The sequence below is a fragment of the Myxine glutinosa genome, chromosome 1 (assembly GCF_964187855.1).
Source record: "Myxine glutinosa chromosome 1, kmMyxGlut1.1, whole genome shotgun sequence".
NCBI classification, from domain to species: domain Eukaryota; kingdom Metazoa; phylum Chordata; class Myxini; order Myxiniformes; family Myxinidae; genus Myxine; species Myxine glutinosa.
In genome coordinates, this window is record NC_136261.1 from 41756526 (window position 1) to 42044883 (window position 288358).

At 44.3% G+C, this 288358-nt stretch overlaps 3 protein-coding genes and 1 long non-coding RNA gene across 8 annotated transcripts; all 4 read left to right on the top strand.

Annotated features, from left to right (window-relative positions):
- The first annotated feature begins 16135 nt into the window (after nucleotides 1-16135).
- LOC137419154 (uncharacterized) lies at nucleotides 16136-27138 on the top strand. Its single transcript, XR_010982773.2, has 3 exons — nucleotides 16136-16182; nucleotides 25704-25839; nucleotides 26701-27138. It is a non-coding gene; the product is annotated as an uncharacterized LOC137419154 (long non-coding RNA).
- A 9968-nt stretch (nucleotides 27139-37106) lies between these two features.
- Nucleotides 37107-109703, top strand: LOC144889513 (poly(U)-specific endoribonuclease-A-like). Its single transcript, XM_078770013.1, has 8 exons — nucleotides 37107-37520; nucleotides 89565-89692; nucleotides 96965-97064; nucleotides 102729-102834; nucleotides 106059-106183; nucleotides 107216-107325; nucleotides 109129-109276; nucleotides 109416-109703. Exons 1-8 carry the CDS (start codon nucleotides 37107-37109, stop codon nucleotides 109701-109703), a joined length of 1419 nt encoding a protein of 472 aa, XP_078626139.1.
- Nucleotides 109704-121236: 11533 nt separating this feature from the next.
- On the top strand, nucleotides 121237-224512 carry SIRT3 (sirtuin 3). Of its 5 annotated transcripts, XM_078771140.1 has the most exons (11): nucleotides 121269-121462; nucleotides 135631-135775; nucleotides 140103-140270; nucleotides 142468-142700; nucleotides 148560-148660; nucleotides 152295-152456; nucleotides 156632-156844; nucleotides 215934-216025; nucleotides 216374-216461; nucleotides 219960-220018; nucleotides 220932-221080. In XM_078771140.1, the coding sequence occupies exons 1-8, from the start codon at nucleotides 121384-121386 to the stop codon at nucleotides 215961-215963; spliced, it is 1131 nt and encodes a 376-aa protein (XP_078627266.1). In that variant the 5' UTR covers nucleotides 121269-121383; the 3' UTR covers nucleotides 215964-216025; nucleotides 216374-216461; nucleotides 219960-220018; nucleotides 220932-221080. The 5 variants fall into 5 exon arrangements, with proteins under 5 accessions (XP_067966063.2, XP_078627266.1, XP_078627265.1 ...); XM_078771139.1 differs by lacking the exons at nucleotides 216374-216461; nucleotides 219960-220018; nucleotides 220932-221080 and adding exons at nucleotides 223196-223252; nucleotides 223756-224512; XM_078771141.1 differs by lacking the exon at nucleotides 216374-216461.
- On the top strand, nucleotides 214775-224512 carry BET1L (Bet1 golgi vesicular membrane trafficking protein like). The gene is made up of 4 exons (XM_068109982.2): nucleotides 214775-214882; nucleotides 215934-216025; nucleotides 223196-223252; nucleotides 223756-224512. The coding sequence occupies exons 1-4, from the start codon at nucleotides 214864-214866 to the stop codon at nucleotides 223921-223923; spliced, it is 336 nt and encodes a 111-aa protein (XP_067966083.1). The 5' UTR covers nucleotides 214775-214863; the 3' UTR covers nucleotides 223924-224512.
- Nucleotides 224513-288358: the final 63846 nt, after the last annotated feature.

Below are 288358 nucleotides of genomic sequence, written 5' to 3' on the forward strand. Positions count from 1 at the left end.
GCAATGAAAACCGCTTCCATTACTTTACGTCTGACTTCACGATACATTGGCCTTCACTCTCAGCTTCTAGGAAGTCAGAGCGACGACCGCCATGTTAACATAAAGTTAAATGAAATGTGTTCATGTAAAAAAACATCATGGTGACAGACTCCTTGCGGATGAAGATTAAGCTGCTATGGATGATGGTGTTAGACACAGACATCTCTAGAGGATGTTTGTATGACATAGCTCTGGACTAAACTTACTTCCTGTCCATTGACCAATAATTGACTTGCAGCTTTGTACACTTTCAGGACATCCCATTGTTGTAGACTGCAGCCATATGGAGTATTCCATATTATAGAGGTCCAGTAAGGTGACATCTCAGTAAGGTGACATCTCAGTAAGGTGACATCTCAGTAAGGTGACATCTCAGCAAGGTGACATCTCAGCAAGGTGACATCTCAGTTGGATGACATCTCAGCAAGAAGACATCTCAGTAAGGTGACATCTCAGCGAGGTGACATATCAGCAAGGTGACATCTCAGTAAGGTGACATCTCAGCAAGGTGACATCTCAGTAATGTGACATCTCAGCAAGGTGACATCTCAGCAAGGTGACATCTCAGTAAGGTGACATCTTAGCAAGGTGACATCTCAGCAAGGTGACATCTCAGTAAGGTGACATCTCAGCAAGGTGACATCTCAGCAAGGTGACATCTCAGCAAGGTGACATATTAGCAAGGTGACATCTCAGTAAGGTGACATCTCAGCAAGGTGACATCTCAGCAAGGTGACATCTCAGTAAGGTGACATCTCAGTAAGGTGTACATCTCAAAAAGGTGACATCTCAGTAAGGTGACATCTCAGCAAGGTGACATCTCTGTAAGGTGACAGACATCTCATAATTGCTCGATTTCTCAACGAAAATCCAATTCGAGTGCCATACCTGGTGTGGTTGCATATTCAGTTTTCCAAGATGGCGAAAGGATTACTGAGCTCTGTAAAAATGAAGTTTCACCTTCAGGTGCGATGTGTGAAGCCTCACCTCTACCATCCAGCGGTCAGTCGCGACCTCATCTCTGATTTTCTCATACCTGGTGTGGATTTTAAAGATCCATAATCAGAGGGTCTTCTGTTTGGACTTTGCAAATGTTTTACAAGTTAATCGCATGTAAAGTTAGGGTGAGATTAATACTTACTTTACTGACTTGTCCTCATCTTGTCTTTCGACATGTAAGGCCGCAACAAAATCTCTCCATTTCTTCGAATCCTTCGCCAACTCTTCCATGTCTTTCACTTCCATCCCATTGTAAGTTCTTCTTTCTGCCTGGACATTACTTCTGGAAGTTTATCTCGGTCTCCCTTACTTTTTTCCCCCTTTCTTTCTATTTCAAGGTCAGGGATAGAAAATGGATAAATATGGCAAAGGTAATTTCATCAAGCAAGGGAACAGCAGGTACCATTTTAAAAGTCTTAGGTATATGACTCAGCTAGGGTTCGAAACCATCGACCTCCTAGAATCGGAGCGGACTGTCTACCATGATGCCACCAAGGCAGGTAACCATCGAGCCAGGTAACCACCGAGGCAGGGCGAGGTATTGTTTTATTTATTTATTTATTTGATTCTATAGCATTGGTTGCATTTAATTTTAAACATTTCTTTCCTGTTAGGGTGCAACTGTATGCAAATATGTTGGAAGTTTTGTATTCCCTTTTCCTCCACTTTTCTTCCCTCCCCTTACTTAAATTTGATGCAGGTGGGATAGATAGCCTAAAGGTATGCGTACCTGCCTCTCAGCTGTCTAACCTGGATTCTAATGTCGGCCCAGCTATAAACTGTCATCCCAGATTCCCAGTGTTAAGCTGGCCACCCAGTCTGCTTGCATTAGTTAGTGGACATTAAATATTCCATGGTGTCCTTCGTGAATCGTACGCAAGATAGCGCGGGCATCCTGAACAAATTCCAAATTCCTGTTTTATACTCTAGGGGGCGATGCATCAGGGGCACATGCCCCCCATAAAATGATGCAACCCTTAACAGAGACTTTCCTCCTTCAAGATGTCCCTGATTCCTTAATATCTCTTCCTGGTTACTCCCTCCTCCGGTATGATAGACCTGAGCCTCGTCCTGGTGGTGGGGTGGCTATCTTTATCAAAAACTCTCTTCCTCACTCTCCTTGCACTGCCCTCTCTCCTCCTCACCCCCAGGAGTACCTCTGGCTACGGCTTCCTCTCCGCTCCCACCTTTTGTTCATATGTGTTCTGTACCGTCCTCCAAACAGTGATGACTCCATTTACATTTCACTGTCTGACAACATGGACCAACTTCTGTCCACTCATCCCAACTCTTTCTTCCTCATATGTGGTGACTTCAACTGTCATCACGCCAGCTGGATGGGTGTGGGTTCCTCTCTTACCAGCCATGGCACCTCAGCAAAGGACTTCTGTGACTCACTGGGATTGACACAATCTGTCAATTTCCTGACCCGGATCTCAGCCAATGGAGTATCTTCTCTTCTGGACTTGGTTATGACTAACTTCCCTGAAAATGTCTGCTGCTCTTCTTCTGCTCCAATCGGTTCTTCTGATCATGTGCTTGTCAAAGTGGACATCTCTCTGGCCATTCTCAGAGAGCCTCCTCAGCGTCGACGAGTCTGGCATTTCACTCAGGCCGACTGGGACGGTTTTCAAGCAGCTGCTTCAAGCAGCCATCAATCGTCTGGATTGGTCTCCCATCTCCACTGCCTCTGACATCAATTCTTCCTGGGAATTCTTCCAAAGCAAACTGATCTCTCTCATGCACAGATTTATCCCATCTCGCCTTCAGTTGTCTTACCCTTCCTCCCGTCCATGGTACACTGAATCTTGTGGTGAGGCAGTTGCCCTGAAACAACTTGCCTTTGCCTCTTGGAAGGCTAATCCAACTGAAGGCAATCTCAGTTCCTTCGGCAGTCTGCAGCCTCCTCACTCTCTGAAGACTTGGACAAAATCACAGACTGGTCAAACAAGTGGAACATGTCTTTCAATCCTGACAAATCTCACACTCTTACTATGTCTCTCCGAAAAGATCGACTGGACAATCCTCCCATCTACTTTCTCAACAATCCTCTCAAAGAAGTTCTGTCGCTCAAGCTTTTGGGTCTCACTATCTGCCATGATCTTTCTTGGGAAAACCACATTTCCAAGCTGGCCTCCAAAGCCAGTCGCCGACTGGGCATCCTCCATCGTGCGAAGTCCTTCCTCGGCACACCTGAGCTCCTCACCACATACAAGGGTTTCATCCGCAGCTCAATGGAATACTGTTCTCCCCTATGGTCCCGTGCTCCTGCCTCACACCTAGGTCGGCTTCACGCTGTCGAAACCAAAGCTTTCAGAATTATTGGAATCTCCTGCGATGAAGCTATCTCTGAGGGCCTTTCACTCACTCACCGCAGGCAGGTAGGTGGTCTTTCTGTCTTCTACCGACTCCTCTCCGGCCTTGCTCCCCCAGCTCTCTCTGTGCTCTGTCCCCCAAATATTCCTACATGTCGCACAAGATCTGCCAGCAAGCCTCTGATGGTTAAACTGCCGAAATCTCGGCTCTCTGCTCACCTTCACTCTTTCATTCCTCTTTTCTCCCGCCTGTGGAACAAACTCCCTCACTCCCTTCAATCCCACTCCTCCCTCCAGGTCTTTAAAACAGCTGTTCACCACCATCTCTTTTCTTCCCCCATCCAAAACCTTGATCTTTTCTACCCCCGCTAATTCACCCCAGATCCACCTTGTTTGAAATTCCAACTTCTTTCCTGGAAGTCCTGGCAGTGTCCATATGTTTTATACCTCTCCCACCCCCCCCCCCCTTCCCATGCCCCCACCCCCAATGCCCTCTCCCTCTCACAGATCTCTCGATGTCTCCATGTCTCTCGGTCCCTGCTCTCAAATGTTGTGTTTGTGTCCTTCCTCCTTTCTCCCCATCTTGTCTACCGCTCCCGATGTTCTATGTTTTATGTGTCGGTTTGTCTTTCTGTGTGATTAATGTTCGCTCTTTCACGAGCCTCGATCTTGTATACAAAAAAAAAAAAAAAACCCTTAGCAATATGTGGCATATGAAAGAAGAAGACTTTAATCTCCTCCAACACTCCCCCTCCTTAACTTTCTCTCTCCTATCTCCCTCCCAATCCTTTCACTTCCAAGTATAACAAGAGAGCTCATAGAACACGATACCACCCAGTGATCTAATATATACTTCAATTTTAACAAAGTAATAATTTTATATATCGTTAAAAAAACATTCTGAAAGTTGCGCTACTGAAGCAGTCTTATACACCACCCTCCTTATTTCCAATCTTGTTTGACTGTCTGGCTGGCAGACAGAGTAAAATGTTACCTCACTGCTGTCTGCGTATGCGCGATTGGGAAGAATTCGGAGCCAAAGTAATGTAAAATGTCAGACTTATCTTCCCATCCATGTTTAAAATAAAACTATCAATTGAAGTGTTGTTCCTCCATCATAAACTGACGTTTGTAGACAGACAGACAGACAGACAGGCGGACATACAGGCGGGCAGACAGGCCGACAGACAACTGGACAGACAGACAGACAGGCGGATGGACAGAAGTGACCCAATTGCTTAACCCCACTTTTAGCTTCGTGTGCACGGGGTAATAAATATATTGCCCCTTACTCTTCATTATGCAGTTGCCTTGTAATCATTGAAAAACTCTTATTGATCACAGCAATCAATCGACATGTTAAGGCACTTTTTCCGATTGATTTTTTAATACATTCGGTGTAGCCTACAGTCACGTGATCTATACTTGGTGCTCTACTTTTGACCTTTTGTTCATCGATATTGTGCCGCTCATGGAATTTCTTTTGCATTTGACAGATTGACACTTTTCCTTTAACACCCCCATTGCATTATACCTTTCAACACCCCCCAACCCCATCATGGTAATTTCAGCACCCCCACCCCGTCCCCCCATGATGGTAATTTCAGCACCCCCACCCCATCCCCCAATGATGGTAATTTCAGCACCCCCACCCCGTCCCCCCATGATGGTAATTTCAGCACCCCCACCCCGTCCCCTCATGATGGTAATTTCAGCACCCCCACCCCGTCCCCCCATGATGGTAATTTCAGCACCCCCACCCCATCCCCCCATGATGGTAATTTCAGCACCCCCACCCCGTCCCCCCATGATGGTAATTTCAGCACCCCCACCCCATCCCCCCATGATGGTAATTTCAGCACCCCCACCCCGTCCCCCCATGATGGTAATTTCAGCACCCCCACCCCATCCCCCCATGATGGCAATTTCAGCACACCCACCCCGTCCCCCCATGATGGTAATTTCAGCACCCCCACCCCATCCCCCCATGATGGTAATTTCAGCACCCCCACCCCATCCCCCCATGATGGCAATTTCAGCACCCCCACCCCATCCCCTCATGATGGTAATTTCAGCACCCCCACCCCATCCCCCCATGATGGCAATTTCAGCACACCCACCCCGTCCCCCCATGATGGTAATTTCAGTACCCCCACCCCATCCCCCCATGATGGTAATTTCAGCACCCCACCCCGTTCCCCCATGATGGTAATTTCAGCACCCCCACCCGGTCCCCCCATGATGGTAATTTCAGCAACCCCACCCCATCCCCCCATGATGGTAATTTCAGCACCCACACCCTGTCCCCCCATGATGGTAATTTCAGCACCCACACCCCGTCCCCCCATGATGGTAATTTCAGCACCCACACCCCTTCCCCCCATGATGGTAATTTCAGCACCCACACCCCGTCCCCCCATGATGGTAATTTCAGCACCCCCACCCCGTCCCCCCATGATGGTAATTTCAGCACCCCCACCCCGTCCCCCCATGATGGTAATTTCAGCGCCCCACCCCGTCCCCCCATGATGGTAATTTCAGCACCCCCACCCCGTCCCCCCATGATGGTAATTTCAGTACCCCCACCCCGTCCCCCCATGATGGTAATTTCAGCATCCACACCCCGTCCCCCCATGATGGTAATTTCAGCACCCACACCCCGTCCCCCCATGATGGTAATTTCAGCACCCCCACCCCGTCCCCCCATGATGGTAATTTCAGCACCCCACCCCATCCCCCCATGATGGTAATTTCAGCACCCCCACCCCATACCCCCATGATGGTAATTTCAGCACCCCCACCCCGTCCCCCCATGATGGTAATTTCAGCACCCACACCCCGTCCCCCCATGATGGTAATTTCAGCACCCCTACCCCGTCCCCCCATGATGGTATAATACAGATGTGTGAAATCTGTTCAACAAAATGAGGTCGATCTCGGTCAATAGAATGAAGTGTTGAGCGAGTTGCTTTTCACCATTTATTTTCACATTCCGTCTCGACAGTGATCTTCAATTTACGACCTCTACATGTTACGAAATGAGTACAGGTATATAAAGTGTTTCCCACAATGTTTGTGGTGTCACACTTTATAAAATATACCCAGGTTGGCACATCATCATCGTCATAATCATCATGATCATCATCATAATTGCCCTTTAAAGGCCAAGACAGCAATTCATAAGGGGAGATGCTGCCCTGCAGATAACAGACCAACTACACTCTCAAATAACCATGTGACCTGATGTCGAGGGATGATATCCAAGGAGACCAGAGCACTTGCTACCCCAAGTCCAGGCAGGAGTTTGCCGAAGTCCAGGCAGGGGTTTGCCCAAGTCCAGGCAGGGGTTTGCCCAAGTCCAGGCAGGGGTATGTCCAAGTCCAGGCAGGGGTTTGCCCAAGTCCAGGCAGGGGGTTGTCCAAGTCCAGGAAGGAGTTTGCCCAAGTCCATGCAGGAGTTTGCCCAAGTCCAGGCAGGAGTTTGCCCAAGTCCGTGCAGGAGTTTGCCCAAATCCAGGCAGGAGTTTGCCCAAGTCCAGGCAGGAGTTTGCCCAAGTCTGTGCAGGAGTTTCCCCAAATCCAGGCAGGGGTTTGCCCAAGTCCAGGCAGGAGTTTGCCGAAGTCCAGGCAGGGGTTTGCCCAAGTCCAGGCAGGGGTTTGTCCAAGTCCAGGCAGGGGTTTGCCCAAGTCCAGGCAGGGGTTTGTCCAAGTCCAGGAAGGAGTTTGCCCAAGGCCATGCAGGAGTTTGCCCAAGTCCAGGCAGGAGTTTGCCCAAGTCCGTGCAGGAGTTTGCCCAAATCCAGGCAGGAGTTTGCCCAAGTCCAGGCAGGAGTTTGCCCAAGTCTGTGCAGGAGTTTGCCCAAATCCAGGCAGGAGTTTGCCCAAGTCCATGCTGGAGTTTTCCCAAGTCCAGGCAGGAGTTTGCCCAAGTCCAGGCAGGAGTTTCCCCAAATCCAGGCAGGGGTTTGCCCAAGTCCAGGCAGGAGTTTGCCGAAGTCCAGGCAGGGGTTTGCCCAAGTCCAGGCAGGGGGTTGTCCAAGTCCAGGCAGGGGTTTGCCCAAGTCCAGGCAGGGGTTTGTCCAAGTCCAGGAAGGGGTTTGTCCAAGTCCAGGCAGGAGTTTGCCCAAGTCTGTGCAGGAGTTTGCCCAAATCCAGGCAGGAGTTTGCCCAAGTCCAGGCAGGAGTTTGCCCAAGTCCATGCAGGAGTTTGCCCAAGTCCAGGCAGGAGTTTGCCCAAGTCCAGGCAGGGGTTTGCCCAAGTCCAGGCAGGGGTTTGCCTAAGTCCATGCAGAAGTTTGCCCAAGTCCAGGCTGGAGTTTGCCCAAGTCCAGGCAGGGGTTTGCCCAAGTCCAGGCAGGGGTTTGCCTAAGTCCATGCAGGGGTTTGCCCAAGCCCAGGCTGGAGTTTGCCCAAGTCCAGGCAGGAGTTTGCCCAAGTCCAGGCAGGAGTTTGCCCAAGTCCAGGCAGGAGTTTGCCCAAGTCCAGGCAGGGGTTTGCCCAAGTCCATGCAGGAGTTTGCCCAAGTCCAGGCAGGGGTTTGTCCAAGTCCAGGCAGGGGTTTTGTCCAATTCCAGGCAGGGGTTTGCCCAAGTCCAGGAAGGGGTTTGCCAAAGTCCAGGCAGGGGTTTGCCCAAGTCCAGTCAAGAGTTTGCCAAAGTCCAGGCAGGAGTTTGCCCAAGTCCAGGCAGGAGTTTGCCCAAGTCCATGCAGGAGTTTGCCAAAGTCCAGGAAGGGGTTTGCCCACGTCCATGCAGGAGTTTGCCCAAGTCCATGCAGGAGTTTGCCCAAGTCCAGGCAGGAGTTTGCCCAAGTACAGGCAGGAGTTTGCCCAAGTCCAGGCAGGAGTTTGCCCAAGTCCTGGCAGGAGTTTGCCCAAGTCCAGGCTGGAGTTTGCCCAAGTCCAGGAAGGAGTTTGCCCAAGTCCAGGCAGGAGTTTGCCCAAGTCCAGGCAGGAGTTTGCCCAAGTCCAGGCAGGAGTTTGCCCAAGTCCAGGCTGGAGTTTGCCCAAGTCCATGCAGGAGTTTGCCCAAGTCCAGGCAGGAGTTTGCCCAAGTCCAGGCTGGAGTTTGCCCAAGTACAGGCAGGAGTTTGCCAAAGTCCAGGCAGGAGTTTGCCCAAGTCCAGGCAGGAGTTTGCCCAAGTCCATGCAGGAGTTTGCCCAAGTCCAGGAAGGGGTTTGCCCACGTCCAGGCTGGAGTTTGCCCAAGTCCATGCAGGAGTTTGCCCAAGTCCATGCAGGACTTTGCACAAGTCCAGGCAGGAGTTTGCCCAAGTACAGGCAGGAGTTTGCCCAAGTCCAGGCAGGAGTTTGCCCAAGTCCAGGCAGGAGATTTCCCAAGTCCAGGCAGGAGTTTGCCCAAGTCCATGCAGGAGTTTGCCCAAGTCCAGGCAGGAGTTTGCCCAAGTCCAGGCAGGAGTTTGCCCAAGTCCAGGCAGGAGTTTGCCCAAGTCCAGGCAGGAGTTCGCCCAAGTCCAGGCAGGAGTTTGCCCAAGTCCAGGCTGGAGTTTGCCCAAGTCCATGCAGGAGTTTGCCCAAGTCCAGGCAGGAGTTTGCCCAAGTCCAGGCTGGAGTTTGCCAAAGTCCAGGCAGGAGTTTGCCCAAGTCCAGGCAGGAGTTTGCCCAAGTCCATGCAGGAGTTTGCCCAAGTCCAGGAAGGGGTTTGCCCACGTCCAGGCTGGAGTTTGCCCAAGTCCATGCAGGAATTTTCCCAAGTCCATGCAGGAGTTTGCACAAGTCCAGGCAGGAGTTTGCCCAAGTACAGGCAGGAGTTTGCCCAAGTCCAGGCAGGAGTTTGCCCAAGTCCAGGCAGGAGTTTTCCCAAGTCCAGGCAGGAGTTTGCCCAAGTCCATGCAGGAGTTTGCCCAAGTCCAGGCAGGAGTTTGCCCAAGTCCACGCAGGAGTTTGCCCAAGTCCAGGCAGGAGTTTGCCCAAGTCCAGGCAGGAGTTTGCCCAAGTCCAAGCAGGAGTTTGCCCAAGTCCAGGCTGGAGTTTGCCCAAGTCCAGGCAGGAGTTTGCCCAAGTCCAGGCAGGGGTTTTGTCCAATTCCAGGCAGGGGTTTGCCCAAGTCCAGGAAGGGGTTTGCCCAAGTCCAGGCAGGGGTTTGCCCAAGTCCAGTCAGGGGTTTGCCCAAGTCCAGGCAGGGGTTTGTCCAAGTCCAGGCAGGGGTTTGCCCAAGTCCAGGCAGGGGTTTGCCCAAGCCCAGGCAGGGGTTTGCCCAAGCCCAGGCAGGGGTTTGCCCAAGCCCAGGCATGGGTTTGCCCAAGCCCAGGCAGGGGTTTGCCCAAGTCCAGGCAAGGGTTTGCCCAAGCCCAGGCAGGGGTTTGCCCAAGCCCAGGCAGGGGTTTGCCCAAGTCCAGGCAGGAGTTTGCCTAAGTCCATGCAGGAGTTTGCCCAAGTCCAGGCAGGTTTTTGCCCAAGTCCATGGAGGAGTTTGCCCAAGTCCAGGCAGGAGTTTGCCCAAGTCCAGTCAGGAGTTTGCCAAAGTCCAGGCAGGAGTTTGCCCAAGTCCAGGCAGGAATTTGCCCAAGTCCATGCAGGAGTTTGCCCAAGTCCAGGAAGGGGTTTGCCCATGTCCAGGCTAGAGTTTGCCAAAGTCCAGGCAGGAGTTTGCCCAAGTCCAGGCAGGAGTTTGCCCAAGTCCATGCATGAGTTTGCCCAAGTCCAGGAAGGGGTTTGCCCACGTCCAGGCTGGAATTTCCCCAAGTCCAGGCAGGAGTTTGCCAAAGTCCAGGCAGGAGTTTGCCCAAGTCCAGGCAGGAGTTTGCCCAAGTCCATGCAGGAGTTTGCCCAAGTCCAGGAAAGGGTTTGCCCACGTCCAGGCTGGAGTTTGCCCAAGTCCATGCAGGAGTTTGCCCAAGTCCATGCAGGAGTTTGCCCAAGTCCAGGCAGGAGTTTGTCCAAGTACAGGCAGGAGTTTGCCCAAGTCCAGGCAGGAGTTTGCCCAAGTCCTGGCAGGAGTTTGCCCAAGTCCAGGCTGGAGTTTGCCCAAGTCCAGGCAGGAGTTTGCCCAAGTCCAGGCAGGAGTTTGCCCAAGTCCAGGCAGGAGTTTGCCCAAGTCCAGGCAGGAGTTTGCCCAAGTCCAGGCAGGAGTTTGCCCAAGTCCAGGCTGGAGTTTGCCCAAGTCCATGCAGGAGTTTGCCCAAGTCCAGGCAGGAGTTTGCCCAAGTCCAGGCTGGAGTTTGCCCAAGTACAGGCAGGAGTTTGCCAAAGTCCAGGCAGGAGTTTGCCCAAGTCCAGGCAGGAGTTTGCCCAAGTCCATGCAGGAGTTTGCCCAAGTCCAGGAAGGGGTTTGCCCACGTCCAGGCTGGAGTTTGCCCAAGTCCATGCAGGAGTTTGCCCAAGTCCATGCAGGAGTTTTCCCAATTCCAGGCAGGAGTTTGCCCAAGTACAGGCAGGAGTTTGCCCAAGTACAGGCAGGAGTTTGCCCAAGTCCAGGCAGGTGTTTGCCCAAGTCCAGGCAGGAGTTTGCCCAAGTCCAGGCAGGAGTTTGCCCAAGTCCATGCAGGAGTTTGCCCAAGTCCATGCAGGAGTTTGCCCAAGTCCAGGCAGGGGTTTGCCCAAGTCCAGGCTGGAGTTTGCCCAAGTCCAGGCAGGAGTTTGCCCAAGTCCATGCTGGAGTTTTCCCAAGTCCAGGCAGGAGTTTGCCCAAGTCCATGCAGGAGTTTGCCCAAGTCCAGGCAGGAGTTTGCCCAAGTCCAGGCAGGAGTTTGCCCAGGTCTAGGCAGGAGTTTGCCCAAGTCCAGGCAGGAGTTTGCGCAAGTCCAGGCTGGAGTTTGCCCAAGTCCAGGCAGGAGTTTGCCCAAGTCCAGGCTAGAGTTTGCCCAAGTCCAGGCAGGAGTTTGCCCAAGTCCAGGCTGGAGTTTGCCCAAGTCCATGCAGGAGTTTGCCCAAGTCCAGGCAGGAGTTTGCCCAAGTCCAGGCAGGAGTTTGCCCAAGTCCAGGCTGGAGTTTGCCCAAGTACAGGCAGGAGTTTGCCAAAGTCCAGGCAGGAGTTTGCCCAAGTCCAGGCAGGAGTTTGCCCAAGTCCATGCAGGAGTTTGCCCAAGTCCAGGAAGGGGTTTGCCCACGTCCAGGCTGGAGTTTGCCCAAGTCCATGCAGGAATTTGCCCAAGTCCATGCAGGAGTTTGCACAAGTCCAGGCAGGAGTTTGCCCAAGTACAGGCAGGAGTTTGCCCAAGTCCAGGCAGGAGTTTGCCCAAGTCCAGGCAGGAGTTTTCCCAAGTCCAGGCAGGAGTTTGCCCAAGTCCATGCAGGAGTTTGCCCAAGTCCAGGCAGGAGTTTGCCCAAGTCCACGCAGGAGTTTGCCCAAGTCCAGGCAGGAGTTTGCCCAAGTCCAGGCAGGAGTTTGCCCAAGTCCAGGCAGGAGTTTGCCCAAGTCCAGGCTGGAGTTTGCCCAAGTCCAGGCAGGAGTTTGCCCAAGTCCAGGCAGGGGTTTTGTCGAATTCCAGGCAGGGGTTTGCCCAAGTCCAGGAAGGGGTTTGCCCAAGTCCAGGCAGGGGTTTGCCCAAGTCCAGTCAGGGGTTTGTCCAAGTCCAGGCAGGGGTTTGTCCAAGTCCAGGCAGGGGTTTGCCCAAGTCCAGGCAGGGGTTTGCCCAAGCCCAGGCAGGGGTTTGCCCAAGCCCAGGCAGGGGTTTGCCCAAGCCCAGGCATGGGTTTGCCCAAGCCCAGGCAGGGGTTTGCCCAAGTCCAGGCAAGGGTTTGCCCAAGCCCAGGCAGGGGTTTGCCCAAGCCCAGGCAGGGGTTTGCCCAAGTCCAGGCAGGAGTTTGCCTAAGTCCATGCAGGAGTTTGCCCAAGTCCAGGCAGGTTTTTGCCCAAGTCCATGGAGGAGTTTGCCCAAGTCCAGGCAGGAGTTTGCCCAAGTCCAGTCAGGAGTTTGCCAAAGTCCAGGCAGGAGTTTGCCCAAGTCCAGGCAGGAATTTGCCCAAGTCCATGCAGGAGTTTGCCCAAGTCCAGGAAGGGGTTTGCCCATGTCCAGGCTAGAGTTTGCCAAAGTCCAGGCAGGAGTTTGCCCAAGTCCAGGCAGGAGTTTGCCCAAGTCCATGCATGAGTTTGCCCAAGTCCAGGAAGGGGTTTGCCCACGTCCAGGCTGGAATTTCCCCAAGTCCAGGCAGGAGTTTGCCAAAGTCCAGGCAGGAGTTTGCCCAAGTCCAGGCAGGAGTTTGCCCAAGTCCATGCAGGAGTTTGCCCAAGTCCAGGAAAGGGTTTGCCCACGTCCAGGCTGGAGTTTGCCCAAGTCCATGCAGGAGTTTGCCCAAGTCCATGCAGGAGTTTGCCCAAGTCCAGGCAGGAGTTTGTCCAAGTACAGGCAGGAGTTTGCCCAAGTCCAGGCAGGAGTTTGCCCAAGTCCTGGCAGGAGTTTGCCCAAGTCCAGGCTGGAGTTTGCCCAAGTCCAGGCAGGAGTTTGCCCAAGTCCAGGCAGGAGTTTGCCCAAGTCCAGGCAGGAGTTTGCCCAAGTCCAGGCAGGAGTTTGCCCAAGTCCAGGCAGGAGTTTGCCCAAGTCCAGGCTGGAGTTTGCCCAAGTCCATGCAGGAGTTTGCCCAAGTCCAGGCAGGAGTTTGCCCAAGTCCAGGCTGGAGTTTGCCCAAGTACAGGCAGGAGTTTGCCAAAGTCCAGGCAGGAGTTTGCCCAAGTCCAGGCAGGAGTTTGCCCAAGTCCATGCAGGAGTTTGCCCAAGTCCAGGAAGGGGTTTGCCCACGTCCAGGCTGGAGTTTGCCCAAGTCCATGCAGGAGTTTGCCCAAGTCCATGCAGGAGATTTCCCAATTCCAGGCAGGAGTTTGCCCAAGTACAGGCAGGAGTTTGCCCAAGTACAGGCAGGAGTTTGCCCAAGTCCAGGCAGGTGTTTGCCCAAGTCCAGGCAGGAGTTTGCCCAAGTCCAGGCAGGAGTTTGCCCAAGTCCATGCAGGAGTTTGCCCAAGTCCATGCAGGAGTTTGCCCAAGTCCAGGCAGGGGTTTGCCCAAGTCCAGGCTGGAGTTTGCCCAAGTCCAGGCAGGAGTTTGCCCAAGTCCATGCTGGAGTTTTCCCAAGTCCAGGCAGGAGTTTGCCCAAGTCCATGCAGGAGTTTGCCCAAGTCCAGGCAGGAGTTTGCCCAAGTCCAGGCAGGAGTTTGCCCAGGTCTAGGCAGGAGTTTGCCCAAGTCCAGGCAGGAGTTTGCGCAAGTCCAGGCTGGAGTTTGCCCAAGTCCAGGCAGGAGTTTGCCCAAGTCCAGGCTAGAGTTTGCCCAAGTCCAGGCAGGAGTTTGCCCAAGTCCAGGCTGGAGTTTGCCCAAGTCCATGCAGGAGTTTGCCCAAGTCCAGGCAGGAGTTTGCCCAAGTCCAGGCAGGAGTTTGCCCAAGTCCAGGCTGGAGTTTGCCCAAGTCCATGCAGGAGTTTGCCCAAGTCCAGGCTGGAGTTTGCCCAAGTCCAGGCAGGAGTTTGCCCAAGTCCAGGCAGGAGTTTGCCCAAGTCCAGGCAGGAGTTTGCCCAAGTCCAGGCAGGAGTTTGCCCAAGTCCAGGCTGGAGTTTGCCATTATATTAGTTCAGGGTGTCAGCCATAGCTCCGCCTATTCTTCACGAATAACAATGTGGGAACTTTAACGTCCACAAACTAATATCGGCAGACGGGACACCCGTTTAACGTCCATTCGAGGGATCGCACACACATTGATGAATCACCCGGCCTGTGAAACATGAGATGACAGTTTATAGCTGCAACAGGATTCAAACCGAGGCTAGATCTTCAGGTTCGCGTTAGGTGTGCATACACCTAGGCCATCCTGGCGGGAGTACCCTTCTCCGACATCCTTTGGTGGGCAACATATCATACTCCATATCATAATTTGGAGAAGGTTCCATTATATTACGCCGATAAAGGAAAGTGATTTGTTATACCGGCTAGAACCAGAGGTGGCGCTATTTCCACCACACACACACACACACACACACACACACACACACATATATATATATATATAACCACAAATGACACAACGATAACCTTTGTTTTATATGATACAGAAGCTCATAAAGTTTTGTGCGCACTATCATTACACTTCAATGTGAGCTTCCTTTATCATGCGCAGGACATCAAGGTAGTACACGAGTTCTTCCTATGTTTGGCTCAGCATGTTTGCGTCCACCAATGCGATGCAGCTGTGATCCGTGAACGAAGATCCTGCAGGTTTGCCACCTTGGTGTTGTGGACAACATCTTTGAAAACCCCCCACAGAAAAAAATCAAGTGGGGTTATGTCTGGTGATTGTGGGGGTCAGGGAGTTGGTCTGTCTTGGCCAATCCAGCGACCTGGAAATTTTTCATTCAGGACGGCTCGAATGACTACGGCTGATTCGGGGGAGCGCCATCTTGTTGAAAAATGATATTGGGTTACAGGTTTTCAATCTGTGTGAAGACGAATCCTTCCAACATGTTTATGTAAATTGTTGAGGTCACTGCATCGTCCGCAAAGAAAAACGGATCCACCAAGTGATCATGGAGAAGGCCACACCACACTTTTGAATGTCGCGTATGTGTTCAATGACCACGTGGGGGGGGGGGTTTCAGAGCCCCAGATCCTCACAATGTGCCGGTTCACCTTCCCCGATACATGAAAGCAAGCTTCCTCTGTGCGCATGACCTTTATCAGGTAATCTTCGCCATCCTCTATGCTACTGAGCATTTTCAAGGCAAACGCCTTGCATTTGGGTCCATCATTTGGTTTTAGTTTTGGTTTGAGACTCTGCACCTTATAGGCACAAAACTTCCGTATTTTATGCAAAATCCTGTGTACAGTGGTGGTTGGTAGTCCCAGTTCTCTGGATGTGCGTTGGATTGATTTTCTTGGACTTTGTCGAAATGATTCACGCACTTGTTCAACATCTGCTGCACTTGTGCTTGGTCAACCGGTACTTTTCTGTTTCTGACAACTTCCAGTCTCCTTAATCCTCTAGTACCACTCTCTGATACTAGTCCGCGATGGCGGATTCCTTCCGTACCTTGTACAGGACTTGCATGTCAGATCACGTCTTGATAAACCATGGGTATCGTTGTCTCATTTGTGGTACTAAATATATTAACTATCAAAGTTGTCGAAGTGTTTATGGGACACGCTTATAGACAAATGATGATATCCAGCATGTAATCTGTTCAAATTAGAGTCCACTGTATTGTGTAATTTCCTTAATACAGGGTGAAGTCAAAAAGTTTTCCCTGCAATGAATGAATGCTTTTGCACAAGGAAGACTCAGCACAAAGATGTTCATGACTTGTCATATCACATGTAATTATTATAACGCCTTCTTACCCAAAAGGTAACCCTTAGGTGATGTGATGGAGTACATATTATGATGCTACGTTCCCATGTACATAACAGTAAAAACTTTTTGCAGATTTCCTGACCTTGCTGGACAACTACGAAAGGCCTACATCGTGTCCGGAAAGCAGATCGGTGAAGGAGAAGTGTGATATTGAATCATTCCTCGATGGTCTCCTCGAAACAAACGTTATGAAGGTTAGCTTCTCCTTCAGTGAGTTAATGCATAGACAAATACCAAGATTAGATCATTCATTAATTCATTCGCTAAACAATTCCTTTTCGTGGTTTGCCTCCTCAACGGCCATTGCTTAATATCTGCACAAAATGGAATTCAAGACCTTGATTTTCTTTTGGCCTTTTGGTCATGACGATCATTCGATATTTCTGTAATGGATTTTTCTTTCCGCATGTTCTGTTCTTTTTGCAGATTGCCTACCATTTTCTAGTCCAGCATCACTTGGCGTCCTCCAACATCAGGGTATTTCGTCGGCGACTCTTCAATATCTGGTTCTGGCTGTACCGCACTGGGGCTCCCCCAAGGTAGGAAAGCTTTCTGCTGCTTTGCTGAACAAGGTACATATAATACATGCAGGACAATACCCTGAGGAGATGTCAATCAATTTTACATGAATAACAAGTACATTCGTAGATGTGACGATGTAGCCAGATTTGAGGAGGGTTCCAAAAAGAATCAATAAAATGGTTCCTGGTCTGTCAGATTTTAATTACGAGTACACTCTTCCCAGGTGGCAGGAAAGGTCATTCCTCTCGGGGATATATAGATTACAGTAGATCTACGGTCGGGCCTCAAGAACATTGGGGGTGGGGTGTGTTCAGATAGCAAGTTTCTTGTAGAGTGCTCGTCAAGTGGCTTAAGTATTCGAGCAAGCACTCCATTCAAAACCGTTGATAAGGAACAGCTGGCTTGGAAAGCACTAGCTAGCTGCTTGGTAAATGAGCACACCCCGAGTTTTCTTCCTTTCCGTTGAGTGTTAAACAGCAGTAGCAACTGTTTCAAAAGGCTGCCACGAAAAACACCACATTAGCAGCAGGAAGGGTCACATTATTAACGCTTGATATATATTTATATATATATATATATATATATATATATTGTCTGTGTGCCGCCATTTTTCTCAGAGATGGCTGAACGGATCTTCGTCAAACTTTCAGACGTTCATCAGTAAGTACCTGGGAGTGTTTTAGGCAAAAAAAAACATTTAAATATGATTTTAAAAAATTGCTCTATAGTGCCTAAGCCTTTTTGATTAATTACAGTTATATACAAGTTCACATTCACATAAATAAATACAAAACAACCACCAGACATTTAAACACAAATAAAACAATTGCGGAAGCGGTCGAAGTTGGTGATAAGGCTTCTTCTTCTTCCTGACCGCCATCATACTTAACTCAGAAACGTAATGAATGGTACATTCAGCAGCATATATTGAACGAAAAGGTAAAATGATTATTTGACATTTGTGATGGATTCAGATTTGGACGTGATTGCTTTTCCATTATATTTGCCCTCATTCATTTCCATCAATATGTTAATGTTTTTTTTTCACTTGAGCAACGCCGGGTACTCCAGCTATAAACACTTTTATACTTTACTCGTGGTACAAATACAACTTTGTCTGGGGGGTAACATAGGCTATGTGGTCGCGGCCTCATGTGGGGATGTGGGGACCGGGAGAGATGCCTCAATTCTCTATGTAAATGCGTACCGTGTAGCGTCACCTGGTGAAGGTGGCAGAGGGTATTACAATTCCCTTTTTTACCTGGGCAGCACTGAGGTTATGAAGCACTCTTTGCATGGGAAAATGCATCCTCCTTCCCTTCCACCCCTCCCCCCAAAACGGAGTGGCCTGTCAAAGCCACCCCCACCCCCACCCCCCAAAATGATGTATATGTTGCATATATTTCCCCTCCCTCTCTCCTCACCTCGGCCTCCTCACCCCCTTCCACTCCCTTCCTCACCCCTCCCTCTCCTGCTGAAAGTAAAATGTGCCCCATGGGAGTCGGGATTGCTCCAAATCCCTTGTTGGGATTCTTTGGGTTTAGTGTTCAACAACATTAGTGACCGTTAAAACGGTAATAATAAGTGATTGTTGTTTATAATATTTTTACTTCAGGTGGTGGCTGGTGTTCCCATGAAACACCATGATAAGCTATTTATATAGACCGATCCGACGGAGGGTTCAATGGACGGGCGCCCTCTATAGACTCCGCCATAGTTGGGAGGCGTCCGCTTCATTCGGCTTGCTCTCCAGCATTCAGATTACATGCAGTTACCGGGCTCAGTTCACTTTGCCGAAAGAATATCGATACAAAATATATTTGTTTGTTAGATTCATCGGAGAAGATGGAATCGTGGACGATACCACCGGTCCACCGAGCTATACGACCGGTGGCGGCCCGCGCGGAGGTGGACTCTGAGGGAAGAATCCATGTGGGACGGCAGTGATACACCCGCCATGACCTGGCCATGTGGAAGAGTCGATGAAGCGATAAGGAGCCGGTGAGGCGGCCCACGTGAAGGGACGGAGGCCCAGTCGGGTCTGCCAGACGAGTCGCGACCCGAGTAATCAAGGAACTTGGGGCTCGGCAACGGCCACTCGTAGCCTAGCCGTAGTTGCCAGATGTGGCGGGCCCGGGCGGAGGTGGACTCTGAGGGAAGAATCCATGTGGGGCGGCTGTGGTACGGCCACCAAGACCTGGCCGTATGGAGGAGTCGATGAAGGGACGGGCACCTAGTCGGGTCGGTCAGAGGAGTCGTTATCGTAGTGGTCGAGAAACTCGGGGCTAAGGCGGAAGGGGGCTCGGCATGGCATAGCATAGGGTATGCGGTTGCTAACAAAATAGGTTTGGTGCAGGTGGAAGTGGAAACCGGGTACCCCCAGGTGCCAGGTGCCTTCAGGGCGGCATGGCCGTGCGCCTACGGCACCCGGCGATATCGCCGAAAACGGGGTTTGTATCATGTGCCTTCAGGTGCCAGGTGTCCACGACCGCTCCACACGTATAGAGAAACACTTGAGAACGATTATCACGGACACTTTTCATGTACGATCGCGATGATAGTTGTGCTGGCGCAGCCAGCTGGAGTTAAGTTTGGATCGGGACGCCCCCCAGTAATGGCGGACGCAAGAGCGCCGTCTATCGGCGAGGGGGCCCGATCGTCCTTATCGGATCGGTCTATACGTTGACATGGCGTTTGTTCAAGGAGAAAACACCCCTTGGGGAGAGGGAGATATTATTCGTTTTAATTATGTTTTGCAATAACATTAATATTATGTTTTTGCTATTAGAAGCGTCCTTAGAAAAATGCCACGATAAAGCTGTCTTAATACGGATATACACCTCAACATGTAACCCCATTGGCGGGGAAAATCCCCTTGGGGAGGGTGCCAAATGAATTTGCTGCAACCTTCATTGCGTGACCATTACTCCCTCTTAAGATTGGTTGAGATTGGATAAGTAATGACTGAATGTATCACGGTCAAAAATCGTCAGACAGACACCAACTTGCGTATTTAAGTATGATGATGATGAAAGACTGGATAAATCATTGCTTTTGCTGTTTTCATTACCCCACATACACAAAGCAAAAAGCGGGGTTGAGCAATTTGTTCTGTGGCGGACACGAAAGCTCACTGGCGTGATGACATCATTCCACGCACCAAGTGGGCGGCGGCCATGCCCGAGCGGTGCACGAGTCGGACTACGCGGTGGGCGCGGTGCACGAGCAATGGGTGCGTGGTGCCTGGCAACCGCTGGCGTTCTTCAGCTGGCAGCTTCGCCCACCCGAACGCCGCTAAAGTACCTTCGACCGCGAGTTGCTCGGGCTTCACCTGGCGGTCAGGCACTTCCGCCATCTGCTCGAGGGCCGTGCGTTCACGGCCTTCGTCGACCACAAGCCACTGGTCTTCACGATGGGCAAGGTCGCCGAGCCATGGTCGGCCCGGCAGCAGCGTCACCTCTCGGCCGTGTCCGAATATACAACGGACATCCGGCATGTCGTGGGGAAGGACAACCCGGTGGCGGATTGCCTTTCCCGGTCCATCGCCCACGCAGTCCACCTTGGCATCGACTATGCCCGGATGGCAGCGGACCAGGCCACCGACCCCAGCGTCCAGGCCTTGCGGACCGCCGTCACGGGCCTCTGCGTCACCAAGGTGCCGTTCGACGGCGCGGGCACGGCCCTCTTGTGCGACGTCTCCCTCGGGCGGCCTCGCCCCATCGTGCCCGCGGGCGCGGGTTTTTGACACCATCCACGGCCTGTCCCACCCGGGCATGAAGGCCTCCCGGAGGTTGGTCGCCGACAAGTTTGTCTGGCATGGCCTCCGGAAGGCCGTCCGCGGCTGGACCAGGACGTGCCTCGCGTGCCAGCGCGCGAAGGTGCACCGGCACACCCAGGCCCCATTGGCCCCGTTTATGGTGCCGGAACGTAGGTTCGACCACGTGCACGTGGACCTGGTGGGACCTCTGCCCCCCCCTCGTGGGGTTTCACCCATGTCCTGACAATGGTGGACTGCACCACCCGGTGGCCGGAGGCCGTGCCTTTGGCGGCGACGACGGCGGCGGACATCGCGCAGGCGTTCATCGCCACCTGGGTCGCCCGGTTCGGCGCCCCCTCGGACATCTCGTCCGACCGCGGCCCCCAGTTCACCTCGGAGCTCTGGGGGGCGGTCGCGCGGGGGCTCGGGGTCCAGCTGCACCGAACCACGGCCTACCACCCCCAGGCCAACGGCCTGTGCGAGCGGTTCCACCGCTCATTGAAGGCTGCGCTCCGGGCCACCCTCCGCGACGGCGGCTGGGTCGACAGGCTCCCCTGGGTCCTGCTGGGCCTCCGGACGGCGCCCAAGTACGACCTGCGCGCATCCTCGGTGGAGTTGGTCTTCGGACAACCACTGCGGGTGCCGGGCGAGTTCCTCCCCACGCCACGGCACCATGGTCCGCGGCGCAGGAGTGCTTTGCGCTGCAGGAGACCGCCCGGAGGTTCGCCCCAGTGCCGACGGCGCACCACGGGCACCTGCCTACGCACGTCGCCCCGGAGCTTCACACCGCGGAGTACGTCTTCGTCCGGCACGATGCCCACCGGACACCACTGCGGCCCCCGTACGACGGGCCTTTCCGCGTGCTGGAGACCAGGGTGAAACATTTCACCTTGGACATCGGCGGTACTCCCGACCGCGTCTCAGTGGATCGCCTCAAGCCGGCCCACCTCGACGTGGACCACCCACCGCCGGTGGCTCGGCCCCCGCGTCGGGGCCGCCCCCCTGCGGGTGGGCCCCCGGCACCGCCCAGGCCCGCCGGCACACCGCCCCCCGGTCCTGCACCCATCCCGGGTGCAGCCGGAGGCATCCCAGCTGGCATCCCTGCACCCCGGACGCCGCCAGTCGCCAGAGGGCGCCTCGGCCGGGTCATCCGTTTGCCCCGCAAACTGGCCCTCCAGATGCGCGGGAATTTTGGGGAGGCGCGTGTGGCGGACACGAAAGCTCACTGGCGTGATGACATCATTCCGCGCACCAAGTGGGCGGCGGCCACACCCGAGGGGTAGGCGTGTCCGCGGGATATACACCGGGTGCGCAGCCCGGAGTGCTCCAGTGCTACAGTGAAGCTCTTGAAATAAACTATTTTAACCGACCGCGTTGTCCGCTTCCTCCTTGCTAAGCAAGTAGCGCGCGTAGCACCGCGCTTCAGTTCACTTCATTCTGACAGTGAGTCCATTTGCAAACATCAGCTTATGATCGAGGAACAGCTTAATTTGAATTGAATGTTATATTTTTAACACGAATCGGAAAAATAATCAGAAAACAAACCAGGAGTTTAGCAGTGCTTTGCTTTGACTCTGAATTCGTCCCGATGGAGAGACAGGAGTGAGATAATTTTTTACTTTGTCCATCTCTGCATGGCAGACAAAGAAATTGAAAATCATTTTAAACAGGAATCTTCCTTTTTTAAGCACTTCATAAAGGACACAAACAACAGGAACGAATAAATATTATGACGTGCTTAATAAGGTGGTGTAAAAGACGCTGCAGCAAAGCAATGGCGGTAAACTTCCAAAATATATTTTTTTTGTAATCTTTAAAATCTTTATTTATTTCAATTGAATTATATACTTGAAGAATAGAGAACACAAATCGCCTTTTGCCCTTTAAAAAACCTTCAGTTCAGCAGTACAGTACTTGGGAAAATATTCATGCCCGGAGGGCAGAATAACGGTGAAAAAAGCTATAAGAATCAGTATTCATGTCGTGAGGTCAGGGTATTTACGAGAAAAGCTGAGAATCCGCATTTATGCCCTAAGGGCAAGGTAACTATGAGAAAAGCTATGAGAATCAGCATTCATGCATTGAGGGCAGGGTAACTATGAGAAAAGCTGAGTGTCAGCATTCATGCCGTGAGGGCAGGTTAACTATGAGAAAAGCTATGAGAATCAGCATTCATGCCTTGAGGGCAGGGTAACTATGAGAAAAGCTATGAGAATCAGCATTCATGCCTTGAGGGCAGGGTAACGATGAGAAAAGCTATGAGAATTAGCATTCATGCCGTGAGGGCAGGGTAACAATGAGAAAAGCTATGAGAATCCGCATTTATGCCCTAAGGGCAAGGTAACTATGAGAAAAGCTATGAGACTCAGCATTCATGCCTTGAGGGCAGGGTAACAATGAGAAAAGCTATGAGAATCCGCATTTATGCCCTAAGGGCAAGGTAACTATGAGAAAAGCTATGAGACTCAGCATTCATGCCGTGAGGGCAGGGTAATTATGAGAAAAGCTATGAGAATCCGCATTTATGCCCTAAGGGCAAGGTAACTATGAGAAAAGCTATGAGACTCAGCATTCATGCCGTAAGGGCAGGGTAATTATGAGAAAAGGTGAGAATCAGCATTCATGCCCTAAGGGCAAGGTAACTATGAGAAAAGCTATGAGACTCAGCATTCATGCCGTAAGGGCAGGGTAATTATGAGAAAAGGTGAGAATCAGCATTCATGCCATCTCATGCCCAGATGGAAGGATACCTATGAGAAAAGCTATGAGAATCAGCTTTTAAGCCGTGAGGGCAGGGTAACTACGAGAAAAGCTGAGAATACGTAATTATGCGCTAAGGGCAAGGTAACTATGAGAAAAGCTATGAGAATCAGCATTCATGCCGTGAGGGCAGGGTAACTATGAGAAAAGCTATGAGAATCAGCTTTCATGCCTTGAGGGCAGGGTAACTATGAGAAAAGCTGAGAATCAGCATTTATGCCATCTCATGCCCAGATGGAAGGATAACTATGAGAAAAGCTATGAGAATCAGCATTCATGCCGTGAGGGCAGGGTAACTATGAGAAAAGCTATGAGAATCAGCTTTCATGCCTTGAGGGCAGGGTAACTATGAGAAAAGCTGAGAATCAGCATTTATGCCCTAAGGTGAAGGTAACTATGAGAAAAGCTATGAGAATCAGCATTCATGGCTTGAGGGCAGGGTAACTATGAGAAAAGCTGAGAATCAGCATTTATGCCCGAAGGTCAAGGTAACTATGAGAAAAGCTATGAGAATCAGCATTCATTCCGTGAGGGCAGGGTAACTATGAGAAAAGCTGAGAATCAACATTCATGCCCTAAGGGCAAGGTAACTATGACAAAAGCTATGACAATCAGCTTTCACGCCATTTTATGCCCTGAGGATAGCATAACTGTGAGAGATTCTGACCAATATGGCGGCGTCTCTGTTTGTTTGGTGCATTTTTTTTTTCCAAGATTGTTCCAAAATCGTCAGTTTCTCCGAGAAGAGTTGGCAGAAGGCCTGTAATTGGGATAATGCAGGGATAAACCATGATGGTGATGAAAAATGTATCTTAGTGGAGCATCGTCAACTGTAGACTGTTCCGTTAATAGCAGGGTAATGGGGGTATGGAGGATTAGCAAGCATGTTCACTTTGGGGTGGACATGCTGAGTTGGTTGGGTATGCCGAGTTGGTTGAGTATGCCGAGCTGATTGGGTATGCCGAGTTGGTTGGGTATGTTGAGTTGGTTGGGTATGCTGAGTTGAATGGGTATGCCGAGTTGATTGGGTATGTTGAGTTGATTGGGTATGCTGAGTTGATTGGGTATGCTGAGTTGGTTGGGTATGCTGAGTTGGTTGGGTATCCTGAGTAGGTTGGGTATGCTGAGTTGGTTGGATATGCTGAGTTGGTTGGGTATGCTGTGTTGATTGGGTATGCTGAGTTGGTTGGGTATGTTGAGTTGGTTGGGTATGCTGAGTTGATTGGGTATGCTGAGTTGGTTGGGTATGCTGAGTTGATTGGGTGTGCTGAGTTGGTTGGGTATGCTGAGTTGGTTGGGTATGCCGAGTTGGTTGGGTATGCTGAGTTGGTTGGGTATGCCGAGTTGATTGGGTATGCCGAGTTGGTTGGGTATGCCGAGTTGATTGGGTATGCCGAGTTGATTGGGTATGCCGAGTTGGTTGGGTATGCTGAGTTGAATGGGTATGCCGAGTTGATTTGGTATGTTGAGTTGATTGGGTATGCTGAGTTGGTTGGTTATGCTGAGTTGGTTGGGTATGCCGAGTTGGTTGGGTATGCCGAGTTGGTTGGGTATGCTGAGTTGGTTGGGTATGCCGAGTTGATTGGGTATGCCGAGTTGGTTGGGTATGCCGAGTTGATTGGGTATGCCGAGTTGATTGGGTATGCTGAGTTGGTTGGGTATGCTGAGTTGGTTGGGTATGCCGAGTTGATTGGGTATGCCGAGTTGGTTGGGTATGCCGAGTTGGTTGGGTATGCTGAGTTGATTGGGTATGCCGAGTTGATTGGGTATGCCGAGTTGGTTGGGTATGCCGAGTTGATTGGGTATGTTGAGTTGATTGGGTATGCTGAGTTGGTTGGTTATGCTGAGTTGGTTGGGTATACTGAGTTGGTTGGGTATGCTGAGTTGATTGGGTATGCCGAGTTGGTTGGGTATGCTGAGTTGGTTGAGTATGCTGAGTTGGTTGGGTATGATGAGTTGGTTGGGTATGATGAGTTGATTGGGTATGCCGAGTTGATTGGGTATGCTGAGTTGGTTGAGTATGCTGAGTTGGTTGGGTATGATGAGTTGATTGGGTATACTGAGTTGGTTGGGTATGCTGAGTTGATTGGGTATGCCGAGTTGGTTGGGTATGCTGAGTTGGTTGAGTATGCTGAGTTGGTTGGGTATGATGAGTTGGTTGGGTATGATGAGTTGATTGGGTATGCCGAGTTGGTTGGGTATGCTGATTCGGTTGAGTATGCTGAGTTGGTTGGGTATGATGAGTTGATTGGGTATGCCGAGTTGATTGGGTATGCTGAGTTGGTTGGGTATGCTGAGTTGGTTGAGTATGCTGAGTTGGTTGGGTATGCTGAGTTGGTTGGGTATGCCGAGTTGATTGGGTATGCCGAGTTGGTTGGGTATGCCGAGTTGGTTGGGTATGCTGAGTTGATTGGGTATGCCGAGTTGATTGGGTATGCCGAGTTGGTTGGGTATGCTGAGTTGATTGGGTACGTTGAGTTGATTGGGTATGCTGAGTTGGTTGGTTATGCTGAGTTGGTTGGGTATGCTGAGTTGATTGGGTATGCTGAGTTGGTTGGGTATGCTGAGTTGGTTGGGTATGCTGAGTTGATTGGGTATACTGAGTTGGTTGGGTATGCTGAGTTGATTGGGTATACTGAGTTGGTTGGGTATGCTGAGTTGATTGGGTATACTGAGTTGGTTGGGTATGCTGAGTTGGTTGGGTATGCTGAGTTGATTGGGTATGCTGAGTTGGTTGGGTATGTTGAGTTGGTTGGGTATGTTGAGTTGATTGGGTATGTTGAGTTGGTTGGGTATGCTGAGTTGGTTGGGTATGCTGAGTTGATTGGGTATACTGAGTTGGTTGGGTGACACCTTTTGAGGTGTTGTTGATTGTGGCCTCTGCCAATGTTGCTGTGAGCGTATTGTGTCGAGTTCGATGAAAGTTTGAAGGTGAAGACAAGTTAGTAGAGTGGAACACCTGGGCGACCAAGCACCAAAGTATATTTTCTGGTTTCGATGTTTTCCTCTCAACCATCCCAGCTTCACGTGCTCGGGTTTTGAGTCGGTGTTTGTCGGAAAGACTCGCGCTGGACACGTAATTCCACTGCATAACTGGCTCCAGATATGCAGACAGGAGAGGAAGGGAGCCATTTCCTACTGCAACCTGCACCACCAGGTAAGCCTCTTCATTTCCAAAATCTTTCTAAACAAAGAGATGTATCAGAGGAAGTTTTAACCAGTGACTAAATAATCATCCTTTTTTCGGGAGAGTTTGAGCTCTTGGACTTTGATGTGGGTAGTGCAAGTATCGTGATAGGTCCCAAATGATGCTTGGAGACTTTATGGATAGCTAGGCCGTGCCCTGCACAGCAGTAGACGGGTATTGTAGTCACGTATTTGTGTCTGTCTGTCTGTCCAGGCCGGAACATTTTTACCATTTGAGTTTTGTCATCAAATCTTTACCAAAGCTTTATTATGAGAATATGGAGAAGGCAAATTAATAATTTGGTCGAAAGGTCAAAGGTCAGCGTCACATTAAATCGTCAATTTTCATCCAATTGACCTGAAATTTCAATATACCATTTGAGTTTTGTCGTCAAATTTTCAACAAAGCTTTATTATGATAATACGGAGAAGTCAAATCAATAATTTGGTCGGAAGGTCAAAGGTCAGCGTCACATACAATCATCAATTTTCATCCGATTGACCTGAAATTTAAAGAATTTGCATATTGTTTCACTGAATTGTTTCACAAATCAAAAGGTAGAAACTGATTATTTTTTTAGATCTCAAGCTCAAAGGTCAAGGCTGCATAAAATCATCAATTTTCATTTTATATTTTCTTTTAACTTGTTTTCGGTATGTTGAGCATACAGAAGAAGAAGAAGACGTCCGGATACAAACGGAAGCGGATGTGCTTTGTATTTTCAGATGCTTTATAGTTCCCCTTGCAATATGAAAGTCAACATTGTCAAAGAAACACTTTAATGCATGAAGTTTGTAAATAATGAAAGAATATATTTGGCTTTGTCTCCAGCCAGTTCCTTGTGGACCCGATGACTTTTTGATTGCTCTCGATTTCTGCTGGGCTGGTTCACAGAGGCCTGTGGGGGCCATGTTTTTGGGCACAAGCCCAGAGTTTGAGGTGGCCCTATACACCCTGTTCTTCCTGCTCGAACCAACTCTCCCTCATTCGTCCTACACGATCAGGCTGCGTGGTCGCCATCAGCGCTTGATTGTACGACGACTGGGTGGTCACCTTTGTGCTGCCTACCCTATCTTGCTGAACTGCCATTGCAAAGCCAGCAGCCTCCAGTTCCTTTCTCCCTATTTTACTTTGCCAAAAATATGGCCAACATCAACATCTGCAGGGAGATTTTTGACTCAAGTTCAGCACCAAAGCTCAAAACCACTGCTGTGTCATTCCTTACAAAACTCATTTTATTACACGATCTGCCAAACCTCTGAAGAAATGCACAACCAAAATCCAAGTGAAGCTGTGCAGCAACCATTGAGTCATGTTTGGACCACTCCCCCAATGGATGCCAAAGCACAGCAATGTGGCCATTGTGACGTTCACCTGTTCCCTCCGAGGCCTTGCGCTCCTCCACCTGATTCACTGTTATCACCTGAAAATCCAGTGCTGAAAGAAGTCGCATGAGACATCGAAGATCATGATTCCTTATGGCTTTTAACGTTTATCAAAGACAGTCATTCCGCCATTTATGCTTTATCATTATAGGTAGTAAGTTGTTATTGTTATTGTTGTATAGCCCTGAAGAGTTCTCTCGAACAAGTCCGCGGCACGTAGACAGCCGATCGATCTCCCAGGAGTGACCCAGACATCCCCCACATCCAGGATATGGTGTACCCCCACCTTCATGAAGTCAGGGCCACGACAGAGTTAGAGAAATAGAGAGAGAGAAACAGAGACAGAGAGACAGACACAGTGACAGATATATAGAAAGACAGAGAGGCAGACAGACAGAGACAGACAGAGATAGACAGACAGAGACAGACAGATATAGACAGACAGAGACAAACAGCCAGGCAGAGGCAGAGAGGCAGACAGACAGAGACAAAAAGAAACAGAGACAGACAGAGAGACAGACAGAGACAGACAGACAGAGAGACAGACAGGCAGAGAGACAGACCGGCAGAGAGACAGACAGAGATAGACACACCGACAAACACACAGAGACAGACAGACAGAGAGAGGGGGCCGGTCCATGGGGACCGATCAGCACCCTGACTGTGACCGCGCTGCCCAGACAAATCCAGGCAGCAGGGAAGAATGGGGAATATTTGGCCCCCGACTTGCGTTGTGGGGTGCAACCACCACGAAGAGGCGTCCCCGATAGTTGTGGGTAGTAGGTTGTTAATATTGGAGAACATGTGAGTGAAAATAATCCTCCATTGCTATTGTTGTTCCTGTTTCCTGATAAAAGTGTATATATTATGAACTATAATATAATATTGCTGTGAAATATGTAAATAAACATTGCCATCCAATTGTTGTTTTTGACTACCATTTGTAACGAGCAAGTTGGTTTCTGGTGGCCATGATTATTTGCTGTTGATTATGGTGCAAGATGCCGCCATTTTTAATCGAGTAAGTTACTTTGAAGCAGTCTCACGGTAAGGAACACAATGGATAGTTTGTCATTGCCTTCCCAGTAAGGTCACGATTTGAATCCGTCGCAACCTTCAATCTATCAGTCTTTCAAGACCCTTTTGGGACTTTAAACTCGTAGTCGTATTGGAGCAGTATGCTCTGCTCTATACAGAGCGTCGGTTGTGCTGATTCGGTTTCTTGCCTGAGGTTGCAATCCTGGATGGGTCGCCATTCCGACACAGGATATTCCACTGAGTGTACAGGGATTTGGCCAGGTGCCGACCATAACTTGGATACTGTACATTCTGCATATGTATGGGCAGAGGATCACGTTTGTGAACTTTTGTGTTGATCGGATAATGTTCGTTTTTCTATCCAAGATGGCTGCCAAACCATGTGACTTCATCGTTTTCAAACTATATGCAACAATGGTGTTAGATGACATTTGTAAAATTTCGCATCGATCAGATAAGCAGTTTCAGAGATATAATTATTTAATATTTTCCTTCAATCCAATATGGCTGCACCATGTGACGGATGACGTTTTCGTGATCAACTTTTAATTGCAACTAGCCAAAACCCGTGGAACATCCACGGAAGGGAGGATGTGTTGTATGGATAGAGTGTACCATTATGGATGGCATAGGGGATTTGCTTGTCCGAGTAAGAGTTAGGAAGAAAGATGAGAATGAAGAGTGCGTATATGAACAACGATCGCCGACACCGGCACAAATGCATGCTCTGGATTGTCCACTCAGTGGACGGCTTGCTTTCGCCTTCGCCTGTCCAATCAGCGGACGGCTTGCTTCGCCTTCGCCCAGCAGACGCCAATACGATGGCGTTGTAAGATGGCGTCGTATCGGCAGTTAATCGGATGCTTTTGGGCCCCAACGTCGGCTAATTCAGATTTTTCCAGTATGGCTGTACGTGATAAACAAAGAGTGCGGTTCGTAGATCGTAAATCCATTAGTGCCGTGGGCATCAAGTCACTGGATGCGGCGTAAAAGGGATAACAAAGTCGAGTCCTTACGCTATTATTATATAGATGCCTAGACGATGAGAGACATAAAGTTTCAAGTCCATCAATTCGTTGGTTTAGGAGATGTTTTTTAAGCTTTTAGGTTTAATCCAACATGGCTGCCAAACAATGTGACCTATGATGTCATAAATTTAGAATTTAAAAACAAATGGGTCATAGAATATGTGCATGCTATTTCTGATTTTTAGGATAAGGCACTCGATTGAAACATTTTGACTGGTATACCACTTCACTGATGATGCCATCATTATCATGCTTTTGTTCCCCATTGGGAGTACTTGACAATGTGCCAAGTTTTAAAATGTTCAATTCAGCGGTTTCCGAGAAATAATATTTTAATTATTTGCGTTTAATCCAAGATAGCTGCCATGCCACATGACCTATGACATCACAATTATTACAAGAGCATTCTGCATGGATATCGCTACTACCCTTAAGGTTTTGTCTCAATCGGACATGTGGTTGCCGAGAAAATTGAGGTTTAGCCCGTACGAACGGATGGACAGACAGACGGATGGACAACCCGAAAACATAATGCCTCCGGAAATCTTCGGAGGTGGAGGCACAAAAGACATAAAATGTCATAGCCCCTGTGATTTTAGTAATTTTGCTGCATGGACTTAAATGCTGCCAGTCGGCCATCTTTGGTCAATAATAATAATTAAAAAACCACCTTTAGAGGCCACTTTTCCCCGCAAGCGGGGGTTGGCCTTTTTTGGGGACCGTGGTTGTTGTTGTTTTTTGGTCCCCTTTTGAAGCAATGTTTTACGGCCGGATGCCCTTCCTGCCGCCAACCCTTTTTGTCGCCTTTTTACGACAAACAGGGAATTACCAGTGAACTAGTACTCAATTAGCCGATCTCGGAAGGATGTACAGGCTGAGTCAACCCTCCTGGCGTTAATTCAGCGATCGACCGGGATTCGAACCCAGGATCCTAGGATCCTAAGCTGGCACCCTAGCCGCTAGCCCAACACCAGGCTAAAGATGATACAAAATCTTCTGCATATCTATACTCTCATATATCGTCTTTTTGCCAAGTTTGAACAAAATCGGATCCTGCATGTCGAGAAATGGTTGGGGACAAGTAACAAAATGGCCGCAAGTCGGCCATCTTGGATCTGATCGCGAAAAAAAAATGACGTGCAGAGGCACCACCTCCACTTCAAATCTCCCTCCTCACCACACCCCTCATAAACACTCCCTCACCTCTCCCCTCATAAACACTTCCTCATCCCTCCCCCTCAGATCTCCCTCCTCACCTCTCTTCCTCAGATCTCCACCCTCACCCCTCTTCCTCAAATCTCCCCTCTCCCCTCCAAAGCTCCCCACTCACCCCTTCACTTCAACTCTCCCCTCCCCTTCAAATCTCCCCCCTCACCATTTTTTTCAATTCCCCCATCTTACCCCTCCTCCAAAAAGTTGCCTCCGCCCCGCGTCCTCTCCCTTCAAACTCATATCTCCACCTCCTCCAACCTTCTACTTTGCTCTGCCTCCCCTCCCCCCAAAAATAACTCCTCTCTCTGCCTCATCCCATCACCTTCAAACCTTTTGTCCTCTTCATCCTTCCCCTTCTCCTAGCTGTCCTGAAATATATGACACACTGTCAACAGCTCTCCCTACCAACCCCCTCTCCTCCATCATCTTTCCCTACCCCTCCCCTCCCCTGTGTCCGATATTCTCACACCCTCTCCCTTAACGGTATGGACCTCAAACATCTGGGGTCTTCGATAAAACCTGACTGATCTCTCCATACTGTTTGCTTCTGACAAACCAGACTTAATCTGCTCAACAGAAACTTTCCTTTGTTTAATGTTGAATTTAATAATATTTAATTTAAAGATGTCTGATTCCTTAATTTCTCTCCCTGGTTACTCCCTCCTCCGGTGTGATAGACCTGAGCCTCGTCCTCGTGGTGTGGTTGCTATCTTTATTAAAAACTCTCGTCCTCACTCTCCCTGCACTGCCCTCTCTCCACCTCACCCCCAGCATTACCTCTGGCTATGGCTTCCCCTCCGCTCCCACATTTTGTTCATATGTGTGCTGTACCGTCCACCAAACAGTGATGACTCCATTTACATCTCGATGTCTGACAACATGGACCAACTTCTATCCACTCATACCAACTCTCTCTTCCTAATATGTGGTGACTTCAACTGTCATAATGTCCGCTGGCTGGGCATGGGTACCTCTCACACCAGCCATGGCACCTCAGCAAAGGATTTCTGCGACTCATTGGAACTGACACAATCTGTCAATTTCCCGACCCGGATCTCAGTCAACGGTACATCATCTCTTCTAGACTTGGTTATGACAAACTTCCCTGCAAATGTCTGCTGCTCTTCTTCTGCTCCAATCGATTCATCTGATCATTTGCTTGTAAAAGTGGATATCTCTCTGGCCATTCTCAGAGAGCCTCCTCAGTGTTGACGTGTCTGGCAAGCAGCCATCAATCATCTGGGCTGGTCTCCCATCTCCACTGTCTCTGACATCAACCAATCCTGGGAATTCTTCCAAAGAAGATTGCTATCTCTCATGCACAGATTTATCCCATCTCATCTTTAGTTGTCATACCCTTCCTCCCGTTCATGGTACACTGAATCTTGTGGTGAGGCAGTTTCCCTGAAACAACTTGCCTTTGCCTCATGAAAGGGAAATCCAATGGAAGGCAATCTCCGTTCCTTTCACAGAGCTCGGAACAAGTGTGTGTCTACCCTCAGGAGAGATAGGAAACAATATCTCTCTACTCTCAAGACTAAACTCTCAAACCTCTCTCCCTCCTCCAAATCCTGGTGGCATCTGGTCAAATCTGTTTCTGGTGATTGTTCCCCCTCAATCCCTTCCACACCCCCTTACCTCAAACGGCAACACAGCTGAAACGGCAGGTGACAAAGTTGCATGCCTCAACTCTGTGTTTGCCTCCAAATCTAATGTCCCAACCATCTCTCTATGTACCCACCTTACCCAGTCGTACACAGCTGCTCCTGGACTCCGTGTGCTTCTCTCCCTACAAGGTGGAGAAGTCTCTGTCAAACCTTGATTCTGCAACTGGACCAAACTGCATCAGCACACGGATCCTAAAATTATGCTATGCCCATCCATTACACCCGCTCTCTATTCCTTCACCCTCTCATATGGTCAAGGTCATCTGCCATCTGCTTGAAAATCGGCCAACATTACCGCTTCACACAAAAAGGTGCAAAAACAGATCCTTACAACTACAAACCAATTAGCCTGCTCACAATCATCAGCAAAGTCATGGAATCCATCATTGCTGCGGATATCAAATCCTTCCTCTTCTCCAATGGCTTGATATTGGATCATCAATTTGGAATCAGACCAGGCTACACTGCACATGCTGCTTCTGCTGTCTCAACAATGGATGGAGGCTCTCAATGCCAAACAGGAAATTAGACCTGTCTCCCTTGACATATCTCGTGCCGTCGATATGGTCTGGCACTCCACTCTGCTCACCAAACTCTCCTTTTGTGGTATCCATGGAAATCTCCACGCATGGCTTGCGGACTTCCTCTCCGGTCACAGTCAACATGTGGTCCTGAATGGATTTCTCTCATCTCCTCTTCCTGTCCTGGCTGGAGGTCCTCAAGGCAGTGTTCTGTGCCCTGTGCTTTTTCGGGTCTTCATCAATGATCTCTCCGACTCTCTGGAAAATCCTGTCTATCTCTTTGCTGATGACTCCACTCTCTGCCGCACCATATCTCAACCCTCAGATCAGCAGGCAGCAGCCTCTTCACTCTCTACAGACCCGGACAAAATTACAAACTGGTCAAATAAGTGGAAAATGTCTTTCAATCCTGACAAATCTCACACTCTCATTATGTCTCTCCGAAAAGGCCATCTGGAAAACCTCCAATCTACTTTCTCAACAATCCTTTCAAAGAAGGTCTGTCACACAAGCTTCTGGGTCTCACTATCTGCCATGATCTTTCTTGGGAAAACCACATTTCCAAGCTGGCCTCCAAAGCTAGTCGCTGACTGGGCATGCTCCATCATGCCAAGTCCTTCCTTGGCACCTCTGAGCTTCTCACCACTTACAAAGCTTTCATCAGCAGCTTGATGGAATACTGTTCTCCACTCTGGGCTGGTGCACCAACCACACACCTAGCTCGTCTTCACGCTGTAGAAACCAAAGCTTTCACAGTCATTGGTATCTCCTGCTATGAAGCCGATTCTGTGGGCCTTTCACTCGCTCACCGCAGGGAGGTTGGCAGACTTTCTCTCTTTTACCGCCTCCACTCCGGCCTAGCTCACCCAACTCTGTCTGTGCTCTGGCCGCCAAATATTCCTTCGGGACACACAAGATCTGCCAGCAACCCTTTTCTGGAGAAACTGACAAAATCAAGACTCACTGCTCACCTTCACTCTTTCATTCCTCTTTTCCCCCGCCTCTGGAACAAACTCCCACACTCTCTTCAATCCCACTCCTCCCTCCAGGTCTTTAAATCAGCTGTTCACCACCATGTCTTCTCTTCCTCCATCCAAAACCTTGATCTTTTCTACCCCACTAATACACCCCAAATCCACCTTTTTCAATCTCCGACTTCATTACTGAAATTCCGAGTAGCGTTCACTTTTTTTATACCATGTACCCCTTCCTCCCCCCCTACCCTCCGCCTTCTCTCTTCCACAGATCTCTTGATGTCCTTGTTCTCTACTGTTGTTGTGCTTGTGTGCTTCCTTCTCTCTCCCCCTCTTGTCTCCCACTCCCACTATTATGTTTTACAGTCGTGGCCAAAAATATTGGCACCCCTGCACTTTTTCAAAAACTCACAATTTTCTCTAAAAAATAAGTTTGCATTTGTATGACATTGTAAGACAAAAGTATTTGGTCTCCACAATTCTTTATTTCACTGTTAATATTTCCGGACCTTTGTTTTTGAATCAGAACTTAATATATCCGTTTCAATCAGGAAAAAAATTTGCATTGATTAAATTAATGACAACCTAGACTTAATATTTTTTAGCACCGCCTTTGGACAAAATAACTGCAGTCAAGTGACAAAAATGGAGACCCAGCTTTCTGACACTGGGTTGAACATTGCGTTCCAAAATGCCTTGGTAATCTCCCGATTTCATGATGCCATGCACACATTCAAGGCACCCAGTACTAGAGGCAGCACAGCAACCCCAAAACATCACTGAACCTCCTCCATGTTTGATTGTAGGGAAGGTGTTCTTTTCTTTGAAGGCTTCATTTTGTTTTCTGTAAACATAGAGATGATGTGCTTTACCAGAAAGCTCTACTTTGGTCTCATCTGTCCACAGGACATTCTCCCAGAAGGATTTTGGCTTCCTCAGGTGTGTTTTGGAAAACTCCAGTCGGGCTTTCTTTTGTCTCTTTCCTAGCAGTAGGGTCCTCCTGGGTCTCCTACCATGGAACCCCCTTTCATTGAGTTGGCAACAGATAGTGTGAGTTGAAACTGTCATACCTTGTGTCTGAAGGTCAGCTTGAATCTGTTTCGCAGTCGATCGAGGTGCTTTCTCCATCATTCAAACAATCCTTTTCTGCAATCTTCGATCAATTTTCTCTTGCGGCCACGTCCATGGAGGTTGGCTACAGTGCCATGGGCCTTAAACATACTGATAACATTGCGTACTCTGGACACAGGAATATCAAGGTCTCTGGAGATGCACTTGTAGCCTTGAGATTGTCCATGATTGGTTACAATCTTGTGTCTGACCTCATCAGACAATTCTCTGGTTTTCTTTCTTTTCTCCATGTTCATTGCAGTACACACAGTGACACAAAACAGCAGAATGACTCCTTTTCTCCATTCAAACTGGTTGAATGAGTGATTTTTCTATTGCAGGCACCTTTTTTATGCATCCGCCGACAAAGTCGCCGGAGGCATTATGTTTTCAGGTTGTCCGTACGTCCTAAACCTCGTTTTTCTCAGCAACCATATGTCCGATTAAAGACGAAACTTTCAGGGTAGGAGTGACACCCATGCAGAATGTTTTGTGATAATTGTGACGTCATAGGTCACGTGGTATGGCAGCCATCTTGGATTAAAAGCAAAAAATATATTAAAAATCTCAGAAACCACTGAATGGAAAAAATTTAATCTTGGCACATTGTCAAGTCTCCCAATGTGGAACAAAAGCATGATAATGATGACATCATAGGCGAAGTGGTATACCAGCCAAAAATGTTTTAATCGAATTCCTTATCCTAAAAATCTGAAATTGCATGCACATTGTCTATGATCTATTTGTATTGAAATATTAAATTTATGACATAATAGGTCACATGGTTTGGCAGCCATATTGGATTGAAGGAAAATATTAAATAATATCTCTGAAGCTGCTCACCCTATCGATGTGAAATTTTACAAATATCATCTAACAGCACTATTGCATATAGTTTGAAAATGATGATGTCATTGGTCACGTGGTTTGGCAGCCATCTTGGATAGAAAAACTAACCTTATCCAATCAACACGAAAGTTCACAAACGTGATCCCCTACCCATACATAAGCAGAGTGATGGCATCTACACGTTGTGGGACTGTGCTAAGGCATATTGGCGACACAGTCGCATTGTTCTAGGTTTTTTTTTTTTAAAATGTTTGAGGCTCCAGGCATGGACCATATAGCCCTCATCGAGGCTGGGCCTTAAATAAAAGAGAAGAAAAGTGTATGATGAAAAGTGTTTGGTGTTTGTTTGCGAGAAAGAGATTGAAGCTCGCCTTTTGAAAATTGAAAAAGATGTAGATGTAGTTTGAGTGAGACAGAAAGTAAGACCAGCAATCCTGACATGGAGAGTGTAAGATGGTTCCGGGCACCACTTTAACGCTCCTCAGTCAGGACAGTAGTACTACCCTGGGCGGTTGCTGTCTACAACTGACTACCTGCATCTCACCACAGGTGAGTTAAATTCCAAAGTGAAGGAGAATCACCTGCTTGAAATCTAATTATTTCTAACAACTTCTAAAGGGTGCCAATGATATTGTCTGAGCCATTTTAGGATTTCTGTGTGGAATAAGCTAAGATTTAGTAATTTTTTCAGCTTTTTTTTGTTTTGTTCCACTGCAAACAAAAGAAATACATATGTGGATACCAAAATATTTTTTAACTTCAACAATTTTCTGGAAGAAATGGTGTATTATTTTTAACTCAACTGGACAATCGTCCAGTTGAGTTCATCACATACTGAACCCTCCGGCGTCCGTCGTCGTCATCTGTCGTCCGTTAACGTTTCGACGTTAACACTCCAGCGTCCACAAATATCAACCGATTCTGATCAAACTTGACATGCAGCATCCTTACCCCAAGGACCAGGTTGGTATTACATTTCAGCCCGATCCGTTAAAAAATGGCGGACTTAGGCGACCATTTTGTTTTTGGTCATGAAAACGACGTTAACACTCTGGCGTTCACAAATATTAACAGATTTTGATCAAACTTAGAATGTTTAACCCTTACAACACAAGGTAGGTTGCTATTGCATTCCAACCCGATCCGTCACAAAATGGCCGCCATAGGCCGCCATATTGTTTTCAGCCCCGAAACGGCGTTAAGACTTTAACGTCCACAAATATTTATGGATTTTGATCAAACTTGGTGTGTGAGACTCTTACCACACAAGGTAGGTTGCTATCGCATGTCAACCCGATCTGTCACAAAATGGCCGCCATAGGCCGGCATATTTTTTCAGCTCTTAAGAAAAGCACAAAAATTTAGGATGCTGAAACTGAGAAAGAAGTGAGCACAACATTTACGGAAGTGAAATGTATATATAGAAATTGACAAAAATCTTTTTAATTTCAGGATGCCGAAGCTGAAGAAGAAGAGTGCTAGTCAGAGACGTGCTGCTGCTGCGCGCGGAATGAGTGGGTTGAGAGTGCATGATATTGGCTCTGGATTGACAAATCAGCAAGAGCATAGTGAAAGCGCTGGCTCTCATGCTGCACCATTTGGAGATCAGAGCAATATTGTGGGATCTTGTGGTATCGCTACTGCATCGTGGAATCAGCTGAACAGTGGGATCACTGCTTCAACTGCATTCGTAGATCAGAGGGATATCAATGTCACCGGAATGGTGGAAAACGATTCAAATGTCACAGCAATGGTGAAGAACGATTCAAATTTCGCCGGAATGGTGATCAGGGAAAATGATTTCACTGGAATGGTGATCAGGGATCAGAACGAACTTAATACGAAAACAAATTTCACCGGAATGGTGGTGAGGTCTCAAAATGAAACTGAAACGAATACAAACGTCACCGGAATGGTGACAACTGACCTACTTTAAAGTTGTCCAGTCAGTTCAGTTGAGTTCTGCTTCCCTGGAAGCTCTAGTTTTAAAAGTGCAAGGGTGCCAATATTTTTGTCCACGACTGTATGTGTCCGTTTATGTTTTTAGTGTTTAATGTGTTAGCTCTTACACGAGCCTCGATTTTGTATACAAATTTTTTTTTTAATTCTGTCCATAACTTTTTGAGATATCATGCTATATATCGTTTTGGCTCTATCTCTCAATGGTGAACCATCACTTTAAAATTCTAGTATCTGGATTCGGATCTTCATCTACACTGTGTTCAAAAAGTATCCGACCTTTATTTTTCGTGCGTAAAAAAAAAAGAAGCTAGGGAGGCGTTGATTGGTGCACGTATGTAGGCGATCCTAATGCGCACGCGTGAATTTTTTCCCACCTGCAGAAGCTGTCATTCGACGGCAGACCGCCGATGAGTGAGGACATGTAAGTGAGCGCCTTCGGATTTTCGTTTTTGACAAAATGACGGAAAAACTTGAACAACGCTACTGCATCAAATTTTGTGTAAAGCTTGGCGATTCCCAAGTGGAAACGATCCGCAAGATTCAACACCGTTCATTCCATTATGAAGGAGGATTTGGGCTTCAGGAGAATCTCAGCGAAGTTCGTACCAAAGCTGCTAACGATTGAGCAGAAGCAACTCCGTTTGAAGATCGCACAGGACATGCTGGAGACTGTGAACAGCGATCCCAGCTTCCTCAACACAGTGATCACTGGCGATGAGTCCTGGGTTTATGGGTACGACCCAGAAACCAAGTTGCAGTCATCACAATGGAAGCATCCAACATCCCCGAGGCCAAAAAACACAAAATTTGATGCAGTAGCGTTGTTCAAGTTTTTCCGTCATTTTGTCAAAAACGAAAATCCGACGGCGCTCGCTTACATGTCCTCACTCATCGGCGGTCTGCCGTCGAATGACAGCTTCTGCAGGTGGGAAAAAATTCACGCGTGCGCATTAGGATCGCCTACATACGTGCACCAATCAACACCTCCCTAGCTTCTTTTTTTTACGCACGAAAAATAAAGGTCGGATACTTTTTGAACACACTACGTATATACAATCATTTGGTCTTTGTCACACCCCAAGCTGTCCACCAAGTTTCGGCTGAATCAGTACATAACTTTTTTAGATATCCTGCTCACAGACAAACAAATAGGCAGACAAAGCGACAAACAGGGATGAAAACATGACCTTCGTGCTGGAGATAATTCCTGCTTTCAATGCAGCAAAGATTGAAATTCCCAGTAAATATGAAAATGTAACAAACACCAGTTTTCCAAGAAGTCTCGCTTCGAGCAGGATGCAAGATTGGCATGTTGAGTGCCAATTATGAACAATTAAAAGTGATTCAACAGAATGCATTTCCCAGTATTTATGTCTTTTTCTTGCAAATGTGAGAAGGTTTAAACCTTTTCTAATCCCAAAAATCTTCCACCTCAACATTTTATGAATCGGAGGAATATACGCAACTCTTTCAAACTTGTTTTATTAATACACCCGCCCATGATGGGAGTGGCAGGAAGGGTCATTCCTCTTTGGGGTATATAGATTACAGTTGATCTATGGCCGGGTCTCAAAACATTGGGTGTGTGTTCATTCACCAAGTTTCTTGTGGAGAGATCGCCAAGTGGTTTCAGCATTCGAGCAAGCACTCCATTCAAAACCGTTAAGGAACGGCTGGCTTGGCAAGCACTAGCTAGCTGCTTGGTAAATGAGCACACCCCAGGCTTTCTCCCTTTCAGTTTTGTGTTAAACAGCAGGAAAAGTGGGTTTCATTGGTGGTTTTCAAAACAAAACCTTAATTGTTGGGTTCAAAAAGGCCGCTACGAAAAACACCACTTTAGCGGCAGGAAGGGTCACGTCAGTAGGGGAAAAAGGTTGATACTGGGACACCCGCACCCAAACCCACTGGGACACCTAAAATGGGGCTTTTTGACTGGAAAAGGGGGTGAAAAGGCACAAAATCGCTGAAAAATGGCCCAAAAGTCCTAAAATAGTTGTTATTTTGCCCCAAATCGTGTGTTTTTTAAAGTGGGTTTTTGGGAAACCCTCACCTTTTTTTCGCCATACACCATGCTAGTTTGAAGGGGTGATATAACTTTTTTATAAGACAAAGCGAAGGCGAAGCCGAGCGGCGTCTTTAAAAAAAGTTATCAAGTTAGTAATTCTCTAGCCTCGCCAACGGTGAGGCAATACAGGGTTCACTGATTGTTTGCGGTCCTTTGGTCCTTCTGTTTATTACCCCCTCTGCCAGGGATCCCTCGCCTATTATCCTCCTATATCGAGGTTCACTGTTTGTCTATGATCCCACTGCTAATGTATCGAGGCTCTAAAATCCACCTACCTGTGATCCCCCGTTTATTATCCTTCTGTTTATTACCCATTGACTCATGTATCGAGGTGATTTAGTAGATTATCTATACTTCCATTGTACATCCCCCCTTTAGCAAGAGGCATGATATCCAAAAGGAACCGATGTGTTCCCATCATTATTTAAATATCGTTTATCATCATATGCACCAAGTGCCTTCTTAAGAACTTTCTCGGAATATATTTTATGTTTATAACTTCTTATTCCTTTAATATTTCTGTACACAACCTCCTTTGTATCCATCGTGTTTTTATAATCATCAAATCCGAGAGTTTGTTTTATAACCCCCTTCTTTATTCCCTTTAGCTTTTTACCAGTTTCAAGTTTATCCCCATCAAAATATCTATACGCATATGACTTTGCTCTAAGGCCAATAAATTCACTCATAATTTTTCCTCCAAGTTCATCTTTAAATTTTCCAATAACTTTTTCATTGGCTTTCATTTCATTTCATTTCATTTCATTTCATTGACCGTTTGAGAAGGCCTCTTTCCTCCCATCTTTAAACCCAAGGTAATTACTCGTGTCATATACTTCAGAATTATTTATCATGTCTTTAAAAACATCATCAGTTTTGATATCCAATATAAAGCTGTCTGTGTCCATATACATCAGCTCAACTTTTTCATTATATTTTGGTTTCAGATTCTTATAATAAAAATCATACATCAAGGACTTTGATAAATCAAGAACTGTAGTCCCAATGTAGATCGGCTTATCCATTTTAATTTCTTCCCTTAGCATATTGATCCCACAAAAGTTTTCATCAAAAATTGTTATACTAGCAAAGTTTGGCTTGTTGATTAACCTAGAGGCCTGTTTCCATGTTGTTGTTAATCTGATATCCCTCCTATTTCTAACATTTTCCATCGTCTTACCAAACACTGAATTATTCATTAACTTATAAAAATCTTTCTCAAATGGAGTTGTTCCCTTTGTTCTCATCTGAGTGTTGTAGTCAATATATTTTGCCAACCAATGACTCTGCTTAAATTTTATTATTCTATGAATTTTTTCCACAACTAATCCGTTATTGATACACTGAAGAAGATTTCTCTGGTGGAGAACATAATTCTTTTTATCAAATAATGTTATTAAAAGTTTCTCTGTTGTTGTCTTAACATTAAATGACTTTTGATAATCACTCAACCATTCTTTTTGAGGCGTACCCTTTGAACAAGCAAATGGAAGATCCTGATGTTTTGAATGGAGTTCTTTTGGGTATTTTAAGTCGACTTCAAAATAATACCCAACCTTCCAATCATCAAGATCCTCTTGCGTGTTATTTAATAGCTCATTAAAAACTTCTTGTTCATCTTTCTTTGGAACCCATTCTAACCCACCATATGGAACAGCTTGGGACATTGCCCAACCATACAAGTTATTCGCATCATAATACATCAAGAAAGAGCTCTTTTTCTTGGAATCATAATCTTGAAGATACTTGTTGTTTGCTTTCGCATATCTCTTTTTACAAACCTGGGAAATTCCTCCACGTTTTGCCTTCTCAATCATTAGGAGCATATCAACATCTGTAATTAAATCAATTTCTTGTTTCGTCATCTTTAACATTGCGCTCCATGCTAATCCTGGAGATGTAAAATAATGTGCTGGGTCTAGTTCATATCCCTTTAAACAAATATCACGGAATGATTCAAAAACGTCAGCCAAAAGAAGGACATCCGTTTTCAAATACAAATCATGATAACCCCCCATGTTTTTAATCCCATGTTCTTTCCAAACATTTTGAGCGTGTTCATATTCTTTATCCGTTATCCCAATATTGTTGAGTTCATTCCAAAAATCATCTTTGCTTGGCAACTGTGTATCGTTGAACCTTTCAAACGAATCCATGTAGTCATATGGATAAATTCCCTTTTGAGTTAATAAATTTGTGTTTTCAAAAGCTCCTTCAAGATTAGGAAATGACTTTAGATTGTTTACAAGATTTCCCAAACCACTTGCCATAAATTTAAAGGAGTCAAGAAATCTTATTTTGGTTAATGGACTTGATGGGATTATCTTTGTGTAAGAAATATAATTTTGATCTGTACTTGGAATTGCTGTTATTTTTCCAGTCGTTTTTGCCAACTCTCTTATAAAAAGATGTGTGTCATAATGAGAATTATTATGTAGAAACACAGGTATAAACTTTGGTTTTTCTTTAATTTTTTTATTCTCCATGATAATTTTTGTTAATCGAATACAATCATTTTCAAGATTTTCTACAAATTTTTCAGGAGCCTTTGGCCCCCGGTATCCAACTACTTTATTTAATTCATCACCAATTCCAGATTTAATATAATAACAGAAACCACAAGGAATGTGCTCTTGATATTTTCCACCATCATTACATTTTTGTAGGATGCTCTCAAAATCAGCATATATAACAAATGGGTGTTTAATTGTTTTCTCTGTGTCTTTAAAATAAATTGAAGAACCCTTGTCTGGCATCTTAACAACCGTTGATTTATGTTCACTACAATATTTAGAATGTCTTCCTAACCGCTCCTTTGTCTTAAACCAATTTAGACATCTTGGGCACACATGAATTTTGTTTGTTCTCTTTGTTAACTGTGTTCTTACTAACTTTGCAAAATCTTTAATAAGTACATAATGTGAATTATCTCCATCCTTTATCAAAAGAAGATTAATATTTATTGTCTTCAGATCTCTTGAGAAATAAATTGGTTGAACATTCAAATTATCAGTTAACCCATAAACATTAACAGACATGTTATTTAACTTTTCAAATCTCTTTACATCTTTAACTTTCATCGGCATCTGAATATTTCCCAATTTTAACTCATTCTCATACTTATAATATTTTGAAGCTCTATGTGGATTTTTCCCATGGTCAACTGGGTGAAGATGTGCAAGAATAGACCAGATAAAACATTTATTATCATTATTTTTTATATTGATTATAGCCTGTTTCCCCCTAATTTTTTGTGGAAGATCAATGTAAGATGATCCACTAAGAGGCCCAGAGCTAACAACATGAACATCAACAGAGTTTGTTCCACCAATAACCCCTCCACTTTGTACACCAAGCATTGCATCCCAACCACTATAATCATGGCTTTCTAACCCGGGGTGTAAATCTTCTCCAAAATCTTCAAAATTTTCATTAGCATTTACAATATATTTATTATCACACCTCTTATAAATATCATGAGTCTCCCCATCTTTTGTTGATTTATAGTTTATCCCAAAATAATATTTAAATGGACCCATTTCCTTAAAAGTTTTTTCAAAGAATTTCCTAAGTTCAGGTCTAATATTCCCAAAGTTTTCATTAAAATTATCTGTATCTGATTCATCAAAAGAAAATCTTATAATTTGAACGTGGTTCTTAAATGCGTTGTCTTGTCTAGAAACACTAAACAATTTTTTCCGATGAGAAGCAGTTTTTAGGTGTATCTTATATCCAGCTTTTAGAATATCTTTTTGGCACTTGTTGCATCTCATGGTTAATGAGGGGGGAGCTAATTTTTTTGCATGACCAGCAGTGGTTAAATGTCTTTTAAAACTAGATTTATTTATAAATTTTTTACAAGGCTCACACTTTATTTTTTCCTGTCCAACTAAATCATTCTTATTTACCCCAAGATGTTTTTTAGTTTTATTATGTTGATAAATAAACTTAACTGACACGTTGCATTTTTCACAAAAAGTCATATTTATAGGTGAACAATCTTGTGAGATTTTGGCACTCATTTAACTATGAATCTTTCCTTAAAGCCACGCACATTTGGCACCAAGCCAACTTTTAATCTGACTCAGAACTTTGAGATTCAAGGAAGCTCGAGAAATCACTCGTTGTGTTATCATCAATAAAGCTTGACTCATATTCATCATTTGAGCATAAGCTATCAGAATCGTAGGAATCTTCATCCCCAATTGTTTCTCCATCACTATCATGACTTGTGAGATCTTCAGAGTCAGAATCTGAATAATCCCATGAATCTAAAAAATCTTCTAAATCATAATTACTCATATTTATAGGGCTATAATTCATAGTCTGATTCTTCAGAGTCAGATGGTAGAGGTGAATTTGGATGAAGACGTGTATATGTTTCTAGCGAACCACTTTTAATTATATATTTTTTTTAAATTCTTTTAGAGTTTTCTTCTTCCAAATAATCTTGATAATCATCATAAGCCGTTTGTCTTTTTTCTTCTTTGGGATATGGTTGAACTGGTTGATCTGAATACAAGCGTATAAATTTGTCTAAATTAAACATTAAAGTAAAATTTCTTTCCTTATGATCTATTTCAATTTTTGATAGATGCATGATGCCTTCAAAATTACAATAAACCATCTCACCAATAAGATGGTCAACATAATCTTTTAAATAATAACCGCCGCAAGTATCTTTAACTTTATTCATAAATGTGAATCCAAAAGACCCTCCCATAGTTTTATCATAAAATGTTTTTTGTTTAAGGGTTAGCAAATTGAAAGCTTTTTAAATTTGATCAATAATTATTGTATCAACACTAATAAATTTTTTATTACACATCTGAAAATGAATCTCTCCAACAGACCATTTTAAATCAGATATATTTTTAATTGAGCTTCTTTCCAAATATCTTGGAGGAGAGTGGCTCAATAACGTATCAGTTTTTTCAAGAGGATCTCTGAGAATTCCGCTGAAGAAATCAATTGTGTTTTGAATTGTGTGCCCCATTTATATATGAAAACTTTACTTAAACTAAATTACATTTCCATCGAGCCCAATAATTTTTCTTTCAATATCCTTTTGAATAATAATATTTTTAACATTAAAAGTTATCTTCAAATAATCTTTAATTATCATTGACCTAAATGTCATCTCCCCGGTTATGATTTTATTATTAACATCAATATCTGTTTTATTAAAAAATATACATACATCTCCTTTACTTGAGTTGATGGTCTTATCATTAAGTTCCAAAGAAGTGGCGTCCAATTTTTCACCAATCTTTTCATAAATAGCCATTAGAAGGGGGGAGACATGATCCAAATGGACTTTTATCGATTTTTTAGCTGGAATAGAAAATCCGCGGCCTTTAAACATAATTGATGGACTAATATTATCATTTAATTCGGGATAAACCCAAAAATTACCATATTTATCTTTGTTCAACTTTACATCTTTGACACAATCAATAGAACCTTCGGTAATAGATTGAAATTGGTCTTTTGTGTTGTGAAACATTGTATTTATTAGTGAATAAACTTGCGTTTAGTTTAAGTAAAAATTTACCATATAAATATGATAAGTTCTGAAGGATATTTAGAATTTCCAGACTCTCCATATGGTAAATTAGAGAATTGTCCGGCTTGTGATAGAGTGGGGCTTAATGATGAGGATTCATATAAACAATGTATTTTCTGTGATTATATTCTAATTAATGATAATAAAAAATATAGAAAAATATATAACTCTTTTAAATTAGAACCAAAAATGAATTACTTTACAAGATTAATAAGAGAGATGAATGTTAAGCATTATGGTGATAATACGCCATTTCTTACAAGGGAAGAGACTATTTGTATTGAGGAAATGTATAAGGGTTTAATGATATTTATTATTTAAAATAATTTTAATGGAAATGTTAATACAAGATACTACATAAATAAAATAATGAATTATTTTGAAATTAAACCTGAACTCAGGATAAAATATAGAGTTTCTCAAATAGCTCAAAAAAAGTTGGATAACTTGTTTTTCAAATATATAAATGAATGATTTTGTACCCGTTTGGGAAAATAAGATAAAATTTAATAACCATAAAAACATTCCAAATTCATTGAGATGTCTAATAGTTGGTTCAAGCGGATGTGGAAAAACCTGTTTACTTTTAAAGATGCTCCTTGGTCCTAATTTTTTAGATTATGATAATTTAATAATTTTTACAAAGTCAAGTTTTCAACCCGAGTATCAACTACTCTCACAGGGTTTTAATGCGGGTCTTAAAAAGGAAGACATTATCGGTTTATTTAAACTTCAAAACAAACTAAATGATTATAATATTGATGATATAATACAATTATTTTGTGATACACAGAAATCAAAATCGAAACCCATAACTTGTATTCTCAGTGATAATACGGATGATATACCTTCACCTCAAGATTTAGATAAATCAAAAAAGAACCTCGTCATCTTTGATGATTGTGTTAATGAGAGAAACCAAACAGTAATGGATAGCTACTATACAAGAGGGAGACATTCTTCTTGTAATTGTATATATCTTAGTCAATCATATTTTCAACTCCCTCGACGCTCAATAAGAAACAATGCCAATACTTTTATTTTATTTAAGTTAAATTCAATAGATGTAAATAATTTTTGGAGAGATAATTGCTCTACGTTATGTAGTAAAAAAGAATTTGAAAATTATATGAAACACACGATTGGAAAATATAAATATATTGTTGTGAAACAAGATGAGATACTAAATGATATTTTTCAATACTAAATGAATACCGAAGAAAGAGAAAGAAAGTTTAAGGAACATCAACAATTAGTTTCAAAAGTTGTTAAACAACAGGAAGAGATAAAGAAGAAACGGAGACAGAAACTAACTGGTGAAGAAGCCTTTGAAAGAAAACAAGAGAAATTCTTTAAACCACTTTTGAAAACTCAACACTCACCTACAGTTCCCACGGTAGAATTTACTCCGAAAAAACTTCAAATGCTCAAAGATTTTAGTCAGATAACAAAACAAGAACTTGGTGAATTAGAATATAATGATGAAGAATTATTTCGGAAACTTGAGCAGGTAAATCAACCCCCTAATTATGTTGTGGAAGCTCTTCAAAACAATGAATATTCGGCGGGTTCAAAAACCAGAGCAGGTCTCATTCCAACAGAAGAACCAGCAGTGTTTCATCTTGTGGAAGAAAAGGTATTGATATTTAATGATGAATTGATGTTCTTGAGTTCTACTCAACCAAATGTTAAATTAACTCCAAGATTAATGTTTCTTCTAACAAACCCCGGATTCAGCGGTTCAAAATATTTTGAGGAACCACTTGATATGGAAAGAGAGGAAGATAGGGTATATATTGAGTTGTTAAATGCACTTGATTATGGAGTTTCTGTTGCTGGTAAAAGTAAGAAGAATGAGAAGGAGAAACATATTATTGATGCTTTAAGTAAGCTTGGTTCGGGTGTTAGTTTTCTTCCAAATGACCCATCACAATTAGTTAATAGGCTATTATTGTTATTAGGTAGTAAGAAGGCTGGAAACAACAATTGTTTTAATGAATCCTCAGCCATTTTAGATCAGTTGATGAACATGAAAATAATTAATAAATGTCAATACAAAGATATTTTATTAGATATTAAATAAGATGAGAAGCACAATTCTTAGTTTTAATTTCACAACGAGCGATTACACAGCTTCATTCCCTTACCCACTACAACTTGACCCCCTTACCTCATATGAGGCATCTTTGTTGTCAATGGAAACTTACAATACCCTTTTTAATATCACAGAGAAAAACAACAAGTTTAGTTATAATCCAGGCACTGCCTACAAAACTATAACCGTTTCACCTGGAGCTTACGAGATTTCTCAAATATCTTCAGAAGTCTCTCGCCTTATGAAAGAAAAAGGTGATGAACCAAAAAATATTGTAATAGATATTCAAACACACACTTCAAAATCAACTATTAAACTTAAAAATAATTATAAAGTTGATTTCACGATTGAAAATTCGTTTAGAGAGCTATTGGGTTTCTCTTCAAAAAAGATTGAAAATAACGGGACGCTTTACAGTGATAATGTTATCCAAATATCCTCCGGTATAAATTCAGTATTAATTCATTGTGATTTGATTGATGGTGCTTATAACGATGGAATAAGAACAAATACAATATTTTCATTCAGTGCATACTCAACCCCGATTGGTTATAAATTTAATATGGAACCAAAAAATCTTGTCTATTTACCTGTGTCAGGAAAAACCATATACAGAGTAAATTTTAGGATAACCGACCAAGATAATCGTATGATATCCTTTAATGATGAAATTATATCCATCAGAATTCACCTATGTGAAGTTTTTCAATAAATAAATAATGGTTATTGTAAGAAAACACGAGTTGGGAAAATATAAAATAATTACAGGGGAGGGCATGTTCCTTTCACCAGACTATACAAGGTATGTGGGTAAAGGATACTATAAACCTAAGAGACAACGGGGTGTGGGTCATCAATTTCGAAATAAAGGAGATGGGATAATTGATACTCTAATGGGTATTGGTTCAACCATTCTTAAACATAAAGACCTAATTGGTTCAACTGCTTCTCTCATGGGAAATGTAGCGGGTGTTGTAAAGAGTATAAAAGATGCTCAAAAGGAGTCCCATAAATTACAAGCAATCAAAGAAATTAAAAAAGGTAAAACTCAACTATCTTCACAAGAACGACAAAAAATCATTAAAATACTTGGGTCAGGGTTTCAACAATTTTAATACTATATAAATACAAGTATGGAAGCGATTGATAGTATCTATGATTTGGATGATACGATTATCATTTCAAACTCTACTAAAAAGGAAGACTATTTTAAGGTAAATGCTATTACAGGAACCGACTGGAATTCAAACGGAACAAAAAGTTTTGAAATAAATAATCAACAAACTTACTTGAATATAGCTGATAGTTTCTTGCTGTGTAAATTTAAATTCACTAAGGCTGCGAATAATACTAATGCTACACTCGTAAATGATTTCTTCTGGAAAATGTTTGACAGTGTCCGCCTGTATATTGGAACACAAGAGGTTGAAGCGGTTGATTATGTCTCTGCTACATCTGAAATGATGAAATTTACACTATATTCGTTTGGTGATAGAATGGGTAAGGGAGCTGTTGAAGGCTTTATTCCTGATATGTCAACGGGAACAAACACAGACCCTGGTTATAGTCAAAGGAAGTCAATGTATAATGATGAAACAAAAGCTGAGAATAGTTTTACCGTAGCAGTACCTCTGAAAGGTATATTTGGATATTGTGATTATGATAAAGTTTTGTATGGTCTTAAAATTAGATTTCAACTACAAAGGAATGATAATGTAAATAGGTTGCTTTTTGGGGATGAAAATGCTTTTGGAGACAACAATAAATTTGTTATTAATGATTTGTGTTGGTATATCAGTGAATATACTCCTAATCTTAAAACGGAAGAGATGTTAAATAGAAGACTTAACTCAAAGAAACCGCTAAATGTATCATACCTTAAAAGAAGATGTCAACACGTTAAACTGGAACACACTACCTACACTTGGAATTTGGGTGTTCTTCAAGGAAAGCCACGATACCTCTGGCTCATTTTTTAAAAACCAGATGGAGAGGAGGGTACTAATAAGAATAATGCGCTGAGTGATAATGCTAAGGTGAAACAACTTCGGGTTTTTCTTGATGGCACATTTTATCCGCGAGATAGATTGGAAATTGATTGGGAAAAAAATGATTATGCGGAAGCCTACAAGTCCTACCAAAAGGTGTGTGAAAGTAATGGTAATAATGATCCTATTTTGGATATGGTTGCATTTAAAGGTTTATATACAATCTACGCAATTGACCTGAGTTCTCAAAAGGAAACTATAAAGTCTAATCGAGTGGATACTTCTCTATACATTGAAAGAGGGGAGAATGAAGAAGTTGATGCTTATTGTTTGCTTTTGGAGGAAACAGAATTACAGATTAATACAGATAATGGTGTTATGATTAATATCACATAGGTTTTTTCTCATAAATAAATGGTAGGGGTATATGTTAATCAAATCAATCTTAATAAATTAACATCTTGTATTCAAAATCAAAAGCCTTGTATTATTAATGTTAATACAATTCAAAGAAAAGGAGCTGTAAGAATTGATGTTTTACTCACTCACACACAAGCAAAAACACTAAATGATGTTGGATCACTTAAAATTAAAATGACGAAACCTATGTTAAAGAAATATTCAATAGACGAGTCAAGAGGAGGATTTCTCCCGTTTCTAATTCCTTTATTTGCTGGTTTAAGTGCGGCGGGAGCATTGACTGGTGGTATTTCAGCAGCGGTAAAAACTGCTAACGAAAGGAAGGCACAACTAAAAGCTCAAAAAGAATTGGAAAGACATAACAAGGAGTTGGAGAAACAAATTAGTGGAAGTGGTGTAATTGTAGATTTTGCTCACCCACTGCCTGATAAAGCTAGATTGTTGGTTGGTGATATGCTTTCCTCTATCGCTCAAGCGGGTGTTAAACTAACTAAACGGGGTAATGGATTGTATCTTTCTCATAAATAAATGGATAAATGGTTTAAACAATTTGGAAAGAATACAACGTCAAATATAGAACTAGCCAAGTATTGTAAAACACTAAAAATTGATAATGTGGTAATCTGTATGAGAGATGAATTAATACATATAAATAAGAATACAAAGAATATTATTATGAATTTAGACACACAGAATGGTTCTCATTGGGTTTGTATTCATAATAGTCAGGATAAATATTATTTTGATAGTTATGGTATGCCACCACCTGTTGAAGTAATACAATTCTTACAGAATGGTGTTTATCAAACATTTCAAGTTCAAGAAATTAATTCTAAATGTTGTGGTCAATTATGTTTATATGTATTACTTCAACTCAACAATAATGAAAATTTTTATGATATCATTTTTAATCTAATATAAATGACTTATGTTGGAAAAGATGGTTCTATCTTTGGAAAATCCTCCCAGGATATTGATTTATCAAATTATTATACAAAGGCACAGGCTGAACGACAAAAATATAGTATAAGTAAAAATATTAATATGAAGAATACTTATAAATTAATCAATTATCCAAACCCTACAGATGCGAATGACTTAATTAGAATCAGTGATTTATCACACTTGTTAAATAAAACAGCACGTTTTGTGAAACAAGTAAAATTTACAACCACAACACCTGGTTATACTGACCATACACCTTTCCTCATTGAATTTAACTACCTGCTTACAATTGAATTTTATAAAGAAGGACATTTAGTTAATATGCGAATTAATAAATGGGGGTATGATATGCCTGATTTAGGGTATAATTGGTCTTTTTCAATAAACTTAGAAGACCTACATGATTTAAATCTGTCTCATAAAGAAGAATATTATCCACTTGGTGAAGATAAGGATTTATGTGGAAGTACAATTAGTAAACAACAAATACGTGATTTTAAGAAAATAAAAATATATGATAGTATAGCGATGGTTCGCATGACAAAGAAGGAAGGTAATGAGATAAGGATAGAAAGCCGAGGAATACAAACCGATTTGGTAGTGGGAAGATGGGGTGGTATTACCTGTCATAATATTAATCTCACATATATTTCTGATACATAAATGGCAGGAAGAAGACTACAAGAGAATTATAATTTTTGTATTCAAGGATACCTACAAGAAAAGGGTGCTCGGTATTACATACCGTACGAATTGGAACATACACATGGAAATTTTGTCATAAAAAACTGGCCTTATACTGATATTGTTAAACCCACAAATAGAGACTTGTTTAAAGTATTAAATAAAAATGAACTTCTCAAAGTTATGAAATATAAAACTCTTTTAGAAATCGTCAACAAATCTTATTGGTACCCTATTATGAGAAAAATAATTATAGATACAAGAATATCTCAAAATCCAGATGAGTATATGTATAATATTATTTGGGGCTCAAGCTCAAGGGTTGTAAGGGCTGAGGAAGGAATTGAAGAAGAGAAGGAGGAGGAGGAGAGGGAGGAGAGGGAGATGGAAATCAGTGAGATTCGTAAAAGATTAAATGTATTACAACAAATAAATCAATCTCAACGCACCGAAGAGGAAAATAAAGAAAGAATGACTCTTGTGAAGAAATTGGTTTTAAAAACGGATGAGATGAGTTCAATTTCAGGGAGGAGATCTAAACGAGAAAGTGGTATTGACTTTAGTTAGTTTTATTTGTAAATAAATGGAGGAGAAAGTGAAGACATTTCTAAGGATTCTTTATGTTTTAAAAATTAAGATAGAAATGTATATGTTGAAAACTAAAAAGGTTTTGATACTCTGTCGGAATTTTTCTGATAAATAAATATGAGTTATTGTCTCAAATGTAAAAAGAAAACTAAATCTAAAAGTGTATTGTATGTTAAAGCTAAAAATAATAGAGTTTATCAAAAAGGAATATGTCAAGTGTGTGGCTCTAAAAAGTGTCAATTCATCTCTCCTAAAAGTGGAGGAGACATACAAAAGTTTCTGTCAGGAAGTAAATTTACAACAACTGGAATTCCAGGGGAACTACACCTTCCAGGGTATTCTTTCTGTGGTCCAGGAACAAATTTGGATAAAAGATTAGATGAGACTGACAATCCTAAACCTTGGTCCAGACCAAAAAATAGGGTTGATGAAGTGTGTATGAAGCATGATATTGCTTATGGGGATACCACCACATTGGATGAAAAACATGAAGCAGACAGAGAAATGTTGTATAATGTGTCTTTGATACAAAATCCTACATTGAGAGAGAAAGTTGATAGGTTTATTGTGAGAAATTTGATAAGTGCTAAATTGAAACTTGGTCTTGGTTATTCACCCTCAAAAAACTATTAGGCTCTAATGATGACATCAAGACTGAGGAGCTTTTGGCCGAAGAATTACACAAACCTATAATCACAAAGTTTAAAAGAAGGAAAGTTTATTCTAAATACACTGACCACATATGGTCCGCTGATTTAATCGAACTAAATAATGATAAGGGATACAGGTATGCTTTAACCGTTATTGATTTGAGGAGTAGATTTGCCTGGGTTGTCCCTTTAAAAAACAAGAGAGGTTATACTCTGATGTTAGCCTTCCAACAGATATTTAATAAAAGTAAAAGAAAACCAAAGAAACTGTGGACCGATGAGGGAACAGAGTTCTATAACAAAATATTCATGAAATTTCTTAAGGGGAAGGGTATTAAATTATACAGCACCTTTAATGAAGGAAAAGCAGTTGTTATTGAGCGTTTTAATCGTACTTTAAAAGAGAAATTATATAAAAAATTCACACAACTCGGTTCTCAAAAATGGGTCTATTTAATTCAGGATATTGTAGATAATTACAATAATACAGTTCATTCATCAACAAAATCAAAACCATCAGAAACATTTACAAAATTAGAATATGAAAAGGAGATTAATTTGAGAAAGCCCAAGTTTAAAGTTGGTGATATGGTAAGAATATACAAATGGAAAAGCCATTTTGAAAAAGGTTATACACAAAAATGGACTCGTGAATTATTTAAAATCATTGATGTAATGGATACAGTCCCTTGGACTTACAAATTATATGATATGAATGGGGAAGAAATCTTGGGTTCATTTTACTCACAAGAATTACAAAAAACAAAACTGATAAGCCATTAAACAACAACCATCCATATATTAGTGATAAGATAATGGGGTTAGGGATTTTAAGGGCTACCGCCGCCTTTATAAATAAATGATAGAACCAAGTATTAACCAGACTAAAGGGTGGAGGTGTAATCAACCTTGATATATAAATGGAAAACATTATGAGTGAATTTATTGGCCTTAGAGCAAAGTCATATGCGTATAGATATTTTGATGGGGATAAACTTGAAACTGGTAAAAAGCTAAAGGGAATAAAGAAGGGGGTTATAAAACAAACTCTCGGATTTGATGATTATAAAAACACGATGGATACAAAGGAGGTTGTGTACAGAAATATTAAAGGAATAAGAAGTTATAAACATAAAATATATTCCGAGAAAGTTCTTAAGAAGGCACTTGGTGCATATGATGATAAACGATATTTAAATAATGATGGGAACACATCGGTTCCTTTTGGATACCATGCCTCTTGCTAAAGGGGGGATGTACAATGGAAGTATAGATAATCTACTAAATCACCTCGATACATGAGTCAATGGGTAATAAACAGAAGGATAATAAACGGGGGATCACAGGTAGGTGGATTTTAGAGCCTCGATACATTAGCAGTGGGATCATAGACAAACAGTGAACCTCGATATAGGAGGATAATAGGCGAGGGATCCCTGGCAGAGGGGGTAATAAACAGAAGGACCAAAGGACCGCAAACAATCAGTGAACCCTGTATTGCCTCACCGTTGGCGAGGCTAGAGAATTACTAACTTGATAACTTTTTTTAAAGACGCCGCTCGGCTTCGCCTTCACTTTGTCTTATAAAAAAGTTATATCACCCCTTCAAACTAGCATGGTGTATGGCGAAAAAAAGGTGAGGGTTTCCCAAAAACCCACTTTAAAAAACACACGATTTGGGGCAAAATAACAACTATTTTAGGACTTTTGGGCCATTTTTCAGCGATTTTGTGCCTTTTCACCCCCTTTTCCAGTCAAAAAGCCCCATTTTAGGTGTCCCAGTGGGTTTGGGTGCGGGTGTCCCAGTATCAACCTTTTTCCCCTACTCACGTCATTAACCCAATCGTTGTGGAGTATATAGATTTCAGTAGATCTTCGCTCAGTTCTGCAAGTAAAACTTATTCATTTATTATTTATTCATATTCATTTATTACTAGCGGTAATCCGTGAAAATCACGGGCATAAATAGTGTTTATGTTCATACAAACTAACTTGCCCTTCCTCTTCCTTTCCGCTTCCTTTCAAAATAATTGTCAGTTGGCACCAACATTCATTCTGGCGGATCTCCTGAATATCACTTTGTATTCAACTGCAGTATTGTCTCTTATAGTGTGGTTACTGGTAAGTATCCCCTTTACATTTCTGATCGCATTTATATTTGTATTAAAAGGCGTAGCATGCCTCTCGAGTCGCTGCGCGTCCGGCACACATCGGGACGTCTTCTTCTTCTCCTCGGTATCAAGTGCAGCGTCTCACTGTGCGTAAAACAAAATGGCGTGGGTTATTCAAAAATTTTCACTGATTTTCAGCTTTTATTCCACACTTATAGACATTTGGAGACATAGGTATGCTTATATGGAAGGGTTAGTCATAACTACATAGTATCTTAGGGTGACAGGAGCAATAGTGTAGCAGCATAGCAAACCTGTTGTGCATTTTGTGATACAAGCACCAAATTTGGCACAAATGTACATTAATATGTTGCGAACATTTTCAGATATTGGGCCACTTGAAATTCCGTAATTTTTTTTTTCAAATTTTTTCAAATTTCGTAATTTCAAATTTTTCGGGTGACACCGTCACAATTTCGGTCTTCGAGGCCGGCCGATATAGTGGGGCGGCTTAGCCCAAATATTCAAAAGAATTGTGCATTTTGTGATACAAGCACCAAATTTGGCACAAATGTACATTAATATGTTGCGAACATTGTGTGGTCAGCAATGAAGACGAGAGTCTGAATTACATGTATGCAAAAGACCTTGTGAACCAGTGAAGCAAATACACGGGTAAGCATGAATTAAATCTAGGGCATGATATAATTTCCATGATATTTACCTCTACACTCAATGGTGGAAGGAGGTAATGTTTTGATCCCAGCTTGTCTGTATGTCTGTTTGTCTGTTAGTCCACAAAATTCCAGACAAAGCTTGTAGTAGTGGTAGTTGTAGTGGTAGTGGTGATAACAGAAATTGTTATATAGAACTGAACTTATATTATTATTATATGCAGAAAATAACTTCATTTCTATATGCCCTGCAGTGGACAGGTTAATTGGTTTATGCACTGAAGGGGTCACCCTGGTGTGCACTGCTGTGTTCTGCCTCACTGAGTTGTTCAGGTATGATGTACTCAGCACGAGCTTCCGGTCGGCCCGGAGGTGGGGGTGCGGGGCCTGTCACGGAACGTCAAAACAAACGGCCTGCCGGGGCCGCCCAAAAGTCGGGCGTGAGGGGCGCGTCCACTAATGGAACGCCTCTCGCTTCCCAGATCGAGGGCCACGTGGTCAGGAGAACCTCGTCCCTTCCGGTCACACTTTGCCTATCGGCCGGCCTCGAAGACCGAAATTGTGACGGTGTCACCCGAAAAATTTGAAATTACGAAATTTGAAAAAATTTGAAAAAAAAAATTACGGAATTTCAAGTGGCCCAATATCTGAAAATGTTCGCAACATATTAATGTACATTTGTGCCAAATTTGGTGCTTGTATCACAAAATGCACAATTCTTTTGAATATTTGGGCTAAGCCGCCCCACTACAACAGCTGGAGAGAGGTTCCGATTACAAACTTCAGAAATAAGCGTTTTAATGATATAGATAATTCATTACAGTAGATCTTATCTGTAATGCCAGTGGGCAATAATTCCGCGCACCAGTGGGTGGCGCGAGCGTCCGGGCGTGGAAGCGGAAGCGCGGCTCGGGCCACGCCCAGAGCGAAGGCGTCACAGGCGCAGGGTGGAACTGAGATACATGCCCCGCCTTTCGGCCGACCGGCCACGCCCGGGGCAAGGCGTGGCCTCTGGACATATATGCGGGCTCGAAAGTCGAGCCCGCTGCCCGGTGCCCGCCCAGTGCTTACGTGCGAGCTGTTAATAAAGTGTTTCGGTTTGTACAACGCGTTGTGGCCTACCTTCTTGGCAAACGAGTTGTGTGTGCACAGCACCACACTATGACATTTTATGTCTCTTTCTTCTTGTTTTCCTTTATTTCCAACACACGTTTTGTTTGTCGTAGACTTTTCCCTTCCATCGGCGCTTCCCCAGCCCCTCCCAGGCGCGTCACTAACAATTTTTCACCTGCCCGGTTTCGTTGAAGACTTTTCCTCTTCCACTGCCCTTCCCCCACCCTCGGTTCATCAGGAAAAATTCCTTATCTCGGGAATTTATGATCGTTCGTGGCTGCTCGCAGTCCGTCCGATATGCGATCAACCTCAATGCCTCGATCGAGATTTCAGGTCCCCAAGCCTGTTGCATCCATCGGCGAGGCGTTCTCCCTCCCAGTTATGTCTTCCTCAAGTCGTCCAGTGACACGAGCAGCCTCGGAGCGTCGTCTCGGAGACACGTACACCTGCGATCCACTCGCGCCTCCTATCTGGTCTCGTGTCCACTCCTCAGTGAGTCTCTCCGTCCCATCCACACCACCAGCTCCTCTCATCTCCCCCGTTACCAGGGTCGTGGCTTCGGGTTCGCCTCCAGCGGGTCCAAGCGGTGAGTCCAACCAAGTGAGATGGGGTGACGAGATTACGTAGCCTACCGTTTTCTTCGACGCCATCTTGTGTGTGTGTATGTGACTGTGTGTGTGTGTACGTGTATGTGTACGTATCTGTGTGTATCAGTGTGTGTGTGTATGTGTGTATATCAGTGTGTTTGTGTGTGTATCTGTGTGTGTGTGTGTTTGTGTGTGTGTGTGTATATATATATATGTGTGTGTGTGTGTATGTGTGTGTATATGTGTGTGTGTGTATCTGAGTGTGTGTGTATGTGTGTGTGTGTGTGTGTGTGTGTGTGTGTGTGTGTGTGTATATATGCGTGTGTGTATATGTGTGTGTGTATATGTGTGTGTGTGTATATGTGTGTGTGTGTGTGTGTGTGTGTGTGTGTGTGTGTGTGTGTGTGTGTGTGTGTGTGTGTGTGTGTATATGTGTGTGTGTGTTTGTGTATATGTTGTTTTTCTTTTATGGATATCGCCCCAAACAAGGCATACAGCCACTCTAGGTAAGGGGCTAAGAGAAAGTTAGAAAAATATAAGGATAAAGCAAAAAAAAAAAAAGGACAAGAAAACATCTAACACACCGGAAGTAGCAGAGGTTGGGTAAAATGTGATTAAACCTCAAATATGTCGAAAGTATGAATTGATATTCCTCTCAAAGCAGAGTATATCGTAGGATAATGGGAAGCATGTTACAGGTAGTGAATTCCAGAGCAAGACAGCACGAGGGATAAAACTATCTGCCTAGCCTTTCGTTCTGCACTTTGGATCAGCTGTAGTGTATGGGTATTGGGTATGCAGAGATGGCAAACCGAGTCTTGCGTCCAAACACTCGTACGGGAGGAACCAAGTTAGAAAGTCCAACATAACATTTCCATGAACATCTGTAGAACAAACCAAGAGCGGCAATCGACCTGCGGTGAGAGAGCGATTGAAGAGTTGAAGCCATCTCCGCACCAACCAGGTTGACTATGCGTTTCTGGAGCCTATCAAGTAAAGGTAAGTGGCAAGCTGGTGCTCCAGCCCAACTGTGGCAACAGTACTCCATGAGGGGACGTTTAGTTGCCTTATACAAGTACAAAATGGCCTCAGGAGGCAAATACCTCTGCGCTCGATAAAGACGACCAACTTGCTTGGAAGCACTCTTCGCAATACCAGAAATGTACTTATCCCAACGGAGGTTAGAAGACATGTCCAGACCAAGAGGCCGAAGCTCCGATGATTCTGTTAAGGTTGAATATCCCATGTGCACAGAAGGGAAAGACCTGATTCTAGAACGAGATGTGGACAACAATTTAGTTTATTTATTTGCATTGAAGGTTACCAGGCAGTCGTGCCCCACTTCAACACATTCTCCAAATCATTGTCCAGAGAAACTCCGACCTCATTACGAGTGGCATTGAGTGAATCAGCAGATCTACAGTAAAGTGAGAAATCAGCAGATGTATAGTAGAGTGAGAAATCAGCAGATGTACAGTAGAATGAGGAATCAGCAGATGTACAGTATAGTGAGGAATCAGCAGATGTACAGTAGAGTGAGGAATCAGCAGATGTACAGTATAGTGAGTAATCAGCAGATGTACAGTAGAGTGAGAAATCAGCAGATGTACAGTAGAGTGAGACATCAGCAGATGTACAGTAGAGTGAGAAATCAGCAGATGTACAGTAGAGTGAGAAATCAGCAGATGTACAGTAGAGTGAGGAATCAGCAGATGTACAGTAGAGTAAGGAATAAGCAGATGTACAGTAGAGTGAGGAATCAGCAGATGTACAGTAGAGGGAGGAATCAGCCGATGTACAGTAGAGCGAGGAATCAGCAGATGTACATTAGAGTGAGGAATCAGCAGATGTACAGTAGAGAGGCATCAGCAGATGTACAGTAGAGTGAGGAATCAGCAGATGTACAGTAGAGTGAGGAATCAGCAGATGTACAGTAGAGTGAGGAATCATCAGCGTACATGGCTAGCTGAGACAGAACATCAGGAAGATCATTGATATTGTTGCGGATCTCACCGTCGGCCCTTTTTCCCCTTACCAAGGGGCAATTAATCCCCTTGTCTGCGACTGACCGACGTGAGTCCTGAAGCTGCCCAGCTCCCTCCAGAGAGGCAGGTGAGCAACCTCGTTCGAGACCGCGGACAAGATGTTATTTGCCGAGCGGATTAGCAGCCGCGGCTCGAACCATTAACAGAAACGAGACCCGATTCTTATGCGTTGGCCAAATCGTGCCACAGGTATTCAATGGGGAAATCACTAAAACGAAACGGATGTAAAGGAAAGAAGGCAAGGTAGGAAGAACAGGGATTTATTACTAACTATTATGTGCAAGGCCAAAGAAACCAAGGAAGAAGGAAGAATACGAAAATAAAGACAGAAGGAGCAGAAGACACAGTGCAATACTAGCTTATCTATACAGGCTTAACTTATACCCAGGACAATACAGACAGAACGAACTCACTCACACGAATAGGGAATTGCAGATTGGATTGGCTGGAGGGAGAGGAAGGTGGGACCACAAGGCTGGAAGGTTTGGCAGGGCGGCACAGCAAGCAGATCCTCTCCGGGCTGGAAGCGAGCAAGGCGGCGGTAGGCACACGTATTCTCGTTGCACGCGGCAGGGGCTGGTTGTCACTGCACGCCTCAGGCTCCCTCGGTCATCTGCTGGTGGGGGCTCTCCCCCCACGGGTTATATAGCCACGCCCTACCAGGCCATGACCACACCTTACCAAGCCGTGCCCACCGAGTCCTGGTTGGGCGCAAGGGCTTCCTGGCTCCACCTCCTGAAGACGATGGGCCGGCCACGCCCTTCTCCCCCGAGTTGACCGCGTGCGTAATGGAGTCTTGGGGTGAAGAAAATCGCCCAAAGCAGTAGTGGCGAACGCCGAAGAAAACCGCCCAAAGCAGTAGTGGCGAACGCCGCCGTACTGGCGCTTTGAAGAGGCCATGGGGGTGTCGGAGGGATCTATCTTATTTCAATTCGGTGCAATGCAGGGTCAACTAGTGGGAAACAGAGCCTTAAACTACATAGAATAAGAAATAACTATTTAGAAGGGCTTATGATTTTCTACGTGCATGCGATGGATTAACTAAGGGGACGACCTTTGACCTTTACACTTAACGGAGGTATTTACAAGGATCATTACACTATTTACAGAGGGTGATATTTACAACAAAGGATTCTCAAATCCGCAACACTGCACCCTCATCCTCCAGGCACGTCCCGGGCCTATAAAACTTTACTTAGTATGGCACGTAGGTGTAATTCCCTCTACAATTAACCTGACCCTGAGTGTGACAGTTTTAAAACACAAATAAGTATGTCCCTCTGATGCATTGCACCCTACCTAACAGAAATCACGCCCACAGGATAACCGAATTGCGGAATTGTTCTCAAAACTAAACATGAACGGTGGGGAGCATTATTTACAAGTGACGCTGATTGTATTTACACTGCAACCCAGGACCTGCGATTGTTCTTTTGGGGGGGGGGGGGGGGCGAGACAGCCTGCGCTGCATCAACGCACCAGCACCAACAAAGAGCACCATAAAGCACTAAAACGCACCGGAGTGCACAGTCACCATAGTTAAAAATAAAAAATTCAAAACAAACTGATGCTGGTCTTCCTCTTCGGCTCCCTCTGCTGGCCGTTGTCATTCTTGATGTTGTCTTTCTTGTTCTTCTTGCTGGCGGCCTATTTGGACATAAAAATCACAGAACGTGTCCATTTTTATTTATGGCCCACAGGGGCCGACTATGGGTGGTTCACCTGTGGGCTTGGTGCCACCTCACCGGGTCCGCAAGCAAGATCTTGGGCCATCGTGGCCGGTCCCAGCAGAGGGGCCATGCCCCAACCCGTGGGGTCCATGAGTGGTGCTCAGCCACAGACATGTGGTCCATAAGTGGTGCGTGGATGCAGGCAGCTGGTTGCAAGGATTCAGTCACACCGACGCGGCCCCCCCGCACGCTCCCCTCAGTGCCCGGAGAGCACGATCCAAGGGTCGGGGAAGGAAGACAGAGAAGACAGGTGAGTGAGGGGTAAGGTCACAAGGGTACACATCAACGAAGGCAATGCAGAGTGAGGTGCGTCTGGAGACTGAGCGGAGAAAAGCTCGTCCCTACCGTACGTCACCCCCCCTGTTACCTACCCTACCCTTGCCCTTACCCCATATGTACACAAATCTACACCCGTACCAATTTGTCACTAATGTCACGTCTTCCCCATATTTCCCCTAGACCAAATTCGTCACAATCCCACTAATCCAAAATTTGCCATCACCAATTCATCATCAATCCTCATAAGGAGGGAGAGATGGAACATCAGCACAATGTCACACCCACGTCATGATGCGTCTCACATTCCAAACATTTGCACAAAAATATTAAAAACAACAAACCATGGCACGGTGTGGAGTTTTGTCACCCCAGGTGAGTGGATGTAGATGGTGCGAGGAGATTCTTAATCCTAACTATCCTCTAAATGACTTTAATACACTTTACACTACCCGGGGTCTTTCCCTGCCAATCCATTGGCCATCTTACACTCTATGCGGTTTTAAGAACCAAATTCCCATTGACCAAACTGTGGTGCTTCCTCAATTTGGGGTCTCACTCCCCCGGTTCAACTCCCTGTGCCTTTGCACAATTTCAGGACTGGGTCGTGTGGCTCTCCCAGCAGGTCTACCCACCTGCACACCTCCACCACTGCAGTTGCCTCCGAGCTTACCTGCTCCTTCCCTAACCTATCTAACTGGGGAAGGCCCTTTGGTGCTCTCCCCACTCGGTGCCCTCTCTGGCACTGGGCTACGCGGGTCTGTCCTCCGGATCCTCGGGCCCCATCCACAACAACTCTACCGGCTCCCAGAGCCCACCTGCGGCCTCACCTGGCCGACATCCTAACAGTGGCGGAGTGCCCATTTAACTACACACACTAACAGGCCACACGCCCAGCCATTTTCATGTCACTAATGCACCCATCCAAACACCATTCTTCCACACGCACCACCGTTGCCAATATCCAACCACAATTTACCTATACCCGCTACCTAACTTTTAAACTAGCCTCCCCGGGTATTCGTGATGGGGTCCATCCTCCCCATACACACCTTCGCACCATCCACTCCACTCCACAGTTTTCACCATAGTCACTCCACACCATCCATTCCATACTCCATGTATTCCATACTCCATATATTCCATACTCCATATATTCCATACTCCATATATTCCATACTCCATATATTCCATACAACCATTCTCCATACACCTGTATTTGCACACCTGTGCCATCACACCTGGTGCTTCCTGCACCCTCCTTCCTCCCAGGCTTCTTCAATCATTCAATACAATGCACAACCACAATTGTTCCTCATGCACTGCTCCATACACTTCCACGCTCAATACAACTCACAATCACCTCACTCACTCATACACTGCTCCATACACTTCCGATTCTCAAACACACGGCATCATCTGATCTACCTGGTTTCCTTCTAACTTGGTGCTCCCCGTCTTCCCTTTAAACGAAGCACATCCCACATCATTAACAACCATTCTAACCTCTCTATGTCCCCGACTACCTGTCCAATGTCGCTACTTACCTCTACCGTTACCTATGGTCATCTCTAGGCCCCTATACATTATCCAAACCCTCCCTCGGCGAGCTTACACTGCCATAAACCCCATAAAACTATAGCTCATGTGCCCCCATGTTTTGTGAGGGATGGCAGAGTTGCCATCCCACCACATCAGGCATCTCCGACTATCAATTTGGCCCATCCAATTCCTGCCAATCAAAATTTGCCAATCGCTGCCAATCATTTTACCAATCATCAATTTGCAAATCATTTCTGCCAATCCTATTCACTATTCCAAAATTTCGAATCCAAAACACTATCATCATCACAGTCCACTATATCTGAGCCTCGGTGTGTCGTTACATCATTAAAACTCGGCTTCGCAAAGCCGAGCAATGAATTTGGGTGGTTTGGTCGCCTGCAGGTTGAATCCGTCCGGCATTCGGTTCAAGGGAGGCGGTTTGGTCGGGCCGAGATTCCACGCACCATCTCGGCTCGGATCCTTGCGGCCTCCGGCCCGATGGCTCAATCTCGCCTGGTCAGAACCCCGTCCCCGCCACAAGGGGGCACCGTTCCGATCCCTTCTACCTGTCCCTGAACCGGACCGGTCGCCTTGCCCGGCAAAGCCCGGACTCGACCGTGCGGGGCAGGGCCAGGCCCGAATCGGCAACGACGCTTCGAAGAGAAGCAATGCAGCACCGATCCGCACCGGGCCTAGCATCCAACAAAGCGCACCACGCCCCGAGTGCTCGCGTCGGATATCCGTTGCCCTAAACGCTGCTCCGTTTAATGTCGATGCCTTACTCGCATACGCGACCTGTTTTACACTCACCAAGCCCGGCGTTCCAACGCCGCCCGTACATTCCACACACTCCGTCCATTCCACCACCGCACTCTCTGTTACACACCACACCTCTTGCGCACTCTCGTCGTTCGCACACTTCTCCTCCGTTACGTCCTCCGTAACACTCACCATGGGCGTGCACTCTCGCAGCCACCCACTCACACGCTTCAATGGGCTCTCCCACACCCGCGCCACAACCAACTCAGGTGTGCTTTCTCGCACACTCTCGCCATCCATCCCAAACGTGCATCCTCGCACCCGCTCCTCCACCAACTCACTCTCCGGGTCACTCTCACCCTCGCACGTACACTCCGTATCGCTCCCACCCTCTGTGTCACACTCTGTACACTCCGACGTGCATTCCCGCTCGCACTCGGTTTTACCCCCACACTTTATAACACGCTCACTCTTTGACGCACACTTTTTCCTCACACGCGTGCCATTCACTTTAACACAGCACACAAAGGACCTTCCACGAACGCCCGGGTGCTTTCGCGATCCCAAGCGCACGAAAAATCCTTTTGTGCCGAACATCTTCCTGCAAAACCTCTTAGCACCATATACAGCGCGACTCACCTTTGGGATCCTCTTCTCCACGCGCACCTGCAAATCTTTATAAGGATTAGCAAGTACGGCATCAGGATGTGTATTCAGACTTTGTACATTATCCATCTCTCCCTGCCGCGAGTGCATTTCTAAGCCCCCGGTCTCTCCAATTTCAATTCCCACTATTTTTTCTTTACTCACCTCGACGACCGCTGGCTGTATTAAAATTCCCTCTACCTCAGCGGTCGCCGGCTGCCCCATACCCCGGGTCGCGATCTCTACACCCGTCATTTTACCCGCGCTTTCCTCTGCCTCGCTCAACCAGCGCTTCTCGACCTGCTTTACCTTGTCGTGCACCCTTGGGACCTGCTCGCCAAACCTGCGGTCAATGTCCCTCTCCTCTTCCCTTACCTCGTATGTGGCTCTATCCCTCGCCAGCCCCTCAGTTATTTCTTTAATTTGGTTTCCCAAGTCATTTTTGAATTGCTCTCTCCTCTTGGCCATAAGGGCCTCCATTTGCATCATAACGAGGTCCAAATTCACCGGTGCTGCGGGCGCGGCTGCTGCAACCACGTGCGAGCCGCCATTTTGTGCGCCTGAAACCTCGTGCGCGAGGGCGCCATCTTGTGCACCTGATACCCCCGCAACCACATCCTCCTTGCTCTCCTCCTCTCTCTCCCCCATATACATTTCCCTGGGGTCCTGGGTCGCTTCTACCCCTTCTATCTCTACCCCCACCGGCATCCGATCGCCTTGATTATCCATGGCACGATTTTAAAATTTAGGATATAAAATAAAAATTTTTACCACTCGTAATTTGAGTGCGCTAAGCGCACTTCAGGTCCGAATCTCGCTCCTGACACCAATTGTTGCGGATCTCACCGTCGGCCCTTTTTCCCCTTACCAAGGGGGAATTAATCCCCTTGTCTGTGACTGACCGACGTGAGTCCTGAAGCTGCCCAGCTCCCTCCAAAGAGGCAGGTGAGCAACCTTGTTCGAGACCGCGGACAAGATGTTATTTGCCGAGCGGATTAGCAGCCGCGGCTCGAACCATTAACAGAAACTAGACCCGATTCTTATGCGTTGGCCAAATCGTGCCACACGTATTCAATGGGGAAATCACTAAAACGAAACGGATGTAAAGGAAAGAAGGCAAGGTAGGAAGAACAGGGATTTATTACTAACTATTATGTACAAGACCAAAGAAACCAAGGAAGAAGGAAGAATCCGAAAATAAAGACAGAAGGAGCAGAAGATACAGTGCAATACTAGCTTATCTATACAGGCTTAACTTATACCCAGGACAATACAGACAGAACGAACTCGCTCACACGAATAGGGAATTGCAGATTGGATTGGCTGGAGGGAGAGGAAGGTGGGACCACAAGGCTGGAAGGTTTGGCAGGGTGGCACAGCAAGCAGATCCTCTCCGGGCTGGAAGCAAGCAAGGCGGCGGTAGGCACACGTATTCTCGTTGCACGCGGCAGGGGCTGGTTGTCGCTGCACGCCTCGGGCTCCCTCTGTCATCTGCTGGTGGGGGCTCTCCCCCCACGGGTTATATAGCCATGCCCTACCAAGCCATGACCACACCTTACCAAGCCGTGCCCACCAAGTCCTGGTTGGGCGCAAGGGCTTCCTGGCTCCACCACCTGAAGACGATGGGCCGGCCACGCCCTTCTCCCCCGAGTTGACCGCGTGCGTAATGGAGTCTTGGGGTGAAGAAAACCGCCCAAAGCAGTAGTGGCGAACGCCGCAGAAAACCGCCCAAAGCAGTAGTGGCGAATGCCGCCGTACTGGCGCTTTGAAGAGGCCATGGGGGTGTCGGAGGGATCTATCTTATTTCAATTCGGTGCAATGCAGGGTCAACTAGTGGGAAACAGAGCCTTAAACTACATAGAATAAGAAATAACTATTAAGAAGGGCTTATGATTTTCTACGTGCATGCGATGGATTAACTAAGGGGACGACCTTTGACCTTTACACTTAACGGAGGTATTTACAAGGATCATTACACTATTTACAGAGGGTGATATTTACAACAAAGGATTCTCAAATCCGCAACAATATAAACAAGGAACAATGTGGGATCAAGGACAGAACCCTGTGGAACATCAGAATTGATGGAACAAGTATGAGAAGATTGACCCTCAAGTACCACCTTCATCTTGTGATTTGTAAGGAAAGCCGAAATGATTGAATGTATCACTCCAGATACACCATATGACTGAAGATTGTGGAGCAGACCCTTGTGCCATACTTCATCAAAGGCTTTTGAGATATCCAAAGCAACTAATCGAGCTTCACCCTTGAGCTCCGATGCCCCGTTGAAATGATCCGTAATTGAAGATAGTAGATCACCAGTACAGCGAGAATAGCGAAAGCCATACTGGCAGTCAGTAAGAAGTTCATTGTCTTCCAGATGGCAGAGAAGTTGTTCATTGATGAAGCATTCAAATACCTTACTTATTACAGGAAGCAGGCTGATGGGGGTGATAGTTTATTCATTCCATCAGGACCTTCAGTCATTCATTCATTCATTCCATTCCATCAGATTCATTCATCACAGGGATTCATTCCATCAGGACCAGTCGCTTTTGAGGCATCTAGGGTACGAATAATTCTGTTAACCTTCTCAAGAATGATAAATGGAACAGGAATATCAGAGTCTGTACGAGATGGAAAATCAGGAAGAGGGTATCCCTGATCATTGAGTGTTGAATTTGAAACAAAGCGGCTTGAAAAAAGGTTAGCCTTATCCAGAGGTGAAGTAACAACCTCAGGTCCATGAAAGAGAGGAGGTGTAGCATCGGCTACAGAAGCAGCATATTGCTACTTGGCATCCTCAAGAACTCTTTTACAGTGATTACTTGCTTTGCGGAACAGACATTTGGACTCCAGAGACCCTTGCACATGGTACTGCTTGAAATAGTGGTTGAGATGAGCAATTGCTGATGCACAAGCCGGAGTGAACCATGAATGGGAATGGACCTTTACTTGATAGGTATGTGAGGGAATATAAATGCCCATACCAGTGCAAATCCATTGGGATATTTCCTCGGCAGCCATATCAGGGCCAAGGCTAGAAGCTGAGGTCCATGGCACATCAGCAAGACTTGAACCGAATCCATCCCAATCAGCTTTCCCAAACTGAAACACAGTGCGGTGAAAAGGATGCACTGGAGTTGAGAATGAGGAGTAGGAGACACAAACAGAAACAGTGGAATGATACGAATTACCGATTGGAGGCAGAACATCGGCAACACAATCACCGGGGTTAGAACACAGAAAGAGATCAGTGTGTGTGTGTATGTGTCATGTGTGTCATGTGTGTATGTGTATATGTGTGTATGTGTACATGTGTGTATCTGTATATGTGTATTTGTATGTGTGTGTGTGTGTATATATATACAGTCACGTGAAAAAGTAAGTACACCCCGTGTATAGTTTTGACTCTTTCAAAATATTTTAACATACAGCTATTTGATCTTCATTTCAACAATATTGATAGATAAAGGTTATATAATATAACAAATGTCATTAAACATTTACATTTTGTAGTCCATTGTATAATTTAAATAAACATAAATGCAAATTTCGCATGTGGAAAAAGTAAGTACACCCCTACATTTATCACTACTTCAAATACCTAAAATTAGAATCAGGTGCACCAGCTCGGGTGCAAATGATTAGAACATCGTTAGAGAGGATCTTGGAGGAACCTGTCTTATTTAAACCTCAGACATTTCGTTTGGTTTGCTTTTTGTTGTTGAAGAGTGCGGCGTCACCATGCCTAGTTCAAAAGAGCTCTCTGAGGCCTTCAGAAAGAAGGTTATCGATGCCCACGAGTCGGGGAAGGGATTTAAAAAGATCTCCAAACAATTTTAAATCGATCATTCGACTGTCCGGAAGATCATCTACAAGTGGAGAAGATTCCAAACAACTGCCAACTTGTTCAGGCCAGGCTGCCCCAGGAAGTTCAGCCGGAGAGCAGACCGCAAGATGCTGAAAGAAGACTCGAAGTACCCCAGAATGTCATCACGGGACATACAGGTAGCTCTTGCCACTGTTGATATCAAAGTGCACGAGTCTACCATTAGAAAGAGGCTGCACAAATTTGATCTACATGGGAGGTGTGCCAGGAGGAAACCTTTGCTGTCCAGAAAGAACATCAGAGCAAGACTAATGTTTGCCAATGAACACTGAGGCAAAGACCAGCACTTCTGGAACAATGTGCTCTGGACAGATGAGTCAAAGGTAGAGCTATTTGGCCACAGTACCAGAAGACAAGTTTGGCGAAAACCAAAGACAGCATTTGACCACAAGAACCTGATACCAACTGTAAAGCATGGTGGTGGAAATTTTATGGTTTGGGGCACCTTTGCTGCATCAGGGCCTGGGCAGCTCACTATCATAGAATCCACTGTGAATTCTTCATTGTACCAGAGGGTGCTTGAGGATAATGTGAGGCCATCTGTCGGAAAGTCGAAGCTCAACCGAAGGTGGACCTTGCAACATGACAATGACTCTAAACATACCAGTAAATCCACCAAGGAATGGCTGAAAAGAAAGAAATGGAGGGTTCTGGAATGGCCAAGTCAAAGCCCGGATACATCGAGATGTTGTGGGGGGATTTGAAACGAGCTGTGCATGCAAGAAACCCCTCAAACATCACACAGCTGAAAGAATTCTGCATGGAGGAGTGGGCAAAAATTTCTCCCAGTTGATGTTAGAGACTGGTAGACAGTTATAAGAAACGCCTACTTGAGGTTGTTTCTGCCAAAGGGGGCAATACCACCTATTAGAGCCAAGGGTGTACTTACTTTTTCCACATTCGAAATTTGCATTTATGTTTATTTAAATTATACAATGGACTACAAAATGTAAATGTTTCATGACATTTGTTATATTATATCACCTTTATCTATCAATATTGTTGAAATGAAGATCAAATAGCTGTATGTTGAAATATGTTCAAAAAGTCAAAACTTTACATGGGGTGTACTTACTTTTTCATGTGACTGTATATATATATACTAGCGGGGTCACCCGTGGGAATCCCACGGGCATGGATGTGTGTGACATTTCGACATATTGAGTTAGATGCTGCACCTGCACATTCAGTTATATAAAATGGTTACTGGCAATAATTGATCACATCCACAAATGATGTAATCCACACAATTTATGTACTTTACATAACGTTAATAGGAATACATACATGCCCGTGTAGATGGGAAATACAGTTTGTTTGAAAGAAATCACAAATATCAGAAGAAAGTTTTAAAAATTTAGAACTATTCTCACTCAGAGTTAAACAACACCGTAATATTATGCGGTTGCTTCAACGTTTTCGTTGAATTATATGTCATCATTGTGAGATTTTTTTGGAATTTTTTTTTTTGAAATGAGATTTTTAGGCAAAACGGCAAAAAAGCATCAGAACAGCTGTGAAACAACATCAAAACAGCAGTGAAAAAGCATCAAAACAACAGTGGAAAGCGTCAAAACAGCAGTGAAAAAGCATCAAAACAGCTGAAAAAGCATCAAAACAGCAGTGAAAAAGCATCAAAACAGCAGTGAAAAAGCATCAGAACAGCTGTGAAAAAACAGCACTGAAAAAGCATCAAAACAGCAGTGAAAAAGCATGAAAACAGCAGTAAAAAGCATCAAAACAGCAACAATAGTCCGGTGATTTTTCAATCACCGCAACTAAATGTGTCGGAGTAATTAACTATTTTCCTTCGTGACCTCCTTTTGTTGCCTGAATGGTGTCACTGCAGGACCTCCGGGTAAACAACATTACGGGTGAAGATTCCACTGCGGCCATCAATTTTTCCCTGTTGGCCATTACTGACTACCTTTACCTTGACATCCTCAAATCGTTTAGCACGCGACAATGCAACATATAATTGGCCATGGCTGAAGACGGGTTCTGGTAGGTAAATCCCAACTTTGTGTAATGTTTGACCTTGACTCTTGTTGATTGAGAAAGAGAATGCCACACGAACTGGAAATTGATGGCGTTTGAGTACGAATGGTAGTGTTGTATCGGAAGGTGCAATACTAATCCTGGGTAAAAATGTGCGTGTTCCTTTGTGACTGCCAGAAATTATTTCTCCATCTATTATGTTTGGCAACAATCTTTTAACAACCAATCTTGCACCATTGCACAGTCCCTGTTTCGGATCAAAGTTACGGAGTAACATGATGACAGCACCATCTTTGAGACGAAGTTTGTGCAATGGCATTCCAGAAGGAGTTAATTGATTTAGGAATTCCATAGGATAATTTAGTGCCTCTTCAGGGTCATCACAGACAATGGAATCAGCGCTGAAGTACGTCTTTTCTTCCCCAGGAAATGCATCCAGTATCTCATCGTTGATCACAAATGTGGATTCATTCTTTGGACACAACACGGCTCGTTGTGCCAGCGCATCATAGTTTGAATGGATTTCGTTCAAATTACCAAAAACAGCCTCTGCTAAAGACATGTTGTCTTCTACACAGATACGATCAGGCAGTCGTATTAAATCTGAGTCAGGAATTGTTTCCACAGTCCCATTTCCAACCGACAGTAACCATTTTGAGAATTCTTCGTCATCATTAGCTCTCATGTTTGATTTTAAGTTCAGCAGTTTGAACTTTGGCCACAACTTGCTACGCTTGATGCATGTGGCGATGATTGCTGCAGGTGCAGCGCGAGGTACAACGGGCAAAACCTGCCTGAAGTCCCCACCAAGAAGTAAGACCTTTCCACCAAAAGGAATGTTGTTGCTGGTTACATCCCGGAGACATCGATCAACAGCCGCTAAAGCATATGCTGGAGCCATAGGTGCTTCATCCCAAATGAATAGGTTGGCCTTCCTTAGAGTATCTGCATCTTTACTCGTAGGTGATATGTTGCATGTGGAGTTTTCCAAAATGGGCACTGGCAATTTAAATCGATGGTGCGATGTACGGCCCCCTGCTAGCAATGTTGCTGCAATGCCCGAGTACGCCATTGGAAGAACCAAACGACACTGGCCTTGCAAGATGTGCAGAAGCGTATTATAGAGAAAGGTCTTGCCACTTCCGCTCGGTCCATCAACGAAAAACAACCGGTTGCCTGTGTACTGGTCCCTACAATGAACGGCCTGTAGGACCTCATCTACAATTTTGATTTGGTCATCATTTAGTAGTTGTCTGTTGTTTTCACCTTTTTCATGTTCATCTCCCGGTACATACTGATAATCATCGCTCGAAAGATCTTCAACAGTGTCTGGAGGTACTGGTAACTGAAATGCTTCCAAGGTCTGTCCATGTCTCAGGAGGAAGGACTGTATTTCTCGCAATGCCATGAAAATACTTTGTTCCAAGATATGGCCGCTGTGCACAAAATCTTCGCAAAGGTCGTTTTTATATTTTTCCCACAGTGCCGACGTGTCTGTTGGTGTGCAGAATATGCATAGGGTTGCAAAAAGAGATCTCAATTGTTGTGGCATGGCAAAGATAACTCCATCAGCTAAGGACCTGTCCCATTCTGTATCATCTTCTGTTAAATGTAATTTCCTGGCTGCATCCTTGTATGTTTCACAAACTGCTCCATCTACGGTTCTGAGATCTTCAAATGATGTTTTAGCAGGGCAGTGCAGCAGGAGTACACGAAGATGAAAGCGCTCAATGTCCATAGGGCTTGCCGAAACCATGCGTCCGATAACCTTGTTGCCGCCCCGGCGTCGAAGTTTCCATGTCTTTCGTCCATCTTCAAATACGTAATATTTTGGAATGTCATGGTACAGATAACTTCGTGCCTCAGGGTCTCTCTGGTTTAACTGAAACCAAGCTGTAAGTGTTGTACCCCTATGTCGTACAATGGCTTCTTCCTCGTTACCATCCCTGAACACAACAGTCTGCAATTCAGGTAAGTGTACCGCAAGTCTGGTGATGGAATGGGACTGTTTGTGCATTTCAAATTCCATCAATCTCCATGCTGCCTCTGGGGCACTGACATATCTACAGTCCAAATAGGTCTTTATTTCGTCCACCTCCACTCTCCCGCGCTCTCGAATTTCGATGCTGGCACAGTCATGTCCCTTGTACACATATTTAAATAAGTACTTTATACTCTTTATGCTTGCGCAAACCTCAATGTTGATGTGTGCTCTGTACTTCTTCAGTAAATAAGCATTGAATGGGACGACATATTGGCAATCAACATCGGTTCCATGAACGGTTATGGTGGGTCCATTTGGGGGACGCTTGTAAAGGGCATAGCCATCTATGCTCGCAAGTGTCTCTGCAGCATACGCTTTTGGAAAGCCTTTACTGCACACTCCATCTTTCACACAAATCGAATGGCGATTTAAATTGCCACACGGACCATGTATCATGTGAGACTTCACCAAGGAATGGATCTCTGGTGACTCATTTGAATTAGGAATTTGTGCGGAAACAATTCTGTCAATGTCTTCAGCGGTACAAATTTTATCTTCTTGGCACAGCATGAGTAATATGTGGGCATGCGGTAGGCCACGCTTCTGATACTCGACGACGTAGAGAAATGCACGTACTTTGCCCAACACGTGCTTCTTCGTTATATCGTCGATTAACTCTTTTAATTTCAGATGAAACACGCGTGCCACTAAATCTGGTCTGCCTTCAGCTCGTTGGTGTTGGCCGATGTTTTCTTGTATCTCTGTCCATTTTGGATTACACGTGAACGTGATGAAAAGATCTGGTTTTCCGAATTTGCGAACAATGGCCATAGCATCTTGGTAGTTCTGCTGCATAGCTCTGGGACTCCCTGCAAAACTCGACGGCAAAATGACGATACGACCGACAGGACGTTGGTTATCAGCAGCAACGTTCTGGACGTGGTCCAGTAGTCCTCTGTATTCCATGGCTCTAAGGGTTTCCTGATTTTGTTTGAAGTATTGCAGTCGATTTGCTTCTGCCTTGCAATATCCGTCGACAACATACTGCTGGAACAATTTCCCCGAAGAATGGATAGTGCTGAATTCATTTCGAATAGCCAGTCGGTAGGCATAGAATTCACGATGAGTTACCTTGTTTCGAACCGCAGTCTGTCGCTGGTGAGGCATGTTTATCATCCATCCAGGCTCGCCATGTGGAAAGAGAATGGGATATGTCATGGGATCAATGTGAGAGGAAAGTGGAGAGAGATTGTGTAAGCCCTGGTCATGCAAATGAACCTGGAAATCCCTGTTTGCAGGTGGTTCACCATCTTGTCCACTAACGAAGACAGCAGCAATTTCATCAGCAGTTGGTATGTTGTAACGTCTTTGGTCGTCTGCACACAGTCGACGAAAATGCATTTCCAAGGTAGAAGGGAGGCGATCTTCAAGGACAGCTTTCCTGATTTCTTCCTGTTCACGCTCGAACATAGTCTTGTAACATGTGACATAAGGATTAACGTCAGATAGTATGTTGTGCAGTTCTGCCATCAATTCTTGCAAACATCTGTGATTCTCAGGTCGATTCATACGTTCCTTTGTAGCTTGAGCTGTATCCAAAATAAATAATTGTGCAAATTGTGCTTGTTCATGTACATGTGATGGATGTAATGGACCACAGCGATGGTAAATTTGACCGTGGATTTTGAAACAGTATGGTCCATTTCCTGGAGGAGATGAGATCTGAGCACCCATTGATGCAAAAGCTAATGCCGAATTGTAATTCCGGATATTGTCTCGGAAGTTGCGACATTTTCCATCGTCACCCTGATAAAGTTGTTGCAGTCGAGCAGGTACGGCAAATAGTGGAGGCAATTTAACTTTTCCCTTGGAACAACACAGTGTAAATCCATCCCCTTGTCCTGTTGATTCATTTGTGAAATGGTGTGCAGAACAGTACACACATGGTGACGTCATTGGACCGCATTTATGCTCTTGAACAATATTATCGGATACTTCGGCCGGATTCATTATGGCTGCGGTTGTATATGTTTGCTGAGCACTCCAACGTCTTTGTTGCTCAGCATGCCGTGCGAGTCTGTGTTGGCGTTCATCGACGGTCTCGTTCTCGCACCTCATCGTTGTTGCAGCAGCATCCTGTGCGAGTCTGTGTTCACGTTCGTCGAGGGTCTCGTTCTCCCTCCTCATCGTTGTTGCAGCAGCATCCTGTGCGAGTCTGTGTTCACGTTCGTCGAGGGTCTCGTTCTCCCTCCTCATCGTTGTTGCAGCAGCATCCTGTGCGAGTCTGTGTTCACGTTCGTCGAGGGTCTCGTTCTCCCTCCTCATCGTTGTTGCAGCAGCATCCTGTGCGAGTCTGTGTTCACGTTCGTCGAGGGTCTCGTTCTCCCTCCTCATCGTTGTTGCAGCAGCATCCTGTGCGAGTCTGTGTTCACGTTCGTCGAGGGTCTCGTTCTCCATCCTCATCGTTGTTGCAGCAGCATCCTGTGCGAGTCTGTGTTCACGTTCGTCGAGGGTCTCGTTCTCCCTCCTCATCGTTGTTGCAGCAGCATCCTGTGCGAGTCGGTGTTCACGTTCCTCAACTGTCTCGTTCTCCTGTCTCATTCGTTTTCTTGCTGCAACCTGTTCAAGTCTGCATTGACGTTCGTCGACGGACTCGTTCTCCCGTCTCATTCGTTTTCTGGCTGCATCCTGTTCAAGTCTGCATTGACGTTCGACGACGGACTCGTTCGCCCTTCTCATTCGTTTTCTAGCTGCATCCTGTTCAGGTCTGCGTTCTTCATCCATTTTGGAAATGGAAGTTTCCACGCACCGCATGAATTGTCACGATCCTCAATAGGAAGTGTCTCATAATTATCAAATGACAAATGGCAAGTAAATTACATTGTGAAAATTTAATATTTCAAATAGACCTATTTAAAGTGTATGCGCAAATAACTAATAAATAAAAAAACGAAGAAATATGTCTCGGTAATTTCCTGAACTCGGTAATTTCTCGGTAATTTTACTTCCGGCTAAAAATGTTGAATAAAATAAAAACGAAGAAATATATGTCGTTTTGTGACGACTGTCACCAAAGGTAAACGGTGAATTCACTCGGTTTATTTGGTTCGGCTCGGTTTAAAGAAAAAGCGATAATGTCGAAATGTTGACGTCTGTGTCATGTTGGGCGGTGTATGATACTTGTTGGCTGTTGGGCGGTGATATGGTGTATTTTTAAAAATATATCTCTGCGTTTTCCCGCGTTGCTGACACCGAGTCTAAAACCATGATGGTGAGTTATATTGGAGATAAAGGCGTGAGAGAGACTCAATGGCCTTGAAGTTACAGGCATTTGAGAATTCATTTCGTTCTATAAACGGCAACTTTCATTGGATTTTCTTCTCGTTTTTTTTCAACCGAGTCTAAAACTATGTTAGCGACTGTGAAAAATGAAATGATATATCGAATTTAAAATAGATATCGACACATTGCCGTCGGTGTCATGTTGGGCGGTGTATGATACACCATGACGCGATTTTAAAAAATATATCTCTGCATTTTCCCGCGTGTGTGGAATGTTTGTGGAAAATTAAAGATTTCAAATAAACCTATTTAAAGTGTATGCGCACATAACTAATAAAAAAAACGAAGAAATATCTCTCGGTAATTTCCTGAAACATATTTTACTTCCGGCTAATATGTTGAATGAAATAAAAACGAAGAAATATATGTCGGCATCATTGTTGACGTTTTTGTGACGACTATCATCAAACGAAATAGTAATATATCATAACGGAAAAGCAAAAGCGAATTTTTAATATATATCGACACATTGCCGGCGGTGTCATGTTGGGCGGTGTATGATACACCATGACGCGATTTAAAAAAATATATCTCTGCATTTTCCCGCGTGTGTGGATTGTTCTCAATTATTGCTGACACCGAGTCTAAAAGTAAAACCATCGATAAAAATGAAATCATATGGTGAGTTAGATTGGAGATAAAGGCGTGAGAGAGACTCAATGGCCTTGAAGTTACAGGCCTTTGAGAATTCATTTCGTTCTATAAACGGCAACTTTCATCGGATTTTCTTCCCGTTTTTTTTCAACCGAGTTTAAAACTATGTTAGCGACTGTGAAAAATGAAATGATTTATCGAATTTGATTTGAAATAAAACTGGGGGAGAGCAAGACACCACGGGCCTACAAAACAGGACTCAAAGCTATGCGAGTTAATAAAATGGTGGATATTTGTTTATAGCCACTCCCAGAATGGGTGGAGCTATGGGTGGAGCTACTCTGCAAACCGAGTAAGCCACACCCCGGACAGACACCCAACAGATAGACAGACAGACAGACAGAATCATCTACGGCTATTATAATAGATATATATATATATATATATATATATATATATATATATATATATATATTGTTGCGGATATGGGATTTGGCCTCCATCCATATCCGCTTGTAAATATTCCCCTATTTCCCCAATACTCCCCAACTATCCCCAATCCCCCATTCCCTAGTCCCATTGTCTGTAAACAACACTCTGTAGCCCCGACCTTCCCCTTTTTCCCCCATTAAATGTCGTGCCCAGGTTCACCGCATCTCACGTAGACAACTATAGGACATCTTGCTAGTTATTCTTAGTCTATGTCAGTTAAGGACTCGTTTCCATTAATTCTGACTCTTCGTTGCACCAGAATGTGATTGTATGGCACCATTAGTAAGTTTAGGACCTCCCAATACCTCCCCGCATCTCTTCCTCATGGAACAACAACACCAACAACAACAACAGCGGGGGCGGCGCGGCAGCGGCGCGGGGAGTGTGCGTCCTCACTCCGGCTTGGTTAGCCGCCATTGACCATGTGCTCCGACGGGGTTACCATGCAGGGGCTCACTGTCAGCTCCTCGTCAAGGGCGGAGCCCGGTAACCCCCCGCACCCAATAAGAAGCGGCGGACCGATTCCATCTGGGGCGGAGCTAACGAACCGAGGGCGTGTCACTCCCCGCTGGACATGCGCAGGAAGACGGAGGTGACGTCAGATGCGCCTCAGCTTGGAGAAGAAAGGACGCCACCTCCAAGCGCTGAATACCTCCCCGCCGCTCTGGACCGGACCGGGTCGATTCTGCCCCTGAGCCAAGGTGCACCTTGAGCTATCGACTGCCTGCCCTCCCCTGCCATCAATCCCCGTGTGAGTCAGGCTTGTCCCGTTTGTCTGTGGTCTGTCGGGAATAACATAAGACCGTGTATAAGTGCCCATCTTACTTTGCTTTACCTCTTGTCGTGTAATCTAACCGTTCTGCATAACCAATGTTATATCCTCCTCCGGAGGTCTTGAGAACTGTACCCCTTGTGTCGTTGCCTTAATCCCAGCCGTTGTGTCCTTTTCCTTCATTGATTTAGCATAGCGCGATTCGGCCAACGTTCGAGTGTAATCGGGTAACTTGTGCGAACACGGCGGCCATTCCGCTCGGCCCACCATAACATCTAAGTCGTGTCCGAAACAATATATATATGTATATATATATATATACATATATATATATATATATATATATATATATATATATATATATATAATTATATATATATATATATATATATATATATATATATATATATATGTATATATATATATATATATATATATATATATATATACATATATACATATATACATATATATATATATATATATATATATATATATATATATATATATATATATATATATATATATATATATATATATATATATATATATATATATTGTTGCGGATATGAGGATTATGTTTTTTTATTGTGTTGTATTGTATAGTAAATTGTTGGGCAATATTGCTTTATTCTGGACCCTCCTGCCTCCAGTGTTGTATAAAGGTCAAAGGGCGTTCCCGTAGTTAATTCCATAAAGCATACACGTTAGCCAATCATAGATTTCCCCCTGGTTGATAGTTATATCTTTATTATGTGTATTAGGGTAAGGCCTTGTCTTCCATTAAGATGACACTCCATTGCACCAAGTGAAATAGAGTAGATTCCTTTCACTTTCCCCTTTCATCATTGCCAAGCCTCGATTGCCAATTACATCCCCTCCAAAACCACCATTGAACATGTGCTCGGGTCAGGGAAGAAGGCCGTGCCCGCCCGTCGTCATCAAGGGCGGGGCCAGAGGGCCGCGCGACCAACCAGGGCCGAGGTGAGCACACCGATGGGCGTGTCCTAAAGGCCGGCGGCTTGATCGCCGGAGGCGCTATAAAAAGCGCGCGCGCAAGGTACTGCGGGAGATCATCCAGGGAAGCACAAAGCCTGCTATTCGTCGCCTTGCTCGCCAAAGTTGGACCAAGCAAGAGAGTTGGGCAAGAAGCAAGCACGTTGTTCAGTTGTGTGCTTGGACCAGACGAGTCCTGGCAAAGCACGTGACGTCCACAGAGCAGCAGCAGCAGCCACAGCAGCAACAACAGCGTGGGGCCTTGACGGCAGTTTTGAGCAGGGCCGCGAAGGAACGGCGGCTGCGAAACACGCCGATCGTGCTGCAGGACCCGTTGGACCTTCCTCTCCCTCCAGCCATCCACCTCCTGCCTTTCCATCCTTTTGTGTACGTGAGTTTGTTCTGTGTGTCTTGTCCATGGGTATTTAATTAAGCTTGTATAAGGTAACAATTGCACTGTGTCTCTAATTCTTCTGTATATTATTTTCTTATCTTTCCTTCTTCCTTGGTTACTTTGAGCGTGTATATAGTAGGAATAAATTTAGTAGTATTTCCAACCTTTTTTTCGTCTTCTTCTTCTTCTTCAAATCCGTGTCGCTTTTGTCTTTTCCATATTGAATATCTGTGGTGCGATCCGGCCAACGTTCGGGAATCGGGTTAGTCGGGGGTAACTGTTAGGGCCGCGGGGCCTCCGCTCGGCAAAACCAACATCTTATCCGCGGTCCGTAACAATTGGTGTCAGGAGTGTCGGATTCGGACCTGGGACTAAATTTATTTAGGCCAAATTGTGGAACACCAATTGTACAATTGGCCGTAACAATTGGTGTCGGGAGCGGGGTCGGACCCGAAGCGCACTTAACGCGCTCAAAATTACGAGCTGCTGGAAATTGTTTTGTTTTAAAAAAAAAAACCCGAATTTTGAAATCGCGCCATGGCTAGTCAAGGCGATCGGATGCCGGTGGGGGAACTAGGGGAGGGGTTAGGGGTAACCCAGGATCAGAGGGAAGAAATGGAGGAGGGCAATGAGGAGGTGGCTGAGGAGGTTTCAGGCGCGCAAAATGGCACCTCGCACATGGCTACGGCGGCCGCACCCGCTGCACAAGTGGGAGGGATGGCCCAAATGCAGGCCCTCATGGAGCAATTTACGGCGCAAATGCAGGCGTCCCTCAACCTGCAGAGGAACGAGACGAGGGCTCAGAGTGAGCAATTGGGGGCAATGAGGGACGAAGCGAGGGGTACCAGTGCCCAAATTGGGAAAATAGACAGCAAATTTGAGGGGCTAGACAACAATTGAAAGGGGTTAGACAAGAAATTTGAGGGGTTAGACAAGAAATTTGAGGGGTTAGACAAGAAATTTGAGGGGTTAGACAAGAAATTTGAGGGGTTAGACAATGGGATAGAAGGGGTGAAACATGGGTTAACAGGGGTGGAAAATAGAATGGCTGCCCAGGAGAATCAGATAGAGGGGGTGAAAAATGGGTTAAGGGGGTTAGTAAACACAATGGACGACAAATTGCGGGAAGTAGGGGAGCAATCCGCCCGGGAAATGAAACGGATGGGGAACCAGATAGAGGAGGTGAAAATCGGGTTAGAAGGTAAATTGGATGCTCAGAGGGATGAATTGGGACAGATGAGGGTGGCATCTACAAAAGAGAGGGAGGAGATGAAGTAGGAGATATGACGAGGTGTAAGCGAGGAGGTCTCGGGGGTACGCGAGGAGGTAAAGCGAGGTGAAAAGCGTATGGAGAAAGAGGTGAGGAATAATACGGCTAGGTTACAAGGGGGCATAGAGGACCTGACGCAGGAGGTGGAACAGCTGACGGTGGGACAGACGGAGTTAGTGGAGCAGGTACAAAGGAACACTGCGGTACTAGGAGGGTTAAAAGCGACACAAAAAGACATCAAGGACGACTTGATAGCGACGAAGAGGCAATGTCAGATGGTACGTGAGGGACTGACAACGAGGTTGGACGAGGTGACAGACGTAATGGAGACGAAGGACCGAGAGGTGAGGACGCACATAGAAACGGTTAAAGTGGCGTTAGAGGACGAAATTGAGGAGACGCACCGGGAAATAAAGGAGGTAAAGGAAAAATTAGAGGTGGAAGAAGGGGTGATTGAAATTAAGAAGAGACGGAGGGAAACAAAAAATGAGATAAGGGAGGAAGTGATGGAGTATGTGCAAGGTCTGTGTTCAAATCATGATGATGTGCTCGCTAACCAAATAAAGAGTTTGCAGGTGGCGAAGGAGGTGCGACGACGAGGTACCGAGGTGAGTGACGATATACGCGGAAATGTATATGGTGTGAGGGGAGCTTCAGTCGGCTTGGGGGTTGGTGTGGACCCGGGTGTTCATGAGAGGCCGTTGGTGAAGTGTGCAACAGGTACGGTGTGCGAAGGAGGAGGTGTGCGAGAATGTCCGACTCTGGGGTGTGTGAGGAAAAAGTGCGCGCCGAGGAGTGAGTGTGCTGTCGAGAGTGAGTCGGTCGTAGCGTGTGTGCGAGGGAGCACATGGAAGCGCGTAGTGGGGAGTGTTACAGAAGATGTAACGAAAGAGTGTACACCTGTGGTGAGTATTACGGAGGGTGTAGCGGGAGAGTGTGCGCAAGAGGATGCGCGAGAAAGGTGTGTAACGGACGGGTGCATGAGGAAAGAGTGCACTGTCAAGAGTAAGGGAGAATGCACACCTGTGGTGAGAGTTACGGAGGGTGTAACGGGAGAGTGTGCGCGAGAAAGGTGTGTAATGGACAGGTGCATGGGGAAAGAGTGCGCTGTCAAGAGTAAGGGAGAATGCACGCCTGTGGTGAGTGTTACAGAGGATGTAACGGGAGAGTGTGCGCAAGAGGGGCGCGAGAAAGGTGTGTAACGGACGGGTGCATGAGGAAAGAGTGCGCTGTCAAAAGTAAGGGTGAGTGCGCGACCGAGTTTGGTGGTAAAAGTAGTAAGAGTGACACGGAGCGTAAGTTGGTTGTGGCAGGTGAGAGAGGATGTACACCTGGAATGGAAGGATGCACACCTGGAATGGTAGAGCGTGTGTCGGAATGCACACTGGAACTGGTAGTGAGGCACGTGGTTGGGTGTGCAAGTGAGAGCACACCTGTGGTTGTCACAGAGGACGTGACCGAGGAGGGGGCGCGAAGAGGTGTGTTGGTGAGGTGTGCGAACGAGGAGTGTGTGCAAAGGGGTGCGGTGGTCAGGTGTGTGACCAAGTCTGTGAGCGAAAGAACGAGTACAATAACGAAATACGCGGGGTGTACGGGCGGCGTTGGAGCACCGAGCTCGGTGAGGGTGAAAGGGGTAGTGTATGCATGTGAGCATGCAGATGAAGCATCGACGGTAACCGGGTTAGCGGTTAGAGTGACTTATAGCCGAATCGGGCCCTGGGTGCGCGCCGGGCAGCTTCGCGTGCCGCGAGGACCAGCGGGCATCCGAACCACGGCGGTTTTGAAAGAATCGCCATACGCGATCCACGCCGGGCCGCGCTTTGAACGGCCGCGTCCGTGCTCCACTAGGCGGAGCGGGCAGCCCGATAGGAAGGGTCGTCATGGCGACCCCTTTTTGTTGAGGCGTTCCGGCAGGTCGAGATCGGGCCATTGGACGGCTCTGTGCCGAGATGGTGTGTGGGATCTTGGCCCGGGTAAGCCCCCGTCCCTGCACCGAATGCGGGACGTATCCAGCCGCCGGCACCAAGCAACCCGCATTCATTGCTCGGCCGTGCGAAGCCGGGCTGTAGAAGTGAATTGGCGCACCGAGAGGCACTAGTGAGTAGACTGTGATGATGAGGATAGTGTTTTGGCCCCGAAATTAGAAAAACAAAATTTGATGATTGGCAAAGGATTGGCAGCATGATGATTGGTAGAGTGATTGGCAGATGATTGGCAAAATTTTTGATTGGTTGGAATTTGGAGAGCAAAATTGGTAGTAGAAGATACCCGATGTGGTGGGATGACAACTCTGCCATCCCTCACAACGGGGGCAAAGGAGCATTAGATTTATGGGGTTTGGCAGTGAAAACTAGCCAGGGACGGTTAGGATATAATGATAGGGATCTAGAGAAGATGACAATAGGTAACGTTAAGATTAGTTAGTGACAATGATACCTGTAATGGGGACGCAGGTAGATTAGAGTGGATGATAATGACGTGGTATGTGCTTAGTTTAAAGGGAAGACGGGGAGCACTAAGTTAGCAGGGCAACAGGTAGATTAGATGATGCCGTGTGAGTGTTGGAGGTGTATTCAGAAGTGTATTGTGAAAACTGTGTGAGGAACAGGTGTGATTGCACAGGTGTGCAACTGAACAGGTGGATGGAGCAGTGTATGAGGGAGTGATGGTGATGTGTGTTGTGTTGACCAAATGGTCCAGGAAGGAAGGAGGGTGCAGGTGGCACCAGGTGAGATTGCACAGGTGTGCAACTACAGGTGAATGAAGAACAGGTGTATGGAATACATGGAGTGTGGAATATATGGAGTATTGGAATGGATGGTCGTGGAGTGAGTATGGTGGAAACTATGGAGTGGAGTGGATGGTGCGAAGGTGTGAATGGGGGAAGGATGGACCCCCATCACGAATACCCGGGGAGGGGAGTTTAAGTGTTAGGTAGAGGGTACAGGTAAATTGTGGTTGGATATTGGCATCTGTGGTGCGGGTAGTTGCACAGGAGTATAGTAATGGGTGCATTAGTGTCGTGGAAATGGCTGGGCGTGTAGCCTGTTAGTGTGTGTAGTTGGTTTGGGCACTCCACCACTGTGAGGATGTCGGCCAGGTGAGGCCGCAGGTGGGCTCTGGGAGCCGGTAGAGTTGTTGTGGATGGGGCCCGAGGATCTGGAGGATGGACCCGGGTAGCCCAGTGCCAGAGGGCACCGAGGGGTGACAGAGCCAGGAGGGGCCTTTCCCAGTTAGATAGGTTAGGGTGAGGAGCTAGGTAAGCTCGGGTGGCAACTGCAGTGGTGGAGGTGTGCAGGTGGGTCGACCTGCTGGGAGAGCTACACGCCCCAGTCCTGAAATTGTGCAAGGGCACAGGAAGTTGAGTCGGGGGAGTGAGACCCCAAATTGAGAAGCACCACAGTTTGGTCAATGGGAATTTGGTTTTTAAAACCACATAGAGTAAGATTGCCAATGGTTTGGCAGGGAAAGACCCCGTGTAGTGTAAAGTGTGTTAAAGTCATTTAGAGGATAGTTAGGATTGAAATCTCCTCGCACCATCTACATCCACTCACCTGGGATGACGTACCTCCACACCATGCCAGGTTGTTTTTATTATTTTTGATGCAAATGTTTGGAATGTGAGACGCATCATGACGTGGGTGTGACATTGTGCTTGATGTTCCATCTCTTCCTCCTTATGAGGATTGATGATGAATTGGGTGATGGCAAATTTTGGTTAGAGGGATTGTGGTGACGAATTTGGAATAGAAGAAATATGGGGAAGACGTGACAGTACTGACGAATTTGTAAATGTGTAGATTTTTGTAAATATGGGGTAAGGGCAAGGGTAGAGTAGGTGACAGGGGGGGTGACGTACGGAAGGGACGAGCTTTTCTCACTTCGCTCTCCGTACGCATTTCGCCTTGCATTGCCTTGTTTGATGTGTACCCTTGTGACCTTACCCCTCGCTCATCTGTCTCTCCCCCCCTTTGTCTCCCACATGAGGACCTGTGCACCACTGGGCGCCGAGGGGAGCGTGCGTGAGTCTGCCATTGTGCGCCCCGAACTCCCAGAACCAGCTGTCTGCATCGATGCACCACATTATGGACCACATGTCTGTGGCTGAGCACCACTTATGGACCCCATGGGTTGGGGCATGGCCCCTCTGCTGGAACCGGCCATGAGGGCCCGAAATCTTGCTGGCGGACCTTGGCCACAGGGCACCGATGCCCCACAGGTGAACCATACATAGTCGGCCCCTGTGGGCCATAAATAAATAAATAAATGGACACGTTGGGTGCATTTTTATTCCACCAATAGGCCGCCAGCAAAGAAGATGACAACACCTGGAAAATAATAATAGCCAGCAGAGGGAGCCGAAGAGTAAGAGACCACCTGCAGGGTTAGGGGTTGTTGTTTTTATTTTTATTAATGACCAATGGTGACTGTGCACCGATTGGTGCTTGAAGGTGTGTTGGTGCGTTTTGGGTGCTTTCATGGTGCATCGATGCAGAGCAGACCGTCTCTCCCCAGAAAGAACAATCACAGGTCCTGGGTTAGTTTTGTAAATAAAAGCAGAGTCATTGTAAATAATGCTCCCCACCGTCAGTGTATAGTTTGAAGACCATTCCGCAATTCGGTTAGCTGTGGGCGTGAGTCTGTTAGGTAGGGTGCAATGGAGCAGCGGGACATATTTATTTATGTTTTAAAACTGTCGCACTCAGGGTCAGGTTAAATGTAGAGGGAACTACACCTACGTGTCACACTAAGTTAAAGTTATAGGCCCGGGACGTGCCTAAGAGGAGGAGGGTGCAGTGTTGCGGATATGAGGATTATGTTTTTTTATTGTGTTGTATTGTATAGTAAATTGTTGGGCAATATTGCTTTATTCTGGACCGTCCTGCCTCCAGTGTTGTATAAAGGTCAAAGGGCGTTCCCGTAGTTAATTCCATAAAGCATACACGTTAGCCAATCATAGATTTCCCCCTGGTTGATAGTTATATCTTTATTACGTGTATTAGGGTAAGGCCTTGTCTTCCATTAAGATGACACTCCATTGCACCAAGTGAAATAGAGTAGATTCCTTTCACTTTCCCCTTTCATCATTGCCAAGCCTCGATTGCCAATTACATCCCCTCCAAAACCACCATTGAACATGTGCTCGGGTCAGGGAAGAAGGCCGTGCCCGCCCGTCGTCATCAAGGGCGGGGCCAGAGGGTCGCGCGACCAACCAGGGCCGAGGTGAGCACACCGATGGGCGTGTCCTAAATGCCGGCGGCTTGATCGCCGGAGGCGCTATAAAAAGCGCGCGCGCAAGGTACTGCGGGAGATCATCCAGGGAAGCACAAAGCCTGCTTTTCGTCGCCTTGCTCGCCAAAGTTGGACCAAGCAAGAGAGTTGGGCAAGAAGCAAGCACGTTGTTCAGTTGTGTGCTTGGACCAGACGAGTCCTGGCAAAGCACGCGACGTCCACAGAGCAGCAGCAGCAGCCACAGCAGCAACAACAGCGTGGGGCCTTGACGGCAGTTTTGAGCAGGGCCGCGAAGGAACGGCGGCTGCGAAACGCGCCGATCATGCTGCAGGACCCGTTGGACCTTCCTCTCCCTCCAGCCATCCACCTCCTGCCTTTCCATCCTTTTGTGTACGTGAGTTTGTTCTGTGTGTCTTGTCCATGGGTATTTAATTAAGCTTGTATAAGGTAACAATTGCACTGTGTTTCTAATTCTTCTGTATATTATTTTCTTATCTTTCCTTCTTCCTTGGTTACTTTGAGCGTGTATATAGTAGGAATAAATTTAGTAGTATTTCCAACCTTTTTTTCGTCTTCTTCTTCTTCTTCACATCCGTGTCGCTTTTGTCTTTTCCATATTGAATATCTGTGGTGCGATCCGGCCAACGTTCGGGAATCGGGTTAGTCGGGGTAACTGTTAGGGCCGCGGGGCCTCCGCTCGGCAAAACCAACATCTTATCCGCGGTCCGTAACAATATATATATATATATATATATATATATATATATATAAATATATATATATATTTATATATATATATAAATATATATATATATTTATATATATATATAAATATATATATATATATATATATATATATATATATATATATATATATATATATATATTGTTGCGGATATGAGGATTGCATTTTTTTGATTGTGTTGTATTATATTGGAGATGGTGATGAACATTGTTGGATATGGCCCTTCCTGCCTCCGGAGTTGTGTAAAGGCCAAAGGGCGTCCCATAATTAGTCCAAAAGCATACACGTCAGCCAATCATAGAATACCCCTGTTCGATAGTTATATCTTATTATGTGTTTTAGGGTAAGGCTGTGTCTCCCATTAATTGAAATACTCCATTGCACCAGTGAAAGAGATAGATTCCCTTCATTCCCATTCCCAAAACCTCCATTCCCCCTTTCGTCGATTGGCAATTACCTCCCCTCCAATTGCCGCCATTGACCACGAGGCAGGGTCGGAGAAGAAAGGCGTGTCTCCACCTCGTCATAGAGGGGAGGAGTGAGCCAGCCCCACTCGACCAACCATGAGCCAGGGGTTTGGCTAGAGAGGGCAGAGGAAGAGCGATCGGGGAGGTTCGCAAAGGTTGAGGGGCGGGGCCTATATAACCCACGGCGGGGCGTTTCCCGAGGCAGTTGAGTCCAGGCAGATGAGCTTTTACGGAATGAGCTATGACAAGAGCGGAGTGTGTGGTTTTTTTGGTCAGAGCTGGGTGGGTCGTTAGTGGTGGTCAGTGTTTGCGTAGAGTGGAGGGGTTGCGTTGAGTTGTCGGTGGTGAGGAAAAGTTGGATTAAGCAAGAGAGAAAGAGTGCTGGAGTTAGTGAGAGAGGGAGAGAGAACCCGTCACGCCAGACCCCCCACCAGCAGCGTTGGCTTGGCTCCACCAAGCAGCTCCGACCCGCTACCCCGCGCACACGACAGGATCGGTGGCATCGGCGGCCGTCGAGGTCCAGCCCGACGTCCCGTGCGGAATAAAACTCCAGCCAGCTCCGGGCCTTCCTCCAGCCACCCACCTCCTGTCATTCCTGCCTGCAATTTCCATCCATTTGCGTACGTGAGTTTGTTTTGTTCGTGCTGTCCTGGGTAGTAACAATAAGTCTGTATAAGCTAAAGATTTCACTGTGTCACCTGCGTCTCATGTCCCTATAAATAAACGTGACTGCTTTCTTCTTGCTTATATGTGTGTAAATAATAAATCCAGTTACTCTTCTGTACGTCTTCTTCCTCTTTGCATTCGGTCGCTTTAGAGTTTTCCCGATTGAATAGCGGTGGCGCGATCCGGCCAAAGTTTGGGGTAAATCGGGTTTTAGTCAGGGAAGCACTGTTCGGTCGCGGAGCCTCCGCTCGGCAAATATAACATCTTCAACCGCGTCCGTAAGAATATATATATATATATATATATATATATATATATATATATATATATATATATATATATATATGTGTGTGTGTGTGTGTGTGTGTGTGTATATATGTGTATATATGTGTGTATATATATGTGTATATATGTGTGTATATATGTGTGTATATACAGTATGTGTGTGTGTGTATGTGTGTGTATGTGTGTGCGTATGTGTATATATGTGCGTGTATGTGTATATATGTGCGTGTGTGTATATGTATACATATATGTGCATGTGTGTGTGTATATATTGTTATGAATTTGGGGTAGGGGAATATCTAGATCTAGGTAGATCTGTGTCGGTATCATGCTTCGTCTGTCGTGGGTAGCTAGAACCACCTCGATGTAAGTAAGTCAGGGACCTGTAGCCTGTATGTCGGAAAAAGTGCGTATCTTCGTCCCCGCCACGAGGGGGCGGGGCATGTTAAGTAGTTGTAGGGAATATGAGGTTAAAAACTTCATGCCACTAACCTGGGTATACATAATTTGTAAGCAAGACAAATCAGCACCACTTGTTAAGAAACCTTTAGGTCCGTTTCCAATGTATATCAATTCCAGTGTTTCTAGAAAGTTCTTTGGATTTTTGAACACAGTCGTGTCTGCTGACAGGGTATCAAATGATACCACTCTCTTTAAGAAGTTGAGTATAAACAAGTAAGTGAACTAGGGATAAGTTGAACAGTGTCAAACTAGAAGAGGGCACTCGGTAGAGAGCATTCATCCGCCAGGCTGAACAGTTTACGAACAACTATCGGGGACCCCTCTTTGTGGTGGTTGTACACCACAACGAAAGTCGGGGGCCAAACAAATCTTCCCCCATTCTTCCTTGCTGCCCGGATTCGTCAGGACAGCGAGGTCACAATCAAAGTGCCGATTGGTCCCCATGGACCCACCATTTCCTTCTTCTCTATCTTTCTTTCTTTCTCTCTTTCTAACTCTGTAGCGGCCCTGACTTCGTGAAGGATCTCTGGGTCACTCCTGGGAGATCAGCATTGGCTGTATCCGTGCCGTGGGCTTGTTGAAGAGAACTGTCTGGGGCTACACAACAACAACAACAGTTTACGTTTTGTATCTCACCAGTAGACCGGATATGGATTCGGACCTGAACCAAAATCGAATCGGCTTGTTCTTGTCATCTAATGAACTCATCCACCAAGTTTTGTCATTATTCGTCCATAACTTGTTGAGATATCGTGCGAGATATCGTGCTATATATCGTGAAGATATCGGCCTGATCTCTCAATGGTGAAGAATCACTTTAAAATGTTTTTATCATATCCAGATTATCATTTTATCATATTCATCAAAATCACTTCTTTCCCCGTTAATTCACCTCAGATTCATTTTTTTTTTGGAAATACCGACTTCTTTCCTGGAAGTCCTAGCTGTGTCCATGTGTTTTTTTTTTTTTTTACCTCTAACCCTTCCAACGCCTCCTCCCCCCAAGCCCTCTCCCTCCCACAGATCTCCCGATGTCCCTGCTCTCAAATGTTGTACTTGTGTGCTTCCCTCTCTCTCCCCATCTTGTCTCCCACTCCCTTTATTTCGTCTTATGTGTCTGTTTGTTTTTTGTTTTTCATGAATGTTATCTCTTCCACGAGCCTCGATCTTGTATACAAAAAATATATATATAAAAAATCAATTCTTCCAATTGTCTCTCATGGAACCTGTCCACCAAGTGTTGTACGAATCCATCCACAACTATTTCAGATATCTTGCTCACAGACAGACAGAAAGGGATGAAAACATAACCGGAACCTGTTACAACTGAACCTACCTATCAACTGAAGCTCAAACACCTGCAGTCACCAGCCATATACAAATGCTGCCAACCCCAAAACAAAACGCAAAGGGAAAACGATCTGAATTTTCCATCTCTTGCTGCGTGAATAGATACGGGATAAAATACTTTGTTGTCGTAGAAAGCTAATGTGTTCTCCATTGTGGATTCGATGTTTCGGATTGAGTGCACAACATCTTCATGACCACAGGTTGTTTGGTCGGTGAATGAAATGGGCTAATCTCCACAAGCTGGGCGGCGAAACGATCCCAGCAATTAGATCATTTTGTTTCTCCACCCTGCGTAATTGGACCCGTTAAACCGAACAACGCGATACGAAACACGCAATGTAACGTTGTCTGACACCAACGGTTCACTCTCCCAACTAAGGGAATTACGCATAAACTAAATGGATCAATTACCTGTGTACCGTCGAAGAATGTTGGGGAAAGTTATTTCGCACATTGAAACATCAGAAGTTTTTAAAAACTGGGTGGAGCTAATTGCTCTTTTGTTTACCTGGAATTCAGGTTGAACTTTTGCTTGTATCAAATCTCGAGGCATTCCGAGTGGCGAAGCTCAGGCTGGTGTCAGGTTGTCTATCTACACCTTCATTACCTTTTGGATTCCCTCGTCGTGACATCTTCATCATGTCAGGGTAACGACATCGTCTGTATCACATCTTACTTTAATTATTGTTGCTTTCAAAGTTTTTGATGCATTTTTACATCGACACTTTCTCTGCGATAGAACTTCAATATCGCTCCAATGGATGCTAGAGCAGGATGTATCGATCTGATTTTCGTAGTTTGATGTGTTGATTTACTGTAGCGTAGTCGGGTACAATTATTGTCTTTTAAGGGCTAGCTGGATCGCCTAGAGTCCCTAGACTGTATAAGTAAGCACATTCGCCTCAAATTGCCATTCTTGTGTCTCTAACACAGTATAATATACCACCTTTAGAGGCCAATATTCCCCGCAGAGCAGGGGTTGGCCTTTTTCGGGCACCATGGTCCCCTTTTTGGAGCAATGTTTTACGGCCGGATGCCGTTCCTGCCGCCAACCCTTGAACTCCTTGCCATCCACCGTTTGCCCTTCACGTGACTCGTGGTGGTCCCTCTCGGCTCTCCCCCCGTTGGTATTTTTGTGCACATAAGATTGTTCACGGTTCTGTTTAAATATTATTTAAATATGTATAACCTTTCCCCTTCAGTGTTTTACTCAGTGGTATTTTACAACACGCTGTTTTTCTTCCTATTTAAAAGGCTTTTCTCAATTTCCTCTCCAACTCATTCCACCTCAAAAAAAAGAAATTCAATATCTTATACGTCTCCCTCACTACATGGTCTAAATTCACATTCATTCCATCCCTCCTCCATCATTCTGAACCGGATTGCTAACTTGAAAATCACAACAAACCAAATTTGTTTTCAATGTTCGTCTTTCATTAATCATCCACTTTCTAAACTCCCCTCTTGCCCCTCCCATCCAAATCCCTCCCCTTGCACCTACACTCCTAAACTCCCCCCTTGCCCCGCCACTCTTAAACTCCCCCCCTACCCCTCCACTCCTGAACTCCCCCCTTGCCCTTCCACTCCTGAACTCCCCCCTTGCCCTTCCCCTCCTAAACTCCCCCCTCACTCCTCCCCTTCAAAACTCTCCCCCAACCCCTCCCATTCAAATCTCCCCCCATACCATTCCTCTCCAATTCTCCCTCCTCCCCCCTCCTCCTCAAAGCTGCCTCCTCCCCACTTCGTCTCCCTTCTATCTCATACCTCCACCCCCCCCCAACCTTCTTCTTTCCTCTGCCCCCCCCTCAAAAAACCCCTCACTGTGCCTCATCCCTTCACCTTCAAACCTTTCATCCTCCTCATCCTTCCCTTTCTTGGAACTCTTCTGCAATCGCTGACACACTAACAACTGCTCTCCCTACCTCCCCCTCTCATCCTTCATCTTACCCTACTCCTCCCCTCCCCTGTCCTGTACCCGATGCTCCCCCTCTCTCTTCATTAACGGTATGGACCTCAAACATCCGGGGCCTTCGCTCAAACCTGACTGATCTCTCCATACAGGTTGCTTCTGACAATCCAGACTTGATCTGCTTAACAGAGACTTTCCTCCTTCAAGATGTCTCTGATTCCTTAATATCTCTTCCTGGTTACTCCCTCCTCCGGTATGATAGACCTGAGCCTCGGCCTGGTGGTGGGGTGGCTATCTTTATCAAAAACTCTCTTCTTCACTCTCCTTGCACTGCCCTCTCTCCTCCTCACCCCCAGGAGTACCTCTGGCTACGGCTTCCTCTCCGCTCCCACCTTTTGTTCATATGTGTTCTGTACCGTCCCCCAAACAGTGATGACTCCATCTACATTTCACTGTCTGACAACATGGACCAACTTCTATCCACTCATCCCAACTCTCTCTTCCTCATATGTGGTGACTTCAATTGTCATCATGCCACCTGGTTGGGTGTGGGTTCCTCTCTCACCAGTCATGGCACCTCAGCAAAGGACTTCTGTGACTCACTGGGATTGACACAATCTGTCAATTTCCCGACCCGGATCTCAGCCAATGGAGTATCTTCTCTTCTAGACTTGGTTATGACTAACTTCCCTGCTAATGTCTGCTGCTCTTCTTCTGCTCCAATCGGTTCTTCTGATCATGTGCTTGTCAAAGTGGACATCTCTCTGGCCATTCTCAGAGAGCCTCCTCAGCGTCGACGAGTCTGGCATTTCACTCAGGCCGACTGGGACGGTCTTCAAGCAGCCATCAATCGTCTGGATTGGTCTCCAATCTCCACTGCCTCTGACATCAATTCTTCCTGGGAATTCTTCCAAAGCAAACTGATCTCTCTCATGCACAGATTTATCCCATCTCGGCTTCAGTTGTCTTACCCTTCCTCCCGTCCATGGTACACTGAATCTTGTGGTGAGGCAGTTGCCCTGAAACAACTTGCCTTTGCCTCTTGGAAGGCTAATCCAACTGAAGGAAATCTCAGTTCCTTCCACCAAGCTCGGAACAAGTGTGTGTCTACCCTCAGGAGTGCCAGGAAGCACTATCTCTCCTCACTCAAGAATGAACTCTCAAACCTGTCTCCTTCCTCCAAATCCTGGTGGCGTCTGGTCAAATCCGTTTCTGGTGTTTGTTCCCCCTCCATCCCCTCCCTTACCTCAAATGGCCACACAGTTGACATCGCACGTGACAAAGCCGAATGCCTCAACTCTGTGTTTGCCTCAAAATCCTTAGTCCCAAACCCATCTCTCTCTGTTCCCACCTTTCCCAGTCGAACCAAACTGCTCCTGGACTCTGTGACCTTCTCTCCTGACAAGGTGGAGGAGTTTTTGTCAAACCTCGACTCTGATTCTGCAACTGGACCAGATGGCATCGGCCCACAGGTCCTAAAATCCTGCTCTGCCGCTCTATCTCACCCTCTCTCTGTTCTTTTCACCCTATCTTTTGCTCAAGGTCATCTGCCAGCATCCTGGAAATCAGCAAACATTACCGCTTTACACAAAAAAGGTGCAAAAACAGATCCTTGCAACTACAGACCAATCAGCCTGCTCCCAATTATCAGCAAAGTCATGGAATCCATCATTGCTTCGGATATGAAATCTTTCCTCTTCTCCAATGGCTTGATCTCTGATCATCAATTTGGTTTCAGACCAGGTCACTCTACTCTGGACATGCTGCTTCTGCTGTCTCAACAATGGATGGAGGTCCTCAATGCCAAACAGGAAATCAGAGCTGTCTCCCTTGACATATCACGTGCCTTCGATACGGTCTGGCACCCAGCTCTGCTCACCAAACTCTCCTCCTATGGTATCCATGGAAATCTCCATGCATGGCTTGCGGACTTCCTCTCTGGTCGTAGTCAACGTGTGGCCCTGAATGGATTTCTCTCATCTCCCCTTCCCGTTCAGGCTGGAGTTCCCCAAGGCAGTGTGCTGGGCCCTGTGCTTTTTCTGGTCTTTATCAATGATCTCTCCGACTCTCTGGAAAATCCTCTGTATCTCTTTGCTGATGACTCCACTCTCTGCCGCTCCATTCCTCTTCCCTCAGATCGGCAGTCTGCAGCCTCCTCACTCTCTGAAGACCTGGACAAAATCACAGACTGGTCAAACATGTGGAACATGTCTTTCAATCCTGACAAATCTCACACTCTTACTATGTCTCTCCGAAAAGATCGACTGGACAACCCTCCCATCTACTTTCTCAACAATCCTCTCCAAGAAGTTCTGTCGCTCAAGCTTTTGGGTCTCACCATCTGCCATGATCTTTCTTGGGAAAACCACATTTCCAAGCTGGCCTCCAAAGCCAGTCGCCGACTGGGCATCCTCTGTCGTGCGAAGTCCTTCCTAGGCACATCTGAGCTCCTCACCACATACAAGGCTTTCATCCGCAGCTCAATGGAATACTGTTCTCCCCTATGGGCTGGTGCTCCTGCCTCACACCTGGCTCGGCTTCACGCTGTTGAATCCAAAGCTTTCAGAATCATTGGAATCTCCCGCGATGAAGCTATCTCTGAGGGCCTTTCACTCACTCACCGCAGGCAGGTAGGTGGTCTTTCTGTCTTCTACCGACTCCTCTCCGGCCTTGCTCCCCCAGCTCTCTCTGTGCTCTGTCCCCCAAATATTCCTACAGGTCGCACAAGATCTGCCAGCCACCCTCTGATGGTTAAACTGCCGAAATCTCGGCTCTCTGCTCACCTTCACTCTTTCATTCCTCTTTTCTCCCGCCTCTGGAACAAACTCCCACACTCACTTCAATCACACTCCTCCCTCCAGGTCTTCAAAACAGCTGTTCACCACCATCTCTTATCTTCCCCCATCCAAAACCTTGATCTTTTCTACCCCCACTAATTCACCCCAGATCCACCTTGTTTGAAATTCCAACTTCTTTCCTGGAAGTCTTGGCAGTGTCCATATGTTTTATACCTCTCCCACCCCCCCCCCCTTCCCATGCCTTCCCCCCAAAGCCCTCTCCCTCCCACAGTTCTCTCGATGTCTCCATGTCTCTCGGTCCCTGCTCTCAAATGTTGTGTTTGTGTCCTTCCCCCTCTCTCCCCATCTTGTCTACCGCTCCCGATGTTATTTGTTTTTTGTGTCTGTTTGTCTTTCTGTGTGATTAATGTTCGCTCTTTCACGAGCCTCGATCTTGTATACAAAAAAAAAAAAAAAACCCTGTTAGTCACATATTGCGACACACAGGGAATTACCAGTGAACTGGTACTCAATTTGCCGATCTCGGTCGGATGACAGGCTGAGTCAACCCCCCTGGTTGTTAATTCAGCGATCGACCGGGAGTTGAACCCAGGATCCTCGGATCCCAAGCCGGCACCCTAACCTCTAAGCCAACACCAGGCTCTAATACAGTATAATATAACAAATCTAAATTTGTATTTGCGACATATCGCAGGTCTACAAAGCTTCATGTTGCTGTTGTTGTTGGGGTTGTTGTTGGGGGTCGATTTTTGAAATGTGCACACATTGGTCGGACAGCTGCCAGACCACACCCACATCGGTTGCTTAACTCCACCCACTATAGCACCAAGACAAAATATGGCTGCCATCTTGGTTTTCTGGTGGGCCCAACACATTACACCTGTAGGCCTCTGCTGATTATACACTGCTCGGGTTTGTTGTGTCATTTCCATTGGCGTTGTTTGGGTTGAGTGGTATTCAAGATGAGGGACCCAGAAAATCTAATCATATGTCAAATAATAATAATGTTTAATCAAGCCCGTCAGAATGCATGGCAATCAAGCGTTATGTTATGTTGCATCATCAAGTGTTACATTATGCAAATTACTTTTAAAATGGCATTAATGTTTGAATAGCCCCATATTGGGGGTTCCCATATTGAACGGGGGGTTCTGATATTGAACGGCCACATATTGGGGATACGAATCAGCTCGTTCTGATATAACCGTGGGGAGGGTGACATGGATAAGAGGTGTCGAGATAATTTTTTAAAAGTGCATCAAACGTGTGTTTCCCAATCGTGCTGCTCATCTTTTAAGAATGCTTTAAATGCGAGTTTCCCAATCGGCCCATTACCTGATTTTGTCGCAGGTTTTTTTTTTTTTTTTTTTTTTTTTTTTTTGTATACAAGATCGAGGCTCGTGAAAGAGCGAACATTAATCACACAGAAAGACAAACCGACACATAAAACATATAACATCGGGAGCGGTAGACAAGATGGGGAGAGAGGGGGAAGGACACAAACACAACATTTGAGAGCAGGGACCGAGAGACATGGAGACATCGAGAGATCTGAGAGAGGGCGAGGGCTTTGGGGGGGGGGGGGGGGGTATGGGAAGGGGGCGGTGGGAGAGGTATAACATATGGACACTGCCAGGACTTCCAGGAAAGAAGTTGGAATTTCAAACAAGGTGGATCTGGGGTGAATTAGCGGGGGTAGAAAAGATCAAGGTTTTGGATGGGGGAAGATAAGAGATGGTGGTGAACAGCTGTTTTAAAGACCTGGAGGGAGGAGTGGGATTGAAGGGAGTGAGGGAGTTTGTTCCAGAGGCGGGAGAAAAGAGGAATGAAAGAGTGAAGGTGAGCAGAGAGCCGAGATTTCGGCAGTTTAACCATCAGAGGGTTGCTGGCAGATCTTGTGCGACCTGTAGGAATATTTGGGGGACAGAGCACAGAGAGAGCTGGGGGTGCAAGGCCGGAGAGGAGTCGGTAGAAGACAGAAAGACCACCTACCTGCCTGCGGTAAGTGAGTGAAAGGCCCTCAGAGATAGCTTCATCGCGGGAGATTCCAATAATTCTGAAAGCTTTGGTTTCAACAGCGTGAAGCCGAGCTAGGTGTGAGGCAGGAGCACCGGCCCATAGGGGAGAACAGTATTCCATTGAGCTGCGGATGAAAGCCTTGTATGTGGTGAGGAGCTCAGGTGTGCCGAGGAAGGACTTCGCACGACGGAGGATGCCCAGTCGGCGACTGGCTTTGGAGGCCAGCTTGGAAATGTGGTTTTCCCAAGAAAGATCATGGCAGATAGTGAGACCCAAAATCTTGAGCGACAGAACTTCTTGGAGAGGATTGTTGAGAAAGTAGATGGGAGGGTTGTCCAGTCGATCTTTTCGGAGAGACATAGTAAGAGTGTGAGATTTGTCAGGATTGAAAGACATGTTCCACTTGTTTGACCAGTCTGTGATTTTGTCCAGGTCTTCAGAGAGTGAGGAGGCAGCAGACTGCCGATCTGAGGGAAGAGGAATGGAGCGGCAGAGAGTGGAGTCATCAGCAAAGAGATAGAGAGGATTTTCGAGAGAGTCAGAGAGATCATTGATGAAGACCAGAAAAAGCACGGGGCCCAGAACACTGCCTTGGGGAACTCCAGCCTGAACAGGAAGAGGAGATGAGAGAAACCCATTCAGGGCCACACGTTGACGACGACTAGAGAGGAAGTCCGCCAGCCATGCGTGGAGATTTCCATGGATACCAAAGGAGGAGAGTTTGGTGAGCAGAGCGGGGTGCCAGACCGTGTCGAAGGCACGTGATATGTCGAGGGAGACAGCTCTAATTTCCTGTTTGGCATTGAGGACCTCCATCCATTGTTGAGACAGCAGAAGCAGCATGTCCAGAGTAGAGTGACCTGGTCTGAAACCAAATTGATGATCAGAGATCAAGCCATTGGAGAAGAGGAAAGATTTCATATCCGAAGCAATGATGGATTCCATGACTTTGCTGATAATTGGGAGAAGGCTGATTGGTCTGTAGTTGCTAGGATCTGTTTTTGCACCTTTTTTGTGTTTTTGCACCTTTTTGCACCTAAAAATATCCAATAAGGTTGTGACCACAGTGCGGTCATTCATGTTTAAATTTGCTTTTCCCTTCCTTGTTAGCACCTCACATGTAGCAACTGGCACATAGAATACCTCAAGGATATTTAAAATAGACTTTGGGAAATTTGTCACCCACTTTGCAGGTCCATTTCACAAAAAGAGCTGGACGATATCGTGGACAAGCTGTGGCAGGCCGATTCTAACCACCTCGTGCCTGGAAGAGACTATGAGATAAACGTGCAGGTTTGTTAAAAAAAACTTTATTGAGAGCTAAATGTAGTTGTACAATGTACTCTGCTCCCTACAGCTGGGCAGACGAGAACACTTTTTGGTAAGAATCGTTCAAATGTGGACACAATTAACAAAATTGGCAAGAATATTCTCCTTGCAATACTTGTTAAAAAAAACGTGTTAGCCACTTGAATATCCAATATGGCCGCCATTTTCTCAAGACAGCCTCCAATGATAGAATGAATGCATGTAATAAAAAAATAAAAAAATTGTATACAAGATCGAGGTTCGTGTAAGAGCTAACAGTAATCGCAAATAAATAGCACCGCAAAGCGGGCGTAACCCCTCAGTCCATGCATGGTGGAAACCAATTTCAAGACGGCTGACGTGGTGGCCATATTGAAAATCACAGCACGCCCATTTTCCAAAGGAACGTTCCTCTGCTCAACCCCAACACACACTGCAATAATAGATTTAATCGGACGAGCCGTTCTGCTTGAAATTGACAGAAACCAATTTCAAGACGGCTGACGTGGTGGCCATATTGAAAATCACAGCGCGCCCATTTTCCAAAGGAACGTTCCTCTAATCAACCCCAACAGACACTGCAAAAATGGATTTAATCGGACAAGCCGTTCTGCTTGAAATTGACAGAAACCAATTTCAAGATAGCTGCCGTGGCGGCCATATTGAAAATCACAGCGTGCCCATTTTCGAAAGGAACCTTCCTCTGCTCAACCCCAACACACACTGCAATAATAGATTTAATCGGACGAGCCGTTCTCCTTGAAATTGACGGAAACCAAAAGTTGATGGACGCCCGGACGACACCCGTGATGACAATACCCCTTAGCCCAATTTGGGCTGAGGGGTGAAAACATAAACGGACACATAAAACATATAATAGAGGGAGCGGGAAACAAGGTGGGGAGAGAGAGGGAAGCACACAAGTACAACAGTAGAGAACAGGGACATCGGGAGATCTGTGGAAGGGAGAGGGCTTGGGGGAGGGGGCAGGGGAAGGGGGTGTGGGCGTGGGAGAGGTAAAAACAAATGGACACTGCCTGGACTTCCAGGAAAGAGGTCGGTGTTTCAAAAAGGTGTATCTGGGGTGAAATAACGGGGGTAGAAAAGATCAAGGTTTTTTTTGTTTGTTTTTTTTGTATACAACATCAATGCTCGTGTAAGAGCTAACATTGATCAATAAAAAAGACAAACTGACACATAAAACGTATGATAAAGGGAGCGGGAGACAAGATGGAGAGCAGGGACATCAGGAGATCTGTGGGAGGGAGAGGGCTTGGGGGGAGGAGGCATGGGAAGGGGGGGGGGGGGGTGGGAGAGGTACAAAAACACATGGACACTGCTAGAACTTCCAGGAAAGAAGTTGGTATTTCAAAAAAAGTGGATCTGGGGTGAATAAACGGGGGTAAAAGAGATCAAGGTTTTGGTTGGGGGAACATACGAGATGGCGGTGAACAGCTGCTTTAAAGACCTGGAGGGTAGAGAGGGAGTTTGTTCCAGAGGCGGGAGAAAAGAGGAATGAAAGAGTGAAGGTGAATAGAGAGTCTTGATTTTGGCAACATTTAACTGGCAGATCTTGTGTGACCTGTAGGAATATTTGGGGGACATAGCACAAAGAGAGCTGGGGGAGCAAGGCTGGAGAGGAGTCGGTAGAAGACAGAAAGACCACCAACCTGCCAAATGGAAGGGGCAAGATAAGAGATGGCGGTGAACAGCTGTTTTAAAGACTTGGAGGGAAGAGTGGGATTGAAGAGAGTGGGGGAGTTTGTTCCAGAAGTGGGAGAAATTTTTTTTTTAAGGTTAGATGAAAGTGGATCTGAGAATAGGTTAAATATATTATAGGGTATATATAGGAATAGGATGAAAGTGAATCGGTCTGAGGTTAGGTGAAAGTGGATCTGAGAATAAGGAGAAAGGTTGAAGGAGTATGGTGAAAACTAGTAATAGTATTGGAAAGGTATCGGCTGGAGAGGATTGAGATATGAAGGAGGGAGAGAAAAACGGGTGGGGCGAACCACGTGGTCGCGATCGGGAGATTCGAAGAAATGTATTCGAAGAAAGCCATGAGGAGAGAAGGAAATTATTAAGATTTTTTTTTAAGAGTTTTTTTTTTTAATGAAGACTCCAAACAAAGGGTAAGGTGTTCGGGGGAAGTATGGGGTGAAAAGAAAGACAAAGAAAAAAGTAATACAGTGAGAAAACGAAAGTAAATAGACAACAAACAACCGCCGATGAGACAGGGAAGCCTCAAGGGACCAGGCCCGAAAACGCGGCACAAACAAAATGACGATTACACACAGGTATGCACTATTTACAACCGAGGTCTTGCTAGAAACACACAGTAGACACATACACAGTAAAATACACAGTACAGTTTTGACAAAAACACAAATGGGAAAATACTTTACTTTGATGATGTGGAGAGCTTGGAAGAACACTACCTCACCGGCAGAACCGGAAGCGGAAGTCTCACATACACTTTTCCTCACAGACACTGATACAGTTATCCAATTATAAAGATGTAAGTGCGGATTTACATGTTTTTCAGGATGTAGACACTGATCCTGTAAAATCCTGTAAAACACACTTTTTCATGATTTCTGGTTGTTTCTAGAAAATAAGTGTCATCACTGATCAGTCATTCACTGTTTATACTTAAAGACATGTAAAGTGTTTTCTTTATGCAAATCATGAGTATGAAATCATAGGGATGATGTGCTTTTCATTTGGCAATGTCTAACAGTTGAATAAAGTCCACAGACAAGGTGTTGTAGCAAGAGGTCAGTAATGAAAAAGAGTGTTAATGCACCACCACAGCACACGGGTAACATCACTGCTGTGTAACTCAGCATGGGCTTCAGTGTCAGCTAAGTAATTTGCACTCGACATTTAGCAATTACTTAGTATCCCAAATGCAATCGAATCCGCCCGTTCGGTTAGACGGCTGCACCGGAATCGACAGGATATACCAGCACGGGAGAGTCCAGCCAAGGATGTCGGGGCTTTAGTCGCCCGGAAGGTGTACAGATCGCATGGGACTTCAATGACACTGGGTGAATGATCGGGCTAGGTGTAGAGAAGATGCTTGAACCTAGTTGCATCACATACTTGAAAGTGTATTCGAAGAAAGGTGGCAAAAGCATAAACCCTTCAGAGAAAAGAGGAATGAAAGAGTGAAGGTGAGCAGAGAGTCTTGATTTTGGCAGTTTAACCATAAGAGGGTTTCTGGCAGATCTTGTGCATCCTGCAGGAATATTTGGGGGACAGAGCACAGAGAGAGCAGGGGAGCTAGGCCGGAGAGGAGTCGGTAGAAGACAGAAAGACGACCAACCTGGCTGTGGTGTGAGAGTGAGAGGCCCTTAGAAAAATGTGAGTGAGAGAGCATGCAACTCAATCATAGAAGAAATGAATGTGCAAGTAATCTCAGTGATGGAAGACTCCTTGTAAGACTCAGTGGTGGAGATGTTGTGGCACAGGAGCCGAAGTACCATCCTGTTTGTCTGGTAGGATTGTGTAATAGAGAGGCTTGGGCTGGGTGGTAACATGCTCTCCCGCAACTGACTTGCAATCCTTAATCCTCAACTGTCACTTCTTTACCACCATCAAATCCAATTCTGTTCTATACTGTCCACTCCTATAGGTAATCTTGTGGCTTTCCTGCTTTTGAAAGAATGAACCAGCTCTTGACCCTCTGTATTCCTCGTTCCCAAACAAAAATTTCCCAACACATCCTCCGCAATGCACAGCATCACCTCCATCTCAACCATTACCATCATCCTCTCCAGTGTGTCCCTGAATTCTTACTTATACACCCCAGTACTTCCCGTTTTTGTGGCCCATAAACCAACATAACACAGCATTTGCCTATGTATGCCCAAATGCCAAAAAACCAATGCCAAAACTATCCGTCCCTCACATATGACGGAACAGCAGAATGATAGGGGGAAACACCAACAGCTGGGCCAAGGGACAAAATAGACGGAGACAGACAAACAATGGATGTGGGATAGATTGAGGGGTAGGAGAAGATGCAGAGGGTTGACAGGATGGATTGAGAAGCAAACGTTCAGGAAAAAAAATACTGGAAATTTGGGTGGGGTGGTTAACGTGGATAGAAAAGATCATGGTTTTAGATTGGGAATGATCTGAGATGGTGATTAATAACTGTCTTGAATATCTTGAGGGAAGAATTAAATTCAAGAGAATGTGGAAGTTGGTTCCACCGGCAGGAAAAAAACGAAGAACGAATGAGTGGAGGTGAGCAGTGATCCTGGATTTAGGTAGTTTCACCAGAAGGGGGTTTATGGTGGACCACGTGTTCACTGCAGTGACCTGGGAGGTACAAAGCAGGGAGTGAAAGACCAAAAAGGAGGTGGTAGAAGATAGAGAGACAATTGACCTGTCTGTGATGACGAAGTGATCGGCCCATAAACTCATCTTCTTGACAGGAGATTCCAATAACCTTGAAAGCCTTAGTTTCCACGGAATCAAGCTTAGCAAGGTGTGAGGCAGGGGAGCCAGCCCAGAGTGGAAAGTAGTACTCCATCAAGCTGCGGGTGAAGGCCTTGGAGGTGGATAGGTGTTCAGGTGTGCCAAGGAAGCAGTTTGTATGACGGAGGATGCCCAGTTGGTGGCTGCCTTTGGAAGCCAACTTTAAAACGTGGTTTGCCCAAGAAAGATCATGGCTGATAGCGAGACCCGGGTGTTTGAATGATGAACGTTCTCTCGAGAAGATTGTTAAGAAAGTAGATAGGAGGGTTTGCTTTCCGGAGTTTGTGTGAGATTTGTCTGGATTGACTCGGATTTCATTCAACCACTCGGATTTAAGAACTACCTGGCCATCGTATTATGATGCAAGTGTACAGATAAGAACAGCAAACAAGCTGATCGTTTAAATCTGGTCCCGTTTAAAATAGCTGTGGAGTCTAAATATATAACTATCCTCTTGATTTAGCGTTTCTACATCTCAGCTTGCATTCCTGAACACAGGTAAATGTAAAGACCTGGAACATGAACACCGTAGTCCAAAATAAATAGGTCAAGGCAGTCCACCGGAAACACTTCCACTGTTAAATAAGATAATCCACTTGTTAGTATTCACTCACCCCAAATGTCCAGTGTTATCTCGTCTTTGTCATCTTACATTCGACTTCCCTAAGTCCATATGTTTCACTAATATCCATGATTTAATCGTCCTTTTGATTTATAAATTACACTGAATTACTCGAATTACTCATTGCTTACTAAATAAATCATCCTTTCGATTAACAATTACAAATTACACTGAGGCACCCTGAACAAATTACAAATTCCTGCTCTAACTGCTGCTGGGAAGGCAATGGCAAACCACCTAATATAAGTATAGCATATAACCATTGCCTATAAACTGCTTCGGTAGTACCGATCCTCTGTATGGTACATCCGCATCAGAAACCTTGTTTAGGCTGTGCCTACGTGCACACCCTATACTTGTCTGTTTTACTTCTTTAAAAACTTTTGGCTTTTTGTGAATCTCTCATATGACCATCATTAGCTAAAAAATAAAATATATTCCACAATGATGCAAGCAAATACTAACATAGTGGTATCTTCATGATTCAAAATGTGTTTGAGAAAGTTAAACACAAACATTTACCTTTTCTCACGTTTCAGGGCAGAGGTGCGAGCAGTAATAAAATGAGAGAAAGAGACAATGCTCCTCTCAAGTTCTTCAACTTCGTGGATGAAAGACGTTTGTCCTCCATAGAGACGTATGCAGGTATGCGTTGTAAATCACTTGATACTACAAGTAATAAAAACATTTTTTTTAATGCAAAAGGATGCAACAATGTTACTCCAAAAAGTATGCAAACAAGGTAGGGATGGTCACAAGGAATGATCATGTAAACCATCTCCACATCTTTCTTTGAATAATGGTTGTCTCTAGAAAAGACTGTGTGTGTGTGTGTGTGTGTGTGTGTGTGTGTGTGTGTGTGTGTGCGTGTGTGTGCGTGCATGTGTTCGATATACACCACATTACCAAAAGTATGCAGACACTGCTTCTAATTAGTGGATTTGGCTGTTTCAGTCACACCCATTGCTGACAGGTATATATAATCAAGCACACAGCCAGGAAATCTCCATATACAAACATTGGCAGTATAATGGGCTGTACTGAAGAGCTCAGTGACTTTCAACGTTGTAGCGTCATAGGATGCCACCTTTCCAACAAGTCAGTTCGTCAAATTTCTGCTCTGCTAGAGCGGCCCCGGTCAACTGTAAGTGGGGTTATTGTGAAGTGGAAACGTCTAGGAGTAACAACAGCTCAGCCGAAAAGTGGTAGGCTACACAAGCTCACAGAACGGGACAGCCGAGTGCCGAAACGCGTAAAAATCATCTGTCCTCGGTTGCAACACTCACTACCAAGTTCCAAACTGCCCCTGGAAGCAACGGCAGCACAACAACTGTTCGACGGGAGCTTCATGAAATGAGTTTCCATGGCCGAGGAGCCGCACACAAGCCTAAGATCACCATGCACAATGCCAAGCGTTGGCTCGAGTGGTGTAAAGCTCACCTCCATTGGACTCTGGAGCAGTGGAAAACACGTTCTCTGAAGTGATGAATCATGATTCACCATCTGGCAATTCGACGGATGAATCTGGGTTTGGTGGATGCCAGGAGAACGCTACCTGCCCGAATGCATAGTGCCAACTGTAAAGTTTGGTGGAAGAGGAATAATGGCCTGGGGCTGTTTTTCATGGTTCGGGCTGGGCCCCTTAGTTCCAGTGAAAGGAAATCTTAATGCAACAGCATACAATGACATTCTAGACGATTGTGTGCTTCCAACTTTGTGGAAACAGTTTGGGGAAGGCCCTTTCCTGTTTCAGCATGACAATGCCCCCGTGCACTAAGTGAGGTCTGTACAGTAATGGTTTGTCGAGATCGGTGTGGGAGAACTTGACTGGCCTGCACAGAGCCTTGACCTCAACTCCATCGAACACCTTTGGGATGAATTGGAACACCGACTGCGAGCCAGGCCTAATTGCCCAACATCAGTGCCCGACCGCACTAATGCTCTTGTGGTTGAATGGAAACAAATCCCCTCAGCAATGTTCCAACATCTAGTGGAAAGCCTTCCCAGAAGAGTGGAGGCTGTTATAGCAGCAAAGGGGGGACCAAGTCCAGATTTATGCCCATGATTTTGGAATGAGATGTGTGATGTTTGGGTGTCCACATACTTTTGGTCATGTAGTGTGGCTTTGTTTATTCTCGGTAAAACCATTATTCAAAGAATGATGTATGGATGGTTTCACATGATAATTTCTTATGATCATCCCTATCTTGTTTACATACTTTTTCGAGTAACATCCCTACATCCCTTTACATTTTTCTAAATGTTTTTATTGCTCGTTTCTTTACTTTTTTTTAGAAATATACATAGATGTTCTACTCCTGATTTACAAATGTTGTAGTACAAACTTTATCGACGTGCTCACATTGTAATGGTACTATAATACTTTATCGACGATCTAACTTTCAAAATAGTACATATGGGCAAATGTGTCCAGCAGCCCCACCCCCATCAGGCTGATTGACAGTTGTAGTCCCAGTTGATCACCAAAGGGCATCATAAAAGTCCATGTGAGCCATGAGTTACAGAGGGCAAAGCCAAACAAACTAGAGACTTCATAGAACACCTTACCCCATGCAGTCATTAAAAAAGGACATGGGAAGGGTCGTTTAAAAGGTCGTTTGCTTTGCCTTTCCGAGTATGATCTATGTTGTTTTCTTCATGAACTTTGCATAACAGTCATGATGGTAACCACACAAAGCCCATGGGTGAAACAGAACAGTCCAGAGCCGACAATGCTCTGCTGATCTAGATGCATCTTTCGTCACCATCGAGGTTTATCCATGCATTTGTGCATTTGCAAACCGTCTTCCAAATCCTCTCGGAGAAATTGACGATTTGGGAACAATCTTTGAGAAAAGGATGCACAAAACAAACAGTGCCATGCACCATCATATTTGGTGGATGCAGAATCTCAAACAGTTATACTGCTCTCAGGGCATGAGGCAGCATGAATGTTCTCATTGTTACTTTAGTAACAATTCTCAGTTACTCTGCCCTCAGGAATCCCGGTGTGTACCCTGATTTAGAATAGGTACACTGTATCCCTGCGCATCGTAGGAGGGGACTCAGGGTTGGTGTCAGGAAGGGCATCCGGCCATAAAAAAAACATTGCCTCAAACAGGGAACCATGATTGTCATGGGGCCCGCAAGGCTAACCTCCGCTCTAGCGGGGAAAATGGCCTTAAAAACGTTCATTCATTCACTCTGCCCTCAGGGCATGAATAATTTCCCAAGTACTACGAAATGAAAGGTTTTGGAATTGCCAAAAAGGAGACTTGTGTTCTACTGTGTTCAAGTATATGATTGAAATGAAATAAAATCATGATTTTAAAGGTTGTATAATTTTTTCCCGGGAGGTTACCGCCATTGATGCAGTGTCTTTTACACCGCATTATTTAACATGTTACATAGTTATTTGTGCCTGCTGTTTGTGTCCTTAAAACAACAGTAAGAGTTTCCAGTTTGGAATAATTTTCAAGCATATAAAGCCAGACAAGCAGAGCAAAAAAATTATCTCACTCATGAGCGATCGAGATAAATTCAGAGGTAAAGTACTACTAAACTACAGGTTCGTTTTCCGATTTGTGTTCAAAATGTAACATTCAATGGAAATGAAGTTATTCCTCGATCATAAATTGATGTTTTTAGACAAACAGAAGTGAACTATAATTGCTTATCCCCACTTTTCGCTTCGCATGTGCAGGGTAATCAACCCGAATAACGAACGTGTAACTCCTTTGTTCAAATATCTGATGCATCTGCCTCTAATCCTCAAAATGCATTTCAATTATGAATCATTCCTTATAACCATAATAATCTGTGTTGAATGGAAAGTCGACACTCACAGGCTTTGTTTTCCCTGCCGACAGCTTTTATTGCCCTACTCGATAATTACATAGACTGCACTGGAGTCCCAGAGGAAGTGACCGCAGAAGAGGAAGAGGAGAACAACCACTTCCTGGAAGCTGTGATGAGGACAAAAGTTATGCAGGTTGTGGTGCTTTGCTTGCTTTAACTAAATTCCAGCTCTGGTTCACCACAATGATTATGATAAGGCTACAATAGGAAGTAACTGCTGTACCTGTCATCTTGATATTGTAACAGTCACGGGTCTGTAAAGTCCAATCAGATGGATAAGAACCCAGGTCACACCACTTCCGATAGTAAGTAGAATACAGGTCCACGGTTAAGACTGCACAATCGTGATGAATCTGCCGACAGGAATAGCCAAGCGGAGCTTTGTCGGGGACCCGCTCTTATTGATGGTGACTTAAATGCGCTATTCCCAATTTCCCAAGACACAGAAGACCCCGGCAAGGAACTAGCAAGCAAACAAAGCTAAGGAGAGGCAGGACCATGCGATGCAAGCTCTCTGAGTCAAACCCTCAAGCACGGACCCTCAGACATCAGCCACCCCTCATAGTGAGCCGTTGGCTTTTCATAGTTCTCGGCCAGGGAGGCACCTTTGACCCCTGTCATGCGCTCATTGGCTGTCCCATGGGGGGAAACAGACAGCCTCCAAATTTTGTGGTCATGTGGTCTTCCGTGTCCTACTCATACGTTAGTAGCCATGTGCACGTACGTTTCCTCAGTGTCACTGGTGCCAAGTGGATGCATGTGGCCCTGCATGTCCTGCTCTAACTCAGGCCATGTGGACCTCTGGCACTGCAAAGCAGAACTTTACACCCAAAGACAGATTACACCGGGGAAAGCCAAATAAGACACAGGTAGGTAAATGAGAGCTTACACACAAACATTTGAGGAAAGGAGAACCAGAGCATTCCTAAATACTTCATTCAACACTGCCTCGCCAGTACATCAATTACATACTCTTATGCTAAATATGTACTCTGAAATAACTATTGTAATTTATTCCCATTTAAGCCTAAGCTACTGTATATCCGTAAAAACATGTTTTTGGTGTTGGCCTTGGTCAGCTTCTCATAAGAGCTCTTAGGGGGTCAAACCCCCATTGGGTTAACACGTTCGGCAAATATGAACATCAATGTGCTCATCCATGCAGGAGCTACACCATTTTCTTGCTGATAAAGATCTCTGCCCCCGTGAAGTTTCCCAGTTCAAAAAACAACTTTATGACATCTGGTTCGAACTGTACACCAGAGGATCTGGAGAGGGGTAAGTTTCATGTACAGTCATGTGAAAAAGTAAGTACACCCCATGTAAAGTTTTGACTTTTTCAACATATTTCAACATACAGCTATTTGATCTTCATTTCAACAATATTGACAGATAAAGGTGATATAATATAACAAATATCATGAAACATTTACATTTTGTAGTCCATTGTATAATTTAAATAAACATAAATGCAAATTTGGCATGTGGAAAAAGTAAGTACACCCTTGGCTCTAATGGGTGGTATTGCCCCCTTTGGCAGAAACAACAAGTAGGCATTTCTTATAACTGTCTACCAGTCTGTGACATCGACTGGGATAAATTTTTGCCCACTCCTCCATGCAGAATTCTTTCAGCTGTGCGATGTTTGAGGGGTTTCTTGCATGCACAGCTCGTTTCAAATCCCCCCTAAACATCTCGATGGGATTTAGATTCCGGCTTTGACTTGGCCATTCCAGAACCCTCCATTTCTTTCTTTTCAGCCTCTCCTTGGTGAATTTACTGGTATGTTTAGGGTCATTGTCATGTTGCAAGGTCCACCTCTCGGTTGAGCTTCAACTTTCCGACAGGTGGCCTCACATTATCCTCAAGCACCCTCTGGTACAATGAAGAATTCATAGTGGATTATATGATGGTGAGCTGCCCAGGCTCTGATGCAGCAAAGCTGCCCCAAACCATAATATTTCCACCACCATGCTTTACAGTTGGTATCAGGTTCTTGTGGTCGAATGCTGTCTTTTGTTTTCGCCAAACATGTCTTCTGGTACTGTGGCCAAATAGCTCTACCTTTGACTCATCTATCCAGAGCACATTGTTCCAGAAGTGCTGGTCTTTTCCTAGGTGTTCATTGGCCAACTTTTGTCTTGCCATGATGTTCTTTCTGGACAGCAAAGGTTTCCTCCTGGCACACCTCCCATGTAGATCAAATTTGTGCAGCCTCTTTCTCATGGTAGACTCGTGCACTTTGACATCAACAGTGGCAAGAGCTACCTGTAGGTCCCGTGATGACATTCTGGGGTTCTTAGAGACTTCTTTCAGCATCTTGCGGTCTGCTCTCGGGCTGAACTTGCTGGAGCGGCCTGGCCTGAACAAGTTGGCAGTTGTTTGGAATCTTCTCCACTTGTTGATGATCTTCCATACAGTCGAATGATTGATTTCAAAAATTGTTTGGAGATCTTTTTGAATCCCTTCCCAGACTCGTAGGCATCTATAACCTTCTTTCTGAAGGCCTCAGAGAGCTCTTTTGATCTGGGCATGGTGACGCCGCACACTTCAACAACAAAGAGCAAACCAAACTAAATTTCTGAGGTTTAAATAAGACAGTTTCCTCCAAGATCCTCTCTGACGATGTTCTAATCATTTGCACCTGAGCTGGTGCACCTGATTCTAATTTTAGGTATTTGTCGTGATAAATGTGGGGGTGTACTTATTTTTTCCACATGCGAAATTTGCATTTATGTTTATTTAAATTATACAATGGACTACAAAATGTAAATGTTTCATGATATTTGTTATATTATATCACCTTTATCTATCAATATTGTTGAAATGAAGATCAAATAGCTGTATGTTGAAATATGTTGAAAAAGTCAAAACTTTACATGGGGTGTACTTACTTTTTCACGTGACTGTACCTTGCTCTTTTGATCAATCAATGCTAGTTAAGATGGAGCAATGCAATAATTTGTCTTGTCCATGAGCTTTCTCGTCTTCATACTTTGTAACATATCAGAACATACAGTACATTAAAGAACCCTGAGGCTGAATAAATGAGTAGTGGTCTATGCTCTTGGGAATGAACAGGCCAGATTCATGTGGATTTGAGCACGTGTTTGTTGGAGAGACGAAGCGTGGCCGCAAGGTCATCGGCTTCCACAATTGGATTCAGTTCTACCTGCAGGAGAAGCGGGGACTTGTTGACTATCGAGGATACCTTTCACATGGAGACACGGTCAGTTGTGCAGTTCGGGCTGGTCTAACCATAACCCGCATGGTCAATGTGTCCCAGACGTTGAGATAAAATTGCATTACCTCCACTCGGGCCAAATGTTCTTCTCACTAATGGCCTTGTGCATCGTTTTCCTTTACAGCCTGAAGAGCATGACCAGCTCGTCAGCCTGCAGTTCGTGTGGAAGGAGGTGTACAAGCCTGTAGGTGGCTGTTTCATCGGCACAAGTCCCGAGCTGGAGCTTGCTCTATACACCCTGGCCTTCCTGGTGCCAAGTACCAGTGGAAGTGAGGACAGAAGTGGTTTCAACACCCGATGCGGTGCACATGCTGTTCGTATTGTTGTGTACCGCAAGTCAGGAAGGCACATTGCCACGAGCTACCCACAATTGCTGGACACAGATCGGATGGAAAAGGTAGACAGCGAATGACAAGTCGCCACAAATATTTCCATGGCTTCACGGCCGGCTTGAGATTCCACCTGTCCTGTTACTACAAGTACAAGGCATGTTGTTGAGATGTCCATGGAATGTACAAGTGACTTCATAATATACATGAGAGCATGATGACAATGACAGCTGCATAATATCATATTTGACTTAACCTTACAATCCCTAACTGTCGAATCCAATTTCCTCTCCTCCAATTGATTTGATTGTATCCTTTATCTCATGGAAATGTTATGCAAATAAACACAATAAAATATGACTAATTAATGTGAAACTCATCGTACACTCTACGTGAAGAGAGAATAATTTTACCATTGATGAAACACGAACAGGATTTCTAAGGACTGTACCGTGTAGGTTGTTGATGGTGTTGTAAGAGCTCATTGAGAGGGTGATGAACTGGCAGAGAGGCAGAAGGGAACTAGCTAGTGGACAATATGGTTACGTTTGTGGGGGTAGGTGATGAAATACCATAGTGGAGCTAGAACTGTGTAGGTTAGCATGGACCGAGTGGCGAGTAGGAAGCCAATGTCATTGTATTTACAGTAAGTAGGGGAAAACTGTGAGCTTAAGATTATGTCTTCACACGGGGGTGGAGCTTGTATTATCCAAATAGGGGTTAAGATTAGTTTCCCCAGTATGTCATTGCCTCCTGTGGTTTTCCCCCTATCTTTTTTTTTTACATCTACAAGGGCCGCCATGCAACCACCTCAAACAACTACAATAACCGATGTAACTCCTCAGTCACATTTGCTCTACGGCTAGGATACGGCGGCCGTACCCCCCCTAAATTGACAGAAACGTGCGGCGGCCGCAGAGTTTCTGAGGTGGCTGCAGGGTGGCCCTAGGGCGTATGGCTATCTTTTACAGGCCGTAGGGGTCGCCGTGGAATTATAGCGCGGAGTTATAACCTTTTTTCATTTCTAGGGTGGCCATAGCAATTCGACAAGCCGTAGCCATGACGACGATATACATATGAAAAAGAACTGGTATATATACCCACTCGTTACCGTCCGTCTGGCCGCACGTTCGCCTTAGGGCCCCCCTGCGGTCGCCTTGCGGGCACCTTGAGGCTACCTTGCGTCTGCCTTGAAAATTATATGGCCGCCGCAGGGACGCCCTAAGGTCACCGTGCGACATCAAATCAAAGACCGTACGGCACCCCAACGTTTTCGGTCTCCACAATTTCTAAATACCCCGTGCGGCTACCCGAAAAATAAAAACATATGTGACTGCTACATTGTGTGACCGTGGAAATACTGCGGCCGCCCTATAATTGCTAGTGGCCGTAGATTTTTTAGACCCTACGGCCGCCGAGCCAAATGTGACTGAAGCATTAGTGCCGACAGGACCCGAACATTCCCGATCGGGCTAAACCCCTCCTCCAATAAATCGTAATCGACAACTAAGCGCCGCCTCTGGAAGGAGCAACGACTCCAGGAGAAGCCCCGAAGCCAGGTGAGCCCACGCCCCGAGGCTCGAGCGATTGGTCAGGGTGACGTCAGACCGAGAAGGTTCGAGCAATCGGTCTCTTTTTGTCCTTTGTCTCTGGCTTGTGGCTGCGGCTGGCTCATGTGGAGTTTTGAGGAGAGCTTCCGGAGCTGTTGTTGGACTTTTGAATCGCTGGAGGAGGAGGTGTTGTTGATGGTGGTGCTCTTCAGATACAGAGGAGGTCGTGGGCAAGGCGAAGGAGGCTATCCTGTCTGCTTGCCTCATGCCGGCGGCTGCTACAGGCGTGACTCCACGCCATCTTGTGCACTTCCCGTGTGGGGACTCGGAGTTACAATGACCACCAGGCTCCTAGAGGCCAATTGAGACGCAAAGCTGAGTACAGGCTGGCTTAAAACATTTATTTTTATTTAATCTTTCCCCTTGTGTGTTTTCCTGTCTGAGTGGAGACGTCTCACCGTCGGAGTTATTTTACCTCAACCTTTATTTTGCCGTGCTTGACTTTAATTAAATGTATTATTGTGGCATTTTTCATTTGTCATGTTTCTGTGTTTGTGGGTTTGAGTATAAGCCCCGTCAACTCCGTGCAGGTAAGCACTTTGGTCCCCTCAATCGCGCGCAATGAAACAACCGTCATTATTCGGAGTTCACCTCGGAATTAAAGACCGTCCGGCTATTCGTCTAAGGCTGCTGTTCATCCGCCACAAACTTGACAATATGAACAAGATGGGATACAGGTAGACATGGTGTGGGCTAGATGGAAATAGAAGAGCTCTGAGGATGATGGACACAAAACATGAAGGCCGCTGTCTTGAAAGACTGAACGGAAGAGCACGAGGACAGACTCGTGGTGGTGATTCCACTTATTAATGGTGGTGAGAAAAGGACAAGAATGGTTCGGATTAGTTATTTCTTTATATATGGTCCAGGCACATGCAAGTGCTTGAACACAGAACAGATCAGAACACAATATAACAAGGGAACAGCAGGAGAAAGGGGAAACACCAACAGCAGGGTGGTGGGAGAAGGTAGGTAGATGGAGACGGACAAACAAGGGATGAAGGTAACGACAAGGGTTAAGGAAGAACACAAGGGGTGGACAAAATGGATACATAAACAAAATTTTGTTAGGGGTGGGGGTGTTTTAACGGGTGCAGAGGAGATCATGGCTTTGAGTGGGGGATGACTCAATGACAATGACAATGACAAGATGGTGGTGAACAGTTGTCTTGAAAACCTGTAGGGAAGAATGAGATTGAAGAGAGCATGGTAGGTGGTTAAACAGGTGAGAAAAGAGAGGAATATGAGTCAAGGTGAGCAGTGATTCTGGATTTAGGCAGTTTCACTAGGAGGTTGCTGGTGAACTGCGTTTGTCCTGCAGATACTTGGAGAGCGGGGGTGGGAACAGAGCATGGAGAGGGCAAAGAGTGCAAGGCCAGAAATGAGGCAGAAGAAGACAGAGAGACCACCGATCTGTGGGCAATGGCAAAGTGATAGACCCATAGACTCAGCTTCATCGCGAGAGATTCAAATTATCTTGAAGGCTTTGATTTCCACGGCGTCAAGCTGAGGCAAGATGTGAGGCAGGGGACCCAGCCCAGAGGGGAGAGCAGTACTCCATCAAGCTGCAGATGAAATACTTGTATGTGGATAGAAGCTCAGGTGTGCCAAGGAAGGACTTTGCATGATGGAGGATGCCCAGTCAGTGGCTGGCTTTGGAGGCCAACTTTGAAATGTGGCTTACCCAAGGGCTATCATATGGCTGAGAGTGAGGCCTAAGGGTTTGAGTGACTGAACATCTTTGAGACAGTTTTGAGAGAGTAGAGGGGAGGGCTTGTGGAACAGTCCTTGTGAAGAGGGAGTGAGTGTGTGGGATTTCTCAGGTTTGAAAGACATGTTCCAGATGTTTGACCAGTTTATGATTGTGTCAAGGTTTGAGGAGAGGGAATCGGCTACTGCCTGTCTGTCAGAAGGATGTAATGGCAGAGAGTGCAGAGGTTTGCTTAATTGAAGAATAACAAAGAATTGATTTTACTGAATGAATGCAAGGTGGAATTAAGGAGTGGCAAAGGGTAGAGAAGGAAAGACTGGCAGAGGGAGGGGAGAGGACTGTGAGATGACCAACCTCTTTCATGAGAGAAGGTACTGTGCTTCAGCTTCCTCCAGAGAGGAACTGATGAGTCTGACGACTACACCACCTCAAATAGGCAGGCAGGGGCAGAGGGGCAACAGTTCGGTGGCCTTCTGGTTTGTATTGCTTGTGGAATCTAAAGCTATAAACACAAAATAACTGGCATCTCCAATGAGGACAACCTACAAGGCCTATTGCCATCACATCACAGACAGCTTGGTGGCCTCATCATTTTTTGTTTTTTTTTAACTGCCTCTGTTCCTGTATCACTCCATCTGCTCTCTGTCCTCTGACTCTCAGTCTCGAGCAAATCCTAGACCAATGTTTTCTTCTCATAACCGCTCCGGTTTAAACTCCCCAAATCTGAGTTCACTCACCTCCACTCATCTGTCTTTCTTTCCGCCCATTTGTGGAACTGCCTTACGGAGACCTTTGGATTCCACTGTTCTCTCCAGGACTACAAGCAGGTGGATCAATATAAACCTCTCGTATCATTGACCATCACAACCGTACCCAACCCTCATAGTTGCAGATCTCCAGGTCTCAGTCTTTCACTCCTCACCCTTCCTTCGCTTGCTGTGCCAAACTCTGGCCCCACTGCCAGTGTTCATTGCATTTTTACCTTTTCTCACATTGATCTCACTTGAGCCTCGACCTTGTTTTAAAAAGAAGTTTAATAAGGTATTCATTCATCCACAGCTTGATGGAGTACTGCTTTTCCCTCTGGGATGGCACCCCCTGCCTCACAACTTTCTCAGCTTGATGCTGCAGGGTTCGTACCCTTTTGGGCATCTGAAATTCCATGACTTTTCCATGACCCTTGACTGATTTTCCATGATCCTACACAGGCATATTTTACTTACTAGTAGTGTATTAGCATCAATATCTGAATTATCAAGTACTAGCAGGGTACCCGCCACTGACGGGGGTTTGTAGATATATCACCTGAAATAAGCAACTTATTTGGAGTGTGTATTGGTAGAAATGGGAGTTCAGTGTAAATATTTATTGAGCAAATATTGCAATGGGTGGAGTTGGTAACCTTGGCAACCTCATCCCATTCCTCCAGCGAAGATTTCCAAGCCATATTTGTTGTACCTCCAAAATACTGCTCATAAGTGAGGGTGATGTTATGAAAGTTCGGATGGGAGACTGATTTAGGCACGTTTTGGGCCTACCGCCTAACGGAAGATCACCAAAGTTCTTTCCATGCCAACCGACCACCTCCAGTAACCTATCCATCTCCACACTGCTTATTCAGCCCCCAATCTTTCCTCCTCTCTCTTATACTCCCCATAGCTTTGCCTTCGGCCATTTCCATTCGGTATTTCTCACAGCATTTCATTCTAATTTCCCATTCGATGATCCCTGTATCAGTAGTTTCAGTTTCACTTTTTAACATCAGTTTCGCTTTGAGATATCAGTTTCGATTTGTCATTGCAACTTGTGATGCGACATGAATAGTGCATGGAAAAGGTCATCAAAAACGATTTTTGGGGAAATTGTTTTAGATTTTCTGAGGGGTCTAAACTCTAAAGTGTTTAAAGAGGCCAAGGTGCAAGGGCTTCAACATCATTAATGATCAAGGGCCCACGATTAAGTCTATGGGCCTACTACTTTCCCACCGCAGACATAATCGGTGGTCCTTCTTACTTTACCGTCTCCTTTCTACTCTTGTACCCTCTGCCCTTTCCATGCTTCGTCCACCCACCCAAGTATCTGCAGAGTGTACACACTCGGTCCACCAGAAACCACCTTTTATATTACTGAGACTCCCAAAGTCCAGAACCACTGTTCACCTCCACTCATTCGTTAAAAAATAAGTATTTGCTTTCTTCTCTGAAACAACACTCACTATTTCGATGAAACTTAACCACAACCTTCATCACCCATGATGTACCAAAGATTGTTCACGGCATTAAGAAAATCAATGTCTAAGGTGGTCTATGGGGGAGTCAAAGGGGGGTCCAGGTTTGACCCCCCAACCACCCCCCCCCCCCCAAAAAAATAGGTATTTGCTTTGTTCTCTGAAATAACACTCACTATTTCGATGAAACTTGACCACAACCTTCATCACCCAAAGTTTGTTCATGGCACTAAGAAAGATCAGGGTCTAAGGGGGTGTCCGGGGGTTATGGGGGGAGCTTGCCCCCCAAAATAGGTATTTTTATGTTTAAATTCTTATGATTACGTTATTATGATTCTACATACTGCCCTGTCTCCCAGCAACCATTGAAATTGGTTTTAAATAACGTCATATTGTTTAAAATACTGATGCTGATCTCGGGTTCGTCGACATACTAAGGGGGGGGGGGGCCCTGCTCCCCCTCAAACTCCGAGTGCACGAGGCCGCCGACCACACTACACTCGTGGTGGACGGATTGCTAAGCAATTCCAGCCGCCGAGCCCGCAGCTACGTGCGGAAGGGTTAACGGTCACGACCCGAGTACCTTTGACACATGCAGCTGTGAAAATAGGGACTGAACCCCGCATGAGTCACGCTGATACTGGACGCCCGAGCGGTTGTGTGTCGCGTAACTCGTGCCGTTAACACTATTGAACGCGATCGAGCGGTTTTAATTCGGGGTGATGCTTGGCCAATGTGGAAAGGACGATGACGGCCAGGTTGGAAACCAAACCACAGGATTTACTCACAATGTACAGTATTCACAGAAAAGGGACAAAGCGGAGAATCTTAGCGGCCTTACCTAGGTTCCCAGACAAGGGCCCTCCAATTAGTTTGGGGAAGGGAAGGAAGAGGGTAATGCGCACAAAGCGTGGCTGCTTCGTGCAGCTTGCCTGGACGGGCTCGTTGGACGGAATCCCCCAAGGATCGCTTCAACCAGGGACACCACAGCGAGAGATGTTTGCGGCAGGGGCGTTGATCAAGGACGTGCACGTAGCAGGAATCCGAGGAGCGTATCTCAGGATCAGCGAGGCAGAGAGAGCGAGGCAGAGAGAGAGTCAGCCAGCATCTGCAAGAAAACGTCAGCCTGCCAGAGAGTCTATATGCAAGAGCCTGGCGCGAGTCAGAGAGTCTATATGCAGGAGCCTGGCGCGATTCAGAGAGAGAGAGAGAGAGAGCGGGGAGTCCGGGCCGGGTTTTATAGCCCCCTGACACCCCCACTCGAACGTTCCACGGGCCTCCATTGGCCGCCTGGGGTCACGTGTCGTGACAGCCCCTTATTGGTCACCCTCGGCCACTCCCTTCAGCTCCCATTGGCTGTTCGCTGCTCACCGGCCACGCCCTCCAGCTCCCCTGGGGGGGGGGGGGGGGGGGGGGAGTTGCCTTTATGTACAAAGCTGCAACAATACATTTAGTCACTGAAGTATATTGCTTTATTCTATCAGGTGAGCACCCAGGGGTATTGCCCCTATTTTTGTATATCTAATCGAGGCTCATGGAAGAGCTAGTACTCGTAAACTGAACAGATCAGAACATAATAGGCCAATTAGGATTAGCTCTTGGACAGACTGATGATTAACTCACCACCTGTATGTGGACCTTGGTCAGGCTTTTGAAGACCTTTTCAACTTTAATGACACATTCATCTCTGATGCAACAATGACTAAATAAACTTTTCTTCCATTTAAATTCAGCAATTGGTTAGAAAAGGGGCTCTTTAGAAGATAAATTGAAGCAACATAGTACTGCAGTAGAAAACCTCATGTTGGTTTAACGGTTAAAGTGGCTGGCTGAGATCTTAGGGTCCTGAGGTCGAGTTCCTGTAACACCGTTGAATTAACACCAGGTGGGTTGACTCAGCCTGTCATCCTTCCGAGGTCGGCAAAATGGCACCAGTTGACTGCTAATGGGGGCATTGCATCAGCAGCATAGCCACGCCCCAAAACTGATGCAACCAAGCAGCCCCAAGGTGCACATGAACCACTACTACAGTATAAATCGAAATTGTGGTCTTGGAATATGGGATCACCTGTTATTCCTCAGACCGCAGCATTCAACATGGACCTGATTTGTACCAATCAGTTTGTTCCCATGGTGGATACTTCATGATTAACGAATTACTGGAATTATTTGTCATCAGATTCTCAATTTTTCAAGACTTTTTTCAAGGTTTCAAGACTCAAGAACATGATTTTTGACCATGGGAAATTCTCCAGGGAATACGTTTATGACAAAATGAAACTTCCAAAAAATATATAAAAAATGTTCCCGCCGTTCTGCTCGGTAAAATGTTACCTCCACCACCAAAGGTAGATGGAGGTTATGTTTTCACCCGTCTGTCTGTCCGTTTGTTTGTAAACAAAATATCTCAAAAAGTTGTGGATGGATTTGGACGAAACTTGTTGGACAGGTTGTGTGTCTGACGAGGAAGAATGGATTCGACTTTGGTGAAGATCCGGATCCAGCTAGTATAATTTTTGAAGTGATTCTTCACCATTGAGTGATATGGCCAACCAGGTGGAGGTATGCTCTCTACTGAGTACCGTTCTAGTTGTTAAATGGAATGTCAACTTTTCCCACACTCCTTAACCTAAAATCATGGATCGGTTCCTGAGATCGTCCCCAATCGACAACCAAGATCTTTTCTAACCCCCCTCCCCACCTTCCCTCCATTTTTTTTTTTTTTTTTTTTTTGTATACAAGATCGAGGCTCGTGTAAGAGCTAACATTAATAACCAAAAAAATTAATCCTTCCCTCCATTAATCCTTCACCATTAATCCTTCCCACCATTAATCCTTCCCACCATTAATCCTTCCCACCATTAATCCTTCCCTCCATTAATCCTTCCCACCATTAATCCTTCCCACCATTAATCCTTCCCTCCATTTTTTTTTTTTTTTTTTTTTTTTTTTTGTATACAAGATCGAGGCTCGTGAAAGAGCGAACATTAATCACACAGAAAGACAAACAGACACATAAAACAAATAACATCGGGAGCGGTAGACAAGATGGGGAGAGAGGGGGAAGGACACAAACACAACATTTGAGAGCAGGGACCGAGAGACATGGAGACATCGAGAGATCTGTGGGAGGGAGAGGGCTTTGGGGGGGAGGCATGTGAAGGGGGGGAGGCATGTGAAGGGGGGGAGGCATGTGAAGGGGGTGGGGGGGTGGGAGAGGTATAAACATATGGACACTGCCAGGATTTCCAGGAAATAAGTTGGAATTTCAAACAAGGTGGATCTGGGGTGAATTAGTGGGGGTAGAAAAGATCAAGGTTATGGATGGGGGAAGATAAGAGATGGTGGTGAACAGCTGTTTTAAAGACCTGGAGGGAGGAGAGGGATTGAAGGGAGTGTGGGAGTTTGTTCCACAGGCGGGAGAAAAGAGGAATGAAAGAGTGAAGGTGAGCAGAGAGCTGAGATTTCGGCAGTTTAACCATCAGAGGGTTGCTGGCAGATCTAGTGCGACCTGTAGGAATATTTGGGGGACAGAGCACAGAGAGAGCTGGGGGAGCAAGGCCGGAGAGGAGTCGGTAGAAGACAGAAAGACCACCTACCTGCCTGCGGTGAGTGAGTGAAAGGCCCTCAGAGATAGCTTCATCGCGGGAGATTCCAATGATTTTGAAAGCTTTGGATTCAACAGCGTGAAGCCGAGCCAGGTGTGAGGCAGGAGCACCAGCCCATAGGGGAGAACAGTATTCCATTGAGCTGCGGATGAAAGCCTTGTAAGTGGTGAGGAGCTCAGGTGTGCCGAGGAAGGACTTCGCACGACGGAGGATGCCCAGTCGGCGACTGGCTTTGGAGGCCAGCTTGGAAATGTGGTTTTCCCAAGAAAGATCATGGCAGATAGTGAGACCCAAAAGCTTGAGTGACAGAACTTCTTGGAGAGGATTGTTGAGAAAGTAGATGGGAGGGTTGTCCAGTCGATCTTTTCGGAGAGACATAGTAAGAGAGTGAGATTTGGCAGGATTGAAAGACATGTTCCACTTGTTTGACCAGTCTGTGATTTTGTCCAGGTCTTCAGAGAGTGAGGAGGCTGCAGACTGCCGATCTGAGGGAAGAGGAATGGAGCGGCAGAGAGTGGAGTCATCAGCAAAGAGATAGAGAGGATTTTCCAGAGAGTCAGAGAGATCATTGATAAAGACCAGAAAAAGCACAGGGCCCAGCACACTTCCTTGGGGAACTCCAGCCTGAACAGGAAGGGGAGATGAGAGAAATCCATTCAGGGCCACACGTTGACTACGACCAGAGAGGAAGTCCGCAAGCCATGCATGGAGATTTCCATGGATACCATAGGAGGAGAGTTTGGTGAGCAGAGCTGGGTGCCAGACCGTATCAAAGGCCCTTGATATGTCAAGGGAGACAGCTCTGATTTCCTGTTTGGCATTGAGGACCTCCATCCATTGTTGAGACAGCAGAAGCAGCATGTCCAGAGTAGAGTGACCTGGTCTGAAACCAAATTGATGATCAGAGATCAAGCCATTGGAGAAGAGGAAAGATTTCATATCCGAAGCAATGATGGATTCCATGACTTTGCTGATAATTGGGAGCAGGCTGATTGGTCTGTAGTTGCAAGGATCTGTTTTTGCACCTTTTTTGTGTAAAGCGGTAATGTTAGCTGATTTCCAGGATGCTGGCAGATGACCTTGAGCAAAAGATAGGGTGAAAAGAACAGAGAGAGGGTGAGATAGAGCGGCAGAGCAGGATTTTAAGACCCGTGGGCTGATGCCGTCTGGTCCAGTTGCAGAATCAGAGTCGAGGTTTGACAAAAACTCCTCCACCTTGTCAGGAGAGAAGGACACAGAGTCCAGGAGCAGTTGGGTTCGACTGGGAAAGGTGGGAACAGAGAGAGATGGGTTTGGGACTAAGGATTTCGAGGCGAACACAGAGTTGAGGCATTCGGCTTTGTCACGTGCGATGTCAACTGTGTGGCCATTTGAGGTAAGGGAGGGGATGGAGGGGGAACAAACACCAGAAACGGATTTGACCAGACGCCACCAGGATTTGGAGGAAGGAGACAGGTTTGAGAGTTCATTCTTGAGTGAGGAGAGATAGTGCTTCCTGGCACTCCTGAGGGTAGACACACACTTGTTCCGAGCTTGGTGGAAGGAACTGAGATTTCCTTCAGTTGGATTAGCCTTCCAAGAGGCAAAGGCAAGTTGTTTCAGGGCAACTGCCTCACCACAAGATTCAGTGTACCATGGACGGGAGGAAGGGTAAGACAATTGAAGGCGAGATGGGATAAATCTGTGCATGAGAGAGATCAGTTTGCTTTGGAAGAATTCCCAGGAAGAATTGATGTCAGAGGCAGTGGAGATGGGAGACCAATCCAGACGATTGATGGCTGCTTGAAGACCGTCCCAGTCGGCCTGAGTGAAATGCCAGACTCGTCGACGCTGAGGAGGCTCTCTGAGAATGGCCAGAGAGATGTCCACTTTGACAAGCACATGATCAGAAGAACCGATTGGAGCAGAAGAAGAGCAGCAGACATTAGCAGGGAAGTTTGTCATAACCAATCCATTAATCCTTCCCTCCATTAATCCTTCCCACCATTAATCCTTCCCACCATTAATCCTTCCCTCCATTAATCCTTCCCACCATTAATCCTTCCCTCCATTAGTCCTTCCCTCCATTAATCCTTCCCTCCATTAATCCTTCCCACCATTAATCCTTCCCTCCATTAATCCTTCCCTCCATTAGTCCTTCCCACCATTAATCCTTCCCTCCATTAATCCTTCCCTCCATTAATCCTTCCCAAGCTCCCACCTCTTACCAAGTTTCCAGTTTTTCCTTTCTGAAAATTTCCTTTTGTGTCCATCTTGTGTCCTCCCTCACCCCTCATTCTTCCACACATCCCTTATTTGTCCAAGTCCTCCTCTATTTTGTCCCTCTCTTTCTGCTATTCCTTTTGTTCTGTGACATCCAGATCGTCACATTTCCATGAGCCTGGACTTTGTCTACAAAAAGGAAGAAACTCTGCTTGACTTGCCGAGTCGAGCCTCGCATGTCGAACATCGTGACGACCAGGTGAGGGCGCCATCTTCCCGGGTAGACCACCAGGTAGGCCCGAAACTGCCCCAATCTGTCCGGACCCGCGTCACGCCATCGCGCGAACCCCATTTGTGTTTTGTTACCGACAAGACTCTGCCACGTTCACGCTGTGATAGCGAAACATGGCCGTCCAAGCCGCCACCCGCGGGTACATGAGGTGCCTGGCGAGAACGAGCAAGTTGACGTGGAATTCGGCGCCAGGTAAGAACAGTGGCGGTGCCTTCTCAAGCGAGTCAAATTATCAGGTGTTTGTGCGACATTTTAATGTTTCTCATCAAACTTCCTGTTGTCCATATTCGTCAGAAACAGCTGAATATATTAAATTAAATATAGTATAAAACAACACACCGCAAGGGCAGGTAGCTCCTGTGCTAACAGCGCTCTGAACATTTTTACATCGTCCGAAAGGTAACACCACTGCTAACTCACTAAACAAGCAAATGATTGATTAGATACATGTTTAAGAGAGAAAGCCGGCTAACCATACTCCACATACGTATTCCAACACTTCCGCTATTCTCCTCAGCCCTGAGCACTTTCAAAACGGATTTCACAGCATGTTGATGACGTCATACGAATGACGTCGACCGAGGTATTAATACATTTTAAATTCGTGAACCAACAAAAGAAGGCGGGAAAATACTTGTTTGCTGCAAGAAGGAACACGTTCTCCCTCGGGAAGGTCAATGCTGGTTGTCCCGAGGGAATCTGTTAGGGTTAAAAAGTTATATTTTGAGGATATGGACTCAGATGACTCGGATATAGAACTTCCAGATATCCCATATCAGTTTGGTGGAGACAGGACAGACAGCACTGACTGATCAAGATTGACAATGTTCACAGGTATCCCATATCAGTTTGGTGGAGACAGCACTGACTGATCAAGATTGACAATGTTCACAGGTATCCCATATCAGTTTGGTGGAGACAGCACTGACTGATCAAGATTGACAATGTTCACAGATATCCCATATCAGTTTGGTGGAGACAGCACTGACTGATCAAGATTGACAATGTTCACAGGTATCCCATATCAGTTTGGTGGAGACAGCACTGACTGATCAAGATTGACAATGTTCACAGATATCCCATATCAGTTTGGTGGAGACAGCACTGACTGATCAAGATTGACAATGTTCACAGGTATCCCATATCAGTTTGGTGGAGACAGCACTGACTGATCAAGATTGACAATGTTCACAGGTATCCCATATCAGTTTGGTGGAGACAGCACTGACTGATCAAGATTGACAATGTTCACAGATATCCCATATCAGTTTGGTGGAGACAGCACTGACTGATCAAGATTGACAATGTTCACAGATATCCCATATCAGTTTGGTGGAGACAGCACTGACTGATCAAGATTGACAATGTTCACAGGTATCCCATATCAGTTTGGTGGAGACAGCACTGACTGATCAAGATTGACAATGTTCACAGGTATCCCATATCAGTTTGGTGGAGACAGCACTGACTGATCAAGATTGACAATGTTCACAGGTATCCCATATCAGTTTGGTGGAGACAGGACAGACAGTGATCAAGATTGACAATGTTCACAGATATCCCATATCAGTTTGGTGGAGACAGCACTGACTGATCAAGATTGACAATGTTCACAGATATCCCATATCAGTTTGGTGAAGACAGCACTGACTGATCAAGATTGACAATGTCCACAGATATCCCATATCAGTTTGGTGGAGACAGCACTGACTGATCAAGCTTGACAATGTTCACAGGTATCCCATATCAGTTTGGTGGAGACAGCACTGACTGATCAAGATTGACAATGTTCACAGGTATCCCATATCAGTTTGGTGGAGACAGCACTGACTGATCAAGATTGACAATGTTCACAGATATCCCATATCAGTTTGGTGGAGACAGCACTGACTGATCAAGATTGACAATGTCCACAGATATCCCATATCAGTTTGGTGGAGACAGCACTGACTGATCAAGATTGACAATGTTCACAGATATCCCATATCAGTTTGGTGGAGACAGCACTGACTGATCAAGATTGACAATGTCCACAGATATCCCATATCAGTTTGGTCGAGACAGCACTGACTGATCAAGATTGACAATGTTCACAGATATCCCATATCAGTTTGGTGGAGACAGCACTGACTGATCAAGATTGACAATGTTCACAGATATCCCATATCAGTTTGGTGGAGACAGCACTGACTGATCAAGATTGACAATGTCCACAGATATCCCATATCAGTTTGGTGGAGACAGCACTGACTGATCAAGATTGACAATGTTCACAGATATCCCATATCAGTTTGGTGGAGACAGCACTGACTGATCAAGATTGACAATGTCCACAGATATCCCATATCAGTTTGGTCGAGACAGCACTGACTGATCAAGATTGACAATGTTCACAGGTATCCCATGTCAGTTTGGTGGAGACAGCACTGACTGATCAAGATTGACAATGTTCACAGGTATCCCATGTCAGTTTGGTGGAGACAGCACTGACTGATCAAGATTGACAATGTTCACAGGTATCCCATGTCAGTTTGGTGGAGACAGCACTGACTGATCATGATTGACAATGTTCACAGGTATCCCATGTCAGTTTGGTGGAGACAGCACTGACTGATCAAGATTGACAATGTTCACAGGTATCCCATGTCAGTTTGGTGGAGACAGCACTGACTGATCAAGATTGACAATGTCCACAGATATCCCATATCAGTTTGGTGGAGACAGCACTGACTGATCAAGATTGACAATGTTCACAGGTATCCCATGTCAGTTTGGTGGAGACAGCACTGACTGATCAAGATTGACAATGTTCACAGGTATCCCATGTCAGTTTGGTGGAGACAGGACAGACAGTGATCAAGATTGACAATGTTCACAGGTATCCCACATCAGTTTGGTGGAGACAGGACAGACAGTGATCAAGATTGAGAATGTTCACAGATATCCCATGTCAGTTTGGTGGAGACAGGACAGACAGTGATCAAGATTGACAATGTTCACAGGTATCCCACATCAGTTTGGTGGAGACAGGACAGACAGTGATCAAGATTGAGAATGTTCACAGATATCCCATGTCAGTTTGGTGGAGACAGGACAGACAGTGATCAAGATTGAGAATGTTCACAGATATCCCATGTCAGTTTGGTGGAGACAGGACAGACAGTGATCAAGATTGAGAATGTCCACAGGTATCCCACATCAGTTTGGTGGAGACAGGACAGACAGTGATCAAGATTGAGAATGTTCACAGATATCCCATATCAGTTTGGTGGAGACAGGACAGACAGTGATCAAGATTGACAATGTTCACAGGTATCCCATATCAGTTTGGTGGAGACAGGACAGACAGTGATCAAGATTGACAATGTTCACAGATATCCCACATCAGTTTGGTGGAGACAGCACTGACTGATCAAGATTGACAATGTCCACAGATATCCCATGTCAGTTTGGTGGAGACAGCACTGACGGTGATCAAGATTGACAATGTCCACAGATATCCCACAATCAGTTTGGTGGAGACAGCACTGACTGATCAATATTGACAATGTCCTCAGATATCCCATATCAGTTTGGTGGAGACAGCACTGATTGATCAAGATTGACAATGTTCACACATATCCCATATTAGTTTGGTGGAGACAGCACTGACGGTGATCAAGATTGACAATGTCCACAGATATCCCACATCAGTTTGGTGGAGACAGCACTGACTGATCAAGATTGACAATGTCCACAGATATCCCATGTCAGTTTGGTGGAGTCAGCACTGACGGTGATCAAGATTGACAATGTTCACAGGTATCCCATATCAGTTTGGTGGAGACAGCACTGACAGTGATCAAGATTGAGAATGTTCACAGGTATCCCACATCAGTTTGGTGGAGACAGCACTGACAATGATCAAGATTGAGAATGTTCACAGGTATCCCATATCAGTTTGGTGGAGACAGCACTGACGGTGATCAAGATTGACAATGGTCACAGGTATCCCATATCAGTTTGGTGGAGACAGCACTGACAATGATCAAGATTGAGAATGTTCACAGGTATCCCATATCAGTTTGGTGGAGACAGCACTGACAATGATCAAGATTGAGAATGTTCACAGGTATCCCACATCAGTTTGGTGGAGACAGCACTGACGATGATCAAGATTGAGAATGTTCACAGGTATCCCACATCAGTTTGGTGGAGACAGCACTGACAATGATCAAGATTGAGAATGTTCACAGATATCCCATATCAGTTTGGTGGAGACAGCACTGACGGTGATCAAGATTGACAATGTCCACAGGTATCCCATATCAGTTTGGTGGAGACAGCACTGACAATGATCAAGATTGAGAATGTTCACAGATATCCCATATCAGTTTGGTGGAGACAGGACAGACAGTGATCAAGATTGACAATGTTCACAGATATCCCATATCAGTTTGGTGGAGACAGCACTGACGGTGATCAAGATTGAGAATGTTCACAGATATCCCATATCAGTTTGGTGGAGACAGCACTGACAATGATCAAGATTGAGAATGTTCACAGATATCCCATATCAGTTTGGTGGAGACAGCACTGACAATGATCAAGATTGAGAATGTTCACAGATATCCCATATCAGTTTGGTGGAGACAGCACTGACAGTGATCAAGATTGAGAATGTTCACAGGTATCCCACATCAGTTTGGTGGAGACAGCACTGACAATGATCAAGATTGAGAATGTTCACAGGTATCCCACATCAGTTTGGTGGAGACAGCACTGACAATGATCAAGATTGAGAATGTCCACAGATATCCCATATCAGTTTGGTGGACACAGCACTGACAATGATCAAGATTGAGAATGTCCACAGATATCCCATATCAGTTTGGTGGAGACAGCACTGACAGTGATCAAGATTGAGAATGTTCACAGGTATCCCATATCAGTTTGGTGGAGACAGCACTGGCAGTGATCAAGATGCCATTATATGTCATAGAATCAAAGTTGTGGTATCAAATGTTACAGTACTTCTCAGTACTTCTCAAATGTATAAGGACGCAGTTTATTCATCCAAGTCTGATATTAAAATAAAGTCTCACATATGCACTTCAAACAAAAGTAAATGTAGAAATTTGACAATTTTTCTGACGCGCCGGATATATATATATATATATGTGGGCTGCTCTACCATACAGTAGTGCCTGCTGCCACCACCGTTACCCATTTTGATTAGGATCTGCTAAGGTTTACACCTGCAAATACACCAATTATGACATTTACTAACTAGTGTCTTTGTAATGATCCACTTGGGCTATTGTACTTGTACAGGCCCTCCAATTTGAATTTGCACCAAATGCAGCGACATCTATCGCCAGAAACTAAACCCCAGTGAGAGTGACGGGAGGCCTGCCCGATGCCCCAGCCATCATGGCTTTTGTTTGCCCCGCGTGATTAATTGCCGCAGTGTCTGGAATCCGAACTGCAGAGTTTGGTGGAGCAGGGAAGCGGGGGGTATAGGTGGCACAATAGGCCCCGGTGGCATTTGAACTTCAAATATTACTTTCAGCACAGCCCGTTACACAGCGGAGCTTTACTGTATGTGCATGCATGGTTTTTGGACGCCTAGGCCCTTATTATGTTTGCTTTGGCATCAATGGTATACCCGTTAGACACCACTGCTTGTGAATGTTGTTATTTTCACTCTGGATAGGCATGGTTGTCAAGTTTCTGCTTCCACAGATACACTCAAGTGCTTTTCGTGGGGAAGCTTTGGTCACTTGAAACAGTTTTGCCCTAAAAACAAGGAAAACGAGTGTACAAGGCCAGTCTCAGAATCTGTACCAATTTGCGATAACCTGGCAAAGGTAACTCGAGCTGTCTTTCCAGTGTTTCCCCCATCAAATCCACTAAGAGACAATGTTAATGTCACGGATGAACATGTGGAGAAATGGAAACGATGGATAGCTTTAGTCACCAGAAATCATAAATCGAAGACGAGGAATAATTCCCCAATTTCTCACAAGAAAGCTTCTTGAGTAGGATGAAAATGGATTCATTGATCTGCAAGCTCTTCAGGATGAGGATGTCAGTAGTGCAATGGATCAACTCGACTAAGGTGACTCAAGTGCACCTTTGCTTGTTAAGGAGGGTTTACCGAAGATACAAGCCAGCAACATTAATAGTCCTCGTCATGAAGTAGATCCTAGGGAGCGAAGTGGTCTTCTTCATAATGGTAGAAAATTTGAAGGCAAGCCTAATGGAGATGAACTGCCTATATATATGAGTCTGTCTCAGGTAGCAGTGATGTCAGCCCGGTTCTTGAACCTCTCTGTGTGTCATTAAGTGATAATTCTAAACCCAGTAGAGTGAGTAGAGAGGAGGACTTGGTTTATTTGATACTTCCAAAACCCCGTGTGATATTGTGGTTTGAAAGGAGGATTCGGCTCTGACGAATCAGAGGTGGATGATATTGAGGCCTATGAGACCTACAGTACTTCTCAGACCTATGAGGCAAAAGTCAATCCCTTGGATGACGAGCTTAAGGCCTTTTTAAGAGAGTCTTATTGTAAGGAAAATGTAGATCTTAAGGATTTGTTTTCAGATCTTCCACCTTAACCAAAGTCGAATCGACTTGTTCTTTTTACCTAACCAACTCACCCACCAAGTTTTGTCATAACTAGTCCACAACATTTTGAGTTGTCGTGTTATACATTGCTTTTGGTCCCAATCTGCCTGTGCCGAAGCTGAAGCTATAAGGTCTGTTTCCCACGTGTTTTGTAGTGTCTTGGATAGTTTATTTTTCAAAAACGTAGACAGGGAGCAAGAAAGTTTCTTCCATATCTGTTTCATCCATTCTTCCAGATCTTGTCCTCACTTTGAAGGAATGCATAATCAAATAATGGGATAAAATTTCAACTGTGCTCGTCTCGTCAGAATTTTTTTTACGGCGTAGCCCATCGCCATCGGGCAAGGCCCTCTAGAACAGTGTTTGTCCATCTGTAAGTATGTATGTATGTATGCATGTCCCCTCAAATGTATACCAATCAGAGCTGAGGATATGGTCACATGACAGGGTGATGTGATTACATCTGATGTCATTACGGCAGTACGGCGGCTGAATCTCCACACTCCGGCGTTTTGATTCCAATTTCGTTCAGGCCGAACATATCGTCGAACCTGTCATACATCACAATCTGCATGCTCTATGTTTTTCATTCAGTGTGAAACACAAACAAACCGATTGTTAAAATGACTATCAAATATCGAAAGCATCGGCGTTACGTCTCTTCCAACAAAACGGTACGTATAGGCCTTAGGCTTCATGCCTCACCTTCGGGCCGTTTCGGACAAATTAAGCCCAGGTTTCTTAATACAGCAGTGTATCGTTTCAGTAGTATCGTTTTCGTAATAGTAAAAATAGTAATATAGTAAATATGACCATAACACTTTAATCCCAATGTCGTGAATACAAAGTTAATGGATTGAAGTGGTGTATGGTTCATGAATCAATGATAAGCGGTGTACGGACTAACCGCGGAAGTAAGGAATTCGCCTCGGTTTTTTGATGGCATGTTATTAACCCAAACATTGTGGGGTATATAGATTACAGTAGATCTTCCCTCAGTCCTGTAAGTAAGACTTAGCTCATGGAAGTTGGGATTCCTCCAAATTTCTTTGTTTAATGTTATAAACAGCATTAGTGACTGTTTAAAAAGCTAATGATATGTGTTTGTGGTTCATAATATTTTACAAGCCCGGCTACACCGCTGTTAGACTTTCAGTCTTGTTTTGAGAAGAAAGGTGCTTCCAACTAGAAGGTAACACTATATTTACTCTGCTAATCTGAGCAATAAGGAAGAGCAGACCCAGTTTCAGGTGACGTTTCACCCGCTTCACAGCAGGCTTCCTCAAGCCAATAGACACCAAACCTCAGCAATCGGCATATGTAAGGTTTTTATCGACAATGTGACCACTTCCGGTTACATGCCGGTGTGTGAGATCAAATTGAAGTGTTTTTTTATTTTGGAAAACCTCAATCAACTAAACATCAAATCGCATCATTGATCGGCTGCTCTGCTCTTTTTTTTGTTATCACTTACACATGAGCTGTTGGTGTATTTGTGTGGGTGAGCATGTCTGCGCTTATTGTTTTTGTGTTTCCGTGGCGCAAACATGGCTGGTTTCGTGTCCGGGTTAGATGCGATGAGGTGTGGGTTGTGTGATTATTGGAGTTTACGGACGTGTTTACGGTTTTTACATAAATTTTCATTGAGGTTTTTATTTCACAGTTTAGTTATAGAAATTGCAATTTTCAAATGCTAGATATCGATTGAGGTTTTTTTTTCACAGATGCGTTTGCAGTTTTTACGTAAATTTTCATTTACAGACGCTTTTTTTTCACAGACATTATTGTCATACTTATTTCACAGTTTACAATTATATAAATTATAATTTTCAAATGCTAGATATTGATTGAGGGTTTTTTATGGATGCGTTTAGCTTTTTTATGTAAATTTTCATTTACGGATGCTTTTTCTTTTTTTAATTCACAGACATTATTGTCGTGCTTATTTCACAGTTCACAATTATATAAATTACAATTTTCAAATGCTAGATATTGATTGACGATTTTTAATGGATGCGTTTAGGTTTTTTATGTAAATTTTCATTTACGGATGCTTTTTCTTTTTTTAATTCACAGACATTATTGTCGTGCTTATTTCACAGTTCACAATTATATAAATTGCAATTTTCAAATGCTAGATATTGATTGAGGGTTTTTTATGGATACGTGACTGTTTTTTACGTAAATTTTACGACACCCGGAATCAGCTTTTAGCTTTTACGACATCAGCTTTCTACGACACCCGGAAGGTACCGGACATTATTGTCAGTCAGTCAGTGAGAAAGTGGTTGTAAAGAGCTTTATATATCACTAGTGGGGTATGCTAACACATTGTGTAAGCAATAACAAACCGTGCATAATAAATAGAAGCTTTACGATTATAGGCAAACATCACTGACCTGCTGCAAGATATCAATTTAGGTTTTTTATTTAGTTATTTTATGGACGCGTTTACAGTTTTTACGCCGTTTAGTAATGCGGGCTGGAACAGCGTTTGTCTGTCCTTCCGGTGTATGTATGTATGTATGTCACTTCCACCAACATTTTGCAGGCTTATTCCATTTAAAATTCGCTTTCTCTGCAACTGCTGGTCTGATTGACACGAAATTGTCACCAATGAAGCGCCTCCTCCTGGAGAATTTTATAATGATAATTATGACGTCATCGGTTACGTGGTACGTTCGCCATCTTGGAAAAACCGAAAAACGTTGCACCTCTATCTTCGAAACCGCTCCATGGAGAAAATTGAAACGTGGCTCATTCTAAAGTACTCCCGGTTGGGAATAAAATATGTTAATGATGATGTCATAGGTGCTTTCATTATGACGTCATAAATCGACAAGTATAACGCTTGATTCGATCAGTATGAACTTTCTAGAGCGTGAACTAGGGATAAATTGGATTACGTTCACGGAGTTGGTCTGTTTTGTTTCTGAAAACCCACAGACCCATGTTAGTATTGTCAAAACTGTCATTGGATGGAAAGTCCGATCAATTTTTTTAAAAGGCAATGTTTTGGCACAGCTATAATGGGCTCAATGGCCTCCTCCTGTTTCGAGTTTCCTCGTTATTCCTTGTTAATGTTTCGCTTCCATTCCACTTGCAAGGATTGACACACAGATTTATAGAGCTGTAGCGAAGGTTATCAATTGGCTGTGTGACGTCATGAGCTTACCTTCACCGAAGGTTCTAGCACATTCTGTATTACTGTATTACTTCACTTCTGATCACGTCCAACAAATAAATAAATAAAATAAAATCCGCTTTCGATTCCTACCAACCAGTTTTTTAATCACCTCCAACTTGCCACGTATGGTGATGTTTACCGGTTAATTCATGCTCCGTAGATTCTGTGAAGTTTGGCCAATTTGGCTGAATTTTGCCAAGATTTCCATGACAACGACCATGTATTCGAGAAGGGTGACCCCTTGCGCATCCCAAACTCAAAATGATGGTCTGTCAATTCCATGATAAGTTAATGTTCCCTTTGGAGGGAAGACGAGTTTAACAAACGAAATTGTACTTTTGCTTCAACTAACAAATAATTTTGGGAAAACACGAGATACAACTTGAATAAAAGTGATCTAGACATTACCTGTGAACTCCAAAGTCTTACATCAAGCTCTAGAGAGTATTGCCGTATTTGGCAATTATCCAAGCAACAAAATTTATGACTCCATTGCCTTTCTGCCAAAACCGCTCCACTTTTCAAAATGAACCCCGTCACATTGTTATGCAACACCCATTGCCAGGCAACCACACTGTGGATGCACCCACCGATTGTCTCTTGGAGATGAGATGCAAAATTCCTCGCAGAAATGAATAATATCCTTATTCAGACTATACCTTGTACATACTCAAACTATACAAACGTATAGTTATAATTAGCAACTATAAAGCATCTGAAAATGCAAAGACCATCGTTCATTTGTATCAGACGGCTTCTTCTTCTTCCGCATGCTCAAAATAACGAAAAAAGTTCTTTTTAAAAAATACAAAATGAAAATTGATGATTTTATGCAACCATGACCTTTGAGCTTTAGAGTTAAAAAATAATCAACTTCTAGCTTTTGATTGGTGAACCATTCTGTGACCCAATATGCAAATTCTTAAAATTTCAGGTCAATTGGAACGAAAATTGATGATTTTGTGCAACCTTGACCTTTTGATATAAAATAAACAATCGACTGATACCCTTCGATTGGTGAACCAATTCAGTGACCCGATATGCAACTTCTTAAAATTTCTGGTCAATCGCATGAAAATTGACGATTTTATGTGAACTGACCTTTGACCTTTTGACACAATTATTAATTTGCGTTCTCCGTATTATCATGACAAGCAACAGTACCTGCCCTACGGGCGGGGCTTCAATTGGGAAGCCAAAATGAAAAGGCAAAATATCAGAAATTGAAGGCTTTTCTTAATGAACGATCTATATAAACATCCGTTAAATCATATCACACGCAAATTTCAATAAAAGCCACATCACTGTTCATGTCGGTAAATATTATTCCATTGTGTTTGGAAAAACTGGAAAACTGGAAAATTGGAAAAAGTGGAAATTGGGAAAAAAAATTGGGAAAACTATAGAGCCTATTTTACTCCAGGGGGTCCCAGGATTACCCACCCAAAATGTCGTTGCGATCGGTTCAGCCGTTTTTGCGGTACCTGGGAACAGACGGACAGACAGACAGACATTTGGTGAATTATCGTAAGATAAAGCTTTGGTGAAAATTTGATGTCAAAACTGAAATGGTAAAAAAGAATTACTCCCATCACTGTCACAAACTTCAGGAGTGCTATCTGTTTCTCTCCTAAGATTTTCAAATGTGATGCTCTGGTTTGATTCTTCTTCTCCTTTGCTGCGAGTGGCATTATTTGGGTGCGGCCTTGCCACTGATGCAGTGCCCCTTGTAGGTTACACAGGAATTTGGAATTTGTTCCATGGTGGCGGCGTTACCTTCTCTACTGTTCACGAAGGACACCGTGGGATCTTTAACGTCCACCAACTAATTCCGGCAGACGGGACGCCCGGTTTAACATCCATCCAGGACTCTCTGATGAATCACCCTGCGAAACACCAGGATGATAGTTTGTAGCTGGTCGAGTGTACGTAGGCCTTCCTCTAGGTCTAGGCCATCCGGCCAGTCCTCGGTTTGATAATTATCTGATTAACAGATTGGCCTCTTCGTGTTCCCCTCTAACTGACTGACTAACGTGACTCCCCATGTGAAATATTTTATTGCTAAATTTAACGTCGTAGGTCACATGGTATGGCAGCTATATTGAATTGAAGGGGAAAAAAAATTGGACGTCATTTTCTCCGAAACCGCTCAACGAAAGAAATAAAACTTGGTATATGTTATCAACTTCCCATGGGGGTATGTATATACAATGATAACGATGATGTCATCGGAGAAGTGGCATTCCAGCCATAATTGGTTGAATTGAAATTCATATCCATAAAATCTGAAACTTCATATGTATGACCCGATATGAATGAAGAGTTATATTTATGACGTCATATGTCACAGGGTATGGCAGCCATATTGGATTGAAGGGGGAAAAATGGACATCTTTTTCTCAGAAACTGCTCAAAATTTATTTGTTTTTAACTTGTCATATGTCATCAACTCCCCATGAGGTATATAGGGTGGTAACGATGACATAATTGGTGAAGTTTCCGTCGTGCGAAGTTTCCGTTGCTTCGCAATCCTCCGTCGTGCGAAGTCCTTCCTCGGCACACCTGAGCTCCTCACCACATACAAGGCTTTCATCCGCAGCTCAATGGAATACTGTTCTCCCCTATGGGCCGGTGCTCCTGCCTCACACCTAGCTCGGCTTCACGCTGTTGAAACCAAAGCTTTCAGAATTATTGGAATCTCCCGCGATGAAGCTATCTCTGAGGGCCTTTCACTCACTCACCGCAGGCAGGTAGGTGGTCTTTCTGTCTTCTACCGACTCCTCTCCGGCCTTGCACCCCCAGCTCTCTGTGTGCTCTGTCCCCCAAATATTCCTACAGGTCGCACAAGATCTGCCAGCAACCCTCTGATGGTTAAACTGCCGAAATCTCGGCTCTCCGCTCACCTTCACTCTTTCATTCCTCTTTTCTCCCGCCTCTGGAACAAACTCCCTCACTCCCTTCAATCCCACTCCTCCCTCCAGGTCTTTAAAACAGCTGTTCACCACCATCTCTTATCTTCCCCCATCCAAAACCTTGATCTTTTCTACCCCCGCTAATTCACCCCAGATCCACCTTGTTTGAAATTCCAACTTCTTTCCTGGAAGTCCTGGCAGTGTCCATATGTTTTATACCTCTCCCACTGCCCCCTTCCCACGCCCCCCCCCAAAGCCCTCGCCCCCCCCCCCCAAAGCCCTCGCCCTCTCTCAGATCTCTCGATGTCTCCACGTCTCTCGGTCCCTGCTCTCAAATGTTGTGTTTGTGTCCTTCCCCCTCTCTCCCCATCTTGTCTACCGCTCCCTATGTTATATGTTTTATGTGTCGGTTTGTCTTTCTGTGTGATTAATGTTCGCTCTTTCACGAGCCTCGATATTGTATACAAAAAAAAAAAAAAAAAAAAAAAAAAAGAAGAAGAAGAAGAAGAAGAAAAAAGAAAAAAAAGTGGTATTGTAGCCATAATTGGTTGAATCTAAATCTTTATCCGAAAAATCTGAAACTGCAAAAATCTGATCTATGACCCGATGTGAGGGAAACATTAAATGTATGATGTTCATAACATGTGCAAAGAAACTATGTGATATAACACGGGTATATGGGCTGTAAAGCAGTGGGTCATAATAGTAGCGTGTTCAGTTAACAATTGTATTTTTGTATTGAACACGCAAGGCGAGGCTATGCACTCCACAAGTGCCGTTCTAGTTCTGCATGTGATGTATGTACAATCTCCACCATGAGCCTTCGAATACTACATAAAGAAAACAACTCTATAAGCAACCCATGACCTCCCCTCAAGTTAGTCAATTGTTGTGACTCAGACATGTTTTCATGATGGTGGAGGAGTTGTCTCAGAGGATAACAAGTGCATACAGCTGTGTTTTACCATATGTTAGCCAAAGTACACTTTCCAAAATATACCTTGGTACTTTTTACATCCACATATATACAAGTATATGAGATGGCCAGCTTAAATTGATGCTTACCGTCATTCATGCTGTATCTTATACACCACCTTATTTAACATGTCAAAGTAGTGAAAAATAGGTCGTAAATTAAAAAAAAAAAAAAATTCTCGAAGTTTACCGCCATTGATACAGTGTCTTTTACACCACATTATTTAACACGTTACATTAGTTAATTGTGCCTGTTGTTTGTGTCCTTTATGTGGTCCTTAAAAACTGTTTTGAATGATTTTCAATTTTACTTGACTGCCAGGCAGACAGACAGACAGACAGACAGACAGACAGAGTAAAACATTTATCTCACTCCTCTCTGCACATGTGCAATTGGGACAAATTCAGAACCAAAGTACTGATAAACTATAGGTTCGTTCTTGATTCATGTTCCGATTGGTGTTCAAAATATAACATTGAATTGAAATCAAGTTGTTCTTCAATCATAAATTGACGTTTGTGGACAGGCAGAAGTGAAACTATTGCTTAGCCCCACTTTTCGCTTTGCATGCGTGGAGTAACCAGCCTTTCAGAGGTTCACCTGTCAATACGGTTTTCTCCCCTGCTTCAGAATGTTACTTATTTGGACAAATTGTTATACTGCCACAATATTTAGGTTGCGGGCAAAGAGCTCCACCTGTGCCATTGGCGATGGCAGCGAGATGGACAAAGTTTGCATCTACCTGCAGCTTCCAGAACAAATGGTCCCATCGAGCGAGCATCTGCAGCACTCAGTCCAGGAACGTCACACTCGGCACAGGGTAAGTCTGTCACTCCAGGAAGTTATTTTGCTTCAAAAGGAGAAGAGCTCAAAACTTTTTTGAATTCTAAGACTCGTAGTGGAGCTGCCACACACACACACACACACACACACACACACACACACACACACAAACACACACACACACACACACACACACACACACACACACATCTCACACATCTCACACATCTCACACATCTCACACATCTCACACATCTCACACACACACACATCTCACACACATGGATATAAAGATGAATACAGGAAACACAACAAAGGACTGTTAGATGAGACAAATACAACCACTGAGCTTGGGGGAAGTGCTGTCACTTCCTGGGGCACTCTGGGTACCAGCAAAACGACAACAATGTTGCCACCGTTCTCACCGCACTCTGAGGGGCATTCATCTGAGGATTTCCTCCTCACTGTGGACGGTGGATGCCAACCTATGGGGAGTGTCAATGCTCCTATCCTTTTCAATGCTGAACATCAACCATTTTTTAAGTCTTTGGTATGACATGGCCGGGGTTTCAACGACTGACCTCTCAGACCCATGGCGGACGCTCTAACCATAACTAGATGGTATTCATAGAATACTTACACTGAGCAGTCAACTTATTGCGAGCCAACTCTTCTGTTTTTGAACATTTTTTTTCTTTGATCCAATATGGCTGCCAGACCACGTCAGTGATGACATCATAACTTTATATTCTCCAATATAATTGTTGCATAGATCACGCTCAATAAATTTCAAACTGATCAGACTAAGCGTTGTCCCTGTCGAATTATGACATCATAATTATGGCACCAATGACATCATCGTTAACAACACCTATTCCCCATATGGAGTTCTTTACAATGAGCCACGTTTCAATTTTTCCCATGCAGCGGTTTTGGAGATATAGAGGTGCAACATTTTTCGGTTTTTCCAAGATGGCGCCTGTACTACATGACATATGACGTCATGATTATCATTAAAATATTCGAAAGGAGGGGGCGCTCCTATGGTGAAAATTTCGTGTCCATCAGACCAACAGTTGCTGAATTTTTTTAAATAATGATCGATAAGTGTTGTACTTGTCGAATTATAACGTCATAACGAAGGCACCGATGACATCATCATTAACATATCTTATTCCCCATGGGGAGTAGTTGACAATGAGCCAGGTCTCAATTTTTTCTGTGGAGTGGTTGCAGAGATATAGAGGTGCGAAGTTTTTCCAATATGGCGCCTGTACCACTTGACCAATGACGTCATAATAATCATTAAAATATTCTACAGGAGGAGGCGCTCCTATGGTGAAAATTTCATGTCAATCGGGCCAACATTTGCCGAGAAAATGAATTTTTAGAATGCAAACACGTCCGGCACACGGCACACATACGTACGCAACTGAATGCTTAACCCCGCTTTTCGCTTCGAGAGCGCATGGTAATTACACCATTGATTCAGGTCAACCGTGTAAGCATCCGGTCGCATGGCGTTCACTGCACTCTCCCCAATATGTAATTGCTGTAATTGTAATTTATCGCTGTAATTATCTGCGCACAAAATGTAAATACGAGTGCCTTGTGGTTGTGCAATGGGGTAGATATAACTACTCTTTCTGATCGTGTTATTCCAAAGAGTTTTATTATGCAGATGATTCTCATTAAGAGGAACAGTTTTTGAGATTAATTTTTTTTCGCAAAAAAGCAAAGGGTAATTCTGGAGAAGTCAATCCCTCACCCCCATCCCTATGGCGCGCCAACTTATAGGATGACAACTCATGGGGTTTGGTCGTGCTCTATCCTCTAAATGCTGAACATCAAGCGAGGAAGCAACATGTACCACTTGGTGAAAGATGTTTTTTGTTTTCTAATAATTGGTTATGTTAAAGTTGGGGGTTATTGTTGCTGAGTTGATACTGCGGCGTACCTTGTGATCAACATTGTAGAACATGTGGTATATTTTTACAACAGTTGGCCTATGCTTCAGGAATAGCGAGTTTAATGAGATATCAATCAATTAATGTACCTGCTAGTATTAATCGTCTGTGGTATGTGTAATTTGTGATACGTACCAAAACATATTGAGGGATCAACATATTGTTGATCTTTTACGGAGTCGCCGGAGGCATTATGTTTGCAGGTTGTCTGTCCGGCTGTCCGTGTTCGTGATAGGTTTTCGTTATCGTGATAACTTGAGAACGGCTGGAGGGATCTCAGTCAAATTTGGTGCAGGTATGTATAATGAGGTAAAGAGGAACTGATTAGATTTTGAGGTCATGAGATCAAAGGTCAAAGGTCAGAGGTCATGTTCGGTAAAAATCCTGTACCGTGATAACTTGTGAACCAGTGATGGGATTCTCACCAAATTTGGTACACTTATGTAGTATGATGTAAAGATGAACTGATTCGATTTTGGGGTCAAGAGGTCAAAGGTCAAAGTCTGTAATACGTGTATAACTTGAGAACAGCTGAAGTAATCTAAAAAAAACTTGGTACAGGCATGTATAATGTTGTGAAGATTAACTGATTAGATTTTGGGGTCAAGAGGTCATGTCAGGTAAAAATGTGATAACATGTGAACAGCTGAAGGGATTTAAATTAAATCTTGGTACAGGTATGTATAATGATGTAAAGATGAACTGATTAGATTTTGGGGTCAAGAGGTCAAAGGCCAAAAGTCAGAGGTCATGTTAGGTACAAATGTGATAACTTGTGAACAGCTGAAGGGATTTAAATTAAAATTGGTACAGATATATATATATATAATGATGTAAACATGAACTGATTCAATTTTAGGGTCAAGAGGTCAAAGGTCAGGGGCCATGTCAGGTAAAAATGTGATAACTTGAGAACAGCTGAATGGATTTAAATCAAACTTGGTATAAGTATAATAATGATGTAATAATGTGGGCGGAGACATATCAGTCGATGTCGTGACGTCGAAGAGTGTTGTTCTAGTTTATTATTGATACAATATTGAGGTTAAAGGAAAACCGAGATAGTTGTGACTCTTTAATAACTTGATTTGTGTTGATTAATCTGTAGATTAATGGTGAATACTTCAGATGTCACTTCAAAAGTTTTCCTGAGTGGTGGGCGGAGCTTCCATGAGCCACACCATTCTGAAGAGGATTGTATTTGTTTATAATGGTAACAGCATCAAAGTATAATCTACCATATAAAACACAATGTCCGTTTGTGTGTTTGTACAGATGTCTGTCCCCATTCGTAAGGGTAGGTTTTGAAGGGCCAATCTTTTAACACAAATGTGTGTTCACTACGGTGTATTTTTGAGGATAAAACAAACTCGAAAAAGATTTTCCATAAAAGAGTAATTATGTCTCTTCTGTTGGAAATGTAGACGGTGGCTTGCAAACCGAGCCTCAAGGGCGGTGTACAGAAGTATTTTTTAAAATAACAATAAATATAAGACGCAGGGAGGTGAAATTCGCTGCACGTGATGGGAAACTCATGCAGAGTAAACCGAGTGTTCATTTATGTCTGTAGGTTGTCTTATAGATAAAGAAGATATAAGCACAGCTGAGACTAGGCCGAGGCTTCAGACTTTGACACGCTCACGAGGCTGCACCGTTGAATAAACTGGTCCAACCCGTCACTTTTGACGGACTTTTTACTAGTTTGCAATACATCCACCACCTCCTGATTACCACATTCTTGGTGGGGTTTGTTGACTGTGGTGGGTTTATAGCCCAAGTCTTTCACGCACCGGCTGCCCAGGCCAGACATTCGATGAGAGGTCATTTGAGGATAGGAATCAGCAATTTGTTCAGTGTATCAGTGATAACTTGTATTTTCTTCGTGAAGGACACATATACACTTCGTGAAGGATCTTTAACATCCACCATGTTAGCAGACAGGACACTTGGTGCCTACGAAACACCATTCTGACTGGTTAAAGTGAGGTAGGCAATTGAAACCAGGCAAAATACCCCAATGGTAACTGCACTACCTCTGTATACCATCCTGCTGGACTTCAGTAATTCAGACAAAATTCCAAACATCCTGTCTTTCCTCATTGTCAAGCTCCCTTTATGCAAATCCTGGCAGACTTGACCCCTGTGGGGGTTTCGTTGGGATTATAAAGGATTGAGTGGATTAGCTGAGATTATATTGCAGCAATTTTCACTTTGCTTGAGAATGGCATGTTTTGTCTGATAAATTAATTATTCCCAATACTGAAAACAGATGCTGCCATTCACCAATTCCTGAGCTAGACTGAAACATTGCCTTGGTTTTGTTTTTAACCCATTACAGTCCTAAAAACGAAATGATTTCTGGGTTTTTGTTAAGTGCTTCTGCACTCTCTACTACAGGAGTGCCGCTCGTCCATTTTGTGGCACATCAGGAGCTGGGGAGGTGATCGTGAAGCATTTACATGAGCTGTCCGATGTGGCTGGATTGATCCGTAAGGGTCTCTGCCACCGTGTGGTGGTGATGGCCGGCGCGGGTCTCAGCACCCCCAGCGGGATCCCCGATTTCCGGTTGGTGCTGCTTCTACACAAATTTTATGATGATTTGTAGGGGGGTTGATGTTTCCCAGAGCCCCAGAGTGTCACAGGGAGGACAGGGGCGGAGAGCGGAGGGTGGAGGATGTCAGAGTTAGTCACGTGACACCTCGATTTTCATGGGTGCAGCCACATTTGATTTCCCTTCACCATGACAGGACATTTCAATTGAGAGCAAACGTTGCTTTTGATTGAATTCACCTAAACTTGGCAGAGGTGCTGTTCAAATCATTAATTTGAAGCTATGAGAGGTCATTTAAAAAAAAGGAGAAAGCAGTAAGTTTAACTCAGAGTTTGTATAATTTGGAGGGAGCTGAAGGGCAGCACTATTTCATTGACCGAGCTGTCGGAGGCCACCAATTTTGTTTTCACCCCAAAAACCTTTGAGAATGGAAGCTGATCGAAGTTTTAAAAGGGCAACACGGCTCTCATTCACAGAGTTATCTATTTTTTTTTAGGTTGGGGGTCAGGAAGAGCGTCACCGAGCATCATGGGAGGGGTAGGGGTAAAAAAAAACTGCCAAAAGTCACTTATTTTGTGTACAGCCCCTTATGATTTATGATAAGAAATTGCTTGTTTTCACCTTCTCAGTCCAAGACTTTGACTGGTATGGTTTTCCAAAAGAAATTAGATTAAATACCATTATCTATAGACCTAGAGCCAAAGAGCCGAGTTTTTCCAGTCCGTTGGAAAGATAATAATCCATTTACTTTTAACCAAAAATTGTTACTTTAATCACAAAGTTGCCTTTTTTAAAAGCCCGTGCTTCCACGATTGAAGAAGAAGAAGCAGGATTCAACTTTAATGTAGTGGTTGGAACATAATCATTTATCACTACTAGCAACGGTACCCGCCCAATGGGCAGGGCTTCAATTGGGAGGCCCAAATGAAAAGATAAAATATCAGAAATTGAAGGCTTTTTTAATTTTAAACGATTTATATAAACATCCGTTAAATCATATCACGCGCAAATCATCAAAATCTAAACAGTATTTGTAGAATTTAAATAAAAGCCACATCACTGTTTATATCGGTAAATATTATTCCATCGTGTTTGGAAAAACTGGAAAATTGGAAAAATTGGAAATTGGAAAAATTGCAAAAACAATATAGCTTATTTTACTCCAGGGGGTCCCAGGATTAGCCACCCAAAATTTCGTTGTGATCGGTTCAGCCGTTTTTGCGGTATCTGGGAACAGACAGACAGACAGACATTTGGTGAATTATTGTAAGATTATTATTATTATTATTCTGCTTCCAGTGAGGTTCCCACTGGAAGCCTATTGTTCTTGTAAGGATTATTATTCTCACACATTTTGTGGAGACTATTCCGAGAAATAAACAAGATGGACACGACTAGGAGTTTCAGCAAAGAAAATGGAATTTGAAAAAGGTGGATTTGGGGTGTATTAATGGGGGTAGAAATTATCAAGGTTTTGGATGGGGGAAGATAAGAGATGGTGGTGAACAGCTGTTTTAAAGACCTGGAGGGAGGAGTGGGATTGAAGAGAGTGAGGGAGTTTGTTCCAGAGGTGGGAAAAAGAGGAATGAAAGAGTGAAGGTGAGCCGAGAGTCTTCATTTTGGCAGTTTAACCAGAATTGGACAAATGGACCGTGAATTCAACTTTTAACTCATGTAGCCAAAAAATATATATATATAATTATATTTAAAAAAAAAAAAAAAATATATATATATATAGATATATATATGTACATACTATCGATAATTATGAGAGTTATGATGATTATGTTGGTTTACAAAGAACCAGATTGGGTGGTGTAATGGTTAGAGCATCATTTAAGTTTGGGAAGTCGGTGGTTCAAATTCCAGCCGAGTCGCACCAAAGACTTAAAAATGGTACGTGCTGCTTCCTTGCTCGACGCTCGGCATGTGAAAGGATAGAGTATGGAGAAACAGTGTTGGGGAGGCAATAGTAATCACCCAGATATAACCTTTGCCAAGAAACTGCCTCGTCAGCAGTCAGCACCAACGCTCTGTGAAGAGTCGGGTATATCAAAATGGAAATTTACAAAGGTAACATACCTGGACACAACAAACAATGGAATGCTAGAGGGTTGGGTTAGATTGGGTCAATGGGGGTCGAAAAGGTATCGGGTAGGGATGGGGGATAACGTGCTTCTCTTAATTTCTCTGCAATGTTTGATTCATCAGGAGCCCGACTACAGGCCTTTACGACAACCTGCAAAAGTATAACCTCCCATATCCGGAAGCCGTTTTTGACATCAATTACTTCCTGCAAGACCCACGGCCATTTTTGAGTCTCGCGCGCGAGCTCTACCCCGGAGAGCGGAGGCCTAACTTGGGACACTACTTCCTGCGGTTGCTGCACGAGCGCGGCCTTCTGCTGCGCCTTTACACACAGAACATCGACGGCCTCGAGAGGGGTGAGCGCAAGCACTCATTCGGCCATCTTATTTATTAATGGTGGACAGGTGGTATTTGGAATAAGGCAGCTTCCAATATTTTTTGTTCCTGCATATATTTGAGTATCTGCTGAATTGAATGTTCTTTGTTTGGACTGTGTTACATTACTTTGTAAGGCATCCAAGCTCTGCCCTGAGGCCAAACACCTGTTAAAGGCTTTTTAGTGTTATGATAATTTTATGCTAAATACTTACTCAAATGTATTAGCATATTATATTAACCCTCTGTAGTATCTTTAGTGCTTTTATCCCAAGCAGCTGGTGCTGCATGTTATCTTTGGATATCTTCGTTTTAAAGATTATAGGCCTTTCATTTGCACATTGTCTATTGGAAAGAGGATATTCGCATTGAAAATCCTTTCCATATTAATCGGAGAATTCTCAGCGTTCAGCAAGTCTTCCCTATATTAGCAGACGGTCCTGATAAGTTGACATCATGGCGCCTTTCAATTGAAATTACCATGAATGTGATAAATGTTTTTGCATAACATTTACCTCTTTTATACTCGCTGAAATCTCCAGGCAACCTTTTAATTGCAACAAAGCATTAGTTTAATAACTATAAGGACTCAATATCTGAATCTTAAACCGTAGGTGACATTTCGCAAGTCAAGCGTCATTGCTTGAGCTTAAATGTTTTGTGAAACTTTGTCATCCTTGCGGAGAACCCAGAACCGAAAGGTGGGGTGGGAGCACACTGGCCTTCAGCTTGGTCCCACGTGACATATGGTAATAAAATAAACGTTCCGTACAACAAATTTGGTAGATGTCACGTACCACACCAACTGTTGTGTAACAAGAAAATCTGACTTGTTCTGTTTCATCGAGACAAGTATCAGTTTGGGTAAACACCGTGAATAGCATTGGGCAATGGGTAAACACCAGCTGTGAACGTCATTGGCCAATGGGTAAACATGCATGGGATAAAGTTTAGCCATGTGAGGGTTCATACAACAACAACAACAACAACAATGACAACAACATGCATTTTAAGGCCATTTTCCCTGCAAGAGCGGGGGTTAGCCTTGCGGTCCCCATGACGATCTTCTCCATCTTGCCCTATTTTCTACATCTCCCCTTGTTAACCCCCTTGCCCGCATTTCTTCTTCCACCATCTTTAGCCAAGTCTTTCTCGGTCTTCCCCGTCCTCTACTTCCTTCTGCATTCATTTCCATCACTCTTCTCAACCAGTCACTTTCATCCTTCCTCAACACATGACCAAACCATCTCAACCTGTTCCTCTTCACAGCATCAATCACAGGCTCTATTCCCATCATCTTTCGCAATTCATCATTTGTTTTCCTCTCTCTCAACGATACTCTGCACATCCACCGAACCATTCGCATTTCCACCCTTTCCAGCCTTCGCTGCTGCTCTACGTTCATTACCCAAGTGTTCATGGGATGCATAAATCTTTGTGAACCTGCAGATCCTTCAACTTGCATTTGGATTCAGAAATGAAGGTCATGAAAGAGCGAGACGACCAGAGTGTCAAAAGGCATGAACGTGGTGGCAGTGGGTCCACAGTCTGGCAAAAGCAAGGAAGTGAATGAACAGAAGATGAAAGAGAGGAGGAGAGGAAGCTAAGAGGGTTGGATTAGGTGGGGCTAATGGGGTTAGAAAGGATCATGGGCACGGTTGGGAGTGGTGGGAGATGGTGGTGCACTCACTGCCTGCTTGAATCCCTGGCGAGAAGAGTGTGATTGAATCATCTCTGGTTGGCAGTTCCACAAATGGGAGAAAAGGGGAACACAAGAGCGGAGTTTGGTGGGAAGTCTGAATTTTGGGAGTTCAAACAGGAGGGGATTACTTGAAGAACATGTGCTTCCTGTTGTGCTTGGAGAGTGTCAGAGCACTGAGGGAGCAGAGGCAGCTAGACTGTAGAAGATGCGGTTAAAAAGAATAAAGAGGTCACTCACCTGTCTGCGATGTGAGAACAACAGGACTTGTATTTTGCCTTCATCGCGGGAGATTCCAATGATGTTGATAGTAATAAATTCCACACCATGAAGGAGAGACCGGTGAATTGCTGGGGCACCAGCTCGTAGAGGAGAGCAGTATTACACTGAGCTGCCGATAAAGGCCTTTTTGGCTGTGTTACTTCACTATTATTTGTCCTTGCTTCAACTACTCCCTTCCACCACACTGCTTGTTTGTTGACCTTACATATTTTGCCATTAAGCTCTTTCATGAGCCCATCATTATCCCCACGTTTTTTGAAAAATAAAAAACGGAGGGGGGGGGGGGGTGGGTGGGGTGGCTGTTGTAATCAGCTCCGTCTATCTGCCCGTCCATCCGTCTGTCACACTATCTCCTAATTCACCAGACTTGTTAGTTATGATCACCAACCATGGTAGTTATGATCACCAACCATGGTAGTTATGATCACCAACCATGGTAGTTATGATCACCAACCATGGTAGATATGATCACCAACCAAGGTAGTTATGATCACCAACCATGTTAGTTATGATCACCAACCATGGTAGTTATGATCACCAACCATGGTAGTTATGATCACCAACCATGTTAGTTATGATCACCAACCATGGTAGTTATGATCACCAACCATGGTAGTTATGATCACCAACCATGGTAGTTATGATCACCAACCATGGTAGTTATGATCATCAAACATGGTAGTTATGATCACCAAACTTGGTAGTTATGATCACCAAACATGGTAGTTATGATCAGCAAACTTGGTAGTTATGATCACCAAACATGGTAATTATGATCACTAAACTTGGTAGTTATGATCATCAAACATGGTAGTTATGATCACCAAACTTGGTAGTTATGATCACCAAACATGGTAGTTATGATCACCAAACTTGGTAGTTATGATCACCAAACATGGTAGTTATGATCACCAAACTTGGTAGTTATGATCACCAAACATGGTAGTTATGATCACCAACCATGTTAGTTATGATCACCAACCATGGTAGTTATGATCACCAACCATGGTAGTTATGATCACCAACCATGGTAGTTATGATCATCAAACATGGTAGTTATGATCACCAAACTTGGTAGTTATGATCACCAAACATGGTAGTTATGATCACCAACCATGGTAGTTATGATCATCAAACATGGTAGTTATGATCACCAAACTTGGTAGTTATGATCACCAAACATGGTAGTTATGATCAGCAAACTTGGTAGTTATGATCACCAAACATGGTAATTATGATCACTAAACTTGGTAGTTATGATCATCAAACATGGTAGTTATGATCACCAAACTTGGTAGTTATGATCACCAAACATGGTAGTTATGATCACCAAACTTGGTAGTTATGATCACCAAACATGGTAGTTATGATCACCAAACTTGGTAGTTATGATCACCAAACATGGTAGTTATGATCACCAACCATGTTAGTTATGATCACCAACCATGGTAGTTATGATCACCAACCATGGTAGTTATGATCACCAACCATGGTAGTTATGATCATCAAACATGGTAGTTATGATCACCAAACTTGGTAGTTATGATCACCAAACATGGTAGTTATGATCACCAAACTTGGTAGTTATGATCACCAAACATGGTAGTTATGATCACCAAACTTGGTAGTTATGATCATCAAACATGGTAGTTATGATCACCAAACTTGGTAGTTATGATCACCAAACATGGTAGTTATGATCACCAAACTTGGTAGTTATGATCACCAAACATGGTAGTTATGATCACCAAACTTGGTAGTTATGATCATCAAACATGGTAGTTATGATCACCAAACTTAGTAGTTATGATCATCAAACATGGTAGTTATGATCACCAAACTTGGTAGTTATGATCATCAAACATGGTAGTTATGATCACCAAACTTGGTAGTTATGATCACCAAACATGGTAGTTATGATCACCAAACTTGGTAGTTATGATCACCAAACATGGTAGTTATGATCACCAAACTTGGTAGTTATGATCATCAAACATGGTAGTTATTATCACCAAAGTTGGTAGTTATGATCATTAAACATGGTAGTTATGATCACCAAACTTGGTAGTTATGATCATCAAACATGGTAGTTATGATCACCAAACTTGGTAGTTATGATCATTAAACATGGTAGTTATGATCACCAAACTTGGTAGTTATGATCACCAAACTTGGTATTTATGACCACCAAACATGGTAGTTGTGATCACCAAACATGGTTGTTATGATCATCAAACTTGGTAGTTATGATCACCAAACTTGGTATTTATGACCACCAAACATGGTAGTTATGATCACCAAACATGGTAATTATGATCACCAAACATGGTAGTTATGATCACCAAACATGGTAGTTATGATCACCAAACTTGGTAGTTATGATCACCAAACATGGTAGTTATGATCACCAAACATGGAAGTTATGATCACCAATCTTGGTAGTTCTGATCACCAAACATGGTAGTTATGATCACCAAACTTGGTAGTTATGATCACCAAACATGGTAGTTATGATCACCAAACATGGTAGTTATGATCACCAAACATGGTAGTTATGATCACCAAACTTGGTAGTTCTGATCACCAAACATGGTAGTTATGATCACCAAACTTGGTAGTTATGATCATCAAACATGGTAGTTATGATCACCAAACTTGGTAGTTATGATCATTAAACATGGTAGTTATGATCACCAAACTTGGTAGTTATGATCACCAAACTTGGTATTTATGACCACCAAACATGGTAGTTGTGATCACCAAACATGGTAATTATGATCACCAAACATGGTAGTTATGATCACCAAACATGGTAGTTATGATCACCAAACTTGGTAGTTATGATCACCAAACATGGTAGTTATGATCACCAAACATGGAAGTTATGATCACCAATCTTGGTAGTTCTGATCACCAAACATGGTAGTTATGATAATCAAACATGGTAGTTATGATCACCAAACTTGGTAGTTATGATCACCAAACATGGTAGTTATGATCACCAAACATGGAAGTTATGATCACCAATCTTGGTAGTTCTGATCACCAAACATGGTAGTTATGATAATCAAACATGGTAGTTATGATCACCAAACATGGTAGTTATGATCACCAAACATGGTAGTTATGATCACCAAACATGGTAGTTATGATCACCAAACTTGGTAGTTCTGATCACCAAACATGGTAGTTATGATCATCAAACATGGTAGTTATGATCACCAAACATGGAAGCTATGATCACCAAACTTGGTAGTTATGATCACCAAACATGGTAGTTATGATCACCAAACTTGGTAGTTATGATCATTCAACATGGTAGTTATGATCACCAAACATGGTAGTTATGATCACCAAACATGGTAGTTATGATCACCAAACTTGGTAGTTATGATCACCAAACATGGTAATTATGATCACCAAACTTGGTAGTTATGATCACCAAACTTGGTAGTTATGATCACCAAACATGGTAGTTATGATCACCAAACATGGTAGTTATGATCACCAAACTTGGTAGTTATGATCACCAAACATGGTAGTTATGATCACCAAACTTGGTAGTTATGATCACCAAACATGGTAGTTATGATCACCAAACTTGGTAGTCTAAACGAGCCTCGATCTCGTATACATAAACAAACAAACAAGAAAAACATGACTACCATAATTTTTGAGTTTCGCACAGGACATGTAACCATGGAAACAGCTGCATTGCTTTGACCGATTCGGTAAAGAAAACTGTGTGTGTGTGTGTGTGTGTGTGTGTGTGTGTGTGTGTGTGTGTGTGTGTGTGTGTGTGTGTGTGTGTGTGTGTGTGTGTGTGTGTGTGTGTGTGTGTGTGTGTGTGTGTGTGCAGTGGCTGGACTGCCGGAGGATAAGCTGGTGGAGGCCCACGGTTCCTTCTCCACTGCTTTCTGCACCCGCTGCAAAAGGGAGCATTGTGGTGGTGACGTCAGAGTGAGCACTATCGTGACGTCAGATGAGTGTTTTGTTGATGTCGATATAAATGCAATATGTACATTGAGGTGATGTCAAAGTGTATAGTGATACAAATAATGATCATTGAAACAGTTAATGCAAGGAATGCATTGTAAGGACATCAGAGTGAGCACCATGGTGATGACGTCAGAGTAAGCATCTTGTTTGTGGTGACAGAGTGAGAATGTGTGGTGACGCAAGGAATGACCAATTAACCAATAAGGTGACTAATGAATGCAAGGAATGGAGCTGACCAGGATGGCCTACCTGCACTCACGTCTCAGCTGTCTAGCCTGGGTTTGAATCCCGACCCAGCTATAAACTGCCATTCTTGTGTTTCACAGGCAAGGTGATTCATCAGTGTGTGTACCGTCCCTCGGATGGAAGTTAAGCTGGGCGTCCTGTCTGCTAGCATTCGTTGGTGGACGTTAAAGATCCCACCTTCGCAAAGAGTAGGTGAACTGTCGCCGGCATCATGGACAAATGACTAATTCCTGCCCTAACCAGCAGAGGGCACTGCATCCGCGGCACGGCTGCCCCAATCATGCTACACACGAACAAAGAGGAGGAATGCAAGAAATGGATTTTGGTGATGTCTGACATTGTAATGATGTCAGAGTGAGCATAGTAATGACGTCAGATGAGCATTATGTTCATGTAGAGAAGATACCAATGCAATGTGTACATTGTGGTGATGTCACGGTGTATATGATGATGCAAACAATGAGCAATATGAACAAGTTAATGCAAGACATGCATTGTAGGCACATCAGCGTGAGCACTGTGGTGATGACGTCAGAGTGGTCACCCCGTGGTGAAGACATCAGAGTGAGTGAACAATGTGGTGGTGAGCACCGTGGTCGGAGTGAGCATCATGGTGATGACAGAGGGAGATGGTGGGGATGACGTCAGAGTGAGAACTGTGAATGGTGGTGATTACATCATAATGAGAAGAATCCAGTATGGAAACGAAATCGTAGTAACAGAATGAGCATGACGGGGTGACATACACTTAATGCCCCATAATGTCAAAGTGTTTTTTGTTTTTTTTTACAAAATTATTCAAAATGAAAAGCTGAAATGTCTTGAGTCAATAAGTATTCGACACCTTTGATATTTTTTATTTTTTATTTTTTTTGTATACAAGATCGAGGCTCGTGAAAGAGCGAACATTAATCACACAGAATAGTGTAGCAGCATAGCAAACCTGTTGTGCATTTTGTGATACAAGCACCAAATTTGGTACACTAGTAGACTATCATATTATGAAAAGATCTGGATATTGGGCCATCTCAGATTCAGAGATTTGATTTTTGCAAGATTTCGATTCGATTGGGATCGAAGAGAACACCTTCTTCGTCTTCTGTACAGTGAGGTTGCCAGCCCTGAATTATCTGGCTACATCTGGGTGCTTCATTGGGAGTGCAACCGTGTCCCTCAGGTGAACAGGGACCCACCTGGCATAGTGTGTGTGGTCTAAGGCATGGAACCATGGGACCAGTTCCGTCAGGGCATCAAGGTACATCGTGAATGAAGCCTGCCGCAGAGAACGCACGTGGACCAGTACCAACATCTCTAGTTCCAGCACAGTTGCCCAGTACTGAAAGTTGGGAATGTCTTCTCCTCTCTGGTGACACCAGTCTTCGAACTCAGGCAGGTCTTCTGCATCATCAGCATATGTCATACAGTGGCGTTCATACGCACGGTGTTGCAGGATGTGCAGTGCCGCTGCAGTGATTTGATGAGCTCTTCTTGTGCGGGTGACGTGGGCAGCTCGTAGGAAGGAGTCGGCCGTCCCTGGCGTTGCAATCTCAGCTTGCAAAATCTGCAAATCTTGCAAAAATCAAATCTCTGAATCTGAGATGGCCCAATATCCAGATCTTTTCATAATATGATAGTCTACTAGTGTGCCAAATTTGGTGCTTGTATCACAAAATGCACAATTCTTTTGAATATTTGGGCTAAGCCGCCCCACTAGAAAGACAAACCGACACATAAAACAAATAACCGCAGGAGCGGTAGACAAGATGGGGAGAGAGGGGCAAGGACACAAACACAACATTTGAGATCAGGGACCAAGAGACATGGAGACATCGAGAGATCTGTGGGAGGGAGGCATGGGAGGGGGGGGGGGGTGGGAGAGGTATAAAACATATGGACACTGCCAGGACTTCCAGGAGGGAAGTTGGAATTTCAAACAAGGTGGATCTGGGGTGAATTAGTGGGGGTAGAAAAGATCAAGGTTTTGGATGGGGGAAGATAAGAGATGGTGGTGAACAGCTGTTTTAAAGACCTGGAGGGAGGAGTGGGATTGAAGGGAGTGTGGGAGTTTGTTCCAGAGGCGGGAGAAAAGAGGAATGAAAGAGTGAAGGTGAGCAGAGAGCTGAGATTTCGGCAGTTTAACCATCAGAGGGTTGCTGGCAGATCTTGTGCGACCTGTAGGAATATTTGGGGGACAGAGCACAGAGAGAGCTGGGGGAGCAAGGCCGGAGAGGAGTCGGTAGAAGACAGAAAGACCACCTACCTGCCTGCGGTGAGTGAGTGAAAGGCCCTCAGAGATAGCTTCATCACGGGAGATTCCAATGATTCTGAAAGCTTTGGTTTTAACAGCGTGAAGCCGAGCTAGGTGTGAGGCAGGAGCACCGGCCCAGAGGGGGGAACAGTATTCCATTGAGCTGCGGATGAAAGCCTTGTATGTGGTGAGGAGCTCAGGTGTGCCTAGGAAGGACTTCGCATGACGGAGGATGCCCAGTCGGCGACTGGCTTTGGAGGCCAGCTTGGAAATGTGGTTTTCCCAAGAAAGATCATGGCAGATAGTGAGACCCAAAAGCTTGAGCGACACAACTTCTTGGAGAGGATTGTTGAGAAAGTAGATGGGAGGGTTGTCCAGTCGGTCCTTTCGGAGAGACATTGTAAGAGTGTGAGATTTGTCAGGATTGAAAGACATGTTCCACTTGTTTGACCAGTCTGTGATTTTGTCCAGGTCTTCAGAGAGTGAGGAGGCTGCAGACTGCCGATCTGAGGGAAGAGGAATGGAGCGGCAGAGAGTGGAGTCATCAGCAAAGAGATAGAGAGGATTTTCCAGAGAGTCGGAGAGATCATTGATAAAGACCAGAAAAAGCACAGGGCCCAGCACACAGCCTTGGGGAACTCCAGCCTGAACAGGAAGGGGAGATGAGAGAAATCCATTCAGGGCCAAATCCACACGTTGACGACGACCAGAGAGGAAGTCCGCAAGCCATGCATGGAGATTTCCATGGATACCATAGGAGGAGAGTTTGGTGATCAGAGCTGGGTGCCAGACCGTATCGAAGGCACGTGATATGTCAAGGGAGACAGCGCTAATTTCCTGTTTGGCATTCAGGACCTCCATCTATTGTTGAGACAGCAGAAGCAGCATGTCCAGAGTAGAGTGACCTGGTCTGAAACCAAATTGATGATCAGAGATCAAGCCATTGGAGAAGAGGAAAGATTTCATATCCGAAGCAATGATGGATTCCATGACTTTGCTGATAATTGGGAGCAGGCTATGACAGCAGGCTAGAGCAGGCTATGACACTCCAAATTGAGTGAATATTCTTGATGTATATGTCTGCCACTTCTTGTTTGACAGAGCGTTATCATGGCTGGTGAGATCCCTCGTTGCAAGTCTTGCCAAGGTATTGTAAAGCCTGACATCGTGTTTTTTGGTGAGGACCTTCCAGAACGTTTCCATCTTTACCAAGTGGACTTCCCATTGGCTGATCTGCTCCTTGTGATGGGGACGTCGCTGGAGGTGTGAGAGCATTAGCACACTCCCATGAAGGTTGTGATTGGGATGTGCCAAAACGTTATGTCCCAGCCATTTGATTTTGTTGTTCTACTCGTGTGATTAAGGTTAAGGAGGTTAAGGTGATAAAGGTTAACTCATGTAGTTAAGGTCATATATTTATTACATATGACAAAAAATTACAGAAAAGTTTAAATCCTCTCCCTTTTCCACTCGACAGTACCCTCCCTCATATGCGCCATGTAGCTATTGGTTCACTCGTACAAGGCACCTATTGCAACTTTGTTTGAACAATTTAATACCACACTGCCATCGCATCGTCAACTAGAACGACACTCACTAGGCAGAGTCTGCCAGGCTGAACAGTTTACACATAAATCTGCCAGGCTGAACAGTTTACACATACCTCTGTCAGGCTGAACAGTTTACACATATCTCTGCCAGGCTGAACAGTTTACGCATATCTCTGCCAGGCTGAATAGTTTACACATACCTCCACCAGGCTGAACAGTTTATGCATACCTCCACCAGGCTGAACAGTTTACACATGTCTCTGCCAGGCTGAACAGTTTATGCATACCTCCACCAGGCTGAACAGTTTACACATACCTCCACCAGGCTGAACAGTTTACACATATCTCTGCCTGGCTGAACAGTTTACACATATCTCTGCCAGGCTGAACAGTTCACACATATCTCTGCCAAGCTGAACAGTTTACGCATACCTCCACCAGGCCAAACAGTTTACACATATCTCTGCCAGGCTGAACAGTTCATGCATATCTCTGCCAGGCTGAATAGTTTACACATACCTCCACCAGGCTGAACAGTTTATGCATACCTCCACCGGGCTGAACAGTTTACACATGTCTCTGCCAGGCTGAACAGTTTATGCATACCTCCACAAGGCTGAACAGTTTACACATACCTCCACCAGGCTGAACAGTTTATGCATATCTCTGCCAGGCTGAACAGTTTATGCATCTGTCTGCCAGGCTGAATCGTTTACACATACCCCCACCAGGCTGAACAGTTTATGCATACCTCTGCCAGGCTGAACAGTTTACACATATCTCTGCTCGGCTGAACAGTTTACACATACCTCTGACAGGCTGAACATTTTACACATACCTCTGCCAGGCTGAACAGTTTTTCACATATCTCTGCCAGGCTGAACAGTTTACGCATACCTCTGCCAGACTGAACATTTTACACACACCTCTGCCAGGCTGAACAGTTTACACATACCTCCACCAGGCTGAACAGTTTACGCATACCTCCACCAGGCTGAACAGTTTATGCATATCTCTGCCAGGCTGAACAGTTTACGCATATCTCTGCCAGGCTGAACAGTTTACGCATATCTCTGCCAGGCTGAACAGTTTACACATATCTCTGCCAGGCTGAACAGTTTACACATATCTCTGGCAGGCTGAACAGTTGACGCATATCTCTGCCAGGCTGAACAGTTTACACATATCTCTGCCAGGCTGAACAGTTTACGCATACCCCCACCAGGCTGAACAGTTTATACATATCTCCGCCAGGCTGAATAGTTTACGCATATCTCTGCCAGGGTGAACAGTTTACACATATCTCCACCAGGCTGAACAGTTTATGCATACCTCCACAAGGCTGAACAGTTTACACATATCTTTGCCAGGCTGAACAGTTTATGCATACCTCCACCAGGCTGAACAGTTTACGCATACCTCCAGCAGGCCGAACAGTTTACACATATCTCTGCTAGGCTGACCAGTTTGTGCATAACTCTGCCAGGCTGAACATTTTACACATACCTCTGCCAGGCTGAACAGTTTACGCATACCCCCACCAGGCTGAACAGTTTACGCATATATATGCCAGTCTGAACAGTTTACACATATCTCTGCCAGGCTGAACAGTTTACGCATATCTCTGCCAGGCTGAACAGTTTACGCATATCTCTGCGAAGCTGAACAGTTTAAGCATATCTCTGCCAGGCTGAACAGTTTACGCATATCTCTGCCAGGCTGAACAGTTGACGCATACCTCTGCCAGGCTGAATAGTTTACACATATCTCTGCCAGGCTGAACAGTTTACACATATTTCTGCCAGGCTGAACAGTTTACACATATCTCTGCCAGGCTGAACAGTTCACGCATACCTCCACCAGGCTGAACAGTTTATGCATACCTCTGTCAGGCTAAACAGGTTACGCATATCTCTGCAGGCTGAACAGTTTATGCATACCTCTGCCAGGCTGAACAGTTTACAGAAATATCTCTGCCAGGCTGAACAGTTTACACATATCTCTACCAGGCTGAACAGTTCACGCATACCTCCACCAGGCTGAACAGTTTATGCATACCTCTGCCAGGCTAAACAGGTTACGCATACCTCTGCAGGCTGAACAGTTTATGTATACCTCTGCCAGGCGAAACAGGTTACGCATACCTCTGCAGGCTGAACAGTTGATGCATACCTCTGCTAGGCAGAACAGTTTACGCATAACTCTGCCAGGCAGAATAGTTTACGCGTACATCCACCAGGCTGAACAGTTTATGCATACCTCTGCCAGTCTGAACAGTTTATGCATATCTCTGCCAGGCTGAACAGTTTACGCATATCTCTGTGAGGCTGAACAGTTCACGCGTACCTCCACCAGGCTGAACAGTTTATGCATACCTTTGCCAGGCTAAACAGGTTACGCATACCTCTGCCAGGCAGAACAGTTTACGCATACCTCCACCAGACTGAACAGTTTACAAATATCTCTGCCAGACTGAACAGTTTATGCATACCTCTGTCAGGCTAAATAGGTTACGCATACCTCTGCAGACTGAACAGTTTATGCATACCTCTGCCAGGCTGAACAGTTTACAGAAATATCTCTGCCAGGCTGAACAGTTTACACATATCTCGACCAGGCTGGACAGTTTACACATACCTCCACCAGGCTGAACAGTTTAGGCATACCTCTGCCAGGCTAAACAGGTTACATATGCCTCTGCAGGCTGAACAGTTTATGCATATCTCTGCCAGGCTGAACAGTTTACAGAAATATCTCTGCCAGGCTGAACAGTTTACACATATCTCGACCAGGCTGGACAGTTTACACATACCTCCACCAGGCTGAACAGTTTATGCATACCTCTGCCAGGCTAAACAGGTTACGCATACCTCTGCAGGCTGATCAGTTCATGCATACCTCTGCCAGGCAGAACAGTTTACGCATAACTCTGCCAGGCAGAATAGTTTACGCACATCTCCAGCAGGCTGAACTGTTTACGCATACCTCTGCCAGGCTGTACAGTTTACACATACCTCTGCCAGGTTGAACAGTTTGCGGCTGCACCTGCCAGGCTGAACAGTTTGTTTTGTATCCCACTGGTGAATCTGGATTCCGACCTGAACCAAAATGGAATCCACTTGTTCTTGTCACCTACTCAACTCATCCAACAAGTTTTGTCAAAATATGTCCACAACGTTTTGAAACATCGTGCTATATATCGTTTTGGTCCCATCTCTCATGTGGTAAAGAATCACTTAAATATTTTTTTAAATTCATGTATCCGGATCCTTATCCAGATCTTCACCAAAATCGAATCAATACATCCTTGGTAGACAGACACCCAACCTGACCACCTGCTTTTTAAACTTCTTCTAATGCTATTATTTGAAAACTAACTTCTGCTTTGGCAACTATCTTCTACATATATAAAAGAAAGTTTTTGTTTGTTTGTTTGTATGTTTGTTTGTCTGCGCAAGCTAATCTCCTGAACGGTGAAAGATAGGAGGAAACCTCTAATACAAAAATGTCGGGACGGGCCCCGGGAAGGTTATAGGCTAGGTGGTGAGGCCGGTCGAGGCCGCCTCGGTCGGGCTGGGCCCATTTCGCAATTAAAAGCTGAGCTGAATTATAGTAATCAATCTTCTACGGCCGCGAGTAAAAGCTGAATTATAGTCGTAAATTCATTCAAAAAGAACCCGGGCAACGCCGGGTGCTTTCGGCTAGTTAATGATAAAACTTGGCTGTCTGAATGCAAGGTGTGCGACAGAGTAAACAAAAATCAGTGGATATATGGATAAAGAATATCCACCTCCCTTATACCCACCGCCCCCTTCCCTTTGCCCCACCTGTTCCCATAGTAAGTACTGAATAGACGGCTTCTAACACTGTCCTCTCTTTTTTTTCTAGGTCGAGCCATTTGGCAGCTTGGTGCACGCAGTACGGCCTGGGATACCACGGGTACTGTTCAACCGCCATGCCGTCGGTCCATTTGCAAACCCGATTCTAGCACCTTCAGACCTAGTGGAGCTTGGAGAACTCGTCCCCCGGGTGGAAGCCTTTGTTGCTCAGCTCGGATGGCAGGTCGAGCTTTCGGAGCTCATGAAAGATGAGACGGCAAAGGTGACACATTTGTATTTGACTTGTCCTTAGGTTAACCTCACCTTCAATGTCCTTTCAGAATTTTCATTTCTCCACCTCGTCATCTGCCTTTCACATCTCCTCGGACAAAAACTAGAACAACACCCGGTAGAGCGCATACCTCCGCCAGGCTTAAGAGTTTGTTTGTATCCCACTGATAGGCCGAATCTGCATCCGGACCTGAACCAAAATCTAATCCGCTTGTTCTTGTCACCAAACCAACTCATCCACCTAGTTTTGTCGCAACTCGTCCACAATGATTTGAAATGTCGTGCTATATATTATTTTTGGCCCCATCTCTCAACGTTTTTTTTTGTATACTTAGTCGAGGCTCATGTATGAGCTAACACATATAACATATAATAAAGGGAGTGGGAGACAAGAGTGGGAGAGAGAGAGCACACAAGCACAACAACAGTAGAGAACAGGGACATCGGGAGATTTGTGGGAGGGAGAGGGCTGGGGCGGATGAGGATAGTTTGATTTTGGGCATAGAGGATCTGTGGATTTTATGGCGCATTAATACTAATGGAGGCCAGTACACTTGACATTAGTACCCGGGCCATTCACGACAATTTGAGAAATGTTTCGAGGCTGTAACCAATCGTGGACAGATCTTGTGACAAGTTAACGTGCTTTGATACAGAATAATCCACCATAGCATGGCTGCATTTCCCAATGTTGAACAGAATAGTGAACTAGCGGAGGTGTGCTCCATAGCTGGGAATGACAGTCATCTAGTAGTGAGGATGCTGGACTGGCATCCCAGAGGTTGCTGGTTCAAACACGGCTGAATGCACCCAATTAAGGATTTGGATTCTAAGCTTCTGGAAGCAAAATTACCATGACTCTATCAATTGTCCTTAAAAACCCATTTGTCTTGTTGATGACCTTCAGGGAGGGGGTAATCTGCGAACCAGTGAACCTCTTGTGGTTGAGTTTTAATATCTTCAGGGCAACTTTGGTTGGGCAACTGAAATCCCCATAACCAAATATGAAAAGAAAATGCACAAAGGTAAGGCTCATGAATTCCTAATTAAACCTTTTATTATATCATATGATTCTTTGTTGTTGCCCGTAGCTCAAACACCCTGGTATACACTATCAGAAAGGTACGAGTTGACCATTGATCACCATCAAAGTTATTTTGCATGACGAAGGGGTTCAAGGAGACGATCTCTGCCTGGCTTAGACAGGTGGTTGTACAATGGAGGTAATTTTCAACCAATAAGATCTAGCCAAGCCTGTGCTACAAGCACCACAGGCCTTGACTCTTCAGCATCTTTTCAATTGCGTATTGTCCGTGGCCTGTTTAATGCAAAGCTTTTCTCACTTCTCCTCATCCTGAGCCATCGGATATTCCTGATGGAGGTCACAAAGGGCAGCCACGTGCTTTTTAGCGAGGGAGGAATGCCATGATGATGGAAATGTCTGTGTGACTTTCAGTGTCTATTACCCACCATTTTATGTCAGCCTGTTGCTGCCTTCAGAAGTCTGGCTCGAGTGGAGCGGTCACATGGAAATTTGAAATGTAAACCTAATTCTACGTTAGCGTAGCCTTTCCAATGATAGAAAACTTGGTTTTATTTAATCATTACCTCCGCCACCGAAGTTGGATGGAGATTATGTTTTCAACCCTATTTGTCTGTCTGACTGACTGTGAACAGCATATCTCACAAAGGTATGGATGGATTCGGACGAAATTTTGTGGACATGCTGGTTGTGTGGCAAGCATTAATTAATTCGATTTTGGTGAAGATCCGGATCCGAATACTAGAAATTTTAAAGTGGTTCTTCACCATTGAGAGATTAGGCTAATAGTGATATCTAACATGATATCTCAAATGGTTGTGGATGGATTCGGATGAAACAGGTGGACAGGTTGGGTGTGTGACAAGGATTAATTGATTTGGTGCAGATCCGGCCTATCGGTGGGCTACGAAACGTAAACTGCATGGTCAGCCTGGTGAGGGTATGTGCTCTACCGAGTGCCGTACTAGTTGAAATTTGTTACCAAATGATTTCTTTTTTTATCTTCCAATATATAAAGCTCTTTCTAATCACTGACCGACTGACTAATATTAATGTTCGGTATGTAGAACAGCACGTTCCGGGTAGGGTGTCCGTAAAAAGCTGAAATTTGGCAAAAGAAAGTTTTTTAAAAATCAATATCTATCATTTGAAAATTCTAATTTCTATAACTGTAAACTGTGAAAAAAACATGACAATAATGTCCATAAATGAAAGAGAGAAAAAGAGTTTGTAAATGAAAATTTACGTAAAGAAAATAAGACCGATAGTCTAACAATGGCGAAGCCGAGCTTGGATCTGCTGAGTGGAGGATCTGCTGTCCCCATTTCATGTGACCAGATCCTCAGCTCTGATTGGTGGACGTTTGTGAGGGACATGCTGTACATACACCGGTTGGACAGGCAAATGCTGTTCCAGACAGCATCGCATCAAAAACAGTTGGGGGATGAATTCAATGACCAGATATGCAAATCCTCTTCAAATTTCAAGTTAATTGGATGTAAATTGAGGATTTTAGAAACTTGGCCTATATTGACCTTTTGGCCTATGTTGACCTAAAAAATAAATGGTGGTTGAATTTATTAACCAGATATGCAAGTCCTTTTCAAATTTCAAGTTAATTGGAAGAAAATTGAGGATTTTAGAAATTTGTCAAAGTTGGTGACCTTTGGCCTATGTTGACCTATTGACCTTTTGACCCCAAAAACAATAAGCTTCTTGTTTATGACCAACACTACCATTTGGTGAAGGTTTATAAAGATCAGTTGAAAATTGTGACCTGTAGGTGACTGACATACAAACAAACTGACAGAATGAAAAATCGGTCAGAGACCGAGGACTTGCCGGAATGTACTTTTTTATCGGCCATTTTGGACAAATGTGGCAGCCGAACCACGTGACCGTTGACATCATCATTGTTTGTTTTCTAAACTAATTTATTCCTAGATTATGCTCAAGAAATTTCATCTTGATCGGATAAGGTTTTGTACTTGTTGAATTATCGAATTATGACGTCATAATGGAGGCCTTGGGCCTAGAGAGTTAAAAATTGGGCACTGTCTATTCCATGGCAAGACACGTGTGTAAAGTATGGCGATTCTATGTGCAACGATGTAGACGTAGTACTGCGAACAAACAGACTGACAAACAGATGAAAAATCGGTCAGAGACCAAGGACTTGCTGGAATTTACTTTTTTTATCGGCCATTTTGGACAAATATGGCGGCCGAACTACGTGACCGATGACGTCATCATTATTTGTTTTCTAAACTAATTTATTCCTAGATTATGCTCAAGAAATTTCATCTTGATCGGATGAAGTTTTGTACTTGTCGAATTATGACGTCATAATGGAGGCACCATTGACATCATCATTAACATATTTTATTCCCCATGGGAGCGTTCTTTACAATGAGCCATGTCTCAATTTTTTCTATTCAGCACTTTCGGAGATATAGAGGTGCAAAGTTTTTCGGTTTTTCCAAGATGGCGGCCGAACCACGTGCCCGATGACCTCATCATTATTTTTTTTTCTCCACCTGTTTATGCCGTCATGTCGCTCAAGAAATTGCATCTTGATTGGATGAAGTTTTGTACTTGTCGAATTATCAAATTATGACTTCATAATGGGCGCCTTTGGCCGAGAGAGTTAAGAATTGGGCACAGTCTAATCTAGGGCAAGACAAATATGTGTGTAAAGTTTGGCGATTCTACGTGCAACGGTGTAGACGTAGTACTGCAAACAAACAGACAGACAGACAGACAAACCAACCGATCAACATACTTGCCGGAATCTATTCCGGCAAGTAACAAACCAACCAACCAACATACTTGCCGGAATCATTTTCGGCAAGTAACTGGAACGGCACTCAGTAGAGAGCATACCTCTGCCTGGTTGGCCATATCACTCAATGGTGAAGAATCAAAATTTCGTGAAAAATTAAATAACTCATATCGGAATCCATATTCAGATCATCACCAAAATCGAATCGATTCTTCCTTGTCACACACACAACCTGTCCACCAAGTTTCGTCCAAATCCATCTATAACATTTTGAGATATCATGCAATGTATAGTTTTTGGCCCTGTCTCCCAATGGTAAAGAATCACTTGAGAAATTAAATAATTATCATATCCGAATCCATATTCGGATCTTCACCAAAATCGAATCTATTTGTCCTTGTCAGACACCCAACCGGTCCACCAAGTTTCGTCCAAATCCGTCGACAACTTTTTGAGATATTTTGTTCACAAACCGACAGACAAAGACAGTGGTGAAAACATAACCTTCATCCACCTTTGGTGGCGGAGGTAACAACGCACAAGACAAACCAATAAATATTCGATCTTCGCAAGTAATAAACCTAAATTGATATCTCGCAGCAAGTCGGTGATGCTTGCCTATAATCATAAAGCTTCTATTTATAATGTGCCTCCATACGAAGCAAAGTTTGTTATTGCTTACACATCAATAATACCCACTAGTAATTATAAATGTTTTTCCCTTCCACACAGCTGGACAAATTATCAAAAGCCTGACGTTGGAGTGGAAGGCTGAATCAAGTTCACGCTTTTCTTAGAGCAGGTGGCACTTCGTGGGAATTGACTATTCCACATAATTTTTCGTCGAAAATGTTTGGATAAGACGTGTGGAAGATATTTATGAATGTCATTATTTTCCCTCTTCCTTTTGTTTTCTTCCTTCTGAGGTCGGATTTATTTTGTGGTACGCGAGACCAGAGTCCAGGAACCGTGGTGAAAAGTAACGCCCGTGAATTTGCTCGCGATGGTGCCAAGGTGGGATGTGGTGCACGGATGCTCGCCGCCGCGGCGTTAATGGCGAGCACAAGTCCGCCATAATGAGCGTGTGCGCCTAATTAAGCCGTCGGAGAACGGCATTCCGCACCGGCCTGCCTCGTTGCTTGGCGTTTTCGGTGCTTTCTCGAGGTGTGTAATACAGCTGTAACGGCACTAATGGTTGGGTTGAATAAAAGAATTTATTTATTATCACTGTACCGTCTCTAATGAGAGCTACTCGCTCTTGTTAGTGTGCAGAACCCTGCAGGTTCCACATAATAACGGCCTTCAAAGGTGATGTGAAATAAGGTCTGAGGATTTGTTCCATGGCCAATGGAGTGTGACCTTTGGGTCTTATGGAAAACCTGATTTTTGTGGTGCGGAAGTTCATTTTGTGGAAGTGAATCGGAGCGGATGGTTGAGACAGTCGATACCTACCAGTACTTGCATCTATTAAATTTTTAAAATACAAATTCAACAGTATGGTGCATAGGTAGTGCACTTACTTTTAAGCTGTCTAGTTTGGGTTTAATTCCCAACATTATGACGTCCCCCTCCCCCCCCCCCCCCGTCCTTCCCATTCCCCCTCCCCCCAAGCCCTCCCCCTCCCACAGATCTCCCGATGTCCCTGTTGTTTGCTGTTGTACTTGTGTGCTTCCCTCTCTCTCCCCCATCTTGTCTTCCGCTCCCTTTATTGTATGTTTTGTGTGTCCGTCTTTTTTTTTTGTGATTGATGTTAGCTCCTACACGAGCCTCGATCTTGTATACAAAAAAAACAAAAAAAAAACTACAAATTGTCAGATTGGTGCTTTGCCGTGAGCCATTGATCACAAAAGTGTGCTGTCACTCAGATGGACCTGAAGTTTGGTTGATTGATTGAACATTGATTGATAGATGTTAAATGAAGAGTACCCTGAACAAATTACAACCGAACCCTAACTCACTGCTGGAAACTAACACATTGATGCCTCACCTTGCCTGTGAAACACCAGGATGACAGTTTATAGCTGGGTCGAGATTCCAACCCAAGTTAGACAGTTGAGAGGCGAGTGTGCGTGGGTACCTCTAGGCGTCTATGGTATATTACCAACCCAGCTATTGGTTACCAGCACTATAAAGAGAAATTCCCTCAAAATTATTAATCTACATGCATTACTCTTTCTTTTTATGTTTCATCCTTTTTGATAAACAGAAGTCCAGGCCAAATGCATTGATATGTATGTACATCATGAGGCAATTGACATGTATTTGCATACATATGGGAGAGTGTGCAGCTCCTTCAAGGTGCATTCTCATGGGCATGCCAACGTCCTGCACACACACCTCACCTTGGCTGCCACAAATTGATGAATTGAAAACATCGTCTTGAGGTTGACCAGGAGCTTTCTATGTACTTTTCATTGAAGGCAATAAAACTCGACATTGAAATTAATCACAGCTTTGAAGTGTATTGCTCAAGAACTTAACGATTCATGTGTATTTTGTGTATAAGTATTATTCTAGATATCTCCAAGTCAAAGCATTTTGGGGGAAATAAAGCAGAGGGAAGTTCATGGAACTTCACCTATTTCTCGTGCTATTCCTTGCTACATGTACTCACATGGCCCATCAATGTGGAAGCATCTTGAAGTCATCCGCCGAGAAATCTTCAGGATGTGGGCGCAGCCATTTCACCACATCACTCAATCAATTTCTTATGCAGCACTTTTTATTTACGAGTAAAATGTCAAACCATTTTTCAAAGAAAGAAAAGTTAAGAAGAATAAGGATTAAGAAAAAGCAACTGTAAAAAGACGGGATTTAAAGAGGGGTTTTTAAAAACCGTTTTTTGATGACGTCATGAATTTTAAAAAGTGAGCAAGTTTTTGGGTTGAGGAGCATATCTAAAGAATGTTCGATCGACAAAAGTCTTCTTCCTCATGCGAGGAACTTCCAGGAGATTCCCCTTGTTCGCAGTTTTCTTGCTTGGGTGTAAGGTGTGATTTGGTCAAATGTAGATGGGAACCAACTTAAGTTTTGCTTTCAAGGTTTTCAGCAATATTTATGAATCAATTCGTTGGTGTACAGGGAGCCGGTGAAGTGCTTTGAGAATCGGAGCGATTTGATGAAATTTCCGAGTTTGGCGACCATATCCTGAATGAGTGGTGAGGGCTTGAGAGAAGATGCAGACAAACTTACTAACAGTGATTGCAGAAATCCAAGCATGATGTCATGAGAATATGGACCAGAGGTTCAGTTGAGCTCTGATTTCAACTTGAGCGGATTTGGGCAATATTGTGCAGATAGAAAAACAGGATTGAAGACTGTAAAGTAATATACGGATTGTTATGTGGAAAGGGAGTGGGGTGGTGGAGGGGGTGTTATCACTATCTAAGGGAATCTCAACACCAGCGTGGTCTCAATCAGTCGTTGTCCTAATATCACGTCAGTGCACAAGTCCCTGAGGACAGTGAGTTTAATATCGGGGTTAACACAGCCTCCGAAGATGATTTCCACATGATAGTATCCTAGGGCCTTGGTGGAGAGCAATGTAGAGGCTATGGAGAATTTGCTCATAGATGGAGACGGTTTGAGATTAGGGGACTTCACATAACGTCGACTCACAACTTTCTGAGCTCCCTATGTCCACAATTGCGTTGATCGTCAGTCCATTGACTTGCACTTTCAGAAGGGTCTTGGAGAGGCATGCAGGTGATGTTTCTCAGACTGTAGTAAATAGCGGCACTACAGCAGAGCTGGTTTGCAGACCTTTAAAAAGTAACTTTCCTTTGAGCAAAGATTGCAGGTTACATCTTTGGTGGGGTATTTGCTCCGAGGAAGTTTATTGTACGTCCGCAGAAGAAGCATTTTGCAGTCACAGCGTGGAATGTTGGTGGCTCGGCTGGTGCACAGGCAGCAGCGGGGGCATCCGAAGTCTTCTTTGTACCAGTGGATGGTGCATTTTTGGTACCAGCAGCAAAAGCAGAAGCTTTCGGAGCAGAATTGAGGTTGCATGGTAAGAGTGTGCCTGCTTTTGGCCATTTCGATCGAGTGGGCCTGGTCAAAGGCAGCCTGTAGACCTAGAGTCTCATTCTCCAAGGGTCGCTGGTGAATATGAGCAGATTGCAGTCAATTGATTGAGTCATCATGGCATTGTGCAGCTGTTACCTCACAGAAGTTGCAATCTTTGCCGAGTTGCTTTAGTGTTGGTGGAATTGGTTGAGCATCTCACCAGATTCCTGTCTCCGACACCGAGGAGTTGGCTAGCAAAAATCTTGTTCTTTCATGTACAGTGTCTTGGTTGATATGCTTAATCTACCGCAGCTTGATAAGTTTGACACTCCGCTGTGTACTCGTATACCACGGGCCACAAAATTGACGAGCACTGCTAGTTTGTTGGGAGTATGAGTATCAATAGCTGCAAGAACGTTTTAGAATGTATGCTGCCAGTGGCTTCATTGCTTAGCTGCTGTGCTATAGTTGGGATCGGCATCGAACTGGTCGAGTCCGAGAAATGTTTCTATGGTTGAAGGTACTATCTCGTTGGTAGGTCATAGTTTAATTAACTGAAGTAGCTAAATACAGCCTTCGATCCGAAGCATGGATTTCTTCAATTGAATGAGGCAATGGTGAAGCAAAAGTATGAAATTACAAAACAAAGGGTAAGGGAGGGATGAGTTATAACCTAGAAACAAAAGATATGATATAAGAAGCACTTATTGAATACTTCCTAAGATAAATATACAAAATTCACATCAGTCACTGCCTTCCAACGGTAGTTCTATCTCACTCTTCCTTCCAGGACTTTAAGCAGACATTGCTCTGCCACCTTGACTCATCCCCTATCCTGACCCATTTATCTCTAATGGAGCAGCAGATGCATATATATATATGTATATATATATATATATATATATATATATACATACATACATACATACATACATATATATATATATATATATATGTATATATTGTTGCGGATATGAGGATTGTGTTTTTTTATTGTGTTGTATTGTATAGTAAATTGTTGTAAATATCACCCTCTGTAAAATGTAATGATTCCTTGTAAATACCTCCGTAGTGTGAAGGTCAAAGGGCGTCTCGGTAGTTATTCCATAAACACCACATTGCAGGACACGATAAAACCCTTGTTCAGTAGCTTATATCTTATTATGTGTCTTAGGGTAAGGCTGTGTCTCCCATTAATTTAAATACTCCATTGCACCAAGTGAAATAAGAGTAGATCCCCTTTCATTTCATTTCAATGGCCAACTGCATTTTGGGCGGTTTTCTTCAACCACCATTGGCCACGAGGCAGGGTTGGGGAAGAAAGGCGGGTCCCCACCTCGTCAGAGAGGGGAGGAGTGGCCCGGCCCCGAACAACCAACCAAGCATGAGGGGTTTGGTTTGAGAGGGCGGAGGAAGAGCGATCGGGGAGGTTCGCAAAGGTTCAAGGGTGGGGCTATATATAACCCATGAGAGACGCCCCCAAGAGAGGAGTCCAGGAGACGAGTCCAAGGAAAGAGCTGGGTCGTCAGAGCAGGGCGCGTAGAGAGGTCCATGACAAGAGCTGAGTTGGTCGTCAGGGGTGGTCAGTGGTCGCGTTGAGTGGTTGCGTTGAGTTGTCGGTGGAGAAAGAGTGGTTGGACCAAGAAAGAGAGAGGAGAGAACCCGTCACGCCAGACCCCCCACCAGCGCGTCGGCTCCACCAAGCAGCTCCGACCCGTGATCCCGCGCACACGACAGGCTCGGTGGCATCAGCGGCCGTCGAGGTCCAGCCCGACGTCCCGTGCGGGATCAAGCTCCAGCCAGCTCCGTGCCGTCCTCCCCCTCCAGCCACACACCTTCTTCCAGCCAATTCCTATCATCATTCCCCATGTGAGTCGTCTTTGTTTGTTCTGTCCTGGGTAGTAATTAAGCCTGTTAGATAAGTTAATAATTTGCACTGTGTCACCTGCGTCTCAGGTCCCTGTACATAATCGTGACTGCTCCTTTTTGCTTATGTGTAAATAATAATAAACCCAGTTACTCTTCTGTACGTCTTCTTCCTCTTTGCAAAATGGTCGCTTTAGAGTTTTCCAGATTGAGTAGCTGTGGCGCGATACGGCCAACGTTTGGGTAAATCGGGTGAATCGGGGAACAACTGTTCGACCGCGGTTATACCTCCGCTCGGTAAAAATAACATCCTAATCCGTGGACCGTAACAATATATATATATCTCTATATATAAAGGAGGAGTGTGTGTGTGTGTGTGTGTGTGTGTGTGTGTGTGTGTGTGTGTGTGTGTGTGTGTGTGTGTGTGTGTGTGTGTGTGTGTGTGTGTGTGTGTGTCTGTCTGGATGTCCGCTTATAACTCAAGAACTACACATCGGAGAAAAGTTTTAGACACAGATTCGGAATCGGCATAAAATCCCGGTGGTTTTAGGCTACGTTTTATTTTAATATCAATGGTTTAAAAAAACCGCGCCAGCTGCAATTCCATGGTGTAGTTTGTGGCGGCGCTAGACGTTCGGGGTGTATTGCAATGGTTTGTCGGGTTTGGCTGTGGGTCCAGAATAGCTCCCATTTCCTTATGTTCTTCCACTTTTATTTTGATTCTTCTGTTACAACGCCTTCCTTATCTACCTTATATCCCCCCGACGAGGCCTCTACATAATTTCATGCGGCAGAATTTCGTGCATTTTGAGTGAAAGAAGTGAGACGAAGTTGTAGGAGGAAGAAGAGGCGCGGTCACTGTGGAGGCCTCGATCGTGAGTGGAAATGGCGGGAATTGCGTTTGTATCGCAAAGTAAAGGATCTGCATTCATTTCTGAACTTGCATTGGTGGATTGTTATACATCTGCATTATTTTTCATAAAAAAACTTTATGTTGAACTTTAAGGCTCCAAGCACGGACTATATATATAGCCCTCATTGAGGTAAAAATAAAAGTAAAAAGCCTGCTATCGCTTGCCAAGCTAGCCGTTCCCACCTCCCCCTCCACTCCCCTTCCCCCTCCACTCCCCCCTCCCCCTCCCCCTCCACTCCCCCTCCCCCTCCCCCTCCACTCCCCCCTCCCCCTCCCCTCTCTTCCTCCCCCCTCCCCTCCCCTCTCTTCCTCCCCCCTCCCCCTCCCCTCTCCTCCTCCCCCTCCCTCCTCTTCTCCCCTCTCCTCCTCCCCCTCCCTCCTCTTCTCCCCTCCCCCCCTCTTCTCCCCTCCCCCCGTCTTCTCCCCTCCCCACCCTCTCCTCCCCTCCCCCCCCATCCCCCTTCCTCCTCCCCTCCCTTCCCCCGCCCGGCAAGGCCGGGTACTTCCCATGGCCAGCTGTACGTGGGCTGCTCGAGGGTTGGAAAACCAAGCAATCTTTATGTCTTGGCACCAAGTAAGAAAACCAGAAATGTTGTATACCAAGAGGTTTTGAGAAATTGAAAATTGACAAAACGTCATGTAGGAAATGTACTGTGATATTGCTCTAAAATATACATGTTCTTTTCATCATATATTTGTATTATTCTTATTCAACCCGGGCGAAGCCGGGTACCTCAGCTAGTATATTGTAACGAATGTGGAAACGTTACAATGTGAACGTTACAAAAGTATGGTAACACCCTGTTAATGTAAATAATGGTCGCAGCCGTCCTCCTAGTTAATTCCATGAAACTTACACGCAGGTCACGATATATCTTTTAAATAGTGTATTTCCTTATTCCATGTAGGCTAAATATGTGTTTCCCACTAGATTGACTTTGCATTGTATCAAACAAAATAAGCGTAGGCCCTTCCAATTTCCCCAAACATCTCCGCTCTCCAAAGTTCCTTTCAAAAGGGTGGGAGTTGTTTTCAATCCCGCAGGCCGCCATTGCCCATGTGCTAATCTCGGAGAAGAAAGGCGTGTCTCCACCTCGTCATAAGAGGGGAGGAGTGAGCCAGCCCTAACAGCCAATCAGCACCGCGGTGAGCGACCCGGTAGGCGTGCCCTCGGAGCCGGCGGCTTAATTCCGCCCGAGGTGATAAAAGCGACTGTAAGGGACTGCTTTACCAGATGACTTGGGAGATGACTTGGGAGATGACCTGGGAGATGAGCAAAGAGGCGGCACCAAGAGGAGCGGTGAGATGCGAAACGCTCCAAGCCAAAGAGGAGAGGTACTCGGCAAGGAAACCAGCTTTGGAGAGACGCGCTGAAAGGAGGGAGACGGCTCCACCACAAGAAGAGGAGCAGGTGTGCCGAACCAGCGCGTGACGTCTATAGCAGCGGATACGCGACGGAGGGTTTTCCCGCCAAAACCGCGAGGAATTGAGAGCTGCTGCCTCCGACTTTGCCTCCCTCTCCAGCAATCCACCTCAAGCCCTACCTGCCTGCAATATCCCCTGTGTAAGTGTGAACGTCCTGTCCTAGTCGTTGCCTTGGGGTTAAGTAAAAATGAATAGTGTAAGTTAACGATTCGCTGTGTTACTGCTTCTTCCATCCATTGCTTGTGAGTGTATAATACATCTGTTCTTCCTCCGTACTCTGTCTTTTTCTCTTTTCCTTCTCTTTCGGTCGCTTTAGAGGTTTCCCGATTGAATATCTGTGGGGCGATCTGGTCAACGTCGGGTGGAATCGGGTTCTAATCGGGGAGTAACTGTTCGGACGCGGTTAAATACACCACCGCTCGGTCAATATAACATCTAAAACCGCGTCTGTAACAATTGGTTGTCAGGAGTTGGATTCGGACCTGGGACTAAATTTGTTAGGCCCAAATTTTGGAACACCAATTGTACTATTAGAGTAACAATTGGTGTCGAGGAGGGAGATCGGACCCGAAATCGGACCCGAAGCACGCTTAACGCGCTCAAAATTACAAGCTGCCGAAATTTATTTTGTTTTATAAAACCCGAATTTTGAGATCGCGCCATGGACAATCAAGGCGATCGGATGTCGGTGGGGGAAATAGACGGGTTAGGGGTAACCCAGGACTTAGGGAAAGAAAGGGAGGAGGAGAGCAATGAGGAGGCGGTTGAGGGGGTATCAGACGCACAAAATGGCGCCTCGCACATGGCTATGGCGGCCGCGCCCGCTGCACAAGTGGGAGGGATTGACATGCAGGTCCTCATTGCGCAGCTACAGGCAGCTGTACAGATGAGTATGGGGAGCCAAATTGAGCGACTGGGTGAGCAATTGGGGGTAATGAGGGACGAAGCGAGGGGTACCGGTGAGGAGTTAGACAAGAAATTTGGGAAGTTCGACAATAATTTTGAGGAGTTAGACAAGAAATTTGGGAAGTTCGACAATAATTTTGAGGAGTTAGACAAGAAATTTGGGAAGTTAGACAATAATTTTGAGGGGTTAGACAACGGGATAAAAGAGGTAAAGAATGGGTTAACGGGGGTGGAAAACAGAATGGCTGCCCAGGAGAATCGGATAGAGGGGGTGAAAAATGGGTTAATGGGGTTAGAAAATAGGATGGAGGACAAATTGCGGGAGATAGGGGAGCAATCCGCCCGAGAAATTAAACAAATGGGAGAGCAGATAGAGGAGGTAAAAATCGGGGTAGAAACCAAACTGGATGCTCAGAGGGATGAATTGGGACAGATGAGGGTGGCATCTACAAAAGAGATGGAGGAAATACGACGAGGGGTAAGTGAGGAGGTTTCGGGGCTACGCGAGGAGGTAAAGCGAGGTGAGAAGCGTATGGAGAAAGAGGTGAGGAATAATACGGCAAAGTTACAAGGGGGAATAGAAGATCTGACGGAGGAGGTGGAACAGCTGACAGAGGGACAAACGAAGTTAGTGGAGCAGGTTCAAAGGAACACTGCAGTACTCGGAGGGTTAAAGGCGACACAAAAAGAAATTAAAAATGACTTGATAGCGACACAGAGGCAATGTCAGATGGTACGGGAGGAACTGACAATGAGGGTGGACGAGGTGACAGAGATAATGGAGACAAAGGACCGGCAGGTGAGGATGCACATAGAGACGGTCACGGTAGCCTTAGAGGACGAACTTGAAGAGACGCACCGAGAAATAAAAGAGGTTAAACAAAAATTAGAGGAAGTGGAAGAAGAGGTGAGTGAAATTAAGAAGAGACGGACAGAAACTAAGAGAGAAATAAAGGAGGAGATAGTGGAATATGTGCAAGGTCGGTGCTCAACTCATAATGTGATGCTCACTAACCAAATAAAGAGTTTGCAGGTGGCAAAGGAGGTGCGGAGACGAGGTACGGAGGTGAGTGGCAATGTATATGATGTGAGGAAAGCTTCAGTCGGCTTGGGGATTGGTTTGGATCCGGGTGTTCGTGAAAGGCCGTTGGTGAAGTGTGCGACAGGTCAGGTGTGCGAAAAAAGAGGTGTGCGAGAATGTCCGACCATGGGGTGTGTGAGGAAAAAGTGCACGCCGAGGAGTGAGTGTGCCGTCAGGAGTGAGTCGGTCGTAGCGCGTGTGCGAGGGAGCACAGGGAAGCGCGGTGTGGTGAGTGTTACGGAGGAAGTAACGAAAAAGTGTGCGCGGGAGGATGCGCGAGAAAGGTGTGTAACGGACGGGTGCATGGGGAAAGCGCATGCTGTCAAGAGTAAGGGAGAATGCATGCCTGTGGTAAGTGTTACAGAGGGTGTAACGGGACAATGTGCGGAAGAGTGTGCGTGAGAAAGGTGTGTAACGGACAGGTGCATGAGGAAAGAGTGCGCTGTCGAGAGTAAGGGTGAGTGCGCGACCGAGAGTGGAGGTGAGAGTAGTGAGAGTGACACGGAGCGTGAGTTGGTTGTGGCAGGTGAGCGAGGATGTACACCTGGAATGGAAGGATGCACACCTGGAATGGTAGAGCGTGAGTGGGAATGCACGCTGGAATTGGTAGTGAGGCACGTGGTTGGGTGTGCGGGTGAGAGCACACCTGTGATTGTCACAAAGGAGGTGACCGAGAAAGGGGCGCGAAGAGGTGTGTTGGTGAGGTGTGCGAGCGACGAATGTGTGCCAAGGTGTTCCGTGGTCAGGTGTGTGACCAAGTCGGTGGGCGGAATGAGTGCACCGAGGTGTGTTAGAGAAGGTACGACGTGGAGCATGGAAACGGCTGGAGGTATGAGCAAGAAAGGGGTAGCGTATGCATGTAAGAATCCAGGTGAAGCATCGACGGTAACCAGGTTAGAGGTTAGAACGACTTATAGCCGAATCGGGCCCTCGGTGCGCGTCGGGCAGCTTCGCGTGCCGCGAGGACCAGCGGGGATCCGAACCACGGCGGTTTCGAAAGAACCGCCGTGCGCGATCCACGCTGGGCCTCGCGTGGAACGGCCGCGTCCGGGCTCCACGAGGCGGAGCGGGCAGCTGGATAGGAAGGGTCGTCATGGCGACCACGTTTTGTTGAGACGTGCCGGCAGGTCGAGATCGGGACATTGGATGGCTCCACGCCGAGGTGGTGCGTGGGATCTCGGCTCGGGTAAGCCCCCGTCCCTGCCCCAAATGCGGGACGCATCCAGCCGCTGGCACAAAACGACCCGCGTTCATTGCTCGGCTGTACGAAGCCGGGCTGTAGACGTGAATTGGCGCACCGAGAGGATGTAATAAGTAGACGGATGATGATGGTAGTGATTTGATACGAAATTTGTAATAGTGGGTAGAATTGGCAGTAAATGGAAAATTTTTGAATTGGTTGGAATTTGGACGAGCAAAATTGATAGTGGAGAGACCCCCGATGTGGTGGGATGGCAAATCCACCATCCCTCACAGAAGTGGGGGCAAATGCGCAATAGTTTATGGGGTGGCTATGACAACCGAGCCAGGGAGGGCTTGGATAATTGTAGGGATCTAGCGAAGATGACATTAGGTAACGTTAAGATTAGTTAGTGACTGATACCTGTAGTGGGGACGCAGGTAGATTAGTGTGGATTATAATGACGTGGGAGCGCAATAGTTTAAAGGGACGACTGGGAAGCGCAAGTTTCAGAGGGTAGTAGTTAGCTGAGATGATGCCGTGTGTGTGAGGATTGAACAGGTGTGATTGAACAGGTGTGATTGCACAGGTGTGCATCTGAACAGGTGGATGGAGCAGTGTATGAGTGAGTGATAGTGATTGTGTATTGTGATGACCAAATGGTCCAGGAAGAAAGGAGGGTGCAGGTGGCACCAGGTGTGAGGGCACAGGTGTGCAACAGCAGGTATGGAGAATGGTAGTGTGGAATAAATGGAGTATTGGAATGGATGGTCGTGGAGTGAGTATGGTGGAAATTGTGGAGTGGAGTGGATGGTGCGAAGGTGTGAATGGGGGAAGAATGGACCCCCATCACGGATACCCGGGGCGGGTAGTGTAAGTGTTAGGTAGAGGGTATAGGTAAATTGTGGTTGTATATTGGCATCTGTGGTGCGGGTGAAAGAATGGTCTTTGGATGGGTGCATTAGTGTTGTGGAAATGGCTGGGCGTGTAGCCTGTTAGTGTGTGTAGTTGGTTGGGCGCTCCACCACTGTAAGGATGTCGGCCAGGTGAGGCCGCAGGTGGGCTCTGGGAGCCGGTAGTAGTTGTTGTGGATGGGGCCCGAGGATCCGGAGGACGGACCCGGGTAGCCCAGTGCCAGAGGGCACCGAGTGGGGTGACAGAGCCAGGAGGGGCCTGCCCCAGTTAGATAGGTTAGGGTGAGGAGCTAGGTAAGCTCGGGTGGCAACTACAGTGGTGGAGGTGTGCAGGTGGGTAGACCTGCTGGGAGAGTTACACGTCGCAGCCCAGAAATTGTGCGAGGGCACCGGGAGATGAATCGGGGGAGTGAGACCCCAAATTGAGAAGCACCACAGTTTGGTCAATGGGAATTGGTTATTAGAACCCATAGTGTAAGTTGGCCAATGGATTGGCAGGGAAAGACCCCGGGTAGTGTAAAGTGTGTTAAAGTCATTTAGAAAATAGTTAGGATGAAGGATCTCCTCGCACCATCTGCATCCACTCACCTGAGGTGACAGGTACTCCACACCATGCCATGTTTTGATTATTTTTTATGATGCAAATGTTGGATTGTGAGACGCATCATGACGTGGGTGTGACATTGTGCGTAATTACATCTCTCCCTCCTTATGAGGATTGATGATGAATTGGTGATGGCAAATTTTGAAGTAGAGGGATTGTGGAGACGAATTTGGTATAGGGGAAATATGGGGAAGACGTGACAGTAGTGACGAATTTGTAAATGGGTAGATTTTTGTACATATGGGGTAAGGGCAAGGGTAGGGTAGGTGACAGGGGGGTGACGTACGGTAGGGACGAGCTTTCTCACTTCGCCCTCCGTACGCATTTCGCCTTGCATTGCCTTATTGATGTGTACCCTTGTGACCTTACCCCTCGCTCAATTGTCTTTCTTTTGTCTCCCACATGACCTGTGCGCCATTGGGTGCCGAGGGGAGCGTACGTGAGGTGGCCATTGTGCGCCCGAGATTCCCAGAACCAGCATGCATTGCGTTGATGTACCACTTTATGGACCGCTGTTCTGCGGCCAAGTACCACTTGATGGACCCCAGGTTCTGGGGCAGGGCACCTCTGTTGGAGACCGGCCATAGTGGCCAGGGAATCTTGCTTGCGGACCTCGGTAAGGTGGCACCTATGCCAAACAGGTGGACCACCCTTAGTTGGCCCCTGAGGCCCTAAATAAAAACGAACACAAGTTGTGCTTTTTATTATGTCCAAATAGGCCGCATGAAGCCAGAAGACGTCGGGAAGAACATCGGCCCAGCAGAGAAAGTGAAGACCACCACCAGTTGTTTTGTTGTGTTTATTAAGAACCATGGTGACTGCGCACCGAGTGGTGTTTTTGGTGCTTTGTGGTGCTTGTGGTGCTTTTGGGTGCTTTGGTGGTATTGGTACTGGTGCATCGATCCAATGCGTGCTGTCTCCTCCCTCCCGACAGGAATTTCTTTTTTTCTTGTTCCCTAAAAAGAAAAAAAAAACACAGGTCCTGGGTTGCGTTGTAAATAAGAAATCACGTCATTGTAAATAATGCTCCCCACCGTAAATGTATAGTTTGAGAATAATTCCGTAATTCGGTTAGCTGTGGGCTTGAGTCTGTTAGACAGGGTGCAATGCAATAGGGGGACATACTTATTTGTGTTTTAAGATTGTCACACTCAGGGTCAGGTTAATTGTAGAGGGAATTACACCTACGTGTCACACTAAGTTAAAGTTTAGTAGGCCCGAGCACGGGCCTGAAGAAAGGAGGGTGCAGTGTAACGAATGTGGAAACGTTACAATGTGAACGTTACAAAAGTATGGTAACACCCTGTTAATGTAAATAATGGTCGCAGCCGTCCTCCTAGTTAATTCCATGAAACTTACACGCAGGTCACGATATATCTTTTAAATAGTGTATTTCCTTATTCCATGTAGGCTAAATATGTGTTTCCCACTAGATTGACTTTGCATTGTATCAAACAAAATAAGCGTAGGGCCTTCCAATTTCCCCAAACATCTCCGCTCTCCAAAGTTCCTTTCAAAAGGGTGGGAGTTGTTTTCAATCCCGCAGGCCGCCATTGCCCATGTGCTAATCTCGGAGAAGAAAGGCGTGTCTCCACCTCGTCATAAGAGGGGAGGAGTGAGCCAGCCCTAACAGCCAATCAGCACCGCGGTGAGCGACCCGGTAGACGTGCCCTCGGAGCCGGCGGCTTAATTCCGCCCGAGGTGATAAAAGCGACTGTAAGGGACTGCTTTACCAGATGACTTGGGAGATGACCTGGGAGATGAGCAAAGAGGCGGCACCAAGAGGAGCGGTGAGATGCGAAACGCTCCAAGCCAAAGAGGAGAGGTACTCGGCAAGGAAACCAGCTTTGGAGAGACGCGCTGAAAGGAGGGAGACGGCTCCACCACAAGAAGAGGAGCAGGTGTGCCGAACCAGCGCATGACGTCTATAGCAGCGGATACGCGACGGAGGGTTTTCCCGCCAAAACCGCGAGGAATTGAGAGCTGCTGCCTCCGACTTTGCCTCCCTCTCCAGCAATCCACCTCAAGCCCTACCTGCCTGCAATATCCCCTGTGTAAGTGTGAACGTCCTGTCCTACTCGTTGCCTTGGGGTTAAGTAAAAATGAATAGTGTAAGTTAACGATTCGCTGTGTTACTGCTTCTTCCATCCATTGCTTGTGAGTGTATAATAAATCTGTTCTTCCTCCGTACTCTGTCTTTTTCTCTTTTCCTTCTCTTTCGGTCGCTTTAGAGGTTTCCCGATTGAATATCTGTGGGGCGATCTGGTCAACGTCGGGTGGAATCGGGTTCTAATCGGGGAGTAACTGTTCGGACGCGGTTAAATACACCACCGCTCGGTCAATATAACATCTAAAACCGCGTCTGTAACAATATATATATATTTTGAGGTTTTGAGATTGTACATATAACATCATTAAAGGTTAAAGGTTTGCCCCCCGTAGTTAGTCCACAAGCAACATGTAGGCCCATTAGAATTAGTTATGTCATAGTATGTGTAAGAGTAGGCCATTTCCTTAGTGACATCTGCATTGTGTAAAGAAATAAGCTTCGGCCCCTTTCATTTTGCGGCCACCCTCCAATTTCCATCATGGACAAACTCGACCTCGCGCCCCATTTGGCATCCCTCAAGTTTGTTACACTTTGGCCGCCAGCAGCGTTAGCTGCCCTTTGCTCGCTCAAACTAGTCGAGTAACCACGAGGTAGGCCTGAAAAGAGGGAGGAGCGTGAGGGTCGAGGTGTGGCCGCGTCAAGCAGCGCGTCAGTGACGGTAACGGCACCAGCCAACCAGGGCTGAGAGGGCATGGCTTGAGAGGGCGTGGTACAGAGCGTCTAGTAAATTTGAGAGGGTTCGCTGGGCAAGGCTATATAAGCCAGCGCACAAAGCCCTTGAACAGGATTGGTTGAAAGAGGACTGATGAGAAGGGGACTCGTGCGACAGGACTTGGATGAGAAGGACTCGAAGCACTGGTATTGAGAGAACTGATCCGGAGCACTCGTGTGAGAACTGCATTAAGAGGACTGGCGTGCACACGACAGTTTCGAGCCTTGATTGAGAAGCGCATTGCTCGCGTTTATTGAACTATTATGAACTATTCGCTTATTACGTACGCGGCTGAGCCGCAAGTGCAACCGCCAAAGCCAGCCCTACCGTTCGCCCTGTGATAATCCCGTGCGTGCCAAACGACATGTGGAGAGCTCCTGGCCGCTGTGTTCATCTACTTCGCGGTGCGAGTTGGGGACCGGAGAGCGAGCTGCCTGGACGCCATCCCTGGACCATCGACCTGTTTGTCTGCAACCCCATGTGAGTGTGTGAGTGTGATGGGCCCGTTTGTCTTGGGATAAGTTAAGACTGTTTAAGGCTGCACTGTGTATTCTTCTTCTTCTTATTGTACAAAGTGTAAATAAATCTGTTATTCCTTTTCTTCCCAAATTCGACCGTTTCAGTCATTTCCTCCATTGGGTAAGCGTGGCACGATTACGAACCGCTTGGATCGGGTTTAGTCATTGCTAACGGCTCAGGTCACGGGTTCGCTACTAGCTGAGGTACCCGGCTTCGCCCGGGTTGAATAAGAATAATACAAATATATGATGAAAAGAACATGTATATTTTAGAGCAATATCACAGTACATTTCCTACATGACGTTTTGTCAATTTTCAATTTCTCAAAACCTCTTGGTATACAACATTTCTGGTTTTCTTACTTGGTGCCAAGACATAAAGATTGCTTGGTTTTCCAACCCTCGAGCAGCCCACATACAGCTGGCCATGGGAAGTACCCGGCCTTGCCGGGTGGGGGAAGGGAGGGGAGGAGGAAGGGGACAGGAGGGGAAAGGGGGGGAGGGTGGGGAGGGGAGAAGAGGGGGGGAGGGGGGAAGAGGAGGGAGGGGGAGGAGGAGAGGGGGGGAGTGGAGGGGGAGGGGGGAACGGCTAGCTTGGCAAGCGATAGCAGGCTTTTTACTTTTATTTTTACCTCAATGAGGGCTATATATTGTTGTGGATATGAGGATTGTGTTTTTTTATTGTGTTGTATTGTATAGTATATTGTTGTGAAATATTGCTTTATTCTGGACCTTCCTTACTCCAGTTATGTATAAAGGTCAAAGGGCGTCCCATAATTAGGTCATAAACAATCACGTCAGCCAATCATAGATTTCCCCCTGGTTGATAGTTATATCTTTATTATGTGTATTAGGGTAAGGCCTTGTCTTCCATTAAGATGACACTCCATTGCACCAAGTGAAATAGAGTAGATTCCTTTCATTCCCCATTCCCACTCCCAAAAACTTTCATTGCCAAGCCTCGATTGCCAATTACATCCCCTCCAAGCCTCCATTGCCAACTGCACGGGGCACAGGTTTGTTACAGTGGTGGGTTGCTGATTTCACCCCAATAGCCGCCATTAAGCATGTGCTCAGCTCGGGGTCAGAGGGCCTGTGCCCACCAATCAGGGCCGAGGCGAGCTGACCGATGGGCGTGTCCTAAAGGCCGGCGGCTTGATCGCCGGAGGCGCTATAAAAGCGCGCGCGCAAGGTACTGCCGGAGGATATCCAGGGAAGCACAAAGCCTGCTATTCGTCGCCTTGCTCGCCAAAGTTGGACCAAAAAAAGGAGTTAACAGCAAGAAGCTTGGAGAAAGCACGCGACGTCCACGCAGCAACACAGCAGCTTCAACAACAGCAGCTTCAGTAACCGCAGCTTGGGGCCTGGACGGCAGTTTTGAGCGGGGCCGCGAAGGAACGGCGGCTGCCAAACGCGCCGATCGTGCTGCAGCATCCTTGGACCTTCCTTTCCCTCCAGCCATCCACCTCCTGCCTTTCCATCCTTCTTGTGTACGTGAGTTTGTTTTGTTTATTCTGTCCTTGGGTTAATTAAGCTTGTATAAGTTAATAATTGCAGTCTCTAATATCTTCTGTAAATTATTTTCTTATCCTTCCTTCTCCTTGGTTATTTTGAGCATGTAAATAGTAGGAATAAATTTAGTAGTATTGCCAACTTTTTTTTGTCTTCTTCTTCTTCACATCCGCATCGCTTTTGTCTTTTCCATATTGAATATCTGTGGCGCGATCCGGCCAACGTTCGGGAATCGGGTTAGTCGGGGTAACTGTTCGGCCGCGGGGCCATCCGCTCGGCAAATCAACATCCTTATCCGCGGTCCGTGACAATTGGTGTCTGGGCGTGAGATACGAGGCCCGAACCAAATTTTTAAAACATCTAGAAAAAATTTGGTCAAAATTTGGAGCGGCCGAAATTTGGTTCGTTTAAATAAAAAAAAACCCGAACTTTGAAATCGCGCCATGAATAGTCAAGGCGGTCGGATGCAGGTGGGTGAGCTAGAAGAGGGGTTAGGGGTAACTCAGGACCGGAGGGAAGAAATGGTGGAGGAGAACAATGAGGAGGTGGTTGAGGAGGTATCAGGCGCACAAAATGGCGCCCTCGCGCACATGGTTATTGCGGCGCCAAATTTAGCCGCGCCCGTGGTCGCGGCAGCCGAGCCAGAGATGCCAGGGTACATGCGAGCCATCATGGCCCAATTCATGGTGGAAATGCAGAAAGAAAACGACAGTATGGACAGGCTAGAAGCCAGAATGGAAGCAATAACGAACGACATGAGGGCCGATAATGAGGGACTGGCGAGGGACAGAGCCACATACGAGGTAAGGGAGGCTGAGAAGGAGGTTAACCGCAGGTTGGGCGAGCAGGTCCCAGGGGTGCACGAGGAGGTAACGCGGGTCGAGAAGCGCTGGTTGAGCGAAGCGGAGAAAAGCACGGGTACAATGACCGAGGTAGAAATCGCGACCCGGGGTTTGGAAAAGCCGGCGACCGATGAGGTAGAGGAAATTTTATTAAAGCCAATGGTCGTCGAGGTGAGTAAAGAAAAAGTGGTAGTGGGCATTGAAATTGAAGAGACCGGGGACTTAGAAAACCACTCGCGGCGGGAGGAAAAGATGGAATATGTACAAAGTCCCTGCTCAAATCATGATGATGTACTTGCTAATCCAAATGGAAGTTTGCAGGTGCGCGTGGAGAAAAGGATCCCCCAGGTGAGTCATGCGGTATATTGTGCGGGTAGATCTTGCAGGAGGATGTTTGGCGACAAAAGAATTTTCGCGCGCTTGGGATGGAAAAGGCACCCGGGCGTTGGTGAAGGGTCCCGTGTGAGTAAAAATGGCACGCGTGGGAGGAAAAAGTGTGCGTCGGCGAGTGGGTGTGTTATAAAGTGTGGGAGTGAAACCGAGTGCGAGCGAGAATGCACGTCGGGATGTACGGAGTGTGACACGAGGAGTGAGTTGGTGGTGGAGCGGGTGCGAGGATGCACGTATGGGATGAACGGCGAGGGTGTGCGAGAAAGCACACCTGAGTTGGTGGTAGCGCGAGTGCGAGGGAGCACATCGGAGCGCGGTAGTGGGTGGATGCAAGAGTGCACGCCCATGGTGAGTGTTACGGAGGATGTAACGGAGGAGAGGTGTGGACCGAGGTGTGCGAACGGCGAGTGTGCGGGAGAGGTGTGGTGTGTAACAGGGAGTGCGTTGGTGGAATGGACGGAGTGTGTGGAATGTACGGACGGCGTTGGAACGCCGGGTTTTGTGGGTGTCAAAAGGGTCGCGTGTGCGTGTGGGCATGCGAGTAAAGCATCGACGTTGGACGGGGTAGCGTTTAGGGCGACGGATAGCCGATGCGAGCACTCGGGGCGCGGTGCACTTTGTTGGATGCCAGGCCCGGCGCGGATCGATGCTGCGTCGCTTCTCTTCGAAGCGTCGTTGCCGATTCGGGCTTGGCCCCGCCCCGCACGGTCGAGTCCGGGCCTTGTCGGGCGAGGCGACTGGTCCGGTTCAAGGGCGAGTGGGAGGAAGCGGAACGGTGCCCCTCGCGGGGACGGGGTTCCGAACGAGCGAGCCTCGGTCATCGGGACCGGGACCGCAAGGTACCGCGCCGCAATGATGCATGGAATCTCGGCCCGAGCATGCCTCCTCCCCAGAGTCGTGAATGCCGGACGGATCCAACTACAGGCGACCAAACCACCCGAATTCATTGCTCGGCTTTGCGAAGCCGAGTTTTAATGATGTGACGACGCACCGAGAGGCTGTAGTGAGTAGACTGTGATGATGAGGATAGTGTTTTGAACCCGAAATTAGAAAAACAAAATTTGATGATTGGCAAAGGATTGGCAGAGTGATGATTGGCAGAGGATTGGTAGTGATTGGCAAATTTTTGATTTGTTGAATTTGGACGAGCAAAATTTATAGTGGAAGATACCTGATGTGATGGGATGGCAACTCTGCCATCTCTCACAACGGGGGCAAAGGAGCACTAGACTTATGGGGTTTATGGCAGTGAAAACTAGCCCGGGAGGGTTAGGATATAATGATAGGGACCTAGAAGATGACAATAGGTAACGTTAAGATTAGTTAGTGACAATGGTACCTGTAGTGGGGATGCAGGTAGATTAGTGTGGATGATAATGACGTGGTATGTGCTTAGTTTAAAGGGAAGACGGGGAGCACTAAGTTAGCAGGGCAACAGGTAGATTAGATGATGCCGTGTGAGTGTTGGAGGTGTATTCAAGTGTATTGAGCAGGGTATGAGTAAATGATTGTGAGTGTGAATTGAGGTGTGATTGCACAGGTGTGCAACTGGACAGGTGGATGGAGCAGTGTGTGAGTGAGTGATGGTGATGAGTGTTGTATTGACCGAATGGTCCAGGAAGGAAGGAGGGTGCAGGTGGCACCAGGTAAGATTGCACAGGTGTGCAACTACAGGTGAATGGAGAATGGTTGTATGGAATAAATGGTATGGAATATTGGAATGGATGGTCGTGGAGTGAGTATGGTGGAAACTATGGAGTGGAGTGGATGGTGCGAAGGTGTGAATGGGGGAAGGATGGACCCCCATCACGAATACCCGGGGAGGGTAGTGTAAGTGTTAGGTAGAGGGTACAGGTAAATTGTGGTTGGATATTGGCATCTGTGGTGCAGGTGAGAGAATGGTATTTGGATGGGTACATTAGTGTTGTGGAAATGGCTGGGCGTGTAGCCTGTTAGTGTGTGTAGTTGGTTTGGGCACTCCACCACTGTGAGGATGTCGGCCAGGTGAGGCCGCAGGTGGGCTCTGGGAGCCGGTAGAGTTGTTGTGGATGGGGCCCGAGGATCCGGAGGACGGACCCGGGTAGCCCAGTGCCAGAGGGCACCATGGGGTGACAGAGCCAGGAGGGGCCTTCCCCAATTAGATAGGTTAGGGTGAGGAGCTAGGTAAGCTCGGGTGGCAACTGCAGTGGTGGAGGTGTGCAGGTGGGTAGGCCTGCTGGGAGAGCTACATGCCCCAGTCCTGAAATTGTGCAAGGGCACAGGGAGTTGAATCGGGGGAGTGAGACCCCAAATTAAGGAAGCACCACAGTTTGGTCAATGGGAATTGGTTTTTAGAACCCATAGTGTAAGTTGGCCAATGGATTGGCAGGGAAAGACCCCGGGTAGTGTAAAGTGTGTTAAAGTCATTTAGAGGATAGTTAGGATTGAAGTCTCCTTGCACCATCTGCATCCACTCACCTGGGATGACGTACCTCCACACCATGCCATGGTTGTTTTTATTATTTTTTTGATGCAAATGTTTTGGATTGTGAGACGCATCATGATGTGGGTGTGACATTGTGCTTGATGTTCCATCTCTTCCTCCTTATGAGGATTGATGATGAATTGGGTGATGGCAAATTTTTAAGTAGAGGGATTGTGGGAACGAATTTGGTATAGGAGAAATATGGGGAAGATGTGACGGTAGCGACGGATCTGTAAATGTGTAGATTTTTGTAAATATGGGGTAAGGGCAAGGGTAGAGTAGATGACAGGGGGGGTGACGTACGGTAGGAACGAGCTTTCTCACTTCGCTCTCCGTACGCACTTCACCTTGCATTGCCTTATTGATGTGTACCCTTGTGACCTTACCCCTCGCTCATCTGTCTTTCCCCCCCCTTTGTCTCCCACATGAGGACCTGTGCGCCACTGGGCGCCGAGGGGAGCGTGCGTGAGTCCTCCATTGTGCGCCCGGAACTCCCAGAACCAGCTGTCTGCATCGATGCACCACATTATGGACCACATGTCTGTGGCCGAGCACCACTTATGGACCCCATGGGTTGGGGCATGGCCCCTCTGCTGGAACCGGCCATGAAGGCCCGAGATCTTGCTGGCGGACCTTGGCCACAGGGCACCGATGCCCCACAGGTGAACCACACTAGTCGGCCCTGTGGGCCATAAATAAATAAAAATGGACACGTTGGGTGCATTTTAATAGTGCAAATAGCCCGCCAGCAAAGAAGATGACAACATCAGGAAGAGAGTAATAGCCAGCAGAGGGAGCCGAAGAGCAAGAGACCACCAGCAGGGTTAGGGGTTTGTTTGTTGTTTTTATTTTATTGAACAATGATGACTGTGCACCGATTGGTGCTTGAGGGTGTGTTGGTGCGTTTTGGGTGCTTTCATGGTGCATTGATGCAGAGCAGACTGTCTCTCCCCCCCAAAAGAACAATCACAGGTCCTGGGTTACGTTTTGTAAATAAAGTAAAGCCATTGTAAATAACGATCCCCACCGTAAATGTATAGTTTGAAGACCATTCCGCAATTCGGTTAGCTGTGGGCGTGAGTCTGTTAGGTAGGGTGCAATGGAGCAGCGGGACATATTTATTTATGTTTTAAAACTGTCGCACTCAGGGTCAGGTTAAAAGTAGAGGGAACTACACCTACGTGTCACACTAAATTAAAGTTATAGGCCCGGGACGTGCCTAAGAGGAGGAGGGTGCAGGGTTGCGGATATGAGGATTGTGTATTTTTATTGTGTTGTATTGTATAGTAAATTGTTGTGAAATATTGCTTTATTCTGGACCCTCCTTACTCCAGTTATGTATAAAGGTCAAAGGGCGTCCCATAATTAGGTCATAAACAATCACGTCAGCCAATCATAGATTTCCCCCTGGTTGATAGTTATATCTTTATTATGTGTATTAGGGTAAGGCCTTGTCTTTCATTAAGATGACACTCCATTGCACCAAGTGAAATAGAGTAGATTCCTTTCATTCCCCATTCCCACTCCCCAAAACTTTCATTGCCAAGCCTCGATTGCCAATTACATCCCCTCCAAGCCTCCATTGCCAACTGCACGGGGCACAGGTTTGTTACAGCGGTGGGTTGCTGATTTCACCCCAATAGCCGCCATTAAGCATGTGCTCAGCTCGGGGTCAGAGGGCCTGTGCCCACCAATCAGGGCCGAGGCGAGCTGACCGATGGGCGTGTCCTAAAGGCCGGCGGCTTGATCGCCGGAGGCGCTATAAAAGCGCGCGCGCAAGGTACTGCCGGAGGATATCCAGGGAAGCACAAAGCCTGCTATTCGTCGCCTTGCTCGCCAAAGTTGGACCAAAAAAAGGAGTTAACAGCAAGAAGCCTGGAGAAAGCACGCGACGTCCACGCAGCAACACAGCAGCTTCAACAACAGCAGCTTCAGTAACCGCAGCTTCAGTAACCGCAGCTTGGGGCCTGGACGGCAGTTTTGAGCGGGGCCGCGCAGGAACGGCGGCTGCCAAACGCACCGATCGTGCTGCAGCATCCTTGGACCTTCCTTTCCCTCCAGCCATCCACCTCCTGCCTTTCCATCCTTCTTGTGTACGTGAGTTTGTTTTGTTTGTTCTGTCCTTGGGTTAATTAAGACTGTAGGTAAGCTAGCGTTTCACTGTGTCTCTGATTTTTCTGTATATTATTTTATTATCCTTCCTTCTCCTTGGTTATTTTGAGCATGTAAATAGTAGGAATAAATTTAGTAGTATTGCCAACCTTTTTTGTCTTCTTCTTCTTCTTCTTCACATCCGTGTCGCTTTTGTCTTTTCCTTTTTGAATATCTGTGGCGCGATCCAGCCAATGTTCGGGAATCGGGTTAGTCGGGGTAACTGTGCGGCCGCGGGGCCATCCGCTCGGCAAACAACATCTTATCCGCGGTCCGTAACAATATATAGTCCATGCTTGGAGCCTTCAAGTTCAACATAAGGTTTTTTAATGAAAAATAATGCAGATGTATAACAATCCACCAATGCAAGTTCAGAAATGAATGCAGATCCTTTACTTTGCGATACAAACGCAATTCCCGCCATTTCCACTCACGATCGAGGCCTCCACAGTGACCGCGCCTCTTCTTCCTCCTACAACTTCGTCTCACTTCTTGCACTCAAAATGCACGAAATTCTGCTGCATGAAATTATGTAGAGGCCTCGTCGGGGGGATATAAGGTAGATAAGGAAGGCGTTGTAACAGAAGAATCAAAATAAAAGTGGAAGAACATAAGGAAATGGGAGCTATTCTGGACCCACAGCCAAACCCAACAAACCATTGCAATACACCCCTAACGTCTAACGCCGCCACAAACTACACCATGGAATTGCAGCTGGCGCGGTTTTTTTAAACCATTGATATTAAAATAAAACGTAGCCTAAAACCACCGGGATTTTATGCTGATTCCGAATCTGTCTAAAACTTTTCTCCGATGTGTAGTTCTTGAGTTATAAGCGGACATCCAGAGACACACAGACACACACACACACACACACACACACACACACACACACACACACACACACACACACACACACACACACAGACACTCCTCCTTTATATATAGAGATATATACAGGGTTTTTTTTTTTTTTTTTTTTTTTTTTTTTTTTTTGTATACTTAATCGAGGCTCGTGAAAGAGCTAACATTTATTTCACAAACAAATCAACCAGACAAACAAAATATACAAAAGAGGGAGCGGAAGCCAAGATGGGGAGAGAAGGGGAAGCACACAACCACAACATTTGAGAGCAGGGAGAAGTGTGGGAGGGAGAGGGCTTGGGGGCAGGAGGCATGGGAAGGGGAGGGGGGGGGGGGGAAGGTATAAAACACATGGGGACCGAAATTAGCGGGGGTAGAAAAGATCAAGGTTTTGGATGGGGGAGGATAAGAGATGGTGGTGAACAGCTGTTTTAAAGACCTGGAGGGTAGAGTGGGATTGAAGAGAGTGAGGGAGTTTGTTCCAGAGGTGGGAGAAAAGAGGAATGAAGGAGTGAAGGTGAGCAGAAAGTCTTGATTTTGGCAGTTTAACCATAAGAGGGTTGCAGGCAGATCTTGTGCGACCTGTAGGAATATTTGGGGGACAGAGCCCAGAGAGGGCTGGTGGGGCAAGGCCAGAGAGGAGTCGGTAGAAGACGGAAAGACCACCAACCTGCCTGCGGTGAGTGAGTGAAAGGCCCTTGGAGTTAGCTTCATCGCGGGAGATTCCAATGATTCTGAACGCTTTGGTTTCAACAGCGTGAAGACGGGCTAGGTGTGAGGCAGGAGCACCAGACCAGAGGGGAGAGCAGTATTCCATAGAGCTGCGGATGAAAGCCTTGTATGTGGTGAGGAGCTCAGGTGTGTCAAGGAAGGACTTCACACGATGGAGGATGCCCATTCGGCGACTGGCTTTGGAGGCCAGATTTGAAATGTGGTTTTCCCAGGAAAGATCATGGCAAATAGTGAGACCCAAAAGCTTGAGTGACAGAACTTCTTGGAGAGGATTATTCAGAAAGTGGATGGGAGGGTTTTCCAGTCGGTCTTTTCGGAGAGACATCGTAAGAGTGTGAGATTTATCAGGATTGAAAGACATGTTCCATTTGTTTGCCCAGTCTGTGATTTTGTCCAGGTCTGCAGAGAGTGAGGAGGCTGCAGTCTGCCGATCTGAGGGATGAGGAATGGAGCGACAGAGAGTAGAGTCGTCAGCAAAGAGATAGAGAGGATTTTCAAGAGAGTCAGAGAGGTCATTGATGAAGACCAGGAAAAGCACAGGGCCCAGAACACTACCTTGGGGAACTCCAGCCTGAACAGGAAGAGGAGATGAGAGAAACCCATTCAGGGCCACACGTTGACTACGACCAGAGAGGAAGTCCACCAGCCATGCGTGGAGATTTCCATGGATACCAAAGGAGGAGAGTTTGGTGAGCAGAGCAGGGTGCCAGACCGTATCGAAGGCACGTGAAATGTCAAGGGAGACAGCTCTAATTTCCTGTTTGGTGTTGAGGACCTCCATCCATTGTTGAGAAAGTAGAAGCAGCATGTCCAGAGTAGAGTGACCAGGTCTGAAACCAAATTGATGATCAGAGATCAAGCCATTGGAGAAGAGGAAAGATTTCATATCTGAAGCAATGATGGATTCCATGACTTTGCTGATAATTGGGAGAAGGCTGATTGGTCTGTAGTTGCTGGGATCTGTTTTTGCACCTTTTTTGTGCAAAGCGGTGATGTTGGCTGATTTCCAAGCAGATGGCAGATGACCTTGAGCAAAAGAGAGAGTGAAGAGAACAGAAAGAGGGAGTGAAAGAGCGGAAGAACATGATTTTAGGACCCGTGGGCTGATGCCGTCAGGACCAGTTGCAGAATCAGAGTCGAGGGTTGACAGAAACTTTTCCACCTTGTCAGGAGGAAAGGACACAGAGTCCAGGAGCAGCTGGGTACGACTGGGTATGGTGGGTACAGAGAGGGATGGGTTTGGGACACAAGATTTAGAGGCAAACACAGAGTTGAGGCATTCAGCTTTTTCACGTGCGGAGTCAGCCGTTAAGCCGTTTGAGGTGAGGGAGGGGATGGAGGGGGAACAAACACCAGAAACAGATTTGACCAGACGCCACCAGGATTTGGAAGAGGGAGACAGACAAGAGAGTTCAGTCTTGAGAACGGTGAGATATTGTTTCCTGGCTCTCCTGAGGGTGGACACACACTTGTTTCGGGCTTTGTGAAAGGAAATGAGATTTCCTTCCGTTGGATTTGCTTTCCAGGAGACGAAAGCAAGTTGTTTCAGGTCAACAGCCTCACCACAAGATTCCGTGTACCATGGACGGGAGGAAGGGTATGACAACTGAAGACGAGATGGGATGTTCTGAAGACGAGATGAAGACAACTGAAGACGAGATGGGAAGACGAGGGTGAGTCAGAAATATGTTCATTTTTAACACTCATGTAAAGGTAATAAATAGTTGTATTTCAAAACAAATTCTTACAAGAAAGCGAAGTACATAACATGCCATTTATTTGTGGAAATGAACATCTTGGAGATGCGCACCATTTCGGCTGACACATTCCTCCAATCCTGGACGCCAATTATTCATGACGTTCTGCAACATGGCCAAGCATTCCCTCACAAAAATTATTGCGGGCAATCTCATCATCTTGGCTTAATTACTGGACAGTTTGAGTTTTATGGGGATAAAAGTTTAAATCCTTATGCAATATGCGGCGTAGTGACGTGTGAGAAATTATTAAGGCTGATGCATACTTTAGGCTGGAGCGATGCGGACTTTTCAAAACTGACTCCCTTACACACTCAATGTTTTGTGCCGTTCTTATTGATTTGGGTGCTCCCGGCGGTTTCTCTTTTAAAGTTGAACCGGTCCTCTCAAACTTCTGAACCCCCAGACATTTCCATGACGTTGAACATTGAAATGGAGTTTGAATTGACATTGTGCAGCAGTTCCACTATCATTATTCTTGTAAAAAGCTTTGATAGCGAAAGCGCGTTCTTCACCCGACCAGTTCCACATGGTCACTCAAGTGTTTTGCCTGGAAAAAAAAAACTAAATCAGTAAAAAATAAGAATAATAAAAATGCATGTTATGTACTTCAATATTATCATGAATGAATTTATTTTGAAATACAATTTTTTATTTCCTTCACACAAATTTCAAAAATGACCATATTTCTGGCTCACCCAGTATATATATATATATACAGACTTGGCATTTAATATGGAATTTTTTTTTTGTGGGGGTGAACTTACTTTTCAAGATGTCTTAGAACCAAAAGTTCATTGGAATAATTATGTTGAAATTATTCTAGATTTTGTTAATGTGACCTTTAAAAGAAACAAAAACCACATTTGACATTTCGAAACAAATAAATTGATCCTTGAAAGTGATGTAAACTGATATCGAGTGATGAAAGTGATGTAAACTGAATTACAGCCCGGTAATTCACCCAAGAGTCCTTGCAGTGTTCATATGTTTTATTCCTCTCCCACCTCCCCCCAAGTCCTCCCGATGTCCCTGCTCTCAAATGTTGTGTTTGTGTCCTTCCCCCTCTCTCCCCATCTTGTCTGCCGCTCCCCTTGTTTTTTGTGTTTTGTGTGTCGGTTTGTCTTTTTGTGTGATTAATGTTAGCTCTTTCACGAGCCTCGATCTTGTATACAAAAAAAAAAAAAAAAAAAAAAAAATCGAACTCAATTCATGGACAGTACTGTGTTAAACTTCTGTACGTTTTCCAGAAGTATCTCTTTATTTTGCACATTAGCCAAAATTTTTTTTAACAAAAACAAAAGTTAAATTACGACTGGGATTACAGACAGTAAAATTACAGTTCAGTACTTCGTGTAACCCCCACGAGCATTCAGGAGAGCATGTACACGTTGAGGCATGCTGTTCACGAGATTTGCCAAGGTTTCGACAGGAATCGCTTGCCATGTAGTGACAATAGCCTGCTGCAATTCACGCACAGAGGTCGGCTGCTGGTCCAAGTGGTCGATTTGACGCGTTAATTCTGCCCACAAGTTCTCTATCAGATTCATATCCAGGGATATGGCAGGCCACTCCTCCCGATATGGCAGGCTCTACACCACGGTCAGCAAGAAAGTGTTGGATCATGCGAGCACGATGAGGCCGTGCATTGTCATCTTGGAAGACAAAGTTTCCTCGAAAGGCTGCACGAGCAAATGGAAGCAATGTTTCTTCCAGAATGGCCCTGTACTTGAACTGCTTCAGGTTTCCATTCAGAACAACCAGGTCAGTTTTGCCCCCTGCATGAAAAGCATCCCAAACGGTCACCCCACCACCTCCAGCTTAGACTCTTGGCACTATACAATCTTTGTTGTAGGCTTCATGCACTTGTCTGCGCACTCGGACGTGGCCATCCTGACGATAGACCAGAAATCTAGACTCGTCACTGAAGATCACGTGATTCCAGTGTCCTGGCTGCCATTGACGGTGCTCTCTGGCCCACTGCAATCGGCGCTGGCGGTGTTGTCTGGTCAGGCGTGGCTTTCTCAGGGGACGCCTGGCACGATAGCCTGCTTGAACCAGTCGTTGGTTGACTAGCCTTCTGGATACAGGCACATTTGTCAGTTGCTGCCACTCAGCCCTAAGCCGATTAGCTGACTTGGTACGGCCATTGCGGACTAACCGGTGCAGCTGGCGATCATCCCTCCTTGTGGTTCTGCGGGGACGTCCTGGCCTCGGTATTGGAGTAGGGACACCCCTCTGAGCATTTCGTTTCAGGATCTTTGACACCTGACCTTGATTGATGCCATACTGCCGAGCAATAGCACGCTGTTTCATGCTGTAATTTCGTAAAGCCACTACTCCATGACAAACAGCATTGTCGAGTTGACTGACCATCTCCAGGGGAAGCGGCAATAACTTTTGGAGACGTGCAGCAGTTGTTTTCCACTAATACAGAACGCAACAACCCTTGTATACCCGACTGTGAAGCCAATCATCAAATGCACCTGTCCGTACATTTTGCCACGCCACCTGTGATATAATCCTGTTGTTGACTTCTTGCTGGGACAGACAATCAGTGACATGGTTCGTTTAACAAATAAATCACCAAAGTGTAAAAGAAACTCACCAGATTGATATACTGAGTTAAGAACGTAAACCCAAGTCAAGAAAAAAAAATATTCCATATTAAATGCCAAGTCTGTATATATATATATATACATATTATTATGTTTCACTGATCCACAAATAATACCCCACAATGTCAAAGTGGAATTTTTTTTTTTTGCTGAAATTTTTACAAAATAATTTAAAATGAAATACTGAAATGTCTAATTTACATACATATTCAACCCCTTGCGTCAATACTTCATAGAAGCGCCTTTGGCAGCGATTACAGCTATGCGATCTTCAAAATCAACCCTGGGAATATTACGACAAACAAATTGCAGTTGGAAGCTGTCTGAGGCTCGGTGACGATCCTCAAAAGAACCCTCGAACCAAAATTTGAGAATAAGAAAACTTCACAAACTGGTCCATGAATCATGATCCCTTACTGAAACGGAGGTGGATACTTCAAGACTGGAGAGGTTTCTGTTACATCTTCTGAAACTTGCATTTGGATATAACAACCAACGGCACACACGCACAGACAGCGACACACACAGACCTGCAACCCCGAACGAGGCCTCGCGGTTTATACTGTGTCTAAAGGTGCAATGGTAACCATCCTATATGGCAGGTTATTGGAGGAAAAACAGGAGCGAAGGATTGAGGAGGATTATCGAGCGAGGAAGAGGAGGAAAATATAGGAGGAGGAGGAAGAATAAGACCTATCTCCAGCCGTTCACTATGTATATTCCAGTTTCCCTTAAACCAAGGGTGGTGGTGTGCTGAGCACAACTACTAACAATATAACTGACGAGGGAACCTGCATGTTATAAATGCGCGCTCACCCGGGGCCAGTTTCCATAACCGTCACAATATGTTGTGATCAATAAATTCTGTTTCAAAAATGACAAAAATTATAAAGTGCATTGCCAAGAAGGTGGTTGAGGGCGGGAGTGACCGTTAGTTATCTTAATTAACCACATTAACTCTTCCTATCCCAACCCTCTTACTTGCTGATTTTCAGTCTCTCTCTCTCTCTGTCTTCGTTTTCTGCCCATCTATCCCCATTCCATCTATCCCCATTCGTTACCCCACTACCCTAGTGTCAATTTAACCTCGCTCTTGTAGAAAAAAAAATAATTAATGGATGGGAACGCCAAAGGTCAACACATGAGTGTCTTTCATCGGGGCCCCCTGGAAGGACATTTAAGGTCTTGCACATTTGCTTTTATCTGCACTTTCCGTAAAGTAAAACATTGCTCGTAATATACCTTCCATTCAATAGTTTGTTGTTGTACTTGCATTATTATTCACGCTACTTGTACAGTACAGTACAATGTTCTTGCACACAGTAGACAAAATATGTCATAGCTTCTAGGTTACACTTATTAGTCTTATTACAACTTTTGTCATTTTGTACAATCACACGGTACAGCATTGTTCATTGTATGCATAGCAGATTGTCTTTTCATTGTTGCTGTTCGTATTGTTCCCCATTGTGTTGTTTGTTATTGTGGTTCTGTGTTATCCACAATGCAATATAGTACAATGGACAAGGCACGAGGTCGCTTTAATTAATAGGCATGATTAAAGCAGATCTCTCCGAACGCCTGGTGCTGGAATTTCTTCCGCGCCACAATTCCAATGGTTCTCGCTCGGTCGATCACAGGAAGAAGAGTGGATGTGAATAATCATCTTAAGGGATTAGCTTCGTTTAACTGTCCACGGGAGGTCGCAAAGGGATGCAAACAGGAGAGAGGTTCGTCCGCAATAAGGAGCCGCATTCAGCGCTCACCGATCCCGCCGAGCTCTGTCTCTCTCTGGAGAGCTTCACGGACACTTTTGGAACCGATTCACTCAACCCCCTCTCCAGCCCGCCACATCCGGCTTTTACCCGCTTTGGGGGTCCTTTGTCACTTGGAGAAGCTTTGACGCGCTTTTTCGTGTCCAATGTTTAAGCACCGCCATAAAGGATGTGTTCACACATAAACTCCCTCACTGTTGTGGGACCACGAACCATGTGCCACACCGGCTATTGCTGCATGGGGCCTGATAAACAGGATGTGCCCACCACATACTGTGCTCCAATAAAGCAGAACTGGTGATCCCAAAAAACATTGCCTGTGGTTCAACAAAAGCAGATCTGAGGATCCTAAAAAGCCACCGTACCATATCTGAAGATCCTAAAAAAACTTTGTGCTCCAATAAAGCAGATCTGGTGATCCCCAAAAAAATCATTGCCGTTGGTTCAACAAAAGCAAATGTGAAGATCCTAAAAAGCCACTGTAGGATATCTACAATTCCTAAAAAGCCACTGTAGGATATCTACAATTCCTAAAAAGCCACTGTAGGATATCTACAATTCCTAAAAAGCCACTGTAGGATATCTACAATTCCTAAAATAAAAAGCCACTGTAGCATATCTGCAGGTCCTAAAAAAAAACATTGTCTGTCCCCAATAAAAGAAAATCTAAAGATCATAAAACAAACATTGTATGTGATTCAACGAAAAGCAGATCTGAAGATCCTAAAAAACCAATGTGCATTGTCCAACAAAAGCAGATCTGAGGAACCTAAAAAAACCAATGTCCATTGTCCAACAAAAGCAGATCTGAGGATCCTAAAAAACCAATGTCCATTGTCCAACAAAAGCAGATCTGAAGATCCTAAAAAACCAATGTCCATTGTCCAACAAAAGCAGATCTGAGGAACTCAAAAAAACCAATGTCCATTGTCCAACAAAAGCAGATCTGAGGCACCCAAAAAAACCAATGTCCATTGTCCAACAAAAGCAGATCTGAGGATCCTAAAAAAACCAGTGTCCATTGTTCAACAAAAGCAGATCTGAGGATCCTAAAAAAACCAATGTCCATTGTCCAACAAAAGCAGATCTGAGGATCCTTACAAAAACCAATGTCCATTGTCTAACAAAAGCAGATCTGAGGATCCCAAAAGGCCACCGTACCATATATGAAGATCCTAAAAAAACTGCCTGTGCTCCAATAAAGCAGATCTGGTGATCGCAAAACATCATTGCCTTTGGTTCAACAAAAGCAAATGTGAAGATCCTAAAAAGCCACTGTAGGATATCTACAATTCCTAAAAAGCCACTGTAGCATATCTGCAGGTCCTAAAAAAAAAACATTGCCTGTCCCCAATAAAAGAAAATCTAAAGATCATAAAACAAACATTGTATGTGATTCAACGAAAAGCAGATCTGAAGATCCTAAAAAACCAATGTCCATTGTCCAACAAAAGCAGATCTGAGGATCCTAAAAAAACCAATGTCCATTGTCTAACAAAAGCAGATCAGAGGATCCTAACAAAAGCAGATCAGAGGATCTTAAAAAAACCAATGTCCATTGTCTAACAAAAGTAGATCTGAGGATCCTAAAAAAACCAATGTCCATTGTCTAACAAAAGCAGATCTGAGGATCCTAAAAATAAACAATGTCCATTGTCGAACACGAGCCTTGATCTTGTATACAAAAAAAAAAGAAAAAAAAAAAGAAGCAGATCTGAGGATCCTAAAAAAAAAACAATGTCCATTGTCTAACAAAAGCAGATCTGAGGATCCTAAAAAGCCACCGTACCATATATGAAGATCCTAAAAAAACTGCCTGTGCTCCAATAAAGCAGATCTGGTGATCCCAAAAAATCATTGCCTTTGGTTCAACAAAAGCAAATGTGAAGATCCTAAAAAGCCACTGTGGGATATCGACAATTCCCAAAAAGCCACCGTAGCATATCTGCAGGTCCTAAAAAAAACCATTGTCTGTCCCCAATAAAAGCAGATCTGAAAATCATAAAACAAACAATGTTTGTGGTTCAACTAAAAACAGATCTGAAGATCCTAACAAAAACATTTTCTGTGGTCCAATAACAGCAGATCTGGAGAAGTACCCACAATAATGAAGGACGTGTTCATGGATGAAAGTCTCGAAGCATTTGAAAATCAATAGCTTTCTCTGCCAACAGTTATCATACTAAAATACGCAATTTGGTGTCTGTCTGTCTGATGATTTTTTGACCACGATACATTACGTCGTTACTTATCCAATCTCAACCAAACTTGAAAGGATGACCAAGGGTTACATAATGAAGGTTGTAGCACATTCATTTGCCCCCCTCCCCAAGGGGGTTTTCTCTCCCGAGCGGGTTTTCCCCGCCATTGCCGTCAATGGGGTTGCGTGTTGAGGTGTATATCCATGTTAAGTTAGCTTTATCGTGGCGTTTTTCCAAAGACGCTCTCAATAACAAAATTCATGATAATAGCATAATATTAATGTTATTACAAAACAATATTAATACTAATAATATCCCACCTCCCCAAGGTGTTTTTCCTGCCGTGATAACATGTATAAATAGCTTATCATACCGTTTTGGTGAGAGCAACGGCCGACCAGAAGTAAAAATATTATAAACCACAAACATGTTTGATTACCTTTTTAAATCGTTGATAATGTTGTTAAACACTAAAGTGAAATAAATTTGGAGGAATCCACACATCAGTCTATGCTAATCAGGTCAATGAACACACCTGATCGTAGATCTACAGTAGTCGATATAAGCTCACAACGGTTAATAACACGACCCTTCCTGCCACTTCCATGGAGTTCTTCCAAGGAGTTTTGTGATTTGCGATATTGCCCGCAGATTCTCCCCCCCGACACCCTCACGGAAGTAAATTTTACTTTCGGGAATTTAGAATGGTGAGACACGGTCTGATCCCTTCAATGACCCAATCGAACAATAATAACATGTTATCATTTTTATAAATGTTGGAGCCTCCAGGCATGGACTATTGTCCTCATCGAGGCCAGGCCTTAAATAAAAGAGAATAAATGTGTATGATGAAAAGTGTATGACGTTGCTTTGCGAGAAAGAGGGATTGAAGCTCGGCCAGTAGCTGTAGTTTGAGTGAGACAGAAAGTAACACCAGCAATCCTGACACGGAGAGTGTAAGATGGTTCCGGGCAACACTTTAACACTCCAAAGGCAGAACGGTAGTACTACCCTGGGCAGTTGCTGTCTACAACCTATTAGCTAAAAACAACTGTCATGCACAATCTGATCTTTTCAATGACCTGATCAAACATGTTATAATGTCATGCACAATCTGATCCTTTCAATGACGTGATGTACCATGTTATTTTTTTAAAACTTTTTTTGTATACAAGATCGAGGCTCATGTAAGAGCTGATATTCATCACAAAAAAACAAACAACACATAAAAAACATTTAATAAAGGGAGCGGGAGACAATATGGGGAGAGAGAGGGAGGCACAAAAGTACAACAGTAGAGAACAGGGACATCGGGAGATCTGTGGGAGGGAGAGGGTTTGGGGGGAGGAGGCATGGGAAAGGGTGTGGGGGGAGGGGTGGGAGAGGTATAAAACACATGGACACTGCTAGGACTTCAAGGAAAGAAGTCGGTATTTCACAAAAAGTGGCTCTGGGGTGAAATTAACGAGGGTAGAAGAGATCAAGGTTTTGGATGAGGGAAGATAAGAGATGGTGGTGAACAGCTGTTTTAAAGACCAGGAGGGAGGAGTGGGATTGAAGAGAGTGAGGGAGTTTGTTCCAGAGGCAGGAGAAAAGAGGAGTGAAGGTGAGCAGAGAGTCTTGATTTTAGCAGTTTCACCAGAAGAGGGTTGCTGACAGATCTTGTGCGACCTGCAGGAATATTTGGGGGACAGAGCACAGACAGAGCTGGGGAGCTAGGCCGGAGGGGAGTCGGTAGAAGACAGAAAGACCACCGACCTGCTTGCAGTGAGTGAGTGAAAGGCCCTTGGAGTTAGCTTCATCGTGGGAGATTCCAATGATCTTGAAAGCTTTGGTTTCGACAGTGTGAAGCCGAGCTAGGTGTGAGGCAGGAGCATCAGCCCAGAGGGGGGATCAGTATTCCATTCAGCTGCGGATGAAAGCCTTGTATGTGGTGAGGAGCTCAGGTGTGACAAGGAAGGACTTCGCACGACAGAGGATGCCCAGTCGGCGACTGGCTTTGGAGGCCATCTTGGAAATGTGGTTTTCCCACTTTTACAGAAGAAAGAGCGCCACTTTCACAGAGGAAAGAGCGCCACTTTTACAGAAGAAAGAGCGCCATTTTTACAGAAGAAAGAGCGCCACTTTTACACAAGAAAGAGCGCAATTTTCACAGAAGAAAGAGCGCCATTTTTACAGAAGAAAGAGTGCCATTTTTACAGAAGGAAGAGTGCCATTTTTACAGAAGAAAGAGCGCCATTTTTACAGAAGAAAGAGCGCCATTTTTACAGAAGAAAGAGTGCCATTTTTACAGAAGGAAGAGTGCCATTTTTACAGAAGAAAGAGCGCCATTTTTACAGAAGAAAGAGTGCCATTTTTGCAGAAGAAAGAGCGCCATTTTTACAGAAGAAAGAGCGCCACTTTTACAGAAGAAAGAGTGCCATTTTTACAGAAGAAAGAGCGCCACTTTTACAGAAGAAAGAGCGCCACTTTTACAGAAGAAAGAGCACCATTATTACAGAAGAAAGAGCGCCACTTTTACAGATGAAAGAGCGCCACTTTTACAGAAGAAAGAGCGCCACTTTTACAGAAGAAAGAGCGCCACTTTTACAGAAGAAACAGCGCCATTTTTACAGAAGAAAGAGTGCCACTTTTACAGAAGAAAGAGCACCATTATTACAGAAGAAAGAGCGCTACTTTTACAGATGAAAGAGCGCCACTTTTACAGAAGAAAGAGCGCCACTTTTACAGAAGAAAGAGCGCCACTTTTACAGAAGAAAGAGCACCACTTTTACAGAAGAAAGAGCACTGCTGTTACAGAAGAAAGAGCACCACTTTTACAGAAGAAAGAGCACCACTTTTACAGAAGAAAGAGCCCCACTTTTACAGAAGAAAGAGCGCCACTTTTACAGAAGAAAGACCGCCACTTTTACAGAAGAAACAGCGCCACTTTTACAGAAGAAAGAGCGCCACTTTTACAGAAGAAACAGCGCCACTTTTACAGAAGAAAGAGCGCCATTTTCACAGAAGAAAGAGTGCCACTTTCACAGAAGAAAGAGCGCCACTTTTACAGAAGAAAGAGCACCATTTTCACAGAAGGAAGAGTGCCATTTTTACAGAAGAAAGAGCGCCACTTTTACAGAAGGAAGAGTGCCATTTTTACAGAAGGAAGAGTGCCATTTTTACAGAAGAAAGAGCGCCATTTTTACAGAAGGAAGAACGCCATTTTTGCAGAAGAAAGAGCGCCATTTTCACAGAAGGAAGAACGCCATTTTTGCAGAAGGAAGAACGCCATTTTCACAGAAGAAAGAGCACCACTTTTACAGAAGAAAGAGCGCCACTTTTACAGAAGGAAGAGTGCCATTTTTACAGAAGGAAGAGTGCCATTTTTACAGAAGAAAGAGCGCCATTTTTACAGAAGGAAGAACGCCATTTTTGCAGAAGAAAGAGCGCCATTTTTACAGAAGGAAGAACGCCATTTTTGCAGAAGAAAGAGCGCCATTTCCACAGAAGAAAGAGCGCCACTTTTACAGAAGAAAGAGCGCCACTTTTACAGAAGAAAGAGCACCATTTTCACAGAAGAAAGAGCGCCACTTTCACAGAAGAAAGAGCGCCACTTTCACAGAAGAAAGAGCGCCACTTTTACAGAAGAAAGAGCGCCACTTTTACAGAAGAAAGAGCGCCATTTTCACAGAAGAAAGAGCGCCAGTATCACAGAAGAAAGAGCGCCACTTTTACAGAAGAAAGAGCGCCAATTTTACAGAAGAAACAGTGCCACTTTTACAGATGAAAGAGCGCCATTTTCACAGAAGAAAGAGCGCCACTTTTACAGAAGAAAGAGCGCCACTTTTGCAGAAGAAAGAGCGCCACTTTTAGAGAAGAAAGAGCGCCATTTTCACAGAAGAAAGCGCCACTTTCACAGAAGAAAGAGCGCCACTTTTACAGATGAAAGAGCGCCATTTTCACAGAAGAAAGAGCGCCACTTTCACAGAAGGAAGAGTGCCATTTTTACAGAAGGAAGAGTGCCATTTTTACAGAAGGAAGAGTGCCATTTTTACAGAAGAAAGAGCGCCATTTTCACAGAAGAAACAGCGCCACTTTTACAGAAGAAAGAGCGCCAATTTTACAGAAGAAACAGTGCCACTTTTACAGATGAAAGAGCGCCATTTTCACAGAAGAAAGAGCGCCACTTTTACAGAAGAAAGAGCGCCACTTTTGCAGAAGAAAGAGCGCCACTTTTAGAGAAGAAAGAGCGCCATTTTCACAGAAGAAAGCGCCACTTTCACAGAAGAAAGAGCGCCACTTTTACAGATGAAAGAGCGCCATTTTCACAGAAGAAAGAGCGCCACTTTCACAGAAGAAAGAGTGCCATTTTTACAGAAGAAAGAGCGCCACTTTTACAGAAGGAAGAGTGCCATTTTTACAGAAGGAAGAGTGCCATTTTTACAGAAGAAAGAGCGCCATTTTTACAGAAGGAAGAACGCCATTTTTGCAGAAGAAAGAGCGCCATTTTTGCAGAAGGAAGAGCGCCATTTTTACATAAGAAAGAGCGCCATTTTTAAAGAAGAAAGAGTGCCATTTTTGCAGAAGGAAGAGCGCCACTTTTACAGAAGGAAGAGTGCCATTTTTACAGAAGAAAGAGCGCCACTTTTACAGAAGGAAGAGTGCCATTTTTACAGAAGAAAGAGCGCCATTTTTGCAGAAGGAAGAGTGCCATTTTTACAGAAGAAAGAGCGCCATTTTTACAGAAGAAAGAGCGCCATTTTTACAGAAGAAAGAGGGCCATTTTTGCAGAAGAAAGTGCGCCACTTTTACAGAAGGAAGAGCGCCACTTTTACAGAAGGAAGAGTGCCATTTTTACAGAAGAAAGAGCGCCATTTTTACAGAAGAAAGAGCGCCATTTTTACAGAAGGAAGAGCGCCACTTTTACAGAAGAAAGAGCGCCATTTTTGCAGAAGGAAGAGTGCCATTTTTACAGAAGAAAGAGTGCCATTTTTACAGAAGGAAGAGCGCCACTTTTACAGAAGGAAGAGTGCCATTTTTACAGAAGAAAGAGCGCCATTTTTACAGAAGAAAGAGCGCCACTTTTACAGAAGGAAGAGTGCCATTTTTACAGAAGAAAGAGCGCCATTTTTGCAGAAGGAAGAGTGCCATTTTTACAGAAGAAAGAGCGCCATTTTTACAGAAGAAAGAGCGCCATTTTTACAGAAGAAAGAGTGCCATTTTTACAGAAGAAAGAGGGCCATTTTTACAGAAGAAAGAGTGCCATTTTTACAGAAGGAAGAGCGCCATTTTTACAGAAGAAAGAGCGCCATTTTTACAGAAGGAAGAGTGCCATTTTTACAGAAGAAAGACCGCCATTTTTACAGAAGAAAGAGCGCCATTTTTACAGAAGAAAGAGTGCCATTTTTACAGAAGGAAGAGTGCCATTTTTACAGAAGAAAGAGCGCCATTTTTACAGAAGAAAGAGCGCCATTTTTGCAGAAGAAAGAGCGCCATTTTTGCAGAAGAAAGAGCGCCACTTTTACAGAAGGAAGAGCGCCACTTTTACAGAAGGAAGAGCGCCACTTTTACAGAAGGAAGAGTGCCATTTTTACATAAGAAAGAGTGCCATTTTTACATAAGAAAGAGCGCCATTTTTACAGAAGAAAGAGTGCCATTTTTACAGAAGAAAGAGCGCCACTTTTACAGAAGGAAGAGCGCCACTTTTACAGAAGAAAGAGTGCCATTTTTGCAGAAGGAAGAGCGCCACTTTTACAGAAGAAAGAGTGCCATTTTTGCAGAAGAAAGAGCGCAACTTTTACAGAAGGAAGAGCGCCATTTTTACAGAAGGAAGAGTGCCATTTTTACAGAAGGAAGGGTGCCATTTTTACAGAAGAAAGAGCGCCACTTTTACAGAAGGAAGAGTGCCACTTTTACAGAAGGAAGAGCGCCACTTTTACAGAAGGAAGGGTGCCATTTTTACAGAAGGAAGGGTGCCATTTTTGCAGAAGAAAGAGCGCCACTTTTACAGAAGGAAGAGTGCCACTTTTACAGAAGGAAGAGCGCCACTTTTACAGAAGGAAGAGTGCCATTTTTACAGAAGGAAGAGCGCCACTTTTACAGAAGGAAGAGCGCCACTTTTACAGAAGGAAGAGCGCCATTTTTACAGAAGAAAGAGCGCCATTTTTACAGAAGAAAGAGCGCCACTTTTACAGAAGGAAGAGTGCCATTTTTACAGAAGAAAGAGCGCCATTTTTACAGAAGGAAGAGCGCCATTTTTGCAGAAGAAAGAGCGCCATTTTTGCAGAAGGAAGAGCGCCATTTTTACAGAAGAAAGAGCGCCATTTTTACAGAAGAAAGAGTGCCATTTTTGCAGAAGGAAGAGCGCCACTTTTACAGAAGGAAGAGTGCCATTTTTACAGAAGAATGAGCGCCACTTTTACAGAAGGAAGAGTGCCATTTTTACAGAAGAAAGAGCGCCATTTTTGCAGAAGGAAGAGTGCCATTTTTACAGAAGAAAGAGCGCCATTTTTGCAGAAGAAAGAGCGCCATTTTTGCAGAAGGAAAAGCGCCATTTTTACAGAAGAAAGAGCGCCATTTTTACAGAAGAAAGAGTGCCATTTTTACAGAAGAAAGAGTGCCACTTTCACAGAAGAAAGAGCGCCATTTTTGCAGAAGGAAGAGTGCCATTTTTACAGAAGAAAGAGCGCCATTTTTGCAGAAGGAAGAGTGCCATTTTTACAGAAAAAGAGAGCCATTTTGACAGAAGGAAGAGTGCCATTTTTACAGAAGAAAGAGTGCCATTTTTACAGAAGAAAGAGCGCCATTTTTACAGAAGGAAGAACGCCATTTTTGCAGAAGAAAGAGCGCCATTTTTACAGAAGGAAGAACGCCATTTTTGCAGAAGAAAGAGCGCCATTTCCACAGAAGAAAGAGCGCCACTTTTACAGAAGAAAGAGCGCCACTTTTACAGAAGAAAGAGCACCATTTTCACAGAAGAAAGAGCGCCACTTTCACAGAAGAAAGAGCGCCACTTTCACAGAAGAAAGAGCGCCACTTTTACAGAAGAAAGAGCGCCACTTTTACAGAAGAAAGAGCGCCATTTTCACAGAAGAAAGAGCGCCAGTATCACAGAAGAAAGAGCGCCACTTTTACAGAAGAAAGAGCGCCAATTTTACAGAAGAAACAGTGCCACTTTTACAGATGAAAGAGCGCCATTTTCACAGAAGAAAGAGCGCCACTTTTACAGAAGAAAGAGCGCCACTTTTGCAGAAGAAAGAGCGCCACTTTTAGAGAAGAAAGAGCGCCATTTTCACAGAAGAAAGCGCCACTTTCACAGAAGAAAGAGCGCCACTTTTACAGATGAAAGAGCGCCATTTTCACAGAAGAAAGAGCGCCACTTTCACAGAAGGAAGAGTGCCATTTTTACAGAAGGAAGAGTGCCATTTTTACAGAAGGAAGAGTGCCATTTTTACAGAAGAAAGAGCGCCATTTTCACAGAAGAAACAGCGCCATTTTCACAGAAGAAAGAGCGCCACTTTTACAGAAGAAAGAGCGCCACTTTTGCAGAAGAAAGAGCGCCACTTTTAGAGAAGAAAGAGCGCCATTTTCACAGAAGAAAGCGCCACTTTCACAGAAGAAAGAGCGCCACTTTTACAGATGAAAGAGCGCCATTTTCACAGAAGAAAGAGCGCCACTTTCACAGAAGAAAGAGTGCCATTTTTACAGAAGAAAGAGCGCCACTTTTACAGAAGGAAGAGTGCCATTTTTACAGAAGGAAGAGTGCCATTTTTACAGAAGAAAGAGCGCCATTTTTACAGAAGGAAGAACGCCATTTTTGCAGAAGAAAGAGCGCCATTTTTGCAGAAGGAAGAGCGCCATTTTTACATAAGAAAGAGCGCCATTTTTAAAGAAGAAAGAGTGCCATTTTTGCAGAAGGAAGAGCGCCACTTTTACAGAAGGAAGAGTGCCATTTTTACAGAAGAAAGAGCGCCACTTTTACAGAAGGAAGAGTGCCATTTTTACAGAAGAAAGAGCGCCATTTTTGCAGAAGGAAGAGTGCCATTTTTACAGAAGAAAGAGCGCCATTTTTACAGAAGAAAGAGCGCCATTTTTACAGAAGAAAGAGGGCCATTTTTGCAGAAGAAAGTGCGCCACTTTTACAGAAGGAAGAGCGCCACTTTTACAGAAGGAAGAGTGCCATTTTTACAGAAGAAAGAGCGCCATTTTTACAGAAGAAAGAGCGCCATTTTTACAGAAGGAAGAGCGCCACTTTTACAGAAGAAAGAGCGCCATTTTTGCAGAAGGAAGAGTGCCATTTTTACAGAAGAAAGAGTGCCATTTTTACAGAAGGAAGAGCGCCACTTTTACAGAAGGAAGAGTGCCATTTTTACAGAAGAAAGAGCGCCATTTTTACAGAAGAAAGAGCGCCACTTTTACAGAAGGAAGAGTGCCATTTTTACAGAAGAAAGAGCGCCATTTTTGCAGAAGGAAGAGTGCCATTTTTACAGAAGAAAGAGCGCCATTTTTACAGAAGAAAGAGCGCCATTTTTACAGAAGAAAGAGTGCCATTTTTACAGAAGAAAGAGGGCCATTTTTACAGAAGAAAGAGTGCCATTTTTACAGAAGGAAGAGCGCCATTTTTACAGAAGAAAGAGCGCCATTTTTACAGAAGGAAGAGTGCCATTTTTACAGAAGAAAGACCGCCATTTTTACAGAAGAAAGAGCGCCATTTTTACAGAAGAAAGAGTGCCATTTTTACAGAAGGAAGAGTGCCATTTTTACAGAAGAAAGAGCGCCATTTTTACAGAAGAAAGAGCGCCATTTTTGCAGAAGAAAGAGCGCCACTTTTACAGAAGGAAGAGCGCCACTTTTACAGAAGGAAGAGCGCCACTTTTACAGAAGGAAGAGTGCCATTTTTACATAAGAAAGAGTGCCATTTTTACATAAGAAAGAGCGCCATTTTTACAGAAGAAAGAGTGCCATTTTTACAGAAGAAAGAGCGCCACTTTTACAGAAGGAAGAGCGCCACTTTTACAGAAGAAAGAGTGCCATTTTTGCAGAAGGAAGAGCGCCACTTTTACAGAAGAAAGAGTGCCATTTTTGCAGAAGAAAGAGCGCAACTTTTACAGAAGGAAGAGCGCCATTTTTACAGAAGGAAGAGTGCCATTTTTACAGAAGGAAGGGTGCCATTTTTACAGAAGAAAGAGCGCCACTTTTACAGAAGGAAGAGTGCCACTTTTACAGAAGGAAGAGCGCCACTTTTACAGAAGGAAGAGTGCCATTTTTACAGAAGGAAGGGTGCCATTTTTGCAGAAGAAAGAGCGCCACTTTTACAGAAGGAAGAGTGCCACTTTTACAGAAGGAAGAGCGCCACTTTTACAGAAGGAAGAGTGCCATTTTTACAGAAGGAAGAGCGCCACTTTTACAGAAGGAAGAGCGCCACTTTTACAGAAGGAAGAGCGCCATTTTTACAGAAGAAAGAGCGCCATTTTTACAGAAGAAAGAGCGCCACTTTTACAGAAGGAAGAGTGCCATTTTTACAGAAGAAAGAGCGCCATTTTTACAGAAGGAAGAGCGCCATTTTTGCAGAAGAAAGAGCGCCATTTTTGCAGAAGGAAGAGCGCCATTTTTACAGAAGAAAGAGCGCCATTTTTACAGAAGAAAGAGTGCCATTTTTGCAGAAGGAAGAGCGCCACTTTTACAGAAGGAAGAGTGCCATTTTTACAGAAGAATGAGCGCCACTTTTACAGAAGGAAGAGTGCCATTTTTACAGAAGAAAGAGCGCCATTTTTGCAGAAGGAAGAGTGCCATTTTTACAGAAGAAAGAGCGCCATTTTTGCAGAAGAAAGAGCGCCATTTTTGCAGAAGGAAGAGTGCCATTTTTACAGAAGAAAGAGCGCCATTTTTGCAGAAGGAAGAGTGCCATTTTTACAGAAAAAGAGAGCCATTTTGACAGAAGGAAGAGTGCCATTTTTACAGAAGAAAGAGTGCCATTTTTACAGAAGGAAGAGAGCCACTTTCACAGAAGAAAGAGCGCCACTTTTACAGAAGAAAGAGCGCCACTTTTACAGAAGAAAGAGCGCCACTTTTACAGAAGGAAAAGCGCCATTTTTACAGAAGAAAGAGTGCCATTTTTACAGAAGAAAGAGTGCCATTTTTACAGAAGGAAGAGAGCCACTTTCACAGAAGAAAGAGCGCCACTTTTACAGAAGAAAGAGCGCCACTTTTACAGAAGAAAGAGCGCCACTTTTACAGAAGGAAAAGCGCCATTTTTACAGAAGAAAGAGCGCCACTTTTACAGAAGAAAGAGCGCCACTTTTACAGAAGGAAAAGCGCCATTTTTACAGAAGAAAGAGCGCCATTTTTACAGAAGAAAGAGTGCCATTTTTACAGAAGAAAGAGTGCCACTTTCACAGAAGAAAGAGCGCCATTTTTGCAGAAGGAAGAGTGCCATTTTTACAGAAGAAAGAGCGCCATTTTTGCAGAAGGAAGAGTGCCATTTTTACAGAAAAAGAGAGCCATTTTGACAGAAGGAAGAGTGCCATTTTTACAGAAGAAAGAGTGCCATTTTTACAGAAGAAAGAGCGCCACTTTTACAGAAGGAAGAGTGCCATTTTTACAGAAGAAAGAGCGCCACTTTTACAGAAGGAAGACTGCCATTTTTACAGAAGAAAGAGCGCCATTTTTACAGAAGGAAGAGCGCCATTTTTGCAGAAGAAAGAGCGCCATTTTTGCAGAAGGAAGAGCGCCATTTTTACAGAAGAAAGAGCGCCATTTTTACAGAAGAAAGAGTGCCATTTTTGCAGAAGGAAGAGCGCCACTTTTACAGAAGGAAGAGTGCCATTTTTACAGAAGAAAGAGCGCCACTTTTACAGAAGGAAGAGTGCCATTTTTACAGAAGAAAGAGCGCCATTTTTGCAGAAGGAAGAGTGCCATTTTTACAGAAGAAAGAGCGCCATTTTTGCAGAAGGAAGAGTGCCATTTTTACAGAAGAAAGAGCGCCATTTTTGCATAAGAAAGAGCGCCATTTTTGCAGAAGGAAGAGCGCCATTTTTACAGAAGAAAGAGCGCCATTTTTACAGAAGAAAGAGTGCCATTTTTGCAGAAGAAAGTGCGCCACTTTTACAGAAGGAAGAGCGCCACTTTTACAGAAGGAAGAGTGCCATTTTTACAGGAGAAAGAGCGCCATTTTTACAGAAGAAAGAGCGCCATTTTTACAGAAGAAAGAGCGCCATTTTTACAGAAGGAAGAGTGCCATTTTTACAGAGGAAAGAGCGCCATTTTTACAGAAGAAAGAGCGCCACTTTTACAGAAGTAAGAGTGCCATTTTTACAGAAGAAAGAGCGCCATTTTTACAGAAGGAAGAGCGCCATTTTTGCAGAAGAAAGAGCGCCATTTTTGCAGAAGGAAGAGCGCCATTTTTACAGAAGAAAGAGCGCCATTTTTACAGAAGAAAGAGTGCCATTTTTGCAGAAGGAAGAGCGCCACTTTTACAGAAGGAAGAGTGCCATTTTTACAGAAGAAAGAGCGCCACTTTTACAGAAGGAAGAGTGCCATTTTTACAGAAGAAAGAGCGCCATTTTTGCAGAAAAAGGGAGCCATTTTTACAGAAGGAAGAGCGCCACTTTTACAGAAGAAAGAGCGCCACTTTTACAGAAGAAAGAGCGCCATTTTTACAGAAGGAAGAGTGCCATTTTTACAGAAGGAAGAGTGCCATTTTTACAGAAGAAAGAGCGCCACTTTTACAGAAGAAAGAGCGCCACTTTTACAGAAGAAAGAGTGCCATTTTTACAGAAGGAAGAGAGCCATTTTTACAGAAGAAAGCGCCATTTTTGCAGAAGAAAGAGCGCCATCTTTTCAGAAAAAGAGAGCCATTTTTACAGAAGGAAGAGTGCCATTTTTACAGAAGGAAGAGTGCCATTTTTACAGAAGAAAGAGTGCCCTTTTTACAGAATGAAGAGAGCCATTTTTGCAGAAGAAAGAGTGCCATTTTTACAGAAGAAAGAATGCCATTATTGCAGAAGAAAGAGCGCCACTTTTACAGAAGGAAGAGCGCCACTTTTACAGAAGGAAGAGTGCTATTTTTACAGAAGGAAGAGTGCTATTTTTACAGAAGAAAGAGCAACATTTTTACAGAAGAAAGAGTGCCATTTTTGCAGAAGAAAGAGCGCCACTTTTACAGAAGGAAGAGCGCCACTTTTACAGAAGGAAGAGTGCCATTTTTACAGAAGAAAGAGCGCCATTTTTGCAGAAGGAAGAGTGCCATTTTTACAGAAGAAAGAGCGCCATTTTTGCAGAAGGAAGAGTGCCATTTTTACAGAAGAAAGAGCGCCATTTTTGCAGAAGAAAGAGCGCCATTTTTGCAGAAGGAAGAGCGCCATTTTTTTACAGAAGAAAGAGCGCCATTTTTACAGAAGAAAGAGCGCCATTTTTACAGAAGAAAGAGTGCCATTTTTGCAGAAGAAAGAGCGCCACTTTTACAGAAGGAAGAGCGCCATTTTTACAGAAGGAAGAGTGCCATTTTTACAGAAGGAAGAGCGCCACTTTTACAGAAGGAAGAGCACCATTTTTACAGAAGGAAGAGTGCCATTTTTACAGAAGGAAGAGTGCCATTTTTACAGAAGGAAGAGCGCCATTTTTACAGAAGGAAGAGTGCCATTTTTACAGAAGGAAGAGCGCCACTTTTACAGAAGGAAGAGCACCATTTTTACAGAAGGAAGAGTGCCATTTTTACAGAAGGAAGAGCGCCATTTTTACAGAAGAAAGAGTGCCATTTTTAATGAAGGAAGAGTGCCATTTTTACAGAAGGAAGAGCACCATTTTTACAGAAGGAAGAGTGCCATTTTTACAGAAGGAAGAGCGCCATTTTTACAGAAGGAAGAGTGCCATTTTTACAGAAGGAAGAGCGCCACTTTTACAGAAGGAAGAGCACCATTTTTACAGAAGAAAGAGCGCCATTTTTACAGAAGGAAGAGCGCCATTTTTACAGAAGAAAGAGTGCCACTTTTACAGAAGGAAGAGTGCCATTTTTACAGAAGGAAGAGTGCCATTTTTACAGAAGGAAGAGCGCCATTTTTACAGAAGGAAGAGTGCCATTTTTACAGAAGGAAGAGCGCCACTTTTACAGAAGGAAGAGCACCATTTTTACAGAAGAAAGAGCGCCATTTTTACAGAAGGAAGAGCACCATTTTTACAGAAGGAAGAGCGCCACTTTTACAGAAGGAAGAGCACCATTTTTACAGAAGAAAGAGCGCCATTTTTACAGAAGGAAGAGCGCCATTTTTACAGAAGAAAGAGTGCCATTTTTAATGAAGGAAGAGTGCCATTTTTACAGAAGGAAGAGCGCCACTTTTACAGAAGAAAGAGTACCATTTTTACAGAAGAAAGAGCACCATTTTTACAGAAGAAAGAGCGCCATTTTTACAGAAGGAAGAGCACCATTTTTACAGAAGGAAGAGTGCCATTTTTACAGAAGAAAGAGTGCCATTTTTACAGAAAGAAGAGCGCCATTTTTACAGAAGAAAGAGCACCATTTTTGCAGAAGGAAGAGCACCATTTTTACAGAAGAAAGAGCGCCATTTTTACAGAAGGAAGAGTGCCATTTTTACAGAAGGAAGAGTGCCATTTTTACAGAAGAAAGAGTGCCATTTTTACAGAAGGAAGAGCGCCATTTTTACAGAAGAAAGAGTGCCATTTTTACAGAAGGAAGAGCGCCATTTTTACAGAAGAAAGAGTGCCATTTTTACAGAAGGAAGAGTGCCATTTTTACAGAAGAAAGAGTGCCATTTTTACAGAAGGAAGAGTGCCATTTTTACAGAAGAAAGAGCGCCATTTTTACAGAAGAAAGAGTGCCATTTTTACAGAAGAAAGAGCGCCATTTTTACAGAAGGAAGAGTGCCATTTTTGCAGAAGAAAGAGCGCCACTTTTACAGAAGGAAGAGCGCCACTTTTACAGAAGAAAGAGTGCCATTTTTGCAGAAGAAAGAGCGCCATTTTTACAGAAGAAAGAGCAACATTTTTACAGAAGAAAGAGTGCCATTTTTGCAGAAGAAAGAGCGCCACTTTTACAGAAGGAAGAGCGCCACTTTTACAGAAGGAAGAGTGCCATTTTTACAGAAGAAAGAGCGCCACTTTTACAGAAGGAAGAGTGCCATTTTTACAGAAGAAAGAGCGCCATTTTTGCAGAAGAAAGAGCGCCATTTTTACAGAAGGAAGAGCGCCATTTTTTACAGAAGAAAGAGCGCCATTTTTACAGAAGAAAGAGCGCCATTTTTACAGAAGAAAGAGTGCCATTTTTGCAGAAGAAAGAGCGCCACTTTTACAGAAGGAAGAGCGCCACTTTTACAGAAGGAAGAGCGCCACTTTTACAGAAGGAAGAGCGCCACTTTTACAGAAGGAAGAGCACCATTTTTACAGAAGAAAGAGCGCCATTTTTACAGAAGGAAGAGCGCCATTTTTACAGAAGAAAGAGTGCCATTTTTAATGAAGGAAGAGTGCCATTTTTACAGAAGGAAGAGCGCCACTTTTACAGAAGAAAGAGTGCCATTTTTACAGAAGAAAGAGCACCATTTTTACAGAAGAAAGAGCGCCATTTTTACAGAAGAAAGAGGGCACTTTTTGCAGAAGGAAGAGCACCATTTTTACAGAAGAAAGAGCGCCATTTTTACAGAAGGAAGAGTGCCATTTTTACAGAAGGAAGAGTGCCATTTTTACAGAAGAAAGAGTGCCATTTTTGCAGAAGGAAGAGCACCATTTTTACAGAAGAAAGAGCACCATTTTTGCAGAAGGAAGAGCACCATTTTTACAGAAGAAAGAGCGCCATTTTTACAGAAGAAAGAGTGCCATTTTTACAGAAGGAAGAGCGCCATTTTTACAGAAGAAAGAGTGCCATTTTTACAGAAGGAAGAGCGCCATTTTTACAGAAGAAAGAGTGCCATTTTTACAGAAGAAAGAGCGCCATTTTTACAGAAGAAAGAGTGCCATTTTTACAGAAGAAAGAGCGCCATTTTTACAGAAGAAAGAGTGCCATTTTTACAGAAGGAAGAGTGCCATTTTTACAGAAGAAAGAGCGCCATTTTTACAGAAGAAAGAGTGCCATTTTTGCAGAAGAAAGAGCGCCACTTTTACAGAAGGAAGAGCGCCACTTTTACAGAAGGAAGAGTGCCATTTTTGCAGAAGGAAGAGCGCCACTTTTACAGAAGAAAGAGCACCATTTTTACAGAAGAAAGAGCGCCATTTTTACAGAAGAAAGAGTGCCATTTTTACAGAAGGAAGAGCGCCATTTTTACAGAAGAAAGAGTGCCATTTTTACAGAAGGAAGAGCGCCATTTTTACAGAAGAAAGAGTGCCATTTTTACAGAAGAAAGAGCGCCATTTTTACAGAAGAAAGAGTGCCATTTTTACAGAAGAAAGAGCGCCATTTTTACAGAAGAAAGAGTGCCATTTTTACAGAAGGAAGAGTGCCATTTTTACAGAAGAAAGAGCGCCATTTTTACAGAAGAAAGAGTGCCATTTTTGCAGAAGAAAGAGCGCCACTTTTACAGAAGGAAGAGCGCCACTTTTACAGAAGGAAGAGTGCCATTTTTGCAGAAGAAAGAGCGCCACTTTTACAGAAGGAAGAGCGCCATTTTTACAGAAGAAAGACTGCCATTTTTACAGAAGGAAGAGCACCATTTTTACAGAAGAGCGCCACTTTTACAAAAGAAAGAGCGCCATTTTTACAGAAGAAAGAACACCACCCACCGTGTTCTTTCCGGACTGAATGCCATCAACCTTCCGTCTCCAGAAGGACGCCCCGTCAGCCCAGGCATTAACCCTTACACGTGACATATATTACTATTACCATTACGGTCAGAGTGAACCTGAATATGGTGGATGGCGGGGTCGTTCACCCTCTTCCCTGTGAAAAGTATCCACATTGTCATCAACCAACTCTGCCTCCATTGTTGTAGGTATTTTCGGTAAATTGGGATTTTCAAATAAAGCAAAAGCAAGTTTCGTGTACATATCAGTTCATTTAATGGGCGTGTAAAAATATATTGTGGCGGACACAAAAGCCCACTGGCGTGGTGACATCATCCCGCGCACCAAGTGGGCGGTGGCCACGCCCGAGGGGTAGGCGTGGCCTCATGATATACACCGGGCGCCCAGCCCGGAGCGGGCCAGTGTTACAGTGAGCTCCTGAAATAAAGACGCTTAAAGTTACCGCTTGTCCGCTTCCTCCTTGCTCGCAAGCAGCGCGCGTAACGCCGCGCTTTACTGGTGACCCCCTCGACGTTGGATCTGCCGGAGCGATCCTTCCACACGCGACGCCATTTCCATGGCCAACTTCGTCAAACTTTCAGCTTCGGCGCCTCACCGGCGATGACACGCGCTATTGCCACGTCGTCGCCTCCCTCGGGCCCGGCACGGCCGCTCGAGTTGTGTCCGTCCTTCGCCACCCACCAGATGGCCACAAGTACGAGGCACTCAAGCGGCTACTCCTAGCCACGTTCGGCCTCACGGACGACGCACGGGCCGACCGCCTCCTGGATCTCCCCGAGCTCGGTGACACGCGCCCGTCGGTCCGAATGGACCATATGCTGTCACTGTTGGGCGATGAAGCCCCCGGTTCTCTATTCCGGGCGCTTTTCCGGCGCCAATTTCCAGCGCAGGTTCGCCTCGCGTTGGCCGGGACCGGGCTAACGGAACCCCGAGCATTGGCAGCCGAAGCGGACAGGTACTTCGCCGCTTTGGACACGTGGGCGAGAGTCGGCGTGGCCGTCACGGCCCTCGAGGCTGATGCTGCTGATGCTGCTGATGCTGCTGTTCCACAGCATCAGCTTCTACAGCATACGCAGCATGCTGATACGCACCTCGTGAACGCCGCCACGCCCCGCCCACCGCCGCGGCGAAAACCGCCACCGCGGGGAAACCCGCCAACTCCACCGGCCTGGCGGAGCCAGCCGCGCTCCTCCAGCTCCACCACCTGGTGCTGGTTCCACGCCAAGTTCGGCCACGAAGCTCGGCAGTGTCATCCGCCATGCTCCTTCAACAGGTCGGGAAACGCCCGGGCCGGCGCTCAATAGTGGCGATTAGCGCCGGCCGTTCGAGCAGCCTGCTGTTCATAACGGACACCTTCTCCGGGCGCCGTTACCTGTGCGACACGGGAGCGCAGGTGAGTGTCATTCCCGCCGGCACGTCAGACAAGCACGCCGCGGGTGGGGGCCCCGCGCTGCTTGCCGCGAACGGGACGCCCATCCGTACGTATGGAAAACGCTGCCTCTCTCTGCGGTTTGGAGGGCAGGTTTTCCGATGGACGTTCGTCACCGCCGACGTGCCCATGGCACTGCTTGGCGCGGACTTCCTGTGCGCTAATGGGCTCCTGGTCGACGTCAAGCGCAGACGTCTTGTCCAGGCCGAGACGTTCAGCTCGCTCGCTTGTGCGTTGCCCAGCTCAACGAGCGGCTTGCCAAGCGGCTTGCCGAACGGTTCGGTTCTGGCCACGTTGGTCTGTACGCTTCCGGCAGCGGACGCATTCACCCGCCTCCTCGCCGGCTTCCCGGCCCTCACGCGGCCCACCTTCTCGGCGGGGGCCGTCAAGCACGGGGTGGCCCATCACATCCCCACCGTCGGGCCACCGGTCTACGCCCGGGCACGCCGCTTCGAGCCGACGAAGCTGGCGGTGGCAAAAGCGGCGTTCGCTACCCTGGAGCGACTCGGCATCGTTCGGCGCTCAGAGAGCGCTTGGGCGTCGCCGCTGCACATCGTGCCAAAGCCCGGCGGGGGATGGCGACCGTGCGGGGACTATTGCCGTCTCAATGACGCCACGACTCCCGACCGCTACCCCGTCCCCCACATTCAGGACTTTTCCACCCGTTTGGCGGGCAGGTCCTTCTTCTCGAAGGTGGACCTCATACGCGGCTACCATCAGGTCCCCGTCAGGCCGGAGGACGTCCCGAAGACGGCGGTCATCACGCCATTCGGACTCTTCGAGTTCCTGCGCATGCCCTTCGGTCTGAAGAATGCGGCTCAGGCGTTCCAGCGACTGATGGACAGCGTCCTGCGCGACTTGGATTTTGTCTACGTCTACCTGGACGATATCCTCGTCGCCAGCGCGTCCCGCGAAGAGCACCTACGCCACCTCCGCACGCTCTTCGAACGCCTGGGCCAGCATGGCCTGATTGTGAACCCCGCAAAGTGCCTTTTCGGCGCCGCCACTATCGATTTTCTGGGGCACCGTGTCACCAGGCACGGAGCCGTCCCCCTGCCGGCCAAGGTGGAGGCGGTGAAGGGGTTTCCGCGCCCCCGCACGATCAGAGGGCTGCAGGAGTTCCTGGGCATGGTGAACTTTTACCATCGGTTCCTGCCCCGTATCGCCCAGCTCCTGCGCCCCCTGCACGAAGCTCTCCGAGGTAAGCCAGGCAAAGGCGACGTTACCTGGACCGAGCAGATGGACACGGTGTTCACGGGCGCGAAGCTCGCCTTGGCTAACGCCACCATGCTCGCGCACCCGGCGCCCGATGCACCGATCGCCCTCACCACCGATGCCTCGGACTACGCGGTGGGCGCAGTGCACGAGCAATGGGTGCGTGGAGCTTGGCAACCGCTGGCGTTCTTTAGCCGGCAGCTTCGCCCACCCGAACGCCGTTACAGTATCTTCGACCGCGAGTTGCTCGGACTTCACTTGGCGGTCAGGCACTTCCGCCATCTGCTCGAGGGCCGTGCGTTCACTGCCTTCGTCGACCACAAGCCGCTGATCTTCGCGATGGGCAAGGTCACCGAGCCGTGGTCGGCCCGGCAGCAGCGTCACCTCTCGGCCGTGTCCGAGTACACGACGGACATCCAGCACGTCGCGGGGAAGGACAACCCGGTGGCGGATTGCCTTTCCCGGGCCGTCGCCCACGCAGTCCACCTCGGCATCGACTATGCCCGGATGGCAGCGGACCAGGCCGCTGACCCCGACGTCCAGGCCTTGCGGACCGCCGTCACGGGCCTCCGCGTCACCGAGGTGCCGTTCGACGGCGCGGGCGCGGCCCTCTTGTGCGACGTCTCCCTCGGGCGTCCTCGCCCCATCGTGCCCGCGGGCTGGCAGCGCCAGGTGTTTGACGCCATCCACGGCCTGTCCCACCCGGGCGCGAGGGCCTCCCAAAGGCTGATCGCCGACAAGTTCGTCTGGCATGGCCTCCGGAAGGCCGTCCGCGGCTGGGCCAGGACGTGCCAGCGCGCCAAGGTGCACCGGCACACCCAGGCCCCGTTGGCCCCGTTCACGGTGCCGGAACGCCGGTTTGACCACGTCCACGTGGACCTGGTGGGACCTCTGCCCCCCTCGCGGGGTTTCACCTACGTCCTCACCATGGTGGACCGCACCACCCGGTGGCCGGAGGCCGTGCCCTTGGCGTCGACAACGGCGGCCGATGTCGCGCAGGCTTTCATCGCCACCTGGGTCGCCCGGTTCGGCGCCCCCTCAGACATCTCATCCGACCGCGGCCCCCAGTTCACCTCGGAGCTCTGGGGGGCGGTTGCGCAGGGGCTCGGGGTCCGGCTGCACCGAACCACGGCCTACCACCCCCAGGCTAACGGCCTGTGTGAGCGATTTCACCGCTCATTGAAGGCCGCGCTCCGGGCCACCCTCCGCGACGGCGGCTGGGTCGACAGGCTCCCCTGGGTCCTGCTGGGCCTCCGGACGGCGCCCAAGGAGGACCTGCGCGCATCCGCGGCGGAGTTGGTCTTCGGGCAACCGCTGCGGGTGCCGGGCGAGTTCCTCCCCGACTCCACGGCACCATGGTCCGCGGCACAGCAGCGCTCCGCTCTGCAAGAGACCACCCAGAGGTTCGCCCCGGTGCCAACGGCATGCCACGGGCACCCACCGACGCACGTCGCCCCGGAGCTTCGCGTGGCGGAGTACGTCTTCGTCCGCCACGATGCCCATCGGACACCACTGCGGCCCCCGTACGACGGGCCTTTCCGCGTGCTGAAGACCGGGGCGAAGCACTTCACCCTGGACATCGGCGGTACTCCTGACCGCGTTTCGGTAGACCGCCTCAAGCCGGCCCACCTCGATGTGGACCATCCACCGCCAGTGGCCCGACCCCCACGTCGGGGCTGCCCTCCTCCGGGCGGACCCCCGGCACCGCCCAGCCCTGCCGCCACGCCGCCCCCCGGTCCTGCACCCATCCCAGGGGCAGCCAGGGGCATCCCACCTGGCATCCCTGCACCCCGGACGCCGCCGATCGCCAGGGGGCGCTTCGGCCGGGTCATTCGTCTGCCCCGCAAACTGGCCCTCCAGGTGCGCGGGAATTCTGGGGGGGCGCGTGTGGCGGACACAAAAGCCCACTGGCGTGGTGACATCATCCCGCGCACCAAGTGGGCGGTGGCCACGCCCGAGGGGTAGGCGTGGCCTCATGATATACACCGGGCGCCCAGCCCGGAGCGGGCCAGTGTTACAGTGAGCTCCTGAAATAAAGACGCTTAAAGTTACCGCTTGTCCGCTTCCTCCTTGCTCGCAAGCAGCGCGCGTAACGCCGCGCTTTAATATATTATTTTGGATATGAAAAAGGTACGAGTGTCAAACGGGGTGTCAAATGACAACAAAAAACAACAACAACAACAACAACAACGACCATTGGCATTGGAAGAGGAAGAAGAAGACGTGAATGAGTTTTGGTGACGTGACTGTTTATGTTGACGTGGCTCGCTGGTGATCATGACGGAACGCGGAAAAGGTAGGCAATGAGTAGTTGTGTTCTTGTCGGGAATGGTATTATTAACACGCTACCGTAGTCCGTAGGGTTCGGTGCGTCTGTGTACGTTTTAAACATGAGAGGGACTATCCAAGGCCCAGATCGACAAGGCCCAGATCGACAAGGCCCGATTGGAGCCACGGCCTCGCCTAGTTTTCCATCCCTTACAGTGCTCGGGGTGTGCATGGGAACCCTTTCGGCCCGCGGTGTCGATTCCCGTGATAATAATGATAATAATTGTTTTGTTCGATCCGTCACTTTACTCGCGGTGAAGTTTACGTCATGGTATTCGAGGTTCCTTAATTAATATAAAGAGTCAATCGAATGCGAGATCGGCTCAGGTTCCTCATAGATGATCGTACAAAAAACACGTGTGTGACCTTTGTTTTGACCCCCACCTGTCCACGACGACGCCCGGTAAGGTTATTCGCATCATCCACTCCCTAAACTACACATGACCTTTGTTTTGACCCCCACCTGTCCACCACGACGCCCGGTAAGGTTATTCACATCATCCACTCCCTAAACTACACATGACCTTTGTTTTGACCCCCACCTGTCCACCCCGACGCCCGGTAAGGTTATTTACATCATCCACTCCCTAAACTACACATGACCTTTGTTTTGACCCCCACCTGTCCACCACGACGCCCGGTGAGGTTATTCGCATCATCCACTCCCTAAACTACACATGACCTTTGTAGACCTTTGTGACCTTTGTCGTTGTTTATTCGCTCGGTTATTCGTGAGTATGCTCCAAGTGTATGGTGAGGTGAGCAAATATTCGCACACCCCATTCACCTGACAGTCTGAGGCATTTGCTGTCATTTAAAATGTTTATTTGAATCAACAAACCCATCAATAATTAAGCAACCATGTTTTATATCTGGTTCTACCATGTTTGCCCCTTTCTTTGCAGTAAAAAATTTCCATTTACTTGTTGAAATCCAATTGCATAATATAATAACAATCATTTATTGTTCGCCCAATGATGCCTTGTTCATTCTCCAACTATAAACTATGGAATATGCAGGCCTGGGACAGGGAGCTGTGGAAAATATGATGGAAATGGAGAATCAGCGCATTGCTGAAAACCTAGCCACCAAGGTGTCAAGACTGAAAGAAGTAAGTACCCAGTTTGCACCCACATTTTATTCATCGCTTACGTACTTGCCATGAAGTTGGATTTTGTCATTAAACTTCATAGTTGGTACAACAATTCGATCTCTGGTTGAAGTTGTCGATTTATACAATCGAAGAACAGTTGAGGCGAGCATTTTGGTTTGATTTTATTTTATTTTTCCACCTACAGTAGAACACTACTCAATGGTGCATATTTGCATCATGTTTTAATGGATCTTACAAAAGATAGTTTGGAACATTTTCCTGTTTATCACGCACGTCGCACGTTGTTTTATTAACGTCTCGCACATGGCTGGTTTTCCATTTCACTTGCGTATGCGACTATCCCAGGCATTCCAAAAAGACTCAACACTCACCATGTGCCTGATTCAGCCAATCTTCCTCGTTCATCAACTTGTGTCCGATGTGACTATCTAAGGTAATCAAAAAAGACTCGAGACATTCACTACACGCCTTTGTTGTTATCTTGTGTCCAATGTGACTATCCCAGGCGACCTGAGAAGACAAGACTCACAGCGTTCTGTCTTTAGCCTTTCTTCCTGGTTCATCACATGTGTACGTGACTATCTAAGGAGACTAGAAAAGATGCAAGACACAACTCTCCTTCAGCCTTTAATTGGTCCTGTATGACCATGGACTACCTCAAGCTCCTTTGTTCCTGGTTTGCCATCTTGAGTTTGTAATTTTCCCATATGGCCCAAGGACTTGAGATACTCACTGCGCAAATTATTCAGCCTTTTTTCCTGGTTCACCATCTTGTGTATCTAACGGGTCATACTAATCACCGCTTGGAGACGCATTTTTTGCAAATTAACACTTTTCTACCAGTCGGAACTGCTGTTGAACTCGATTCTACAGTTTCAATTTTGAAAATCGGGTTTCTCCGGGTGTCTCAGGACGGTGTCCATGCCTTCCATTAATTTCCGTTCAATGCGATACGCTCTACAAACTCTTAATCTGAACCTATTTTCAAAATTTAAACAGCGGAATGCTTAACAGCAGTTCCAACTGCTAAAACTGTTCATTTCCTAAAAACGTGTCTCCGGTTGTCTCCGGACGGTGTTCGTGCCATTATTTAATTTCCGCTCAATGCGATACGCTCTACAAACTCTCAATCTGAACCGATTTTCAAAATTTAACCAGCGGAATTCTGCTTAACAGCAGTTCTGACTGCAAAGAGAGTGTTAATTTCCTAAAAACGTGTCTCCTGGTGTGTCCTGGCAGTGTTTAGTATGACCGTATCTTTCTATTTTAGGTTACCCATAAAGATGTGACACACTCGCCACACACCTTCTTCAGCGTTGGTTCACTATCTTGTGTATGCAGCAAAGTGCATTGGCCCGGTTGCATAAAGCATTCTTAATGAAAGATTTGAGGAATTACTTAAACATTTCCTCAAGTTTCTCCTTAAGGACATCCTGAATTTGAGGATTGGTGCGTATTTTAATATTCCCCAAGTTTTTCCTCAAAACCTTACGTAAACTCAAGGGAGCACCACCCCATCCTTAAACACCAACCTTTGAGTTTCCAAATGGTGCTCTTTATGTAAATTGGTCACGAAGAAGTCAATTATCATCGCGCAAGATGTCGCGGAATTTGTTTTCAGCGACCGCCTCAACCCGCTTGATGTCTATTATGATAAGCACTTGCCGCAAGCATTTTGATTCAACAGGAGAGGGATCTACTAGCTGACGGACCTGTTGCACGTAGATTATCGACCATCCTACACAGAGGAATTTCTCTCTACCAGTTGCACTACAAGTGTGTATTTTTTTGAGTTTCCTGGCTACCAGACTTCCCGGGAGAAGATGCGCTCCAAGTACCATTAGAGACGTACTGAGAAGTGATGGGCCAAAATGGTGTAGTGCGACACCAGAGGCTAACAGAACAATACTTCCACAATTGAAAAACGATTGTACATTGCGAAACTCTCTTAGTGGCGGCGCAGTTGGATAACATTTTGTCGAAACACTCCTGACACATCACTTCCAAACATTTACTTGTCGTTACAATAAAATGCTCAATGAGAATCAAATTGATATCATACAAGAATCATTTTATTCCTCCTTCATCTGGAAGCATGTGTTCTCATGCCACATATAACAAGCGTATTGTAAAATTACGTGTTCATTTTAAATTGATAGTGATAGAAGTCATTTGCAAACAATTTCTGAACACATTTAGCTTATTACTACATATTCTACTGGGGAACTCATTCCTGAAAGACCCTGGGGGAGCAAGATGGGAAGCAACTGCCCGTTTAGAATGGGAAGCCATACTCTGGCACTTCAGATGAAGGAAGGACTTGCACAGTATAATGAGCAATGAGCCGTGGATGGTTCAGAATATACTTGGATCTGCAGAGAATACCAAGATGTCGACAAGCCTAAGGCCAGCTTGGAGCCTGTTCTGCCCAAAACACAATGGTTGATAATGAGGCCTACATTGCCATTTTGGGCTTTGGGCTTCCTGAAAAGCGCTATATAAAATAAATGCATTATTATTATTACATGTATAGTGGCTGAAACCTTTCAAAGTATCCTCAGGCCTCCAAATCTTGATTATTCCTTCGTTGTAGAAGGTATTTATTCAGAGTATGATTGTACAGGCCATCTTAAGTCAAAATTGTATTGCATCTGAAGGTGCTCTTTAATAAGGATGTCCTTGATGGGCAGTCATCACCATATTGTGCATGCAATCATCTGTAGAACACAATTTCATCAGGCTTGAAGTTCCCATTGAGGGAAAGTTTCAGCATCATTCGCTGAACTCCACCCTCTATCTCATTTGCCACCATATTGATTCTCAGCATGTGCACAAAAGCAGGAAATGCACGGTTATGGGTTACTTAGTTATCATTTGATCCTTATTTAGTTATTGTGCATTATTTCGTTATATAAATACAAATTTCTTCAATCTGCATGCATTATTTGGCACACATGCCTTTTATAACTACATACTGCTCTTCTATGACCCTGGGCTGCCTAGAGCTCTTTTGCTATCAGCAGTCATTGCCATAGTTCCTGTTTCTGAGGGATTTCATCAACCTGCTACTCTGTTCAATTTGTTTTCTTTGCGACTATTATTTCTGGTCTTTGTTGGATGCTTCATTGCCTGGTTGCGATTTCCAATTTTTATCCCCACACTTAAAAATAATAATAATAATAATTACTTGGGGTATTTGGCTGTCTGTCTGTCCGTCATGCTATCTAATTCTAAATGAAGAACAAAGAAGAACCACCTTTGGAGGCCATTTCCCCTGCAGAGCAGGGGTTGGCCCTTTTCGGGCACCTTGGTCCCCTTTTTGAAGCGATGTTTTATGGCCGGATTCCCTTCCTGCCACCAATGCTGTTAGTCGCCTCTTGTGACACACAGGGAATTAGCAGTGAACTGGTACTCAATTTGTCGACCTCGGAAGAATGACAGGCTGAGTCAACCTCCCCCTAGCGTTAATTCAGCGATCGACCGGGATTCGAACCCAGGATCCTAGGATCCCAAGCCAGCACCCTAACCGCTAAGCCAACACCAGGCTGGCCATCTAATTATAAACGGCTGGGCAGAAATTCACCAAACTTTGTAGTTATGATCAGCACATGGCAATAATGTGCGAGAGCAGTATCATTTTTGGGTCTGCCCCCTGGAGCACTGGGGTGGGGTCAAAAAGTTAAATACCAAAAAAATGCAATTTATAAGCTTTGTGTATGTTACATTTGAAAACATTTTAAAATGAAACTTTGTATATGCATGAACATTGGGGGACGCATGAAATATGTAACTATTTTTTGATTTTACCCCCGGTTCATGCCACAAAATGATGACTTCGAGTTAAAAACTGGGGAAAAATATTTTAACTCAAAATTTGATATTGGGTCATTCCTGGTGGCGCTTTTTTCCCCATCTTTCAATTTTGCTTTAGAAGCGGTGATTTAGGATGGCACTTCATCGACTTTACTCTCGCTTCTTCCAGCACTGAAGGTGAACATATTGTTTTCAATCCTGTTTGTCTGTCTTTGAGCAGGATATCTCAAAATGTAATGGATGGATTTGGACAAAACATTTTGGATGGATTGGGCGTGTGAGAAAGACGAATTGATTCAATTTTGGTGAAGATCCGAATCCGCATATGAGAATTTTTAAGTAATTCTTCACTTTTGGGATTTAGGGCCCAGACAAACCAAAATCTGTTATGGATGTTATGGATGGATGTTATGAATCATCCATGTCTGTTATGGGTGAATTCGGACTAAACTTTGTGGATGAGTTGGCTAATTGACAAGAACAACCCGATTCAATTTTGTTTAAGGTCTGAATGCAGATCCGGCCTATCAGTGGGATACGAAACGTAAACCGTTAAGCCTGAGGAAGGTATGCGCTCTACCGAGTGCTGTGTTCTCGTTACCCCATGCACGCAAAGCAAAAAGCAGAGTTAAGCAATTACTTCAGGTCCATCCGTCTGTCCATTTAATCAGTTTGTAATTAATGATGAACTTAATTGAATTGAATGTTATATTTTGAACATGAATAGGAAGACAAGTTTCTCGTGTAACCGTACTTTGGCTCTGAATGCCTTCCCACCGTGCATGCGCAGGAGAAGTAAGATAATATTCTTACTCAGTCTGCATACGTAGCAGTCAAACAAAATTGAAAATCATTCCAAACAGGAAACTTTGTGCTTTAAAAGAACCCATAAAGGTTAGAAACCACAGGCACGAAGAACTAATGTAACGTGTTGGATAGGGTGATGTAATAGACACTGGATAAAACGGTGGTATTTATTTATTTAATTTATTTATTTAATTAATTTATTTATTTGCCTTTAAACCTCTATTAAATTTGAATTATACACTTGAACACTGTTGAACACAAATTTCCTTCATAATACTTCCAGGAACCATGCTGTATATCGATATATAGCATGAGAGGCTGTCACATGTGAGAGGGTACCATGTTGAAGAAGAGGCCGACTATATGGCTGTAATGCACGGCGCTGATTGACGCTATATTATATGGTGATCAATAAAGCATCCATCTTCTCAACTGTGGCTCAATGTCGTCTTATTAGTCCCCTACCGGTGTACACCGGAGGGGACTATAGGTTTGCACGCCGTCCCTCCGTCCGTCAGTCTGTCAGTCTGTCAGTCCGTCAGTCCGTCAGTCCGTCAGTCCGTCACGCAAAGAACAGTTTTCCGGACTTTTTTTCTAAACGCTTAATGCTAATGATTTCAAACTTGGTACATGGTTTCCTCATGATAAGTTACAGGTCAAGTTCGAACTTCACGACGTTTCGATCATTTTTGACAAAGTTATGGCACTTTGAACTTTGAGAATTCTGATAATTCTGATGATCCTTAACTTAGTGCCATGTTAAGTTTTAATTTCCTTTAAAAAAGATTTTCTCTGCAATAATTGGACCGATTGAGATCAAATTTTCACCATATGAGGGACTCGGTCTGTAGAATATTGTAATGGTAATTATGACGTCACAGGTCACGTGGTTCGGCCGCCATATTGTTTTTCGTGAAAACACGAAAACACCTTTTTCTCTGCAACGGCTGAACAGATAGAGGCCAAACTTTGCAGGCAGCATCGCATACCCATGACGAACAAAAAAGTCAACGAGTATGACGTCATGCGTCACATGGTTTCAGAGTTATGACGTTTTTAAGCCTGAACCTTTAAAACCGAGCTCCTCCGTCATTTTTGATCCAATTGAGGGGAAACTTCACAGATCTGTTCTGGATGTCGATCTACTAAAATGTCCTTTTGGAATTTGCGATAGGGCACGTGGTTTGGCAGATATCGTTAAATAAACGAAAATATTTTTTAAAAATGGATATCTCTTGCTTATTCGAGAGTTCTCCTCAAGCCGCACCGCGCGCCCTCAGCCTTGTCTCGCGAACGTCAACAGCGCGACACAGCTCGCGCTTTCCGGAGGGGCGGAGCCAAGCCAAGCAACATATATATATACACATCGATCATTGATCGTGAACCAGAAAATATAATAAATTACTGATATTTAGCGACTCGAAAGGTTCTTTATCAACAACTTATTTTCTCGTGCTTCTGCTGACCTGTCTGCAAAGTGTATAAATCGAAGTCCCGAGTGCGAATCACAGGTGAGCCCGTCCTGAGGTAATTAGCGATTGGGAACGATTCAGAACCTGTGGGTAAATAACCTTTGGTAATTTCCCCAACAGTTTTCCGGACGACAGACTGCCGGTAGGGGACATGTATTGCAGCGCAATACTCAGAATGCTTGTTATTATCTTATTACGTTACAGTGTATAAGGGTGGTGTATAAGACTGTTTCAGTAGTGCTAAACTTCCGGATTTTTAAAAAACGATATTTAAAACCATTATATTATTAATATTGAATTACTGTATATAACTGAACACTGTGTGGGGTATAGTTTTCTATGAACTCTAGCTTAGTTTGATATCAGTAGTTTAATGAGTTTGTTTTATCAGAATTTCAAATTTAATTTATCAGAGTTTCATATGTGTGCCCTTCTTACATGCTTCGTGTTGTCACAGGTCTGCAAGAGCTTCGTGTTGCTGTTGTTTTTGTTGGGGTTATTTTTGTGGAGTCGATTTTTGAAATGTGCACCCATTGGTCGGGCATCTGCCGGACCACACCCACATCTGTTGTTTCATTCCACCTACCATAGTTCCGACATGAAATGATATGGCTGCCATCTTGTTTCCTGGTTGGCCTCGCACATTAGGCTGATATAGACCTCTGCTGATTATACACTGTCTGGCTTTTATGTCCGATTTCCATTGGCTTTGTTTGGATCTCCATTGGATTTCCATTGGCCAGTGTTAAATTATTAGTAAGGTTTACTCAAGCTCGTACCTGATTCCCTAAAAATTGCGTTACATAATTTTTGAAAAGTGCCATCCCAATTGTTTCCCAATCGGCTGTTGCTTGTTGGTCGGTCAATCTTGTTTTGTCGCCTTTGCCTTGTATGCTCCGTCTCATTCTGTATTTTCTTTTTTTTCAATAATAAGTGTTTTTTTCTGGAATGGTGGTAATTGAACTTCAGCAAATGCTCTTTATATCTTTTTCTAAGATGTACCACTTTAATTACCTTTTTTCAAGAAATTGTGATGTTGAGTCGCTCTTTCTTCCATTGTTCTCTCTTTCTGCAGCTCGCCCTTGACATCGACCAAGAAGCGGAAAACCACAACAGCTACCTCGACAACATGGTCAGTGCAGCCTGATGTCCAGAGGGCAGGTCAATCCGGCTTGAACTTGGCTTCCTTTTAAGTCTGCGTGGAACTTCTTTAAGCTGATTTGGCTCGCGGAGGAATTTGCCACTTTCCCCTGTGTGATGCAGGTTCGTGGCAGCCTCTAGTTTGGGTTGCATAGCAGGCAGACGTATTCACTGTGCTAATGGAGTCCGCCAGGTCGTAAATGATTTAAAAAAAAAAAAAAAAGCTCCTTATTGTTCGGTTTGGGAAGTATAAAGCGTGACCAAAGGGTTTTTGTCGCAGCTTAATCAACAAAAGCGTCACGGTAATAGATTTGTGTTATGAAGATGCCTCCTCCGCATAATCCTGCTGAGTCGAGAGGAGGTCTGCACTCCACCAGTTTTAAACTTGTCAGATTCTTTTTTGACTTGAGCATGCCATCTTGTTTATTAGTTTCCCCCCTTTTACCATTATGACCTTTCTTTTCCACATTCATCAGTGCGGTTGCTTCTCCACAGGACGCAGACTTTTCTGGAGCAACTGGTCTGCTGTCTGGCTCGGTGAAACGCTTCTCTGCAATGGCTCGGTCTGGTCGTGACAGCAGGCGGCTCATGTGTTACTTGTCTCTTGCCATTGTTGTGCTCTTCTTCATCTTGTACTTCATCGTGTCACGAGTCCGCAGATGACTGTCGAGGCTGCCTAGACTTTGTGATCACACTCGAGGCTCTGGCTGTATTGGAACTTCATTTTGCACCTTGAACTGTTACTACGGTTGGTAATTTTAGGCAGCCCAGGACATTGCTGAGCAGCAATGGGAATCGAACCAGTGAGGGCAATGCAACGAGTCTTTAGCCGCTCAACCACGTTGCCTCTAGTTTGTATACACGTAGGCAAGATAAATTGAGATTTGGTCATTTGCAATAAGGGACCATCTATGTATTATGTACATATGTATGATGGTATTTTAAATTGGCTTCACCCTCTGTCCCCTATCTCATCCCTTCCCCTCTCCCCACTGCCAACTCTCCCCCACACTACCTTTACGCTCTGATACCAGCACTTCAAGCCTTCATTGTAAGATTCAATATGTCATTGGAATAGCGATAATTGAAAATACTTTTGTATAATATTTCATGGGTGGAATGCTTTTTGGTCTATGGAGTGTAAACATATTTATGGTGTATACAATAGTGCTCCCCTTCCCCTTATTTTGGTTTAACACAAATTGTACTGTTTGTGTCACCGCATAATAAAATAATGATGTATTATAGTCTCCACAGAGCGTCGATGTTACTGGATCAGTTTCTTGGCAAGGGTTATGCAGGGTGGTTTGCCATTGCTTTGCCAGCATTGTTTGTCTGTGCTCTATCCTTTTAAATGATGAGCAACAAGCAAGGAAGCAGCAAGTACCATTTAAAAAAAACATATTTGGCATGACTCGACCGGGTTTGATCCACCAACAAACATCCAATTGATTTGGAAACTCTCATTGTGCAAAATAGGTCGGAAAGTTCCCCGAGTTTGTCTAACGATTTTGCTCAAAACTTTACCCGACACCCGAACAAACACACACTCGCACTCACACACACTCTTGACAGGAATCTCGTATTTATAAGATTGATAAGACATCGGTAATGCTCGTGATTGGTATGTGTGCTCACTAATATGTGGATGGCCTATAACAACTTGCATCTCCCCAATACCTTTTGGTGAACTGGCGGAGGTGAGGTCCAGATTGTACTGCACGTACAAGCTTTTGTGTGAATACCATTTCATCTTTAAAAACACACATGTGTGAATACCATGTGAACAGATCATTTACGTAACCAGATTTGATGTAATCTTTGAACATAAAATCATAAAGAACTCAATAAATATTTTGTAGTCGAGCATTTCTTCATTCAGTATTGAGCTCATGAGACCTTATAACAAGACATTAGACATTATAACAATGGATACAGGTTCAGTATAATGAGAAATATATCACAGTGTATAAACAATGCTGAGTTGTACACGTTTGACCAAGATATTTGACCTTTGATCTTAACCTATGACTTTGACTTTTGACACACGAATAGGTATGGTCAAGATACACCCATATGCAAAAAATCAGGACCCTAGCTTGAATGCTTGTAAAGATATAAGGGTATTTCTATTTTCCCCAACCCCCCTAAAACCAGTGTTTTGCGTCCCGATAGCCGCAATTGTATAAAGCCTGTTATATGAAAATGCTCCATGATGGGAGAATGCCATCATGCAGTTTCATAGAGTACAATACCTATATAACATGAAAACACTGAGAAAAAAAAACTTTGGAACCACTTTCCAGGTCAGGCCAAAATATGCATTTGACCCCCTGACTATTGGTAAAATAATGTTGGAAAAAACTCCCACAAAAAATGTCGAATACGAACAAAATCTTTCAAATGCAGTAATTAAACTTTATGGCCTTTTCCGTGATATTCGGCATGTCCAAATCTGTCCCCCCACTTCTCGTGAAACTCCCAATATCCAGACTCACGACTCCTGTTATATGAAATTTGGTCCTCTTTTCTCTTACCTGTGGAAGCAACTTTCTTGGTATGTTCAATCTCATCCTCTACCTCTACCTCTACCTCTACCTCTGGTCCTGGTCCTGGTCATCCTCCATCTTTACTTGGTACTTTATGACCCACTTTTCCGTTTTTTGTTGCATTTACTGTTTCATCCCTGGTTTTCCCTTACCGTTCTTCCATTGATATTTCATCTACGATTTTCCCTTCCTGTTCTTTCAACCCCCTTCTTTCTGTGCTTGAGTTTGGATCCAGCTTGTGTCCTCCACCCAATTCCCTTACTCTTCACCTCACTGATCCTTCTTCCAAGTGTTCCTCTGCCCTGTTGTTGGAGTGTTTCCCCACTTTCCGCTGTCTTCTACTTACCCCACGCACCCGAAGCAAAAAGCAGGGTTGAGCCATTGTTTCATTTTGTCAGTCTGTCTGTCTGTCCACAAACGTCAGTTTATGATTGAGCAACAACTTTATTTCAATTCAATGCTATACTTTGAACGTGAATCGGAAAACAAACCTGACGTTTAACAGTACTTTGGCTCTGAATTTGTCCCAATCGCACATATGTAGAGAGAAGTGAGATAATATTTTTACTCTGTCTGTCTGGCAGTCAAACAAACTTGAAAATGATACCAAGCAGGAAATTTACTCTTTTAAAGGACACAAATAACTAATGCACAGTGCTAAATAATGTGGTGTACAAGACGCTGCATCAACGGTGATAAACGTCTGGAAGTAATTTTTTATATGACCTTTAAAATCTTTGTTTTCTTTAAATTGAATTAGTGCCTATAGAAAGTTTACACCCCCTTTCTAAATTTTCACCTTTTGTTGCCTTGTAGCCTGGAATTAAGATGTATTAAATCAGACTTTTTCCACCTTTATTTTTACATCGTAAGCAACAACTTCCAAGTGAAAAACAAATTCTACAAATTTCAGAAAATTAATTAAAAATACAAAGCTAGACTATCTTGGTTGGATAAGTGTCCACCCCTCTTATAATAGCAATATTGTAAATTAGCTCAGGTGAAGCCAATCACCTTCAACATCACACACTAAGTTAATTGGCCTCCACCTTTGTTAAATTGTAGTGATTCTGATTATTTTAGAATAAAATCAGCTGTTCCTGTAGGTTTCCTCTGCTGGGTAGTGCATTTCACAGAAAGACTCAACCATGAGCAACCAGCTTTAAAAATACCTCCAGGATAAAGTTGTGGAAAGGCACAGATCAGGGGATGGGTATAAAAATTATTTCAAAGGCCTTGAATATCCTTTGGAGCACAGTCAAGACAATCATTGAGAAGTGGAAGACATGTGGTACTACCAAGACTCTGCCTAGATCAGGCCGTCCTTCCAAACTGCATGACCAAGCAAGGAGACTGATCAGCGAGGCCACCATGAGACCAATGGCAACTTTGAAAGAGCTACAGGCCTTTATGGCAAAGACTGGTGACTGTGTGCATCTGACAAGAATATCTCGAGCGCGCCACAAGTCTGGCCTGTACGGTAGGGTGGCAATAAGGAAGCCATTACTAAAAAAAAGCCCACCTTGATTTTCGTTTGAGGTATACAAAAAAACACTTTGGAGATTCTGAGGCCATGCGGCAAAAAGGTTTGTGGTCTGAAGAAACCAAGATGGAACTTTTTGACCTAAATGCAAAACGTTACGTTTGCTGCAAGCCCAACACAGCACATTACCCACAGAACACCATCCCCACTGTGAAGCATGGTGGTCGCAACATCATGTTATGGGGTTGTTTCTCATCAGCAGGGACTGGGACACTTATCTTGACAAAGGAAAATGGATTGAGAGAAGGGAAAATGGATGGAGCAAAATACAGAAAAATCCTAGAGGAAAACCTGCTGACCCTGCAAGAAAGCTGAAATTGGGACGGAAGTTCACCTTCCGTGAACCAACGACCTGAAGCACACAGCCAAGGCTACACTGGAGTGTCTAAGGAACAAACAAGTACAGAGACATTCAAAGTACACCGCCCCCATGCCAAATAAATAAATATTCTCCAGCGTGGCATTGCTGGGGTGCTTTGGATGCCTGGCGATGCCGCTGTGCTGCACAAAGAGAAAGTATTGGGAGGGAGAGTTGTACTGTACAGTACAATAATTGATTGATTAATTGCATAATTAAAAACAATAAATAGTGATCGCAAAATAATTTCTTAATTACTGGGCTAATAGTATACCTCAACCACCAGTGTTTCATCTGAAGCTGTAATTTTTGAAAATTAATTAGTCAAAAATAAAATAATTAATTTATGAATCAATAAATAATTAATCAAACAATTGATTAATCAATAAATCAAAAATATCCTTTATAGCCACATCACTTGGTCACTGTTGTGTCCAAATATCAGCTTCCTCGCTCAAAATGTGCCTGAGATATTGTCCAGATGAGAAAGAAAATAAACAAATGATAAATAATGAAAATAAATAAATAATAATGGTAAAATAGTTAAATTAATTAATCAATTGACTAATAGAATACCTAAACCACCACCGTTTCATCTGAATCTGTGACTTTCAAAAAATTAATCAATCAAGTCATTAATCGAATAATTAATCGATTAATTCATTAATCAATAATTCAAAAATACCCTTTACAGCCAAATCACTTGGTCATTGTCATGTCCAAATATCAGCTTCTGAACTCAAAAGGTGCCTGAGATAATGGCCAGATGACAAAGGAAATAAATAAGTCCTTAATTAATCGATAATAATTAAGTAACTGATCAATTAATTGATTAATCAAAAAACAAAACAATAGCGTTTTTGCCAAAGCACTTGCTCACTATTGTGCTGCAATTTCAGCTTCCTAGCTCAAATGATGGCTGAGATATTGCCAGAACAAACAAGAAAACAAACAAGAAAGAAAACAAACAAACAAACAACCGGAATGAAAGCTGAGTACTCACTTTCAGTGCGGGTTCATCGCTGGGCCCCCTTTGGTGCCCGGCGATGACGTCATGCAACCTCTGGCAATGGCATAGGAAAGGAGCGGTGCACAAAATATATGTCCTTGAGTGGCCCAGTCAGAGTCCCGACGTAAATCCCATCGAAAATCTGTGGCATGACCTGAAGATTGTTGTCCATGACAATCATGGTTCCTTGTTTGAGGCAATGTTTTTATGGCCGGATGCCCTTCCTGACGCCAACCCTTAGTCGCCTCTTATGATGCGCAGGGATACAGTGTACCGATTCTAAATCGGGGTACACCCTGGGTACTCAATTTGCCGACCACGGAAGGATGACAGGCTGAGTGAACCCCCCTGACATGAATTTAGCAATCGATTGGGATTCGAACCCAGGATCCTAGGATCCCAAGCCGGCACCCTAACTGCTAAGCCAACACCAGGCTCTATCCGAATAGACTCACAGCTGTAATTGCTGTCAAGGTGCTTCCACCAAGTATTAACTCAGGGGGGGTGAATCCCTATCCAACCAAGATAATCTAGTTTTGTATTTTTAATTTGTAGAATTTCATTTTCTGAAATTTGTAGAATTTGTTTTTCACTTGGAAGTTGTGGGTTACAATGTGTAAATAAATGTGGAAAAAGTGATTTAATGCAATTTAATTCCAAACGATAAGGCAACAAAAGGTAAACATTTTGAAAGGGGGTGTAAACTTTCTATAGGCACTGTATATAATTGAACATTGGAGAGCACAAATTTCCGTATTACCGTTTCCAAAAACGTCCAGATGTTCAGTACTTGGACATGTTAAATAGGGTGGGGGATAAGACATTGCATGAACGGTGATAAATTTCTGGAAATTGTTTTTCTACAACTTTGTAAAATGCCTATTTTATTAAAATTTAATTATATACTCGAACATTGTAGAACACAAATCGCCTTTTAGCGATTTCGGGACTTGAACAAAATATTACAGCATTTTACGTCATCACAACCAATGAAGTCTGCCGCTTGCTTGTCGTTGCTTTGATAAGTAAATGATTCTTGTTTTTTTGTGCAAGAGTAAAAGTAAAAGTAAAAGTGGTTCAGCTAACTTTTCATTTCACCAAGTAAAAGTTCATTTCACCACGTTGAGTAAAACTGTGCCTTTAGTTCAGCAAAAGAAGCAACATCTCAGCCAAAGTGCAATGACGTAAGTAAAATTTATTGTAAAGTGTATATACACAATAAACCATAACTTTTTCTTAAATAAAACATCTCGTGAGTGTTTTTTACAAGCAGTTGGAGACAGGTTTTAAAAAGTGTGGTTGGTAACTTTTTCCTGACTTTACACACATGACCATTGTGCAATAAGCGAAGTTGTGACCTAACAACATGTAGAAAGTCTGTGCAAGGCACAAAAATCACGTCTCATGGCTGCGTCTAGCACAGACGTTGTGAATGACTCATTGCCTTTACTAAAGGCACTTTTGAACCCAGTACTTTGTAACAATTGCCGAATTGCCTTTGCGCGCACTGATTCATCCATGATGTAAACGCATGTTTACCATGTATCCGGCCTGCCACCTGGGGGTGATCTCATGTGGTCTGCTTTTTGGTGTGGTACCTCCTAATGTAGAGTGCTTGCGTTACCATACCCTGGGATTATTGTGAGATTATCGATATTTTTGCTTACTTACTGTGTTCGTGTAAAGCATTGAATAGTAAATGTGCAGAGGATCTACGTCCGGTTGCCCCCCTTTTCCCTAAATGTGTCGTGATCATTCCTTTTTGGGGCACTGATGAAGGACATGCAGCCAAATCTGGACAACAGGAGTTTTCAATCGAACCAATGGCTGATCTTACCAACTACAAGGGTAGTTCTAGGTGAATGACTTTTTCTTCTATAATATGGATGTTATTCAAACTTTACTTATTTCTCAAGATATTCCCCTGCCATACATGTACACACTTCTCCCATTGATGTTGCCACGACTTAATCTTCTGGGGGGCGGTGTATAAATTTTCTGGGCTGGTATGTTGCTATTTTGGAACATGAGCGTTGGTGTCCTCGTTGTTGGTAAACGTAATGCCGCCTGGATATTATTTGAATGGTCCAAAAAGATAGAAAATGACAGTGATGAGTGGGGGACGAACTTGCCAACTCATCTGCTCTTGAGTAGTTGTCACATTTGCTGTTTGAGGTCAAACATTGTGCGGTGGAATTTTTTTCCTCAGACAGAATGCCTACAGGCCCCACACTGAGTATTGCTCGTTTCACTTCATTGCGTAGCAAGTTACCAGTGCTGTGTTGAGGGTAACAAGGAAATTCCACACAAAACACTTGCTGAACCTTGAGGGTTTTCTGTTTTTGGTATTGGGGACTAAGTATGCTCACTCATTTTGACTGTGACATCAAATGATGGACCTTCGTCTCCACTTGTCGCAACCTTTTTCAAGAATCGTCTCCTTCCCTCTGGCAGCATCCCAGGACCACGATGGTCACACAAGTTACCTATTGATCGATTAACACGAGGTCCTTTGGTGCCCATCGCCTACTAATCTAATTGAATATCAAGTGACAATGAATGCTTCCACACATTAAATTTTTCTGCAATTTCACAGATAGTAAGTGATCTGACAATCCTCATTAATTATCTGTTGAACACGTCAAATGGTTGAGTAATGGTAGTGGTTTCATGTGAGAATGCTCAAGATTACTCACCAATCCATGACCATTTTTGAACGCTGCAACATTTGAACAGAGCTACAAGAAAGACAGCCATGACCAAAATCTTCAAACGATCTCCTATAAATTTCAGCTGATTTAATGTTCTCTTTAAAAAGCAACTTTCTGAACTTACTGATTCACTTCTGCCTCACAGTAGTTGGCCGCCATATTGGTTTTACCCAGAATGCTCTGAACAGAGTTGATTTACCTTCCTGTATAACTTGCTGAAGCCTGGTTTTGGCTTAGCGGTTGGGGTGCCGGCTTGGGATACCGAGGATCCTGGAGTTCGAATCCCGGTCGATTGCGGAATTAACGCCAGGGGAGTTGACTCAGTCTGTCAGTCCTTCTGAAGTCGGCAAATTGAGTACTAGTTTCACTGGTAATTCTCTGTGTGTCACAAAAGGCGACTAACATGGTTGGCGGCAGGAAGAGCATCCGGACCATAAAACATTGCTTCAAAAATGGGACCAAGGTGCCCGAAAAAGGCAAACCCCTGCTCTGCGGGGAAAAATGGCCTCTAAAGGTGGTTCATCCTTCCGTGATCTGCAAAATGAGTACCAGCTTATTAGGAAAAATGGGCTATTTGAGTGTCGGCTAATAAAAAGACTGTCTCAGCAGCTATATGCATCTGAAGATGGATGCGAAATGAGTGGTTCTCCTTCTGTAACTCGCTCGGGGTAGACGATATATCATTGCACAAAACTTCAGGTTTGAGCATTTTTGTACTAATTTTAAAATGTCAACCATGAACCGCCCTCGTACTTTTTGTGATGTCCAATGTAGATCGCTCGAGAATGTCGAGTGTTTCACAGGCATGCATCGTTGCTTACCTGCATTGTTGTGTACCTCTTGCTTATGTGAACTAAAAATCAATGCATCGGAAGAATTTATCCCAGGGAGAGGAAAGTACACCAGAAGGAGAAGAGTTAGCGTTTCATAAAAGTCTTCACATTCTAACTCCAATAAGGGACCCTCTGGTTACCAAATTCTGCTAATCAAATGCTAAAAATTTCATGGATTAATTGGGGAGATTTTATGATGTCATGCATGAGGTCTTGACTCTAAATTTCAAGTGCCGACCTTCCTCGCTCTAAGAGACCACCACCACAAACATCTAACATCCACGGTGCAAGTTTTAACCTCTTGTTTCCTGTTTCAGACATACTATGCTGAAAGTAACAATGCTTAAAAAAATTTGATGTTTAATATCAGATCCGGATTTGGAGTTTAGAACTTTTCAACCTCCTCACAACAATTGTTTCCAATCCACTGAAGGACAGAAGAGATCCCTCTCTCGGCTGGGTCATGTTAAAGGCAAAACAGAAAGAGGCTGCGGATTATAAGTCCAACAAGTTGAGATTATTCTTGTCGAAATTACCTGTACCTAGTTTTTAATATAAAATTATGACGCAATCATCGATAAGACGGAGGTCCACAGTCACCATGCTCACTTGGTCCAGCCACTTGCGGTGGCGGCCTCGCCAGCAATATAGGCGAAGCCAGGGAACGATTGCTGTCCGTCATAGTCTATCGCCGGCCGTGTCGCTCCCATGTGGAGAGGATAGATGTCGGCGCGTCCTGCGGATTGGTTGTGCGGATGGTGGGGGTGGTGGTGGTGATGATGGTTGGGGTGGAAGATACCCTGCGGTGCTGCTGGTGCTGGGGGGACTCCGGTGGTTGCAGCAAAGCATCCCGCTGGGATGGTGGACTCTGGCCAACGGGGGGCCGCATGTGTGATGTGGAAACGTGTCCCAGGACCCGCAGCGGTGACCGTGCTTCCTCCATCCATGATGCTCGCCTGTCCATTGAAGGGGTACTGGACAGACACAGAGAAAGGAAGCGTGGTATTGCAGAAGTATATGATATGCAAGAAGTAGAGGCGATTGTCGCCAGCACCTTCAACAGATTCCAAAATTCCTGTCATAACCTATGCAGACGGGCACTGCATCAGTGGCACGGACACACTCCCAAAGATGATGGAACCAGCAGCCAGGTGCTGTACACGAATGAATTGGTGAATGATGCAATAATTATTCGTGCTTGTGGTTTAACTAGTGTGTAAATTAAATGGCAGTGGTATTTGTTTAGATAATGCTTTGTCATTGTATTCAACCTAAATTTTTGCACAATTCCAACTCGGCCAATAAATCATTTTACTACAATTCACCAAATGTCCGTCTGTCTGTCCGTCCGTCCGTCCATTCGCAGGTACCGCAAAAACGGCTGAAACGATCGCAACAAAATTTTGGGTGGGTAATCCTGGGACCCCCTGGAGTAAAATAGGCTATATTGTTTTTCCAATTTTCCAATTTTTCCAATTTTCCAGTTTTTCCAAACACGATGGAATAATATTTACCGATATGAACAGTGATGTGGCTTTTATTGAAATTCTACATATACTGTTTAGATTTTGATGAGAATTATGAACCTGCCGTGAATGCGGAAGTGGACAGATGACGGCAACGCGTGGGTTTGACGATATCCCAATAAAACCGTCATTCAATCGTAATGTTAAATCGTTAAACGTTAATTGTGTTAATCATTTTGTTAAAGTATCAATTGATGATTGGAATGGAGTGAATACAATTACGATTTTGAATTCGTAATTGTGTTCACCCAACCGTACGGAACTTCACATCATGATTTAAATATTGTTTATGTCACGAATGTTGTTAAAAGTTTATTTTTTATATTAATGTTCTTTAATTTGTGATTGGAGTTATGCTGTTTGGAATGAAAAAAGAGATATCGAGTTCAAGTGAATGACGGAATGCCGTGATGGTTTCTACTTTCTAAATGAGAAATTCGCAGATCGCCACATGCAGATTCGCCATTGACTGGGTATAGAACACACATACCCGTTTGTTTGCGAACGGGTATATTTTTCATTGAAGTCTTTCACGAACTTGCAGTCCATGTCTGATGTGCGACTGAGGGTGCTACAGGAATGTGGAATTTATTGGTTTCATGCTTTAGCATTCGCCATTTCTGCATTGTCTGTTTGCTTCTGGCCTCCCACCCGTGCGTAGCACGGGTACCTCACTAGTTTTAATAATATGTCTTTTGGCTTTTCAATGAGAATTGTAGTATGTCCACAATGTCAAAAAAAGAAGCCTCCTTTGAAAAGAGCCACATACATTTGCACATGAACAAGTGGTGGGATTGTCTGTTTCAATTAACTATTTTTGCCCGAGTTAGACTTTGTCAAAGAAAGTGAAATGAAAACTTAATTGCATTTGGACAGTGGTAAAGAGCAGTTGGATTATCAAAACGGTTAACCAAGAAGTTCAAGAGATACCAGCATGTACTTGGTTAACGCAATTGCTCGAAGGAAAGCAGAATTTGTTCGATGCATCATGTGGAGCTCCACATTCGAAAAACTTCCAAAACTCCTGGGTCTCACTATCAGCCATGATCATTCCTGGGAAAAGCAAATTTCAAAGTTAGCTTCCAAAGGCAGTCGCCGACTGGGCATCTTCCGTCGTACAAAGTCCTTCCTTGGCACACTTGAACTCCTATCCACCTACAAGGCTTCCGTCTGCAGCTCGATGGAGCATTGCTCTTCCCCAATATTTTCACAATGGCTGAGAAGAGCTTTCAAAGAGGTCCTATATAGTATGCATGCATCTCATGAAACAGCAGCAGGAACTTGTTAGTTTTCCCCAGATTTTAAAAAGCGTTCATTTTCCCCCAGATTTCTCCCAATTTCATTCAGAATACCTCGAGGGACTTTAGGCTTTTAGAATGAATTTTAGGATCACTGGAATCTCCCGCGATGAAGCCGATTCTGAGGGTCTTTCACTCTCTCACCACAGGCAGGTTGGTGGTCTTTCTGTCTTCTACCGACTCCTCTCTGGCTTTTCTTCCCCTGCTCTGTCTGTGCTCTGTCTCCCAAATATTCCTGCAGGTCACACAAGATCTGCCAGCAACCCTCTTATGGCTAAACTGCCAAAATCAAGACTCTCTGCTCACCTTCACTCCTTCATTCCTCTTTTCTCCCGCCTCTGGAACAAACTGCCACACTCTCTTCAATCCCACTCCTCCCTCCAGGTGTTCAAAACAGCTGCTCACCACCATCTCTTATCTTCCCCCATCCAAAACCTTGATCTTTTCTTCCCCCGTTAATCCCCCCCAAACCCACCTCCTTCAAATTCCAGGTTTTCTTTCCTGAATATCCTTTTAGTGTCCATCTTGTTTATCCCATGTACCCTGCCCCAGCCCTCTCCCTTCCACAGATCTCCCGATGTCCCTGTTCTCTACTGTTGTTGTGCTTCCCTGTCTCTCCCCCTCTTGCCTCCCACTACCTTTATTATATGTTCTATGTGTTAGCTCTTAGATGATCCTCAACCAAGTTTACAAAAAAAGTCAGGTCAAGACTCCCAATCTAACTGCAGTATTTTAGAACAGTTCAGGAGTGTAATTTGAACAGTAGATCAGGTATATGAAACTGGCCATCGAGGTGGAGCAGGTCATCGAGGTCTTAGTGAGATAGCCTCGAGAAAGGTTTCCTATGATTTGTGATAAGTGTAGCAAAGGTTGCTATTGGATTCTCGAAGAGGTAAGTGGCTCGGAAGATCATGTTAGTGCAGTATACATTAACCCTTGGTATATCTAGATTTTCAAAAAGCTTTTCATTGAGTTAAGCCCGGTGGTGACTTAACGGTTAAGGTGGCTGGCTTAAGATCTTAAGGTCCTGAGTTCAAACTCCTGTCGTGCCATAAACAACCCCACGTAGGTTGACTAAGCAACCTACGTGGGGTCTTCCGATCATCGTCTTCCGATGTCAGGAAAATAAGTACCAACTGTGGGGAAAATGAGCCATTCGAGTATCCTGTCCAGGATTGCGTCCCCAAGCCAAGCAAACTACATCTGCAGCCCTATGAACCTGGTTAGCCTGTTTTGGGTCTTCCCAACTGAACATCTGATTCATGATACTGGGATCCCAGGTTCAAATCTCCTAAAATGTATTGAATTGTCCATCGTCTATTAATATCCATACAAAATAGGGGACACTGATGTCCTTGCGTTGTGTGTAGAGCTCCGACACCTGAACCCGACACCTGAACCCTAGACTCAATGACAAACAAATGGCACAAGCCCCAGGCTACCTGACAGCTGACCCTAAGACTTCCTTCATTTATGGAGTTCCATGTGGAGGATAGTCACGATTCATCTGATGGGTGGTATACTTTACAACTGATACAGCGTAAATGGGAAAACATTTGTTTTTTTTTGTATACAAGATTGAGGCTCGTGTAAGAGCTAACATTAATGACAAAAAAAACAAACGGACACATAAGACAAAATAAGGGGAGTGGGAGACAAGATGGGGAGAGAGGGGGAAGCACACAAGTACAACATTTGAGAGCAGGGACATCGGGAGATCTGTGGGAGGGAGAGGGCTTGGGGGGAGGAGGCGGGGGAAGGGGGGAGGGGAGGGATGGAGAGGAAAAAAAACACATGGATACTGCTAGAACTTCCAGGAAAGAAGTTGGTATTTCAGAAAAGTGGATCTGGGGTGAATTAACGGGGGTAGAAAAGATCAAGGTTTGGGATGGGGGAAGATAACAGATGGTGGTGAACAGCTGTTTAAAAGGCCTGGAGGGAGGAGTGGGATTGAAGAGTGAGGGAGTTTGTTCCAGAGGCGGGAGAAAAGAGGAATGAAAGAGTGAAGGTGAGCAGAGAGTCTAGATTTTGGCAATTTAACCAGAAGAGGGTTGCTGGCAGACTTGTGCGACCTGTCGGAATATTTGGGGTACAGAGCCCAGACAGGGCTGGGGGGAGGGGGGGGCAAGGCCGGAGAGGAGTCGGTGGACTTTTCAGGGCAAAACAGGGAAGCAATTCCAAAAATTAACTACAGGTAAAAAAAAAACGTTTTTGACAGTACACTTATGATGGAAGATGTTAAAGATCATGTGACACCAATAACCACACACATAGTCACAGTTAATTGATGTACGCACACACACATAAAACACACACACACACACACACCTGCCTGGCTCTAGAATTTCGATTCAAAACTGTAACTCAAAAAGTCCTGAATGCCTCACGCTAAGGACTCATATGACAGACGACATGTTCGAACCCCCTTGTTGAACGGTGCCCGGGTGAGCACTCGCCGAAGGGTCACGCAGTGGCGTGTGACCGCCCGGGTTTTTCCCGCGTGTTTTGTGACCGCGTGGGCCGACCGTCCGTGTAAAAAGGGCAGGAGATTCTTTTTCATCCTGTTTTGCCGTGCCTGGAGCACTGCCAGACCGTCTCCGACAGGGCGACACTTTCTGCTCGGGCCCTATTTATACGCGCGGAACAACGGGCGGTGTGTCCGCGCACGGCGGCGTGGCAGACGGTGTGAAGACAAGGCCGCTGGCGCAGGGTGCGGAACTCTTTGTCCTGCGACGTCCGCACAACCGGTCGGTAGAGTCTGCTCACTGTGTGACGACGTGCAGCTGTGTTAACGATGCTTGTGAATAAACGTCCCCCCTGCACATCCATTCAAACCCCCTGACTTTTAGGTGCCCTTTTGGAGGATGCCGAATAAGGGTGCGTTATTATTTGCGCAAAGTTCCTAACCCTTGGTTTTTGCCTCAAAACTTCGAGTTCCTGGACACTAATATGATCTCTTTCTCCACCAATAAGGTCGACTGTGAAATCGGAAGGATGACAATGAGATACCTGTTGAAAAATGTTCTGCGGCCTCCACTTCTTTTAATGCTATCTTTATGGTAAAAGGGAATGATATAGAAGGACAACTTTTTCATGGTCTATCATCTCCTAAGGTTCATCCTTTTTGGTAATTTATAATATACTTGATGGGTCTGTTGAAGATCACAATAGGATCAGGTGTTCCCGGTTAGCTCAACTCGCTGAGCTTGAGGTTGGGCTGTTCTAGTTTCAAGTCATGATGGCCGGGGATTGTGATGGCAAACCACCCAGTGTATTTATTGTCCTCAGGCGACATCGCCATACACGACGAAGATGATACACGTGAAAAATTGTCCACACACTATTGGTTACTGTTATCAGGACAAAGCACACGAATTGCGCACGCACTCACACACACACAAAACTTTCTTATGGTTAAACTGCCAAAATCAAGACTCTCTATTCACCTTCGCTCTTTCATTCCTCTTCTCTCCCACCTCTGGAACAAACTCCCTCACTCTCTTCAATCCCAATCCTCCCTCCAGGTCTTTAAAACAGCTGTTCACCACCATCTCTTATCTTCCCCCATCCAAAACCTTGATCTTTTCTACACCCGCTAATTCACCCCAGATCCACTTTTTTGAAATACCGACTTCTTTCCTGGAAGTCCTAGCAGTGTCCATGTGTTTTTTTTACCTCTCCCACCCCCCCCCCTCTTCCCGTGACTCCTTCCCCCAAGCCCTCTCCCTCCCACAGATCTCCCGATGTCCCTGCTCTCAAATGTTGTACTTGTGTGCTTCCGTCTCTCTCCCCATCTTGTCTCCCGCTCCCTTTATAATATGTTTCATGTGTCAGTTTTTTTTGTGGTTAATGTTAGCTCTTACACGAGCCTCGATCTTGTATACAAAAAAAGAAAAAAAAGACAAGCTATCTTCATCATTTTGCCCTATGGTTCCAGACTTATGGGATAGTTCCAGATTTATGGGATGGTTCCAGATTTATGGGATGATTCCAGATTCATGGGATGGTTTCAGACTTATGGGATGGTTCCAGACTTATGGGATAGTTCCAGATTTATGGGATGGTTCCAGATTTATGGGATGGTTCCAGATTTATGGGATGGTTCCAAATTTATGGGATGGTTCCAGATTTATGGGATGGTTCCAGATTCATGGGATGGTTCCAGACTTATGGGATGGTTCCAGATTTATTGGATGGTTCCAGACTTATGGGATGGTTCCAGATTTATGGGATGGTTCCAGACTTATGGGACACACTGTAGTTATCAATGCCTGACACCTTATCATAACTGAATAAGCTAGAACGGCGCAGAACGGCACTCGGTAGAGCGCATACTGAACGGTAGAGCCCGGCTTAACAGTTTACCTTTTGTATCCCACTGATGGGGCGGATCTGGATTAGGACCTGAACCAAAATCGAATTGGCTTGTTCTTGTCACCTAACCAACTCGTCCACCAAGTTGTCATAAGCTGTCCACCACTTTTTGAAATATCATGCTATATATTGGTTTTGGTCCGATCACTCAATGGTGAAGAATCATTTAAAAAATTTTAATAACCCTCGGATCCAGATCTGGATTGGGATCTTCACAATCAAATCAATTCTTCCTTGTCGCACACCTAACCTGTCTACCAAGGTTTGTCTGAATCCATCCAAAACTTTTTGCGATATCATAGACCAAGAAGAGACGTGAAAACATATCCTCCGTCCACCTTCAGTGGTGAAGATAATAAAGAATGTAAATGGGGGTGATGGGGGTGGGTGAAGGAGTAATTAGATCGGTGAAAGAATAAAGTACAGATTAATTGGGAAGACAACAGGAAAAACAAATACAACAAATGAGGATGGTCTATGTCTAGGGAATAACAGTAAAGAGGAAAGGCATGGGCAAAAATCTACAAATTGCGTACGTAATATGTAGATAAGTGTCACGCAATATTTCTTGTAACGGATGATAACGATGATGGTGATCATAACGAAGATCTCCCATACATTGGTTTTTGTTTGTATGATGCACGGTGATCTTTTCTGGTGAGCATGACGTCATCGTTACTCAATCGGAGAATGACGTCATCATTACGCAATCACTCTGCCAGGCGACAAGCGTCGGCTTCTGACTCGTGTCGTACGCGGATTTCATGAACAAGGAAATTCATCCATTCACATTCTTCATGAAAACTTTGTCTTTTTGTTTGTTTGTCCTGGACACCTGTAACAATGGTATCGGAATCCATGGAAACGTGCCTCAAAAAATGGTCTTGAGAATTGCTGGAGATGACGAAGCGGAGCAAGAAGCCAAAATGTCAGTCAGGTAATGTTTGTACACTCATAGGTGTTAACGGAACTCTTTACCATCTTCTCCGCTATCTACATGTTAGAGAGACCCAGGGCGCTTGGTGTGAAGATCATAGCCAGAGGCAGATTGAAACCTCTCGTCAGGTGTTCGTACCTGCCCACAATAGGGCATCATCATCAAACTGAGCAGGACGGGCTCAGGTGTTTGCCTAATAGCGCAGTGTCTCACTGGCAGCACCTGAGATGAGGGACAGCCATATGTTCCCAACTGTGCAACATCCTCTCCAAACGACAAAAAACTTGGCCACTTCCATGATGAGCGACATTCTTCGTTTCCCATGCCAGTGTTTGAATCCTGCCTCGACTCATTGTTCTTCATTGCTTACTTGCTTATCTGTCAAATCATGTCGCCTGGAATATGGAGCTTCCTATGAACTTCCGCCATTTTTGTCAGTCTTGGGTCCACTCCCATTTGATTCCAGGTGACCTTCATTCCTTTCATTTCATTCTGGATGGTTCGTCACCAGGTCTCTCTTGGTCGTCCAACCCTTCTCTTCCCGAAATTCCGCCATTTTTGTCGCCCTCAGGCCCACATCCCCATTTGATTCCAGGTGACCTTCATTCCTTTCATTTCATTCTGGATGGTTCGTCACCAGGTCTCTCTTGGTCGTCCAACCCTTCTCTTCCCCTCAGGTTCCCAGCATATTGTTCTCTTCGGTACATATTGATCCTCCATGCACAACACGTGACCAATCTATCTCCACCTCCTAATTTTAATCTCTTCTCTAATATTTTCATCCCTCCCAACCTCTTTCTCACGATCCATGTCAGGCCAGAAGATTCTCGAGATTTTCCTAATGGCTGCTGTAGATGAAAGTCTCCAGTTTCCATGTTATTTATTTGTCTTTGGTTCCAGGTTCCTGTTAAAGATCCTCATCCTCGTTTTGTTGTTATTATTCTTTGATTTCCAAATTTCCTTGGGTCTCATGAATGAATCCGTTGCGTTTTGTATCTGTTGGAGTCCATATGTATCTCCCCCTCTGTAATGGTAACTATGGACCCCAGATAGGTAAACTTGTCAGCCTCTCTGATTGGTGAATTGTTACACACTAGCAACGGTACCCACCCTATTGGGTGGGGCTTCAATTGGGAAGCCCAAATGAAAAGGCCAAATATCAGAAATTGAAGGCTTTTTTAAATTTTAAACGATTCATATAAACATCCGTTGAATCATATCACACGCAAATCATCAAAATCTAAACAGTACATGGCGCCCATTTTGAAAAAAGATTGAATTCTGCAAAACGGAAGCGGCCGCTGCACGTCTTTTTCAGTCACACGTTTATGTGTGAAGAGTGCGTGCCGAATCTGTAACACGGAAGCGGCGGCTACACCTGTTTCTCAGTCGCTTTGCACACGCTGTCGTGTTACTTCGGAGCCGCACGTTTATATATGAAGAGTTCGTCAGGAGTCAATCTACTCTCTCCTGGTAAGTAGAATTTCAACATAAGCCACATCACTGTTCATATTGGTAAATATTATTCCATCGTGTTTGGTAAAACTGGAAAATTGGAAAACTTGGAAATATTGGGAAAAAAACATAGCCTATTTTACTCCCAGGGGTCCAAGGAATACCCACCCAAAATATCGTTGCGATCGGTTGAGCCGTTTTTGCGGTACCTTCAAACGGAGACAGACGGACATTTGGTGAATTATAGTAAGACGAGCAACGGTACCCACCCTACGTGCGGGGCTTCAATTGGGAAGCCCAAATCAAAAGGCAAAATATCAGAAATGGAAGGCTTTTTTTATTTTAAACGATTCATATAAACATCCGTCGATTCATAACACACGCAAATCATCCAAATCGAAACAGTACATGGCGCCCATTTTGAAAAAATATTGAATTCTGCAAAACGGAAGCGGCCGCTACACGTCTTTCTCAGTCGCACGTTTATGTGTGAAGAGTGCGCGCCGAATCTGTAACACGGAAGCGGCAGCTACACCTTTTCTTAGTCGCTTTGCACACGCTGCCATGTTACTTCAGAGCCGCACGTTTATATAGGAAGAGTTCGTCAGGAGTCGATCTACTCTCTCCTGGTACGTAGAATAAACAGTATTCGTAGAATTTCAACAAATGCCACATCACTGATCATATCGGTAAATATTATTCCATCGTGTTTGGAAAAACTGGAAAATTGGAAAACTTAGAAAAATTTGAAAAACAATATAGCCTATTTTACTCCCAGGGGTCCCAGAAATACCCACCCAAAATATCGTTGCGATCGGTTGAGCTGTTTTTGTGGTACCTTTGAATGGACGGACGGACATTTGGTGAATTATAGTAAGATCATTGGTCTCTGATTGGTGAATTATAGTAAGATCATTGGTTTCTGATTGGTGAATGATAGTAAGATCATTGGTCTCTGATTGGTGAATTATCGTAAGATCATTGGTTTCTGATTGGTGAATGATAATAAGATCATTGGTCTCTGATTGGTGAATTATAGTAAGATCATTGGTCTCTGATTGGTGAATTATAGTAAGATCATTGGTCTCTGATTGGTGAATTATAGTAAGATCATTGGTTTCTGATTGGTGAATGATAGTAAGATCATTGGTCTCTGATTGGTGAATTATAGTAAGATCATTGGTCTCTGATTGGTGAATGATAGTAAGATCATTGGTCTCTGATTGGTGAATTATAGTAAGATCATTGGTCTCTGATTGGTGAATTATAGTAAGATCATTGGTCTCTGATTGGTGAATTATAGGAAGATTACTGGTTTCTGATTGGTGAATTATAGTAAGATCATTGGTCTCTGATTGGTGAATTATAGTAAGATCATTGGTCTCTGATTGGTGAATTATAGTAAGATCATTGGTCTCTGATTGGTGAATTATAGTAAGATTACTGGTTTCTGATTGGTGAATGATAGTAAGATCATTGGTCTCTGATTGGTGAATTATAATAAGATCATTGGTCTCTGATTGGTGAATTATAGTAAGATCATTGGTCTCTGATTGGTGAATTATAGTAAGATCATTGGTCTCTGATTGGTGAATCATAGTAAGATCATTGGTCTCTGATTGGTGAATCATAGTAAGATCATTGGTCTCTGATTGGTGAATTATCGTAAGATCATTGGTCTCTGATTGGTGAATTATAGTAAGATCATTGGTCTCTGATTGGTGAATCATAGTAAGATCATTGGTTTCTGATTGGTGAATTATAGTAAGATCATTGGTCTCTGATTGGTGAATTATAGTAAGATCATTGGTCTCTGATTGGTGAATTATAGTAAGATCATTGGTCTCTGATTGGTGAATCATAGTAAGATCATTGGTCTCTGATTGGTGAATCATAGTAAGATCATTGGTCTCTGATTGGTGAATTATCGTAAGATCATTGGTCTCTGATTGGTGAATTATAGTAAGATCATTGGTCTCTGATTGGTGAATCATAGTAAGATCATTGGTTTCTGATTGGTGAATTATAGTAAGATCATTGGTCTCTGATTGGTGTGAATCATAGTAAGATCATTTGTTTCTGATTGGTGAATTATAGTAAGATCATTGGTCTCTGATTGGTGAATTATAGTAAGATCATTGGTCTCTGATTGGTGAATCATAGTAAGATCATTGGTCTCTGATTGGTGAATTATCGTAAGATCATTGGTCTCTGATTGGTGAATTATAGTAAGATCATTGGTCTCTGATTGGTGAATTATAGTAAGATCATTGGTCTCTGATTGGTGAATTATAGTAAGATCATTTGTTTCTGATTGGTGAATGATAGTAAGATCATTGGTCTCTGATTGGTGAATTATAGTAAGATCATTGGTCTCTGATTGGTGAATTATAGTAAGATCATTGGTCTTTGATTGGTGAATCATAGTAAGATCATTGGTCTCTGATTGGTGAATTATAGTAAGATCATTGGTCCCTGATTGGTGAATTATAGTAAGATCATTGGTCTCTGATTGGTGAATCATAGTAAGATCATTGGTCTCTGATTGGTGAATTATAGGAAGATCATTGGTCTCTGATTGGTGAATTGTAACACATCATTGGTCTCTGATTGGTGAATTATAGTAAGATCATTGGTCTCTGATTGGTGAATCATAGTAAGATCATTGGTCTCTGATTGGTGAATTATAGTAAGATCATTGGTCTCTGATTGGTGAATTATAGGAAGATCATTGGTCTCTGATTGGTGAATTGTTACACATCATTGGTCTCTGATTGGTGAATTGTTGCACATCATTGGTCTCTGATTGGTGAATTGTTACACATCATTGGTCTCTGATTGGTGAATCATAGTAAGATCATTGGTCTCTGATTGGTGAATTATAGTAAGATCATTGGTCTCTGATTGGTGAATTATAGTAAGATCATTTGTTTCTGATTGGTGAATGATAGTAAGATCATTGGTCTCTGATTGGTGAATTATAGTAAGATCATTGGTCTCTGATTGGTGAATTATAGTAAGATCATTGGTCTCTGATTGGTGAATCATAGTAAGATCATTGGTCTCTGATTGGTGAATTATAGTAAGATCATTGGTCTCTGATTGGTGAATTATAGTAAGATCATTTGTTTCTGATTGGTGAATGATAGTAAGATCATTGGTCTCTGATTGGTGAATTATAGTAAGATCATTGGTCTCTGATTGGTGAATTATAGTAAGATCATTGGTCTTTGATTGGTGAATCATAGGAAGATCATTGGTCTCTGATTGGTGAATTATAGTAAGATCATTGGTCTCTGATTGGTGAATTATAGGAAGATCATTGATCTCTGATTGGTGAATTGTAACACATCATTGGTCTCTGATTGGTGAATTATAGTAAGATCATTGGTCTCTGATTGGTGAATCATAGTAAGATCATTGGTCTCTGATTGGTGAATTATAGTAAGATCATTGGTCTCTGATTGGTGAATTATAGTAAGATCATTGGTCTCTGATTGGTGAATTGTAACACATCATTGGTCTCTGATTGGTGAATTATAGTAAGATCATTGGTCTCTGATTGGTGAATCATAGTAAGATCATTGGTCTCTGATTGGTGAATTATAGTAAGATCATTGGTCTCTGATTGGTGAATTATAGGAAGATCATTGGTCTCTGATTGGTGAATTGTAACACATCATTGGTCTCTGATTGGTGAATTATAGTAAGATCATTGGTCTCTGATTGGTGAATCATAGTAAGATCATTGGTCCCTGATTTGGTGAATTATAGTAAGATCATTGGTCTCTGATTGGTGAATTATAGTAAGATCATTGGTCTCTGATTGGTGAATTATAGGAAGATCATTGGTCTCTGATTGGTGAATTGTAACACATCATTGGTCTCTGATTGGTGAATTATAGTAAGATCATTGGTCTCTGATTGGTGAATCATAGTAAGATCATTGGTCTCTGATTGGTGAATTATAGTAAGATCATTGGTCTCTGATTGGTGAATTATAGGAAGATCATTGGTCTCTGATTGGTGAATTGTTACACATCATTGGTCTCTGATTGGTGAATTGTTGCACATCATTGGTCTCTGATTGGTGAATTGTTACACATCATTGGTCTCTGATTGGTGAATTGTTACACATCATTGGTCTCTGATTGGTGAATTGTTACACATCATTGGTCTCTGATTGGTGAATTGTTACACATCATTGGTCTCTGATTGGTGAATTGTTACACATCATTGCTCTCTGATTGGTAAATTGTTACACATCATTGCTCTCTGATTGGTAAATTGTTACACATCATAACGTCTTATCTAAGGGCCGAACTCGACGTCTTCCTTTCTTTTGCAACATTATTCCAAAAGGGGCCGTGGTTCGAGTGACCTTCCAGTGAATGGTCTTTCTGCCATAGGTCCCAATGCTAAAATACTTCAAATAAAAAGTTTTGAGGCCAGAGAGAAGTGATAATACATCTGTTATGAGATTACATGTGTCACCGTCTCCCTACAGCACTTACAACGTCGACCGCCATCTTGGTTCCAGCACACGTCGGTGCAACGACGAGAGGAATTTCTGCATGATAGTCATCCAGCAGTGGCAGCATCAATGTATCAAGTTGTGAGATGTTAATTTACACCAAATAGACCCGCCTTTGGTAAAAAGAAGAAGAAGTATAACCTTCATTGGAACCACCATGTGCGAAACTTGTGAAAAATGTCTGCGACAAACGAGCCGCAGCTCTTCTTCACGTCTTAAGTCAATGGGCCCTCGCTCCTCCCGCTTCCCACATTTTCCATGCATCTTGTGTTTATAGCAAATTGGGATATTAAACCCATTCTTTTCTCTTTGCCCATGCCCACCCACCCACCCATAACCGCTGCCACCCCTCATGCCAGCCGACGCTCTGAGCTGCATACTCATGGTGCAGAGCACAGCTGTGGCAGAGACAATCACTGCCAGGCTTTGTCTCCTACTCAGTAAGGTGGGCTGTCATTTCCCCAGCACTGACCCGCTTCCTCCCCCCAAAAGGAATATTCGCCTGTGTGGAGGCAATTGTGAATCTGGCACTAACAAAACAACAACTTCTCAATACTCTTATTGCCGACAAATTGGGTACAGGACAAGGAGGTTCGGTTCAGAAATATTTGGATACTTTTGCATGAAAACAAGTACGTTATGAGTCAATGGACAATTCATTAGGATGTGGGAGATCCCAGAATCATGCCCTAAGTGCTCCGATATAAACACAAAAACTGGCAAAAACATTATATAAATCATTATATTGTCAATATAATCATTATTTCATCAATATATAATCATTATGCATTGCATTCCGTAAACAAAAGTGCCCACCTGTACATTTATTGGACAATTGATGAAAATTGAGGAGGCAAACCTGTGTTCGATGGTAGTGGAGGGGTGTCGACGAAGGGTAATGCAAGGGGCCTGCATTGGCAGAGTCACCGGCTAATGAATGGTGATACGGATGGTTAGTGGAGGGGTGCTGCGGTCCATGGTGCGTTCCACCTCCGTACCCACTGTAGCTGTAATTGCCGGAGTACCTTGGGGGTAATGAAGGAAAGAGGTGTGCAACGATGTTTTGAGAAGCTTCTGTTGCCAGAGTCTCTGCCTTGGCAGTCAAAGTGCCTCTTCTACATAAAAAGTAGACTGTCAATCATACCGATCATCAACATGGGTTGTGTGCTAATCTGAAACACGAATGATGTAAGCATGAAACAGGAATGAAACGAGAAAACGATTGCGGGTGTGTTTCTGGAGAAAAGAGAGAGAAAGACAAAAGAAAGACAAAAGAGAGAGAAAGCCAAAAGAGAGCGAAAGAGAAAAGAGAGAGAAAGAGAGAAGGCGAGAAAGAGAGAAAGAGAGAGAAAGAGAGAAATAGAGAGAAAGAGGGAAAGAGAGGAAGAGAGAGAAAGAGATAAAGAGAGAAAGCGAGCAAGAGAGAAAGAGAGAAAGAGAGAGCAAGAGAGAGAAAGAGAGAGGGGGAGAGAAAGAGAGAGAGAAAGAGAGAAAGAGAGGGAGAGAGAAAGAGAGGGAGAGAGAAAGAGAGAAAGAGAGCAAGAGAGAAAGAGAGAAAGAGAGAAAGAGAGAGCAAGAGAGAGAAAAAGAGAGGGGGAGAGAAAGAGAGAGAAAGAGAGTAAGAGAGGGAGAGAGAAAGAGAGAAAGAGAGGGAGAGAGAAAGAGAGAAAGAGAGAAAGAGTTAAAGCGAGAAAGAGAGAGAGAGAGAAAGAGAGAAAGAGAGAAAGAGAGAGAAAGAGAGAGAAAGAGAGAGAGAAAGAGAGAAAGAGAGAAAGAGAGAGAAAGAGAGAGAAAGAGAGAGAGAAAGAGAGAAAGAGAGAAAGCGAGAAAGAGAGAGAGAGAGAAAGAGAGAAAGAGAGAGAAAGAGAGAGAGAGAGAGAAAGAGAGAAAGAGAGAGAAAGAGAGAGAAAGAGAGAGAGAAAGTGAGAAAGAGAGAAAGTGAGAAAGAGAAAGAGAGAGAAGAATGAAAGAGAGCAAGAGAGAGAAAGAGAGAAAGAGATAAAGAGAGAAAGCGAGACAGAGAGTAAGCGAGAGAAAGAGAGAAAGAGAGAAAGTGAGAAAGAGAAAGAGAGAGAAGAATGAAAGAGAGCAAGAGAGAGAAAGAGAGAAAGAGAGAAAGTGAGAAAGAGAAAGAGAGAAAGTGAGAAAGAGAAAGAGAGAGAAGAATGAAAGAGAGCAAGAGAGAGAAAGAGAGAAAGAGATAAAGAGAGAAAGCGAGACAGAGAGTAAGAGAGAGAAAGTGAGAAAGAGAGAAAGTGAGAAAGAGAAAGAGAGAGAAGAATGAAAGAGAGCAAGAGAGAGAAAGAGAGAAAGATAAAGAGAGAAAGCGAGACAGAGAGTAAGAGAGAGAAAGAGAGAAAGAGAGAAAGAGAGAGAAACACAAAGAGAGGAAGAGAGAAAGAGAAAAGAGAGAGAAAGCGAGACAGAGAGTCAGAGAGAGAAAGAGATAAAGAGAGAAAGTGAGAAAGAGAAAGAGAGAGAAGAATGAAAGAGAGCAAGAGAGAGAAAGAGAGAGAGAGAGAAAGAGAGAAAGCGAGACAGAGAGCAAGAGAGAGAAAGAGAGAAAGAGAGAAAGAGATAAAGAGAGAAAGCGAGACAGAGAGTAAGAGAGAGAAAGAGAGAAAGAGAGAAAGAGAGAGAAACACAAAGAGAGGAAGAGAGAAAGAGAAAAGAGAGAGAAAGAGTGTTGTGAAGGTGTCGTTGATGAGGACACCTTCACAGCACTGATGCTCATCAATGACACCTTCACAGCACTGATGCTCATCAACGACACCTTCACAGCACTGATGCTCATCACTGACGCTCATCACCGACACCTTCACAGCACTGATGCTCATCAACGACACCTTCACAACACTGATGCTCATCAATGACACCTTCACAGCACTGATGCTCATCAACGACACCTTCACAGCACTGATGCTCATCACTGACGTTCATCACCGAAACCTTCACAACACTGATGCTCATCATCGATACCTTCACAGACTGATGCTCATCAACGACAGCACCGAGTCTTATCACCGACTGCACTGCAGCACCAACACTCATCACCAACAGCATCTCAGCACCGAGTCTTATCACTGACAGCACCGACGCTCATCACCGACACCTTCACAGCACTGATGCTCATCACCGACACCTTCACAGCACTGATGCTCATCACCGACACCTTCACAGCACTAATGCTCATCACCGACACCTTCACAGCACTGATGCTCATCAACGACACCTTCGCAGCACTGATGCTCATCACCGACACCTTCGCAGCACTGATGCTCATCACCGACACCTTCGCAGCACTGATGCTCATCACCGACACCTTCACAGCACTAATGCTCATCACCGACACCTTCACAGCACTGATGCTCATCAACGACACCTTCACAGTAATTATGCTCATCACTGACACTCATCACCGACACCTTCACAGCACTGATGCTCATCACCGACACCTTCACAGCACTGATGCTCATCACCGACACCTTCACAGCACTGATGCTCATCACTGGCACTCATCACCGATACCTTCACAGCACTGATGCTCATCACCGACACCTTCACAGCACTGATGCTCATCAACAACACCTTCACAGTACTGATGCTCATCACTGACGCGCATCACCGACACCTTCACAGCACTGATCCTCATCAACGACAGCACCGAGTCTTATCACCGACTGCACTGCAGCGCCGACACTCATCACCAACAGCCCCTCAGCACTGAGTCTTATCACCGACAGCACCGACGCTCATCACCAACAGCACCGCAGCAAAATGATGCTAACAGAGTATGGTACTCATACAGTGAATCAGAGTAGCATGGAATATGACAAAATAAATATTGCAAGAAAACTGTAAGAATAATGAAATGCAAAACTAATTTTGTGGAAAAATAACTTAGTGACTCAAAGTACATGGTAAGGGTTTGATAGGATAACTAAGAGATAGTGCACTCGTCATTGAGTTGTCTAACCTGGTTTTCATTCTGATCCGGCTATAAAATGTTGGATTGGTGTTTCACAGGCTGTTGTTCGTTGTTCATCACAAATGATGATGTTGTTCATCACAAAGGGCGCAGTCCCTCAAATGGACCTTCAGTCAGTCGGGTGTCCAATCTGTTAGCATTTGCTGGTGGACAGTAAAGATCCAATTGTGTTTTTCACGAAGACGAGGTTCGTTATCTAACTGCTGGGAGCTAGGAAATAAATGGCAAACCACCAAGTGTAACCCTTGCCCAGGCACTGCTTTGGTTGCACTGATGCTCTGTAAATGGTATGGCACATTGATGATGATGATCAGGATGATGATGATGATGAGGCTTGCATGGTAAAGATGACAGCGACATTCTCGGTAGCTACAAAGTGCAAGACCGAAACTCTCCTTTCCGAACTGAAAAAGTGATTTCTCAACACCTCCCGGTGACATCACATCACCTGTATTAATCTCCCCCTGTGCAGTGTCCATGCAACACGATGGTAGCCAGCTGCTTTATTTAAATAATGAGATGCGTCTGTGGCCAGGAAGGAACTGGGTTGATCTTAAATAATTAACCCATCACCTGCGCAGCAACAGGCCGTAACTATTCTGTCCAGGCCGTAGCTGTTTTTTTACCATTTGAGTTTTGTCATCAAATTTTCACCAAAGCTTTATTATGAGAATATGGAGAAGGCAAAGTAATAAATTGGTCAAAAGGTCAAAGGTCAAGGTTGCGTGAAATCGCCCATTTTCACCCGATTGACTTCAAATTTAGCTAATTTGCATATTGGGTCACTGAATTGGTTCACCAATCAAAAGCTACAAGACAATTGTTGTTGTTCTTTAGATCAAAAGGTCAAAGGTCAAGGTTGTGCAAAATCACAAATGTTCACCTAATTGACCTGAAATTTTAAGAATTTAAGAATTTGCATATTGGGTCACAGAATTGGTTCACCAAACAAAAGATAGCAGCTGATTTTTATTTTAGATCTAAAGGTCAGGGTTGCATAAAATCATCATTTTGTATTTTTCATTTTGTATTTTTACATCCACCACCAAAGGTGGATGGAGGTTATGTTTTCATCCCTGTCTGTTTGTCTGTGACCAAAATATCCCAAAAGGTTGTGGACGGATTCGGACGAAACGAAATTTGGCAGAGATGTAGCATCTATCTATAATTCCAGTAATCTCTGTGTGTGTGTGTGTGTCTGTGTGTGTGTATGCGACCGCTGTTTCTCGACAACTACCGGTCCGATATACTTGAAACTTGCCAGGTATATTGCTGGGGACCCGAGGATGTGCCTTTTCAAGGTTTCATATTAATCGGAGAAGTAGTTACCGAGCTATGGCGATTTCTTTACCAAACTCCGCAAGCCGTTCGCTTTGGACCAAACCATTTCATGTAAATAGAGGGGGGGGATTGTCACCGTACTCGCAAGCCGTTCGCTTTGGACCAAACCATTTCATGTAAATAGAGGGGGGGGATTGTCACCGTACTCGCAAGCCGTTCGCTTTGGACCAAACCATTTCATGTAAATAGAGGGGGGGGGGGGATTGTCACCGTACTCGCAAGCCGTTCGCTTTGGACCAAACCATTTCATGTAAATAGAGGGGGGGGATATAATTTTAGATATATATATAGTACGGGCATGCCCTAGTATGTGATAAGGACTAAATGATTATATTTTGGTGAAGATCCGGATTCGGATCCGGCTACTATAATTTTTAAAGTGATTCTTCACCATTGGGCTTTATCAAATGGCGACTGTGACAGGATGCTAACTCTAAGACGACCTGGAAAACAAAGACTTGAGCACAAAGCTGTACTCTCCTCTTCCTCTTGGTCGCTTGGTAACGTATCTAACGAACTGATTACAGATTTTGATTCCCGAGTATTATGGTCACAGGGTGGTGTATTGTGTTAACAATTTGTATCATCTGTCTGTCTGTTCTTGCATAAATTTGCAGTGTGGTGTGTGATTTGGTGTGTGAGTTGGTGTGTTGGTGTGTTGTTGTTGCTTGTTACTATTGATGCTTGCTTGCCAAGGCGCTTGGTAAACAAGTGTTCGTTCTGACAAACCGTCTCAGTACGAGGTCTGAAAACTACCATTGTTTTAATAAATTAGATGTAAATATTTGTTCGGTGTGTCCCCTCCCACCTTTGCCTATGTGACCTCTGGGGGATGGTAATTCACGTATCCATCATCAACTTAATGTTACAACTAGGTTTTGAGAAAATTGTGTATAGAACTATAAAAATTGCATGCAGTATTGAGTTTTAAAACAAAACTAAACTGAACAACGGTTCGGAAATAATATACCTGTAATTCATACAATTGCACATAGGTTTACTCCGTCCGGGTAGCTATCTCTGGGAATTGTCAGCGTTCTCAGTAAAATCTTTCAAAAGAACGATAAAATTAAACACTGAATCAAAATAGGATTTTATATTTTAGACTAACCTTTATCAAATACTAATAAGCTATTTTGATTCAGTGTTTAATTATCGTTCTTTTGAAAGATTTTACTGAGAACGCTGACAATTCCCAGAGTTAGCTACCCGGACGGAGTAAACCTACGTGCAATTGTATTAATTACAGGTATATTATTTCCGAACCGTTATTCAGTTTAGTTTTGTTTTAAAACTAAATACTGCATGCAATTTTTATAGTTCTATACACAATTTTCTCAAAACCTAGTTGTAACATTAATTTGAGGATGGATACGTGAATTACCATCCCCCAGAAGTCACGTAGGCAAAAGTGGGAGGGGACACACCTTACAAATATTTACATCTAATTTATTAAAACAATGGTAGTTTTCAGACCTCGTACTGAGACGGTTTGTCATAACGAACACTTGTTTACCAAGCGCCTTGGCAAGCAAGCATCAATAGTAATTAGTTTTCACCAAACAATGGACAGTTCTGAATACTAATTTACTCAGACATTGCGACGCCAGCTGTCAGCCATACCAAGAAAAAAATAATATCTTTACTTATGAAACTCATGGAACTTCAATGAGACATACTAAATCCAACATTACATTATTTCAAAAGAACATCCCATCTGTAATCATATTATAGTCAGGTTCACTATGTTTTTTCGTTCAAAATCATGGTAGATTAGCAAACCTATACATTTTTGGAAACGTTATTACATGGAAAATCTGAAAAGCAATGTTTACATTTGCCAATTCCGACCAATTCGATTCGACCAATTTGACCAATTTGACCAATCGACCAATTCCATTTGACCAATTCGACCATTCGACCATTCGACCAATCGCTTCGATCGACCATTCGACCATTCGACCAATTCGATCGATTCGATTCGATTCGATTCATCGAATTCGATTCGATCGACCATTCGACCAATTCGATTTGCCAATCAATTTGACTGACCTTTGCTTGTGTGGAATGGACTGTGAAAACGATGCGGACTATATTGTCGGATACGACACACAGGACAGTGATGACGAACTCTAAATGGCATATTCTGTAATCGTGTATGTTTGATGCCATTGACTGCCTGTGTATATTTTGTCATTGACTGCCTGTGTAGATGTTAAATTATACTGACTGCATGTGTATATATGATTTTGCTGACTGCCTGTGTATGTTTGGTGATATGAATTATTGTGACACATTTTGATGTTATTAACTGCCTGTACAAAATGATAACATGTATTTGATTATGCAACTTATCGCGAATATAAAGACAGTATTTTGCAATTCAAAACCTTTGATTCGTGTCTTACCATTCCCCATAGCACTAATTTGATACTTTCATTGGATTCCTTGTCCCTGAAAATATAGGTTTAGTATATTTTAAAAAGTTTTTAGGGTAATTAGAGGCAGAAATAGAACAAAATATGTATTTTACAGTGGCCATTTTGAAAATCCAAAATGGCCGCCATACAGGTATCTCTCCAAATGTAAACATTGATTTTTAGTTTCCTTATGCTATAACCTTTCCAAAAATGTATAGGGTTGCTAATCTACCATGATTTTGAACGAAATATAATTTATTGACAAAGTGAACCTGACTATTACCCTCAGTCATAAATGATTTTGTCATGACAATATGTGGTCTACCATTACTTACACTAAGAATTCTTACTTTTCTCGAGCAACGAATTTGGTCAGTGTCGGAGATAACTTGCCAACTGTAGGAAATCCCAGATTCTGCATGGAAACCACAAAAAAACTTGCACACTAGGAAAACAGGTTGTGGCTCATAGAAATTACTTGCTTCATAAATTTACACTTCCACAATCTCTCCTCTGGTCCTGTATCCAGGACCACAACATAGAAGTGTTCAATTTAGTCATCTCAGTCACAGATTGACCCTGTTTTGAGGAACAATCATTCAGAATTTTAACCCTGCTTTCACAAATAATTCCTGTTCTTTTTTTCTTTCTCTTCGGTCCTCAGGTTAAATTTTTCAAAATTCACCTGAGGATCCCTGTCCATTGGTTCTCCACGGATATACCTTCTTGTAGCCCGGGCCGATTTTTTGAACAGGTGAATAAAGGTCCCCAACGTAGGCCATTTGCTTAGCCCATCGTCTGGCAGTATCCCTTATTTGCGATAGCAGTGCGTCCAATTGTTCTTTCGGCTTCCATGTCAGGAACCATCTAAATAGTGAGGGGACGTATGAGAGTGTAACATCAAATGGAATCAATACAGATCAATCATGCACATCTCTCGGAAAGTCTCATTGCGACTTGGAGGTTTGGGATTGAAGTTCGGTATCTCAAAAAGTTGTGGACGGATTTGGACCAAACTTGGTGAACCGGTTGGGTGTCTGACAATGATGATTCGATTCGATTTTGGTGAAGATCTGAATATGGATTCGGATATGAGAATTATTTAATTTTCAAGTGATTCTTCACCATTGGGAGGTAAGGCCAAAAACGATACATAGCAGGATATCTCAAAAGGTTGCTGGCAGATTTGTACGAAACTTGTTGGGCCAGTTGGGTGTGTGACAAGGAAGAATCGATTCAATTTTGGTGAAGATCCAGATCCGGATCCAGATATTTTTAAAGTGAATCTTCACCATTGAGTGATATGGCCAACCAGGCAGAGGTATGCTCTCTACTGAGTGCCGTTCTAGTTCTTTAAACTGTTTTCGCTATTTGAGCATATGGAAGAAGACGAAGACATCTGAATACAAACGGATGCAGATGGGCTTTGCATTTTCAGATGCTTTCCAGTTTGGAATTGTTAACTGGTTTGCTACCTTTGTCATGAAGTGTTTAGGCCAGCAGTCCCGCATCCAAAAACACAGATCTTTGACATCCCTGTATTTTTGAGCTGAAAGGTGAGCAAAGATGAAGAAGAACAGCAACCAAAAAAATCGAAAGGAGTACAGAAAAGGAAACAAAAAAGGTCAGAAAGTGTGTAGGTCTATGATAAAATTAGCAATTTCTCATCAAAAATCGAGAAACAGTGTAATGTATGCTTGAGAAACCACCTTTATTAGGTGTTGAAGAAGAACCCGCCTCCCCTCCAACCTAACATTGATTTTTCACCAACTCTAGCAAATAAAGAAATGAGAGTAATATCTGCTTAAGTTCATGGCTCAACATCAAGAGGTAATGAAAAACCAATCAAACTGCATCCGTAGAGTCCTGGCTGTGGCCTTGTGTGCTTACCTGCAATGTCTCTATTATGCAATAGTTGCACATCAATCGATTTCCTTATGATATCTCCATACAAGCAAAACAAATAAGAAAGTACCAACAAGTATTGTCCCTCTGAATCCATGGTTTCTGCCTGCCCGTCCTTACCCGTGCTCTTCAGGTAAGCCGTAAGCTGGTACTCTGGTGCTTGGAACTGGCGGTGAGTGGGCGGCAAAGGCGCGTGGGCATGGTGCTCCCTGGAGGGGCTCGGTGAGGGATGGGTGTGGTACAGCGACAGCAGGAAAGGACGTGGGGGAACAAGGAAATGACCGCGAGCTACCTGCATGCAACAAATGGAAAATTAGTACCTTTGGTGGTTTTAGTCAAACTTCTTGTAATCATTTCAACCTGATGGCTTTTCATTTCCAAAGAAACTTTTGGTCAAATTTTTATAGATTTTTCAAAAAATTAATTTATCCTTTCACTTGATAATGTCATTCTAACTGTCATTTGATCCCACTGTAGACACACATATATGTTCAATAAGGTATAATTAACCGAGTTAGAATAGCAGGAAAGGAATATATTATTGGGTTGAGTGGACTGATAACGACAAATGGTACATCTTTTCAGGAAGAGTTAACGATAATAGGTGGTCCTTTTTCTACACACACATACAGTGCATTCAGAAAGTATTCAGACCCCTTCACTTTTTTCACATTTTGTTATGTTGCAACCTTATGCTGAAATCGTTTAAATTCATTTTTTCCCTCATCAATCTACACTCAATACCCCATAATGACAAAGAGAAAACAGGATTTTAGAAAGTTTTGCAAATTTATTAAAAAGAAAAAACTGAAATATCACATTGACATAAGTATTCATACCCTTTGCTATGACACTTGAAATTTAGCTCAGATGCCTCCCATTTCTCTTGATCATCTTTGACATGTTTATACACCTTGATTGGAGTCCACCTGTGGTAAATTCAATTGATTGGACATGATTTGGAAAGGCACACACCTGTCTATATAAGGTCTCACAGCTGACAATGCATATCAGAGCAAAAACCAAGCCATGAGGTCGAAGGAACTGCCTGCAGAGCTCAGAGACAGGATTGTGTCGAGGCACAGATCTGGGGAAGCCTACAAAAAATTTCTGCTACATTGAAGGTTCCGAAGAGCACATTGGCCTCCATAATTCTTAAATGGAAAAAAAGTTTGGAACAACCAGGACTCTTCCTAGAGCTGGCCGCCCGGCCAAACTGAGCAATCGGGGGAGAAGGGCCTTGGTAAGGGAGGTGACCAAGAACCCGATGGTCACTCTAGCTAAGCTCCAGAGATCCTGTGTGGAGATGGGAGAAACTTCTAGAAGGACAACCATCACTGCAATACTCCACCGATCTGGGATTTATGGCAGAGTGGCAAGACGGAAGCCTCTCCTCAGTGAAAGACACATGAAAACCCGCTTGGAGTCTGCAAAAAAGCACCTAAAGTACTCTCAGACTGTGAGAAACAAGATTCTGTGGTTTCATCATATATATATATATATATATTATATATATATATATAATATATATATATATATATATATATATTATATATATGTTGTTACATTTGTAGGGGGTAGGTAGTGATTACCCCAGTCCAGGTAGAATTGCATAGGTAGTATGCTCCGAATGTCGTGTGGCCATCTTGATGTACATAAGTCAGGCCATATGTCGTGTAAGATCGTATCTTCGTTCCTATCACGAGGGGTGGGGTTATGTTAATTAGTTGGGGATTATGGATAATTATTCCCCTGTATGTAATGGCCTCTGTTATTTTTCCTCTGTTCCTTATGACACACGCAGCACACACACATAGCCAGGAAATCGTGCATTTACCATCCTAAATAAAAACCAACCGGAAGCAGGACATTGAGCCCGAACACTGATAACACCGACCTGGTGAGCACACATTAATCAGGCAGGCTGTGGGGCCACGCCCCGAAGAGCAATGATTGGTCCGGGATAGGATTGGCGCAAAGACTGCTAAGATGGGACTATAGCATTGGTGGTGCAGGCACGGATGATGTCAGAGCCACGAGTATAAAGAAACACTCTGCCCGACATTTTCTCCCTTGGCTTTCCCTCACTCCCCTGAGCCCTGGCTTTGTTGGTGAAAGGTCACCATAAAGCTCTCTGCTTCGGGATTCCATAGCGGACTCTCTTCCTGACATTTTGTCTGCTAGGTTTTCTGTTCTTCTTTTTTTGTCTCTCGAGTCCTGGCTTTTGACAACGAACGGTCGAGGCTCTGGACTTCCTCGCATCGTCTGGTTTTGGTTTTGGTGATGGTGAACGAGATTGTGAGGACAAGCGTTGCTGGAGCGACCGAGCGGGTGCAGCCTGTTCGCTTCGCGCACGAAGCCAAATGTGAGCGAACCACGCGGCGAAGCCTAATTCGCGCCCATGGGCAGTACAGCCTGCGGTTTCGCGCACAAGGACGTAGAGGCCTGTGACAAACAGGGACGATTCCTGACGAGGTTCAAGACCAGCTCGGAGTTAAGTGCCCACAATAAATAACACACATTTATTTTCGTTCTTTTGTATTTCCCTTTGTCTGTATTCGGAACTGTGTGGGGACGTCCCATTTAGGATATCAGTTTTTATTGTGCATTCTTTTGTGACCGGCATTTTCTTCAATATAGCTGGTATTTTTGTACATTTTAATTCCGTGTCGATTTGAGATAATTTATCCAGGTGCGAAGAAGTCGGGTGGAAGCCGTCCAGGTAAGTTCATCATCCTCCTTTCCCTCACATGTAAGGAATACCGTCATCTTTGGATTGAACGCCTTGGAATTAAAGCTCGTTTGGTCATTTGTGTCACCCTGGGGTGTTCACTACAGGGTAGTCACATGACAATATATATATATATATATATATATATATATATATATATGTATATATATATATATATATATATATATATACACTAGCTTGGCTCGGCTCGCTACGCTCGCCTCACCACGCGTCGTTACTAAGGAACGGGCTTATTTTAGCTGAGGATAATGACTGTACCTGAGTTGCTGTGTTGTCATGGTTTACACCAATCATAATTCAAACAATCATAATGCACAAATGTTTTTGTAATATACATGATATTACATTTTATAAACAATTGAAGTTGGAAAAAAACATTTCCCCAAAAAATTCCACCTAAAAACAAAATTGGAAAATTTTTCAAAAAAAAATACGCTTAGGACATACCGACGGGAGAGATAGGTGCATACCAGAAGTTTGGTACGATTTCACAAAAGTTTGAGGGAGTAGTTCAGTGACAACACAACACAACACAACACAGACACTGCACAGATGACTGGGACTGTACCTGAGCTGCTGTGTTGTCATGATTTACACCAATCATAACACAAACAGTTATTTTGCACAAATTTATTAGTAGTGTTTGTGATATTACATTTTTATAAGCAATTTAGGTTGAAGATTTAGGTTGAAAATATATATATATAATTAAAAAAAGAACCCCTCAGCACATACATACGGGAGGGGTAGGTGTAGACTGGAAGTTTGGGACGATTACACCTCACCATCACGTAATTCAAAGCACCTCACCACCAAGTAATTCAAAACACCTCACCACCAAGTAATTCAAAACACCCCACCACCAAGTAATTCAAAACACCTCACCGCCACGCAATTCAAAACACCTCACCCCCCCCCCCCCATGTAATTTAAAATACCTCACCCCCATGTAATTTAAAATACCTCACCCCCACATAATTTAAAACACCTCACCACCACATGATTTAAAACAACTCACCACTAAGTAATTTAAAACACCTCACCCCCATGTAATTTAAAATACCTCATCCCCACCGAATTTAAAACACCTAAACCCCCACCAAATTTAAAACACCTCACCACCATGTAATTCAAAACACCTCACCACCACGTAATTCAAAACACCTTACCACCATGTAATTAAAACACCTCACCACCACGTAATTCAAAATACCTCACCACCACATAATTTAAAACACCTTACCACCACATACATCAAAACGCCTTACCACCATGCAATTCAAAACACCTCACCACCATGTAATTTAAAACACCTCACCACCAACTAATTAAAAACACCTCATTACCAACTAATTAAAAACACCTCACCAACACATAATTAAAAACACCTTACAACCAAGTAATTCAAATCACCTCACCACCACGTAATTCAAAACACCTCACCACCATGTGATTTGAAAACACCTCACCACCACGTCATTTAAAAACACCTCACCACCACATAATTCAAAATACCTCACCACCACGTGATTCAAAACCACCACCACGTTATTAAAAATACTTCACAACCACGGAAACAAAAGTTTCAGGGAGTAGTTCAGTGACAAAAGACACTGCCCAGATATGTAGATATATTATATAGATAAACAAGCGTTACACCGAGGTCCCCCGTCGGTGAAGTGATGTGAGTTGACAAAGTGGAAGACGCATGGCGGCCATATTGGATTTTGACCTGGCGACCCAATTTTCAATAGCCTTCTCCCTTAAGCGTAGATACACCTACACACCAGATTAGAAGTTAGTAGTTCGTTTATTTTTCAACATATTTCGCTCACAAGGTTCAGACATATATATGGTGGCTTGAATTTTGGATTTTGGCCCTCTTGGATTTTGACGTGGTGACCCAATTTTCAATAGCGTTGTTCCTTATGTGTACATACACCCACACACCAGATTAGACGTCAGTAGTTCGTTTATTTTTCACGATATTTCGCTCACAAGGTTCAGACATACATATGGTGGCGGCCATCTTGGATTTTGGCGTGGCGACCCAATTTTCAAGAGCTTTCTTCCATATGCATAGATACACCCACACACCAGATTAGAAGATGGTACTTCGCTTATTTTTCAAGATATTCCGCTCACAACGTTCAGACATTCATGGCGGCGGCCATCTTGGATTTTGACGTGGCGACCCAATTTTCTATAGGGTTCTTCCTTATGCCGAGATACACCCACACAACAGATTAGAAGTTGGTACTTCGCTTATTTTTCAAGATATTCCGCTCACAACGTTCAGACATTCATGGCGGCGGCCATCTTGGATTTTGACGTGGCGACCCAATTTTCTATAGGGTTCTTCCTTATGCCGAGATACACCCACACAACAGATTAGAAGTTGGTACTTCGCTTATTTTTCAAGATATTCCACTCACAAGGTTCAGACATACAGTCACGTGAAAAAGTAAGTACCCCGTGTAAAGTTTTGACTTTTTCAACATATTTCGACATACAGCTATTTGATCTTCATTTCAATAATATTGATAGATATAATATAAGATAACAAATATCATGAAACATTTACACTTTGTAGTCTATTGTATAATTTAAATAAACATAAATGCAAATTTCGCATGTGGCAAAAGTAAGTACACCCTTGGCTGCAATAGGTGGTATTGCCCCCTTGGCAGAAACAACCTCAAGTAGGCGTTTCTTATAACTGTCTACCAGTCTCTGACATCGACTGGGAGAAATTTTTGCCCACTCCTCCATGCAGAATTCTTTCAGCTGTGCGATGTTTGAGGGGTTTCTTGCATGCACAGCTCGTTTCAAATCCCCCCCAACATCTCGATGGGATTTAGATCTGGGCTTTGACTTGGCCATTCCAGAACCCTCCATTTCTTTCTTTTCAGCCATTCCTTGGTGGATTTACTGGTATATTTAGGGTCATTGTCATGTTGCAAGGTCCGCCTTCGGTTGAGCTTCAACTTTCCAACAGATGGCCTCACATTATCCTCAAGCACCTCCTGGTACAATGAAGAATTCATAGTGGATTATATGATGGTGAGCTGCCCAGGCCCTGATGCAGCAAAGCTGCCCCAAACCATAATATTTCCACCACCATGCTTTACAGTTGGTATCAGGTTCTTGTGGTCAAATGCTGTCTTTGGTTTTCACCAAACATGTCTTCTGGTACTCTGGCCAAAAAGATCTACCTTTGACTCATCTGTCCAGAGCACATTGTTCCAGAAGTGCTGGTATTTGCCTCGGTGTTCAATGGCAAACTTTAGTCTTGCCCTGAAGTTCTTTCTGGACAGCAAAGGTTTCCTCCTGGCACATCTCCCATGTAGATCAAATTTGTGCAGCCTCTTTCTCAAGGTAGACTCGTGCACTTTGACATCAACAGTGGCAAGAACTACCTGTCGGTCCCGTGATGACATTCTGGGGTTCTTAGAGACTTCTTTCAGCATCTTGCGGTCTGCTCTCGGGCGAACTTGCTGGGGCGGCCTGGCCTGAACAAGTTGGCAGTTGTTTGGAATCTTCTCCACTTGACGATGATCTTCCGGACTGTCGAATGATTGATTTAAAATTGTTTGGAGATCTTTTTAAATCCTTCCCAGACTCATAGGCATCTATAACCTTCTTTCTGAAGGTCTCAGAAAACTATTTTGGTCTAGGCATGGTGACGACACACACTTCAACAACAAAGAGCAAACCAAACTAAATGTCTGAGGTTTAAATAAGACAGGTTCCTCCAAGATCCTCTCTAATGATGTTCTAATCATTTGCACCTGAGCTGGTGCACCTGATTCTAATTTTAGGTATTTGAAGAAGTGATAAATGTAGGGGTGTACTTACTTTTTCCACATGCAAAATTTGCATTCATGTTTATTTAAATTATACAATGGACTACAAAATGTAAATGTTTCATGATATTTGTTATATTATATCACCTTTATCTATCAATATTGTTGAAATAAATATAAAATAGCTGTATGTTGAAATATGTTGAAAGAGTCAAAACTTCACATGGGGTGTACTTACTTTTTCACGTGACTGTACATGGCGTCAGACATACATGGCGGTGGCCATCTTGTATTTTGACGTGGGTTGCACCCACACACCAAATTAGAATTCGGTCCTTCGCTTACGCACGGATGCACGCACGGACGCACGCACGGACGCACGCACACACAAACAGAGGGGGAAAACCATAGTCCCCCTTTCTCTCCATGGTGCGATGGAGGACAATGACTGTACCTGAGTTGCTGTTTTGTCATGGTTTACACCAATCCTAACCTAAATCCTCCTGAACTCCCCCCTTGCCCATCCCCTACGAAACTCCCCCCTTGCCTTGTCCTTCCCCTCCTAAACTCCCCTCTTGCCCCTCCCATTCAAAACTCCCCCCCAACCCCTCCCCTTCAAATCTCCCCTCCAACCATCCCTCCCAAATTCTCCCTCCTCCCACCTCCTTCTCAAAGCTGGCTCCTCCCCACTTCGTCTCCCTTCTATCTCATACCTCCACCTCCCCCAACCTTCTACTTTCCTCTGCCCCCCTACAAACAACCCCTCACTGTGCCTCATCCCATCACCATCAAACCTTTCGTCCTCCTCATCCTTCCCTTTCTTGTAACTCTTCTGTAATCTCTGACAAACAATCAACTGCTCTTCCTACCTCCCCTCTCATCCTTCATCTGACCCTACCCCTCACCTCCCCTGTCCCGTACCCAATGCTCCCCCTCTCTCCTCATTAACGGTATGGACCTCAAACATCCGGGGCCTTCGCTCAAACCTGATTGATCTCTCCATTCAGGTTGCTTCTGACAATCCAGACTTGATCTGCTTAACAGAAACTTTCCTCCTTCAAGATGTCTCTGATTCCTTAATATCTCTTCCTGGTTACTCCCTCCTCCGGTATGATAGACGTGAGCCTCGTCCTGGTGGTGGGGTGGCTATCTTTATCAAAAACTCTCTTCCTCATTCTCCTTGCACTGCCCTCTTTCCACCCCACCCCCAGGAGTACCTCTGGCTATGGCTTCCTCTCCGCTCCCACCTTTTGTTCATATGTGTTCTGCAGCGTCCTCCAAACAGTGATGACTCCATTTACATTTCGCTGTCTGACAACATGGACCAACTTCTATCAACTCATCCCAACTCTCTCTTCCTCATATGTGGCGACTTCAACTCTCATCATGCCAGCTGGCTGGGCGTAGGTTCATCTCTCACCAGCCATGGCACCTCAGAAAAGGACTTCTGCAACTCATTGGGACTGACACAATCTGTCAATTTCCTGACCCGGATCTCAGTCAATGGAGTATCTTCTCTTCTGGACTTGGTGATGACTAACTTCCCTACAAAGGTCTGCTGCTCTTCTTCTGCTCCAATTGGTTCTTCTGATCATGTGCTTGTTAAAGTGGACATCTCTCTGGCCATTCTCAGAGAGCCTCCTCAGCGCCGACGAGTCTGGCATTTCACTCGGGCAGAGTGGCATGGGCTGCAAGCAGCCATCAATCACCTGGACTGGTCTCCCATCTCTACTGCCTCTGACATCAATTCTTCCTGGGAATTCTTCCAAAGCAAACTGCTCTCTCTCATGCACAGATTTATCCCATCTCGTCTTCAGTTGTCTTACCCTTCCTCCCGTCCATGGTACACTGAATCTTTTGGTGAAGCAGTTGCCCTGAAACAACTTGCCTTTGCCTCTTGGAAGGCAAATCCAACTGAAGGCAATCTCAGTTCCTTCCACCAAGCTTGGAACAAGTGTGTGTCTACCCTCAGGAGTGCCAGGAAGCACTATCTCTCCACACTCAAGATTGAACTCTCAAACCTGTGTCCTTCCTCCCAATCCTGGTGGCGTCTGGTCAAATCCGTTTCTCGTGTTTGTTCCCCCTCCATCCCCTCCCTTACCTCAAATGGCTACACAGTTGACACTGCACGTGACAAAGCCGAATGCCTCAACTCTGTGTTTGCCTCAAAATCTTGTGTCCCAAACCCATCTCTCTCTGTTCCCACCTTTCCCAGTCGAACTCAACTGCTCCTGGACTCTGTGTCCTTCTCTCCTGTCAAGGTGGAGAAGTTTCTGTCAATCCTCGACTCTGATTCTGCAACTGGACCAGACGGCATCAGCCCACGGGTCCTAAAATCCTGCTCTGCCGCTCTGTCTCACCCTCCCTCTGTTCTTTTCACCCTCTCTTTTGCTCAAGGTCATCTGCCAGCATCTTGGAAATCAGCAAACATTACCGCTTTACACAAAAAATGTGCAAAAACAGATCCTTGCAACTACAGACCAATCAGCCTGCTTCCAATTATCAGCAAAGTCATGGAATCCATCATTGCTTCAGATATGAAATCCTTCCTCTTCTCCAATGGCTTGATCTCTGATCATCAATTTGGATTCAGACCAGGTCATTCTACTCTGGTCATGTTGCTTCTGCTGTCTCAACAATGGATGGAGGTCCTCAATGCCAAACAGGAAATCAGAGCTGTCTCACTTGACATATCACGTGCCTTCGATACAGTCTGGTACCCAGCTCTGCTCACCAAACTCTCCTCCTATGGTATCCATGGAAATCTCGACTCATGGCTTGCGGACTTCCTCTCTGGTCGTCGGCAACGTGTGGCCCTGAATGGATTTCTCTCATCTCCCAAGCCTGTTCTGGCTGGAGATCCCCAAGGTAGTGTTCTGGGCCCTGTGCTATTTCTGGTCTTCATCAATGATCTCTCCGACTCTCTGGAAAATCCTCTCTATCTCTTTGCTGATGACCCACTATCTGCCGCTCCATTCCTCATCCCTCAGATCGGCAGTCTGCAGCCCCCTCACTCTCTGCAGACCTGGACAAAATCACAGACTGGTCAAACAAGTGGAACATATCTTTCAATCCTGACAAATGTCACACTCTTACAATGTCTCTCCGAAAGGACTGACTGGAAAACCCTCCCATCTACTTTCTCAACAATCCTCTCCAAGAAGTTCTGTCGCTCAAGCTTTTGGGTCTTACTATCTGCCATGATTTTTCTTGGGAAAACCACATTTCCAAGCTGGCCTCCAAAGCCAGTCGCCGACTGGGCATCCTCCGTCGTGCGAAGTCCTTCCTTGGCACACCTGAGCTCCTCACCACATACAAGGCTTTCATCCGCAGCTCAATGGAATGCTGTTCCCCCCTCCGGCCTGGTGCTCCTGCCTCACACCTAGCTCGGCTTCACGCTGTTGAAACCAAAGCTTTCAGAATCATTGGAATCTCCTGCGATGAAGTTAACTCCGAGGGCCTTTCACTCACTCACCACAGGCAGGTTGGTGGTCTTTCTGTCTTCTACCGACTCCTCTCCGGCCTTGCTCCCCCAGCTCTTTCTGTGCTCTGTCCCCCCAATATTCCTTCAGGTCGCACAAGATCTGCCTGCAACCCTCTTATGGTTAAACTGCCAAAAATAGGCTCTCTGCTCACCTTCACTCTTTCATTCCCCTTTTCTCCTGCCTCTGGAACAAACTCCCCCACTCCCTTCATTCCCACTCCTCCCTCCAGGTCTTTAAAACAGCTGTTCACCACCATCTCTTATCTTCCTCCATCCAAAACCTTGATCTTTTCTACCCCCACGAATTCATCCCAGATACACTTATATATTTTTTGAAATTCCAACTTTTCCTGGAAGTCCTTGCGCTGTTCATATGTTTTATACCTCTCCGACCTCCCCCCAAGCCCTCCCCCTCCCACGTTTCTCCCGATGTCCCTGCTCTCAAATGTTGTGTTTGTGTCCTTCCCCCTCTCTCCCCATCTTGTTTACCGCTCCCCTTGTTTTTTGTGTTTTATGTGTCGGTTTCACTTTTTGTGTGATTAATGTTCACTCTTTCAAGAGGCTCGATCTTGTATACAAAAAAAAAAAAAAAAAAAAAAATCATAATTCAAACAATCATAATGTACAAATGTATTTGTAATATACGTGATATTACATTTTATAAACAATTGAAGTTGATAAAAAACATTTTGCAAAAAATTTCCCAAAAAGAAAAAAAAACAATTGGAAATTTTTCAAAAAAAAATACACTTAGGACATACCGACGGGAGATATAGGTGCATACCAGAAGTTTGGTATGATTTCACAAAAGTTTGAGGGAGTAGTTCAGTGACAACTCAACACAACGCAACACAATACAACACAACACAGACACTGCACAGATATATATATATATATATATATATATATATATATATATATATATATATATATATATATGTATATATATATATATATATATATATATATATATATATATATATATAGTTGCGGTTTTGTAAATAAAGGCAACCCCCCCCCCCCCATATTTCATTACACCACAACATGTAGCCCACATAGTTAGTTATTTGTTTTTAAATGTGAAGTATAGTCTCCTTTTTTTTTTTTTTTTTTTTTTTTATTGTATACTGAATCGTACTGAGGCTCGTGAAAGAGCTAACATTTACTTCACAAACAAATCAACGAGACAAACAAAACACACAAAAAGAGGGAGCGGAAAACAAGATGGGGAGAGAAGGGGAAGCACACAAACACAACATTTGAGAGCAGGGAGATGTGTGGAAGGGAGAGGGCTTGGGGGGAGGAGGCGTGGGAAGGGGGGGGGGGGGGGAGGGTGGAGGGAGAAGTATAAAACACAAGGACACCAAGGACTTCCAGGACAGAAGTTGGTATTTCAAAAAAGTGGAATTGGGGTGAAATTAGTGGGGGTAGACGGGGGAAATCCTTCCCGGTGTTATTATGCGTTGAGGCAGGCAGGGTAATGGTAGGCCTCATTGCAGCCTAAAGTGCCTCGTCATGGGCCTAGGCCAGGCCTTGCAGGCCCGAGGGATGAGCTGGAGGGCGTGGCCGGTGAGCAGCGAACAGCCAATGGGAGCTGAAGGGAGTGGCCGAGGGTGACCAATAAGGGGCTGTCACGACACGTGACCCCAGGCGGCCAATGGAGGCCCGTGGAACGTTCGAGTGGGGGTGTCGGGGGGCTATAAAACCCGGCCCGGACTCCCCGCTCTCGCTCTGCCTCGCTCTCTCTGACTCGCGCCAGGCTCCTGCATATAGACTCTCTGGCAGGCTGACGTTCTTTTGCAGATGCTGGATGACACTCTCTTGCTGATCCTGAGATACGCTGTTCTTCTTGTCGGGTTCCTGCTACGTACACGTCCTTGATCAACGCCCCCAACCGGGAACATCTCTGGCTGTGGTGTCCCGGGTTGGAGCGATCCTTGGGGGTTTCTGTCCAACGAGCCCGTCCAGGCAAGCTGCACGAAGCGACCACGATTTGTGCGCATTACCCTCTTCCTTCCCTTCCCCGAACAAATCTGAGGGCCCTTGTCTGGGAACCTAGGTAAGGCCGCTAAGATTCTCCGCTTTTTCCCTTTTCTGTGAATACTGTACATTGTGAATAAATCCTGTGGTTTGGTTTCCACCCCAACCTGGCCGTCATCGTCCTTTCCACATTGGTCTAGCATCGCCCCGAATTAAAACCGCTCCATCGGGAACAATAGTGTTAACGGCACGAGTTACGTGACGCACAACCGCTCGGGTGTCCAGTATCAGCATGACTCATGCGGGGTTCAGTCCCCGTTCTCACAGCTGCGTGTGTCGAAGGTACTCGGGTCGTGACCGTTAACACTTCCATGCGTAGCTGCGGGCTCGGCGGCTGGAATTGCTTCGCAATCCGTCCACTACGAGTGTAGTGTGGTTGGCGGCCTCGTGGACTCGGAGTTCGAAGTTCGAGGGGGAGCAGGGCTTAACCCCCCCCCCCCCTTAGTACGTCGACAAACACGAGATCCGCAACAATATATATATATGAACACACACACACACACACACACACACACAGATACACACACACATAGATACACACACACATAGATACATACACACATACACACACACACACACACACGCTCACACACACACTAGTGGGTGAGCTTGTACAATGCAAGCAACTACTCTGGTGCATCCTACGTGTTTACATGATAAATATATAAGTTTTATAAGTTTGATGATGTGGATTTTGCTTGCATCGTGCAAACAGCTATATAACTGAAGTAAATCAAGAATTAATGAATAGAGTGCGCTCTTTATTTAAAAGTTTATAGCTGGAGTAATTTTAAAATGTAAATAAGGCAAAAGTTGTAAAACAAGAGGCGTAAGCAGCACATGTTAGCATTGCCAAGTTACCTGCAGTGAGCAGAACAAGGCTGCTCCGGCCAACTTTTATTCATAGATATATTCGCTTATTGCCATTTTCCGAGGGTTTGTGATTTTTCCTGGGATATTGGCTTTGAGTTGAATCGGTCTGCAAAATTTCAGCATTATATCTCATCCAGAAGTTACTAAACACTTATATTAGTGAGTAAGTCAGTGTTTATAAAGAGCTTTTAATAATATGTTGATAAGAACATCTTCAGCGAGTTCACCTTCATGTTCCGATTTTCATAAACATGCATTTGGAGTTGGGTTATTGAGAGGGGGACTCACCTGTCGGTGAGGTGACACACAAGGGCTCGGGAGAATGCCCGCTGAGCGATGATGTCACGGACTGCCGATCAAGGGCAGCCGATTCTGATGTCACAAAGGGCAGTGGAGTTGACAACCTGGTCTTGCCCATGAGTGGTGAGTCAACGAAATCTGCTGGGAGTTTGCATTAAAACAAGGTTTTACTTTTCTCACAAGTCGATTCACACAATCATCCTATTTCTGCAATTTACCAGTAGGGTGAGTATGGCTGTGGTATAATCCCAGTGCACTAGTGTTGTTCAAAAGTTGTTAATGGTGATTTTACGCCAAAAAGTTTTGCAGATGTGACGACCGACTTCATTCTTCCTCTGAAGGTGGCAGAGCTCGCAAAATAATTCTGGTGCTCCATCAGAACCACAACATTGTGGTTAAATTTCTGGGTTTTTTGGGGGGGGTTTTTGTATATAAGATCGAGGCTCGTGTAAGAGCTAACATTAATCACATAAAGACAAACTGACACATAAAAAGATAAGATAAAGGGAGCGGGAGACAAGATGGGGAGAAAGAGGGGAGCACACAAGTACAACATTTGAGAGCAGGGAGATCTTTGGGAGGGAAAGGGCTTGTGGGAGGAGGCGTGGGAAGGGGGGGGGGGGTGGGTGGGAGAGGTAAAAAAAACACATGGACCCAGCTAGGACTTCCAGGAAAGAAGTCGGAATTTCAAAAAAGTGGATCTGGGGTGAATTAGCGGGGGTAGAAAAGATCAAGGTTTTGGATGGGGGAAGATAAGAGATGATGGTGAACAGCTGTTTTAAAGACCTGGAGGGAGGAGTGGGATTGAAGAGAGTGAGGGAGTTTGTTCGAGAGGCAGGAGAAAAGAGGAATGAAAGAGTGAAGGTGAGCAGAGAATTCTATTTCCTGTTTCATTAGGAATCACACACACATTTTGATTGGTTAGATTTGACTTCATTAGTTACACTTAAACTTTTGTACATATACGTTTCTCATCGAGAGCCATTCAAGTCCTGTTCCTATGGAAATGTTGGATCATTTCATAACTTCATGAGAACAGCTATAATAATTTGTCCTCACATTATGACGTCATTTATGAGGCCAATATGAAGAGAAAAAAACCTCTGACCATGAAGTGAAACTCTACAGCTATTCGTCCTTTTTTTTTAATTTCACATCAATTTTCCACCTTATTTCCAGTGTCCCACTCTCCAACCAGAGATGAGTTTCCTGATTGAAACAGAAGTCATGTTTTTGGCTTTAGAAGTGGGAAAAAGTGGATGCCAAAAACTTTTTAAAAAACAAAAAAACCTAGATATAAGGTTTATAAGGTATCGTTGAAGGCATTAACGGAATGAAAAGTTTTCGTAAATGTGAAGAAGGCAAACAGGTTGGAATTGTAAGATATAGCCAAACAAATCCCCACCTATCCCTCAAACTATCCGCCATCCCAAACGTGTCGTCACTCTCGCACAACTGCACAGGGTTACGGTTGAGCAGGTCTCCATGCAAGTGAGTTGAACATTGCTTTTTGGAATGCCCATGTGCGGGGTACCATTGAAAACAGTGCAGACGATGTTGTGATAGAGTTTGGATGAGATTTCGAGGACAATAGAGTGGGTGGAGTAAAGTGTTTGAATGCGTGTCCAAATTCCTCCATACCAATGGGTTCCTCTCCCTTCATGGCCCTCAGCAAGTCAGCAGCACGTTCCTGGAAGTGCAGGGATTCGAGGAGATAGAGGACGTAGTCATCGAACATGAGGTGGATGAGATGGAAGGAACCTTTCGGGAAGAGGCACAGGAGACGGGGTGGGAAGGATAAGGAGCTCACACAAACTGCCGGTGGTGGAACAGTAAATTATGTCCAACGGGTAAAGCGAGCCCTGTGTGTGCCGATGGGTTTGGGATTTTTGTTTTCAGTGCGGCGCACGTGAGCTGGAGTGCCCGATCGCGGTGTTGGCACATGGCGTGGGCAGGGAGGAAGCCTTAGAGAGCTCTCACACAATCAGAGCGGCCCTCATTTGCAAGTGAAAGGCAGCTGGGTCGTAAAGAATTATGGGAAAAGGCAGAACCAAACAGGAGAGTGACAGTCAGCTTGAGCTTTCTTGGAAAAAAAGATGGGCAGCAAAGTTTGTGAAAGAAGTCACAATATCGATACGTATATTTGTGCTGATCTGATACATCTGCCTGGAATACTCCATTTCCTTCCTCATTTTCTAAAGCATTCCCTTCCACCTTGGAAATCCCATTACAAAAAAAATTGAACAAAAACAAATAAACAATTAAATAACTAAAAAAAAATTACCCAACTTTAGAAATCCCATTACAAAAAAATTGAGCAAAAAAACAACCAAAAAATAACTAAAAAAATTAACTAACTTTATAAATCTCATTTTAAAAAAATTGATAAAAAACAAGACAACTAAATAACTAAAAAAAACCAACTAACTTTAGAAATCCCATCACAAAAAAGTTGATCAAAAACAAAATCAGAAAACGAAATAACGATAGAATTAACTAATTTAGAAATCCCGCTTCAAAAAAGTTGATAAAAAACAAATTCAGACAAGTACAGATACATTCAAAGTACACCGCACCCATGCCAAATAATTAAATATCCTACAGCGCGGCATTGCCGGGGCACCTCCGGCGCCAGGCAATACCGCGGTGCAGCTCATTGAGATTGCTTTGGGAGGGAGAGGTGTACAATAATTGATCGATTAATTGCATAATTAAAATCAACAAAAGATTATCACAAAATATTTTCTTAATCAATTGGCTAATAGCATAACTAAACCACTAGTGCTTCATCCGAAGATGTATATTTTAGAAATTTAATTCAATAAGTCATTAATAAAAAATTAAATAATTAATTGATTAATCAATAAATAATTAATCGATTAAATGATTAATCAATAAATCAAAAATATCCTTGATAGCCACATCACTTGGACACTGTCATGTCCAAATATTAGCTTCCCAGCTCAAAAGGTGTGTGAGATATTGGCCAAATGAGAAAGAAAATAAACAAATGATAAATAATGAAAATAAATAATAATCATTAAAAAATTAAATTATTAATCAATTCGGTCATAGAACACATAAACCACCACCATTTCATCAGAATCTGTAACTTAAAAAAAAAAAATTTTTAGTCATTAATCGAATAATTAAATAATTAATCGATTAATTGATTAATTGATTAATTAATAAATCAAAAATAGCCTTTGCAGCCAAATCACCTAGTCATTGGCATGTCCAAATATCAGCTTCCTAACTCAAAAGGTGCCTGAGTTAATGGCCAGAAGAGAAAGTAAATTTAATTAATTAAAGAAGTACTTAATTAATCGCTAATAATTAAATAACTCCTCAATTAATTGATAAATCAAAAATCAAACAAGTACAGATACATTCAAAGTACACCGCCCCCATGCCAAATAATTAAATATCCTACAGCGCGGCATTGCCGGGGCGCCTCTGGCGCCCGGCAATACCGCAGTGCAGCTCATAGAGGCTGCATTGGGAGGGAGAGGTGTACGCTAATTGATTGATTAATTGTATGATTAAAATCAATAAAAGATTATCAGAAAATATTTTCTTAATCAATTGGCTAATAGCTCAACTAAACCACGAGTGCTTCATCCGAAGATGTATCTTTTAGAAATTTAATTAAATAAGTCATTAATAAAAAATTAAATAATTACTTGATTAATCAATAAATAATTAATCAATTAATCAATAAATAATTAATCGATTAAATGATTAATCAATTAATCAAAAATATCCTTGATAGCCACATCACTTGGTCACTGTCATGTCCAAATATTAGCTTCCCAGCTCAAAAGGTTCCTGAGATATTGGCCAAATGAGAAAGAAAATAAATAAATGATTAATAATGAAAATAAATAAATAATAGTCATTAAAAAAATAAATTATCAATCAATTCGGTCACAGAACACATAAACCACCACCATTTCATCAGAATCTAACTGGGATTTTTTTTTTAAAACTAATTAATCGAATAATTAAATAATTAATCGATTCATTGATTACTTGATTAATCAATAAATCAAAAATATCCTTGATAGCCACATCACTTGGTCACTCATGTCCAAATATTAGCTTCTGAGCTCAAAAGGTGCCTGAGATATTGGCCAAATGAGAAAGAAAATAAATAAATGATAAATAATGAAAATAAATAAATAATAATCATAAAAAATTAAATTATTAATCAATTCGGTCAGAGAACACATAAACCACCACCATTTCATCAGAATCTGTAACTTAAAAAAAAATAATTGTCATTCATCAAATAATTAATCGATTAATTGATTAATTGATTAATTAATAAATAAAAATAGCCTTTGCAGCCAAATCACCTGGTCATTGGCATGTCCAAATATCAGCTTCCTAACTCAAAAGGTGCCTGAGTTGATGGTCAGAAGAGAAAGGAAATTCGATGTTTTTATTAATCGCTAATAATTAAATAACTCATCAATTAATTGATTAATCAAAAAACAAAAAATACCGTTTATGACAAAGGACGTGCTCACTATTGTGCCGAAATTTCAGCTTCCTCGCTCAAAGGATGGCTGAGATATCGCCCGGACAACCAAGAAAACAAGAAAACAAACAAACAGAGTGAAAACTGAGTACTCCCTTTCAGCGTGCGTCACTGCCGAGCCCCCTTCGGTGCCCAGCAATGACGATTTGCAATGCCTGGAGATGGCATAGGAAAGGTGCGGTGTACAACAGTACCGTTTTTGACAAAGGACCTGCTCACTATTGTGCTGAAATTTCAGCTTCCGAGCTCAAAGGATGGCTGAGATATCGCCCAGACAAACAAGAAAGAAAGACAAGTACAGATACATTCAAAGTACACCGCCCCAATGCCAAATAATTAAATATCTTACAGCGCGGCATTGCCGGGGCGCCCCAGGCGCCCGGCAATACCGCAATGCAGCTCATAGAGGCTGCATTGGGAGGGAGAGGTGTACACTAATTGATTGATTAATTGTATAATTAAAATCAATAAAAGATTACCACAAAATATTTTCTTAATCAATTGGCTAATACCATAACAAAACCACTAGTGCTTCATCCGAAAATGTATCTTTTAGAAATTTAATCAAATAAGTCATTAATAAAAAATTAAATAATTAATTGATTAATCAATAAGTAATTCATCGATTAATCAATAAATAATGAATCGATTAAATGATTAATCAATAAATCAAAAATATCCTTGATAGCCACATCACTTGGTCACTGTCATGTCCAAATATTAGCTTCCCAGCTCAAAAGGTGCCTGAGATATTGGCCAAATGAGAAAGAAGATAAATATATGATTAATAATGAAAATAAATAAATAATAATTATAAAAAATTAAATTATTAATCAATTCGGTCAGAGAACACATAAACCACCACCATTTCATCAGAATCTGTAACTTAAAAAAAAAATTTTTTTGGTCATTAATCAAATAATTAAATCATTAATCGATTAATTGATTAATTGATTAATTAATAAATCAAAAATAGCCTTTGCAGCCAAATCACCTGGTCATTGGCATGTCCAAATATCAGCTTCCTAACTCAAAAGGTGCCTGAGTTAATGGTAAGAAGAGAAAGGAAATTTGATTAATTAAATAAGTACTTAATTAATCGCTAATAATTAAATAACTCCTCAATTCATTGATTAATCAAAAAACAAAAAATATTGTTTTTGACAAAGGACTTGCTCACTACTGTGCCGAAATTTCAGCTTCGTAGCTCAAAGGATGGCTGAGATATCGCCCGGACAAACAAACAAACAAACAAACATGAAAGAAAGAAAGAAAACAAACAACCAGAGTGAAAACTGAGTACTCCCTTTCAGCGTGCGTCACTGCCGAGCCCCCTTCGGTGCCCGGCAATGACGATTTGCAATGCCTGGAGATGGCAAAGGAAAGGAGCGGTGTACAACAAACAACCATGGTGAAAACTGAGTACTCCCTTTCAGCGTGCGTCACTGCCGAGCCCCCTTCGGTGCCCGGCAATGACGATTTGCAATGCCTGGAGATGGCAAAGGAAAGGAGCGGTGTACAACAAACAACCATGGTGAAAACTGAGTACTCCCTTTCAGCGTGCGTCACTGCCGAGCCCCCTTCGGTGCCCGGCAATGACATTATGCAGCGCCTGTAGATGGCATAGGAAAGGAGCGGTGTACAAAAACGAAATAACTATAGAATTAACTAACTTTAGAAATCCCATTTCAAAAAAGTTGATCCAAAACTAAATAGCTATATAATTGAACAACTTTAGCTCTTATAATAGCCTCGACTTAGTACAAAAGAAATAAATAAAGAATTAGTCATGCTATTATGGGAATTGTTTCCAATGGTTTTGAACCATATTCAAGAAAGTAGAGAATTAGAAAGAAAATTGTTCACAAAATGGCCATTTAGCACATCATTTTGCCACTTCCTTCTGAGATCTGTCGCTTATGTAAAAAGGAAAATGATGAGAGTTTGTTAATGGGCATGAAAACCAAACCCAGGAGACTTGGATGGACGTTAAATTTGTTGTCCCGTCTACCGGCATTAGGTTGGTAGACGTTAAATATACCAAGGTGACCTTCGTGAAGTATAAGCGAGTCATCGCCGGCACTCTGAATAAATTACAAATTATTGCCGAGACGACCATTGCGAAGGCAAAGGCAAACCACCCAGTGTAATCGACCTCAACCAGCCTTTGGCAGAAGGCTTGACGCCAGATGGAAAAAATAATCTCATGATTAATGCATATACCATATTTTAATACTGTATCTATCTATAATTCCAGTAATCTCTGTGTGTATGTATGTATGTATGTATGTATGTATGTATGTATGTATGTATGTATGTTTGTCTGTGACCGCTGTTTCTCGACAACCACAGGTCCGATATACTTTAAACTTGCCAGGTATATTGCTGGGGACCCGAGGATGTGCCTTTTCAAGGTTTCATATTAATCGGACAAGTAGTTACCGAGCTATGTCCAAAAAACGATTCAACCAATCAGAGAGCAGCGAGCTATCACGTGTGCCGAACGTGCCGAACAGACTCTGCCTCGGACGGCACATTTGAGAGCGTATTCATTTATTTCACGTTGGCAAACTATGTTGGCGTTAAACTATGTTTTAAAACTAATTAAAACTAATTTGCGATTCTTTCGCTTTCCTGCGCATTTGTGCACGCTATGGCGATTTCTTTACCAAACTCCGCAAGCCGTTCGCTTTGGACCAAACCATTTCATGTAAATAGAGGGGGGGGGGGGGGGGGGATTGTCACCGTACTCGCAAGCCGTTCGCTTTGGACCAAACCATTTCATGTAAATAGAGGGGGGGGATTTAATTTTAGATATAGATATAGTACGGGCATGCCCTAGTATTATAAACGATGACAAGGGACTTCCTCTGAGTCTCGAGTCACAAGGTTTGAGTGCGAGTCCAAATATGAATTATATATTCTGAATGAAGCAAAATTCTGAGTATTCCAGCTTGTGATTGCTAGATCAAGAAATAATTTGGTGTGTGTACATGCGCACACACACACACACACACACACACACACACACACACACACACACACACACACACACACACACACACACACATTCACACACACACACCTCGTTTTTTCATTTCTGTTCCTCACAATTCTATCCCTCTCTTTCACACACACACACACACACACACACACACACACACACACACACACACACACACACACACACACACACACACACTTAATTAATTGTACAGTATCGGTTGTTCCTAAACTTAAATAATTTAAAGGATTGTTGTAAATGATGTTAATTTTACAACATCCCATCTTCAACTTTATTTAAATTGTAAACCTCAAACATAGTTTCTCCACCTAAAGCAAGAACCTTAACCCGTAAGCAACTGACTAGTTTCCCGACTGCATGGCTCATCAGCTGGGCACCGGCACACACACACCCACACACCCACACACCCACACACACACACACACACACACACACACACACACACACACACACACACAGAGACACACACACACACACACACACACACACACACACAGACACACACATATATACATACACACATTCACACACACACACACACACACACACACACACACACACACATTCACACACACATTCACACACACATTCACACACATATACAAACACACACACACAAACACAGACACACACACACACACACACACACACACACACACACACACACACACATGAGTTCAGGAAAACAATGGGAATACAAAACAAAAGAATAAACATAACGATGACGTCACCTCATATATAGGGTGCAAAGATGGTACAAAAATATTCCAGAGGAAGTAGAGGGAAAGGAGGAAGGGGAAGAGATTCGGAAGAATCATGAACATCTCATCTGTGAAGATAAATATAATTTTTGGGATCTGAATCACACCTGGGGATGTTGGTGTCACCTGCTATGAAAGATCAGCGAGATTGGAGCAGAGACCTCTTTTGTTAGATATGGAAAGACTCAGGGATTGGGTAAGGCAGGGCTGGATTTAGGGGCAAGTGACCAAGACCACCGGGATTGGGGGTTGGGAGGGGGAGAGACTTGGGGTGAGCGTGCCGCGATGGATATATCAAGGAATAACTAGAACAGCACCAGGTAGGGAGCATACCTCTGCCAGGCTCAACAGTTTACCTTTTGTTTCCACTGATATGCCAGATTCTGGATTCCGACCTGAACCAAAATCTAATCGGCTTGTTCTTGTCATCTACTCAACTCATCCACCAAGTTTCGTCCAAATCCGTCCATAACTTTTTGAGATATCCTGTTCACAGACAATCAGACGGGGTTGAGGACACCCAAGCTCGGCTCACCTTGAGTTGCGAAGGTAACAAGGGGGAATTTGGCGCAGGAGGAGAACGAGGCCATTCGGATTGGGACCATGATGGCTGCGCTAAACCAACACCAAATGAAATAAATAAATTCGTCAAACTAACCTCAATTACATTAGGGGGTTTGGAGGGGTGGGGGGGGGGGGGGGGGTAGGAAAAGTGGGGTAGGTACAGGGGTAATCACCAGGATGTAAAAATGAAAAACAAAAATAGGGGGTGGGTGAAGGTGGTTTGGGGGTAAATAATACACATACACAACCACAACCACACACTATCCCGTGACAAGACCCTCTCATAAACTTCACACTCCACAAAGACATACACAATCATCCATGGATACTCTACTTACATGGCCTGCCAATTTCACTATACCCCTCTATCTCCAATCCTTCGAGGTTACCAATCAACCACAACCACGGCATTCCCTCACTACACTCACCATTGCATGACATCACGACCTCCGCACCACTGCATGACCTCTCTACCACCTCACCATTGCATGACCTCACTACCACCTCACCACTGCATGATCTCACTACCACCTCACCACTGCATGACCTCACTACCATCTCACCACTGCATTGCCTCACTACCCCTCACCACTGCATGACCTCACTACCCCTCACCACTGCATGACCTCACTACCCCCTCACCACTGTCTGACCTCACTACCCCATCACCACTGCATTGCCTCACTACCCCTCACCACTGCATGACCTCACTACCCCCTCACCACTACATTCCCTCACTAACCACTAATAAGGTATTCAAAATTAAGTTGAACAAATTGAGAGGACGCTGAAATCACTCATTACCTGAGCCATCATTTGATCTCGTGCCGGCCCCGGGGGAAGGGGTTGATGAGGTGGACTGAACTGGTCAGAGGGTTTATTATTCTGACAGTTAACACTAATTAATATTATGTTACCAGTGTGATGACAAGGTGATGAATGCGTGACATTGGGGGAGGTTGAGGAGTTGGAAAAACCTGTGTGATCTTCACTCGAGGGTGTTGCCAAGGAATGTTAACGCAGGAGGAGACCATTAGACCCATCATGACAACACTCAATCTATCAGTTTATCGAATTAATTTAATTTGAGGGAGAGAGGGAGGAGGAGTACAGTGCGCGGTGCAGATACAGGTATATCACTCACGAGATTTTTTTTTTTTAGGGGGGAGTGGAGGCGATGGATGTGAAGATGGCTGTAAGGTAAGTATTGAACCGACACCAACAGAACATTCACCTTTTGATGAGACCCTTTCACAGACATCAGAATCACTACACATGTCCACAAACACCCATCTGCACAGAGTTACCTGCCTACCTGTCCTGCCAATACATGCATGTACTCCTCTAGTCCCAATGCTTCGAGGATTGATGATAACATTGTTATTAGACTTGGTAAGCCTAACTGAAGTTTACCTGACGTTACCTGATTATCATGTACCTCAAGAGCAGGGCTTTGACCGTTCTAAGGAGACCCATGGAGACAACACCGCAGGTGGCATCTCCTTAGCCCCTTAATTGAAATCGCAACTTGACAATTACAACCCCATGTGTGTGAAGCCCGAAACGCAAAATGGGACATCGTTTTGCAGTGAAAGGGCAACCATTTTGTCTTCTGGTGTCAAAACAGTCTCAAGGTGTCACGACAGAGCAAAGGTATCTCTTTGTGACAACATATTTCCTCCATCGGCTGATTCCAAGCTTTCGAGTGAAAAAGTCCACCATAGGCCCTAAATCGGCCATAAATCGGCCAATCGGCACATGACATGACACTACGCAGTGATGGACAAAATTAACTCCGATACGGGAAGTGGATGGAGGTTTACAACTGTCTGGTTGTCTGTTTGTGCGCAGGATAACTCCAAAACGCCATATAGATTTGATTGGAATGTGGTGGACAGGGTGGATGTGTGACGTGAAAGTTCGATTTTGGTTCGATTTTGGTTATGGTATGGATGCAGATCCGGTCTATCAGTGGGCCCAAAACATAAACGGTCAGCGTGGTGGAGGTGTGTTCTCTACTGAGTGTCGTTCTAGTTCCATCTGTCTAAGTCACAACTCCAGCAGACAAGTTAAGGCAACTCTTACCACAATCCCCCTTGACTTTAATGATATCTGATGGAAATCCGAGGATCTTTTAATAAGACCTCAAGGGCTTTTTTGTATGGGGAAAGAGATGAATTGTGAGCGATTCCGGATGTTGCAGGTGAGGATGTATGTTCTGTAGATCTACAGGAAGCTAGGCCAGACTCACCAAAGCTGGGAGCGCTGTGCAGAGTCATGTCCCGGATAATCCTTGTACCAAAGCACGACCACATGAGCAGGAACTGACGAGCCGCCCTCCGCAGACATCCCCGCTTGCGACTGGCGGGCTGTCCCACAGGGGGAGTCACAGCACGATGTAGAACTTTATAGGTTACTGGAGAGAGTAAATATCTTAAGGTGGCACACTTGCTCAAAGCTTAAACATCTAGCAATTGTCTATGTAGCTTGTGACCAACTGGTGTCTGTATCTGGGGGATGCCGTCAAAGCGTGTGGTGACGTCATCTGAACAGTTCATTGTACAACATGGCATCTTATCAATAGCTTGACAGAATCAAAGCAATGGAGAGGAAGATTTTGGGTGTAAATATAACAATTGTTGTACCTCAGTATGGTGCCACATCTTACACCTGAACTCACGAAATGGAAGAAATTGCAAGCACGTTCGGAGAGAGGCTGGATCTTGATAATGCCAAGGGATAACTGTCTGAAATTTGTTGAATAAATGATTAAAGTATATTTTCCACCACGAAATTAATTTTGTCCATTTGTGCATTATTTGGATACCAAAGGCCAAAAATGTGTGCACGGAATGTCTGTGACGTTGTGTCCCTGTGTGTGAAAAGACAGGAATTGTAAAGAAATATCTGGAACAATGATTAATGTATCAAATATATTGTTACGTTTGTAGGGGGTAGGCAGTGATTAACTTAGTCCAGGTAGAATTGCATAGGTAGTATGCTCCAAATGTCGTGTAGCCATCTTGATGTACATAAGTCAGTACGTATGTTGTGGAAGAGCGTATCTTCGTTCCCATCACGATGGGTGGGGTTATGTTAATTAGTTAGGGATTAATGTTAAATCCCTTGGATGTAATGGCCTCTGTTATTTTTCCTCTGTTCCTTATGACACATGGAGCACACACACCAAGCCAGGAAATCGCGCATTAATAACCCTAAATAAAAACCAACTGGAAGCAGGGAATTGAGCACTACCGCGGATAACACTGACCCGGTGAGCACAAAAAAAAATCAGGCAGGCCGTGGGGCCACGCCCCGAAGAGCAGTGATTGGTCCAGGATTGATTGGCGCAAAGACTGCTAAGATGGCACTCGCTGATAGCAGCGGACACAGAGATGTCATAGGATGACGTCAGAGCCTTGAGTATAAAAGAACTCTCTGCCGACATTTTGTTCTCTTGGCTTTTCCTCACTTTCTTGAGTCCTGGCTTTGTTAGAGAACTCGCCGAAAGTCGCCAAAAAGCTCTCTGCTTCGGGATTCCATAGCGAACTATTGGCCTCTTCTCTTCATCTTCTCGTGGCTGGCTCTGATATTCTGGCTTTGGTGCTGAACGGTCACGATTTCATATGTCGCTCTGCTTCGGGATTTCACGGCATGCCGTTGGAGTTCATAGCGCTCCTGCATGAGGGAAATTCATTGACGAGCACATGAACATTTCATAGTGTTCTGTTTGCGCGGGGTTTGGATTTAAGGCACGGCCGCATTTTGTTTTCCTTGGCACGTCGGTGTTGGTGAATGAGATCGAGTGGACGAGCACAGCCTGCTCGTTTTGAGCTCGGGGCTGGAAGAGCGAGCTGTGCGCCAAGGCCGTTCCCATGCACTGACTGCGCGCCAACGAGCGGTTTCCCGCCAAGGACGCGGGGGTTCTGGACGATTCCTGACGAGGTTAAAGAGATGCTCAGAGCTAAGTGCCCACAAATTAAAGCATTTATTTTCAGTTATTTTTCCCATTGTTTGTATTTGAGTCTGTATGGGGGCGCTCCAGTTAGGACTTTATTTTATCGTGAATCATTTTGTTACCGGCATTCTTCACGAAGGCCAGTATTTTTGTACATTTTAAATCCGTGTCGGTTGGAGTTAATTTATCCAGGTGCGAAAAAGTCAGGTAGAAGCCATCCAGGTAAGTTCATCATCCTCCTTTCCCTCGCGTGTAAAGAATACCATAATTTTTGGATTGAACGCCTTGGAGTAAAGCTCGTTTGGTCAACCGTGTCGCCCTGCGGTGTTCACTACAGGGTAGTCACATGACAATATCATATTAGAATAAATCTCTGTAAGATACTTACCACAGCAAGCTATCCTAAATTAGCAAGCCCACACATTCACAAATGATAACTAACTAGAAGCACCCCTATGGGAGTGGCCAGGGGGGTTGTGCTATTTATCCTTATTCAAATGTGTAATTAATAATAACTCTCCAAAATACCCCTCACTGCGTAATTAAAAACACGTCTGTACTGGAAAACGTGGGGACAGGAATACTGTACTGGAAAAGGATGGACTTGTAATACCTTGTCTTACCTGGAGGTGGCGCTACACAATACACATTTACATAGAGAATTTGCGTCGTACCCCCCCTCCCCTTCCCTTCCAACACCATGGGCCAAGATAAAAACACTACAATGCACTAATTATTGGGGAAAATGGCCGGGGCATAGAAAAGGCCGCTTTATATGGTGTGCGCCACGTGGTGAACAATAGAAAAGAAGGGACATTCAAAAAAATATCGTGTGCCCGCTGTACTACCCTTGTGTTCTGAGGAGGAACCAAGTAATGCTCTAGAAAAGTTAATATAAAGGGGCGCCAATTTGATTCATACAGCTGAATGAAGTAGTAAATGTATTTTATATGCCAGATGTAGGGCGCCCCTTTATATTAACTTTTCTAGAGAGTATAAACTGTAGGTGGGTGGATGTTATGTTTTCTCCCCTGTCTGTCTGTTTGGTTGTTTGTTTGTTTGTCTGGGAGAAGGATATCTCAAAAAGTTGTGGTGAAGATCTGGAACAGAGAATTTTTTAGTGATTCTTCACCATTGAAAGATGAGGCTAAAATTATATATATATATATATATGTCATGATATCTCAAGACGTTACAGATGTATTTGGCCAAAACTAGGTGTACAGGTGGAGTGTGTGACAAGGAAGAATTGATTCTATTTTGGTGAGGATCCGGATCCGGATACAATATATATATATATATATATATATATATATATATATATATATATATATATATATATATATATATATAATTATTAAGTGATTCTTCACCATTGAGAGATGTGGCGAAAAACCGATGGAGGCATGATGTTCCAAACAGTTGTGGACGAGTTATGACAAAAGTATGTGGGTGAGGGTCATGTATGCACTCTACTGATGCCATTATAGTATTACACATGCAGTGTGAGCAGGTATTATCATTATTATTACTAGCAGGTTGCCAATGCCCACAAGGGATTCTAAACAGGGTAAGATGGAGGTAAAAAAAAAAGAAAAAGAAAAAAAGCTGGAAGCACCAATTCATATTTATTGCCACATCTGCTGCAATTTGAATCCTCCAATGTTGACGAGGTGCTCCATTTGAAACTGATTGTTCAATATATGTAGCTTTTGATGACTAGGATCGGTAATAAAAACTTGTATTGGTGTCAAAGCCACAGTGACCAATTGCAAATTAATAGTAGGATTCTAATTTGTATTATTAATATTATTATTACAAAAAGGAATGATTGACATTGTTCCAAAATGACGATCTAAGAAAATAACAGAATTTATTTTGACGTTTTACGTTGGGCTACAGACTTATTGATCACACCATTCATATATCCATAGCTTTGAGACTTGAGGCAAACACTGCTGTCCCTCACTATATCTTACCTTAACCACACAGCGGTCCACCATGGAGTCTAACCATTCGATGTATGACTCCATCGGTGCCTGGTCTTCCAACAACTGCTCAAATTCTTGATAAACTGCAGGACAATCAGAAGATAAGCTGCAGGACAATTTGAGTATAAACTATAGGACAAGCAGAGTATAAACTGTAGGACAAGCAGAGTAAAATTGTGGGATGATCAGAGTATAAACTGACAGACAGTCACAATATAAACTGTCGGACAGTCAGAGTATAAACTGTTGGACAGTCAGAGTATAAACTGTTGGACAGTCAGAATATAAACTGATGGACAGTCAGAATATAAACTGTTGGACAGTCACAGTATAAACTGAAGGACAGTCAGAATTTAAACTGTAGGACAGTCAGAATTTAAGTTGTAGGACAGTCAGAATTTAAATTGTAGGACAGTCAGAGTATAAACTGTAGGACAGTCAGAATTTAAACTGTAAGGCAGTCAGAATTTAAACTGTCGGACAGTCAGAATTTAAACTGTAGGTCAGTCAGAATATAAACTGTCGGAGAGTCAGAGGATAAACTGTCGTAGAGTCAGAGGATAAACTGTAGAACAATCAGAGGATATACTGTAGGACAACCAGAGGCTATACTGTAGAACAATCAGAGGATATACTGTAGAACAATCAAGATATACTGTGGAACAACCAGAGGCTATACTGCAGAACAATCAGAGGATATACTGTGGAACATTCAGAGGATATACTGTAGAACAATCAGAGGATATACTGTAGAACATTCAGAGGATATACTGTGGAACAATCAGAGGATATACTGTAGAACAATCAGAGGATATACTGTAGAACAATCAGAGGATAAACTGTAGAACATTCAGAGGATATACTGTAGAACAATCAGAGGATATACTGCAGAACAATCAGAGGATATACTGTAGAACAATCAGAGGATATACTGTGGAACACTCAGAGGATATACTGTAGAACAATCAGAGGATATACTGCAGAACATTCAGAGGATATACTGCATAACATTCAGAGGATATACTGTGGAACAATCAGAGGATATACAGTAGAACAATGAGAGGATATACAGTAGAACAATCAGAGGATATACTGTGGAACATTCAGAGGATATACGATACAACAATCAGAGGATATACTGCAGAACAATCAGAGGATATACTGCAGAACAATCAGAGGATATACTGTCGAACAATCAGAGGATATACTGCATAACATTCAGAGGATATACTGTGGAACAATCAGAGGATATACTGCAGAACAATCAGAGGATATACTGCATAACATTCAGAGGATATACTGTAGAACAATCAGAGGATATACTGCAGAACAATCAGAGGATATTACAGCAGAACAATCAGAGGATATACGAGAGAACAATCAGAGGATATACTGTAGAACAATCAGAGGATATACTGCATAACATTCAGAGGATATACTGTGGAACAATCAGAGGATATACTGAAGAACAATCAGAGGATAATATACAGTAGAACAATCAGAGGATATACGAGAGAACAATCAGAGGATATACTGTAGAACAATCAGAGGATATACTGCATAACATTCAGAGGATATACAGAAGAACAATCAGAGGATATACAGTAGAACAACCAGAGGATATACTGCATAACATTCAGAGGATATACTGTGGAACAATCAGAGGATATACTGCAGAACAATCAGAGGATATACAGTAGAACAATCAGAGGATATACTGCATAACATTCAGAGGATATACTGTGGAACAATCAGAGGATATACTGCAGAACAATCAGAGGATATACTGCATAACATTCAGAGGATATACTGCAGAACAATCAGAGGATATACAGTAGAACAATCAGAGGATATACTGCATAACATTCAGAGGATATACTGCAGAACAATCAGAGGATATACTGTCGAACAATCAGAGGATATACTGCATAACATTCAGAGGATATACTGTGGAACAATCAGAGGATATACTGTGGAACAATCAGAGGATATACTGCAGAACAATCAGAGGATATACTGCAGAACAATCAGAGGATATACTGTCGAACAATCAGAGGATATACTGCATAACATTCAGAGGATATACTGTGGAACAATCAGAGGATATACTGCAGAACAATCAGAGGATATACTGCATAACATTCAGAGGATATACTGTAGAACAATCAGAGGATATACTGCAGAACAATCAGAGGATATTACAGCAGAACAATCAGAGGATATACGAGAGAACAATCAGAGGATATACTGTAGAACAATCAGAGGATATACTGCATAACATTCAGAGGATATACTGTGGAACATTCAGAGGATATACTGCATAACATTCAGAGGATATACTGTGGAACAATCAGAGGATATACGAGAGAACAATCAGAGGATATACTGCATAACATTCAGAGGATATACTGTGGAACATTCAGAGGATATACTGCATAACATTCAGAGGATATACTGTAGAACAATCAGAGGATATACTGCAGAACAATCAGAGGATATTACAGCAGAACAATCAGAGGATATACGAGAGAACAATCAGAGGATATACTGTAGAACATTCAGAGGATATACTGTGGAACATTCAGAGGATATACTGTAGAACAATCAGAGGATATACTGCATAACATTCAGAGGATATACTGTGGAACATTCAGAGGATATACTGTGGAACATTCAGAGGATATACAGTAGAACAATGAGAGGATATACAGTAGAACAATCAGAGGATATACTGTGGAACATTCAGAGGATATACTGCATAACATTCAGAGGATATACTGTGGAACATTCAGAGGATATACTGTGGAACATTCAGAGGATATACTGCATAACATTCAGAGGATATACTGTGGAACATTCAGAGGATATACTGCATAACATTCAGAGGATATACTGTGGAACAATCAGAGGATATACGAGAGAACAATCAGAGGATATACTGCATAACATTCAGAGGATATACTGTGGAACATTCAGAGGATATACTGCATAACATTCAGAGGATATACTGTGGAACAATCACAGGATATACGAGAGAACAATCAGAGGATATACTGTAGAACAATCAGAGGATATACTGCATAACATTCAGAGGATATACTGTGGAACATTCAGAGGATATACTGTGGAACAATCAGAGGATATACTGCAGAACAATCAGAGGATATACAGTAGAACAATCAGAGGATATACTAGAGAACAATCAGAGGATATACTATAGAACAATCAGAGGATATACTGCATAACATTCAGAGGATATACTGTGGAACAATCAGAGGATATACTGCAGAACAATCAGAGGATATACTGCATAACATTCAGAGGATATACGAGAGAACAATCAGAGGATATACTGTAGAACAATCAGAGGATATACTGTAGAACAATCAGAGGATATACTGCAGAACAATCAGAGGATATACTGTAGAACAATCAGAGGATATACTGCATAACATTCAGAGGATATACTGTAGAACAATCAGAGGATAATATACAGTAGAACAATCAGAGGATGTACGAGAGAACAATCAGAGGATATCCTGTAGAACAATCAGAGGATATACTGTAGAACAATCAGAGGATATACTGCATAACATTCAGAGGATATACTGTCGAACAATCAGAGGATATACTGTCGAGCAATCAGAGGATATACTGCATGACATTCAGAGGATATACTGTAGAACAATCAGAGGATATACTCTAGAACAATCAGAGGATATACTGCATGACATTCAGAGGATATACTGTAGAACAATCAGAGGATATACTGGAGAACAATCAGAGGATATATTGGAGAACAATCAGAGGATATACATTAGAACAATCAGAAGATATACAGTAGAACAATCAGAGGATATACTGTAGAACAATCAGAGGATATACTAGAGAACAATCAGAGGATATACTGTCGAACAATCAGAGGATATACTGTAGAACAATCAGAGGATATACTATAGAACAATCAGAGGATATACTATAGAACAATCAGAGGATATACAGTAGAACAATCAGAGGATATACAGGAGAACAATCAGAGGATATACTAGAGAACAATCAGAGGATATACTGTCGAACAATCAGATGATATACTATAGAACAATCAGAGGATATACTATAGAACAATCAGAGGATATACTATAGAACAATCAGAGGATATACTATAGAACAATCAGAGGATATACTATAGAACAATCAGAGGATATACTATAGAACAATCA

Coding starts and splice junctions, on each gene's coding strand:
- LOC144889513 (XM_078770013.1), top strand. CDS start 37,107: ATGCCGAAGCTGAAGAAGAAGAGTGCTAGTCAGAGACGTGCTGCTGCT. Junction 89,693..96,964: donor GACATCTTCATCATGTCAGG/GTAACGACATCG, acceptor CCCACTTTGCAG/GTCCATTTCACAAAAAGAGC. Junction 106,184..107,215: donor GGACAAAAGTTATGCAGGTT/GTGGTGCTTTGC, acceptor TCCATGCAGGAG/CTACACCATTTTCTTGCTGA.
- SIRT3 (XM_078771139.1), top strand. CDS start 121,384: ATGGCCGTCCAAGCCGCCACCCGCGGGTACATGAGGTGCCTGGCGAGA. Junction 142,701..148,559: donor CATCGACGGCCTCGAGAGGG/GTGAGCGCAAGC, acceptor GTGTGTGTGCAG/TGGCTGGACTGCCGGAGGAT. Junction 148,661..152,294: donor ATTGTGGTGGTGACGTCAGA/GTGAGCACTATC, acceptor CTTGTTTGACAG/AGCGTTATCATGGCTGGTGA.
- BET1L (XM_068109982.2), top strand. Junction 216,026..223,195: donor AGGTGTCAAGACTGAAAGAA/GTAAGTACCCAG, acceptor CTCTTTCTGCAG/CTCGCCCTTGACATCGACCA. Junction 223,253..223,755: donor ACAGCTACCTCGACAACATG/GTCAGTGCAGCC, acceptor GCTTCTCCACAG/GACGCAGACTTTTCTGGAGC.